The following is a 288,358-nucleotide window of genomic DNA, read 5'->3' as shown; positions in this document are numbered from 1 at the left end:
AGTATCGTCAGATGATTTAAAAGACGTATTTACGTCGAAAACTGTAAACGTTCCATCCATTGTAATATCTACTGCATGTGCAGTGGAAATATTCATGTGGGGTGAAGGGGAAAGTCTCGCGACCATGAAGGATTCCAGGCAGTTGGAAACCTTTGTCTGTAAGGGTAGTGATATATCATTTTAAGATCCGTAGAACACGGGAAATGTTTGCCAAGATTTAGCAAGAGGTTGAGAAACGCTGGGCTATATGGACACTGATTAAGCTCTAGATAATACAGAATACGACAACTTAGATTCATCGAGTGACCATACGTTCCGTAATATACGAAACAGATCCATTATTTCCTCAACTCAAGCTCTTGCAGATGATCGCCATTCAACAATCCGTTCCTGCTTTGCTTTAGGAAACGACAATCGAATGTTTGTTAGAAATCTCATCCGCATGTGACGTATACAAAACATAGATGGTATGCTTCCCAACATATAGGTACATTGGCGTACGCCAATGATTACAGTGTTATTTTGCAGGAAAAAAAAAATCGGAAACCCCCCCTCTAGAAAATTCTGTGTACGCCTATGTATAGGTATGTTACATATGTTTACAGCAATTCTTTTCCAGACCGACACAAATTCTATCAGGATATTCCATATTAATAATGCAAAAAAACCAGCTCAATTCACGTCCTTGTTATTCGTTAGCACCTGTCTCTACAGCCACGGTCATTCCAAAAGTTTCCAACGCGTATTATCCACCTGCTGTATATACACACACGAAAAAATAAATTGGCAATATTTTAGGTGGGGGGGGGGGGCGGGCGGTGAACGGAATAATATATTTATGAAATATATAAATGCGGGAAGTGAGTGCGAAATACTGCTATTATTATAGACACTTTTGGTAGACTGTAATTAAAATGAGAGAAACCCCCCCCCCCACCCCGATTGCGTGGGGGCGATTGTTACTGAAATCTGTTTGTTTGCTAATGGCTACCTTCTAATATTGCGTGTGTTGGACAATATTAACGCATCGCACCTGCTATATACAAACATGTGAAATGGCTCCGTTAGATCGATTTCACTCTTACCATTAAATTTTTTTTTTTTCATTTCGGTGCCCCTCCCAGTTAGTATTATTGGGCCCTCCCTGGAAAAAAAAAGTTATTCTAACGGTTTTTATGCATTTGGGTCGACAGATTGCAAGTTGGTGCTAGAGGATGTCCGTGACTAGGGATAGATAGATACATACGCACACCATTAAATTTAGTTAGCCAGTGCACCAGGTGTTTAGGCTTTTTTTTCTTCCATGTGTTCACATGAAGCATTTCAAGTGAACCGGCTGGGAAACGGGACGCGAGTTTTGTTTGGAATCGATGGGTTATAACATGTTTTTTTGCCGCCCGTTACACAATGTTTATGGTGTTTTTGAGGCGGGTCGTGAGTAATGTGGATTGTTGAGCTATTGAAGCAACGCGTGCCTAACGGGTTTAGCTCGTGAGGATCCTCACAAGAGAGGTGAGTGTTGAGACGCTCCAGTCCCGTGGGCGGTATAGACCTGTGTTTCCCAAAGTGTGGGCAATATTGCCCTCCCGGGGGGGGGGGGTAGAAGCTATGGGTTTAGTATAGAACAGTGTTTCTCAACCTTTCTGAAAACAAGGACCACTGAAATATCTGAAACAGTTTGACGCGGACCACCTATGTCCCGTTTTACTAGGTACACCTGTATAATTTTCGTTGTTCCGATTTTTTTTATACACATTATACATTGTCCCATTTATTCAACGATGCTTATTTGAATTTGTAATAATTACTAAAGTCGTAACACACGCACAGCGTTTTCATAGTACAAATTATATGATAATTATGGCAAAAATTATAAATATCATCTCACATATTTGTCAGGTTTACGTTTTTCCGAAAATTTTTTAGCAATTTTAATTACGATCGGTGGTTGTGTCTAGTTTTGGCAATGCTTTTTGATGACAATTGGCGATGTCCCGTGTTTTGCGGCTTATTTGTTTTTAGGATCCCAGTTTACCGTAAGAAATATGGCAAGTCCGAATTGCAGAAATGGTTTGGACTTTGACCGCCCATTTCGTGAAGTGGCCGGAGATCCCTGACCGAAGCTAGATGTGTGATATAGGATGGCCCGGTAGAAGCCAAATCCATTATTTTATCGCCAACGTGTGATACATGTCTATATTATAGCAGCTGTGTTGGATTAGCTCCATGTGATGAGAGAAAAAAAGTGAAATTTGAGAAAAAAACTGTAAAAAAATAATTATATATAAACATAGTTTTTCTGCTAAATTTTGAGGAAAAAATTATTACCGCATCGTGACTAAGGTTTCATGGGTTGTCATAACTAACATGGACAAAATTATCACGAAAAAATACGCCAACTTGATGATGATCCCGAATCATGTCTTTTGCTAGCGGACTTTGGGCATTGATTACCGGCCACTTAGGGAACTGGCCGTTCACAGTGCCGTCTTAACACATGGGCCCACCCGGGCATGGTAGGGGCTCAGAAAAATCACTTGGCCCGGGAGCCCCATGATGCTCTTAAGACGGCCCTGGCCGTTCAATGTCCGAAAATCGGACATTAGCCGGGTTAATATTTAACGAAATTGGCCAATTTCGGACTTTCGCAGTAACATATAATTTTTTTTTTCTTGCGTTATAAATATTCACCCATTCCGTCTTATGCAGCTTCTACTTCCCACCATTGGTGATTTTTTAAGCTATTTTAGTGATAGTTGGCAACTTTAATCCCTTTGAAAATTTTTGGCTTGAATTAGCAACTTAACTTGAATTTGATAATTTTTTTGACGATAATTTGTGATATCCCGAAAGGATCACGATTTTCAGTTTTCCGTATGTTTATGAAAGAAATATGGTCAGCCTAGTTATTTATTGTGTTGTGTGCATTTATACTTTTTTTTATCGGAACCCCCTTGGCGGGCTGTAGCTTGCATATCACTCTCAAGAATTACGGATGCCCGAGGCACAAATATATTTTTGGGGTCCCGTTCGAGACCTTACATTTTGGAGGGTAAAAATTGGAATCACAAAAAAGAAGGCGTACATATACAGAATGTACACAAATTCTGAAAAAAATGTATCTACATAAAAATAGGGCCACTCTGAAAAATTAAATTAATAAATTCACAGAATTAATGCAAGGAGTAATTTCAGAATTATTACTGGAAATGGTTTCAGAATTATTGTTAGAAATGGCTAGAATTATTGCTAGAAATGGTTAGAATTATTGCTAGAAATGGTTTTAGAATTATTGCTAGAAATGGTTAGAATTATTGCTAGAAATGGTTTTAGAATTATTGCTAGAAATGGTTTTAGAATTGATGCAGGAAGTAATTTCAGAACTGATGCAGGAAATAATTTCAGAATTTATGCCGAAATAGCTTCAGAATTAATGCGAAAAATAATTCCAGAATCAATGCGAAAAATAATTCCAGAATCAATGCGAAAAATAATTCCAGAATCAATGCGAAAAATAATTCCAGAATCAATGCGAAAAATAATTCCAGAATCAATGCGAAAAATAATTCCAGAATCAATGCGAAAAATAATTCCAGAATCAATGCGAAAAATAATTCCAGAATCAATGCGAAAAATAATTCCAGAATCAATGCGAAAAATAATTCCAGAATCAATGCGAAAAATAATTCCAGAATCAATGCGAAAAATAATTCCAGAATCAATGCGAAAAATAATTCCAGAATCAATGCGAAAAATTCCAAAATCAATGTGTGTGGAAATAGTTTTAGAATTTGTGTGGAAATAGTTTTAGAATTTTTGTGGAAATAGTTTTAGAATTTGTGTGGAAATAGTTTTAGAATTTTTGTGGAAATAGTTTTAGAATTTTTGTGGAAATAGTTTTAGAATTTTTGTGGAAATAGTTTCAGATTGTATGCGGAAGTAGTTTTAGAATAGAATGTATGCGGAAGTAGTTTTAGAATAAAATTTATGCGGAAGTAGTTTTAGAATAAAATTTATGCGGAAGGAGTTTTAGAATAAAATTTATGTGGAAATAGTGTCATAATTAATGTCTATATAGTTCCAGAATTAATGTCTATATAGTTCCAGAATTAATGCGAAAACAGTTTCAGTATTAATGCTGAAATAGTTTCAGAATTTTCGCAGAAATAGTTGCAGAATTTTCGCAGAAATAGTTGCAGAATTTTCGCAGAAATAGTTGCAGAATTTTCGCAGAAATAGTTGCAGAATTTTCGCAGAAATAGTTGCAGAATTTTCGCAGAAATAGTTGCAGAGAGAGAATTTTTGCGGAAATAGTTTCAGATTATTTATGTGGAAACAGTTTCGGAATTTATGCGGAAATAGTTGCAGGGAGAGAATTTATGCGGAAATAGTTGCAGGGAGAGAATTTATGCGGAAATAGTTGCAGGGAGAGAATTTATGCGAATAATTAAGAATGATAATTAAGGTCGAAATGGTTTCAGAATTAATATGAAAAACAGTATCAGGATTGATGTGAAAAACAGTTTCAGAATTTCTATGGAAATAGTTTCAGAATTTCTGTGGAAATAGTTTCAGAATTTCTGTGGAAATAGTTTCAGAATTTCCGTGGAAATAGTTTCAGAATTTCTGTGGAAATAGTTTCAGAATTTCTGTGGAAATAGTTTCAGAATTGGTGCGAGAAATAAGTTCACAATTACGGTAGATCCCGGTTATAACGTTTTACAAAAAACCGTCATGATAAATGTTGTAAACGGGAAATCTCGACGAGTATTAGTAAGAGTTATAAAAAACCACGAAAAAATGAAATAAATCCTTTTCTAACCGGAAAAATGGTGGATTCAGCTTATATGAGAATATTATAAGCTGAATCCACTGTAATGTCAGAAATGGTTTCAGAATTACTAAAAGAAATAAGAATTCCAAAATAAGTGAAAGAAATAATTTTAGAATTAAGGGGTCTTCCACCTTTTAATATGGTAAAAAACTTATTATTTAAGCGTTTTCCGTGCTATTAGGCCATGGTCTTTTTTAAGGCTGTTTCTTCTTAACAGCACCGTGTGTTTTCGGTCAAACTATTGACATCCATATTTTTCATGGGCCTCCACCTCAGTGGAGTCCTCATAACCACCTCAGTGGGCATTTTGCCTATTGGGGCTCTTGAATTTGTATTTTTAATTTTGTGATGTTCTGGGGTCCCAACCTAGCGCTCGAAACACCTGCTACCAATTTCAATACTCACATTTGAAAATTATAGTACCAAATCTCATTATTATCTATCCCCTAGTGGACCCACCAAGCCTTAGAGCCTAGACAACGGCATCATTTTCAATAAATTTACCAAAAAATCACGATGCAGGGGGACGCTAAAATACTTGGCTTGTTGCTTCGTCAAGTACTTTGTTCTAGATCAGTGGTTCTCAATCTGGGGACATATGCCCCTTGCGGTCAAGGGATATTCTAGGTGGGCCATGGGTGAAAATCAAGTGAAATGGGAGCTATAAAAGGTGGTTAAGGGGGCCACAGAGAAATGTGCAAAAAAATTCAGATGTGAATAAATCAAGCTTTTTGGTGAAATATAAACGGGAAAAAGTGATGTGGTACTCTCAAAATCTACCCATAAAATCAGATCATCACAAAGTATAGCCCCATCTGGCATGGCCCCAAGGGGTGGGCTGGCAAGGCTCCAGCCCTGGGGCCCGGGAGGATTTTAATCATTTTTTTGTTTTTCACGCTATAAATTCATCATAAAGGGGGCCCGTGAAAATCTGGTCGGGGGGGGGGGTAAAAGATCCCAGCCTAGGGGCCCTGCTTTAGTATGTGGGAGCCATGCCATCTGGATATGTCCCGCTGGTCTCGTGTTCACAGAATGCTTGGAGCAGGGGTTCTTAACCTATGGGTCGCGACCCAAACTTGGGTAACAGGAGCTTCCGAGATGGGTCGTTCAAATCCATTCACAGCCAGGGATTCTTGGGCGTGATTCTTGGTCATGACCCAAATTTGATTCACAGGGGCTTCCTGGATGAGTCGTACTAATCCACTAACCGCCAGGGACTCTTGAGCTATGAGTTCCACCCTTTCAGATTCGCAGGGCTTTCGAGAAGGTTCGTATGAATTCACTTGAAGATAAGGGTTTTTGATCTATGGTCACGACCCAAACTTGGGTTGCAAGGGCTTGCGAGATGGCTCGTTAAAATTCGCTTAGAGCCAAGAATTTTTGAGTTATGAATCACGATCCAATCTTGATTCGCAGGAGTTCTCAACCTTTTCAAGCCCGCGGCCCGGTTTCATTCATTTTTGTGAGCCAAAGGCTCGGTCAAACACACGACCAACGGAAAATGAATGAGGAAAAATGAAACGGCTAATCACTCGCGGAACGGTGTGAATAATATCAGGGCCCGGTACCGGGCCGCGTCCCGGCGGTTGAGAAACACGATCCAAGATGAGTCGTACGAATTCACTTACAGTCCTGTTATAAATGTACTTATTGCGTCTCTGGTTTCACTAATTTCGTGAGATCTGATATTATGATTTTGCAGAATAAATATGTGATCTCTGGTACCCCATTATATGCGAGGCACCAGAACATCAATTTAATAGAAGGCCCATAATGTTGATATAGCCTTGCATAAAACTTCTAAAAGAGAGAAACTCATTAGCTAGCCCATGTGCCCGGAGATCAGTTTGTTTATAAAATTACAGTTCACAATAAATTTACTAAAAAAATCAATTCAATAAAAAGGGCATCTCTCCTGGATAGGAGGAGGCCTGTACAAGATGGGGCTGCACTACAAAAAGAAAGGGGCCATGGGCCAAAAAAAGTTAAGAACATTTTTGAAGTGTCCCTGTTATAATAAAGAGGCGTAAGACATACGTTTCAAATAGGTTAATTTCTCAAAATTTTAAGCTATGTCTATCTTAAGCAGTCCAAGCCAAAATGAAATATATAATAAATGAGTTTTATCGCATTTTACGCCTTAAGTCAGGGCCTAGTAACCTTTCTTGCTACAGAAAGGCTTCAATATCCAAATTACTAAATCATCCCTCAAAAATCGACGTCTGGACGCAAAACTAAAACGCTTTCCCTGTGAGCTCCAAGACTCCTTTAAGGAGGGAGAGTCATTTAAGATATCCAAAATGACCAAACAATTATATATAACCACTTGATTAATTAGCGCGTATTAGATTAATTAAAATACAAAACACGTATCAAGGTGGATGCTTGGTTGGTTTGATTTGGACCCATGCTTTCTCTACGACCGGTACCTCACACTGACTCACAAATAAATCAATTAATTGATTCATAAACCAATTAATAACGCCAAAGACTACCGTACACAATGCTAATTCGTAACCATACGCTTTATTTGATGCAAGGATACCCTTCGGATTAGATTAATGATAACCTGATCCTGCTGCAGGTTAGGCTAGGCCTAAGATTCAGACGTGCATTGAAGGTCGTTGTTGGGTCTAGATAAAAAAAATTTGCATGGTATTAATTATTATTAACGGTTTGGTGTATATACTACAAGAGGAAAGTTTCCCGCTTTTGTTGAGTCTCTCTCGGGTAAATAACTCTATAACGAGAACGAGAAGAAGCTAGAGCAACAACAGAAGGCCGGCCGGTCTAGTTCTAGCACGTTCTGTGATAGATAGCCATTGAGTTGTCGACCTTGACCATTAGCCAAGATGGTGATTCTCCTACCTAGTAAAGACAATGTCCACAGGTGCGAGAGTAGAAAGAAAAAGGTTAGGCGTTATTGGGTGGGGTTTCGTCTTCCTACATTTGTTTTTTGGAGTCAAGGCAGTTCATGGTCGCCTCGTGCCGGCTTATTATTACTCTGATGACCCTCGATCAGTTTCAAGTGGACAGACGGCCTACGACATTGCAATTGACTTTCGTTTTGAAAGTTATAAGAAAAATATTTATATATTGACGTCATCTTTGAGATCCATTTCAACTCGAACGGGTGCCCAGGTCCCAAAGAGGGTTTCTTTTCAGTTTCAGTACAAAAACTTCTTCTAAAAGTAAAACCTTGGATCGAATTTAACAGTTATAAAAGGATATATTGACGAAAGAGAAATTGAAAACAAATTCATATAATAGTTGATAAGGTTTTCGCGGCCATCATTTGATAAAAACAATTTTTATCAAATTCATATAATGTTCAATCATACAGTGGCTGATGTTTGACTCGTGCCCCTGGGTTCGAGCCTCATTGGCAAATCCGTTAAGATATCTCAAAAATCACTGTTGGCCATTTGCCTATGAATTGGTTTTCTATGATCAAGTTATCATGTGAGAGTTTAATTTTTAACCTAAAGTTTCTCAAATTTTTTAGCGAGCTGGGTGAAATTCCTCTAGAAACCTGTTGTTTACGAGTCTGGGGGTGCTCACTAAAGTACCCTTAAGTGTTGAATGCTTGTGTCGAAGTCCTCACTAGGAACACTGACTGGTTTCCGGGATGAATCTTATTATTTTTGAATGAATTATTATATATAATCTTCATCTTTTATTTTCGAACTGTTTACGCAATAAATTTTTTATAGAGGGGCCCAAGTGCAAAATCTTGGATTAAGGGGCCCGACTTCAGAATCTGGTGACTCTGCCTGTGCCTCATTTCATGCATAATGAGATTTTAATCGCAACCCCATTCACACAAAACTTCCTAGTCAAATTGTATTAAAGAATTGGTATTAAGCTGATTTCAGTTGTGACATGTGTCGGGGTTGATAAATGGGTGCACTTTTTCCTGGTGATTTACATGGATGGTGCTCGCGACTCTAAAAAAAAGTTGAATTTTTCTGTCCTAGAGAGTTTTCTTGAAATGGGTTCTCAGGAGACCAACAAATAATCATCTGATACAAGATTAATCGAAAGGCTGGTTATTTGTGGAGATGATTACAAGGAAGAAAATTCATCTCTGCCTCCACGGAGACTCGAGCCCGGGTCTCTCGTTTGCCGGACGTGTGCTCTACCAAATAAGTTATGGAAACAGATCGAATAGCACAACCTTGGAGCGCATATATATATATATACACACACACACGGAGCCTTTTAGTTTACGGATCTATTAGTTGATTGCTGCCGCCGCGGCGGTGGCAATCAACTAATAGATCGTGAATGACATAGGCCACTAGATGGCTACATGCATATAGAAATATCCTCACCACTTGTTAATACAAGATTCATCGAAAGACTGATTATTCGTGGAGATGATGATTTACAAGGAAAAAAAATCATCTCTGCCCCCACGATATCATCTGATCACGATAATCATCTGATAGTTGTGAATAATAGAATTAGATAGTGAGAAGGATAAGAGTCAGCCATAAATTCAATTCCATTCTAATTATACGTGTGATGATCAACAAACCAGAGCCATTTAACGTACTACCTCATCCTGGCTTGCCCTGGGCATGCAAATACACGGGGCCCCTATGAACGTGAAAGACATTGATCATTGAGAATTAGGGCAATCTTATACAGTCGAATCTCGTTTTAACGAATACCGTTATAGCGAAAATCTTGTTTTAACGAATACCGTTATAGCGAAAATCTTGTTTTAACGAACACTTTTCTAATCCCCCAGATAACTTTACATAGGGACATTTTAAAATAACCGGAAATTCCTTTATAACGAAATTTCGTTATAACGAAGTGATTTCTACGGTCTCTTGGAGTTCGTTATAACGGGATTCGACTGTACTGCTAAATTTGTAAAGGGACGTTTTTGCATCACTTTGTGCGAGGCCTCCATAATGCCATTAAGCCAGCCGTGAGGCGAATTCATTGCTTATCTTTTCACCACGATCATTTTATGCACAAATAAGACTGAAGACTATTCCAGAAAACTTTTTGAAGTCCTCTGCGATTTAAATCCGATTTCAAATCAAATGTTGACGTGTTAATGGTTACCAGACTTCGAAAAACTTCCGTAAACTCAGTATAAGAAAATATTCTTCGGTACGCCACTTCGTGCCTCGATTCCTGCTCCTCCTGCACATAACACCAAAAAAAGGGCTCTATCGTTGCCTCATCAAAGGCTTCCTCCACGGTTTTTTCCTAAACAACAAAAAAAAAAGGCAAAATAGAGGTTGCACAAACAGCTGGAAGCACATCCTCCCGGTGAGTATCCCCCCCGCAACAATACCTTTATACCAAGCACGAAAGGATGAAGAAGGGGAGGGGGAGGTGAGCGTGAATATTTTCACCTATAGGTGCACAGTACTAGGAACCGTTAACGTACAGTGAAGGGTAAAAAGAGGAAACATCAAGTCAGAGGGATGAAGAAGAGGATCAATGTGCTTATATATGCCCCCCTTAATTTTAGTTTTTTTTTTAACCTTTTTCCACAAAAAAGTATATCGGATTTTTTGGCAGGAAGTATGAAGGGGACCTTTGTAGATCACCTAGCGGAAGGCAACAGACTGGTTCCCTTTTTTCCCTATAGCCAAGAAAATTAAATTTGTATTTAATTTTTTTTTTTTGATTATATAATTGGCTGATAAGTCTGAAGACATAACTGGTAAATCCCCATGTCCTTTTTGATAATTACTTTTAATTAACAACCGGTTGCCACTCGTTGTCTTTTCCGGATTCTTCATCGTTGTCTTTAATCCGTTTTTTGCAATTTCCCATCGTTAGCTTCAAGAAATCGTAGAGATTTTACTTGCTCTATTTGACTTGGGCCAGAACTAGAGGAGGGCAACTGCCCCGGGCGCAAAATTTAGGGCTGGCAGTTTTAGGTGGGAACAAAGAACGTCGTTATAAAGTTATCGAATTGTATAGCTGTGGGGGCGGCCAAATCACGCTTGACCCGGGCGGCAAAAATCCTGGTTACAGCCCTGCATTTGACGATACCAATTTTTTGCATTGTTTTGGAACAGCGGTTCTCAACCGATGCTCCGTGTGCCCTTCCCAGGGGCCGCTCGAAGAAAATTAATAAGTAAATTTGTTAAATAAATAACAACAAAAAAAGAATACGGAGTTCCGCCATAGAAATTATGAACTAAAAATCAGTTTTACGAAAATTACGAATCAAAAAAAAGGTTGAGAAAAACTATTTTAGAATATCATGGTTTTGACGGCAACAACTTCAGTTTCGTTCTCCATTTTGGTGATGCTCGGTAAAGCTTTCTCAAAGTCACCTTTTAGTTTCCTGTGCTAATTGTGTGTGTGTGCAATGCCTTCTGCATAATTCACGTTCCATCTATCGATTTTTACTCAATTTTACAAGTTTCTGGTACAAATCATTCACTGCAGATATTTAAGAAAGACAGTGACCAGAGACATTCTTGACGACAAAATACTTTTGGGCCAAGGAGCCGTGGTACAGTAGAAATTGTGACTTTAAACTTCCAGTCGTTTGGGAGACATCTTTAGTGGTGGCAGTAGTGGAGTCTCCGCGATGTTCTTGGCTATCCAGAGACGATTCAGTTACGACTGAGATGCGAATTAAACGCCTAGAAGTTTAGATTCCACTTGACCACAACTCCTTAACCCTGAGTTATCTTCTCATAATAGCACTGGCCGTGAAAATCCTTGACGTACTCTAATTATAATTCGCTTCGTCACTCAATTATTTAATTTTAAGGCTGTTATCTATTTCTGTAGAAATGTTTAACTGAAGATATGCAATAATCTCTTCCACAACTCTTCAAAGATTTTTATGAGCATTTCGTGCTCAACTCTATCGAAAGGTTTTCAACATCAATATTATCATACAAAATTTTCCTATCGGCAATTTCCCTGTTACTAACTATTCGCAGTTCATCTCTTCACTCTTACAGCTTAGCCAGATCTAAAGCCACATTGATCATTATCTGAATTTGGTTAAATTTCAGTTTTGATCTGCTTAATAATAATAATAATAAGACCTCTTTAAGAGGGTGTTCCCTGTTCCTCGGCTAACAGAAATGAACTGATGTATAGCGGGGAAAACTATGGACCAGAAGAAATTGGCCCTATTGAAAGGTGGCTATGTTATAGAGGTGAAACTTCAGAGAAGTTTCGAACCTTAGGAATGAAACATATGCTTCAGAATCTGCCGTAATCAATATATTTAACTTTTTTGTGGAAACCAGTATCAGTTTTATCAATCAAAAATTTTAGTCTAGTCTCGTAGATATTGGTAACGAGAAATGCGTGAAAACTTCCGAGCCAGTGGGCTGCAAAAGTTTGGGGTACCTACCGCGACATACCTAGCTGATGAAATAATATTGAAAGTAGTTTGAAGACATTAATTCCCAACCGGTGAATCATGGAACTTTAAGGTATCTCCTAACAAAGCTTAGAAATATTGTAGGGATTTCAAAAAAAAACATTTCCAAGTATGTCGTGAACGTAAAATATCTCGGAATTCCTCTTCAGTAAGGTGTTATATCATCAAACATCTTCAAAGAATTCAATATCCAGACTGTCTGTCGAGCATTTTAAATACCTAGTTCTTATCAGACATAATTGCAAATCGTAAAACTTTCAGTCAAAACATGTAGATAGGGCGTTTGATAAGTGGTTGTATTTCATACAAGGAAAAAAAACACTAAATTGATGAGTGAGTCGTTGATTTTACGTAACCACGAACACTTAATTGAGCATATAAGGAAAAAGATTAGCAAAAAAAGGTAAATGGGCCCCCCCCCCCCGGAACGCGTTTGTATACCTCCATCTTTTTACGGAAGATGGGCCCGCAATAACGACACCTGTTTCCTTACCAGGGGTCGTTAGAGCGCACGTGCCGTCGTCATCCTCCTATATGATTTTTTTTTTCCATAATTTTTGTTGAGGACAGATGATGGGGACCTCGAAGAGTTGTTTTTTTTTTTTAAAGGAGGAAGAGGGCGCCTCCGTCGGTGGATCCCTTCCCCCCCCCCCTTTTAGCCTCCCCTCACTATTTCGACGGAAAAGTCGTAAAACTCGATCCGATTGGTCCAGAGGAGGAAGCATAGATTGGAAAAAAAAAATGGTCCACCTGCCGACGGGACACATAGAGAAACCTTGAAAGAGACCGGCGCGACGGCAATCCACATCAGAGTTGTTAGAGATCCCGTAGAGGAATGATCTCTGGTTCTTTCTCTCCTCGTGTTCCTCTTCTCGATCTTTCACCAACTCGATAAATTTGCGATTTCAAATTTATACTTCGGAGTCAATTTTTTTTTTTTAAATCTTGTGCTTCTCTACGCTCTGGATGGTCTACTGAACATAAAATTAATTCTTCATTTTTAAAAAAAAATTTATTCGAGAAAGTTTTTTTTTGTTTATAATCAGTGATATCTAATCAGAATGCCTCGCGCGTTCCTTATCAAGAAGAAAGTTGGTGCGAGATGTCCAACTGACAGACCACCTAAGAAATTATGGACGAGTACTTGGATTGATTCTGGATTGATGGAAGCTGATGAGGATAATTCGTTATCCGATTCCAACTTAACGATGTCAGAGAATTCACCGATTGGTAAGTTAATTAATTCATTTTATCATAATTTATCTTATATTTATCATAATCGTTATTATTCGATAATAGACATTTGATATCTTTATATTCGATAAAGATATCAAATGTTTTTGCTTATCCTTTTGTAAACAAAAACCACCAAAAATTAAAAAAATCCAATCTTAAAATTTCATGGAAGAATTCTTGACAGAAATCTTTTGAATAGTTTCGGTTTATTAAAATGCCTTAAAATAATTTAAATATGCATTTTTTTTGTGATTAGATCGGTATTTCTTTTTTTCTTCATTCACAAACATAATCGCCAGAATATCACAGCTTTGTACATTGATATGAAACGCATCATAAAAATTTGCGGTATTTTTTGTGAAAATTAAGTTATAAAATATTTTCTTCTAATTTATACAGAAATTCGTAATTTTTTCAGATGTATGTACACGTAATTTTTAATTTGCATCATAACTAACATAAATATCCTTACTAATATCACTCGAAAAAAAATATAATACTCACCTTGGAAAAAACTGTCATGCCACCTCAGTTTTCTCTTAATTTACATAAAAATGGGATAATAATTTCCGTAGTATTTTTAAATTTTCACGCTCATTTACCATGAAAAATTGAGGGATTTCTATAAAAAATTACCGCAAAAAAAAGTAAATGCTTATCCTGTGAAAAAGTTTTAGGCCATAGAGCAGTGTTTCTCAAAGTGTGCTGGGCAAACTGGAGATATTGATTTATGTGCTTATTTGTGCTTTGAAGTGGTTCTTTCATAAGTGAAAAATATCTACCAAACTGTTCTGGGGAGCTGCAGATGAACCATGAATTGAGCAAAGTAGACAAATGTTTGAGAACTACTACCATAGTGGTTTATTTTTATTTTATGGTAAATTTCGTCAATAAAATTAATTATATATATATTTGATTCAGACATTTTTTGCATAATAAGAAGTTTGAAGAATATATTACGAAATTACGGTATAAGATGGAAAATTCCCTGTGGACAAAATTGTAAAGTCACCCTAGTTTTTGTTTAATTTATGCAAATCTACGTGAATAAGTTGTACTGTATTATATCTGTATGCCGGAGGTAAAGGGGACCATGTCACAAAAGTGAATACAGTATCTCAGTCATTTGTTTAAATAGGACTTGAAGAGTCCTATACCTCTGTGTAATGTAACGAAAGTACAGCAAATTACAATAGCGTTATTCCAATACTGAAAAAAATGGGCATAGTGCCCTTTACTTCCGGCATGCACATGTACATAAAAATGTCTTTAAAAGTTTTACGTTCGTATTTGCATCGTAAAAATTTAAAGTTGTCAAAAAATTACGGTATAAAATGCAAAATTTACCTAGGACAAAATTATATAAAGACACACCTTAATTTTCTTCAAATTTATTCAAAAATTCGTAAATAAAATAATTTTAAAATATATCATTTAATGTTTGCATTCAGCGGATCGAAAAGATCAGATGGTACCAAAATAACAGTAAAAAATAGAAAATTGTCCGCAAACAAAATTGTAAGACCAGATATATGTAACCAAGCGATATGCAAATCAATTTTTCTTCTTAATGTGACGTCATTAGCGTTACGTGCAAATACGAATTTCTAACTTCCTTTGATGTTTGTTGCAAACAATAACGTAAAAAAATGCAGCGTGGTAAAGAACTTAATAAAAACTTTTCAATTGAATTTGGCTGTTGAGTTTTAATGAAAGCTCCCGTTTCAAATTTTTTAATTATGGATTAGTGGCTGGTTGTGTTAAAATAAGGAAAGAACATAAAACATTCAAGCTACCCATACTTAGAAAAAGACAACCATAAATATTTTTTAGGGGAATTGAATAGTATTTTATCATGTATATGTAGTTTTTAGTTTTTATAATTGCATTTTTAATTGGGTTGCTGTATTTTAAAAATATATGACATCCATATTTGTTATGCGCATCTTTTTCTCAGCCACCTCGTTGGGCATTTTGCCTGTTGGGACCTTGTATTTGTATTGTCAAAAAGTTGAATAAGACATCTCATAACGATAAGTCAGAATAGATTTGATAATGGAATACTTTATATCAGCGCTTTTCAACCTGTGGTCTGCGGACTAGAAGTGCTCCATGACAATGGCATAGGTGATCCGCAGGCAGACTTGATAAAATTATTCACCCATTGTAATTGATATTAGTAATATACACATGGGGTAAAATAAAATTATACCTTTTTACTTAGGTTCACCATACATCATCGAGGAGAATGCAGGAAATTGCGATCCTAAATACGGGATATCACTAAATTTGGCAAAACATTGCAATTAATTGCTTTAAATGAAATTTGCTACTTACTGGTAATATTGCTGAAGAGGGTGGAAATAAATGGCTGCTACAAATCGCATTTAACAAAAATGTATTTCACGAAAAAATATTCAAATGATTTGATGACCATACTTCAATGAGAAAAATTCGGTCAAGAGTTCTTAAATAATAATCCATAAAATATACGGGACATCGCCAATTGTCATCAAAAACATTATCAGAAGTAGGCACAATCACCAATCATTATTAAAATTTCAGATAAAAAATTGAGGACAAAACGTTAAACCTGACAAATATGTATGGAATTTTATAATTTTTGCCACAATTACCATAATATAATTTTTAAATTATGAAAACGCTGTATGTGTGTATTAATGGCTTCAGTAAATATTACAAATTCAAATGAATATCGGTGAAAAAACGGAGCAAATGTATAAAAGAAATCGGAAAAATGAAAATTTCAGCAATACGGAACACAAGTGGTCCGTCAAATTGTTTCAGACATTTTACTGGTCCTTGTTTTCAGAAAGGTTGAGAAACACTGCTTTATATGGACAGCAACTGCGATTTTTCTGGTAAAAAGATCTTTATAAAAATGCCCAAAATGAAACTCTTGATAGTTTTTCGAGAAGGTAATAGCACAAACATCAAAATGTAACTCAGTGATGTTCTTCTGATGAAAAGTAAATTAACTTTAACGGTCCAGATTTGTTTTTAACCCTCTCACCGGCGTCAACGAGATATCTCGTCTTCTTAAACGCCTTTTGTTTAATAATGACAAGTCCAGATATTTTGTAAAGTTGACTTCTTAATAGAACACACTTTCTTATCCTCCTTATATTTTGCACCTTCTTCAAATCGGAAGAAAGCCTACTTCATAAGAAAGGATAAGGAACTTTACAGTGGTTTTCTGTTATACCAGGACAAGGGTCAAAGGCAATTGGAATGATTTACGAATTCGTTGTCAAGTTTGAAAGAGACAAGGATTCAGTAGTAATCTGAGCGGGGTTAGAGTTTCCGGCGTAAATAAACAGCGATAGTTATCAGTTTAATGTGATGGTTATGATGTTTCATAGACCCTAGATCAATATTCCTCACAAAATCATGCTGCGGTTTTTTATCAACTTGCTGCGAAATTCTGAGAGTTAAAACTTCAGAAGGTTCAATAAAAAAACGTTTCCGTTCTTTCATCAAGCTATGCAAAGAATTGCTTCTATTCTCGTCTCTTGCTAATGTCTAAAAAAACTATCATAATCGCATGGAAGAAAATCTTATGTAAAGATTTTAAAAACAGCTTACTTGCATCGATGGTTAACGCATATTTTCGGCCATATTCAACCTAGGTGGATCAACACCAAGTATCAGAAAGTTTTTGTTTTTGCTCTAACGTTCTTTACTACTAAATATTGTTAGTGACCTTATATTTTTGTCCAACGTAATTTTTCCTATTTTCTGCTATAATTTATTATTAAATTAAAAATCCTCCCCAAGGGTGGATTTGACGTGGCTACAGCCCGGGGCCTGAGACAGTTCTTAAAAGTTTTTCCCCCATAGTCTAAATTCCCTTTATAGGAAAAATTTGGCCTGGGGCTCCACCAAGAACCCTAACCTAGGGCCTTGCTGCAGAATTGGGGGGGGGGGGGAGCATGATTAAATGTTAACAAATATAAAAAAATTACGTTATAATTTTCTGTTGCCATACAAATCTATGATTGATGATAACTGTTTTGACTTACGTGTTAGTGTAGGTCTTTCATAAAAAGTGAAAGTGGCCCTTTACTCATATCTCGCATGCAATGTAATGTTTATCCGAGATTGTTATAAGTAAAAATATTTGCAGAAAGAAATTAATCCTTAAAAATCCTTAAAATTATTAAAATATTCCTGAGCTGTTTCTTAATATGTTCTTTCACGTTGTTTCAAAATCAATTGATTTCAATTTGTTTGATTTGAATGAAAAAAAATACGAATGAAATTTTTAAGGTTTTTAAAAAGTTTTATCTCTTAAATTTATATACACTATAAAATAGGTGTGCCAACGGGAATCGAGCAATTTAGAGAAGCCCTTATTATTGAAGATTTTTATTTTTTCATTCTGAATTTTTTATTTCTTTCTGCAATTTTTTTTTACTTTGTTAGTGACAATTTTTAGAGGAAGAATGTGTGTGTGTGTGTGGCCGGGCAACCAATAAATTAGAAACCCTCGTCATTGAAGATTTTTATTTATTCTGAATTTTTTTAGTTTTCTTTCTTAAAAATTATTTTCACTTTGTTAGTGAACATTTTTTCTCCCAGAAGTAAGGAGTTGAAAAGAGGCAAAAAAAATATATATATTCAAGCCCTAGGCTCTCAAACGCTTCTAACCCATTAAGTACTAGCATTACCATATGGTCACAGCATTAGTTTTCATTTTCTGTAGCCAAATATTCGAAAAGAAACAAGTTTCATAGTTCTGGGAATGATAGTATAATTCGGATCATTATAACCAGATGGAATTTTTGATCATTTTTATATTACACATCTAATGACATCCGTTACCACAATCTGATACGGTGTGAAAACATTGAAGACAGAAAAAAATTCAGTCTTTAATGGGTTAAGACTGCATTGTATATTATACGGTAATACGAAAATGATTCTGTACTTTTTTGTATACTTGAGTATTACTTTTCATATGATATACTTTCCATATTTTTGAATCGTTTTTGATTGGGATTTTTTTCCTTTTATATCAGATGCCAAAGGTCCGTATGATTTGAGCTTGAAGACCAAAATCAGCCCCGAAGTGCTTTCGATCAACACGGATATGAATATCAAAGATGTCATACCTCACCATGGTTCTTTCCTGAGTTCGACTGGAATCATAGCCCCGAAGCCGATAAAGCCTGAGCCAAAATCCGCAGAAGAGATCGCGGCTCTGAAAGCATCGTGGCAACAAGAAATGTACACACCGTACCTTGCATTGAACCATCCGTCATATCTATATTCCAGACCAGAGGCTTCCATCAATGCCAATGGCTACTTCATCGCTCAGTACGAAAACAGTATCGTGCCACTTCCCGTAGCTCTGTCGCCTTCATCCACGGCAGTGTCAACCTCCAACAGGGACAAATACTCTCCAACGAGTGAAAAGTACAACTCGTACGACGTTTCTTCCAGAGAAAGAGGTGGGTCATCTCCACCAGCCAAGACTCTGAGTCCTTCACCGCCGATAATGTATTCTGGATGGATATCTGACAGTCACGATTCCGGATTGGCTTCATCTCCGAGTCCAAGCTCGGAAGATGGGGATTTGAATTCCAGGCAGTCATCTGGAACGAGATATGAATGCCCGGATTGCAAAAAGACTTATTCGACATACAGTGGACTTTCTAAGCACCGCCTCATGCATTGCACCACGCAAGTAAAAAAAAGCTTTAGCTGCAAGCACTGCGACAAAGTCTACATGTCACTCGGGGCACTAAAGATGCACATACGTACGCATACCCTTCCGTGCCGGTGCAAGCTCTGTGGTAAGGCATTCTCCAGACCTTGGCTTCTCAACGGGCACATCAGGACCCATACGGGCGAGAAGCCTTTCAGCTGCCAACATTGTAGTAGGGCTTTTGCCGACCGATCTAATCTTAGAGCCCATTTACAAACACATTCAGAGATCAAAAAATATCGATGCAAAACCTGCAGCAAAACTTTCTCAAGGATGTCATTATTGCTCAAACACGAAGACGGTGGATGTTCTGGTGCCACAACAACAACGCAATAACTATTAAAACGAAAATGACATTGCTTATCTAATTTTATCATCATTTTTTTATGATGGAATCTGAAGTTCATCCAGATTCAAAAAATTCTATTTTCTATTTTTTTTTCTACCAGTTTGTCTTTCCACACATGATTCTTCGAACTCTAGTCGAAAAAACCTCAATATTATATATATATATATTTTTCCTATCTAGCGTGTTTCGTTTTTATCTGTGTTCAATAGCATAGTGCCATATTGATGAACAGTGAGCATCGAACTAATATTTTTTTGTGCAGACATTTTTGAAATTTCGTGCCAAGTATGGATGCTTACAACTACCAAGGACATTTTTTTCAATTTCACTTCATTTTATGAGATTTTAATTTTTTTATAATGCACTTACATATATTTTCTTACCATTATTTAATTTGCACGATCAATCAATTTCTAATATGATTGATTATGAATCGATGTTTCTCACTCAGTACACGGCGTAGATATATTATATGAAGATACAGTCTTCCATTTAATTTACTTTTCCATATATGAATTTGTGCCTTTGATATAAGTTGAACAAAAAAAAACAAAAAACAATCAGACACATAGCTTAAATAGTCAATTGGCTAATTTAAAAAAACCAATCGCTATATTATTTCATATTTCCCATTTAACATTTTGTAACAAACTCACTGTGACTCGAGTACACGTAGGTGCACATATGTATATTATTATATATAAATGTTTAATGTGTGTGTTATTATATACAATATATATTTAAAATATTTTTTAATAAAATATATTTATAAATTTTTCTTAAGGATTATATTCTTGCATATTTTCATACACTTTGTATCACACATAATAATTTATATAAATTCCTCTCCTTTTTGAAATGTTATCTATTATTGAAAAGCTTTTAGTTTTTGAGTGTTCGTTTGTGTGTGGGTGAATCTTTTCTATTTATATCGAGTGATTGAATTTGACTGATTGATTACGGATATGTGCGAGATTGAAAATTAATGTGATATGCTAGTCGAAAAACTTCAAACACACATTATTATTTTTTTCTTTATTTTTGCACCAATTTTAGATCCATTTTAAAATATTAAAAATACATTCTCATACAGTATTAATTATAATTACATACTGACATAATATCATTGCAGATCATTTTATTCTTTCGAAAAAATGGACTATTTATTGAATAATTTAATTTACTTTCGTATAAGCTTCTTCAAAACCTAGTCATACACATGAAATTATGTTCCTTAAAGTAGTTAATTACTCTTATTAATGCATACATGTAATAAAAACTTCAGTTATTTATTGAAATATCCTTATTCAAATATTGACACTTTTAAAATTATTAATTTTTTTCTCATAAATCTGATAATGTTGTTGGATCATTTGAATTATTGATGCTGTTATATGTAATCAATTATCAAATTTCTCAAAAAACCATGTTTTAATGTGCCTTGATGATATAAAAGCCTTAAATATTATGGAATTATATAATATATATATTTTATGTAGGAATATTTGTTAAGTCTGAGATGAATATTTTATATAACAGCTCTAATTCAAAAAAAAATTTAATATTTTTGCCCTATCAATCTATCCCCATGAAATGTTATGACAAAAATAATAATGTTCCAATCGTTGGTTCATAAATTGATGTGCCTCTATATTATAAAAATTACAATAAAGAATATTTTTTTCACAGTTATATATTGTCAGTAGTTTTTGATGTTTTTATTGATGGTTATCTTTTACGGATTGTGCAAGAATGACATGGAATTTCACAGATACTTACAAATATGGATCAAAAAAGGGTAATTATAAAAAAAAATTCTAGATAATAATCAACAATTATTGTTAAAAAGGGAATCGTTATTTTTTCTACTTGCATGATATGTTTGCTACACCTACTAATTGTGGGAATGTTGTCCTGATGCTGATGAATCGCGTGTGTTCGATCATGATGAATAAAGAGAGAGTAGTGTGAAACATTGCATGTGTGTGTTGGTGAAAATGAAAAAAAGTACGAAACATGAGTAATATATATCCTTTATCTTTTTCCCCCTCATAAGGAGGGAAAATTTCATTTATTTTGTACACATGTTATAGCATCCGGTGATTATCCCATTAGAGGGATAGGGTGTTAGGGTTGGGCATGTCCCTATTTGCGGGTATTGATCAGATTCATAAGGTTTTCCCCCCACGTTTAGTACTTAGAGCGTCTTGATTAACACCTAATCGTATCGAGGGAACCAACTACGGATGCACTATTGCCATTTAAACAAAAATACAAAATTGTAAATCCTTAACATGTAAATTGCCCAACAAGACAGTTGGAGTCTAGATTAAATTATGGATAATTTAGGAATCATATTTGAATTGCTTTATTTTCCTTCTCATTTCTGCTTTGTGATGAAACACATCTCGAGGGCCCCACGGAGTCCACTAACATTTTCTTTAGAAACCATAGTCTTCGAGTATAATTACATTAAAAACACACACAACATAGCCGATTTAAAACAGATCCTATATGCTTTTTTCCAGGGAATTTATGATGAATTTTTCTCCCATTATGGTGAAAAAAGTATATAATTAATAATTATCAAGGGGAATGTCACAGCACAAAAAATAGTCTATGAAACATGGCTCCAAATATTTGAACGGAGCCTATGCGTTACGATTTTTAGTGTGCTTAAAAAGGGAGGAAACTTTTATCGAGCCTCTTACATTAATTTTCTATTATATTTTTAATGTAAAATAATTAAAAATGTATGAAAGTTTGATCACCGTGGGTCCATACGTCATATCCTAGTCAGAATCCTACTTTGAGAAGGGGGGTATACTATTAGATAATAGCGTATCAGAAAATCGAAACTAGCTAGGTCAAGAAATACATAGTATATGCGGTCTATATCTGTGTTTTTCAACCCTTACCTTGCAATTATATTCATATTTATGGGAAAAATTTGAAAAAATATCCATCCATGGAACCATTCTATAATATTCATCGTCCAGGGAACGTCTGCGGAGCTCAATAACTTGACTCAAATTAGGAAGCCCTTACTTTTTACCGAAATAAATCTAACTAGAGCAACTTACTCCTGCTATTATTTTTCTTGAAGAATACCTAGTGATGTATCAGGGTAACCTGGGTTACGCAGAAACTCAGTCGAGAAACGCTGATGTACAAACTGCATACGCTAATCCTGTTGACGATATCCACGAGACATCAATTGGTAACATAACTATCAGCAGAGATGGAGTAGTGTAACACCTCGTATCTTATCTTACCTCAAGAAGCCATAATGATCACTTCACCTTTATGCAGGCAAGGGCAAAATACTATAACATTGTACTTGTAGTAATAGTAAAAAAAAAAACTCGGGATGGGGTGTGTACACCTAGCATTTGCCCTCAAAGTCCTAGAATAGGTACATGTTCTTCAGGTTTCCTTTCTGGCTCCGCAAGGTGCATGAATAAACCGACAATGTGGGACTGAGCAAGCTTCCGCTGATGGTGTGTTTTTCAGTGCACACTATCAAGAAGTAAGTCTTTAAGGTGCCTTCCTTTTGCAGTTGGAGGTTATTTTTTTACATGTACTATGTAAGTATAACCTTCGTTATTCCCTCTTCTATGTATACTAGGGCCCTCCCCTATTTTTTAACCCAGTCTTTTTCCGGCCTTTTGTCGCCTAGAGAACGTATAGGTTTTCTCAACTAAAGGAAGTGGATCCCTGCGCCCGTCACTTGCCCTTCCCTTGTAGGCCGGACGACAGACACCTGTTTCGTTGCACTATTCGACCCTCTTTTTTTTCGATGAAATAAGCCTAATATTGTACCTTGCGTATATATGTAAGGTGTTGTTATATTACAATTACATTGTATAGGAACTACTTAACTATCTGCGATGTCTTAACGAGTGAGCCAAAGAGACCCATAAATTATTGAATGCTTTCATTTATTTCAAAATTTCATGAATTTCTTGTAGCCTCAATATTTTTTTTTTTTTTTAGAATTTCTGTACATTCCAAGCGTACGTGAATTTTTTGGGTGCCGATTTTTTCCCCAAAATTTATAGAATCTGAGATCAAGAAGGCCCCAAAAGTATTTGGGCACGTGCTTCCAAACTCGTTGAGATGGCGCTGTCAATAATTCTTCCAATACTTAAAGAAATATAAATTCCTAAAGATCGAAAGGCTTTTTTTTTTTGCACGATATATTTAATATGGACGTTATGTCGAAAATATTTATAACTGAAATGTTTGAAGCTTTAAATATACATACACTATATTTGCTTTCATGGCCAGGACCGAAACTAGGGGGAGCAAGTAGGTCTGTTGTCCTGGGCGATGACCAGGAGGGGTACCGAATTCACCCTTTAACTGCTTCTTCAACATTACACGGGGCTCCAAAATGCTGCTTGCCCCGGGTGACAAAGTATCTAGTTGCGACTCTGTTCATGGCCCCCACATAGGAAATGTCGAGGCTGGGCTCTAACCACGAAATAAATAATTATTTTGTGTTTTTCTACAATATGCATGTAACCAAATTTTTACGTAAAAATGTCTGGTACGCCCTCAACCTTTGACAAAGGTTGTATGCAATTTATTCAATTTTTCGAAGAGATTCTTTGTTAAACTGTCCCGGGGAGGGGGGGGGGGCCGCGGATAAGCGTTGATTAGGGAAAGGGGCGCCATGGGTTTGTTTGAGAACTCCTGAGTTAAGCGAAACCACTGACGAGCCCGAGGATCAAATCAAATGACCCATACACTTCATTTGATCATTTTTGTTGCACAGCTGTCATTTTCTTCATACAAGTACCAATTAGACCAGCATTAGGGCATTAGCATTCATGTCTAGCATCTTCAACCTGGTGCTCACTGAAGTTCCCGAGAATGCTCAATGCTTGTGCATACGTTCGTACTCGCCACGCTGTGTGATGGACATTCCGATTGAAAACCGCTATTCCAATTTCGCTCAAGGACTAGCATCATGTAGTATGTATGTAAGGGCCGTATTCACCGACACGGTTTAAACTGTAGTCACAATTTTTGGATAAGATATCAACTTATATTGGTTAAAAACCTGAATTTAACCAATCTGTGTGTCGATCTCTTATCAGAAAATTGTGACTATAGTTTAAACCATGTCGGTGAATACCGCCCTAAAAAGATTAATATCTGGGCTCTACTCCATATATTTATTTAACTAGGTACCTCTGCAGCCACGATACGGCCCTGTCTGACCACGCCCATGGAACCACATATCGAGTTATAATTTGATCATTTTTGTCGCACCGCGGTAATTTTCTGCACGCGAGGGCTAATTAGACCGGGACCTACAATTTATTGCCTATTCTGAACGACACGCTTGCTTTTATACTCATCGAGGGGTTGGTGCGCTAACCCCTCGATGTGGGACTCCCTGCGGTAGCAATTTTTTTCTGCGGTCATGTCGCTGTTTTTGCTGTGCACCCCTGTGTCAGGAAAGTTTCTGAAAAGGACGAACCGGGTATTGAACTCGCGACACCTCTAACCATCCTTTGGTACTTTAGGCGAATATTTTATTAACCTGGGCTACCGCGCTCCCATATCGAGTTATAATAAACTAAGATTACACAAAATATTCAAGTGATTTAGGTCCTGACTATCGAGATCAATTAGACAGGAATATACAGTCTGGACAAAGAAATCTATTCTCCGGCTGGGATTCCTTACACAATACCTTTAAAAAAATTGTATCATTAAAAATCATAATTTGGGAGCCAGTTTGACTATGGGTCGTTGACTCATAGGTGCCGAAACCTAGGGGGCTGAGACCATTTGAGCCCCCCCCTCCCAATAAATTTTGTAAGGGGACTGAGCCCGTCCCACCCCCAATAATTTCTGAAAAAAACAGTGCAGTGCACCTTCCTCCTCCTGCGTACGTGCTTGAGTCCCGTATATACGAGACGACCAGAAACTTTCAGCCCCTTCAATATTTTCTTCATGTCGGTGCTTCTGGCTTTCGCGGTTTGAGAGATCGGGATGTTTTTTTACACTACGAATTTACCATAAAATCAATACAAGAGACTTGGTCCTAGGCGTAAATTTGTATAGAATCCACGTTGCTCGGACCCCCCAATATGTTTGCCACTATCTCCATAATACACATAAAGATATCGGGTTTGAGCCCCTTCCCCAGTATTTTTGAGCCTTCCTAATATTTTCAATAACTTCACGCAGACACACAGTGTTTGGCGTGAATATTTCGAACTGCCACTTATTTATTAAACTATAAGTGAATACTTATACCATATATGCTCAACCAATGAGATAAATGTGACACTCAGAGTAATCTGATGTGGCCAACGCCCTGAATGAGCACATTACGAGATCACATAATAAGCCCCGGTGCAGTTACACATAACTTGAGTGCGGCACATTCTCAAATCACTCAAGTGACCCGGGGCGCTTTTACAGATCACTTGAGTGCAGGGACGTTTCTGAACATTTCTCAAGGGTAAGTCCCCCTCCCCTCTAGTTGGCGCCCTAAAAAATCGCCCCCCTTTCAGTTGGTGCCCTAAAAATCGCCCCACCCCTTCAGTTGAGGCTTTCTGCGGCCACGTAGTTCGTAGGATTCAAGATCCGGCCCTGCTTAAGAGGCGCGTGGCACATTCTCACTTCAATTAAGTAGCTCGCAGCACATTTCCCGATCACTTAAGCAGCCATTGACACGTTTACAGATCAATCAAGTGATCCGTGGCCTGATCCGTGGCTGAATCAACAGCCTGCTTCACGATCAATTATAATTTTTTTATAAGTGACCTGGGGCGTGGTTACAGATCAATCAAGTGATCCGTGGCCTGATCCGTGGCTGAATCAACAGCCTGCTTCACGATCAATTATAATTTTTTTATAAGTGACCTGGGGCGTGGTTACAGATCACTCAAGTTACCTGAAGCACAGTTACAGATCACTGAAGCAGTCCACGGCACATTTGCAGATAGATCACTGAAGCAGTCTACGGCACATTTGCAGATAGATCACTGAAGCATCCCACGACACATTTGCAGATAGATCACTGAAGCAACCTACGACACATTTGCAGATAAATCATTTCAGTGACCTCTCGGCACATTCACAAATCACGTAGTCGGCACGCGACGCGTTTGCAAACAAGTGGCCTTCAATCTCCAAAAGGTTGAGCACCCTTGATTTATACCGTTTATTAGGACGTATTGTGACCCTAAATATTCACATTGTGAAAATATTCATAAAAACCTGCGCGATTTTAAACGGCGGGAAAAAACGTCCGACATTGAAACCTTGAAAAGCGGAGGCGTTTGTTGGCATCTACACAGAGACTCGCCAATGATACAACAATAGAGCGAACAATAGATTTTCTTACAGCCAACAGTATAGATTCTTCTATATTTAAATACAGCCAACTAACGTTTAAGCACCTGGTCAAGTTTTTTTATTATTATTATTATTCCCTTTCAAAGAAAAGCACCAACAACAACAATAAAAATTCACTTTCACCTGCCCCAGACGCGTCGGAGGATACCACATTGCCATGTCTGTCTCTCTCATTCGAGCAGATGGTCCATCCAACATGAGGGTGGACTGTCTATTCCCCCCTCAAGTCAAACGTGTGCCGGGCTCGTGCCCCATGGATGTACATAAAGGACAACGATATAGTCCTCAGATCAGTCCGGATGCATGTCTTCCCCTAAAAGATAAATAAAGAATACGAGAGGGAGGGGAGACCAAGAAGGTGGACAGACAGAATAAGTCTCTAATAAGAATAAGTCAGGTGGTAACCATTTTCAAATCCCTACTTGAGGAGGTTGGGGCGTATCAGGCGTATACAACAACGGTGGCCGTCACAACAAACCATCGCCTAGACGGGTGAGAATAAGAAAAAAAACGTCTAGAAGTTGTTGGTTCTTCCCTATCAGAGTAATAACACGTCAAGGACATCATGGACTGGATGATAATAGTACATAAACACGAGTAAAGGATAAGACTTGATGATTAAATTGATACATTTTGAATCTTCGAGGTGAAATTAATTAATAGAAGAATGATATCGTGGTATTTTTTACGGTCGAGTTTTGACCTTCGTTGATGGCGAGGTTTCAGATTGAAGAAAACTCGATTTTTTTTTTCTGGTGGTAAGGTCGATGGCGGCAATGGGGTGTGGTTCTAATGATGAATAACACTCTCTCTCGCACTATATATCTCTATTGTTGACCTTTCTCTGTTTTATCGCGTGGATCTGGTTCGGCTCTTTGTTGTTGTATTTGATAGCGAGCGATTCAATGCCGAACTATTGATGAGAATTCTAGTAGTGTTTCTGCGTTTTTCCTTGCAGTGACGTCTGTCTTAACGTGTGGGACGACAGGGCCCTTATTTGCTGAAGACTGACAACACGTACTGATTCATTTTCCTCATTCTGAAAATTTCATTATTTCTGAAATTAATTGTTTTAGTAGTTCTGAAATGAATATTCCAGAATTTTCATTGTTTTCAGAATTCTCATTAATTCTGAAATTATTATTATTTTAATAAAGTTATCCCCCGACGTATTCCATGACCCTTCCAGGGAATTTGTTAAGAGTTAGTTCACGTCCATGCCCGAACCCAGGGCTGCACAGTGAGAGGCCAGCTCCCTAACCACTCGACTGGCAGGTGGAAAGTTATATTCATTCACTATTTCTGGAATTATTTCTTTCATTCTTTCTGAATTTTCATTATTTCATTCATTATATATATTTCAAGAATTACTTCTTTCATTATTTCAAGAATTACTTCTTTCATTATTTCAAGAATTATTTCTGAGATTATTTCTGAATTTTCATTACTTCAGGAATTATTTCTGAATTTTCATTATTTTTCAAGAGTGATTTCTTTCATTATTTCAAGAATTATTTTTCATTATTTCAAGAATTATTTTTCATTATTTCAAGAATTATTTTTCATTATTTCAAGAATTATTTTTCATTATTTCAAGAATTATTTTTCATTATATCAGGAAATTATTTCTTCATTATTCCTGAGATTATTTCCAATTTTTTCATTATTTCTGAGATTATTTCAATTTTTTCATTATTCCTGAGATTATTTCCAATTTTTTCATTATGCCTGAGATTATTTCTGAATTTCTATTACTTTTGAACTTTCAGTATTTTTGCAATTATTTCTTTTATTATTTCCAATTTTTTCATTATTCCTGAGATTATTTCAATTTTTTCATTATTCCTGAGATTATTTCTGAATTTGTATTACTTTTGAACTTTCAGTATTTTTGCAATTATTTCTTTTATTATTTCTGGAATTATTCTTTCATTATTTCAGGAAATTATTTCTTTCATTATTTCAGGAAATTATTTCTTTCATTATTTCAGGAAATTATTTCTTTCATTATTTCAGGAAATTATTTCTTTCATTATTTCTCAATTTTCAGAAATTATTTCTGAATTTTTATTATTTATACAAATACAAATACAACGCCACAACAGGCAAAATGCCCACCGAGGTGGATGAGAAAAAGATGCCCATAAAAATATGGATGTCATATATTTCAAAAATACAGCAACCCAATTAAAAATGCAATTGACTAAAATTGTAAACAATATATATGAAATTAGTTCTGGTTTTTAATTATTTGTGAAATTTTTTCTAGTTGTTCATTATTTATGAAATTTCTTTTTTGGTTGTTCATTATTAATGAAATTATTTCTGAATTTTCATTATTTTTGAAATTATTTCTGAATTTTCATTATTTTTGAAATTATTTCTGAATTTTCATTATTTTTGAAATTATTTCTGAATTTTTATTATTTATGAAATTATTTCTGGTTTTTAATTATTAATGAAATTACTTCTGGCTGTTCATGAATTATGAAATTATTTTTGAATTTTCATTATTTATGAAATTGTTTCTGAATTTTCATTATTAATGAAATTATTTCTGAATTTTCATTATTTTTGAAATTATTTCTGAATTTTCATTATTTTTTTTATTACGTTTATCATTTTTAAAACTATTTCTTTCATTATTTCTGTAATTAGTTCTCTCGTTATTTCAAAAATTATTGCTTTCATTATTTCAGAAATTATTTTTCTTTCATTATTTCAAGAAGTACTTCGTTCATTATTTTAGGAGTTATTTCATTTTTTCTGAAGTCATTTCTAAATTTTTATTATTTCAGGAATTATATCCGAATTTTCATTTCAGGAATTCTTTCTTTCATTATTTCTGAATTTTCATTATTCCTGAAATTAGTTCTGTTTTTCATCATTTATGAAATTATTTCTGAATTTGCAATTATGAATGACTTTGAATTATTTCAATTTTTTAAAATTGTTTCTTTCAGTATTTCCGAAATGATTTCTTTCAGTATCTCTTAAATTTTCTTTCATTATTTCAGAATTTTCCTCCTAACTAGATCATGACCGGCCGCTCTGTCTCAATGAAGAGATATAAGGTGGTGGTCGAAGAACGACTGAGCGATGCTGGAAGCTGTGCGTGCATGTGCTATGAACATATCGTGAAGTTTGTTTCGGTGTAATGCTTGTTATATATAGTGCTGCCATCTGCGAGCAATTTTTCTAACTATCAGTGAAGTGTAATTATTGAATAATTGTACCGTTGTAGGTCTGTTGCCCTCTGCGACTAGACCAACAGGCCTAACGGGAATATCGACTCACATTCTCGCCTCGAAGTTGAAAACCACAAAAAACCAACTTTAGCCGACCACTTTCAGCAGTTCTGAAGTTATTTCTGAATCTTAATTTTTTTATACAAATTATTACTTTCAGTAATTTTGAAATTATTTGTGAATTTTCATTGTTTTTTTTTTCAGTAATTCTGAAATTATATCTGAATTTTCATTATTTATGAAATTATTGCTTTTAATAAAATAATTCTCAAATTATTTTCCTTCAGTATATAATCCGGAAATTATTTCTAAATTTTCATTACACAGTTTTGACGATGCTTTTTAAAATTACCGATAATGTTATCATTTTAGAGTATTGTTATCATTTTCGCCAACTACGAAACGGACAAATATCATAACATGGGAAAAAATTCGTATATAGTTCAAAGTTTTTTCCAAACTTTTTTTCGTTCTCTCCATATATCTCGCCCCTTCTTCAGAATTTTTTTCTCTCATCGCCCATAGAAGCCTATTGATCATTTTGTCGCACCACAGTCATTTTCTGCACACGAGGGATTATTAGACCGGGACCTACAATTTATTGCCGATTTCGAACAGCAGCCTTTTATACTCATCGAAAGGTTGGTGCGCTAACCCCCTCAATGTGGGACTCCCTGCGGTAGCAATCTTTTTCTATGGCCATATATGTCGCCGTTTCAGCTGTACCCCATGTCAGGAAAATTTTCTGACAAGGATGAACCGGGTATCGAACTCGCGACACCTCTAAACATCCTTTGGTACTTCAGGCGAGTATCTTATAGACCTGGGCCATAGAATCCAATGTAATAACACGATAGCTTCTATCACTCCCCGGACCATTCCATCGCCCACCAGGGGGCGATATTGCCCCTCTTGAGGCCGACAAAAAAAGTCCTACGTTTCTATGTATAATATTAGCTGAGATATTTGAATATAACAATCGGAAAAAGTTAGGTAAAGAACAGCATAAACTAACGGAAAACGTTTCTTTTTCATTTTTGCTGTTCTTTCCCAACTTTTCTCCAATTTTGTGATTCAAATATCTCAGCGAATGTTGAACTGGGGAAACATGGAATTTTTTTTATTGCCCTCAGGAGAGACAGAACAGAAACTTTCCAATTGTAAGTCAGAGGACAGGGGGACCGTATAAAAATTTGGATTTTTTTTGTATGACGCCACTGGTCTCGAAACTAGTGCAGACCGGTTCTTCAACACCGATATTACGAAATACCTATATAGAGAAAAATTAGTTACACTTAATCCATTTATTGTTTCAATTATAGTTTATAATAACTCTGCGGTATTATCCAGATGCGGATTATATTAATTGATTTCAAGCCAAAAATAAAATGTTAGTAGACCCTCAGGATTAGGCCAATTCCATTACCACCATTACTAGACGCGGAGCCGGTAGTGAAAATTATCTGTGTCGGGCTCCTTCGAGTTACGAATAATCCTCATTTATTTGTTGTATTATTATGAATAATCTTTGTCGTTTAAGCATGACTATCTTGTTCTATTTTTGTAAAAAAAAATATTTTCTTATATTAACCACGTATGCGATACTCCTTCTAGTATAAGTCCTTATGTTGCCGCATCTGTCACACACCCCTGGCGGCGACTCTGGTCAATTTAATCGAATACTAAATATGTTTGTTTAATAAGCAGCCATGGTGGTTTGCAGTGCATTTATGGCATAAATAAAATCGAAACTACATGGGTACAGAGCCCTGTCTGCTCCTACTCGCCTTGTGTGAGCCCTGACGTCAATTCATGGCCTCTTCGGACAGTCATCGGTCTGACATACGCAGTCCAAAGCCTGAGCGAGACATGTGAAGCATGAGGAGAAACAAAAATTTCTAATTTTCCTCTGCTTTCCTAACACGGGGTTTGTTGATCTGAAACAAAATCATTCACGCCAACGCCATCCGGTCAAAGCAAAGTTAATGCATGGTAACACCAATATCTCAGATCACTTATTTTCGTCTAAATGGGGCTTTTAAGGGGGGCTTTCTGATGATAGAAAATTTTTGAGAGTTAGAAAATTTCAAAAAACAGCAATCCTTTTGAAGTTCTCAATGCTCAAAATATCCAAGTTTTATAGATTATGGCCTCTGAAATTTACTAATAAACTTAAAACTATGTTAAAATAGGCATTTATGGCACGAAAATTTTAAAAAAGGCATTTTTACCAAAAAATTTTGAAAATAGGCAAAAAAAAGGCATTTATATGGCATTTTGCCTGGACTTCCGGGCTTTAATTATTATACTATAAGTCATCATATGCCATTCAAATAACTTGAACTCCACACTCTTAAATGATTCTGAGACAGCAAAAAAAATATAAAAATAAAATAACATTAGGAGGAACTAAAACAGCAGTAATAGTCAAATCATTATTAGCACGTTACACGACCAAGAAAATACAGTAAACTCCTTTTAACTGACATCCCCCTCAGATGCGGTGACCCCCCCTTTTTCAAGCCCAAATAATAATTTCTCCTCGAAAAATAAAAGTATATGTTTTTCAAACTCCTGATTAACGGTCACTCCCTCTTTTACGGACGATTTTTTTGGTCTCGCCGGTGTCCACAAAAGAGAGGTTTTACTGTATTAAAGAAACCAGGCACGGTCCCACCTTGCTCCGATATGAGATATAAGACCATTATCTCGTAAGGTTTCGATTGTATCTTCTAGGGAAAAGCCTTTTCAGTGTTAGTCTAATGATTTCAATCGGATTTACGTTATGTACTTGAGCGCAAAGCACTGCTGTGAAAGTTCATTCTAAAAATATTTGGAGTCATTGGAACGAATTAATCAATTTTACATTGGTTCCCATGGGGGAAAAATATTTCGGTTTTTCTGAACGATTCGGTTTACAAACGGACTACAGTAAGTTCGTTAACAGAGGGTCGACTGTTGGTAGAAGCATAGACGTTATAATATGAGAACTTAAGGCTGAAACACACTACACTGACGTGACGTGATTTCCCGTCATGTCAGAGACGTTGTGAATTCTAATTCGTGGAAATTCTGTTTCGTGTGTATTTCACGTCACAGAATTTTCACGAATCAGAATTCGCAAAGTCTCTGACGTGATGTGATTATCACGTCACGTCAGTGTAGTGTGTTTCCGCCATTAGAGTGCTCAAGTCCCCCACTTCCTAGTAATTTATGAGTATATACAAATAGCAAATGTAATTCCATTGCTAAAAGGAATTACATTTTCTAGAATATTATTATTGGTACTAATAATTTTTTCTGCATGTTTTTGTTATAATATTTTTAATTGACTTATTATATACTGAAATTTTAAGTCGGCAAAATATATTGTAAATTTATTGTACAGCAATGAAAAATAGAAAGATTTAAATCATTATCGGACGAGCAGTGAAAAAAAAAGTTAAATACATGTGCTAGGTTCGAGCGTTGGTCTTCAGGTTCACAGTCTGATACCCTACACCAGTGTTTCTCAACCTATGGTCCGCGACGATGATATAGATGGTGCGTAAGTAGACTTGATAAAATTGATTCTAACTGAATGAAAAATTATTCAACCTTTGTAATTGGTGTTAGTTTTTTTTTCATATGGACTCAAAATAAAAATTATACCTTCATACTCAGGTTCAATATCAGCGTGGAAAATGCCGGGGATTGCGATAAATACACAAAATTTAGTCGAAAATTCAATTTATTGCCTAAAATGCAATTTTCTAATTGATGCTGAAATTGCTGCCGGGGGCAGGGGTGAAGGACTGATACAAATCGCAATAAATAAAAATGTATTTCACGGGGGAAAAATTCGAACGATCAGATGACCATATTTCATTGAGAAAAGTACGTTTAAAAACTGGGATATTTTTTTGAATAGGGTGAAATACGGGACAATTATCATTAAAAATGTCGCCAGAACATTCCAGAAGTCGCACAATCACTAATTGTTATAAAAATTGCGAAAAAACGTTGAACCTTAAAAATGCGAGATGAATATACCATAGTAAATATGTTTTACAAAAATTAATTTTAAATCTTTATGTATGTGCGAAAATGTATAAATTAGATTTGAATAATTCTTGTCATAATTATAATTTATAAATTATGAAAACGCTATGTATTCATGACCTTAGTAGATATTACAAATTCAATATATAAAAAAATTGGAACAACCAAAATTAAAGGAATGTCTCGTAGGACAGAAGTGGTCTGTCAAATTGTTTCCTACTGGTCCTTGGGTTCAGAAAGGTTGAGAAACGCTGCCCTACACCAACTCAGTTATCGGATTAGGGGCCAAGACCGCTGACTACTTGAAGTATATAATTTTGAGGAAGCCCACTGAAAAGCGTAAAAATTTTGCCTTTTTCGAAATGTATATATACAGTATATATAACTACCTTCATCATTCCCTACCATTTTTAACAACGGAATTTTTTCCCTTACGCGAATTAAAGTAAACAATGTTTGTATGGCATAACAGCGTGTTAATTGAAGCTATAATGTTAATAAGCCTTGTGACCGAAAGCACAACACATCGTAAGTTATTATGATAGTGGGAATTATCGTAAACCAGGAAATGACGTGATTGATTGAATAGGGTTCTTCACTAAAAAAAAACGTGTAATCGCGGAATAGCGGTGCATTTGCGAAATATGCCACCAGTCAAGTGAGAGGACGTAGGTTCGATTTCCCGCAGGCAGTTCAATTTTCTCTCTTTCTTAAAACCATCTTCGCATCAGTCAGCCGTTGAAAATCTTCGTATAGAAGGGTGTTTTCCGAATTGGCGATGAAAAATTTTGGCGACAATTTGATTTTGAACTTGGCCATTCTTCCAGCGCTTGTAGCTCGCCATTAAGCTCAGATATTTCGATGAAACTGGTGTCACTTTAGAGCAGAGGTTTTCAACCGGTGTTCCGCGGAGCCCTTGGGGCTCCATACGCACTTCCCAGGGGCTCAACGCCTGCTCGAGGCAAAAAGAATAAATCAGTAAATATGATGAATGAACAAACAACGAGACCCAAGAGGCTCAAACTAAGAAATAATATACAAAAAAGGGCTCCGTTATTCAAAAAAGGTTGAGAGCCGCTGCTTTGGAGAATTTTATCTGCTCTCTCAAATATGTGCGTATTTTGTGTGCAGGTCTCCCAGGGATTCGTGATTTTCAGACGTGACGCAATTTTTTCCATAATCGATTATCCACCGTAACTCGAAAACGGTTCGAGATAGGACAGAGTTAATAGGGTGTTTCATGTTCCCCTTCGGATCGTCTATCACCCCTTTTGTGCAGCAGAACATGCCACGTTCAACCTGGATATAAAATAACATGTTCTGACTGACTGATATTGCCGAGCCGAAACCGCTGAAGCTATAAATATGAAATTAAGTCAACAGTTTCATTTTAAGATCTAAGGACTCACTAAGACGGAGGGTTTTCAAAATTCGAACCTTAAGGGGGTGTTCAAAGGTTATATGCAGGGTGATTCAGAAAAGATGGGAAAAACTGTAAGAGGTGATGGCACACACCAATACAAACAATTCCCATCAAAGAATACATGGTCTAACATGAAGCGTTAACGAGCGTTTCGAAACAGCCACTCTGCAAACATTAAAACGGCATTCCTGTTGAAATTTATCTGGAGAAAAAGAGCACCATGCATGCAAATGTAACCTGGGGAAGAAGAAACCGTATGCAAATCTGCGTCACAGTGCATGAGACCGGGAAGCAAGAAAGGATCCCGTTTTGCACAGATTCCTATGCAAGCACGCAAATGTTTTCGGATTGGGTAACCACCTGCGGGAAAAACGCTACCGTACTTCCGTTTGCAGCTCCGTAAATTAAATGCGTGCCTGCTTTTTCAGTATTACTAAAGGGCGCCATTATCCTTTACGTTGCAACTGTTAGAACGGTTGCACGCTGGAATAACTTCACAGGGCTGGCGTCCGCACCTTTTATTCATTGTGACGCAGATTTGCATACGGTTTATTCTTCTTTTCAGGTTAAATTTGCATGCATGCGTGGTGTTCTTTTTCTCCAGATAAATTTCAACAGGAATGCCGCTTTAACGTTTGCGGAGCGGACGTTTCGAAACGCGCTAGAGCGTTTGCGTTTCATGTTAGACCATGCATTTTTTGAGGACGATTGTTTGTATTGGTGTGTATTACCACCTCTTAAAGTTTTCCCCATCTTTTCTGAATCGCCCTGAAGAGAAATCATGTCGAGCCGATACCACTGAAACTATACATATGAAATATGGCCAATAGTTTAATTTTATGATGTAAGGACTCAATAGGGCACATTTGTGGTGACGTCACGATCGACAGCGCCGATTCCAAACAGACATGGTATATAGAACACAAAAAAAAATATGATCAAATATGAGACTTCAAACTCTTATGAATATGCTATGTTAAAAAAATAACAATAGTTCGTCTCAAACTAGCTATGGAAGCTTGTTATTTCTCTCATGCTATCCGTTCACATGCTTTTGGCCTAATTGCTCTGAATATATTTATTTCATTATTCATCAAAAAAAAATTTGCGTTTTCATTTATTTTCAAATAACTTTCTTTCAATAATTAACTCTTTTTGATCAATTATTTCTTTTCTTGAATCTGAAATTATTTTTTTCCATCATTATGATTTCATATAATTTTCATCAATTATGAAATCATTCCTTTCAAAAACTTTGAATTTTTTTCATGAATTTCAGAATAATTTCAGAATTTTAACAATTCTGAAATTATTCTCAATAATTCTGATATCTATCAGTAGTTCTGCAATTATTGCTTTCAGGAATTCTGTGAATATTTTTTCATTAATTATGAATTTTCGTCAATTATAAAATTATTTGTTCAATAATTCCAAAATTATTTCTTTTTATAAGGTGTTTTTTTAGCATTTCTGTATACCAATTTGGATGCAGAATTTGGCCTCTCGAAATACGTAGCTTATATGAGTGGCCGTTAAATCTCCGTTTACATATGTGCAGAATTACGGTACTCTCTACATTTTGAGAGTTCTATATATATCACCCTCGACTTTTTTCCTTCGTAAGAGTGTGAACATAGTGGCCGTGAAAAGCAGAAAATTCTTCTTTCCGGTTAAATATTCCGCGCGTGTTTGACTTGGTATTTGAACTAGATTGTGAGCGATAGAAGATACTGATTTATTGATAAAAAATAAAGTGATATTTGTCAATTTTTTTTTTAAAACTCAAAGTTAGTACTCTGGGAAACTTGAAATTGGTAATTTGGTAAATTTGAAAATATTCAGAGAATCGTTCAACATCAATTAGTAGTTAGGGTAAATGATGACGATATTCACATGTTCTTTTTTTTTTTGTTACGGAGAACTTAACCAAAATATTTTTTATAGTTATAAAATTATACCAGGCCTATATTTGGTTTTTCCAAAGGCAGTAAAAACCCGTCAAAGGTAAATACCATACCAACCCCGCAGTTGTAATGCATCCATTTTGTGACCTGAAGGGATTTCCGATCCTCCAAATCCATCCAACAGATTGATTATTAATTATATATATTATTAATTAATGAATTAAAAAAGTCTTTTATATATTAACTTGATTATTATTTAACTGAAACTCTTCCAAAGGCGAGTTTACTGAGCCCAGAGTAGATGGGAAAAATAATAAATTTGAGATCTCTCTCCCCTTCCTTCACACTTTATGGCAGGGGTGGCCAACAGCTGGCCCACAGGCCCCCCGACAAGTTAAAATTAGTTATCAAATTAAAATTAATAACTTACAAGGTGTTAAATAAAATTTGTGATCATTATTCAAGCTATTCTAGTTCAACAGCGCGGGCTGAAAACTACTTATATCCATTTTATTGTTAGGGACAAAAATAATTTACTGTTACCACCATGGCCCGGATGTTGTGTTGTTGCTCTAAAAATCACTAAAAAAATGCCATCAAAATAATAAAACAAAGTTCTCTTAGAAAACTGAATATGTTCGATATGGCAGAAGAAAGTTTTGACAACAAAAATCATATGTAAATTTTTTTCTCTCTCGTTTAGATTCATCAAAAATAACAATTTTTCTATAAACAAGTTATAATTGATTCATGAATCGGTAGGAACATTGGCATTATGGTTCTCCAAACAAGGGTGAGTCTGACAGGGCTCCGACTTGGAGGCGAGATGAATGTTATAGTTTTTTCACAAGAAATTCAGTTGTGAGAGTCCCGTGGAGAATCTGATCGGAGAGCCCTATTGCTAGATGGAGGAGGGAGAATAGGGTTTTATCAGTAAAAAAACGAACAATAACCCCCCCCCCCCCCAGAGAAAATCCTGTGTAAGCATGCTTACAAAAAAAAACATTTTTCTCTCTCCAAAAAATTCAAGCATATTTTTTCATAAGTGCTTCAATGTAATCAGTATTCATATAATTTTCTCAATCTTTTCCGTTGCCAAAAAATTTGAAAAGTGAAAAAATATTGTGAAAATGCCCCAAAACTAAAAGAAAATGCTTTAATAGTGAAAAAAAAGCATAAACATGCAAATGTCATCAACATCCGGGTCCTCGTTATTACCATGCCCCTTTTCGAAGACAAAAATTGCTCATAAAACTTGACACATGGTCAATTTGTTTTCCTACATTTTCTACCACGTCGTTTGGAAAATTGCTTATTTTGCCAAAATAATAATTGAAAAAACAATTCGAACATGTTTCATTTGTGAGAGGAATTCAAACTATGGTCATGTGGAGAGAGAACACATACTGCTGTAATAAACAATTTGGAGGCATTCTTTGTTCGTTATTTGAGTATCTCTTTTCTCTCTTTCTTTTGAAATTTTTCCAAACTACACACACACACTTGCTCATACAAAAATAATTTTTTCCCTCCAATTTCCAATTATAAAAACATTGGAGAGAATTTTGAATTAAACTAGAAATTTTTAAATTAAATTAGTTCATAAAAGTTTGAATTATCCAAAATTCAAATTAAACTTGCTTGTAGTTTAGGATGCATTAAAATTGATAATTGGCACATAAATTACATTGAAGAAATTTTACAGCTTTAATTAAAGCATTTTTTTTAAAAACAAAACTGGCATACAGATGACAAACTTAAAAAAAATTCAAAATATTTATCACCCATCAAAAAGAAAAAAAATTGATTTCATTTCTACATTTCTTTAATGTAGATTTATTTCTTTCACGAGCAGTACAGAAAGTCGCCACATTGTGTACATTTGATATGGTTTTGTATATCACTCACTGAATATGGGAATTATCACTTTTGAGCTAAAAACATCATAACGAGTCCAAAGACGATGATTGATAATGATTGCCAAAGAGCTAATGTCAATGATACAAAAAATATTCATTTATAACCAGTTTCAAATCAGAAAGCTTGACGGCTGTTTTATGTTATATAAGCTCTATAATCTGAAATTGTACATTAATAATCACTCTCATAACATTCCATTATTCAATGTTTTGTTCATATTTAATGCATCATCTCTCAGTTTCGGGAGGAGATTATCTAACTAATATTAAGCCTATTAATTTTCTCCAAAAAAAAGCTATAAGATGCATCCCACTAATGATTATGTTTCACATCAATTTCATAAATTAAGGATTCTCCCAGTGCATTACGTCTATTTTTATAAATCCTTATATATTAAAAAAACACCAATACTCCTTACCCCTTAATGAATCCCATACATCTGCTCACCAAATGATCAACTCACTGCCATTAGTTCATAAAAATATTCTTAAAAAGCACTGCAGTTTCTGATTCCGAAATTCTATAATAATCTACCCAGAGAAATAACTGAAATGTCTGCATTTACTCCCTTTAAAAATTCCTCAAACTTTATCAGCTTGAACTGAGTCCCATTTCTAATTTCAACCTCTAACATTGCTTACTTAAATTGTATCCTTAAATCACCTTCCATAAATGTAACACACGATACATATCATTTACATTTATCATGTAGAATTCATGTAGATATTACTATGTAATTTTTATAGCACCAACACAGTTGCTAATGTGTGAATATCTTTTATTATTTATATTAAAATGTTTTATATATTTTACTTTTTTTTTCATTCTATTTTTATTGTAACTACTATCTTTCCGTCTGTTTTGCACTTTTTTCCACCATACATCTGAAAATTATATAAATGTACTGTATTTTATGAACCTATTTATTGTAACAACCAGTATGGACAGTCTCCTTAGTTGCCCCCCATTAACAATATATAATATGTATTCACACAATTTGCAAAATGAATTTGAAAATATTGTTCGGTCAGTTTGGTCCCCCACCAGAAAGAAATTTCTGGCTAAAGTCCTGAATAAAAGTGGTTTATCACTTGGAAAGTAATACAATCTGTTGATTCTTATCACTTAAAAAAAAATGGGCAACTGCACAAAAAATGTGGTTTTCAAGATTGACTCCTAAAAAATTATTAAAAACATCTTTAAACAGACCGATTTACGAATTTTCAGTTAAAAAATAATAAAAACCAAAAATTAAGAAATCACTTTTTTTTAAAGGCAGCTGAAATCTGAAGATTACTTGTGATGGGGAAAATGACTGGATCTGTAGTAGTAGAGAGCAAAATTCAATTCTTCTGCCATACATGTATTTTGCTTGCTCTTACAACTGATGACTGGTTTGTGAAAAATAGGAGCATCAAACATCTGATAAAAAAAAATCAGTTTCACATATTACTATAGTGAAAATCCTGTATAATGATACCCTTTCTATAAAGATCATCGCCTAAATAATGATACTACTCTCTGGCCAATGCACTTTTCATAGTAATGATATAACACCTTTATAACAATACATCTCTATGTTACTTAAACATTTCACTGTATTGTGTGTGTTAGTTTCTTTTAGTTTCTATTTAATGCTAAAGTAAGTGAGAATTTCATGCCAAATCCTAATTAAACAAACTAACTCTATATCAACTTATTTACATCTGTAAGCAGAATAATCCCCAAATAGGAAGTGCCTATTATAATAAAGCACAGAATTATTTTATGTAAAAGTTCACTTGTTTATATCAATGCTCAGTGATACGGAGTATTGATTAATTTATGGAAAATGCAAATACGTTCACAATCAAAACAAAGCAATTAAAAAAAATAAACCATTTCATGCAAATATATTTAATCAAAATATTCAAGGCACAAACAACAAAAAAAAAACCACATTTTACATAGAAAATAAAAACAGAATATTACAAGAAAATCAAAAAAAGAAAAAAAACAAGACAAAAATATTCAATTACAAAACATGGTCTCTCATATATTTGTATATAGAAGGAAAAAAAAAGCAATCAAATAATTTTGCGACATAGAAAATGAAAACAGAATATTACAAGAAAATAAAAAGAAGAAAAAAAACAAGACAAAACATGGTCTCTCATATATTTGTACATAAAAGAAAAAAAAAATGCAATCAATTAATTTTGCGACATAGAAAATAAAAACAGAACATTACAAGAAGATAAAAAAAAAGGGGAAAAAAACAAGACAAACATTAAAACTAGTTGCGGTACATAACACGGTGACTAATATGTTCCTATAAAGAAAAAAAAACACATGCAATTAGTTTTGTGAAATAATAAAATTAGCAAACAAAACAAAGAGATGCAATAAACTTTTTTGAAGATAATTTATACCGCTATAGTGGTGGCCATTGCCAGGCATGAGGCAACAAGATGTCGGCCTAGGACAGTGTGTTTACAGGGGTGGCAGTTTTTATAACAAATTTGCTATGACAGTGTTTTCACTCTTGTAGATTTTTACACATCAAAATCATTTTAAAGGAAAGCATTTTGGTTCAGGAATATTTCAAATACCCATTTCTGTGTATATATATATGGTGTTCAAAATGGTGTTTCATTAGAATCGTCTGAAAGATTTCTCATCTTGGAAACAAAGTGCTATGAAAAGCTGAAAAGCTTTAGCTTTGTGCCATACTTCTGCAGGGGTCCACACGATTCTTCAAAAATAATATTATACAGTATTTTGTTTCGATCCGACTTATTCACCTACTCTAATTTGACAGCCCAAGGTACTGCCAAATGTGTCTGCACTATATCAGCACCAAGTTTTACCTCTGACAAAGAACACCTTAGATTGTTTTGTTATTTATTATCGGTCCCTTTCCTGTGGGATTAGACTATAGAACTGGACACAATTTTTTTTCAATTATAACTCCAGATTGGACAAAGCCTTCACGAGTCACTTTTTTTTCCTTCAAAAACTAGAGAAATTCTATTTAATTTTTCAGTTGAAATGCCCTCTAATTTTTTAACAATCTTGTTTTTACGAATGATAATCTTGTATGCCAGGGCCGGAACTAGACAAGGGCAGACAGGGCAACTGCTCTGGGTGGCAGTTTTAGGCGGGAACAAAGAACACAGTTATGAAATTATCAAATTTTGAAGTTTTGGGGACGGCAAAAATCCTAGTTACGGCCCTGTTGTATGCTACCACACCTATACACAAAAAAACACTAAATTCATACATGATTTGCAGGGCTGTAGCTACCCATTCCTGTGCCCTGTGCAAAAATTTGAATTTGGGCTCCATTCTGAGGCCCCCTTCCTCTGCAAGAGCACCTGCCTAGTTAAGGCTCTAACGATTTGTATAACACTTTTTCAATATTCAAAATTAAGAGAAATTGCTCATTAAAAAAAGTGACACCTTGAGCATTTTTATGGAATAAAAGAGGACAGTCAAATTATACAAAGAGAAAAGGGAGAAATGAAATTCTGTAAAAATGGGATGATGGTCTATGTGCAAAAATCTAAAGAGTGCAATGTGCAACAATAGACTAAATTGCTGCACAACTATATAGGAAAAAGGTTGGCCACCCCTGAACAAAACAATCACGTGCCCAACCCAAGGGGTCGCGATCTACACTTTGGGAACCACTCTAATATGGTAATAGAGGTCAAGAAAGGAAATTCAAGGGCATCATAATATGACGGCAAATACATCTCAGGTGGCAAAATTTCTAGGACCAGCCCTGGTGTTAGTATTGCACAGAATTTGTTGGAGGAACATGAAGGAGAGTTTACTTTTTTTACGTGACCCAAACAATCCTCACATCTCAATCTCATTGAGCTTTGTGGGATGAGGTTTAAAGAGCCACGAGACATTTAGATCCACACAACCATCCAATCTCACACTATTGGAAAGTGCTATTCATAAGCATGGTCTCAGACTTCACAGACAGACTATCAACATTTCTTATAGTTTATGCCAAGAAGAATCAACACCGTATCAAAGGCAAAGCATGGCCTAATGAAATATTGACAAGATGGTCATAATAGAGCTACCACTCAGTGTATAGGAGAAAAGCCAGAGTGCACACACATGCACAATATTAAAATGAACAAACTGAAGGAAATAATCAAGATACCAATTTGTGAAATAATTTTTTAAATAACTATAATTAACGATTCTCGAAATGTAACACTTCTGTAAAACGATGGAAATTATTAGACGAAATAATAGCCAACTAGAGTAATATAAATTCATTACCCATAAACTATGATAGCAACATACTTGCTTAGAATTTTATAATTATCATTTCATTACTCAAACACTATATTCTGTCAAACATAAGTGAAATATATATATTTTACTTCAACTCATCCTAAAGAAGTCATAAAACTATTCAGACTTTACCTACTACTTGTCTTTCTCAAATACTTTAAACTCAAAGATTTTGAAAATAATTCCTTATAATATCCTAAACATACCCCCGACTTCATAAATAATTGTATTTTGCAAATGGTAACTTTAATAATTTAACTTTAATGGTAACAAATAATTTATTTACAGTTTCATACTATACCAGGTGAATTAAAAACATTTTTTTAGCACTTATTTTTTTACCTTTCCCTAAAAACTCTTGTGGCCAAATCTTTACTGAAAAGTATATTTTTACACACCAGAAATTACAGAAAAATTTGTCAAGTGGGACGAGTGGAATTTTTCTAGAACATTAAAAAGATGTCTGAACCCCAAAGTGAACACTAACAAATGGCTACATAATGTATTTCTTGCAAAAACTAGGGTAAAATAAATTCTCAACAAATTTGAGCATTAATTTTTTTGAGCACAACGTAGCTAAAAGTAGACTTACTAGTTGGATGCTAATTATAAAATAGCAAAACAGCAACAAATTGTACTCGTTCATTACACCTACAGCTAAGGAAAAAAAAAACTGTCGTTAAATAAAAACCAAAAAACAAACACTAAAGTAAATAAACCAAATTTGGAAATAAATAATACATAAATAAACAATGGGGGAAAAATATATATAAAACATATTGCTTGTAAGTAATGTGCAAAAAAAACCATACATCATCAAACATACAGAATACATCATTGAATCAACAAGATAAATACAGAAAATAAACATAATTCATAAATTTCACACATATATTATAAATGGGAGCATAAAATAGAAATTGAAAAATAGAAAAAAAAACACTGAAAAAAATAATATTTATTAAATCTTCTGACTGGTTCTGTACCTGAAAAGAAATTTGAAAACAAAAAAAGAATAAGTAAAGGAGAGTCATATACAATTTACTGTACTTTCCAATCAAAATCAGTAAAAAATAAAAAACAAAAACAATAAACAGTTTCTGTCTATAAAATTAAGACAGATTAATAAATAAAATCATAAATACATTAAAAATATAAAAAAATACAAAAGTACACACAACAGGCAAATTGCCCATTGAGATGGCTGAAAAAAAGATGCCCATGAAAATATGGATGTCAAATATAACCAAAATACAGCAACCCATTATAAAAGCACATATCAAGAAAGAAAGGAAAAAAACTAATACATGAATATATAATAAACTGCATGCTTATATAAATATATAAGTATGGATAGCTTCTTAATTTATCTCACTATGTCTATCATACTTCTTTTTAAACAAATCAATTGTGTTAGACTTCATGAACCCCTATTCTATTCCATTAAATTTGATAACCCTATTAGAGAAAAAACTCCCTGCGACACCGAAACCTGAAATAGTCTCTCTGTAGGCTTGTATTACTGATTACCGACAGGGAGATGCACTTATATAGAGCGAGATTTGAAATATCTATGAATAGAAAAAAAGCATGAATACATATTGAATCAACAAAACTGAATGTGAATTTTTTTTATCTTACAAGAGATAGCTACAAAATATGGTAATATATTCCATGCATAAAATATTAATCAGGGAAAATTCATTAATTTTCTCTCTTGCAATATTTGGAATTCTCTACCTGAAATGAAATTTGAAAAGTATACGAGTCATTTATAGTTCATAAAACATTTTAGTTTAAAAATATTAGAAATGTAAAACAATGCATTGAGAAAACACAGCACACTGGAAGACAAAAATATCAGAAAATAAAAATTAATATTTAATTTTTGAGAACACTTAAGCTGCTGAAATTCTTAGCAATGTCTGTGGTTTCCCTCATGCCAGAAGCACAAATTTACATATTTTCGCTTTTTTATTAGTTGGTTGTATCAGGACCACAACTAGAGGGGAGCAGGTGGGTCTGGTGACCAGGAGTGGGGCTGAATTGACCCTTTAACTGCTTTTGCTATATGCAACTGGCACTAAACTCTGGCTTACCCGAGGTGACAAAATATCTAGTTGAGGCACTGGCTTGGATACCTTATTTTGGTATCTAAGTTTTGCCTGAAACCCAAATGTGTACCCCTATTGAAACAAAAGTTACAAAAAATTTTACGAAAATGACTTGCATAGAGTAACATGGGTAGAGTAAACATTCAAACATTACTTCCCACGTTATTTTTTTTGCAAAGACATTGTACATTCTTGCTTCAGCATGATGGAAACCATGTGTACAAATGGTTGTAGACTAACTTTAAAAAAAAGAATTATTGAAACAAATACTCGTGAGCGAAAGGTTTTTCCATGAGAAACCTGAAAATATACCTAAAATAACTATATACATAAAGATGTTTAAAAAAAAAATATTTGGATTTAAATTCAAAAACCAAATTTATGATCGAATAACATAATTTATACATCATAAAACCCTGGAAAGTAATAGATATAAAATAAAAGAAGTAACACTGAAGTATTAAAATTCTTCTAAATATAATTTTCCACAATCATAACCATGTTTCACTGGAAAATAAGACCATGTGTTATACAAATGCCACAACAAACAAAATACCCAATGAGGTGGCTGAAAAAAAGATGCCCATAAAAACATGGATGTCAAATATATATCTAAACTATATGCAGCAACCTAATAAAAGTAATAAAAAAGCAAAAAATGACAAAACATTCTGCCCATAAAAAATTATGGATGTCTCATCTAAGTATGGATAGCTTCTCAATTTATTCCGATATGTTCATCTTACTATTATTTTTTTTAATGTGTGAATTATGTTATAATTCACGACCGAGGAGATAAGCTATCCCATTCATTCGCAACTCTATTAGAGAAAAACTCCCTGCGACACACAACCACCTAGAACAGCCAGTTACCAATCGATACTGGTGTCCCCTTGCCGAAGCAGTCAATTGACGGTGTTAATAATAAATCATGGTCCATTTTATTCATCCCGCGCGATGAAAATTCCTTCCAGGATATTTTCACTTCGTCACATGTTAGTGATTGCGGTGGATCAGACTTCAATATTTACATTTTTATTGTTCTGAATGTCATAATTGTGCAATATTGTTTTATTGCATAAATGTATGAAAATTGGATTGTCTGTCAAAATATATTATGCTAATTCCAGTGCCGTCGAGTCTCAAAGCTGGTTCCTGTGATAGTGTGAGACAGGGAATTTCTAAGTATGAATTGACTAAGTATGAATTGACTAAGTATGAATGTTGATATAAAGAATTTTGTAAGATGATGTACAAATTGTCAAGAGACAAGGCACATGCCTTCAGAGTTCCAATACATTGGTAAGATAATAAATAAGCCTTGGTTATAATCCCAATATCTATAATATTGCACGTTTGTAGATGTCACTCCCAAAACAGCTCTTGCAATCAAAAAGAGAGAGTAAGGGAATGTACCTATTTAGGTGTGATTATATAAGACAACCCCCAACATGAAATGGTCATTCAAAACCGGTTCATTTTCCCAAAATGAACCTCAAATATATTTCATTCAATGCCAAAAACAAATAAATCTTATTCAAAAAAGTATAAATTACCTGGCACCAACCATTTGTAATAGATTTGGAAAAATATTATCTAACGTAATAATAAACAACTCAAGGATGAAATTTTTAGATTTGTGAATTCCATATCAAACTTTGAAACATTTATTGAAAATATAAACAGACACCTAAGACAGAATGCAAATTAATTTATTAAAAACTCTGAAATATACAGGGTGATCTAAAAATCACGCAATTCATTATAAAAAAATTAATTTTTCAAACTGTATTGATTGTAAAATTTTTCATAGACAGCAGCACTAATACAAATACAATGCCACAACAGGCAAAATGCCCAAAGAGGTGGCTGAGAAAAAGATGCCCATAAAAATATGGATGTGATATATTTCAAAAATATAGCAACCCAATTAAAAATGCAATTAACAAAAATTGTAAACAGTATAGACACATGATAAAATATTATACAATGCTCATAAAGAATACTTATGGTTGTCTTATTCTAAGTATGGATAGCTTCTCGATTTACCGCAACATGTTTATCGCATTTCTTTTTAAACGTGTCAATTGTGTTACAATTTACTACCTCCGGGGGTAAGCTATTCCATTTATTAACAACCCTATTAGAGAAAAATTCCCTGCGACACCATAGCCTTGCATTGTCCCTCACCAATCGATACTGGTGTCTCCTTCTAAAAGCAGTCGATTGGCGGTGTACTAAAAGTTCATGGTCCATCCTATCCATCCCATTGAAAATTTTGAACACTTCGATCATATCTCCTCGACACCTGCGTCCATCCAATGTGAACATATTCAAAAAATGAAATCTCTCTTCATAACTCAAGCCCCCGTGTGCCAATAAGGACACGCGTAGCTCTTCTCTGCACCCCTTCAACCAAGTCTATGTCCCTCTGTAGGTATGTATACTGTTCAAGATGGAAAGTCGTTTTCCATGTGCACTGATACTCTCAGTGGCACTTTTTTGTTGTATGATCAAGATAGCTTTTTGCCAGAAGCAAAAAATTTTTACGATTGAACTATATTTTACAACTCATTCGTTTGAAGCCGTTACTGAGGCATTCAAAAGTGAATTCAAAAAAGTTTCTGTGCACAATAAGACAAAATTCTTCACATCTATCATCAAAAGCCTCTGCATTCAACCAAAATTGGTGAGTGGTGCTCAATTTCACGCCGTAGGAAAGTGTGGGTTCATTTTTTTTAAGAAACTGTGGATGGGGAACAGTACAGGGATATGACCTTGTAATTTATCGTACTGTTGGATGAAAATGACATATTTAAAAAGGTTGGCCACCAAGATCACCAGACCTTTAAAAAATAATGATTTTTTCTTATGAGGACACTTGAAGACAAATGCATAAGAATAATACCCATTTCATTGGTTAACTAAAAAAAAATCAATCAGCAACAAGGTGAGTGCCCTGAGAAGAGTGGCCAGAATCCTGGCAAGTTAATAATTTCAATACATGTTGTAACATTTTGAAACAAACTAAGACCAAATAGGTACATAAGAGCTGCACATGTATGTTTCATTTTTGTTCTGTCTTTTTTTTTAATTGTATGTGTTTGTGTGTTATTTTGCAATAAAAAAAATACTACTGCCATGGAAACCATTGATACGTTGAGAAAAGTTTTCTCCACAGAAGGTTTACCCAATGTAGTTCCCGATATAATGGACCTCAGTTCATATCTAACTCGTCCAGTATTACTAACGAAATATGACGTTGGAAGTTCTATGGATGAAACACAAACACTATTTTTTTGCTTGCCAAGTATTTGCACCAATTTGAGATAAGAATGTAAACTTTAGAATTTTTTATGTAAGTAGAGATAAAAACTTGTTTTTCACTTGAAATCTTGTTTTCCCTTTTTTTTCTATGCTTGTCTTTGCTTGAGGGATCATTCATAAGAAAAATTTCGCAGATAGAGGATTTAAAACTGACTAGTGAATTATCGAATTGTAAATGATATCACGTACAATATGCAAAAGCGTGAAGTTATTGGAAATATTGTTGGGTGGACTCAAAAATATGGTGGGGCAGGAGGCTACACCCAATATTTTTATAGGTATTATCGAGATCGTGGCAAATATTGTGAGGACTTTTGGGCTCATGGACATGATACAAGTCCACACTTACGATAATTCGGCACTATATAGTTCACTAGCAATTTATTTCGCATTATATATATTATCTGCCCATTATATTATACCTAACGCTGTAGTTTTTTTCCGATAAGATAATGCTTGAAAATCAGTTTCTAATTTTTCATTTGCTGTATGTTTTACTCCGTGTCTGATTCACGCATGGTGATAGAATGTAAAAACTTGTTTAATTATTCGCAGCCAGTTATTATCAAAAATTAATGATAACTGGCAATTACAACTAATTACCGGATTATCACTTTCACCGTGACATATGTATGCATATAATATTTTGTATTTACCGTATATACTAGTGTATAAGCCGACCCCACACTTCAGGACCACCTAAACCACAATGAATTGAAAACCCATGTATAAGCCGACCGCAAAAAAATATGTGCATTTCAGAGAAAAAAATTCTTATATTTTCATCTAAAATGAATAGCTTAAGGAAAACGATTCAAACTTTTTAACCCGTTTCTTCTGAGTCTCCAAGCTCTTCATAATCCATCAGATCATCATAGGGTGCGGCATCTTTGTTTTTATCTTCATCTGGGCTGTCATTGCCATTGTTGCTTTCAAAGAGGATATCATCTTCAGTTTCATCCATCGCATTGTTGATGAAACACTATTTGAAGGATTGGATGATAATTTCGGTGGAAACAGAATTCCATGCCTCATATACCCATTGGCACACTAGGCGAATGTCAGGTTTCTTCAAGGCTCCACTTTTTGTAGTTTCTTTATCATCGGAACTCATCCATTCGATCCACAAATTAATTAAATTAGATTTTGTATCTGTGCCTTACATTTCATGCTGTGTAACTTAACTGTAGAAGGCTAATGATGTTTAAATAGTTATAACAACATATGCAAAAGGGTACAGTAAAACCAATTTAAATAATTATGTAAATATACACTCGTGTATACTTTTTTTTTTTTTATAAATTACTTTGTTTGAAAATATACATGTTCATCACTTCTACTCAATTATTTCATTTCTTGCAAAAACTCTGTTGAAACTGATACCACTATAATACAAGAAGAATAAAAATACTAACTACACAGGTGATAACAGTAAAAACAAGTAAAAAAGATACAAAGCATAGGCGGAGATAGAGTTGGAAGTCTGGGGGGGCACGATGATGATGATGTCAATTCATATATATACATTAGATCAGTCGACATTACCTTTGACGCTGGGGGGGGGGGCAATGCCCCCCACGCATCTCCGCCCCTGGTACAAAGTAAGATTTTTTAAGGTGGGGAGGAACAGGGTTACTATATGATGACAAATATCCACTCATATGTATATATCCCCCATTTCCATTTAGAAAACAGTCTTGAAAACCTGTTCTAAAACCAAGCATATATTTGAAAAAAAAATCAAGAGAATGAGAATAATCTCTTTTTCTCTACCCTCGATATGATTGCTAATCTTCCACTGTTGGTGAATTTTCACTAGGGAGAGAGAAAATGCATTTTATTGAAAAAAGGAGAAAATAAAGAAACATGGTACAGGCTAATGATTTGTGGCATTTTCTAAAAAGCAATGGTATTAGTCAAGCATTGATTGCATTTTACAGAGCATGTGCAATTGGCCAAGCTGATAAAACTGTCTAGTCAGTTAAGGATTTTCTAAAACACATTTTTTTAGGTTCTTCATGTTCGTAGAGTAAGTGTTTAATTTCTTACTTCAGCAATATATTACACTATCATCAGTAACAGGAGCCATTCCAGATGAGCTGATGATGGGAAGATGCTGATGACCATCTTGGACCCTCTTCATCCAGACTCAGTGGGTGAGAAATGTGAAAGAAGGAACGAGATGCAGCTATAGAGCGAAAAACAATAAAAAAAAGAGATGATTCTATACTATCAATATCTGTAATTATAAGGGTGAATCCTGGGTTTTTGCTGTCATAACACCAACTGGACCAGTGTGGAACAAAACAATAAGCAGGCAAAAATAACAGATGTTTTTTGACATCACATTGAATAAATGAAAAATCGTCATCCAGATCCAACGGGTTCAGAGAATTCTAGATTAAGTCCAAAATTGTTGAAGATGTTCCATTAAAGATGAGTACAGGAACCCTCAAATTCCTCAGATGTAAATGAGTAGATACCAAACAGCAATGAACTTTCAATTGCAAAAATTGTGAGGCTGAAAGAAACAGTCGCTCGCTTAAACCATCCTGGAATAAATGATTTTTCTAACTAGGAAGAAAAGGGTACTTTTCCCTGCGAGGATTTGTCTACGTGGGTTAAGATCCCATCCTCATCGCCAGTTTTAGTCCTAAATGTAAGTTGCAGTGGACACATTAGGAATATATTTCACAAATATTACATATCCCCCACTCCATACCAAGAATGTGCAACGTCCTTTGCAAAAAGAGAATATGGAAAATAATGTTTGAATGTTTTTACTGTACTTGCGTTACTTTCATAAAATGTTTTGTAACATGTATTTCAATAGGAATAAACATTCACATTTCAGGCAAAACTTAGATACCAAAATAAGGTATCCAACCAGCTAATAATAAAAAAGGGAAAATTTCCATATTCATGCTTCTGGCATGCAGAGAGCAATATTTAATCAACACACCCAACATAAGATACATACAAGTCAACGTGAAAGCCACATGATTATGAATGACGATAAACCAAGAAAACCACAAGTGCAGATGTTGCATGTGCATAGCATAGTAATACAAAAATGCTGCTATCTATATTTACAAATCTTATTACTTTAATTGTGTATTTTGTAAACGGTATGTGAATGCAACATATTTACTGCCTAATAAAAATAACTAAAATGAAGCCAGATAAAAAAATTTCAAAATTCCAAAAGGTAAACTTACAAAAACAGTAGGAATTTTCATGATGAAAAGTATTTCTAGTAAAAATTTTGATGAGAACAAAGCAATTTTCATTTTTGAGGATAAAGTTTATTCTTATCACACTATTCTGATCTCACTTCCATACATTTGTGGAGGAAAAATTAGACGAGTATATACTGTTTTGATGGATAAAACTGCTTTAGTAAAAGCTTATCGTAAGTCTGTAATTTTCAAACACAACATAAATAGCCCTCCTTCAGTGGATACTGAATTTTTCCCCATTTGATACCCATTTTCTAGTCCGATTGTTTGCACATGGGCAACACGTTTTCAGTGATTATTCAAGTTAATATATATACAAAAAAACTAATTGCATTTTATAATGCCCAACTAATTTAATGAAGGAATTTCACTGTATCTTCGTATGATTGGGTAAGTGGACAAATCACTTAAATGGATTTGTGCTCGTACGCTCAGTAGTATCCACTAAGAGAGGTTCAACTGCCTGTAAAATATAATTAGACTTCAATTATACAGGGTGTCTTGTGAAGTTCTATATAATTTGGCTTGTACCTCATCAACACCATTCATTGCAGAGATATACACTGCTGGCCCCCGTAAATGCAACACCCTGAAGGAAGCATGCAAATAATATGAAATTTACAACATGCATTAGCGGAGGTGAGATATGCAAATGATTAGAATTTCAGCGCAGACGCACATCACGCGCGCCTGTGGCGCCACTTCAAAGCGCTATTTAAGGCTTGGAGATTTCGACGATTTGAAGTACGGCAATTGTGTTTTTCTTGTGGTTTTTTCAAAAAAACGATTAATTATGCCTCGTAGAAAACAGCGATCATCTTTTGATCAAGTATCCGAGTTCGACAGAGGAAGGATAGTGGCCTACCGAGATTGTGGATTATCTTTCAGGGAAATCGGTAGTCGTGTTGGACAAAACCAAACAACTGTAATGCGGATATGTGATCATTGGATGCAGGAGGGTACGACGGACCGACGTGTTCGATCGCATCCACCTCAGTGCACCACTTCACGTGATGACAGGCGTATTGTGCGTATGGCAGTGACGGATCGCTCAGCCACATCACGAACCATAGCACAGCACATTCAGTCTGTACTGCATCATCCAGTGTCTGCGCGTACCATTCGACGCCGTTTACAGCAGAGTGGTCTGTCCGCAAGACGTCCATTGCTTCATCTACCCTTGACGCAGAACCACAGACGTCTCCGCCGCCAATGGTGTGATGAAAGAAGGATGTGGACGGCACAATGGAATGAAATTGTCTTTACTGACGAGTCACGCTTCTGTCTGCAACACCACGATGGTCGGATTCGAGTCTGGAGACACCGTGGAAAGAGGATGCTGAACAGCTGCGTTATGCACCGCCACACTGGTCCTGTACCGGGTATTATGGTATGGGGCGGTATTGGATATCACTCTCGCACTCCTCTAGTACGCATTGCCGGTACTTTAAAAAGCCAGCGCTACATCTCCGAGGTGTTGGAGCCAGTTGTCCTTCCTTACCTTCAGGGCTTGCCCACAGCCATATTTCAACAGGATAATGCGCGACCACACGTGGCACGCATTGTCCAAAGGTTCTTCGTCAATCGCCAGATTGAATTGCTTCCCTGGCCAGCTCGCTCTCCGGATCTTTCGCCGATAGAAAACACGTGGTCCATGGTTGCTCAACGATTGACCCAGATTACATCCCCAGCTGCCACACCAGATCAACTTTGGCAAAGCGTGGAAGCTGCTTGGTCTGCTGTACCCCAAGAACACATCCAAAGTCTCTTTGAATCAATGCCGAGACGTGTGGCAGCGGTGATCTCCAACAATGGCGGCTACTCTGGCTACTGATTTTGGCAGGAACCACACTTCACAGAAGTCTATAAATTTAATCATTTGATGCTTGGTCAACATGTTATCTACAAAATAAATATTGTTGCGATATCTCTTGTCTTTCTTGGTGTTGCAATTTGGGTGGCCAGCAGTGTAGTTCTAATCTAAAAAATGCTCAAAAGGTGTTCAAGAATCACTCTGTACCATTTCCAGTGAAAAAATATAGTGATAAAATAAAGAAATCTCTCTAAATTTTTATATGGTCTCCTGTTCTCTAACTTCCAATTAGAAAATTTTTATACTGTTTTTCCTCATACCAAAAAAAAAAAAATCATCTGTTTCTTAGTGCAATATTCAATGATATATTTGAATTCAAAAATTAGAAAATAGTTGGGAAAGATCAACATAAATGAGGAAAAGGAGCATTGTCCATTAGTTTAAGCTGCTCTTAAACACATTTTAAGCATTTTTTAAACTAGAACCATATCTCTATGATGTACGGTTATTGATGTAAAGGCCAAATTGGGACTTTGATGACATCCTGTATATTATTTACATGCTATAAATTTTGATCAGTGAGCGTTTGCCCTTTATCTTCAATTATAGATATCAATAAGCCAATTGCAGATATACTAAGTAGATTGACATAAGAAATACATTTTTTTCTTGAAAAGATAAATATTTTGCACCACAGAATAACTTGATTCCTACATCAGTGGCTATTTGCCTTGAGAATGAAGTAGAAATGTTACACATACCTATAATTCATGAGATTTCACTGCCACTGTGAACAGTTTAAGCCAATATATAAGTAAATCTAATTGCTACTATATAAATGTTTATATAAAAGCTCTCAACTCAATTTTTTTTGTAGATGCATCTTCTTTGATTATTGAAAACATATATAGTGTGATATAAATTTATTTTACAAAGTTTTCCAAGCCATTAATCCCTTCACTGTTTTTGACAAAATGTGATATCAGAAATATTATGGAAGAAACATACACTGCTCTCTTGCTGTTGCTGAATACATGTGCCTATTTAAGATTACAAAATAACCCTACAAACCATTTCTGTACCTCAGAACTATACCATAGTAAGTCTATTTTAGTGATTTTACAGTATGAAGAGAAAAAAATAACACTGGTAAACAAGGTTTTTGTTTCTTGGACGCCGAGTACTGTTTCTCACGTATTTTTCGATGCTGATTTTGAATCTGTCATCAGAAATCATCCATCAGGCACCAGTTTTCCGCAATCGCATTTTCTAATTATGCGGGTTAGCCTGACTAGCCTTAATACTCTATACTTAGAAGATCAACATTTTTAGCCTAATAATGGGTATTATGAATATTAAAACTTGCCTCATCTGACTAAATATTATGGAATAGTACATCAAGATTCTTTTGAGATACCTCTGATCATGTGTTAGCCATGGGGACAAAGGAATTACGAGTCCCTTTCACCCTTTTTAGGGAATTCCTGACTTAACTGTCCAAGCTTTGCTCCTTGACCAAAGCAATTTGAGCACCTTTTTTTCAAAGGAAGACGACTTAGTCTATCGCAATGATGTCAATCCTCTGTACGTTGCATTGGGACATCAGTATAATCCCCTAGAATGGAGGTTATTCATAGATTCCTCTAAAACCAGCTTTAAAGCAGTACTTTTGCACAATGGTAACGAAAACCCCCCCATTCCCATCGTTCACGGGGCCCACATGAAGGAGACATATGAAAACATGAAAGTTTTATTACGGATGGTTCAGTATGAAAGACATGCCTAGCACCTTTGTGGAGATTTGAAGTCATTGCCCTTGTACTCGGTCTTCAACTAGGATATATAATAATTTTGCTGTTTCTTGTGCTTGTGGGACAGCAGAGATAGACAAAACCATTATGTAAAAAAACAATGGCCACCAAGAAGACAGCTCATTCCAAAAACCAAAAATGTCGTCAGTCAGTCCCTGGTGCAGGCCCATCATTTAGAAGGAGGTGCGGGGGGGGGGGGGCAACGGTCCCCTCCTGGCTTTTGAAAATACACTAAAAATGGTATATATATATACACACATTGACGTCTACCTGCCATCTCTACACATTACACTGTGATTGATGAAATTTTCTTTTAAAGGAATGAATATATATATATAGAAATGGCGACGGGGTTTCAGCTTTCTAAAGAACAAAATTTCCACGGGTCAGTGACGCTAAAATAAAGGAAGGCATGTTCGTTGGCCCACAAATTCAAGAATTAATGAACGATGCTAAGTTCAATGCCACCCTAAATGAGCAAGAAACACCAGAATAGGAGTCATTCAAGAAAGTAGTTCAGAACTTTCTTGGAAATAACAAGACGAACAAATATAAGGAACTTGTGGAGGAATTACTTCAGAACTATAAAGCTCTTGGTTGCAATATGTCACTGAAGATACATTTTCTTCATTCACATTGGGATTTTTTCCCAGAAAACCTAGGTGACGGCAGCGACGAGCACGGTGAGCAATTCCATCAGGACATATCCATCGCGTTATCAAGGCAAGTGGAGCCCAAACATGCTGGCCGATTACTGTTGGACATTTAAAAAAGATATTCCTGCTGCAAAATACAGAAGAATATCATGTAAAAATACCTTTTGAACGGCTATTAATATTAGAATTTAAGCATTTGAAGTTATAAGCAAATGCGAAAAATATAAGTTTTTTAAAATTTTAAACGCGTTACACAAAAACTATGCCTGACACACAAATTCTGAAAGCAGATTCAGAATCAGTGGGGAAAATACTATAAGAATGGCCTATTTGATTAAAGATACACGAAAAAAATGAAATTTTGTTTACCAGTGTAATTTATCGCATTATTTTGTTAATTCATATATCGGGACATATTACAGTCTGGTTTTGTCTACTTCATTTAAAAATTATTTTAGGTAAAACAATACTATATGGCCCTAAACTACAGAATGAGAACTACAAGAGAACACAGTAATATCTCAAAATTGACAAAAATAAATGCAACAATTAAAAAAAAAATCAAGCAATTACAAATATGCTTGGATTAAGAACAGTAAAATCTTATTAAGAAAAGGTGAAAGTGAAAAAATACTCTCTATGAGAAATCATAATGAACTGGAAAATTAAGAAATCAAGTGCAGTGAATGATCCACTGAATGAATATATTAAGTCCAAGGTCACTTTATATTGAATCTATTGACAATGCAAATAAATTTTTAACGAAAAATGCAATTAGTATTAGAAATGTAAGATAAAATTTTGATCAATTGATGATATATGGCAAATTTAAATTATTCATTTAAATTTGTTCACTGAAATTTGGATAAAAGATAGATTTATATCAAATTCCAGATTATTACTCAATTTATCAGATCTGGAGAAGTAATAGCATAAACTATATATATATAAAACTAATTATACTGTACAAAAACTCAGTATGGATATGATTACTGCTGAAGTGATTTATTTTCATAACCATTTAGATCTTATTTTATTGATACATTAAGCACGACTATTAACTGATCAAATTTATAAACAAATTAAAACAAATTATAACTAAAATAAAACATAATGTCATCTAAACATAATAATGAGGATAAACCATGAAATCGATGAATCAACTGACATGTTAGAAAATGGTTACGAATTATATACTAATTTGCCTACTCAATCGTCGTCTTGTATCGATCATGTCTATATAAAAAACTGCAAATTAAAATGGAAATATGAAACAGCAACGGCTAAAATTCAGATAACCGATCACTGGCCACTAATTATAAAGGGTAATGATAGCGAAAAACCAGAAAAATAAATTTTGAACAAAATTTTAGATAGATTACTCGAAATTTGCATAAAAAACTACCAGCTAAATAAAAAATATTTTTGATCAAAAAGATGTAAATGCTTTATATGAAATATTCTTGGATACATTTAAATATTGTTGCTTTTGGATGAAATGCAACAAATTTAGAAGAAATGAAAAAAAACAAAAATGAATGGATTAGATGAACTGAAAAAAATGATTAACATCAAAGAAGAACTCTACAAGATTTAAATTAAATAAAGAATTTGAGATAGAATATAAAAATTGTTAAAATACTGAAAAATAAATCAAGATAACTTGAGAAAAATATTTTGACAATAAATTCTGTAACTGAGACAATAAAAAGAAATGGAAAATTATAAATAACATAACAAAAATAATGGATCTGCAAAGAAGCCTGTTAATAAAACTATTGAAGTAATAGCCGAAGAAATGAATGATTATTTCAGGAAAATGTAACTAAAAAGGAATTAAATTAAAGTAACTGTATCTGTGATCAGGGCTGCAGTTACGGGGGAGCAGGAGGGTCTCGTGCCCCGAGCGCTGGACCAGAGGGGATGCAAATTTTATTCTCAAACCTCTCCTTCAACATTACAAGGGGCACCAAAATGTGAACTTGTTCCGGGGGACCAAACATCTAGTTGCGGCCCTGGTGTGTGTGATAACTGTTTTCCTCAGCATTTGTATATATTGCTTCATATGAACTCTATTTTTTAATTACTCCTATAGAAGATCAACAAATAAAAAATTTAATCATGAAATTAAAATATAATAAATAAATCTTTAGCGAGTATTTGAGTATAATTTTTGGATAAATTATAGGATTTTTAAGCAATTCCTGAAAACATTTAACTTCAATTTCCTAATTCATGACACATTTTATCATTGACAGACACACAACACAAAGTTAGGCTTCATTAAAGAAGTTACTTTGTATTTAACTTTTTTGAATAAATTTTTAAATTTGTGATTTCATTTTATATTCAGGGCTGTATATGATGCCTCCCAAAAAATGAGCAGCAATTGGATCACTTTCTTTCAGATGAGCCAGGAAAATACCAGCTAATTTTGAGAGCTATAGATATATAAATTTTTTACGGGACAGGCAACGTCACCGGGTATTGGGTACTTTTCAATAAAAACCTTAAATGGAAATCTTAAACAGTAGCAATAAGTAATAAATTAAAATTTATCATCATCAGTATCCATGCATTAAAAAATATTGTCTCCCCAGTCTTTCTTTGATCAATATATTTTGCTTGGGTACTGCCAGTTATACAATATTCTATCACAGTTTAGGGTGGTGACTACGAGACTAATATTAACATGGTCAGAAGTTCTTTGCAAAAAGTAATCAACAATATATCCTAAAATATTTATGATCCAGAACTGCAATGACTATAGATTCAATGCTCAGAAACTTTTACCTTTATAAAACATTATTTATTCAGAAAAACCCTATATAAAGGTTTAAAATAAACACTGAGACAAAGACCACGAATAGGAATCCAATACAAAGTGATAAAACCATATAATACAGAAACAATTTTTATATATTGCACCTACAGAATATAATACAAATCATGAAATAAAATCTGAAAAATTTATTTAAAAATTTAAACAATTACTAATTAACGATATCAATTAAATCCCTTGAGTAATAAATAGAATGCAATTTGTGTTTAAGTATCTTATTATTTGACTGTATTTGTATTTTATAATCTAATCAAGTTTAAATTTCAAATGAGCATGAAAAATTTATGATTAAAAAAAAAATTAATGACATCAATTTCTCAAGATAAGAGTGCTGTTTTACCTGGTTGGTCTGTTGCCAAGTATTACTCATTAATGAACCCTGGACGGATAGTATGATCCCTTGGGATAATATCGGAATGTAATGTGTGTGTATCTGTGTTCTGTATTTGTTAAATAAAATTAAATTTTCAATAGACACATGATAGTACAATTCTGAGGTACAGATCTATGCAAGTAGAAAAAAGGTTTTTCACTTAAAAATCTTTCAAATGTGAAAATCTCAAACTTTTCCCTCTGCTAGCCTTTGTTTAGGACATGTATATATAAACCTGTACATTTTAATACCTCTGTGGAGAAAGCATGTGTGTGTGTGTGACAAATGCATTATCTTCTACATGCAATTTCCTGATTAAAAATCATATGAAGCACAAACATAAATCAAATACAACTCATTACTTGTTTTTCTTCCACACTTACACAAGTTTGAATAATATTGCACTTCTTCTCAACCCTTTTTTTTACTCTATTTACTGAATCTAACTTAAATAACCCCTAAATATATAGCCTTGCACATGTGCATAGCTCATATTCCTATTATATGTTCAATTTTTTTTTTTTTTTTTACTGCTTATGTTTTTCTTAATAAGGTAGGCCTACATATGTTCACTTGATTTCCTTGCAGGTAATAAATTTGCCTGACTTTTGATTTTCTGTTATGCACAAGCTGGTTGCGACCACATCACCACCACCTTTCACTGTAAAAGATCCTAGAGGAGTAACTCTTTGATGTATTATGTGTAGGGATCTTTGCAAGAGTGACTTTTGTCTCTTGTAAATCACTGCAAACTGCCATAAATCTACCATTTCGTTCACATTATACGAGAGCTCAGCAAATCAATTAAGGACAGAGTATAGCTAGAGTATGCATAGATGTACCTTCAAATAACATTGAATTCAGAATTGACAACAAATGTAGGCTCCAGACTAATTAACTCTTGTGCAAAAAAAGTGGTACAAGAAAAATTATCAACTTGGCATAAATTGTCCATGTTGAAAAGTTGCACACAGTAAAAAAAAAAAAAAAATACACATAATGAAATCATAATTTACAAAGTCCCCATGCAGATCAGCAAAAGACTAAAAGGAGATGCTCAAAGTGACGTCCAAGAGTGTCGTTTCACAGTCCACATCGGCAAATGAAAGACTGACACACCCTCATAGACTCCTGGTGGCGTATTGATCTTGTCCACTGCAACACCGATTCTTTTAACGAGATCTTTCACAGGGTCTACAGGTGTCTCATAAATCAATTGGCAGTTACACTATGGAGAAGTGTTGCACATCCAGTAGTGAAGACTTCTGCTTGTCCAATGTATTTTTAATTTTAGCTTTTCTGACACTGAGTGGATTTAGACAGTAGGTTCTATTATGGGAATATTGTTCAACCCTCCAGTTTTATCTAAACAGTTTATGAACATCCTGTATCCTAAACTGTTATCATGAAATCACACCTGCTGGTAATCCAAACAAATACATAACTACTCGAAACTAGGAAGACAAGACAAATAGCAATGACCAAAAAAAAATGAGACATTATTTAATATCTTTATTTAGACTCCCTAGCTTCAGTTGTTACATGCCTCTAAATAAAGAACAAATTGGATTTTCATTTTTAACAACACACAAAGAGGAATGATCATCAACAATGTAAAAAGAAAGAAAAGGCAATTCCTCTCAGATAAATAGGTATTTCATAATACATACGCTTTGAAAAAAAAATCTATTCAAAAATTTTACACATGCTACATAATATGGAAATATTAATAAAATATATTTTTCTTAAAATTTATCAAATATTTTTGTTTTAAATTCAAAAATTGAATTCATATAAACTGCATGCTTGTGCTGCTTGTTACAGGGTATGGATACAACCCATAAGTGAAAATCACAACTTAAGAACCTGTTAAGAAAAATGCTAATCATTATTTATTGGTTAGAGAATCCTTCCAATTTGGGATGTTGATAAATTAAGCAAAGAGGACATAGTGTAAAACATTTACTTCTCTAACTTTTCCTTAATTACATGTGTTCTACTCCAGTGTTCTTCAACTGCTTGTCCGTGGGAGAATTTCCTGCTGGCCTGCAAAACATTTTAACAAATTCTTAAAGTAACTATATCAGCGTCTCTCAACTGCTGTGCCGTGGTGATCGCACAAGGCAAACTGGGCTGTAAATGATTCGCCATTTCATTTTCCATTAGTCTAGTGCACGAGGTTCTCAAACTGTGTGTCGCCAATCTTCACCAGAGGCCCTTGACAAAGGTTTTTCTGAAAAACTCTGTAAAACTGCTCAAGGGAGCCACCGAAAAGCATTTGTTAGTGAAAGGGACAATGCGGTTGGAAAAGGTTTGAAACCCCCTGGTCTATGATCAAGCCATCCACTTAAACCATAAAATAACTGGACCACAGGCTTCCGAAGGTTGATAACAACTGCACTATGATAGATAGGAAAGCAGCTGTGAGGTAAGAATGCTTTTGAAATTTCTATTTATATAAAAAAATTATTCATCCAACTGTTCAAAACAAAAAATAAAAAAAAATTGAATAAATGTTAATGCAGCAGACAGGACCATAGCTAGGATTTTTTGCGCTGTTCCCCACAACTTTAAAACTCAATAATTTTATAAGGGTGTTCTTTGTTCCTATCTAAAACAGTTCCCCTGTAGTTCTGGCCCTGGCAGCAGCACTTTACGTAACAGAAACCTTGCTATAACAATACTTGACATAACGATAAATTCCTCTACAACATTTTTTTTTTTTGATTTGGAAATACCTATATAGTTTAATTGATTTTGCTACAATGCGATTTTTAAAAGTTGATTTTAGGAATTGCAATGTGCAAAATTTGGCTTAAGTTAACTTTGATCCTGGAAATGGGCTTATAAATTGAAGATATAACATAGTTGAATTCTCTGACTACAAAATATATGTTGGATTTGATATAGTTGAGATAGAGAAATTCTTAGATACAACTCACTAGATCTCACTGTGGAAAAATGCTTGGTAATTTTATTGAGTCCAGTGAAACTAGAATTTTTATATTTACGAGAAATATGCTAAATCCTCTGGCTTTGCAACCAACGTTTTTATGAGACAAGGAATGCTGCTTGTCTACCACATCTAGACTGTTTCATGAAAAAGAGCTATCAGTCTCCTCATACCAGGTTCTTCCTGAAAGAAAACATCCACTCTCACTAGAATCAACCAGAAATAGTGAAGACAAAAAAAAAAAAAAATTAATTCGTATCGCCTTATTCATTAGTTTGAATTAATTAAAAAAGATTTCTTTGCTGTTGGGTTCAATTTCTTAAACCCTTCTGAAGAAAACCAAACTCCCTATCCCTATCTTTTCCATGTTGAATTTGACTCACTTTATGCGCGATTTTGTCTTATAAGACAATTTTGCGGAACCAATTAATCACATAAAGTGAGATGTCTGTACTCTAATGTTTAAGTGCAATCTCATGACATAATGATAATCCCTCTACTGATTTTTTTTTGTCTTGGTCCACAGAGTATCATTGCATAAAGTTTTCTCTGTATATGAAATCTTTTTTAATCAAGGAACATTGGATGCCCGACTATTACAAATCTTTTTTTGTAATTTTTAATTCAAGATTTATTAAAAATGAGGTAATGTCCACAATCATTTTTATATATATTTCTGTTTTAGCCAATTATTAAATGAAGTACTGTCCACACAGACTATTTATTTTTATTTCTGTCTTAGCCATTCAAAAGTGTGGGAAATTTTCCTCCAATTTTTTTTCTCGTTGGTCTGCAAAACTGTTCTTATTTCACCAGTCTGCAAGCACAAAAAAGGTTGAAATTAATTTTTTTTAATATAAAGTAATTTGTTATATACTAAAACACCTGCTGCCATTTAGAAAAAAAAAAGGAAATTGCACAAAGCTAGTCAGTTGTCTGCCATAAAATATCCTATTGCCCGTTAGTTTCAACTATATATTCATATGACATGGGAAAAATAATTGCTGAAATTCTGCGGCAAACAAAAGCATAACTAGTATTATGGTGCATAAAATTTATACCGGTAACTTAACATATGGAAGAGTAGATCAACTTTGCCACCAACCACAGAAGTCACCAACGAGGCAAATAAATATATACAAAAAATACAAAACTCCTCATGCATTTCGACAAACAGCAAGTGTCGTCTTCAGAGGAAAAAATATATAAAACCCCTTATTAATTATAATAAAATTTGAATAGACCAATCAGGTAGCTCCATTTCACAAGCATCCAATCAAGGTGCTGCATTAGTCTTACATACAGGTTCTCAGCTACATTCTGACCTCAACATTTGACAGTCAAAAGAATAAATTTATAATGCTCAGTTTCATTCTTAAAACGGTCTCTTTATGTTCTCCTAAAGCAATCCTCCTACTTTTCTAGGGCTTAGTTCGTCATGTCCTGGATTGAAGTACGTCGTCAGGTTTGTGACCATACTTACAAAGGGACACTGACTTGGTCAAGGGGGTGCAGAGAAGAACCATACTTTTTCCGCAGAGCAACTGAGCGTAAAGATTTGGTATCCAGTCAGCGTGATTAGTAGCGGCTAAATATTTTTTCCTCTAAAGACTACACCCACAGTGCGTTAAAATGATTAAGGAGTTTTGTGTTTTTCATATATTTGCCTTATTCATTGATGACTTCTTAATAACATAGCATATGTTGTTAATTTTCATGTTGAAAACCAACATCAAATATTACTTAGAAAACTATAACAAATTGTTTTTTTTATTTGACAGCAGCAGCGATTCCAGAGGGCACTGGTTTTCACATGAAAATTAATCAAGTATATTTTTGATACACTGGCACTCTTGCTGACATCTAAAAAAAATTAAAAATACAGCTCGAATTCAAAAAATTAGAATAACTGAAAAAGTTATTTTCTTTTCTTCAACAGAGGATCCCGGTAAAATAAACAACAGAAGTGAATAAAAAAAAATAGGAGTCATTTAGAATAAATTAAACTTACCTGTGACGTTTGTTACACATTCAAAATTGCATTATATTTTTATTGTAAGATATTAAAAAAACTAGAATAATCAGAAGTGATAGTTAAAAATAGAAATAATGGGGTAATTTCTTATTGGATAAGTGTCAGTGACCAAATTTGCATAAATCACACTATTGTGATGCCGTTAGACATAAAGGCAGGTTGGCAAACTGGTTTTATTCAGTTGTGTGTTGAAAATGGGTCGAAACAAAGATTCAACAGATCTAAAATCTGTTAATGAATCTCCGCAAAGAAGGATTTACTCAGCAGATGATCGCCTAGAAAGTAAAGTGCTCTCAGCAAGTGTGAGTAAACTTTTAAGACATCATTCAAATAATAGCAATTTTCAGAGATAACGCGCAAATAGTGGTCGTAAGCATATTACAACTGCAAGGCAGGACAGACTCTTAAAAAACATCACGAGATTTTACAGCTTTCATAGCATAAGGTTCATACATAAAAAGTGGAAAGGACTTTTCCACCACAATGAGACGACTCAGTCATTATGGATATAAATGCTGTGAGCCCAAGAGGAAAAAAAAAATGAATGTTAAAGTATGATGGTGCAAACAATAGTTATGGGGTGACCAAAATAGAGTTCTTTTCAGTGGTTAATCGTCATTTCGTGTGTCCCACGGTAATCAAGGTATCCGTGTTTGGCGTCTCAACCATGAAGCATTCACTAAGCAGTGCATGAAGCAGTCAGTGGAATTTGCTACTTTCGTTATGGTATGGGGTTGTATGAGTGCCGCGGGACTGGGAGGCTTCATAATTTGACTGAAATAGTAAATTCCAGAATATTGCACGATACTATCGGTTGAAGATTTATTAGATGTTGATTTCATCTTCCAACAAGACTATGCATCTTCTTACACTTCAAAATCAACCACTGCTTTGATCGAAGAAAAAACAAAATAAATTGCTTCTCTTTCTTTCTCTCTCTCTCCCATTGGCCATCAAATTCATCTGATTTGAGTTCTATGGAGAATTCATAAGGTGTCATGAAGAAACAGTTTCAAAAGTTTGCTCCAAAAGACAAAAATGAACGTTCATTGAGTTTGAAGACCACCTGGACAAGTATCAGTAAAAAAGATTACAAAAATCCACTAAATTTTTGCTATCTTTTTTGCAAAATTGTTTATGAGAGGTTATTAAAGCTAAGGGAGATGCTGCGAAATATTCAATATTTAACTGAATTCATTTTGAATGATTTCTCAAATTTTTTTGAATCAAGTTAAAAATTATTGTAATTTTTTGATTTTTCCAAAATGCCAATTTTTATTTATGTTACATTTTTCTGTAAAATATGTAGAATCAGTCAACAGTTTGGAAATTGTGGACATTTTCATTCTGGTGAAATAAAATCAATTTGTAAATCATGTAATGCATTTTTCACGTTATTCTAATTTTTTGAATTGGAGCTGTATACATTGTAGTGGGTTGTCTGCCACAAAATATTCTATTGCCCATAAGTTTCGAGTTCAACAATATATATATGCACTAAATTTTATCGCACCCAATTATATTCTGCACACCAAAACTGTTGAAAAAAAATTCAGCAAACAATAAAACCTAAAAACCAGTATTATGGTACATAAAATTTTCATTGGTGTGGTGCATGAAAATGGACAATTTTTGACATTAAAGTTTCAAGAAAGTAAAACAAAAGTAATACAGTATAGCAATATATTTTCAAATCGAAGACTAAGAAAAAATATATTTATTTATTAAAATAAGAGGATTAAAAATTAAGGAGAAAAATAAAATTATATCAAAATTGGAAATGGATAAAATAAAATTTGAGTTGAAATATATTTGCTTAGTTTCTTTTTAAAAATAAAAGATCAAATGCTTTTTATTGTCATAATCTGATATGCATAGCCTGTCAATAAAACCTCTTCTTTCCAGAACTAATGCAAGAAAAAGGTGAGATCTTGAGAACACTTGAACCTCCAAGCCCATTTATAAGATTGACATTTAATGGTGCTAGGACTTGTATAACATCATGCTACACTAGCCTATTTATCACCAGTTTGTGACTCAAAAACAGCTGGGGTCAACTCCTTCTATTCTGGACACATTACCGCATTTGTTCAAACGGTAGAGAAAGTACAGCAATGCTACTTAATTAAAATTTATCTCACACACTCACACAGAAATTTTATACGCATTTTTTCGTGGTCAGCATCTTAAAATTTTCCCGAACTCTGATTATTTAATTGACCATATCAAACAAAACCAACTGGAAGACTAAATTTACTATTTCTATCAGAACAGAATTAGATTAAATTATATAAATCAACAGAATTATATTTCGTAAAATAAAATCTTTATATTTTTATTAAAGGATCATTAGTACTTCATCTGTTGTTGTTTCACACTCAAAACTTATGAGCCACAACTGTCATTTAATATATAAGTATGTATATACAATGTATTTTTTTTATATTAAACCTCAAACACTGAGCACTTTTTCGGCACTATGTATGCATAGCAAATAAAAAAAATATGGAGATTTTTAGTATATTTTCATTTTAAACCTTAACTCCTAACGATTTTTCATATTTTTGATTTGAATTTTCACCAGTGAATGAATTTTTTACAATAACTTATCACACAAGCTATAATCTTTTCTTCACTACTTGTACTTGATTTTAAAAAAGTAACAATTTATAACATTTGTGTTATACATGTTTCAATCTATTGAAAAACCCCCAAAATGAAAAATTGACAAAATATACTTGCATAAACAGTCATAAACGGTTATGGGGATTCACACACACACCTTGGGTGCATGAATTACATTTTGTACACATTTTTCCTTTTCTGCTGTATGTATATTTAATAAGAAAAATTCTTCATCAGTCATTTTTTTTGTTTGATGAATTCTGAAATTCTTCATCATCAGTCGTTTTTTGTTTGATGAATTCTGAAATTATTCTTCATCAGTCATTTTTTGTTTGATGAATTCTGAACTTCTTCATCATCAGTCATTTTTTGTTTGATGAATTCTGAAATTCTTCATCATCAGTCATTTTTTGTTTGATGAATTCTGACCTTCTTGCAGGAACATATACACAGATGAAAAGTCCTTCATTGAGAACCCATTGCTAACCATGAGACGATATATCTGATTAGCCAATGAACCTAAAGGAGTAGGTGATGAGGTTTTTGTTGCTGCTAACTGAGCTAAACCCAAGTCCTGAAAAAAAAAAAACCCAAATAATATTAAATAACTTGAACACATTTGCATATTTTTATGAAGCAGCATTGGAATTTACCATTTTCTCTACGTATTTTATAAAAGTTAAAAATATTCAGCATAATATATTTCCCACACTTTAGAGAGTCAAACATTGGTGAGAACAACTTCACATAAATTGGTAAGAAGCCTGATATTTTCCAATATGAAAGCAAATAGAAAAAAGGTTTTGTAATGCATAAAATTATAAGAAACTTAAACACCTTATTTACTTATTTTTGAACATTAATTGTTAACATATATGCATATTTTGTAGCACATTGACAATTTTTCAATTCCCCAGTCATAAAAAGTTACACCCTGCAACCAAAAGAAATGGCACATATAAAATTCACTTTTTACAAATAAACTCGATCAGAGTATTGATGGGATTATTAGCAAATTTGCAGATGACGTAAAGCTAATGGGGGTAGCTGGGAATCTAAGTGATAGGGAAAGTAATAGGGAAAAATTAAATCTATGACACCGCTGCGGCCGGAAAAAGATCATGCAAGAACGGGACCAATGACGACTGACAAGAATCATTAAACGTGACAGACGTGCAACCCTTCCGCAAATTGCTGCAGATTTAAATGCTGGGCCATCAACAAGTGTCAGCGTGCGAACCATTCAACGAAACATCATCGATATGGGCTTTCGGCGCCGACGGCCCAATCGTGTACCCTTGATGACTGCACGACACAAAGCTTTACGCCTCGCCTGGGCCCGACAACACTGACATTGGACTGTTGAGGACTAGAAACACGTTGCCTGATCTGACGAGTCTCGGTTCCAATTGCTTCGAACTGATGGACGTGTATGGACTGTTCAAGCTGGTGGAGGCTCTGTGATGGTATGGGGCGTGTGCAGTTGGCGTGATATGGGACCCCTGATACGTCTAGATACGACTCTGACAGGTACGTAAGCATCCTGTCTGATCACCTGCACCCATTCATGTCCATTGTGCATTCCGACGGACTTGGACAATTTCAGCAGGACAATGCGACACCCCACACGTCCAGAATTGCTACAAAGTGGCTCCAGGAACACTCTTCTGACTTTAGACACTTCTGCTGGCCACCAAAATACCAAAATCCCCAGACATGAACATTATTGAACATGTCTGGGATGCCTTGCAACGTGCTGTTCAGAAGAGATCTCCACCCCCTCTTACCCCTACGGATTCATGGTGCCAATTACTTCTAGCACTACTTCAGACATGAGTCGAGTCCATGCCATGTCGTGTTGCTGCACTTCAGCGGGGGCCCTACACGATATGAGCAGGTGTACCAGTTTTTTTGGCTTTTCAGTGTATATCAAAAGTGTTTTCTCTCAACAACAGAAACCCTTTTCTTAATGTTTCTTTAAGTGGATGTTTCAAGTCTGGAACTGTAAGGGGATATTCCCATGCATTATAATGAAGTTCCTGTAATGTTTATTTTATTGCAACAAAAGTGTGGGGACTTGCCTTATCATAAACATGCAACACATTACAAAAATTTAGGATATTGTCTGCCTTGACTCTTTCCAACACATTCTACAGTGATCTAGTATGGTACAGTCTTCTAGTATGAAATATTTACTGTAGCTTGGAAAAATTGATAGTTAACCCTCTAGGTCAGGTGTTTGAATTTTCATAGCAAATGTATATACAGTCAAACCTCGTTAATGAGTCACTCTTGGGAGAGCAAAAATATGACTTAGTAAGCAGAGTGACTCGTTAAACAGAGTAAGCCAAAGCTATGCCAATTCCTGCCTGAGGACAATTAGGATTTCCGAAAAAGTGACCCGGTAAGCGGAGTGAAGTGTTAACCGGGATTGACTGTACTCAAAACACCCATTACACCAATTTCTTTTTTCAAAAGTTTACAGTGGTTTGTAAAATATATCTTCTAGTGTTATTTAAAACAAATAACGCTATAGTATAAGAAGTACCTTACATTATTTTGCCTATAGAGTCAATTCCAAGCTGCTGAAATTTTACATGTGCAGAGATTTATAAAAGTTTTAGAGAACTGGAAATAAATTTAAGGTAACAACTATTAAACTTTGTTACACGAAAGTTCATCAGCTTTTTAATTAAGAATGATAATGGGTATTTCACGTCTCAAAATGTGCATGCATATACAAATATACAGTGATCATTTAGGTATTCATTCCAAATGGATAGGTTGATATCAGGTTACACAATGTTGTTATCCATTTTCTATTAACAGAGATATTTCTTTTATGCCAAAATAGCAATTATATATTGCATGTACTAGTTTTTTGTATTTCATTTCATCTATCTTTTAAATAAATAAATATACAGGGTGACTGAAAACTCAACTTGAACTTTTAGGGGAGGTGTAAAACACAAAAACAAAACAGAATCATGTATGACTGGAAACCCCAACCTGATCAGCTGGAGAATAAACAAAGATGCAGAAATGACAAGCCAATAATGGGTAGAAAAACTGTTTATTTAACAATACTTTACATGAGAACAGTACGTGTACACATTAAGTTTCACAACAAGTGCTCAAAGTTCTTACCATCCACAGTTATGCATGCTTGAGAGTGCTGTTAGCTGCTGGAGGGAAAGTTAGTTGAAATGCCACACTAGTCATTTAAAGTTCTGATTGCATACAGAGAGCATGCAACAATTTACGAACACTGAAATGGTGGACATGTATTTTGTGTATGGTGCAGTTTGCCGCTGCGGTGGTAGAGTTGTCATAATGAGGGACTTGCATCGCGAAGATCTGGGTTTAAACCCCACAGTCACTGCAGCGGTGGTCAGCTGAAGTTGGTTTCCTGTGGTTCCCAACTTCGAGGCGCAAATGTGAGCTGATCTCCCTATTAAAAAGTCTCACCACAGAGAGCAACAGGCCTACAACGATAAATTATTCAATCATTACACTTCACTCATAGTTAGAAAAACTGGTGCCAGATGGCAGCACTACACATAACAAGCATTACACAGAAACAAACTTCATGTTAGGTTTCACTACGCGTACATGCACATTCCCGCATGTACCAATTCGTTAGAGGTTCCGCAGAGGAATATGGACAAGGTGCATGTGTGGTTTAGAAGTATGGTGCAGTTGAGCACAACAGAAGATCTGCAGCACAGTTGTATGCCAAACAGTACCTTAACAGGCGTGTACTGCATCACCAAATTTTTCTGGAAGTGGTACTGCTGGAATTACTCGACATTGTAACTGTGTCTCTTTCATGTGCAATGTGGTTCTAGCACAATGGGGCTCTAGATAATTTTTCCGTGTTGTATGTAATAACTTGAACAGTACGTTTGCACCTCAATAGATTGAGTGTAGTGGACCCGTCCTATGGCCACCATGATCGCCCAATTTATCTAGCCTGGATTTCTTCTGGTGGGAGACCCTGAAAGCCATGGTCTATGAGATGGCCGCTGACTCTGATACAGATCTCATCTCAGCTGCAAATGACCGTGAAATACTGGGTATTTTTGAAAGGGTTCAACAATCAATGCATCACCATTATGGTAAGAACTTTGAGCACTTGTGAAACTTAATGTGTACACATACTATCCTCATGTAAAGTATAGCTAAATAAAGAGTTTTTCCACCAATTACTGCCTTTCATTTTTTTGCATCTTCATTTATCCTCAAGATGATCAGGTTGGGGTTTCTAGTCATACATTCCTATGTGATTCTGTTTTGTTTTTGTATTTTATACCTCCTCCCCAAAAGTTTAAGTTTATGTGAGTTTTCAATCACTCTGTATATATATTTACTTAAGGGATAGATAAAATAAAAAAAAGTAGTACATGCAATATGTAATTGCTATTTTGGCATAAAAGGAATATCTCTTAACAGAAAATGGATAATAGCATTGTGTAACCAGACATTATCAACCTATTCATTTGGAATGAATACAAATACAACGCCACAACAGGCAAATTGCCCAACGAGGTGGCTGACTTAAAAACATCATGGATCTCCGAGCCCTACCTACTACTGCTGCTACACCACACATGCACCCCCCCCCCGCGGAACCCCCAACGAATCGGTACATGCGGGAATGTGCGTGTACGTGTAGTGAAACCCGACTTGAAATTTTTTCTTTGTTTCTCTGTAATGCTTGTTATGTGTAGTGCTGCCATCTGCCACCAGTTTTTCTTACTATGAGTGAAGTGTTATGATTGAATGATTTATCGTTGTAGGACTGTTGCTCTCTGTGGCGAGACATTTTAATGGGGAGATCGGCTCGCATTTGCGCCTTGAAGTTGGGAACCACAGAAAACCAACTTCAGCCGACCACCACTGTGGGGTTCGAACCCGGATCCTCGCATCGCGAGTCCGTCACTATAACCACTCGACCACCACAGCGGCAAAATGATCACTGTATATTTGTATATACATTTACATTTTGAGACGTGAAACACCCATTATCATTTTTAACTAAAAAACTGATGATCTTTCATGTAAGAAAGTTTAATAGTTACCACCTTAAATTAATTTATTTCCACCTCCCCTAAAAGTTTGTACCTTTTTTACTCGTATCGTCCAATTACCCTTTTGCCTGTAGGAGGTAAATGTCTTGAAAAACTTTTGACTCAAAGACTCTACTTTCACTTGGAATCTCAAAACTGTAACTCTAACCTTCAATTCAGCTTTAGGTCAGGTAATTCTATAGACGATGCCCTCAACCTAATACTCACTAAAATTAGCCAATTCAAGAGCAAAGAATTGGACATCGCCTTTTTAAGTATCGATATTAAAGGAGCTTTTACCAACCTGACGTATTCCTCAATAAACCAAGAACTGTCCAAAGCTCCCCTCAATGTTCCTCCCAATCAATGTTTTCGGACCTCCTAGCAAATAGACATGTCTTAATCACAACACCAGAAGGCCTGGCGGTTAGAAAACAGGATATTGGCTGTCTACAGGGTTCATGTAGCGGGCCGGCTTCGGGGAATCTTGTAGCCAATCAAGCCCTAAAAATCCCCCTCCCGGAAAATGCCTATATCCAGGCCTTTGCTGATGACTTTGCTTTTGTGATAGGCTCAGTTAATGTATCACAGCTAGCGACAAAGGCAACTAAAATTCTTAACGATTTTTCGAATTGGCTTAATGAACATAACCTCAAAATCTCAACAGAAAACACAATTTCTGTTTCACAAAAAATAAATATCCCCCTAGGATCAAAATTAATGGTAAAAATCTCAAATATTTAGGCGTAACCATCCAAAAACACCTCGGATGGGAATCGCACATCAATGAATAAAAACTAAAAGTGACTCGCTTCCATTTTAAACTAACTAAAATAGCAGGCAAATCCTGGTGCATCTCACAAAGCATTAGGAACACCATCTACAAGACGGTAGTTGAGAGATTCTTAGCCCATAGCACCTCAGCTTGGTATAAGCATCCAACCAAAAAAAACCCAACAGGCCTTAGATAGCGCACAGAGGAAATTTCTTTTAACAATAACCGAAGCCTATGACACAACTGCTACACTCGGACTCTAGGTGATCACAGGCAACTGCTCAATACACCTAAAGCTCCAAATGTGTGGAAGCAGTCTATACAAACGCAATTAAGTTTAGAAAAAACATTCAACCAGAACTTCTAGACATTGACCCCAATAACTTTGAAGCACAGGAGCATGGCTGGCACCACCACCCTCCTGCTCAACTATCCTCAAACAAATTTTGATTGACGGCCACGATATAAAACTAGCAAACACCCACATATACAGAGATGGCTCCAAAACCGATGAAGGTGTCGGGACAGCCTATTGTGTATACACAAACAATACAGAAAAGCAAACATGACAAGCAGCGCTAGATAAAAACAATAGTAAATTTCAAGCAGAATTGTTAGCGATAGAAGCAGCTGCACAATATGCAGCAGGAGCAGAACAACAAGTTTTAATAATAACTGATATAGCTTCTCTTCCCTTCAAGCACTTCTAGATCCAACAAATAGAAACAATAGTACGTGTATTGAGGCGGCGTCTATTAAATAACCCAAAAATTGTCCTAGGTTGGACCAAGACCCATGTAGGTAATCTTGGAAACGAGAGAGCAGACTCTCTAGCCAAAGCTGCAATCAACCGTGACAATAAACTTGATAAGCCTTTCCCACTAACGCTCCTGAAACAACAACTTAAACAAGCAACCCTCCAGAAATGGCAGCAAATTTGGGACCAAGGAACAGCTAGGAAAGCGCATGAAATTGTCCCTCGAGTCACATACAACACACTAAACTGGAATAGAGAGGTAACTATCTTCATAACAGGACACTGCCCATTCCCTATATATCTACACGAACGAAAACGCTGGCGAACAGACAAATGTGCCTGCACGGTACGGTAGGTACTATTGTTCACTATGCCACAGAGTGCAAATTTACTAAACATCTACACATGTACAAATATTCCGAAAACAATAGAAAACAATGGTTCACTCAAATAATCAAAAACAAAAACGCAGCAGCAAGGATTACAAGCCTTGTCAGATATGTACACACCAACGAAAAACAAAAAAACTGTCCACCAGATTTATAAAATAATGTTTTAAAAGTTACAAAAATAAGGGGGATAAAAACAAAAAAAATCATATCCACATGACTGCCACTACTAATACATAACCATTACATGTACAAGATATAGCATGTACTAATGGGACCCAAACAAGAATTTTTATGACATTCCTGTTACAATGATATAAATGTGATAACCACAAGTGTCCTTCATTCCGCTATTCTAGCTAGGCAGGACGGCATGAATGGTTTCATAATAACCATTACATGTAGTTCATATTTTATATATATTCATTTTTTTAAAATATAAATATACCAGCCAGATCGAGTCAACCAAAACACCAAGACCAAAGCTGATCCTTAGCTAAGGCTCTCTTCAGACAATCCCCCATTTAAACCAAGCCCACATTGTTCACCAAAATAGGGTTAGGGTGAGACGACTCGATCTCTGGCAGTTATATATATATACATATAAATGTGTGTATATGTGTATTTCTCTTTTCTCTATTCAGTTCTTCATGCATTTCACGTCCACAACACACGCACACTCATATTGTCGTATTCATGTTGCTCACCGAGTAAAGTGGTAAGCAAGATGGCACGGATGATCCCTAATTGTAAATATTCGCCCACACAATATTTCTATTTCATACATTCTCATTAAATCCACCGGAGCAAGTGAACTCAACCCAATAAAACTGATGGCTGGCTTCTAGTCCGCAAGTTATCAAACCCATTTGCTCACCAATAAGGTGTTAAGCGAGATGACTCGCTCCGATATATATATTTATTTTTTTATTTCTCACAATAAGATCTTTTTTTTTTCTTTTTGTATCCTGTGGATATAATATGGCAAGTGTAAGATGACAGATGAGATGGCATATGGGGTCCTCAATTGCTTTTAAAACATACCTCAATCCTAATATGTGTACATTCATCCGTCTTAACTAAAGCAAGAAACTTTTCTGCAACTTCCAATCCCATCTCATCTATAATCACAAAATTTGTTAATCGCGACAGTACCCAATTGTCCCGGGAAAATTTGTAAAAATTGTGTACATTTCTTTCTTTTTTTTGACACAAAAGTGTTCCAGACTCTGCCACAAAGCTGGGCTGGAAGAGATCTCGGCAACGATATAAGACCAGTGGCAAAGTTCTGGCGTTCATTCATTCATCATGTACCTTCAGTTTTGATTCACCTTGAATATATATATATGTGTGTGTGTACACACATACAGAGGGTGCATAGCAAACAGGGGTATGGCATTTTACTGTCACACCGCTGATCCTATAGAGGTATACTTCCTATTAGAAAAAGTTTCCAAATAATGTGTAGTAGGGTGGAACGATAAAAAAAAATTTTCGAAATTTCCATTGTAATATGGATTTATGTGAAGAAATGCCATTCCTAATTTTTTCCCCAAAATTCAAACTTCTTGAGGTTCCTCATCGCCCCTAAAGTTTTACGCACGTGTTGACACCGCAGAGGAGGCTCTCCTATTCCCCTGAACACGTGATCTCGATGTTTTTCCATTGTTTTCAGTAGTCATTTGCAATCTTACCCCTTAACTGAGAGGGTGTATAGCAGTCCAAATGATGACCAGAAGCTTTTATTGTTGTGACATTTTAGGAAATCCTAAAGAGTGGGATTCTCTGGTCTCGCCCACATATGGGGATGTTAAGCTTAGTTATTTGCTGACTCAACGCAATATGAAGGCACAACAATCAAGAAAAGATCCAGCTATTGCAGATATTCTTGAAATTATCGTGCCAAACATAGAAAATATTTAGAAAACTGCTTCAATTCCTACGGTTTCTCACCAATGTATACGTAAAAATTTCAAAGACTTTCACTATAAATACAAGAATCTTCAGAAAAATATGAAAGCAAGGAAGGATTCTCAAACTTTCAAGTTGAACTTGAAATCTTTTCAGTGCTGAGCACGAAAATTGTTCGACATTACAGCATGCAAATGTGATTTTGAAGACTTTAAGTGTGACATGTTGAGAAAGGTCCCAAATTTAAAGCGAGATTTCTTGCAAGATCAAAGAAGTACACGCAAGATGGCCAATGGTCGAGTAGATGTCCTAACAACGAAGAAATTTAAAAACAGTGAACAAAGGAAAATGAAAATCGTATCCCATATTTCAAGTAATCTTAAGAAGAAACGACGGAAACTAGTTCATCAACCACTGAAAACTCAAACGATTTTGAGGAAAGTGATCTATAAGAGCCGAAACACAGTTTACCGTTGAAAAAAATTAGCATTTCCATCTACCAGTAACTGAAGCAGGTTCATCAATCGGTGCCGAAACAAGTACTTCATTTGCTTTTTAAGTTCTACCACCTTTTGCAAGATAAAATTCCTAGAACAAAATGTGCGAGGAATATATTTTGATGGTCGAAAAGACAAAACCTTAGCTAATGTCAAAGAAGGTGATTCTTTCTATATCTGAAGAACATATAAGCATATTGCAGGAACCCGAGTCACACACACAATTTATCTCGGTCACACAACTCCAAGAGAGTAGTAGAGCAAGGGATATAAAGTCATCAATCCTAGACTTTTTTAAACATTTTGATACGAAGGAATTGATGGCGATCGTATGCGACAGGACTGTTACCAATACTGGTTATAAAAATGGTGTTATCAAATTAATAGACAAAGAAATAGGCCATCCCTTGTAATGTCTTATTTGTCTTTTTTTCACTTTAATGAGTTACCTGTAAGGCATCTTGTGAAGCATCTAGATCAATGATTCCTAACTTGATCGTTAATGTCCCCTGGGGGGGGGGGGGCGGTAGAAGCTACGGGTATAACATGGGATCCTATGGGTTGGATTGTGTTGGGGGGCGATGGGAGAAAACTTCTACACCCTCCCAGAGAATTTATTGCTCTCATTACTCTCAAATGAGAATCTCATTTACAAAGAATTGAGAATCAAAAGAATTCTCTGAAATTTAGAAATGAAGGATTATCATAAGCAGAAATCTGTACATTCCATGTTCCGAAAATAAACTTTTCTGCTAAGCACTATTCGGAACCATGTGCATGGGATCAAGTGTGACTGACTGAACCACCTATTATAAAAAAAAATCAGGAAATGGACCCACAAAAATGATCCGAACCTGCTTTTCCATCTATACCGAATTTCCGTGTCACACACAAGCAGTTCAACAGTGCGTACGACTCGTAACTGAAGCATCTCTTGCTGTATCAGCAACCGCGACATCAGCAGTCATGAAGGCTTCATTCAAGCCATAATATAATGGAGTACTCTTCCATCATTTGGAAAAAAAGCGGACTATTTTGTAAAAAAGTGAAATATAATAACAGAGGAAGCAATGAAGGCATTCTACCTATATAACACCTATATCGTCAAAATGTTTTGTTTTTTTTAAAATTTGGAACATTTTTATAGTTTTGTCCCCCCCCCCAAAAGGGTTTGTTTCCATCTCCCTCTATCAATCACTATATTCAGAGAGCTTGAAAAATTCTCCTTTCAACTACCATAACAGCTGCAAATAATCAAATATGCTTGTCGGTTATCACTTATATATAGAACTCTTAACTTGTTGAGTATTTCTCTGGGTTTTCATATATATTCAGTTTTGCCTCTCATGTACTGAATAATTTTTAAATTAAGTGTTTTTCTTTTTATAGAGAATGCTTTTTAAAAATCAACTTCGTTTATGTTTGAAAAGATTTTTTTAATGTGTACTTAGAAAAGTCTTTTTGCTCAAAACTTTAGGGTCTGTGAGGAACCTCAAGATATTAAAATATTTTCCTAGATTTTGATATAACTTCTTAAAATCTTGAAAGGCATCTTTTGGATACTAAGGCAACATCAATTTCCAAAAAAAGTGAAAAAACACCCTTTTTCGTTCCACCCTAATGTGTAGTGCTCAGATATGTCATGTTGCAAGGGGTTGTATAAAAAAATTAATTTTTTTAATATAATAATTATAGTCCCCGTGTGCTAAAAGCTAATGAAAAAGTTGTTGCCCTGTCTCTCCTGGTGTCAACAAAAAAAAAAAAAATGTTTCTAAATGCGATAGAGATTTGAATTTGAAAACAATAAAAACAGCGTTACATGCAGAAAAACCGTTTCACTCGCATTCAACACTGTTCTTACTGAAATTCTGTTTTTTAAATTTAAATATCTCTGAATATTGCGCTTACAAACATGGATTTGTTTTTGTTAGCATCAGGAGAGACCGGGCAACAACTTTTTAATTGTGTTTTAGGGCACACAAGGACTTATAAGAAGTTAATTTTTTAAAATAACTAAACCCCTTGCAATATGAATGACATATCTGAGTACTACACGTCATTTGGAAACTTTTTCTAACTGAAAGTATACCTCTAGGATCAACAGTTTGCCAGTACAATGCCAAACCCCTTGTTTGCTATGCACCCTATATGTGTTTTAAATAACTGTTTTTGGGCAATACATATACATTGCAATTTACATTGTGTTGAAATCTAAAATAAATTTAACGCAGTTGAGTCAACTTCATTGTTTGAATTATTAATGGATATGGGAAAATATGTCCTATATACAAGTCATATTTACAGATACAAGTCAGTGCATCAAATACGTAATAAATGTTTTCTTTCAAAATTAGGCAGTTATAGAACAGATAAGCATTGCTTCAATGTGATGAGCTCTGGTTATACACAGACATGCGAACATTGGCATGAAGCCTGTGAGTAGTCATGAATGATGAGCCCCACCACGAAGGGGGAGGCTTTCAACCAAAATAAAAAATATATATTTCAATTTTTTAACAACTTTAAATTCAAAGTTCATTTAAATATAACACCCCATAGTAACTAGACCTCCCAAGAGCCTAAGCCACATAAGTGCCCCCCTCAAGCATAAGCGACAACATTGTTCCTCGAACGGGAGAGGAGGAAGGACAATGACGAATGTCCACCTTTGTTGTTTTGCCAATGCCAATACATTTTTTTAATGAATGGGGGAAGCGATCATTTTTATCCCCCCCCCCCGTATTCCCATGCTCCCAAGCAACTATGCGAGGTCGCTTAAGCCCTCAGTAATTCATGAATATTCAATTCATCCCTGCATACACACTTGTGGCTCATATACTCTAGTAACGCCATGAAGAAACATTGGGGGGGGGGGGGCCTGAAAGTTGCCGGTCATCCCGTACATATGGGACTAAAGGGCGTGTACAGGAGATGGAAGGTGTGTATTGCAGTTTTTTCAGAAATTATTGGGGGCTCAAGTGGCCTCAGCCACTAGGTTCTGGCACCTATGGTCGTATATACAAACGTCTGGCAACCCTAGACCCTACAATGCATTTTTCATATCAGTTTCTTTTGCACCTATGACGAAACTTTCTGAAACAAGTTCTGTGAGCACACCAACGCACGTTGAAAACACGTCCTGCGAATGCAAAACTACTGACCACACTAACTGATATTAAGCCAAGTGCACAACATTGCATAGCAATAGTGGGCTCAAAACAGAGCCAAACGACGTTAAACGGACTGATCGAGCAGTTCGTTCCATCGGTTCAACGATCATGCAGACTGTAGATATCGGCAGTTTGCCACCCGAATAAAGGCACATTGCTGTCTGGCGATGTGCATCAAAAGAAAATGCTATCTAAATACAATGTGCAGGAATGAGCCCATTCCTTAACTGATTCCATTATAGCGCACACACATAAAACATATGAGCGCAGGTAAAACAAAAACATAATAGAGGAAACATTGCTTATGAGAGTCAAAACCATCGTGTGAAAATACAAACACAGTGCTGGCTGATTTCCCAATTGCGACAACCAGTGCTCCAACTTGGGAGCCTAAGAAAACTCTTAATTTTTTTTCTCCCACTATAAATCCACTATAGAGGGGCCCATGAAAAGTCTGGTCTGGACTCTCAGATTAGGGGGCCCCTGCTGCAGGGTGTGGAGTCCGGAGAATGGAAAATGTGAATTGGGAAAAGGAATATGTGTGTGATATCAAAAGTCTGATGATAGATGCTTGTTATTTGCTCTAGTCATACTCTGGTGTCTGCTCAAGTCGCAAGCTTGTCATTGTGTTCTGGTGGTTTCTCAAATTTTTGTCACCCGTGGCTCCCTTGCTTGATTCATGGTTCATCGACTGCCCCCAGAATATTTTTGACATATTTTCCCATATAAAGAACCACTTCAAAGCATAAATAGGCACAAATCAATATCTCCAGCTCACAGCGCCATACACTTTGAGAAAAACTGCTGTATTCCTTTAAATTTGACCTAAATGTTGTATTGCAACACAACAAATGGCGAATGATTAACCAATTCGACCACGACCCAGTCCGATATTTGTTATTCTCTATAGCTAGTCCATAGAGAACTACACAAATTCAAAAAAAAAAAAGACAATTAAAAAAAAAAACTTTCTTCCTTCACAAGAAAAAAATTGATGCCCTTTCTCATGGCCCCAAAAAGGGTGGGGCTGATCGGGCTCCAGTCCTGAGGCCAAGGAGACAATTACCATCATTGTTTTATCATGCTATAAATTCACTACATGGAGCCTCCCTCCATGATAACTCGGGTTTGGGACTAAAAAAAAGCGGGTTATAAATTATGGATGGAAAAATAAATAAAAACTAAGGTATTAAAGGGGGGGGGGTCCAAAAACAATCTGTTTGCACTTAATCTGTCTACTGTTTCAATTAATTTATAATAACTGCATTATTATCCAAGCAAAATTGATTTCAAGCCCAAAATAAAATATTTAAGGTCCCACAGTTCAATTCCAGTGCCACCATTAACAGACGTGGAGCTGAAAGAGAAAATGATCTGTGGGGCTGAGAGTTATGAATAATTCTAGTTTATTTGATGTATTATAAATAATCTCACTATCGTTTCTATAGTTGAAACATAGCTACCTTGTTCTATTGTTGTAAAACAAATTACTTTTGTTTAGGCGGGACTCCTCCAAGTGTGGGGACCTGTGTGATGTATTTGTCACACACCCGTGAGGGCGACTCTAGTCAATTTAATTGAATACCAAAAAATACTAAAATAAATAACCACGTTTTTTTTGCAGTACATTAAATGGTGTAAAAAAAACCCAAAATGGACTCAAAAAGCACCATGGGTTGCCATCTGTTTTCTCTTACCCTGCCTTGGGTCAACACTACCTATAGAACAAGGCCTCCGCACGAAGCTTGTGACGTCAATGAAGGCCATTTCTCCTATTGCCATTGGATATTCTGCAAAAAAACGTAAAGATATCGCATGAGTCGGCTTGCATTAACCAATGGCAATAGGTGAAATGGCCGCCTTCAGTGACGTCACGATCTTCGTGCGGAGGCCTTGTTCTATAGGTGGTGCTGCTTGGGTAAGTCAAGACGTAAACTGATTAAGGCTGGGACCTGACTACGGCGCGGTTGCACGCGGTTGAGGTTGGGGGGGGGGGAAGGCATCATCTATAGTTTTATTCTGTCAATGCACAGATACAACTGCAACCGCTGAGCGCGGTTTTTTCAACCGAGAAAATCCACATTTTTTGGGACGGTTGGGGTAACCGGAAAGCTGCCATCATGTATTGCAAAGGCTTGAGCTCCCTGATGACGGTTCGGCTGGACCTGCGGTTGCTCTCTTCCATTGTCTATTAAGTGGTTTGACAAGGAGGGTGAAGGGATTTCGGATGCACTGGACAAAGGAATTGCTCTCCTTCTCAGGCTGCCATAAAAATGAGGGGAAAAGACAAATTCGAGGAACTGTATGGTGAAGTTCCATGCGACGGAAACTAATTCTTTGTTTGGCGCTTTTGCACTGATAACAATAAAAAAAACCAATGAAGAAAAAATTAAATTTTTCTAACTAGTGAAATTTTTTTGCTTTCCTACATGAGCATACATTGAAACTCGGTTATAATGACATTCATAAACTAACGTGATTACGCTAAAACCGAGATGTATATTTTAGAACACTTGAATGAAATGCATTGGATCCCGATTATAACGTTTTAGCAAAAAACCAATTAGTTACCTCTTCCAAAAGAGTACAAATTACCACGGGGCCCAACCATTTATAATAAATTCATAAAAAATTAGAAGTAAAAATAATCAGACATCTGAAGGAATGTATTTTTATATTTGCAAATTCTCCATATCAAACTTTTGAAACATTTATTAAAAGCCTAAGTATGAACCGGGGATGAAATATGTCCCTAAGAGCTGCATTGTGTGTTTTGCTTTCATTATTGTCTTTTTGTTATTTATTTTTGTATCGTATATGAATGTGGCTGTCTATCTGTTGTTTTTGCAATGAAAAAAAACCATCTAGTCCAGCGGTTCTCAACCGGTGCTCCGTGTGAACTCCCAAGGGCTCCGCGGCCCTCGAGGAAAATAAAAAAAGAACCAGTAAATTTGAAAAAAATAATTATTAATATTTTTGAATAAAAATAAATCAGTAACTTTGATGAATAAATAAAAAACAGGCCTACGGAGCTCCGCCATAGAAATTATATACTGGAAAGGACTCCGTGGGTCAAAAAAGATTGAGAACCGCTGATTTAGACAAAATGTTGTATGCGGGTAATATCGAAGAGTGCACTGAAACAATTTTCACACCTACCGTTATTTTCAAGCAGTTTTTAATTTACATACACACACAAAGTCGCAACTAGGGAGAGCGGGTCCACTGTATCGAGTGCTGAACTAGAGGGGGCGCCGAATTGCCCCTTTAACACCACTCCTTCTAACCTTTCCTTATACGGGGACGCCAAAAGCTTGCTAGCTCCAGTTAAAAAAAGTATCCAGCTGCGGCCCTGTATGTACCTTAAACCTTGCAACATACATACTGATGAACAGGGCCACAACGACATGCGTGGTCAGCCGGGGCAAGCACGCATTTTGGCGCCCCCTTTTAATATTGAAGGAGAGATGAAGGGTTAACATTTGCGCTCCTGTCTGGCTCGGAGTTCGGGGCATCAGTCAGTGCCGTCTTAACGCATGGGCCCACCCGAGCACGGCCCGGGTGCCTCAAGAGAAGAGGGGCCTCCCAAAAGTGAGATCCGATTGAAATTTTAAAGGATTTACCATGTAGGGCCTCCTAAAAACCACTTGGCCCGGGGGGGGGCCCCCCATAATACTCTTAAGACGACCCTTCATAATGTTGTATCAATGTTTTTTAAAATTTGATTTTTTACAGTTTTTAAAACATTAAATTTTCAGAAATTTTATTTCAAAAATTCTGAAATTTTTTTTCCTGACCATCAAAAGAAATATATATTTTTTTTAAATAGGTGAAAATAATTTTTTCCTTGATTTTTTTTTTTGGTCATATGGGGTTTCCCAAAATTACAATTATTATGCTTAATTTCCATTAATTAGAAATTTAATTAATTGGAAATTCACTTTAATTACGAAGAAAAACGTGCTAAATTCATGGCCAATTTTTTTAAACTTCAAAAATATGTGATTTAAATAGTTTTTAATATATGTTATTTAAATTAATTATGATGATTCCAGTCATGATATATAAAAAAGTTTGTGCGATTTGGTCACGAATCGTAAAAGCATCAAAAATGGGTCAACTTGTAGGCTGTCTTTCTTCAACTTTGAATTAATTTCAAACGGCAAATATTGTTACAGAAAATTAAATTTCATTACATGAATATTTTTATTAGTATATACAGTAAAACCCCTCCATTTTGTGAACACGGACAGGACAAAAAAATTAAATCCATGTAAAATGGGTGACCGTTAAAAAGAGGTTTGAAATTCATATTTTTATATATTATACAACTATATTATTTGTCCGTAAAAGAGGGAGTATCCGTTAAGAGGGGGAGCACGAATTTGCATGCTAACTGGAGCCAACTTCAGCTTGGCGAAAATAATTTAGCCAATCCCGAGATGTCACGTGACATTAAAAAATAAAAAACCCCGGTTGCTAACAGCAGTGTGTTTCACGCGAAATTCCACGGTTGCTGGTAAGATCAACCGCGCCAGCCGAACCGTAGTGTGCCGGCAGCCTATCACTTGAAACAGTCATTTGTAAGCAAAAATTTCTAATTTTTTCCCCGCTTTTCAAACGTGAGCTGCATTCATCGGAAACACTATGTTTAACATCCCCCCCCCCCGAGGGTGGAGCTGACAGGGCTACTACAGCCGGGGGAGGGCAGAACGATTCTCACAATTTTTTCACTTTATCATGCAATAAATTCATTACTGTGGGGCCTGTTAAACATCTAACACGCAGACGTGCCAACTTCTGAAATATCCAGAAATCCGGAGATTCTCCCGAGGGGGATATCCCCCTCCTCGACACTCAGACTATCAAAAACATTCATAAAATTTTTTTCTTCATAAATTAAGAACGTGCCGCCGCCGCCCCCCCCCCCCCCAAGGCACATTCTGCATTGCCCCTGAGAAGAATATAATTCTATGCCATTCTTTTCATGCAGAATAGAGAAATGACATCTACATACTGTTCATAAAGTATGTTTCCTTTCGTGGATGCTATCAGTGATTGATAATCTTGGTTATACGAATTCTTAAAAGCTTTATATTTAGCTGTATATAGCTTAAAGTTTTATATTTTCTTTCTGAAGATGTTTAATCGGAAGAAACGATTTAAAAAATTCAAATTACAAAGCTGCGGACAAAAAAAACGTGTTTACCGCGCGGCTGTTAATGGAATACAATAACGATTATACAGGAATTTCGGCAACGAAGCTCATGCCCCTGATAAATGATTGCCGATAAATGCTACGAAAACAAAGTCGCGTCTTTGCCAGTTGCTTAAAAGTGGTCACAAAGACTTTTTTTACGGCTGCTCGATGAAAATGACTACGTCTGTCCTCTACGGGTGTTTTCCCTAACGACGACGGTAATTATTGACGCCAAGACAACGTGAAATCTAATTTTCTGCCAAAATCGGGAGAGTTGGCAGGTCTGAACACGGAGGCCCGCCAAAGATCCCTGCTGCAAGATGTGGGCGGTCATATTTGCTAACACCATCCAAAGTAAAGACTTTCTCTTAGACCACTTTCACGTTTAAATGGAGCTGAACGAGGGGGGAGGGAACTTACGAATGCATATTAATATCGAGAGTTGGAAAAAATTTTCAAAAAAGTATTTCTTTTGTTCTCAATGCTCAAAATATTTAAGGTTTGCACATTATGCGGCCTTCCAAATGCACCAATAAACTTAAACTATGTTAAAATAGGCATTTAGGGCAGACGAAGTTCAAAAAAACATTTTTACAGAAAGCTTGAAAATAGGCATTTAAGGCATTTTACCTGAACTTCTGGGCTCTAGTAATCAAACACGATATATTGAGAGGGAATTGAATTTTAATTAATTTGACAATTTATAAATAATAATTAGCGTGGTCTACCTGCTTACACTTCATCATAGCTTGAATCATATTGAAGAGACATTTTATAATGATGATGAAACATTTTAAAAGTATGTTTCAAAAAATGATCAAGGTTATCGAATTGGATGTTTTATTGCTGTTTTTGTTTAATATGAATTAGAATCAAGTACTGGAATTAACAAAAATAAAGAAAAACTTTATGAAACATGCCAGAACTCTGTATTTGAGAATGCAGATCAATTTAGAATTACTACAGTATATTCAGCTTAACATTCACATACGAAAATATTTTCTCGCTTTTAATAAGACTTATTTACATAATCCGAACTTTTACTAACACTTATCGAAATTTCCCGTTTAAAGCATCTTCCTTCCTACGTTTTTAATGACGAATTTTTGGAAAACGCTACAAGTGGGATTCACTGTATATGAGCTCTTCAATGTTATTTACCTGTTTAAAATTAAAAACAAAAGCTTTTTTAGAAATTGTCAAAATTTACATATTATATATTCGTCTGCCAGAATATATGAGAGAGTGATTCAAAGGGTGGTGTCTATGACTGAAAATTTCGAAGGTGGTCTCAAGCCTCCTCAGGGAAACATGACCATTCAGAGGTTCCCAGGAAGGCATGCAGTTAACACTCCAAAGGATAGTCGAAGTTGTCTCGCTCCAATGCAGTCATCATCTACAGATGTCCATGCTACAGGCTACTATGGACTATCAATAGTGGAAGCACCGTCCGATTTAAACTACAAACATTCGCCTTGTGGGCACTATTGGTACCTCCAGACCAGATGGTAACACCAAAGAGAGGGGAGGTTTTCAAGGGGGAAAAATTACTAGATTTCTCTTGTGCTCTTTTACATTTGATGCCATAAGCATGTTTTCCCCCCTTGGTTAATAGCCCTTTTATTCCGTAATGGCAGAAAGATGTTCGACTTTTTTCAGGGGTAAGGTATACGACCACACCCGTGCACATATACCCTTTTCCTCTTTGAAATAAGCTAATCCATAGCAAATAAAACTAAAAATATTGTACACATTTTAAGCTGAAAGCTTTCTTTCACAATGAATAATAGTTTAATGGGGGGAAAAACATCTGCCGAGAAAACATTTCTTTTGGAAATTTTGCGGCGTGGTTTGATTGCACCTTTTATACCCCCTTACGTCTGGCCCTGGGTGTGATACAAAGGGTCCATGAAACACGAAAGGTTAAGAACACCCGATTTATTTTATTAGTTATTTCCATACCATGGTCTGAAAAAGATGTAGAACCAGCGCATTAAAATAAACAGCGTAAAATACCCTTATAATAATAAAGAGTTGAATGTTTTTTTAGCAGAGAAGAGTAAAAACAAAGAAAAAAACTCAGATTAACCGATAGGAAAATTTCATTTACTTTCAATACATGTTGTATAGGCTTATAATGGATGTATATATATGAATAAGTAAATGAATAGAACCATTCTCAGTATCTACTTGGGGAGGGGTTATTTACATTGTGTGCAAAGAATACAGAAATGGTTTATTAACTACAGGGGTACACAATTATCTGACACCATCTTTCCCCCTCAATATTTGGATGATTACAAATTTACAAAGCTTTTTTTCATTTTGTTTGTACGAAAAAATCTGACCTGATCGAAAGACTGTCAGCGCAGTGTGCAGTGTCGCTCAATAAAAACTCAATTTGATTAAAGACTTCATTGTATTCCACATCTCTAGCTTAGGCATAAAAATAACAGTGACGAGACATAACGAACATACATTGAACTATAACCGAGAATGAAAATGACACTGATCGAGAACAAACATCTTTTATAGACAGGGAAATTCTTTCCCTCATGGGAATCGACCGGTTGTCGACGAGCGTAATCCGTCATTTGCATAAGGCATGAATTTTTTTTTTTTCCAACAATCAGCCCCCTCATGCCGAATGCTTTCATATAAAAGTTCATATAATTTCATATTACTGAGAACAATAGGTTTCGTAAAATAATCTACAAGATTACATTTGCTATTGATATATTTCAATTCAAAAAGTTCCTTTTCCACAAGGTTTCTTAGAAAATGATACTTTACATCAATATGTTTTGAGCGATTGTTCTCAACGGGCGAGAATGAAAAATCAATGGCGGCCTGGTTGTCACAATACACAATAAAATTATCAAAATCAATTCCTAATTGTTTGCATTCAAATAAAATATTTTGCACCCAAATAAGTTCTTTAACACATTCAGTTAATGATATATACTCGGCCTCCATAGTTGATAAACTAACACATTTATGTTTAAATGTTCGCCATGATATGGGAGCATTATCCAATAACATGATCACTCCTCCCATGGAAATCCTATCATCCCTATTACAGGCGAAGTCAGAATCAGAATAACAACGTAATTTTTGACATTTGATAAATTCAACATAAAATGTTTAGAATCGTTCACATATCCCAATAATTTTAACAAAATATTCCAGTGTTTCAGACCTGGATTTTCCTGAAACTGACAATATATTAACAGCATAACAAATATCTGGACGTGTACGATTTGCAATAAATGCCAAGCAACCTAATACACTTCTGTAAGGAAAATTGCTCATTTCATTTACTTGATCAGTAACAGCTGGACAGTCAAGTTTTGTTAGTACACAACCTTTAGCAATAGGTAAAGAACAATGAGGATATCTGTATTTAGAATACATATTACAAATTTTATCTATATATTGGTGTTGATGAATAAATATCTTGCCATCCTCTTCAATGAATTCAACACCTAACAATTTTTTAGTTGGACCTAAATCTTTTAAGTCAAATTTACTGTTCAAAAGATTTAGCATGGTTTAAATAATTTTGATTTTCCAAAAATAATATCATCGACATAAAATAATAACAGTACACTTGTTCCAAATATATATACACAATACAATTTAAGAAATTGAAATGATGTAAAAGATTTAAGAACAGAATCAAATTCTAAAAACCACTCACGTCCACTCTGACGTAGACCATAGATTGCTTTGTTCAAGCGACAGGCATAATTAGATTTGATAGAGTCAATGAAACCAAATGGTTGTTTCATGTACACCTCATGATTCAATTTCGCATAAAGATATGCGCATTTGACATCTAATTGACAATGAAGCCATCCAAGACAACTTACTAACAAACTGAAAAATAACCTCACAAGTGTAAAGTTGACCACAGGACTAAATACTTCATAAGAGTCACCTTTGATTTGATTGTAACCTTTAGCTACAAGTCTAGCTTTATAGCGTTCAATGTTCCCTTTTTCATTTTCACTGTGTAAATCCATCTATTTTTCAAGATTTTCGTATTCTCGGGTTGAGATCCAAAGTCCACACTTCACGTTCATTCATAACATCCATCGCTGCATCCATAGCTTTCTGTCATTCAGATGAATCAGGAGATTTCTTAGCTTCGTGAAAGTTTCGCGGAATTTTTACGTCAACATGATTAGCTTCGAGTTTAGTGATTTTCACTTTCCCTAAACATTTGTTTTTACCACTGAAATCGAAAACACATCTAATCTTATTTTTTTCAGAGTATTTTTTGATATGATGTGAACGTAATCTTATACCTTGTTCCGGATATTCCGTAATAAATATCAACACGTGATCCGTCGGGTCGAGGAACAGCTTTACGTATCCAATTAACATCACTACAAGGAATAATGTCAGATGCGGCTGAAACTTGAATTTGCGATCCACCCGCTGGTTTTGCAGTTCGAATTTGTGATTCGTCATCAGATTTTGAAATTCGAGTTTGCGGTTCCTCCGTTGATTTTGAACTTTCGGATCTCTCTTCGGTTGATGATTTAACTTCGGAATTTTCGTCCACGGAACTAGTATAACATTGATCATCAAAAGTTTTCATTTCGAAGTGATAATAACTCTCTTTTACGATCGGGATCCAATATCGCTTCCACATCAGTAACATTTTCATCAAAACGAACATTTGATGTTTCAACTAATTGATTGGATTTCGGCATCCAAATCCTATATCCCCGTGTTCGCTGGGCATATCCAATCATAATACCAATTTTAGCTCTTGGATCGAATTTCTTACGTTTTTGCTTTGGGATACCTACAAAAGCTTTACATCCGAATACTTTGAAATGTTTGACTGAAGGTTTATTTCCGCTGTACAGTTCAAATGGCGTTTTATTTTGACCTTTCAGACAAACCCTGTTTCTTACGTAGGTGAAATAAAATAACGCTTCTGCCCAAAACTCATTTCTCAATCCACTTTGTTTCAATAGAGAATTGATTGCATCAATGGCAGTTTGATTATACCTTTCATCAACCCCGTTCTGTTGAGGCGTATAATCGTTTGTACGTTCGGCTTAATACCTAGATTCTCAAGAAATTCGTTAAATTCTTGCAAAATTCCATTCCATTGTCAGTTCTTATGTTTTTTATTTTTAAGTCTAGAAATCTTTCCGCTCTTTCCTGGAAACGACGGAAACATTTAAATACGTCAGATTTGTTCTTGATAGGAAAAACTAACCTTTCTTCAATAATCGTCGATTATTGTTAAATATTTGCAACCGGAGATTGATTGAACTGGACCACAAACGTCCATATGTAATAGTTCTAAGGGCTTCTTTGATCAAATTTTTCTAAGAGATCTATAACAAATTCTCTTGGATTTACATAATTTGCAAATGTCACAGGATTGCATGGAATCGTTTAATTCAGGCAAACCTCTCGCACCAGAACACTTGGCTGTGTGCCTTATATAATCGGCGTCTATGTGTCCGTAACGCTTATGCCATAGATTTATGTCAGTTTTAGTTGTCACTATTAGATTGTAAGATTTGATAGTCTGTTCGAATTTAGGTATCGTTGCAGGACTGATATCACGGACTCTTTCAGATTTCTTAACTATTTTTTCATACTTAGGTTTAACAAAGTATAACATATCTTGCCTTCGTGCGTAAAATATCTTTTTCCACTCGGGAGAATAAAGTTGTATTTTACCATTAGAACAAACAAAATGACAACCATTTTTATCGATTTTCGAACAGGAAATTAGATTAAGGCGAATCTTGGGCGAATAAAGAGTATTATGAAAATATAACTCGTTCTTAACACCATTCGTGAAAACATGAAATTTAACCGTTCCGATGCCTTTTATCGGACTTTCTACATCATTTACAGCTAGAGACACACTGCTCAAAACAATTAGGGAGCAAGCCAAAAAGTGAAGAAAACAGTGCGAGACATCCCCGTATTGGCGTACAATGGATAATACACGCGTATCAATGCGCAATACAGAAAAAAGACGTAAAAAGATTTAGGGCAACAATTTGGTTACATGTAAACGATAAAAAAAGTACTGTTTAGACATGATGCATGAGTTTTAATAGGGCGTGTGGTCTCCTCGAACAGCTAAGACTGCTGCACACCTGTTTGCCATGGATGCGATGAGGTTATCGATCAGACTTTGGGGAATACTGTTCCACTCCTCAAGAAGTGCAATCTGCAAGTCTCGGAAAGTAACAGGCGGCCTTGGTCACGCAGCAATGCGTCGTCCGAGCATGTCCCAAACATGCTCGATTGGATTCGGGTCAGGAGAGCACGCTGGCCATTCCATACGCTGTATTGTTTCAGCTTCAAGCATGTTCTCCACCCGACGAGCTCTATGCGGTCGGGCATTATCATCCTGGAAAACAAAGGAATCTCCAATGGCTCCAGCGTAAGGGATGATATGAGGTCGCAGTATCTCGTCTGCATACCTTCGGGCCGTCAAAGTGCCATTCCGAATGATATGCAGGTCCGTACGTCCGCCTATGCTGATTCCACCCCATACCATCCAACCAGCTCGTCTGTATTGTGACCTTTCACGAACGAATGCGGGGTTATTTCGAGTGCTCCTGTCCTTCCATACCAGAACACGTCGGGTGTCACACTCCAGACTGAATCTGGACTTGTCTGTAAACAGCACTTGGCTCCAATCATGTTTTCAATCTCGATGTTCAGCAGCCCATCTTCTTCGGACCGCACGGTGGCGTGGGGTCAACGGAATGCAGACCATTGGCCTACGTGCATAGAGCCCTCCCTCATGAAGCCGATTACGTACTGTTTGGCTGGACACCCTTCGTCCTGTTGCCAAGAGCAACAATCTTTGCAGCTGCGTAGCATTCTCTGTTCTGTTTCGACGGGCTGTTAACCGTACATACCGGTCATCAGTTGCTGTAGTGGCGCGTGGCCGACCTTGCCCTGGTCGACGTCTAACATTTCCTGTTTCTTGGAATCGACTCCAACAGCGTCCGCGACACTACGTTGTGTTTGCCCGGATTCCAGTCTGCCTATAACACGCCATGCCATGGATTCCAGTAAATCACGTTGTTGAGACATCAAGTCACCTTGTCTCAAAAAAAAAAAATACTGCGCAATCGAATTTCAAGTTACGGCAGTAAAACAGACGTTTCTGCAACATCCCGATTTCTGCCCTTATCTCCTTTTCCTGGTTTTTGACGTCATGAACTTTGAATTTGCATATGAAGTTTTCTTCCGTTTCCTGCTAGGCTTTAAATTATGGATGATTCATTTTATGTTACTTATCGGTATACATCTTTGCGTAATTTTGTTAAAACCATGTGCTCCCCTAACTGTTTTGAGCAGTGTAGTTGCATTTGCGATAGGTTTATATTCGATAAATAGATCGAGATTACAAAAATGACCTGTCGCGGCTGTATCTATTAGCCAATTAAATTTTTCTACAGGATCATTATTTTGAATTGCGAAAGCTTCACTTGAATATGCATTATGCTCTGCAAAAGTTACATTTGATAAATTAGTATCGTCATCAAAATGGTAAGTTTGAGCATTTACATCGTGTTTTACATCATTTTTACGCATATTATTTTGGGAAAGATTTAATTTACCTTTCATGAATTTCTTAACTTTCTTGAAATTATCATTTTCAGCATTGTCCCTTGGCAAAACGTGCGGCTTCGGATTGGCACGAGAGTTTACATTATAGGCTCCAATTTCGGAATGTACATCCAAATCTTTCTTGGCTTGTTGTAATCTGTTTTCCTCCAATACGAGTTCTTGTTCGATGTTATTGAACACGAAATCTTTGTCATCCCACCGGTAGATCAGCTGCACTATGCCTTGAAAACGTTGAGGCAGGAATCTTATATCAGGGTTTTCAACTCATAAGTTCTCGAGTGGATGGCCTGCTTCGTTTAGCGCTTGCACGGCGTTCCTTAGTCGGGCACTAAAAACACCGATGCTTGTATCAACGACTTCATCGTAACGAAGCGAAAACTACTCATCTAGTAGTTGTATGACTCTTGCTCTGGTCTTAGGTTCGAAGTGGTTACGGAGAATTGTCCATGCTTCGGAACCATCCGTTGTAGCACTGATGAGATTACGATATTGCGGTTTTACGGCATAATAAATCGTAGAATATGCACGCCCTTTTCTCAGGTTATAGTCTATCATTTCTCGACGAGACATTCCTTCGGTGATAGGCGGTTCAGAGTTCTCGATGAAGGACCAACAACCCCTGTCCATTAGGTAGACTTTGATATCGTGCTTCCATGAAGAATAATTTCCCGGGCTGAGTAGAGAAAACTTGAAGTCGGAATCCATCTCCGGAAACGATAGGCAAAAGTTCGTTAATATTTTTCGGCGGCAGCCCCCCTTCTGGCGAATACGGGAAGTTCACTTTGGAAATACGTTCCGCTGGGTTATATGATCATCACACTGCGTATCATTATAATGCGTAGCCCATAACCTTGTCAGTGCAGTGTCGCTCAATAAAAACTCAATTTGATTAAAAAATTCATTTTATTCCACATCTGGCTTAGGCATGAAAATAACAGTGACGAGACATAACGAACATACATTTAACTATAACCGAATATGAAAATGAACACTGATCGAGAACAAACATCTTTTATAGACAGGGAAATTCTTTCCCTCATGGGAATCGACCGGTTGTCGACGAGCGTAATCCGTCATTTGCATAAGGCATGAAGAATTTTTTTTTTCCCCAACAAAGACCACCTTGAAAAGATCGAAGAATGAAAATAATCCCCACAAATCGCCTAGAACCGGTTCCAGAAACTTCACCTGCACAAGTATACCTATACAGATATACCAGAGCATGTAAAGAGGCTTTTACAGCCAATTCTCTCCCCTAGGAAATATCAAATGATTCTGAAAACACTGTTGCAGGCAAATATTACAGATGTTGTAAAAGGTCTGGACAAGCAAAGAAAAGTTATTTTTTGTTCATCCAGTCTAAATAGCTCCCCCCACCCATATACAGTTGACCCCCGTATTCGCGGTTTTTTTCCTTCATTGAAAATTTTGTTTTGTCAACACTAGCACTCGTCATTCACGTGTTTTGTTTACAAAATTTAAGTTGTACATGTTTAGGATGGCTCATTTTTCTAATACTACTGATAATGTTGCATTTTTAAAATATGACATCTATATTTATTATCTATTATTTACTATATCTTTTTTCTCAGCCGCCTCGTTGGGCATTTTGCCTGTTGTGGCGTTGTATTTGTATGACCCCCAAAGGTGGAATTGACAGGAAGGAATTGACGAGAAGGCCCGTAGCGAGCCTTCTCGGGACCCCGGTGCATAGTTTTTCATGGGGGGCCTCCCTTGAAAGGGTTATACTCAAAAAAGGAGTGGGGTTCGTCCCTCTTCTTCTCTTCTCATTTTGCAGAATAACAAAATGTCAAAGATTTTAAGAAATGTGCAAAATAAGTAAATTTTTTTTTTGTTGGGGGCCACCCATTTGGCTTAGGTTCCTGGAGCATTATCCTGGTTGAATCCATTACCTGCGAAAAGTCTGGCTTCGGGGGCCCGTCAAAGATCCTAGGCTAGAAGCCCTTCTCCAGTATGTGTGGGAGTCCATGGCCCTGCTTATAGCCCACTGTGTTCCTCCCCCCCCCCCCGGTAAACACACCACTAGATGCCACGGACGGGCTGTAACTATATAGGAGTAAAGATCATTTTGTTGTCGGTGGGGGGAAAGTATCGAAATGCATCCTCGAGATCGACTGAGATGCCGCAAGATATTAAAAATTTCTAAGAGTGCTGCGAACGTAAACAGGGTATGTAAAACCCCCTTTTTGCGGTCACCGGCGGGACGAAAAGAAATTCGTCCGTAAAAAAGAAGTGACCATGGAAGGAGGAACCCTATTTAAACATTGAGAATAATTCATTTTGAAATAAACACAATTTTGAATAACATAAGTAAGAAATACTACATACTTTTTAGAAATTCCCCAATTTAATTTACAATGGCACATAGAAAAAATTGCAGTAATTTCCGATAAATAAATCTCATCCTGAAAAATGACAGAAAAAGTTTTTGTGGAAAAATTGCCACTTTTTACATGACACAGCTTCGTATAAAGGCCGAAACACACTGTACTGACATGATTATTCCGAGTCTAGGTGTGGAAAACGTATCCATGCGAGTTTTTTTTGGGGGAGGGGATGAGCCAGCTCTCTAAAGTTAATAGGGGGGGGGGGTCTCGATCCTATTGGCCCAATACAAGTTTACGCCTATGACAGGTTCCAAGTACTTCCCTGTGAAAAATCGGGGTCCTCGCGAAAGATCTCAGTCCAAAAGCCCGGTCCAACGGAGACAGGAACATTTTAGTCGTAGAGGGAAGAATATGTAACTTTTTCACCCTCTCCACTAAAAAAATCGATCGAAACGGTATTTTTTGCCCCTCCCCAGAATTACAGCCCCCTCAATATTTCCGCCTGTGAAAACTGCCTTCTTCCCTAGTTCCGGCCCTGGCTACCTAAGTGTCGGGGTACTGCAAACAGGGCTGCAACTGGGCATGGGCGGAGATACGGGGGGGGGGGCATTGCCCCCTCAGCATCAAAGGTGAAGTCGACAGATCTAATGCATATATGTATAGATGAATCAACATCATCATCGTGGCCCCCTCCCCAGACTTCTGAGTCTATCTCCGCCTATGCAACTGGGGGGTCAAGTGTCCAGGACCAGAGGGGGGAGGGGGCAAAAATTTCACTCTTTAACCTCCCTTCACAACATTACATATCAGAACCCACCCATACATTTACAGATAGTGTCAAATGTTATAAATTCAATATCACTATCAATCAACTCGTATCACTTCCCCCAACTTGTTTAGATCTTAGTATTTCTAACTCAACTAGCTATCACTCTTTCATGTTTCTCTGTTCATTTGGTGATCACTTACCAATATTTATTTCACCCAATATAAAACATCTAAACACATCCTCTGCTGATAAAACACTCCAATGACAAAATTTTTGCCACAAAAACAAATAAATTCGTGACTGAATTAAGTAATATAGACTGAAGCCATGCGATTTCTCTCCAGGATGTAAACACATCATACTTCTTTTTAAAAACCTTTCAGATTATTTATAATATTTGTTTTATCCCTCAGATAATTTACAGAAAAAAACAAACCCTTGATCACTGCAGCTCTTCTAAAACATGTTAATATCAAAAACAAACTTTTTGATAAATTCCTAAATAGTAAATCTTCTCTTGATTGGAAAATTTTAAATCATATCTTAATGTATAAAAACTCAAAAACTACCTAGAGGGAATGACGAACGAATCCCTGAAGGGGCAGTTGAATTTTTTCTCTTTCCAAAATATATCTTTGCATCAGCCAGCTGTTAAAAACCTTCGTATAGAGAACTATTGTTTGTAATTTTCATAAATGATATACAAAATGTTGCAGCTACAAATTCAAATTTTGAACTAATTCTGTTTGGCAATGATAGAAACCTACTCATAACATCATTTAACATAGATCTTTCAACAGCTAATAACTATCCCCATAAGATTGCTGCCTGGTTAACAAGTTATTTAATAACCTGAAAAAGCAACAAAATAAACTTGTACTTCAAACACAACAAAGTGCCTATTTTGTCAAATACCCTCAAATCTTCCATTCCTCCAAATTAACAACACTAACATTCAGTATTGTTGCTCAGTAAAATTTCTTGGCATAACTGTTAACAGTCATCTCAAGTGGGATGAGAACATAATCTATGTTAAAAGAGTGACGGGCCAGAGAATTGGAATGATTATAAAAATCTTTTTCTCCTTCCTTTTGAAAATTAAACTAATCCTCTATAAAACCATAATTTTTCCATCTCTCATTAATTGTCATCTAGTTTCGGTTAGAACTACTGAAAATAACATTAACAAACTTTGTTTTAAAGAGTAAGTTCATACACATAACATATAATCTGAATATTTCTATTGGTCAAGCTCAAGTTCTTTACAAAATAAGTCCTCATACTCATCTTATTCCACCGTACACCAGAACTAATGTTTTTATACAATACAAATTCTCTGGGCCTAGATTGTGGAATAATCTGCCACACACTCTAACACTTATAAATAGTCTGCGCATTTTCAAAAGGAAGTTGAAAAATCATTTGATACTTGCATAATAATCTTATAATCAGTCGTACTCGACTGAGACCCAAAAACACTTAAGTGATTTTGAGGTCCTGAAAAACTGTCAAAAAACTTGTTTGGCTTGTTTTTTTCACTTGGCATTATTTTACTATATTTTGTGTGACTAAACTATTATACAGTTTGCTAGTTAACTATTAGAAATCTTGCTGCAACGATACTCAATACAATGATAAATCTCTCTACAACAATATTTTTTAAAGTCTTATTTCAAAATTCCTATACTGTTAAACTGCTGCCCTCAATATAACAATAATCCCTTTACAATGATATTTTTTCTTGGTCGGCAGAGTATCGTTGTATCACGGTTTCACTGTATGTACTAAAATTATATATTTGTTCCAGGTTCCATGTTATTGCCACTGCTTTTTTCCTAGGGCGGGGAAGCTCGTCGGGTCATTTTTATGGCCTTTTCTCCATTTAATCTATGCCCCATTCAGATTTTGTAAGTACTTTTCTGGAATAATTATTTATATGTTTGATTTTCCCCTTTTCTGTACACATATGACATGCTTGATTCTATGACATAGGTGGATAAATTTGAATTTGAGAAGATGGAAAATGGCTGATATGCATGCAACGCTGGATTAAGACGTTTAAAGGCCCAAAAACACTTAAGTGATTTTGATGCCCCTCCCCATATCCATGAGTATATTTTTCTTCAATATTGAATTTATCAGTAAAAAAATAAAAACATTAAATTAAATACTATATTTTATAAGTAACTAATCTAAGTCAGAATATGGTGTAAGCACCCACTTTTCATTCATTTAAAAGTTTTCTCACTTTTCTAGTTGCATAATTTTAGAAAACATCTTCAAAACTAATGCTATACGTAACACTTCAGCTTCTATGCTTGGTTTGGTAGAGATGAAGCATCAAAGAGCCTTCCTTGTTACATAATTGTTTATCAAGATTTTTAATATACTTTAATTAAGAAAACAAAGGCTCAATCTCAAGACTTTTTTTCACTGTTTTTGTTTCTCAGCTCACCTAAGTGTTTCAAATTTTTCTTTCTGTGTTTTAGTTTTGGCTTTAACTTTACAAAGTTACATTTTTGTTTTTAAACTATAATTTTGCTTGATGTTTCTTAAAAATTAAAAAGTCTAAATAATTAAAATTAAATAATTAAATTCTTAATTCTCTCCTGAAAATTCTAAATTCCAAAAAATCGGTTTATTTTTGGAAGCTAAAGAGAAACACAAGCTTATAATTTCATATTAGCATCACTGCCTTTTATGTAATTTGCTAAAATGCACTTCTTGGGATTTTTCTGTATTTTCCAGAGACAGAAAAAAAAAAAGGTTTAAATCTCTCTCTCTCTAAGGTCTAATCTTTTAAAAAAAACCAAAATATTTTAGTCCATTTTGACTGCTTTTCAGACTTTTCTAAACCAGAAGAAACACCAGAATCTTTGCATGGCCATATATCATCCCACAAGCAGGTTTATATCAGTTTGGACTGGGGTGGTTAAAACTGGTTTTTACTGGCCCAGTAAAAACTAATTTTGACCAGTTTCAGGCACTTCAAGTCAAAACTTGAACTTCAATTTTTTCCTCCATCAATTCTTAAAAAGTATTTGCACAAGACTGCCTTAATTACCGAATTCAATTAATCATTGAAGAAATAAAGTATGAATATTTAAATGTAGATTAATTAATTGATTGTATTTGAGTAAAAGATTTACTGTTCACTTGAATAAATTGAATTCAAGCCATAATAGAAACATGCCAAAAATCAAAGAATAATCAATACAAATCAGGGTTGGCAAGGTTTTGGACATTATGGTAAACACAAGGGTGGGCCATGTTTTTATCATATTGTCCAAACCATTGTATCCTAAACCAGTGTTTTTGAATCTGTGGTCTCCTGGGGTCTGTGAGATCATTTCTCATTTACTACCATTGCATTTTGTGCTGAATGAATGCCAGAGGCTCCGCCACCGGACTTATCCTGTTGCCGAGATCTCTTCCAGCCCAGCTTCGTGGCAGAGTCTGGAACAAAGTGAGTGCACCTAACAGTCTGAGTGTGTAGCTGTAATATTGTGTCTGATATTTCAGTGCTACCATCTCTACTTCAAATTGTGAGTGAAGTGTTATGATTGAATATTTGTAACATTGTAGGCCTGTTGCTTTCTGTGGTGAGACTTTTTAATGGGGAGATTTGGCTTGCATTCGCGCCTTGAAGTTGGGAACCACAGAAAACCAACTTCAGCCAATCACCACTGTGGTGCCCGCTGGGTGTATTTTGCGCTGTGAAATTTTGATTTGTTCAGTTTTTATGATATGTAAATTATAAAAATACATTTTTTTTAATTTTTTGGAAGGGTGAAGTTGAAATTGACCTTTTAATGCTACTAAACCACACATGCACCTCATTGATATTCCTCTGCGGAACTTCTAGAGAATTAGTACATATTGGAATGTGTATGTGTGTTGTGAACCTAACGTGAAGCTTGTTTTAATGTAATTCTAATTGTTATAGTGCTGCCATCTTCTACCTATTTTTAGGAATTATGAGTGAGAAGTGTTACGATTGAAGATTTATCGCTATAGCCTTGTTGCTCTCTGTGACGAGACCTTTTAACAGGGAGATCGGCTCGCAATCCCGCCTCAAAGTTGGGAACCACAGAAAACCAACTTCAGCAGACCACTACTGTGGGGTTCGAACTAGGCTCCTCGCGATGCGAGTCATCACTATGATCACTCGACCACCACAGCGGCACCTTCTAATACTACAGGTGTCGGGGGGGGGGGGGGACAAAAAGAGGTAGAGAAAACACTGGCCTAAACTTTGTAACATGAAAATATAGCATGAAGTAGATATCTATAAGCAGAAAAAACGTGAAATGGAAAAAAAAGTTAAATGGAAAAATTTGTTGCTGTTTGTTTTGACCATTTGAAGACACCTACGATAACTACTCAAAATGATCAAAACTGATATCTACCAGGGCAGTTTAAATAGGTTTTATGCATGGCTAAAACCACCCAAATGGATGTAACAATATATTCTAACACAAATATTCTGATGCTTGTTAGAAGTAAGAACTAATTTCAATTTTGAATTTAATATGAAAGAAACAGTTAAAAACTACCACCACATCAGTTTAAGACCATTTCAATATTTCTGACCCTTTTTAACCACATTTGGCCAGTGGCCTAGTTGAAATCCATTTTGACCAGCCAAAATTACAATCTTGCCCACAAGTACCTTATATTTAGTGAATAACCATCATTGGGTACCTTTCCTTTCTGATAAATGAGTTTATTCATAAACTATATCTGGTAGTATTTATTTTATTTCTACTTGTAGACTAGAACCTTAGCTTAATCTTAATGCATGGGCATAGCCTCCAAATCCTCAATGCAATCAGATCTGTTAAAAAATTTTGAGAGTGAGTATGGTATTAGCTAGTTAGGAAGACTCATGAAAATCCCTTTGCCCAAGGCTTATGATGCCCCGGCCCAGGATGATAAAGGGTGGGGCCTTATGAAAATCTGATCTGAATACAATTTTGGAGAGAGCATGTCTAAGTATTCAAACTGGTAGGCAGGTAAAAATTTTTAGCAATAATTTTTACTAATAAAAATCACTATGTTTAGGGGGTTGTGGGAAGCTATGATGCTGTTAATTGTGTAATAAATTGTGTAAATCTCATTCCAAAAACACTCAACGCTAGTTCAAATATGATTAGTTTTGCTAGTCTTCTGTCACCCCTTTTACAAAGAGTGTCCTTGGACCTGTACTTTCTTCAATTTTTATAGTATGGACCTGCGGTGAGTGGAAATGGGCCACTTCATCCTGAATAAATGTAATTTAATTTAATGTTTCATAATTCTAATTTTTCACAAGTCATTATCCAGTATCAGCCTGAAGACTTTCAACATCATGGTGCATGCTCATTGGGAGAGGCCTTTCGTGTTGCTGTTTTTGCAAAACAAGGCATTGCAACAAAGCATTGCGATGAATTTATTAAAGATAAATTTTGAGCTCATGGCATTCAAATAACATTGAAATTAACAGAAACTGATTATAATATATAAAAGTATTTTCTTCCGAAATTTCAATTAAAAATAATTTTTTTGCATTAAAAAAATAAATTTTTGATCCTCAAGGGGGGGGGGGGAAGAGGACCCTATGCTCCCCCGTGTACGCCTCTGATCCCACCAATATGCGTTCGGATTCAGAGGGACAAAGCTGATGACAAAATTTTTCTGACAAGGGGGTAGGGGGTCAAAAATGAAAAAAAATTTGCTTACGTAATACTTGAATGGCCCCAAACAAAAAAAATGGCACCTTTCCGAATTTTGCTCCCCCACAGACCAAAACCTGGCTACGCCGCTGACACCCTCACTACAGCTTTTCCATTTTCTAAATATATTATATACCACTTTGACATCCCTATTTCTTCAAATTAATAGTTATTTTATTTAAAAAAACAATATTATTTACCTCTGAACACCTTTTGTTCTTCTGCAAGAATCAATTCCACCTATTTAATCCCAAGAATCTATAAAACGATTGGTAAGGAACATTTTTCATATCTAGTCCCTAAATTCTATAACTCTTTGCCTAATCAACTCCTTAACAATAATACTTCATTATTAGCCATTAAAACAAAATTAAAACGCTACCTGTTTTCAATAAATAATATTGAAGTGTTTTTTTAGGATGAGAGAATTTCCCATGTATAACTTTTCTTTTCCCTTACTACATTTGGATCTACTTTACATTTTAAATTAACTTTCCCTTTTTTTTCTACAATCAGAATATTAACACATGCCTGCAGCTACCATGACACCTATCAAGTTATATTGTGTTTAGCTTTTTTTTTACTTTCTGTTCACAACATGTTGTGTTAATTTTTTTTTATCTTTTTATTTATTTATATGCTTACAGGATTCATACCAAATTGTAATTTGTGATTACAAGTAAGGGCCATTTGACTCCTTGGTAATTTTTTTCTCTACCCTTTTCTCTGTATTCCATATTTCTCACTAATAAAATATTGTATTAAAAAAAAAAAGATGCTAAGCGAGATGGCATGGATGGTCCCCAGTGGCGTAGTCAGGTTTTGTTCAGTAGGAGCAGCAAAATTTGGAAAGGCGATATTTTTTGTTCATGCTTTAGGTGCGAACTTAAAATTATAGATTAGTGTATAAAATTATAGAACTTGAAATTTTTCGATTCTGGCTACCGATCAATTCATTTGATAGACGGCAGAATGAAGATGCCATTGTATTACCTCATGTGAACGGGTAGAGAGCTGGCAGTGCTAAAGCACACCTTTCCACATAACTATGATTGAGAGATCACTTGGCGGACGCCTCAACAGGGCGAAACAACTTTATGAGAAGATTGAATGTCTCGAAGAAATGAACCTGTGTTGTATCTCACTATGTATCCAGTATTTATACGAGAGCGTTCCCACTATACATTCCAACAGGAACCAACCACAAGAATGAAGGCATAGCACTGAACTCTGCATCTAATTTACATATATTCATGAAAGGGAAATAATATTGCACAAAATATATCACAGAATCTGGCAACACAAATACAGGAAATTCGAGATCTGGCTAGGATCCACAACTTTTAGGCCTATTGCAAATTGTATAAGCTCATGACATTATCAACTGTGAGATGGTCCTAGGACCCACCAATGGCATGAAGGCAAAATTATTGCACATTTATATAACACTTTGCAGGACAACTATATTATATTGCACAAATATATAACATTCTGCAAAACACTAATATTCTGCAAAACACTAATATTCTATATTGCACAAATAATTCATTTCTCACACAATAATTCTGAGTTTGATGATGATCCCTGCGGAGCCCCCACTGGCGATCTACTGGGCTTCCCATCATAATATTGGCAATTGGCCGGCCCCCCTCATGTGTGTGTAAATGTTTCCAATAAAGTTTTTTTTCTTGCATCGGATATGATGTCATACTTTACTTTTGCATTTTTCTCGAAAACTATGGGTCGCACAGGTACAGTTGTTTGGGTATTTTCATGTATTCCAAGCAAGGACTCTAGCTGTGCAGAGTTTGGACAGTCTTGATGGGACACCCTGTGTGTATACATACACTAGTACTACTCAATTATACATGTACTTCCAAAACATTTCTCTGCAGAATTTCTAGCAAACCGGTGCATGCCAGAAAGTTCTTATATTATGTGTGCCCATAATGTATCTATGATGTCATGGTTATGTGAGTGGTTTGTGTTTGAGAAGTTTTACCATCAGAGAGTTTTTCATATTAGAAGTAAAACTGGCAGATGCCTGAAGTTTCGTGTTATGCAAATACCATGTTGAAATCCTGCCTGCTCTCTATGGAAAACTTTTCAAATACAAACGAAACAAAAAAACCTGTTAGCATTTGTACCTCAAAGTTGAAAACAGAAAAAAAATTCACTCCAGCAAACCACCACTCATCATAATACCCACACGATCGCCCAGTGGCTATAGCATGCTACTAGATTGCAGATGCACAAGCAAAGGGTGGCATGAATTCAAAAACGTTTAGGAACCACACTGCTTAGGAATTTCAAATGAATTGGCGTGTGCCAAAAATTGTCGTATATGTCTATAATGTATTTAAGTATGTCTGGAGGCATGATACATGTTTTAAATGCCACTGTCCATCTTCTGAATCGAAGTGAAAGTGGCAGGTGTATAAATCAATTGAAATAATTTTTGTTTGCTGCTACCAGCTTCTTTTGGAGAAACTGTTTAAAGGAAAGTTTTGCACCAAGTTAAAAAAACTTAGGCAGGTATTTTGCACAGTGTATGTACATTTATTTTTAGGGAAATAAATTCATGGGGTGTGTTTTATAACAAATCAGAGAAGAATGAAAATATATCGAGCAATGAATGATACAGACTAAGGCTTCCCAAGACATTTTCTATCCGCGGTGCCCATTATCCTAATCAACGCTTATCTGCGGCTCTCAGAGCAGTTTAGCATAGAATCACTTCAAAAAATCTTTGTTGGTCCACCTCTCCACAGCGCCTCACACAAAGGTTGAGAGTGCATAGTTTGAGAATCCTTGGACTAGGGAGTTCTTGGTTTTTTCCTTGTTGACTGACCAGAGGATCTTTGGGTAATTGCTGCCAAACCATGAGACGGCAAAGTCCATATCAGTAAGTATTGTAATTCTTCAGATATGTGCTAATTGAAAAACATTGATCTAGATAATCTTTTAAGAGTAGACTCAACATTTTGCAGGAACTTTTTGTTTTTCTGAAACAGTATACATACTGTATATGTATCTTTTGCTACTTTCAAACTTTCCACATGGACATATCCAGGCCTAATCCGGGTGCCTCAAGTGCAAAAAGGGCTTCATAAAGATGTGATCCTGTTAAAATTTTTGAGAGTAAACTACTAGGCATGCATTTTTAAACAGCTAGAGGGCCTTCAGAAAAATCTCTGATGCTTGTAAGACAGAAGACCATGCATAGACCACCACTATGTTGTTGTGAGAAGTACAGAAACAAATAATGCCCGGAATTCTGCTTTAAAAAGTGATGAGTAAATATAGTGCATTTATGTTATTTCATTTCGGAAACATTCAATGGATCCTCAAAGGGTGCATCACACTTAGGGCCCCTAGGTTCATCGCCACCTTTTTTAGGGTGTAGAAACGCAATGGTGTCTTGATGCGTGTCCCTTCAATTCTTTGTAGTGTTTTTTTTTTACATTAGGATATTATGAGGAGCCGCGGAAAAACGATGACAAAGTCAGGGGTCCATGGGTGCCAAAAATTAAAAAACACTGTATTAATTGAAAGAGGGATATGTGTGTTAAGAGTTAACAAACACACCGGCCATAAATTTTTCCACAGAATAATTTCTCAGACTCAACACTGCATATGCATAAGGATGAGACAAAAGTGTTTCAAAGAAAACAAACTAAGCCATGAAAAAAGACAATACTTGTGAGAAAGTAACATTTTGAGCACAAAATTATGCATTATCAACGTATAATATATTATCGTACAACATAGTTTACTTTAATTTCCTCTCATTCTCTGCATTTCAGAGCACTATTGACCCAAGATCAGAGGCTTTTATTTCACCCCCCCCCCCTTTTAAGAAAAACTTCCAGGACCCCTTTTATGTTTCATCTTGAGTTTTTTAGGGCTTAAAAGCTTGGAGCTGCTTTTCCTCTTTTCTTAGTCTTCGACACTACCCTATATACAAGCTAGTAGCTATTGCCAAAAGGCATCTCAAGATAACGTGGCATTTCTAGGCGCACTAAATCTAGCCAAGTCTCTTGCATAGGGTGGTATTTCTAGGAGCTCAAGCTATACTTAAGGCACCCAAAGAAAATGTGATACTTCTTGGAGCTTGAATCCTAGCCATTACTTTAGTAGTCAGTTCAGTAGTCTCTCTAAAATAGGTTCCTGTGCCTAATTTCTTCAGAAGGCCCCTTCATCAAAGCTCTTGGTGGCTTTTCACAACAGAACGAGCATTTGCTGAATGCCATATTTTCAGAACTGAGGCACCTATAGAAACTATTTCTAGTAGCTCTAATGAGAATGACCACTAACGGGGAAAAATAGTTACAACACTGCCCCCTTTAATAAAGACAGGAACAGGGGCTGCTTTGAACATGCTTTCAGATGAAGAGCTTGAGAGCAATTTTCAAAAATGGTAATGAAAATCTCACTTTTTCTCCTCCTCCTCAAATTTGTATAAACCCAAATACTGAAACTGCAAGAGGCGCTTATATAAATGGAGATTTTTTTTCCTTCCTCACCCATTTTATGAAGGTCATTGAAAATGAGAAATTTGATTTTTTATAAATTTTTTTTGGAGATCAAGTCATTTAGGAGAATAGGTGCCCATGTGGGCAAAATTTTGTCCCCCCGGTGGTCCCTAATTGTACATATTCTGCCACACTATATTTTTATTTGGTATATTTTCATCAGATCCACCAGAGCAAGTGAACTCAACCCAATAAACTGATGCTGGCTTTTAACCCACAAGTTAACAAGGCCAATCAAACCCATTTGCTCACCAACAAGATGTTAAGCAAAATGACTCGCTGTGATGAATATTTTATGCCATACAATAAGATTTTTGTTTTGTTTGTTGTATCCTATGTACATAATATGACAAGTGTAAGATAACAGATGAGATGGCATGAGCCTCCAATTCCTCCTAAAATATACCTTCATTCTATAATATGTTCATCTCACAAAACAACAAACTTTTCTCCAACTCCCAGCCCCATCTCGTCTGTTTATCACCACAAAATTTGTTAATCATGACAGAACCAAATTGTACAGGGAAAATATATTGTAAAAAATTTTGTATGTATATTTTTTTTTACTCGAACTAAAGTGTTCTGGACTCTGCTTGGAGAGAGGTTGGAAGAGATATTCGCAATGGGAGAGTCCAGTGGCAAAGTTCTTGTGTTCATTGATTCAGCATTTGTATCCAGGAAAAGAAAGCATACATAATCCCCCCTCTCATAGACATCGGGGGGGGGGGGGGGAGCAGACTCCTTTAAAAATCAGCTCAAAAATTATTCCTTTCATAGCAATATGCATATTTTTTTCAGACTCCATGTCCAGACTGGGTGTTGTTCGGAGGTTACCTGTAATGCTGTTTATGGGATGCATTCGGCTCCAACACAATGTGACTGTTGTTCGGAGATGGCCATCACAAGAAGTTTTATTTACAAAATTTGTAATATTTTACATTATTTAAAAGAAAAAAAGAATGTTTTCTATTTTTCTCCAAATTTTACCTTCAGGAGAATATTCTTGTCTAACTTCTCTAGTTGACAGATATGAAAATAAGCATCAAGCTGGCTATAACCATTTAAAGTGGATGTTTATGCAACAATTTATTATTTATTTATGAGAATTCAGTAGATGCAGTCAGCAAGGCTCAAACAAACAGATTTCAATTGTTCTGAAGATGACTATATATCCTTTTAGAATTTTTTCAAATGTCTACAGTATTATTCCTAGAGAGTATAAGAGAGTGCACTAAAACCATTCGGGAGGATATGGGTCTGATAATAAAGAACATGCACAGTATTTATTTTTTTAGAAAACTTGAAGAACTTGACTTAGTGCATTATTTGCTTTGTTTGGATATATCAACAAAACGATAAGGCCTTTTTACAAAAATATAAAATTAATTTTTCACATTCTGAAAAAAGAATATTATACGAATACTCAAAATTTAAGCAGTGGTCATGTTATGCAGTAAAACCTCCTGGCACGCACATCTATGAACAATGGTAATTTTTGAATAACAGCTATATTTTTTGATGGAACCGAACGTGTCCCATAGACTTAACATTACAGATAACCTCCAAACAATGGCCACTTTGGGCATGCAGTCAGAAAAGAAATACACATATCACTATGAGAAAAGTAATTTTCAAAGCTTTTCCCCCTTCCTCCCGAACTATATAAGGAAAAAGATTATGTATGCTTTCTTTTCCTGGGTACAAATGCTAGATGGGTATATTGGAGGCAGTGGAGAGGGAAAAGGGCCATCAAGTGCTCTATACTTGCATTCAAAAATCACCTAAATGGTCTGAAAATGTTCTACAGACGACTTAATTGAAGTGGGAATGTGCTGTGGTCAGCACCCCAGGTCACTTAAATGATCTATAAATGTGCTGCAAGTCATTGAAGTGATCTGAGAATGTGTCGCTTAGCCAATTCTTGCAAAATTAGGTTTGAGATCATGGGTCACAGTAGATGGCCCAGATGGCCCACGTGTCAGGAGTTCAGCATACATAGTCTAGTTGATCATGGGGTAGGAATAAAAAACCATTTTGGGTTGCTAGCACACCATCTTGGTCCATATCAGTTTTTCTCACCGAGTCATTTTTGTTGTCTCATTTTCAAGTCAGTTCTTACCTCAGCACTGCAAGCGTACATAATATTTATATAAGGATGCCAAAATAAGGCTGTAGATTGATTAATCAATTATTATAATATTACCAATATATATATAGTAATATAATTGTATGTTATAATAAATCAAATATATAATTATCATAATGAATTACAGAACGGATATCATTTTACATGTTATAACAGATCGCAAATTAATTTTTTTTAAGAAATAAAATGGCCATTTCCAATAGCGGCCACCTTTTCACGCCCGTGTTAGTGGCTGTTGTTGGGAGGTTTTACTGTATCAATTATATTTTTTACCAGTAGTTTATAACATGATTTTAAAAAGTGGGTATGATTTTTGTGGGAATTTTTTTTCTCATGTTTTTATAAAACAAAATGTTTAAAATGCAATTTAAATCATTAAATTATTTAAATTTTTTGAGGTCTATGAAAGGAAGCATCATTTTCAAAGTTCCAGTTATATGAGTTTCACATCTATACAATAGCTTGGCCTCTTGAACATTATATAAACAAGATTCTATTGCATATACTGTTCAATCATTAAACCTCATCCTTAGTTTTTACTTACTTTCGCCATAAGAGCTGTACCAAACCCTCCTTGATAGTTGTTTATAGCAGGCACATTTTCCATAACACCAGGGACTGGATTATATACTTCACTTGACCAAGAACGGCCAGAGCTCATATTGAGTATGTTACCCATCATTTTCGGTTCTAAACCCAACCTGAAAGAAAGATCATAAATAGGACACATGCAGTCATTGTATTTGATAGAAATTTTATTATGCTATTTTGGTAATCTTTACTGGTCCTGAGATAATCATTGAATTAAAGTCGGAGACTGCCTACCAAGTTTCATACTGCCCATTGAAATTTAAAATTAAAGCACAGAAAATCCAAAGATCAGAACCAGAAAAATATCACAACAGTGAAACAGGTTAATTATAATTCCCTATCAAAAAAGTAATTACTTAACAAGAAAGAATATTCAAATCACTACGAAACACGGAAGGCAGTAATATCACATGTGGCATGCCAATGATTAGCATTGCGAAAGAATTACGCAAATATTCCTGTCACCTGGGGCGTGAAAGTACTTCAGACATTTCTATACATTAGAAAATAAAGTACTTCCCAGTTGCTATTTAAAATGGACTCAGACAGCTTTTGTGCTTGTTTTTACTTGATAAGCACTGTTTTACTTGATAAGCTATTTTTGTGCACTGTTTTTACTTGATAAGCTATTGTTGATTGTTTAAGATGCCTCAGAGATTGATTCAATGACCTTTTAAGCAACTGTCAGACTTCAAATAAAGTTGTATCTTTGGATTGAGACAAGCAGGGTGAACATATCAATGTATTGCCATGCCAGGGAACTTGACTGTTCTGACCATACTGTTAAAAAATGCTGGGAGCAGTGAATGTGTGAAGACATGCACAAGCATCATACAAACTCTGGATGCCCTAGTTTGCCCAACAATAGAGAGGATTGCTTCATCAGTAGATAAGCCCAAGCAGGCCTGCACTGATCATCCAATTGCAGATGCCATATTCATCAAGCAACCTTGTATCAGACTTGACCATTTTCAGACAATTAGGTTTGCTCTCATAGCACCCATTAAATTTGTGTCATTGACAGCTCTAAAACTTTGACTTCATTTGCAGTGGCATCAAGAGTGCCGAACCGCACTAAAGGCCTAGCAGGTGCTATTGTTTTATTATTTTTGTGTCGTAGTGGTGATCTCAGCACTAAAAGATTGCTTTGGTCAGGTATTGTGATTTATACATTTTAATATAATTACACATCAAGTTTCATTTAAATCCAAAGCTCTCTTCTTGGTGCAATTTTTTTTGATCGGAAATATATATTATCATAATGTCTAGTAAATAAAGCTGCACCCAAAAAAATAACCAGAGGGAAAACAAAAGGTTTTATTTCAGAAATGTTGTAGGTAATGTCCAGCATCTTCCAAACTTAATTATTTTTTAACTAGATCTGGCCTTTTTTTTTTTTGGCCATTTAGTTGGGAAAAAAACCATCTAGTTGTTTTTCTAATATTTATAAAAAAATTTCCCCTGCGTACTATGTAGTAGTCTATTATTAAATTATGTGAAAATATGGGAATTTCCCAGAAAATATGGGATGCATGGTCATCTACACAATGGCTAAAATTAATTCTGGTTGTTTAAGTACAGTTTCTAGTTACTTTTGATGAAGGATCTAGTTGGAAAATTTTTTGACTGTTGGCACCACTGACCGCGACTCCCAATATTTGTTAACTTTTTGTGACCTTTGATTGCAAATATTAGTTTTCAGGTCTGCTACTCGATGCATTAGTATTTAGTTTTCTGTTGACAATCGTTAGGTTAACTTCCTCTTGTAGTTGTCTCTTCGGGCAAGATTCAGTTTTTCATTATTATTATGAGTGAATCAACAAGTGATTTCGAATCTGGAAGTGAAGAGGTGTATGGAATGAGGATGCTCACAAACATAATGTAATTAAAGCCACAAAAGTTAAAGGTATTCAGCATAAAACCACAAGAGTCAACTCATTCCTCGTCACACAAAGGGAAAAAGATACTCGTAAGTTTGACTGAAATCTTTTTATTCTCCACCAATGTTTTACTTTCTATATTACAGTTGATTCCCGCTTTAATGAAAAGTCATAACAAAAATCTCATTTTAACAAAAACTTTTATAACTTTCAGATAAGTCTACATAGTTACAATATAAAAAAAATCTGGAATTCCTTTGTAAAATTTCATTATTACGAAGTGATTCTCTGGTCTCTTGGAGTTTGTCATAAAAGGATTTGACTGTATTTGCATTTTCACCTGTTGATAGATTATCTTTTTTTTTTATTTTGTTCAGGTCCCTCCGAAAATACTTTGATAATATCTCAGAAGAGGAGCAATGTAACCTGACTGATAAAATGAACAGCTTTGAAATGAAGGAACAAGACGTTTACGTAAAGGGGTTGCTGGGAACACCTGTGAAGGCCAAAACTAAACGTCATAATACTGGTTCATTCAAACCAAAGACTTTCTCTAGTAAGTACTTTGTAAAAGTAAAAGGGCAAAGAAAGAGATAGTTTGTAAACAAGCTTTTCTAAGTTTACATGGTACAAAAGATAAGAAGAGTCAAACGTTTACAACCAACTCAACTCCCATGGTAAATAAGCTGGATCGAGAATTAATGCCATTCCAGGAGATGCATGTCTTACGATTCAAGACTTCATTAATGACGCTCCTCAAAAGAAACACACCACTCCAGTGGTATTACCAAAAAATACCTTTCGTCTTCCCTAAACGTTAATACTATGTACAAAATACTTTTGTCTAAATTTCCAGAGTTCTTTTGAAAAGTTCTTTTTGAAATATTTCCATAAAAATTTTAATTTGTCTTTGGGAGACCTCAAATCGGCGTGTTCCAAGTATGAGGAACGTGGTGTGAAATTACAGGAACCTCATTTAACCGTTTAAAGGCCAATGTTCCATAAATGGAACATAGTTTTTATTTACAAAAATGTCAGATAAAAATTGATTCAAACATTTCCGGTTTTTTATCGTATATAGAGAAGAGTTCAAAGTATTTTTTGAAATAAATTTGGAAACTTTAGGTTGATATAAACATTTTTGACAGAATTTTGAAATTTGACATTTTTTGGGTATTTTTTCCCTATTTGGATTAAAATTTGCCAAAGTTTCAATTTTGAAGTAAATTGAAAATTATTTTGCATGTTTTTACCGCTTAATATATCAATCAAAGTAAATCAATTAGTTTCTTTGTACTGTTAAACATTAAAGAGCTACGCGCGTTCAAAAATGCATGTTCCATTTATGGAACATTGGCCTTTCAAGAGAGCGGGATTCTAGGGATATCTAATGTGTAGTGCGCTGCTACTTCGATTTTCCCGTTCGAATCCCAGGGTATTGTCATCATTTGACATGGTTATAGGGGCTAATTCTGGGTAATATGACAAAGAGGAATGTGCTCTCTGGGATTGATTGTTTATATTGTGTGAGTACTTTTTTATTCTTGCATTCATAGAAATGTATGTTTTTGTGAACTTCAGACTAATCAAACCGAGTTCGACAATCCTAGATAGCCTTGTTGTGTTCGGCTGAGTGTAACCATATCAAAAATATATCTTGGAAGAAACTGGAGGATATTTAGAAACTTTCAGATTCCGAATTAGAGGATGTAGATACATGCCAATTACGTGATAATGAAAATAAACATCATGGATGAAGATGATATGGTTGAAAATGATCCAGCATCAAGAGTTGCAACTGATATATGTGAAATGCTAGGTAATTTTTAAACAATGAGAATAAGGTGTTAGAAAACTCCTAAAATGTGTTGTTCAAAAGATGTAGGGCAGAAAAAAAAACCAAAACGTAAATGTAACACTCAAGTTTCAAGAAAAGGCAAAACAGTTTTGAGTAATCTGAGAAAAAATTATTGCATGGGATAAAAAAAGTTCTTTTTAAAATCTGATTGAAACCTCGGCTCTGGATTTCGTGGGAAAAGATTTGCCATGTGACCATTATAGCACATTGGATAATTCATTCAGAGTTGTGAGAAGCAAATCGTATTTCGCATTTGAAATTCCGAAGAGAAGTGACAAAGAACATTCTACGAACGAAGTAGGGGTTAATTAATCATCAAGGTCCATGTTGTCAACTGAAAAAAAATGTCAGGTAATCTGATGGCCATTATATTGTGTTTGTGATGCAAGGACAGTGGTAACATTTACACATGTGTTATGTGTTTTCTGGCAAACTGCACAATGTGACAAATGGGCCCTTCAAATTCCAAATGTCAAAACAAGTGTTTTTGTTCGGCCTTTAAATGGTTAAATGACGTGGTGAAAAGTATGGCCAGTGCTGAGCTTATAGTTCACGAAAGGTGCATCTAAGTTCTTTACTAAAACCAAGGAAGAAATGTAAAGGAAGCAGTTCTGTCATGGGGACGTCATTTGACTACATGCAGAACCTCCTACTTCCTGTGCTTCCAGTCCAGGAAATATTCTATTTTCGCCAGTTATGGGTTTCTGAAGTTTGTGTTCACAATTTGACCACTTAAAAAAGGTATCTTCTACTCTTACCACAAAGGGCAAGCCCTCAAAGGTCTGAACGAAGTGGTAACACTTTTGAATCATTATATTGAGAAAAATGTTCCTGATTCAGTTGAAGAACTTCATTTATTTTGTGATGACAGCTCTGGCCAAAACAGAAACGGTATTATCATTAAATTTCTATTGACTCTATCAGCAAGAGTAAAAAATTAAAATTCACTTGTACTTTCCTCAGCGTGGCCACTCCTTCAATGACTGTGACAAGGATTTTTATGTAGAGGAAAATACGAAGAGAAAATAAACTCTTCACTCATTAAAAAAATCTTCCAATGTAAACAAATTGGACGTCGAGGAGGTCACTATTGTTGACATCTTAAACTTTAAGGCTTGGTCTGCCTCCAATTTTAAGAAAAAAAAATGCTGTCTTTGAGAAGTTACAGAAAAAATATACCATAGGAACACAAAGTAACATTTCAAATTTTGAAATATTATGAATACGAGTTCAACCCAGAGAAACCAAGTGAAGTGTTGGCTCGAATTTATATCGACAACCAGCTGTCAAGAATCTTTTTTTTTTTTTGCTCAGAACCAAAGGCGTTTGTTCCAGCATGCCTAAAATTCCTGAATATCAGTGCTACACTTTGAAACATCCAATTACTATTCTGAAGATGGAGGACTTGAAAAAGTTCGAACAATACATTCCTGGAGAATATCATGGTTTCTACGAATCAATCTTGCAATGGCTTACTACTTCTGCAGCAGAAACTCCTGAAGATTTCTAAAAAAAATAATGTGTTTATCAATGTTTGCTATTATCAATAAAAAATTCTTGATTTTTTAATTTATTATTTCCTGTTTTTCAACCAGTTCATTTCAAAAAGGACCTGTGTCAGAAAAATGTTTTTCCCTATATCTAAGTTCAGAAAATTTTTTAAATTTTTTGTTTTGAAAATGTTGCATCAACGCATAATGGAATATGTCCAAGATAATACCATCAGAAAATTACGTTATTATCTTCATTACTTTTTACTGTATTCAGCTTTTGGCTTCTCCTGAAAAATTTAAATTCACCAATATCAGCCCTTTTCGAAATGACTGATTCAATTGCAGTAGACTCTCGCTAATACGGCACATATCAGACCAGGGTGTGTTGGATTGCTGGAAGTTCATTAAGTCCATTTAAATAATAGTGAAACCTGTTTAACACTAGAACCGCAGCACTTTCGGTATACCTAGAACCGTGGACTGGGTCAAATTGACCCAAACTGTGGAAAAACGGTATTTCATAGGCGAAAACAGGAATTTATTTTCGGTTCCTGGGGTTTTCCCTTCTCTTATTCAATGTTGTTTAATTGCGTATTCATAATGGAAAATATTTGTTCATGAATATAAAATGGGCTTCAAAATTAGCTAAAAAAGATGTAATTCAGTAAAAAAATATTTAGTATACATTATTTACTCTATTCAGTCCAAAACATTTTTCAGTAATCCCATAATACGACAAAGATGTAAAATAAGTACATCAAATTAAGTATGAGAAAGTCTATAATATGATTCTGTCAAATAAGTAGTGATTTCTTACTGATAAGTGGAATTTATGATGAGCAGTTGAGCAATTTTTTTTTTCATTATTATTGCACATTCATCGCATGTTGAAGTTGCACATCCCATGCTAACATTAACAGTTTTGTTTCCACATTTTTATGTTACCTGACACATCAGATCGTTTATTTTTATTTATTACTATTATTATTTTGATCGCTCACGAACAGTTACATGATCAAGAGAGCACAAACGTTTCCTTTTGTGCAAGGGTAACACGTATGATGAATACAGCTCTTCAATAAGATTTTAGGGGAACTGCTTTCCAAAAACTAATTCTGGCCTTCTGTACTGCTCTATACAAAATACAGTAATATTTTTATAGTGAGATCCAGGATATTGTAGAAAGCGTCTGTGATGCCACCTTCATCGAATATTTTCTGGGCATTTGATCGCTACAACTACGATCGTTACACTTTGTTGAATTGTAGTGTGAAATAGTTTGTGTGTGGGGCATTATATTGTTCTTTCCTTGATAAATTGTCATTGTGGCATCATTGTTCTATTTGTTCTATACAACTGTAGTTTCACTATATTTATTGCATCAGATAATATTGCTCTTCAATTTCGTCTCACCATCTCTACTAAGCTCATATTTTTGGCTTTTAGCATTTGAGCCAGCTTCAGTGTAATGGGAAAAAAGTGTCAGTTGAGGACATTTCTCTGCCCATGTTCTTAAATGGCTTGATCAGTTGCATCACTATGTGCTCTGAAAGAGATTCGTTGGACGCAGACACTTCCCAAGATTTGGAAATCTACTCAAAACGTATTTGGTGCATGCCAGAATCTTATTCTTTTTCTGTGACATTGTTTGCCTACAGAAATTTTAACTACACGTTTTTTCTAGAGTTAAACTTTTACTCTCCCAAAATCTTTATTGAGTTTCATCAGAATTCCAGGTATTCGAGTTTACAAAGAAAAAAAAATACTTAGCTCTACTTGTCATTCCTCCACTGAAAAAAGATAATCTGCTCTGACAATGAATTGGCCTCGACCATGAAAGACCTTTATTCTTCACTATCTTCATTTACAAATACCTTTTAGAAAGGGTAACCACTTCCAAGAAAATTATACACCCCTTTTTTCCTATAGAATAGTACGTAGGGTCAAAATGACCCAAACCGCAGTTCTAGGTATAAGTGCTTATAGCTCTGGAACACAAAATATGAAGATAAAATTTTCGTGACTAAATATTCATATGATATCATGAAAAGTCACGAAATTTGTTTAAAATCTGCATGTAAGTTTTCGAGATAAATGAAAATGAAGTGTGGTTTGGGCCAAATTGATCCACTCCACGGTTCTAGTGTTAAGACACTGTATGAGACGGAAACCTGCCTTAAACGGAGCAAATATATAGTCTTGTGAATAATTAACGCTTTCTCAATCATAAGAAACCTCTTTAAGATGGAAACTGTGCAACGCAGAAACAAAAAGGAAATTTAGTCAATTTGTAGATACAAAACCTGCTAAAACAGAAAGAATTTTTGGCAGAGTGCATGTTTTTGTCCTTTGGATGGGAAGAAAGCTAAGTTGTTCTGATCCCCCCCCCTTTTGTTAGGCAAACTCTTTCACGTCTTGGAAAAACGATGAATGCTTATTATATAGCTGAACCTGTTCTGGGGGTCGGGCATTAGAGGAAGCACAAAGACTCACTATTCAAAATTTGATAAAAGCTTGTTTAGCATTTCATTTATGATGGAAATGGTGACTTGTTAGAAAACACTCCTATATTTCTTTGAAAAAGTTTAATAATTTCGAGAGAGCGAGGGAGACAGAATTATTGTTCACAATTTAACGACAGCATGTTTTGGCCACTGCAGAGATGTTCATTTAGTGTAGAGATGGCCACCAGCAACAAGAAATGCATATTGAATTTGAACACAAAAATGGAGTTCATAGAGGCTTAACTCTTTGACAGTTACGTATATTCAGATAAATCCTTTGAAAATAGGCAGAGCCTGTTCAGGAAAGACGATGCTTTCCCCCATTCTAACCAGCAGGTAGCCAGATTTTCAGTGATTGGAGATCCTCCCATCGCAACAATAAGTCAACGACATGAATAGGCCTATTGTAAGTTAGCCATAATGGTCTCACTGAGTGTTTAAATGTTTATGAAACCTAGGAAATCAGCTTTCCCTGATTTCCTGGGGAAAAATGAGAAATTATTATATTCCCCAATTTCTTTCTATTTTTTGGATTCATGCAAAAAGATAATTATTTTAATTGAAAGATATAAATCAATATTACATGGAAATCTCGATCATCAACATTTTTACATTCACAACAGAGTATTCGACTGAAAATAATGAAATTATATATGAGCTTGTAACACATCACACATGGAAATATCTAGTAAAAAGCTCGTTTGTAAAAAAAAAAATTACCCCAATTTTCCATAATAAAGTCATGGCTTATACTCATATAACTTTCAAAGTTAATCGTTAGCTCTTATGGCAGATTCAAAGTCGCAGCTTGTCCAGAAAAACATTTAATGTTTACTTATTTAGTTTTTAAAATTAGTAATTTTTTACAATTAATGAAGAAACCACAGAACGTAAGTGAAACGTACGAAATAATTTTTAAATTAAAAATTTTTTTTTTTAATTCTTGGACGAAAATTATGTGTCTCTTACACGAGGCTTCGACGTCCTCTACAACAGTATTTTCACGAAAACTTTTCTTTTTTCTTTCTAGATGTGGCTTATATATCCCAGTTGCTTCTTTACCGAAATTAACGGTCATTCAATTGAAAGTTTCTTGAATACTCGATATAAAATCAATTTCTATTGTGTGACACATTATGGACATTCAATATTTAATAATAAATATCACAGTCTATTAATTTATCTGTTGGTATTCAGTATGCTATGATATGAATATCCATATATATGTACGTTAACTTTCAATACATTTTACTGAAGCTTAAGAAAAATATTAATAATTAGCAGTTGATTAGTTACCATATTAGATAATTTTTAGAGATTTAATAGTTTAATATTTATAATAGTTAAGATTTAATAATTTAATTTTAGAGATTTATTTAATTATATAGATAATTTTTTTGCGGATAATTCGAGGTACTCAAATTCGAAAAACTGAGGAAAAATTCGGGAAAGAACAGCGTTAAATGCGGAAAAACTGTTTTAGAGTTTTTAACGCTATTCTTTCCGAAATTTCCTCAGTTTTCGAATTTGAATATCTCAGTGAATATAGCACTTAGAAACTTGGAATTTTTTTGTTGATTGTTCACGCTGGACCAACATGCTATTTTTGATTTCGGTACCACATTATTTTGTTGAATATATTTTGTAGCAAGTCATTGGTTCATGATACAATGCTTTCAATAACTTGTTCATAAAAATAAAGGTGGATAGTTCAATGAATTTGAAACGTTGTATAGTGGGACCTGTATGCCTGGGGTCCCACCAAAGTAGAATCGAGGTGGTGGTGGTTTCGTTACAACAAGTCTGCACCAGTCTCTTACACTCTGGAGTTCATCCTAAGATTCGGATGAAACTGATGAAAACGAGCAATCGCTCTCCGAACTTGATGTTAATTTCTATCATCGAATTTATCTTCACTCAACAGAGCCATCATAAATGTATTTATGGTTTGCTTTTCCTCACCTGTCAAATAGTATGAATGTTATACTGAATTATCAAAAATCATTGTGAAACACACATGGCTGAAAAAGGAGAAAAGAAGAGCGAAGAGAAAGGAAATAGGTGGGAATGTATAGGTATGCGCGAGGTCACACAGGACGAGCATTGTTTGAAACAACCAAATGCTTATTTATGTTTACCTCTGGTTGTGGCTATAAGAAGCCACGACGATAAGAGGCTTATACTAATGGGCGGATACAGATAACGTAATGGGCACAACATGAGAAATTCTTGTCTCTTTATTGAAATTCTTCCTTTTACTAGAATTTAGTTGTGCCTCCTTCGGTTATGATCAGCTCTGGTCAATACAACCAATTTTCTTTGAATGAACTGCTTTCTTCCATGGGCATCCGCAAAACCTACCTTTGGGGAGGGGGGGGGGGGTAAAAAGAGACATTGGTGGAATTGAAAAGAGGGAGTGTTCAGAGAATCTCTTCCAAAAAAAATTGAGTTATATATATAACTTTAATCTAGACTGATCCCTAGTCCCGTCACATTTGTCAAGCTGTTTTTTCTTTCAAACTTAGGCCGTAAGAGTTGAAGAAAAAAAAAAACAAGTTGTTCTGCGTTTTATTTGAATACATTAACACCTTATAAAGTTCTCTTTGTATAACCTTGTAATCTTCACACATCAGCATAAATACCTTTTCAGATCAATCGGTTTCCTATTCATGTGTAACATCATTATCAGGTTAAAAAAATTTGTAAATAATATAACTAAGGCTAATGCTATACAATTGATCCTAGCTGATAAGGCAGTTTAAAAATTTTCCCCCACAGAACAGGATAAATACAACATATCACCAATGACCTTTACTGAATAGATACAGGACATGAGAGTTTTGGCTTTGTGGGAGCTTTCTTTACTTTTTAGCACACAGAGATACAGTATAAAAACAGTGAGAGAATGAAATAATGCGAGGAAAGAACGAATAGCCTTTTACTTTTCATTGTGTGTAGTACTCACTAAGAGGAAAGAGCAGATCTCTGATAATATAGATTCAAGAATTGATCGGATGATCTGGTATTCAATGTTCTGCCCAAAGTATATGCACCTGTTTCTTGGGCATTGTAAAATGTATTGAGCCCGAGATTTTTTCTTTTGCGACTATGAAATCCAAAATTTTGGCACACCCCAGGCTCTCCTCCTTATTCTTCTTTCTATCATTGTCCAACTTATATCCGGTGATAAACTTCGCAAACGGCCGTTTAATAGAAGTTTCACCGTACTTTGAAAATATTCTCATTTTGTGAGAGACCAAATTTTCCAATGAACTGCATTGTATATGCAATCCATGTAAGTGGGCATTGTGATTCAAGCAGTTTCGCTACAAGAGCATTTTTCTGAACACAACATTGGCATTTGTCAATCACGAAAATAACAGGCAAGATTACATCAAAGAGGTGAATGTGATCATAGGCGTAGGCAGGATTTTCTCTGAAAAAGGGAGGGGCGTTTCAAAATTTAATATCTTCTGGGGGGGGGGCTTACGTTTTTTTCATGCAAAATAACACTATTACATTGGCTCATGGGTAACCCTTCCCTTTCGCCTAAGCTCAGGAATGTGATGCATTCTTATTGGGGGACTATCCAGGCATGGGAAAGTGTCACTTAAAAAACTTCAAAGAACTGACTGCAATGTAAGGCCTAAAGTTTCACAAGTTTAAAATAACTATGGTAATATTCAAATTCAACGTTCGCACAGAACGTGAAAGATGTGCAATTGATATTAAAATTTCGATCTTTTTGGAATGCATCAGCAGTGTAATAAACTTGATTTATAGAGTGCGAGGTTATTGAGGAAATAATGGAAGAGTAATAATGAGAGAGACTAGTTGAAAAAAACTCAACGAATGGTGAAATTGCGAAATTCCTGACTCATACAATATTGTTAGTTGAGAATGATACAAAATAACGCTTTTGATTGTGACAGACTGTGATCAATGATAGTTGAGGGGAGAGAGTTTATTCCATTCAACTATAGGTATGAGGGAAAGAAACTACATTTGAAACAGTCAGAAAAAGCAGAAATAGGAATTAATTTTTGGGGGACAATTCAGTCTGTTAGAGATATACGATGGATGGCTTAGTTACGATATCAAAGTTTAAATGACCACGGATAATTTTATAGAGCATAGTTTAGCGGGAAATAAGTCAATTTATGATGAGAGGGTGGTGAAGGACAGGGGGGGGGGGGGTGTTCCCTTCCTTTACTACGAAAAAAAATTTCAGCTCAAGGGGTGGGAGTTTAAGGTTTAAAGTTATTTTGAAACTAAGTCTGTATCTCAAATCCATTTCTAAACTAATTATCACCCGAAAGTTTCAAAAATTGAAAGAAAATCAAATATAGGAGAAATAATTGAGTAAAAGAAAAAAAGCGATAACTCTATTTTTTGATCAGAAAAAAACACTTCAGACCACAGAAACATCAAGAATTCTATTCCACACAACCATTTTTGAGGAGCACGTTTGCTCCTCAAGATAGCAGTTACAATACAAGGGATAATAGTATTGTTACCCTGTGCCTTCTTTATTGTGTAGCTGTATAGAGCGTCCTGCAATGGCATGATCTCTTCTGAATACTGGAGGAGGAGCTCGTCAACTGCATGGGTGACAAATTTACACAAAGAAAGTAAGGGAAGGCAACTGCTTAGGTCGGCCGGATATATACAGCACTGCCCAGATTTGCCACAACATTTTTGAGTGGATATATACGGCGCTGCCCATTGAAGGGTTAAACAAGCAAAATGTAAGTGTTACAGACATTGGCGTACGCAAAGGGGGGTTTGGGGTTATAAACCCCCCCCCCCCCCGAGCCAATGTTAGTGTTATTTTGCTGGAAAAAAGTAAACCCTCCAGGACTTGCGATGCGAGGATCCGGGTTCGAACCCCACAAAATAATGGTACGTATAACACAAACACATAGTAACTAAATATTGAGATTTTCTTCCGTGATAGTCAGCTTGGCCACATTTTATCGCCACTGTGGAGGTCGAGTGGTTATAGTGACGGACTCGCGATGCAAGGATCCGGGTTTGAACCCCACAGTGGTGGTCGGCTGAAGTTGGTTTTCTGTGGTTCCCAACTTCAAGGCGCAAATGCGAGCCGATCTCCCCGTTAAAAGTCTCGCCACAGAGAGCAACAGTCGTTGGGGGTTCCGCGCACGGGGGGGGGGGGGGGTTGTGGTCGGGGTGCATGTGTGGGGTTCAGCAGTAGTAGGTAGGGCCTCCAAAAAATGGCTCGGGGATTCATGAAGTCAGCCACTACGTTGGGCAATTTGCCTGTTGTGGCGTTGTATTTGTAATTGTAAAGAAAAAAATCTGAACTCCCCTCCAAGAAAATTCTGCATACGCTTATGGTTACAGATATGTAGAATCTTTCTTTCACAAATGTTATTGGTTGTTGATCTCATTGTCATGGTTTTTCTAAAAAGGTATGCGATTTCTCAATTTTTATTTTAAATACAGTGAAACCTCGCTACAACAGTGCTTGATATAATGATATTCTTTACTATGATAAATACCTCCATAACGATATTTTTGAAACCGCTATAATGATATTTTTATATTTTGCTCAATATCGTTTTGAATTTAATTTTAACTTCATCACTTGTTTTCCTTCTTCTGAAGGCATCTGATATAAACTGAATTTTCTTGTAATTCCCGCTCGAAATGAATTTAATCCATGGTGTTGCGATCGGGGGTGTAGATTTATTATGATCTAGATTTCTACGAAGGCACATATATTCGGGTTTTCAAAAATATACTAGTGAACGATAATAAATCTACACCCCCGATCGCAACACCATGGCTTAAATTCATTTCGAGCGGGAATTACAAGAAAATTCGAATGGACCAATCGGATAACACTATTCCCCAAATGTCCAATCAGGATGCTTCATTCTGACCACGACGTTTGAAGTGAACAGACGTACTTCTTCCGCTGAGCAACTGAGCATGAAGATTTGGTATTCAACCCAAGTGGGAAACTCGGTCAGCGAGACTAGTGGTTAAAAAAAACTTTTCCTCTGAAGACGGCACCCATTGGTGTTGAAATGCATTAGGACTTTTATTATTTTTTGTGTATTTGCCTTATTCGTTGGTGTCTTCTCAATAAGCTTTGTTGTTCATGGAAAAAACACTGACAATTTACTTCATTGAAACTCTTTCCCATGATTTCAACCAGCTCTTATGTCCATCCAAGTGTGCACCTGCATGTTTCTTACACCAGGATTACACTATAAAAACTTTATAAAAATTCTTTGATAAAACTTGAAAATGCTTATTGGTTGCATTTTTCAAGTTCTGTAAAATAACTTTACAAAAACTTTCATAGTGTAATCCCAACTTTAGGAACTTTGACTAATATTTGTTGAAACTTTGATATATATAAACTGAAGAGCCAAAAAAAAATGGTACAGGCATGCGTATGCAAATAAAGAATATGGAACCAATCAGAGTACGGCGCTGTGGTCGGCAACGTCTATATAACACAACAAGTGTCTGGCATAGTTGTTAGATCGGTTACTGCTGCTACAATGGCAGGTTATCGAGATTTAAGTGAGTTTGAACGCAGTGTTATAGTCGGCGCACGAGAGATGGGACATAGCATCTCCAAAGTAACGATGAAATTTGGATTTTCACGTACGACCATTTCACGAGTGTACCGTGAATATCGAGAATCCAGTAAAAAATTAAATCTACGACATCGCTGCGGCCGGAAAAAGATCATGCAAGAACGGGACTGACGAGAATCATTAAACGTGACAGACGTGCAACCCTTCCGTAAATTGCTGCAGATTTCAATGCTGGGCCATCAACAAGTGTCAGCGTGCGAACCATTCAACGAAACATCATCGATATGGGCTTTCGGAGCCGAAGGCCCACTCGTGTACCCTTGATGACTGCACGACACAAAGCTTTACGCCTCGCCTGGGCCCAACAACACCGACATTGGCCTGTTGAGGACTGGAAACACGTTGCCTGGTCTGACAAGTCTCGGTTCCAATTGCTTCGAGCTGATGGACGTGTACGGGTATGGAGACAACCTCATGAATCCATGGACCCTACATGTCAACAGGGGACTGTTCAAGCTGGTGGAGGCTCTGTGATGGTATGGGGCGTGTGCAGTTGGCGTGATATGGGACCCCTGATACGTCTAGATACAACTCTGCATCCTGTCTGATCACCTGTACCCATTCATGTCCATTGTGCATTCCGACGGACTTGGACAATTTCAGCAGGACAATGCGACACCCCACACGTCCAGAATTGCGACAAAGTGACTCCAGGAACACTCTTCTGACTTTAGACACTTCCGCTGGCTACCTAAATCCCCAGACATGAACATTATTGAACATATCTGGGATGCCTTGCAATGTGCTGTTCAGAAGAGATCTCCACCCCCTCTTACTCCTACGGATTTATGGACAGCCCTGCAGGATTCATGGTGTCAATTACCTCCAGCACTACTTCAGACATTAGTGGAGTCCATGCCACGTGGTGTTGCGGCACTTGTGCGTGCTCGCGGGGCCCTACACGATATTAGGCAGGTACCAGTTTTTTTTGGCTCTTCAGTGTATATAGAGTGAAACTCTCTGTATAGTAATACTAAGTAAATACAAATACAAATACAACGCCACAACAGGCAAAATGCCCAACGAGGTGGCTGATAAAAAGATGCCCATAAAAATATGGATGTCATATGTTTCAAAAATACAGCAACCCAATTAAAAATGCAATTAACACAAATTACAAACAATATATACACATGATAAAATATTATACAATGCCCATAAAGAATACTTATGGTTGTCTTATTCTAAGAATGGATAGCTTCTCGATTTACCCCAACATGTTTATCGTATTTCTTTTTAAACGTGTCAATTGTGTTACAATTTACTACCTCCGGGGGTAAGCTATTCCATTTATTAACAACCCTATTGGAGAAAAATTCCCTGCGACACCATAACCTTGCATTGTCCCTCACCAATCGATACTGGTGTCCCCTTGTAAAAGCAGTCGATTGGCGGTGTACTAAAAGTTCATGGTCCATCCTATCCATCCCATTGAAAATTTTGAACACTTCGATCATATCTCCTCTACTCCTATCTCCTTAAAGACATAGAATATTATGTAAAATCTTGCTATTATAACCGATGCTAACATTTCCAAGACTTTTTAAGTAAAAAATATAATCAGATGCAATCAAATACTATACATGAAGTTCTTTCAGTATGCTTACTACAATGTAACAAAGAAAAGAAGAATCTATCCAGGAACAAATTTATGCTAGATCACAAAAAGAATTTTAATCAAAAAGAATAATTTAAGAGAATTTATGTTCCAGCTAATACATCTTCAATAGCAGGACTGAGTATACAGCAAATAATTTATTTGAGAAAGAGCCTTGGGCAAAGCAGAAATATGGGGTCCTTGCAAATTTAGATGTTTATGGTTTGTCAGTAAATATAATTTTGAATTTTGGGGTGTAGCATTGTAAATTTTATGATAGTTTACCATTTGTATAACTTCAACATACCATTACTAATAAAAAAAAAAGGAAACTGCTTTATTTTTTTCATTTCACTTTTTGAAAAGAAATGTCTTATTTAATAGAAAAATTTAATATATTGCTCAATCTTTTTTTAGCTTAACTTCCCTATCTATAAACCTATCACTGAAACAATAAACATAGATAATTACAAAAATAAATCTTGAAATGTGTTTAGTCTTAGACTCATAGTCATTTATTTGTTATTAGCATTCACATACCTAATACCAAGATTCATTGCTTCTGCAGTGCCAATCATAGAAATAGCAAGAGCCATATTGTTGCATATTTTAGCAGCTTGTCCAGTTCCGACACTTCCACAATGAACAGCATTTTCCCCCATGCAAAGAAGAATTTCTCGAACAGCATTAAATTCAGATTCTCTTGCTCCTACTAAAAATGTCAATGATGCACTTTTAGCAGCATTGACACCTGAAATATTTCAAAGGATATTTACCATGAGCAAAACTAAATTCAAACCATTTACCAGTTATTGTGTATAATCCCAAATTTTTATTGGCAAATATGATAAATTGTCAATGAATTATTTACATTTATCAGACATTATGCATAAACTTCAGACTAGGATGATAAATATGGCCTTTGTTATGTTGATTATGTTTAAAAATATGTTTATGAATGTGAAGAAAGCTAACACTACAAGACTTATAGTAATTTCTGTTTTTTATCTCCTTCATACTCATTTCAATTTAATTTCTGTGGCAAAATATGTAATGATTCACATATGGATAAAACTGATAAGTGGTTGAACAGAAGTGATAATGTGATAATTACATATTTATCAAACTTACCAACTTCAGAGAAAGATAGATGGCTTTTTCTCAGTCCAAGATATATCAAGGAAACAGTTATTTTCTGGATATTATGCTGAGGTGAACTCGGAAAGAAAAGTCATCACGTCTCTGCCGGGACTCGAACCCAGCCCCTCTTGAATACAGGCCAAGCATGCTACCATCTACACCACTGGAGACATGACCCTGCCTCCCTTATTTCACGCACTGTGGCGTGAGGCAAGATATCAAGGAAACCTTGTGAATTCTTGTTTCCTTGATATTTTGGGCTGAGAAAAAGTCATCAATCTCTCTAAACTGTCCCACCCGGGGGCAATTTCCTGAAGTTAAGAGAGGCTACTAATGTCTCTACTTCAGCGCCTCACGCCACAGTGCGCGAAATAACGGAGGCAGCCGGGGCGTAGCCAGAAATTTCATTCGGGGGGGGGGGGGCACTTTCATTTTGGGGGGGGGGACCAAACTGACAGAACAATGGATTTGGCCATCTTTTCCCCTTTTTTCGGTCATTTTCTCACATTTTGGGGGGGGGACCAGACCCCCAAGTCCCCCCCTCGCTACGCCCTTGGGAGGCAGGGTCATGTCTCCAGTGGTGTAGATGGTAGCATGCTTGCCCGGTATGCAAGAGGGCCTGGGTTAGAGTCCCGGCGGAGATGTGATGACTTTTCTTTCAGAGTTCACCTCAGCACAATATCCGGAAAATAACCGTTTCCTTGTTACCAACTTCAGTTAGGAATCATATATAAATCATATACCACCCACAGGGTTGGCATGGTATTTACCATCTTGGTAAATTCCGTGGGTTTTTACCATCTTGAGGGGAAAAGTCACTGTTTCTGCCATTATTAAAAACAAATTTATCTACTTTTTTCCATTTTTCTTAAAGAAATACATAATTTTGATACAATGTTGTGTGAATACAGAGTACTACAATTATATTCTTACTAGCATGCATATTAAAATATAATATGCTCATTTAATCTTATTCTTAAATTTTCTTGCCATAAAGCTAGGCTTGACAAATCCTGGGCACCATGGTGACTAGAAAATCTGCATTGGCACCTTAAATTTTCTTTATGTAATTATTCAATTGAAGTCTATGAATGACACAAAATTTTCTGATTTCATGGCAGTGTGCATTTTAGCAAAAAAAGGATATATTTTGGACAACTATCAAGAATTAAAAAACATGCAATAATGTGTAAATGATTTTCTTAACGCATTTTTTGACCTTTTAAATGTCTTGAGTGGCAACGGTTATCCGTCTTCCTTTATGGGTTTCAAACTTCAACCACATTTTTCGACGTGTTAGTTGACATCATGTGGCTCACAATTTGTGACATTACCATTAAAGAGTTGAATTTCAAGTAGGTTTTTACATTTTTATTTCCTATCAATTTCCAACTTTTTGAACACACTTTTGTGGAGAGGTCCATTTAATATTGTGCTACTAATGCTACTAAATTCATGTCTTTCTAGTTATTTTCAATTTTTGTATTTTCTCATATTTGCTTTTTGACTTCTAAAGCTTGTTTTCGCAAAAATGTAGGGGAACTGATGGTAATTCTATGTCTTTCTTTGGCTTACCATCATCAGAAACATTTTTGCTTCTTCGGACAATGTGGGGGTCGCCCTTGAGAACGACCTCCTCATTGTTCCATTTATTTTTGTAATTTTTCATTTTTTTCTAATTTTATAATTTCTAGTTATGTGTATACAGCTGCCTTTAGCGCTATACTCTGGCTTTTGAAATATTTTAATTCTGAATTTTTCAACACATTTGGTTTTTAATTCAATATTTCTCTTAGAATGTATGTTATATATATATATATATATTGCATATCTGTAAAAGTAGAAAAAACCCACTATTAAGGAACATTTCTCTTGAGAAAAAATTATGCTCAGCTCCTAAGCACTTTGGCTGATGCAAAAATACTTTTTGATTTGTTAATCCCTGCCATAAAGATAGTCTCATATTGTTATCATATGTTCGTGAGTGGATTAAAGAGAGAAAAGTATACACACTATATATTCTAGTAAAAGTATCTGTTTATAAACAGCAAAGGCTGGTTAATGACTTCGTCACATGCTGACTATTAGAATTTTGCCGCCTTCTGTTTTAATTTGATGTTTTTGACCACAAAATTACACCAGCCTTTGCTATAGACTGCTTGGGGAGCCCTCTTTCGTCTGTAAATAACGCCTCTGATAAATAGCCATTTAAAAAATGATTATACAATTCTCTTAGTGATAATAAAAAGTGGGAAAAAGAATCAATCTTGATTACATCATTTATCATAAAGTTTATAAAAAAAAAATTAAGTAACACCCATATTATAGTTTTACACACCAATAATAGTTTTTATAGTATAGAAATAGTAGGCAATAGACTCACTATCTCTATACTAAAAGTAATATACAGTGAAACCTCGATACAGCAATACTCTGCGGATCAAGAAAAAATATAGTTGTAGAGGAATTTATCGTTATATAAAGTATTGTTGTAGCAAGCTTTCACTGTATAATAATCTTATATAACAATCTCCTCCACATCGATATTACTAATGATATGTTTCTTTTTGATTATCATTATATAGCTTTTTACTGTAGTATATTTAAGTTATAAATTGTACAAAATGCCAGTTATTAGAATTTATATGAATACAAAGAGGAGGCAAGGGGAAAAAATAGGTTTTTACATCAAACTAATTCAAAGTGGATTGCAAGACTCAAACATTGTGTTACAATGGTGTGTTTCAACAATTATTTTTCTTTTTCAATTAAGGCTTAATTTTATTTGAATTTTTTATGATTATTATTTAAACAACTATTAATCATTAGTTAACAAAAAAATTTATTCTGCATATTAATGATCAATACTTAGAAGCTAATTGTATATACGAGGTATTTACCAGCAAATGCCTAGTTTTTACTGGTAAAAATCCAACACTGCTACCAGTCTTTTGAAAACTGTTTACAGTTTCTTTACCCTCACAAAACTTTAGTGTGAATCCTTCGACACAAAAATAAGCAGCATTCTATACATTCGTGATGTGAACTATCAAGATCTTCTCACAGACACTACTTGCAAATAAACTCTTATTATCCTCTAAGATATAGCAGCCGATCATAGCTACCACAGCTCCCTGATTGACAATCTACACAGCAAATTAATCAGCAATACTTGCAGAACCAAACCTAAACCAGAAAACAAAAACTTGAACATTTTGCCTTTCTTCCCAAAAACCAGCTGATATTGCAAAAATCCTCCGAAAATATAATTTTTTTGGTGATCTTCACCCCATCAATAAAATCAGCTTCTCTAAACTAAAAGATCTCATCAACTGACTCAACAGCTGGAGCATCTACATCATTTTATACCAATGTGGATTATATAGGTCAAACGAAAGGTGCCTTTAAATACCATTTAAACTGGCATAGAAAATGAGTAACCAACCAAGACTTTCACCGTTTATCCATCGCCCCAGACACAACGTAACTAGCACACCACACTTCTCCATCATCATCACTACAATGTTTTTGTCTGCGATTGGTGCCACAAATTTTTCTTCTTCCTCCCATGGCTGGTCATTTCATTTAGACTCTTTGTCCTGAACAGTGAATAACCCCGCTATATGGAGTTTTTGCCATATTTCTATTTTTCTTAGCTACTGAAGAAACTTGATATACTTCTGAAATGCATCTAGCTGTTGTCCTCTTCATATTTTTGGTTTATTTACATTGCATTTCTCATGTGTATTGTCGCACCCAAAAGACAATTTATGTGGCTAAGGTTATACTTACCAAACCACCCACATTGAAATCTTAATCTCACGTGTATATGGGCTTGAAAGTGACAAGACTGGTGACCCATTGTCTGTGTATCCATTACTGGAAACTTTTAAAATATACAGATTTTGCCTTTTTTCCCCTCAAAGTGATTCAGATAACAGGAGTTCGGATAGTTGGAGTCCGAAAGTTTTCTGTTCTACAGTTACGGTTCTACTGTAAAAGTTAAATTATAATTTTTTTCAACTTTTGCCACTGGCAAAAATGACAAAAACTATTTTTATTAACTATTATTATCTTCGCTTTGGTATCCAGTGTGTCATCTGTACTTCATATAATTAGGGGAGAGGTTCATCATTTCGTTTTATATCGCCATCTGGGGGCTGATTTTGTTGCAAGCTGTTGCTGAGTTAGAAGGCTGTCTATTGCACATTCCCGTGCAGCTTAAAGGAACACAGTGTTCTTAGGAAAGAAAATGTCGGTCCTCTGTAGCTTAATGGTAGAATATGCACCTGGAAAGTGACTGGCTGGTGGTTCGATTTCCCACAGAGGAATTTAACTTTCCAGTTATCTTTGCTTGGTGTCCAGTTGGATTTTTTTTTATTTATTATTTTTTGGCAACAATTGGTATCCAGTCATCTGCACTTTGTATAATTAGCAGAGATGTTCATCATTTCATTCTACGTTGCCACCTGGGGGCTAACTCCATTGCGAGCCGTTGCTGAGTTAGGAGGCTGTCTATTGCGCAGTCCCGTGCAGTCCAAAGGAACAGTGTTCTTGGGAAAGTAAATGTCTGTCCTTTGTAGCTTAGTGATAGAGTATACGCCCAGAAAGTGATGGGTTGGTGGTTCAATTCCCCACAGAGGAATGTAACTTTTCTTTCCAATTATCTCAGCTTGGTATCCAGTCATCTGTACTTCGTAAAAACTATTTTTGCATGGTGGTTTTTACCACATTTTTTTCCACTGTGGAAAAAACTTGCCAACCCTGTTTTGAAGTTTAGAATTTGTTTTTCTTAGATTTTGTATATCAGTATAGACCTATGAAAATTAAACTGGTCTAATTGAATGTGCAATTCATGAAGAGATCAATTGGGAAGATAATACAAACTGGAATGAAACTGAAGGTACAAAATTGAAGTAATGTAAAAAATTTTAAAAGCAACAAGTACCTCCAGACACTGGGGCATCTAAAAAAACTGCTCCTCGTTTTTCCGCCATGATTGCCAAGTCTTTAGATACTGTTGGGTCTATTGTACTACTGTCAATCAGTAATGTTCCTGGTTTTACTTGTCTGAAAAAAATTCAAAATAGGAAATCTTTTAATGAAAGATATGTTTGAAAAACAATTATGAAAAACTATGATCAGATTATAATTCAGAGTTTTAAAATGTGTGATTTTTAGCCTCTTTCTGTCTATCTATACAGATTTTTCTTGCACCTCAATTTGTTGAGCAACATTTAGTTTTTCTAGTCATAGAATGCTCACAATATATGAAATATATTTTTTTAAATTTAGTATTTTTGCTTCTTGTGAATATTTAAAGCAAAATATAATTCTTCACGCTCACATGGTGGCAAAAGTTTTATATCTTTCTCAGTTGCTATTTGCTGAACTGGAATTTTAATACAAGATATTTAGTGGAATGGAATTTTGAGTACACAGGTATTCTTCACTTTACATGATCTTACTTTACATGCTTTTGCTATAACATGATTTTGAAAAGTTGGTTGGGTACTGGTCCCCAAGAATTAGAGGGAACATTGCTTACAAGTGCGAAACCATCATAAGGTTGCCATTCTTTTTGTTGCTTTTCCATGATTCTCTTTCCATGGAATAATAGCTTTTATGCTTTAGTGACCCTACATAAGACAGTTAAACCACCACCACCTATAGAACAAGGCCTCCGCACGAAGCTTGTCACATCACTGAAGGAGGCTATTCCACCTATTGCCACTGAATATAGCAGGCTGATGCATGCGATATCTTTACCTTTTTTTGCAGTATATTCAATGGCAATAGGAGAGATGACCTTCACTGACATCACAAGCTTCGCTTCGTGCGGAGGCCTTGCTCTATAGGTGGTGTAAACACGGTAAAAACATGGAACCCGTTAAATTCAAAATTTGCCTTCATTCTCCGATGATCCTTCCTACCAATCCTGAAATTGGTTGTTGTTATCATAGATCCAGAACTGCCCTTAACAGACAGACATAACCAGTGCAGAAATAATAACTTGCCTTTACGCAGAGGCCATTTAACATATTCCTTATATTTTTTCATTTGTTAATATATTGAACACTTATTATTAATGCTCAATCGTCAGCCTGGATTGTGAGCTTGTCACCATATTCCTTTAAATTAAACCCAGACGTGCCAACTTTCAAAATCCCGAAATCCAGAGATTCTCCTGAGAGAAGACCCCCCCCCCCCAACACTCATAGAATCTTATAAAAAAAATTCAAAAAATTTTTTTTTTTAATCAATTAAGAAAAAGTTACATTCCTCCCCCCCAAGGCAGGTTCTGCATTGCCCCTGAGCAGAATATAATGCCATGTTGGTCATTCCATGCGGAATAGAGAAATCACATTCCATGCGGAATAGAGAAATCACATCTACATACTGTTTATAAAATATAAGTGTTTCCTTTCGTGGATGCTATCAGTGATTCTATCTTGGGTATATGAACTCTTAAAAGCTTTATATAGCTTAGAGTTTTATATTTTCTTTCTGTAGACGTTTAATCGGAAGAAAAAATTTAAAAAAATTCAAATTACAAAGCTGCAGACGAAAAAACGTGTTTACCGCACGGCTGTTAATGGAATACAATAACGATTATACAGGAATTTCGGCAACCAAGGTCATGCCCCTGATAAATGATTGCCAATAAACGCTACGAAAACGAAGTCGCGTCTTTGCCAGTTGCGTAAATGCGGTCACAGAGACTTTTTTCAAGGCTGCTCGATGGAAATTACTATGGCTGTCCTCTATGGGTGTTTTCCCTAACGACGACGGTAATCACTGACGCCACGACAACGTGAAAGCTCACGTAAAATCTAATTTTTGGCCAAAATCCGGAGAAATTTTAACAAATCCGGAGAGCAGGAGGAAGGATGAAAAATCGGGAGAGTTGGCAGGTCTGTAAACCCAAAATTTTTTTCTCAACACACTTAATGGAAAAAGATATGTTAATTCAATCACTGAACTTTTTGTTTTCTAGTCCCATGAAACACCTCTTGAACTGTCCTGTTCTGTCGCATGCATATACAAATTTGTCATTACACCATAGCTAGTCAATGAAGATAAGTTTTTTTTTTTGAAATAACATCTATTTATACAATTAAGAAACCCAAAAGTCTTATTTTTTATAGGAAAAAGTTATTTCCATAGCATTGAGAATATCTTCCATAGTTAAATGCAGCCATCCATAGCAATAATAAACAATCCATTGCAATTGCAAATCTGGCATCGTGACTGTCATATATATTATATTGTGACTATTACATGTATTATATTGTGACTATTACATGTATTATATTGTGACTATTACATGTATTATATTGTGACTATTACATGTATTATATTGTGACTATTACATGTATTATATTGTGACTATTACATGTATTATATTGTGACTATTACATGTATTATATTGTGACTATTACATGTATTATATTGTGACTATTACATGTATTATATTGTGACTATTACATGTATTATATTGTGACTATTACATGTATTATATTGTGAATGCTAACAAATCGGTTGAATCACTAACAAATTGGTACATGCTAGAACATGTGTTCTGAGTGTATGCGAGTCCCTAACGTATTTATGATGTCCGAGTTAAGATTATTTCCATGTTCTGATGGTGCTGCCATCTGTCATCCCTAATTTGAAGTGACAACGATGCCTGAATTTGCATGCTACATAAATACACTGTTGAAAATCTTCCTGTTTCTTGTGCAAAAATTTTTCCAATGGGACTTGTTATATGACTGAAGCTTCCACTAATTTGAGTGTTATAAACTTTTTGGGTTAATTCATGTTTGCGAGGACCTGGGTTCAAACCCCGCCACAGTGGTGGTCGGCTGAAGGTGATTTTCTGTGGTTTTCCAACTTTGAGGCGGGAATGCAAGCTGTTTGTTGGAAGGTGGGTTTGTAATGTAGGATGCAAATAACAACTCATGATGAAAACATACCAGGTTATATTATTAACAAGAGATTAAAGGTTACATGACTAGAGAATGAATGCATCTGAACATCAAACTTATATATACACAAGATAATTTGCATATTCAGCCACTTGATGTTGCCAGATCACAACACCTCTCACCCCTAGTTGGTGAATTCAATTCCGTAATGCAGTGGATTAACAACAGTTCGTTTGGGTCTTTGGCAAATTTCTTCTGGAATCTCTTTCGGACAGTCATTAATAATTGAAGACAATGGTGCTTCTGCTGGACTATGTCTGGTCTGCAATGTGGCAGCAGTTGCTTCAATATCGACAGATTGACTAGGATCATCAGGTTGCAGCAAAGGAACTTGAGATTCTAGCTTGTTATCTAGTCTTCCTTGGATCATTTGATCCATGACACCTAATGACAGTTCTATAGTTTGTCACAGTTCTGTATTTGACAAGGCCTGTTGGCTGTAGCACAGTCACAGGAATCCAATATGGACTTTTGATATAGTTTCTGATCAGGACAATCATTTATGCTGAACTCTCTCGTAGAGCGATAACCATTTTTCTTCTAAGTGTCCAACTCCTGCTTCAACCTTCTTTCTGTGGTGAGATCGGGATGGAGATTGTCAAGAATTGTGCAGAGCCTCCTTCCCATGAGCAGCTCTGCAGGACATGTACCTGTAGTTATTGTAGGGGTGCAGTGCTGCTGGAAAAGAAAATTCGCTAATCTCTGCTTCCATGATTCTCGAACGATGCGATTTAGGGCATCCTTAACAGTCTGACGGTCCTCTTGGCTTAACTGTTCCTGGACGGTTGCCTTGGTGCGATCAGGACTTGAAAGATGGTGTTCCATTCACAGAACCACTTGAATTCTTCTACAATGAACTGGCCTGTGGTGTCGGACACCACAACGTCTGGAATGTCATGTGTAGTGAAGATCTCCTGAAGGATACTAATGGTTGCTTCAGCAATTGTTGTCAGTGACGAACCTCGACTCATTTGGGGGAAAAAAAAAAAGTCCACAAGGACCAGGAACTCGACTTTAATAAGGCCCAACGAAATCAAGATGAATTCGTGACCATGGTTATGAAGTTATTTCCCAGGGATGTACGAAGTTTTTGGTGGTGCGTTTTCTTGTCAGCTGACACATACCGTCCTTCACATGATGCTCCCTATCAATGTTGAGGTTTGGCTACCAGACGTATGAGCGAGCTAGAGACTTCATCCGCTCAATTTCTGGATGTCCTAAGAGCAATTCCTGCAAAACACGAAGTCTCCCAGATACTGGTATTACATGATTTCTCCATAATAAACAATTTTTATGAACTAAAAGCTCATTTCTTTTTGTAAACAATACATTATCGGCCGAATTCACAGACCAGGTTCAGAACGCTATCCAGGTTCTAAACCGCGTTTCACCTCAAAATTGGTATTCACCGCCCCGAATCGAGATCCAGGGACCAGTTTTTCGAGCCTGAAGCTGAACCTCCGATTTCGGCAATCCAGCAGGGTGGATCGAGTTTCAGTGCATGCGCAGTGAGCATTATCGTCGCCGCAAATACAAACATCGACGTAGTAATGGCGGTCCTGCTGAATTGTTTTTACGATGAGCCGGAATGAAATAGGGAATTTAGAATAATTTATTAATTATAAGGTGATGAGTGACCACGTTTAGGCATTAAATATATGTTAATAATTATCCCCGATCAATGAAAGCCGTCAACTACTTGAAGCCATCAGCAAGTGACGAAAGAAGGTGAGTAATGATACTTTTCTATTGATTTCCTTCAAATCTAAACTTTATTTGCTAACAAAATGATCATTATCAAATAATGATAGAATTGTATGTGTAATATACTTATGTATTGATATTAATGACACAAATTCGTCTTTATGGTACCTGAAGAAAGGTCGTGGTGGGCTCTCTCGATGCAGACTTTTTTCTTGAGTGGGGGCCCCCTGAAAGTATTATGTGAAATAAAATTTACATTTTTGTGAGGGGCCCCATTCTCTCGACCCTTGGGAAGTGCTCTGGTTGCTCCAGCTTATTTACGGTCCTGACCAAAAGGTTAAAATGGTGGGGCATAGTGTCATGCTTTTGAAGTTTTTTCCTCTCTGAAAATAATGAATCATGGGTCTGAAAAGAAGTCATAAATATCTCTCTTGAATTGCAGGAATAGTCACTTGTATACAGCTTCGAATTTTCTCAGCATGAATCGTAATTTCTTTTTAGAAAAAAAAAATTCCCTAACCAGGACCATCTTAAGAGCATGAGGGGGGCCTCGAGACGAGAAATTTTTCTGTGGCCCTACCTGGTAAATTCTAGAAAATTTCAACCAGATCTCATTTTTGTGCGGCCCCTTTTTCTCTTGAGGAGCCTACATTTAACTCAAACAATGTACTAGGCAAAAGTGATCATTACAGTAGTGCATTTTAATTCCTAAACAATACAATATTCACCAACACTCTAAAATATAGATTTGTGTATGAAGTGTTTCATCTCTAATATGAAAATATTTATATTAATGCCAAGCAAAATATATTACCTTTTACCTCTTGGCAGGAATATATTTATTACATGATATTTTGCTGCTGTGTGTAAACATGACATTTTCCTTCTATATTTACTCGATCTCGCTTATAACATTCCCAAGTATAATATTTTCCTGCTTAGTACTCAAACTAATTTTTATTAAGATTTCCTGTTTAAAGCATTTTCCCCGCTTACATTTTTCATTTTCATTTTTTGAAAAAAAACCCAAAAACTCTATAAGCAGAATCCACAGTATTTGCACAAATGAAAACACATCCACAACAAAAAATTTTTTCTGTGGTGCATTCTCATTATCCAAAATCATATTATCAGCTCATTTCATTCTATTTGTGCATCAATATTTTGCATATAATTATTGCAGTTCATTGGTTTATTATTTACAGTTAAACCTCACTACAATGATACTTGATATAACAATAAATCCCTCTACATCGATATTTTGAAAGTCTTGTTTGGAAATTCCTATAGTATAATGTTAAACTGCTGCCACTTGATTAGAGATGTGAAATGAGAATATTAATATGAGAAATAACTTGAGAATTATTATTTTTGATAAGAATAATCCCCAGTAATTTATAAAAGTAGTCTTTCCAGAGAATATTCTCTAGGATATTATATATAATAAATATTATAAATAATTGGAGAATATTCTCAAGTTATTTACAATAGTAGTCCTTCCAGAGTCCTTCGTGACACTATTCTCAAGAATTTTACATCTCTACTCTTAATACAACTGCAATCCCTCAACAATGATATTTTTTCTTGATTTGCAGAATATCATTTTATCGAGATTTTAGTGTGGGATCATACCTTCCGTGCTCAAAACACCAATTCAAAAAATTCATGAAATTACTTTTTTGGAACCTTATGTATGTGCAGTTCATGCCAGCATTGGGCAATGATTGAGTGAAATTTATAATATTCAAGTAATCTATCATTACATAACTCGTACCACATGATTGCTGATTACATGTGCTTTATTCGTATTATGCAGTATGATTCCACTATATTTGAAATCACAACACATGAGTATAATTTGCTTCATTCTTTCGAGAAATATTTTTTTTCATGAAACCTATGTTTAATTTTTCAGATGAAACAAGTATTTGGGAGCAAAAGTAGGGTGAAAAACACATATCTATGATAAAATGTGGCCGAATGAATGAACGCCAGGGGCTCTGCCACTGAACTTATCCCGTTGCCGAGATCTCTTCCAGTCCGGCTTCGTGGCAGAGTCTGGAACAAAGTGAGTGTGTACACCTAACAGTCTGAGTGTGTAGCTAGTGTTGTGTATGATATTTCAGTGCTGCCATCTATACTTCAAATTATGAGTGAAGTGTAATGATTGAATATTTGTAACGTTGTAGGCCTGTTGCTCTCTGCGGCGAGACTTTTTAACTGGGAGATCGGCTCGCATCGCGCCTTGAAGTTGGGAACCACAGAAAACCAACTTCAGCCGACCACCACTGTGGGGTTCAAACCCGGATCCTTGCATCGCGAGTCCGTCACTATAACCACTCGACCTCCACAGCGGCGATAAAATGTGGCCACTGAAGACAAGCTGACTATCACGGAAGAAAATCTCAATATTTAGTTACTATGTGTTTGTGTTATACGTACCATTATTTTTTTAGCGATCTCAAATACTTCCATATAAATATGAATAAATTATTTTTGATAATTGATTTGTCGTTATTTCTTAAGTGAGGAAAATGTTAGCCTTTTTTTACGTATTTTGAATTTGTGTCTTAATTATGTTCAAGTTACAATGTAAATTTTGAAAGTAACGAATTACTAGATTATTGTGATCATCATGTAAATACAGTGTATATTTTAAAAAAATCCAGATTTAACTACCAATACTGTTAGTAAAAAGAGGGATGGAAAATGATTTTGTTGATGAATAATCATGTTGAATCTATCAATATATGTCAATTTTTTTTAAATTTTTAATCTTGGTTATTAGTTTATCCTTTAGTTAAACATGATTCAAAGGCAATGCATTTTACACATAAAAAAACAATTGTCCATACACTAATGCTTGTATTGACTGTCAGATTTGAAACTTTGTTTACAGATTTTTTATTTTTAAGAATCTTTCAGCTTCAAGGACGTCCTTTCAACTTATATTTAATAATATAATGAACTGTTTTGAACTGAATCTAACTTTTTATGTAAGCTAATCAAAAAACTGGTACACATGTTGGAACAGTTTTTCGTCGAAAAGAAAACTGTTGGGTTTAGCATTTTATACATTGGGAGGGGGCACATCTTCTGTGTAGGAAGGATTGCATAAAAAATAGTATCTTAATAAGTGCATGCAACTAGCATACTAGTTTCAACAAATATAATTACAAAAAAGTCAGTCTCAGATATTAACTTATTTGGCTAATATGAAATATAGCTATTAATGTTTAGTAATTTAATATTCAATGTCCATCACAAGAATTACTATTAGCACATTTTTTTTTTGGAAATCAAATTTACTGAATTTTGTACTTTTTAATTTTAATGTGTTTATCTTATTAGTGTTTACAAAATTATGATTTCAGGTACAAAACAATCGTAATTTAAAAAATATTCAGATAAAAATTATTTTTGAAAAATTTCCAAATTTATTAGTATTTTTTAAAATATAAATTTTACACAATTGCGACCATCCTTTTTTCCTTCATTTCATTCACGATTAATAAAATTTGTATGTGCTGATACATTTCTTCTTCTTCAAAGCAATGAAAATCGCATAGGCTGATTATACGTGGGAAAATACAATACATGCGATATAAATGATTTGCTAATAATGATATATATAATTTATCTAATCTGAGAATATTAGCAATTACGTAGCGAAATGAAAAACCATCATTATAGATATAGCAGGAGTAGGAAAGAAAAACGTAGCTGGAATGAAATGGAATTTCCATTAAAAAGGGGATGATAAAACCATATTTTGCTTATCGAAAAAAAATTGTTGAAAAACAAACACAAGAATCCTACCGTTGAGTTTTCTACTTCATTAGAAGATCAAAAACCCTTCATCCAATCAGCATCGAATCTACTCTCGCCAAGCTAATATACGCCAAATACTCGCCAACTGAACCGAGTTTTACTTGATACTCGCTTGGTAGTGTTTGGAGAATACCAATTTCGACTTGAAACTGAAACGGCTTCCAACTGATCCGCGTTTCAGCACGCTAAGTGGTGAATACGGCCGTAAATCTTGAACCTGATAAGCTTATAGGCCATCCCTTTAATACCCAATTTAATACTATAGAAAGTGCAGGATCTCCAAGTATTAACCTCTTAATTTCGTTAGCATGAACGGGTGAAAACTAGCTCTTCAGTGAAAAGAACTTCTAATGGAGGGGGCACCTCACAATTACCGATTTCTTTAGGTAATTGGCTCAATGCATCTGTATTTGAAATCTGTTTTCCTGGTTTATGCATCAACGAAAAATCGTAAACATTTAAGAGCAAATTCCACCTCAGCATTGGAAGAGATCTTTCGTGGGTTGGTTTTTATTGAATATTCCCAGAAGGGGCTGATGGCTAGTGACTATTATGAATGAATGACCATATAAGTTGTGAAACTTTTTTACTCTGAATATTATGCCTCCTTATCAATTTGAGCACAGTTCCACTTGCAACATGAGGGGCCTGCAAATTCCAGATATCATGATGGGGAGGTCCCGCAGATCACTGGTGAGAATCCTGTAGGGGTTCATCATCAACCTCTGAGAAATGTGATAGAATAAATGTGCAATGTAAATTTAAATTATAAATGTTTTTGCAAATATAGTTATACATGAAAGCGCAATATTTTACCTTCATGCCGGTAGTGGGCCATGGACCACCTTGTGGTCAATAACATCATGAAATTTGTCAATGTACGATAGGCCTAGTATTGTAGACTCTGGCCAGGTCTCCAAGGAGATGCTTGGCATGGATGCATGTTCACAATCTGAAGTTGTTCAATTTGGACACTTGGGTGACTGGAAGTTGTGGTTCCCATGATGGAGAGAATATGAAAGGTGTCTCGACAGACTATATTGGTGAGAGCTAACCATTTTGTTAAACTTTCATTGCTAAAAACTAATGAAAAGAATTAACTTTCTGTGTTATGACAAGTTAGAAAAGTTATGTTGTGTAAAATTCAGTCTTCCTTCGAATAAATGTTAAAGTGGAAAATTTAAGTTTGTTTTTCATTGTTGTCATCCATTCAAATGAGAGAATCAATGTTGGGTTAACAAAAAACAAACCGGGAAATGTACTGAAGAACGGTGCACGCTTCATCGAAGTTAAGGTTCTCGAGACGTATGCTACTGGTGCTTCAGAACCATCTGGCAATTTATGACTCAAAATCACACCAACCCCAAAAGGCAAAGCATCACATGCCCCAAAAATGGAAAACTTTTCATCAAATGGAACAAGCACGCAATCCGAACTCAATAAATTCTTAAGAAAATTAAACACTTTGTTGTGTTTGCTTGTCCATTGCCATCTTATTTTTTGGTTAAGCAACCTATGTAAAATTTCTGTCTTATCTTTGTGGAAGCTATAAAAATTTATGAGCCCTAAGATTGCTTGAAGCTGTGGCTTATTTCTTGGGAGAGAAAAGGCTTGAATTATCTCAATTTTTGACTTTGAAGGGTGAATTCCCTTTGAGTCAATTCTGTATCCCAAGAAATAAAAAAAAAAGACATTTGCTTTTGTTGGCTTTTAGACCAGATTCCTTCAAGCAGGCAAGAACTTGCTATAGTCTTGAAGCTAGCTATTCTCTAGACGTAACCCTAATTAGAACGTCAAAGTACGGAACAACGTCTTCCAAATTTGAGAATAAATTTTCGATTGAATTTCAGAATAATCCTGGGACAATGCTGATTCCGTTAAAATTGTTTGAGCATCAGCTGAGTTTTGACCTACAGGAAGTTGTGGATATGCCTGTGCCAAACCAATTTTTACATAAATCCCACCCTCTTCAAATTTTAAAGTAGCTTATTTACAGCAGGGATCGGATATAAGAGAGAGAGGGTGAGCATTCATAGCTTTATTCAAAGTAAGTCCCCACATAACCTGACATCACCAGATGCATTAATCACAGGAACTACAGGAGTCGTCTATTTAGGGTCATAATTAAGCTCAATGATTCCTCCTGCCAAAAGCTTAGGTAAAGCAACTTCAATTTTCGGCTTCATATCCAGAGGTACTTTCCTAGCTTTGAAACGAATCGGGGGAATTTGGGGTTTATTTTGGCAATGAAAGAGGGGCACCTTTATAAGATTCAAGACCTTCATTAAAAACTTCTCTGTATTTCAGAAGTACTTGATCGATCCACTTAAATTTCATTAATGCCCGTGAGATAAATCCTGAGAGGCTCAAACCATGAAAACCTTAATATGTTTGTACAGGGACTTTTACAAATCAAAATATCTAATTTTGCCTTTACATTTTTAAATTCAACTTCTATGTTACAAACATCTATAAGTGAAATTACACTCTTTTGAAAATCTTGTAATTTAATGTGTTTTTTTAATTCTTGATTTTTTAATACACAATTTATCTAAAACAGATTTTGAAGCGATTGAATAATAAGAGCCTGAATCGACCTGTCTTCAAATTTTTCCCCTCAATTGAAATCTCATTTTGTTTTAGATTGGAATTAAAATTTACTCGTTCAGAATTTGGAAAAAAATTCTGTACAGAATTTATATATCTTCCTCTTGAATACCTATTTCATTTCTGCACACTGAAGTGCTCTTGTTAGGCTTTTTTGGCATATTTTTTGAATGTGGCCTTGAATACCACAGCTATGGTATATTGTGGTTTTGAATTTACATTCTGAGTGCTTGTGGGACCCACCGCAACAATAACAAATCAATTTCTTTTTTGTTATATTTGAAAATTCTTGGTTGCTTTAAAAGGACCTGCAATCCTCGAAACATTATCCGAATGAATGTGTTTAATTTGATCAACGAAATCTGAATTTTAAGTCTCCAAGGCTTGCGAGAGGATCAATTGTGATTAGGATGCAGCAGTTTCAGCTGCCCAAGTGGCGCAGAGGTAAGATGCTCGTCTTCTACTGTGAAGGTTACTGTCAAGGTCCACAAGGATTCGAATCCAGCCAAAAGAACATCCGAAAAAGTTTTTTTATCTATCGAGCCCGGGGCAACCACTGATAGATGGCACCTTTATTTTCCACTCAACTCCTCTAGTTGGAAATTGCCATATAGCGATGTATGACTGGAGTTGGTGTGAGGTATAGCAGCAGCTGTCAAAGCCATGGAAACTGTCATTTCTAATGACAGTATCGTCTCGGCAAGTAGCCTTCTTTGCAAATCCCCATCTTTGATCCCGCAAACTAATTGATCATGTAAACGCTCGGATAATGTCTCTCTAAAATTACAATCCTCAGCAACTCTCCTAACTCAGTTACATAAGAATTAAAAGATTTCGTTTTTCCTTGCAAATGTTTATGGAATTTAAAACACTTAAATATGTCGAATGATTTTGGACAAAAATGTTTTTTTTAGCAATTTTAAAATTTCATGAAAAATCACATCCAGGGGATGTTTTCTGCAGAGAAACAAAGGTGCAAATAATACCCAGTGTCTTTATCCCGCCAAGAGGGTAGCACGTATCCTTTCCGGGGTCTCTATCATTTGCTTCCAAGAAAAACCGCAACTGCTCAGAATAGTGTTCGATTGAATTCGGTCAGAACCTATGGAAGCAAAGCCAGAGCAATGGGCACTTTTAGCCATATTTAAAGCAATTAAATTAACTAACAACTGAGTCTCAATTGACGTACTAAAAGTTAAAATTTTGAAATCTGTAAACATTAATTAAAATAAGTAAAGTTAAGATACCATATACTAGGCCAGTCTTCAACCCCACAACGTTGGAGCGGCATTCAAGTGAATAATTACCAGGGACGTTTTGGGACTGTTACTGAGAACAGCCCACGAGAGCACCAGATTTTTACCAGCACAGATGCTCATGGGACGAGATCTTCGACTGCCAGGTGAACTGCTGTTTGGGCGGCCGTCAGATGCTGCTCTTCCACCAGAAGAATATGTCGAAGGACTACAGGAGCGCCTCGAGGATGTGCATAGAATCGCCAGGGACGGCATCAACATTGTTTATGAAAAGATGAAGAACCGCTACCAATGAGAAGGCCACATCTCATGATTTCAAGAAAGGAGACCTCGCCTGGCTCTGGAACCCCAAGCACAGGAAAGGACTTTGCCCAAAACTCCAGACGTCATGGGAAGGACCCTACAGAATCGTAAAGAGACTGAACAATGTGATGGTTCGAGTTCAAAAGATCCCCATCATCGAAGTGCAAGGTGGTCCACTTCAACCGATTAGCTCTTTACCACGGTGAGTGATGAAGTGCGAGCTGCTGACTCGAGGACTGAATTGTCGGGACAAACAAATTCTAAAAGAGGAGGCAATGTTATGATCTGTAAATGGTCAATCGCGCAAAGGGCTATTGACCATAACTAAATTTTTACAGGACCTTAAAAAAAATATCACAGTTTTAGGATGGCAACAGCATATTTCTAGTTTCATTTTTTTTTCCACACCATTATCCGATTGGTGGAGAATGTTCTGGAAGATTTCATCCCCCAGGAAGTGGCACCGCCAAATTGGTACTACGAAATAGAATTCTCTGGAAACACTGTCTCTCGAAGGTTCGGAGAGTCTATAAACATGATGAGAAGAATAGAGAAGAGAGTTGTTGGATTAGATGTTTGATAAGAGAACTCTGATCTGGTTAGCATGTATCTGCTTGTAAATACATGTAAAAATTACTGTTCTGTGAATAAATTTGTAACGTTCTGTAAAGTTTTCCCCCCTGCTTATTTCAAGGACTTGTGAAAAATTATCTGGAACAGATTTATTTGAATCTTTGCTACTGTCAAAAGGTTAAACTCCAAAAGTATGGAGGTTTAAGGTGGCTTGGCCTATATCACTGGAAGATTCAATTCTTTTAATATCTTCCTGAATTATGGAGATTTGACTTACTCTTTCAATCAAACACTTTCTCTTAACTTTCTTTCTCACCCAGGTGGGTGGTTCATTGATACTCTTGCTGTTTCCTCAGCAACATTAACAAACAAAAATATGTAAGATTATGGTAACTTGTACAATTAGAAATATTTCACTAAAATATACACATAATTTAAAAATCTGTTCATAAACTTACTGAAATACACCATTTTCACCAGCATAAACTTCTAAAACATGAGGACTAGATGGAAGCATAGTTATCACACGGTCACATCGCTCAGCGATTTCTGCAGGATGTTGAGCAATGAGAGCACCTTGATCAACTAGTTGTGTCATAGCTTCTGGATAAACATCATAAACAACAATACAATGTCCTTTTTTTAACAAATTTTTGGCCATATGGTGTCCCATGTTGCCTAAACCGATGAATCCCACAGGTGCCTGAGACATTGATCTCACTGTAAATGAAAATTAAGACACCTCAATAACATTTGATACAAAAAAAGTAACTGTCAAATATGAATTGAAATACAAAAATTGTCAACATTTCTCTTTTTTTGGAAAATACACTTTCCAAGAAATGCGAACTGAATTACCAGTTACCGCTCTAATTTATGAACCTCTAATTTACTAACCAACACATTTTACGAACTAATTTTATACATGCTGGGTATTTGGTTGGTATACAGAGTGATTCAGAAAAGATTGGAAATTTCAAGAGGTGATAAAACACCAATACAAACAATGGTCATCAAAGAATGCTTGATCTAACATGAAACGGTGCTTTACAAACTTGAAACAGCATTCCTGTTGAAATTTATCGGGAGAAAAAGAACACCATGCATGCAAATGTAATCTGGGGAAATCTTGTCTTCCACACCTGCTGTTCTGGAAGTCCTTGTACGAAGTGCATCAGACTGGGAAACAAGAAAGGATCCGATTTCAGACAACTGCGATGTGCAAGCGTTTTCGGATTGGGCAACCGCCTGTGGGGAAAATGCTCACCGTACATCTGTGCTGCCTCTGTGGTACTTCCATTTGAAGCTACATCAATGAAATACATGTCTAGGTGAAAAAGCAGTATTAAGCACCTTTCATGGCGATAAGAAGTAGCGACTCTACTGTAACCCTGCAGGAGAAAGGGAAATGTTTTTTTTCACCACTCACCTGTTTTTTCCCCATTCTCGTCCCTCCACCTCACAGCAATAATCCACATTAGAAATCTGAATACTTAGGGCCATTGGCGTTCGCAAAGGGCGGTTTTGGGGTTCTAATCCCCCCCCCACCCTGAGCTAAGATTGTAGTGTTATTTTGCAGGTAAAAAAAAGTAAAACCCCCCAGAGAAGGAAAAAATCTGAACCCCCCCCCCCGAGAAAATTCAGCATACGCCTATGCTTAAGGCACATACACATGAAATAATCCAAAATGCACGTTATAAATCAAAATAATCCACGCGGAATTGAATGGGCAATCGTAGTACTTAATTTAAAAAAAAAAAGAACAGAAATGCAAAATTAAAATCACCAGAAAAATAAATTCAGCGGAGTTAGAAATTACAAACAAAAATTACTAGGCCTCGTCCCAACAGAAGCTATTTAACACCATTAAGAATTTTAAAAAATCGGTGCTGAAACGCGACTGTGAACAGAATATCCTGTAACAACGCGCGATGGAAGTGAAATGACATGTAGTTCAACAATGCATTATAGTGCGGAAAATGTTTTGTCTAATCGCTAACATAATTGCATGCGAATATGCAAATAAGACATAAGAGGGAACATAGCAAAATTGCTACAGCTATAACCATAGATATGATTTTGCTTTTGTCATGACACCTCACCTCCATATATTAATGAAAAAATGAATACAGAAATACAATGTATATACTGCAAACATATATTTTAACATACATGTAATATATATATATATGCAATCCTCGCGATGTGAGTCCGTCACTACGACCACTCGACCACCACAGTGGCGACACCATATCACATCACTTTGTTAAAAAAGCAGGCTTTGACTTGTTAACAAGTAAAAGTCCGTTTTTAAAAAAACCATCATTAACTTTAGTTTCTGAAGCTTATTAATTACTTAATAAATATAGTAATTGAACAATTAAAAATTAATTAAGCTAATTAATATTAATTTATTTATTCTCAACAAAAAAAAACCTGTTTTAAAAGAATAAAAAAAAAGATCATGAACTTAGTTTTCCTAAATGCTGTCACTATTCAAGTTTACGTTCACTTGTACTCATGGCCATTCATCCATCAGTGTCCCGATGTCTCCAGAGGGGTGTGGGTGTAACCTGTCAATAAATTTCCCGAGGAGGAGTTCTTATCCAGTCATTTTTATTATTAATTTTTTTCTTCTTACCTTTGTTGCGCCTTTCTGGACCGATCCGCTGATCAGCCATCAATGTTGACATTTCCTGTGTTGTCATCCCGAAACATATAATTTTTAAAAAAATTTGTTTTCATATGTAAATTTTTTGACCTTGAAGCCGATTGGCTCGTCTGACACGTGCATGGTTTTGCTAATGACTATTCATTATTGGAGCTATCGTCCCCCAAAAAAGTGCAGCTGGTATCTGTCCAACCAAAGAATTCCCCGTTCACCATAACTCGTTGCGACCTATCTCTTAACCACGATTCTATCCAATTCAGCAAGTTGCCCCTAACTCCAATCTCGGGTAAACGCTTCAAGAGTTTACCATGTTGGACCCGATCGAATGCCTTCTGGAAATCAAGGTAAACATCATCTACATTTATGCTTTTACCCAAAGCCTTAGTCACATGATCATAGAAGCAAAGGAGGTTAGTTACACGACTTCCCCTTATTGAACCCATGCTGATTATCCGGCAATACATTATTCTCGTCTATCCACTTCACAAACTGCCTTTTGATAATTTCCAAAATTTTTGAGAGGGAGCTCGTCATACTCACTGGACGGTAATTGGACACAGCTTCTCTACTACCCTTCTTAAATATCGGAACAATATTAGCAAGTTTCCAATTCCTTGGGACGATACCCTCAGCAACACTACTCCTGTAAATATGTGCGACTGGCCCCGATAGCTTGTAAAATTTACCAAACTCTTGCAAGAAACACAGCGAATGTCGCCGAGGAGTAAGTGCACATGAATCATGGAAACTACCTCGTGCCCTTATTATCCCCTCCATGGTCACAGCATGCGTACGCATTTGACACTGAATATTTGCATACTTCTTCGAGTATTATTAGTACCTTTGCTTCAGTACTTTTCGTGAAAATAGACACAATGTGCAAATTCTCTTAATTTTGCACACGAGTGTATGTATATAATGACAAGTCCTGACTGATTCATCATCGCCGAGCTGAAACCACTGATGTTATGAACATGAAATTTGGTCAGTAGTTTTATTTCATTATGTAAAGACTCACTAATCAAGGATTTTTCGAAATTCGACCACTAAGGGGGTTATAAGAGGGTTCAAAGTTTATATAGCAAAATCATGCTGAGCCGAAACCGTTGGAGGTATGATTATGAAATTTGGTCAGTAGTTTTATTTTATGACGTAAAAAGAAACCAACAAGGGGATTTTTGAAATTCAGCCGCTAAGGGGGGTTCAAAGGTTATACAGAGAAATCATGCCGAGCCGAAACAGCTAAGGCAATATTTGTGAAATTTGGTCAGTAGTTTTATTTCATGACGCAAAGACTCACTAAGCAAGGGTTTTTCCAAAATTTGACCCCTAAGGGGTCCAAAGGTTGTACAGAGAAATCATGCCGAGCCAAAACCGCTGGAGCTATCTTTATGAAATTTGGTCAGTAGTTTTATTTCATGACGTAAAAACAAACCAAGGGGGATTTTTGAAATTCAACCAGGGGGGGGGGGTCAAAGGTTATACAGAGAAATCATGCGGAGCCGACACAGCTGGAGCAATATTTATGAAATTTGGTCAGTAGTTTTATTTCATGATGTAAAAAGAAACTAAGAAGGGGATTTTTGAAATTCATCTATCATTTAAGGACCCATAAGAGGGTTCAAAGTTTATATAGCGAAATCATGCTGAGCAGAAACCGCTGGAGGTATAATTATGAAATTTGGTCAGTTTTATTTCATGACATAAAAACAAACTAAGAAGCAGGATTTTTTTAAATTCGACCCCTAAGGGGGTCATAAAGGGGTTCAAAGGTTATACAGAGAAATCATGCCGAGCCGAAAACCGCTGGAACTATCTATATTTATGAAATTTGGTCAGTAGTTTTATTTCATGACGTATACTCACCAAGAGGGTTTTTTTCAAAATTCGGCCTTTGAAGGGGTCTTGAGGGGGCTCAAAGGCCATATGGAACAATCATTGCTGAGCCGAAATCGCAAAAGCTATAAATATGCTCAGTAGTTTTATTTAGTAACATAGACACTCGCCAAGATGGGATTTCTGGAAATGCAACACCCAAGGGGGTCATGAGGGATTCAAATGTTATTAGAAGGAATCAGTGCCAAGCAATTTTCAGATTACCAAATCCACGCGAGCGAAGCCCCGGGTAACAGCTAATTTTTTACATAGTGTAATATGGTCCATTTCCTTCATAAATTAAATCTTATAAAAGAAATTTGAATATAAAATTTATAAAAGATCTTTGTCAAGGTTTGTAAAAGATCTTTTATGAAACTTCTATAGTGTAATCTTGGCTTTAAATAAGAATTTTAATAAATTTTACATTTTATTTGTTAGAATTGAGCAAGCCAAAGAAGGCATGCCATGTGCATGTCAATGTTACTATCACTGTTTTTGAATTTGCCAAAATGTACGCGCGCGTTTAGGAATTTTTCCTTACATATTTTCCAAAACGACAGACCTTTGATTTATTTTTTAAAAACATTCCAAGACATTTTCTCCCATTAACTGCTTTCTAAAATTTTCTGAACCAGCTTCAAAAGAAACCACTTAACCTAGCAAGGTCACAATATTATCCACACGCACAGTCTCGATAATCCGAGATGAACGGGACAGAGAGTACTTCGGATAGCTGAAAACTCATATTATCCAAGAATTATAATGGCAAAAAACTTTCGCGATGATATATGCGAGCCGTATGGGGTCTGGCATTATCTTGTTGGGAAATTGCCCCAGAATGACGTGACGTGCTATGAAGGGTAATGCAACCGGCCGCAGGATGTCATCAACATATCATTAAGCTGTTGAAGTTGTAAGCAGGATGACTAGAGGTGACCTGCTGTCTAAGAGATAACATCCACATCATCACACCAGGGGTAATGGCCATATGACTCTGTAAAACAAAGGTTGATTGGGACCGCTGGCCCCTGCCCCTCCGCACATGGGTCCGATGGTCATCTGCTCCAAGACTGAAGCGAGAGTCATTGCTGAACACTATGTGATGCCAGTCTGTTGGCAACCACGATGATCAGCTACGACACCACTTTAGACGACTCTGCCGATGTTGTAGAGCAGACGTCTAAAAGGCTGTTGTGAGCATAGCCTCGCCACCTCAGCCAAGTGCTATGAGATGGTGGAAGGTACCACGGTGGTATGGAAGAGGTTTCGAGCAATAAGAAAACTGTGACGCTGGAGTCTTCACGTGTTTCACACTTCATTCGGTGTAGAGATGGCCACCAGTCACAAGAATCACGTCTTGGATTTCAACACAAAAGTGGAGGTCATAGATGCAAAAGAAAATTTGTGTAATAGAGATAACCAAAAAGTTTGCTATTGGAAAAATCCAATGTTATGACATTATTGAAAGAAAACATGAAATTCGAGAAGAATAGTTGAATGGAAATGGAGAACAAAACGTAAAATGTGCAAGACTGGAAATGAGCAAATTAACGAAATTGTATGGGAATGGTTTGTGGACACTAGATCTAGAAAACTGCAGATATCTGGGCCAATGGTTGAAGCTGAAGCAAAACAAAATTGCCGAACAACTAGGGAAGGAAGATTTTCATGCATCCAATGGGTGGCTGGAAAGTTTTCGAAAAAGACATTCAATAAAATTCAAGGAAGTGTGTGGTGAAGCTGCTGATGTTGATCCTGAGACTGAATAATTGGAGCGAAAACTTTTGAATTTAATTGAAGGATACAATGTTAAAGACACAGCAAATGAAGATGAAACCAGATCGTTCTACAGGGCCCTACCAAACAAAACTCTTTGCTTGAAGGGAGAAAGTTGCGCTGGAGGCAAAAAGTCGAAGGAAAGACTTGCTGTGTTTTTATGTGCTTTCATGACTGGAGAAAAGGAAAACCTCTGGTTATTGGTAAATCCATCAAATCACGTTATTCAGGAATATAAATCTGAAAACCATACGAAAACTGTATAAATGTTGGAACTGCTATTTCGGGGCAGTTGAGTGGAAGGCAAATAAAAAAGCGTGGATGACAGCTAAAATCATGTAAGAGTGGCTGATTGCTTTTAATTTAAGACTAAAAAAACAAAAACGACAGGTTCTGCTATTTCTTGACAATGCAACTTGTCATCCTCACATTGAGCTTTCTAATGTTAGACTACTTCACCGCACACCAACTCCGGTCATATATCGCCATACAGCAATTTCCAACCAGTGGAGTTGGGTTGGAAATGAAGGCTCCATCCATCGGTGGTCGCCCTAGGTTCGGTAGGGACAGAACTTGCTTCTGATGTTCTATACCCGGATTCGAACCCATGGACCTTGACGGTAACCTTCATAGTGGAAGACGAGCATCTTTACCACTGCGCCACTTGGGCTCTAATGTTAGACTGGCTTTTTTCCCACCTAGCACAACTAGTGTTACACAACCAATGGAACAAGGAGTGATTCACAACGTGAAAATAAATTACCAGAGCTTTGTAATGAAATCACTGCTGGCAAAGATGAAAAATGCATCAAAATTATCGGTATTAACAAAATCTATCAACCTACTAGATGCGATATTGTAGCTTTCGAAAGCATGGGAAAAAGTTGATAATGAAACCATAACTCTGTTTTGTGAAAGCAAACTTCCCCGGAGAAATCAACTCAATAGAAGAATCAGTCAATCATGAAATTGATAATCTACAAGATGCATTAGATGCAGCAAAAGTAGGAGCGCATGCAATAGACTTCATAACAGTGGATGATGAACTAGCAATGGTAGCACCATACAAAAACTGTATAAATGTTGGAACTGCTATTTTGGGGCAGCTTACTGATGAAAGCAGCAGTGATGAAGAAGAGAAATCCAACACGGTTGCAGAAAAAGATCTTAGGAAAAACTCATACACAAGTGCAGTTCAGTGCCTTATGAATTTATAGGACTTAGCAGCTTACAAAAATGACATGAAGCTTTTGAGCATGATAAACAGTGCTCGAATGTTTGTGGAAAACTGTATTGTAAGAATGGTGATGGTACAGAAAACTGTACTTGATTATTTCAAAAAATAATTCAAGTATAGATATGTAAACATGGCCAGAAATGTGTTTTTCGCAAAAGTTATTGATTGTTGATACCACAACTTTACCGCAGACCAACTCCGGTTATATATCACCATACGGCAATTTCCAACCACAGAGGAGTTGGGTGGGAAATGAAGGCTCCATCCATCGGTGGTCACCCCAGGTTCGGTAAGTAAAGAACTTGCTTCGAATGTTCTATGCCCGGATTCGAACCCATGGACCTTGATGGTGACCTTCATAGTGGAAGACAAGCATCTTACCATGCCACCACTCGGGCTGTTGACTGTCACTATTGTGAAAAAGGTATGTGCCATTTCTCAATTATTTTTAATTTTAAATAATTTTTTTTTCACTTTTGACATAAGTGTTCATTCTATTGCTATTCAGGAGAGTGTTTTAAAATGAAGTTTAACTATTTGTGTATTAAGTACGAAATTTCAAATGTGTAATTTGAAATAACATGAAAAAATTAAAAATACACTAATAATATGCATGTCACTGTTTACTACTTGACTCATTGGTCTATAGTATTTTGGATGATATTCTCAAAATTTAAGTTTTGCATAATAATAAGAAAAAAAAATACTGAATGTTTTCATGTGCACTTTTATAAAACGAAAACCTGTCTGTAACAACAAAAAAAAAAATTCAGTCCCTTGACATTCCGTTTTATACAGGTTTCACTGTATATATTGAAAGAAAATCCCTTATAGGTTACCAAATCAATATCTGTTAATTTAAAATGCTTTTATGAAGGTTAGTAATGCAAAATATCTCTGGAAAGATTCATTGTGCCCCTGAGTACGCTTCTCAATTCTGTGTACACTTTCAATGGGCCCCAGAGCAAAGCGATTTTTCCAAGGCTCCCCATCTAGCTAAAAATACCTCCAATTTGCATACTTACTCTCAAAAACTATAACCAGGGGTAATTGTCATGAGGCCCTCACGGCACTTCAGAGGCGTAGAAGGGTCGTCCCATGAATCGAGAAGGCACAGAGTATAAGCCAAGTTATACAGAATAAGGAGATGAACTTAAAACTTCTAAAACTACAGATATACTTGTGTATAGATCATAAGTGGATCAACTGTATAGTTTGATCCACCGTAGAAGCAAAGGTAATGCTACCAGATCTAGATTGCAAACAAACTCGAAAAATGTATCAGAAAGAAAATGTACCCGAAGATGGTGATTAATTAAAAATAGGGTATAGTAGAGTCTCAATAATTTAAGTCCCGAAAGTTTATGGTTCCGGAAATTTTTCAAAATTCCTTCTCAAAAATCCTCCTCACATTGCCAAGAACATGTTTTGTTTCATTATGCCTAGAAACGGCAGTGAATTTAGTATGAAGAGGACTCACACCGTATCTCTGTCTACGTCTATGAGCCTTTTTGAATAGACATCATAATCAGCATCACTTTAAGGGACAGGCACAGGATGATCACCATATAAATCAGTGTTAAAATTGCTGATTGTAGAAATGAGGAAATTTACAGGAAATTTCTACAACGTCAATAATTTTAAAACTTGAATTCTCTATTTTCAAAATATTGAGTTCGCAATAGAGATACAACATTCAGAAAATTAAATATAAAATAATAAGCAGGACCTACTTTTGAGTTGGATATTCATGTAATAACATTGATTTCAACTTTTTATTTATATCTTCCCAAGCATGAAAATGAAAATTAATGTCTGCATATTGTCTTGTAATATCCAACTGCATCAATCTGCATATAGTTTAGGTGTTTTGAAATTAATTATGGGCCCATAAATTATATTGAAGAAAAATTCTGCAGCTTTAATCAAACATTTTTTAAAGCAAAAAACAGGCAAATCAATAACTTGAACTTCAACAAAATTTTCAAAATATCTAGAGGCCATCCAAAAGAAAACAAAAAGATTCATTTCTAAGTTTAATTTAGATTTGTGTATTTCAATCGCAGGAAGTAGATGTTGGTTACCTTGTCTAGGGTTTGTATGTCCTTCAAAGAAAGATGGAAATATCGTGTGCTCCAAAAAGGTCTTGATCATTATTGTCGGGGTCTTTAGTGGGACCTCTAGAGTAAATTTATAGTGTAAAAAAAATCTTCGAATCGGGGCCCCCAGTGCTCGAGCCCCTGATACAAAGAGGACATTGTTCTTGGAGGACCCAATGAATTAAGCCAGTGAATCAAGAATTAAAATAGTAAAGAGCAAGTACAAATACGTAGGTTCAAAGAAAACAAGTTAGAACAATTTCATCAGATAAGAAGGATAAGTTCCAACCAGCCTGGTGGCTCTGGGTGGGGACCTTTTGTTTTCTCAATTTTTTAATACACAATATGTATGATATACAGTAAAACCTCGTTAAGTTGTCACCTAATAAGTCGTCACTCTGGTTAAGTCGTCATTTTTCTTCAGGCCCTTCCAGCTTTCATAGACAACAATATTATTAAATCCTTGTTTATTCGTCGCTAATTTTGGTTAACTCATTACTATGAAAAAGTTTGAGAAAGAGGAACAGACTATTTTTATGGCTCCCATTAAAAAAAGAGCTTGTTAACAGCATTGCCATATGCTTAAAAGTCACCATAAAATCCTATATACCCAAACGGAACAGTTTAAGTAACGAAAGTTATGCTGGGGCAGTTCATTTGCAGACGAAGATTTTTGAAATGTTAGGGACTGTTTGAGATCTCATTCCTGCATGGGCCCTACTAATTTAAAGCTTTAAATTTAAACAAAATATCTTTGTTGAAAAAAAATCAGGCATTCTTTCCCAAGTTGAGGTCTTCTGTTTACTTTTCCCTGCCCAGGGCCCCCTCAAGTCAAAAGCGTTTGAGATTACCTTGTAGTTGTATCATGAACTACTTATGAAGAATTAAAACAGTAAAATATTAAATTTGATGTATATGTAAAAATAATGTGCAATAGTGTGTCACGGGCAGAGATGAGGGGGGGGGGGGCATTGCCCCGAAGCATAAGGTGGAATCGACTGATCTAATGTATATATGTATAACCGGTAGGTGGCGCAGGAAGTAGGACCACGTTTTTTCACGTCTCTCGTTTTCTTATTTTATTAATTTAGGCAGTCATATTTTGTCATTTAACCAGTAAATTGTAAGGAACTGAAAACTGTGGCTTGTGCAAGTCTAACATAGCAAATATGAAAGATTTGGTAAAATGTGCGGGAAACTGTGGTCGAGGTTTCCATTTCGTATGCACTAGCATTACCGGTACTCCAAAGCAAGCGGCTTCGCAGAAAAATACACGAATGTGTGATTTCTGCAGGTCTTTTGAAACTGCGATATTTTCGATATTGGATCAATGTTTGCGGCTTTCAAGATGGAGGTTTTGAAGGAGATCAAAGACAACAACAAAGAAGAAATGAAGGAGTCAATTGAGATCTACAGGGGTCAAATACACAAATTGCAATTGTCAACCGATGAAATACGTTCAAAACAAGAATCCCTTTCTCAGAATCAGGCATCGCTGGAGGTTCAAGTAAGTGACTTGATGTGCCAACTAAATGACCTGTCACAGTATTGCTGGAATCGGAATGTAGAGATTTCTGGAATTCGAGGCACGAAAGATGAAAATGTAGACTATCGTATCCACGATTGGACAGAAAGCTGGACATGAGGTATCGGAGATGGACATTTATGTCGCGCACCAGATCAGAAACTATGGTGACCAACAACATGACAAAATCGTTGCACAATTCCGTTCACGGGACATTCGGGATGGCTACATTACCGCATCACGAAAAATGTGTTTTACGGCAAAAGACATTCATGACGCCTTCTCGGAACAACAGCGAGTGGAACAACAGCGAACATCAATGAGCACTTCACGCAGCAGAATAAACTACTTCTCAAGGAGGCCAAGGAAGTTACAAAACATAAGGGTTATACTTTCGTGTGGGTCAAAGATGGTAAGATTCTAATGAGAAAGCAATCAGGTGATCGATCATTTCGCGTAGTGAATTCATTTTCTATTGAAAAATTTGTAACTCAGGTATGTGATTGATTTTGCTTGTTTTTTTTAAATGGATCAGAATTTGACATTTTCTACAGTTGATTTCAACATATTTTATTATGACAATATAAATAATTTTACCATGACCCACTTAAATATATGTAGTTTATGTGCAAAATTTTGACATCTTTTTAGCATATTTAGATCAGCTTGATATAAACCCTCAGTAATAATACTCAGTGAAATCTGGATCTCTGAATGCAAAACTTCGTTTTACAAGATACAGGGGTACAGAAGTTTATTTAAATGTGGAAACATAAATCGCTCTGGTGGTATAGCACTATTTTTTTTTCTGAAAGTATAATTTTTAATAAGTTGCATTTAAATGAGATGACGTGTTGATTCGCTATTGGTTGATTGAACTTACGGGATACAAATTTATTTTATTAAGTATTTTCAGGTATCACATGTATTCTATTGATACAATCGTAAACGAAATTAATTATTTGCTTGATTATAAACGAGAGAAAGATATGTATTTGATCGGTGACTTAAACATTGATATTTTAAGATCTGAAGACTTAAATATTTTTTCTTTTGTGAATTTGATGTCAAGATCTGGATTTCAATCGTTAATTCTCGAACTAGAGAAACCGATGAAACGTCAACTTGCATAGATCATATTTTTTGTAGATCCAGAAATTTAAATTCAAAAAAAGCTGTACTTCTCGATTTGTGCATAACTGATCATAAAATGGCTTTATTTTATTTAGAAACAGATCATGACAGCAATGACTCAAATTGTGAAACGAGGTGCTTTACCTATCTTGATAAAAATCAATTGATTGATCTTGTAAAAATGGTTATGTGGGACACTGTTTACAGTTGTGAATCTGCAAACTTGGCAATGAATAGTTTCTTGGATTTAATTAAGAATTGTGTTGATGCTTCTACTAGAGGAAAGTATAATAAAAGAATAAAAAAAACCCTGGATTATGAGAAAATTAAAATGAAGCATAGATTATTAAAAGAAATTAAAAAGAAACCGTTTGATATTGAGCTGCGATATAATTTCAAGACATTTAAAAATACGTTAAACAACGAGATAAGGGTCATTCCCAAAAAAAGTGTACAAACCGTTTCCGCGACTTTGTAATTTTTTTTACAAAATTTCAGAGCACTCTGGTGGTAATTTTAATTTTTTTCTAGTTCTTCATTTAATTCTCTGCCATGCAGTGTTTCTTAATTTGTTTCAGATGGTAAATAATTTTTTTTAAAAATCATTGTTTGTAGCAAAATGTCAAAATCTGGCTGTCCCAGCTTCAAAAGAGTGTTAAACAAAGAGACATGGTGCAAACCTGGAATTTTTTTTTCAGAAAACTTGGAATCACATTTTATATATGTGCTATAGATGAATAAAACTGACAATAAAATTTGAAAATTTTTTTTTTTTTCTTATGAAAAACTATTTTTTTGTTCATGTCCCGAAGTTTTTCGCATTTTAAAATGTCCACTCTGTTACGGTCATTTGGGAAATATATTTTTATACCAGATTAAATCTGATAACACTTTTGAGCTCATTGAAAGGTTTACTTTTAATGCTTGATCAACAATTTTGGATTTGACTTTTGCAAAATGACTTGATATTCATTTTATGTCTTTAGTACCAAATTTTTCTCTGTCAGATGTCCACTCTGTTACATCATCATCATAAATAATTAAGATTTTTTTCATCTATATCAGCATCTAGTGATAGCACATAGAGAAATGCTTCAAAATATAATAAAAGTTTTCATAAATCATTTAAATTTATAATGGAAAAAAAATAATTTAGGCTAATTTGTCCATTCTGTTACGTCGTTCAAAAACTCAACCAACGCAACAGAATGGAAACTATGATTTAAAGTAAAGTTTTCTTAAAGTTAAGAGGTCTTGAAGTTTTAAGTTAAATTTAATAATTTATCTCTATTCAATTTAAACCCTTTAACACATTCTCCCCCATCATATTTTTTCAGTTAAATACAAAAATTAAATAGTACAGATCGTCAAAATCACTGCCAGGCACAGATCCAGGGAGATTTGGCATAAGAGGCATTTTAGTATGAATAAAGGTTGTTATATGGCAATATGGCAACACATTCTGTATTTTAAGGGACAGAACAATTATTTCCCTATATTGTTTTTGTTTCCTGTCTCTATGTTGGAAATAGGGAAACACATGCTTATATGATGGCAGCACAGTAATTTGAAATATAAATTGATTGCACTATATAAACTGAGATTAATCCAAACAACATCTCCAGAAACCATAGCTGATATCACGTGTAGCAGAGTCTAAATCCTATATGTATGGCAAATGTTTGAATTGTCATGACAAAATGGTATCTATGAATGAAATTTCTAAATCATTGGATGAGAATAGCACTGTACAGTGTGAAGAATGGCAGCGCAAACAAGAAAAAGTAGAAAAGAATGGTAAAATGATAGATGCTATAAAAATAACAAAAGAGCAGAGATTGTGGAACATAACAGACTTAATGTTTTCCAAAAAGAAATGAAATTGTTCAAGAAACAAATTTTAACATCCAACACCAATATAGAGCTTACCAAACGTGTATTAGAAACATACAAAAACATGAAGCTGTTCTTCATGTGTATTTCAGTGAAAATTATAATTGCAAATTATCTTAAGAAGCGCAAAGTCATCATTTCGGTTGGTCAAGAAATCAAGTATGTCTTCATACCCGTGTGTTGTATGTTGCGGAATGTGAGAAGCCAATTTCACTCTGCTCAGTGTCACCAAATTTGGAGCATGGACCTTTATCTATTTGGGCTCGTTTGGAACCGATTTTGAAAGCAATGAAATTAGAATATGAAAAATAAATGTGGTTCACTTTTTTTTCTGATAGACATTGTACTCAGTACAAACAAAAGAAAATTTTTACTTATTAGACTTTTGGGTTATGAGGTTGCGTGATTTGAATAAAATGATGGATTCAGGATAATTGATTAATTTCTTAAAATAATTATTTATTTACAACACGAAACATAAGACAAAATAAAAAATCTACGGAGCGACATGTTGAGCTCTTGATGGTTCAATCGCTTCTCTTCCGATTTCCCTCGTGACAATCCGATGGCGTCGGCTTTACAAGTGCCGCCAGCTGTGAGATAAAATACAAATCGAATCTCACCACATGAGTTCCCCCCCCCCCCCAGTGAAGGAACATGGTGAGAGAACGATAAATGAGATACAAAATGAAAATGTGATACAAACAATTAATCATAAGATGCAGAATAATAGATGTGCAAGACATAATACAATGATGCAGGAAATCATGTGCAATAAGTAAACACTTAAAAATATACGATGCAAAATGTACAATTAAATGCAGAAAATTCAATAAGGTGTAAAAAATATATCCGTATATTATATACGAATGCATAATATAAATGAGATGCATGAAATACAAGATGCAAAAAAAAAAATCAATGAAATGTAGAATTATATGATGCAAAAAAATATTATGATGCACAATTCGAAATTAAATGAATTTCGGTTATCAACCTAGGATTGAATTTGACTTTTCTGCCAGACCTAGTGACATATGGTTGTACTGGCATAGTGTCATTTTTCTTTTCTTCGAGCTTGTTTTTGTGAAGTTCCACGCAGACATCGTTAAAGATAAATGCGGGTTTCACTCTGTCATTGAAACACAGGTCTTTCTCCCATTTACATTTAAAGTGGTTTTTTTTTCATTACGAGAAAGCACTTCATGGGGTCCAGTATATGGTTGTGTCAAAGGTGATGTGATCTTGTCAATTCGAAGAAACACATGTGAGCATGTTTGCAGTTGAGGATGCACATAAATTTTAGATTGACCATGAGCTGATGTTTTGCATGGTTTGATACTATTCATACGCTCTCGGAGAGTGTTGTATGTATGTGTATGTTGATGAGAGCTGACCGGGTGTATCCGTGCAGAGATCTGCAGGTAATCTCAAAGATGTACCAAAAACAAACTCGGCACTAGAGGCTTTGATATCCGGCTTGACGGCTGCCCTGAGACCAAGTAAGATGGCTGGCAATGTGACGGTCCACTTTGGATTTTCATGTGCCTTCAATGAGCTTTTTAAGACACGGTGGAACCGTTCGACCATGCCATTGGCCTGTGGATGGTAAGCAGTGGTAAGAATCCTGCTAGTGCCAAGCAGGTTGATCAGCTCTCTGAAGAGTGATGATTCGAACTGCCGTCCTTGATCGGTTCTTATGGTTGATGGACATCCATAACGGCAAATCCAACCATCGAACAAGGCACGACAAACTGTGTCTGCTGTGATGTCTGCTACAGGTATGACTTCCGGCCATCTGGTGTAGCGATCAATTACTGTTAAGCAGTATGTCTTTCCTTCCAACCAGATCGATATGAATATGAGAAAATCTTGCATCGGGTGTTGCAAAGGTGCCTAAAGGTGTTTTGGTATGTTTATGAACCTTTGAGCGTTGGCACTCCTTGCAACACTTTACCCAATCTTTGATGTTCCTTCTCATGTTCGGCCAAACGTATCTTGCAGATATTAGCTGAGTAGATGATGTTACACCTGCATGAGCAAGATTGTGGAAATGATGAAAAATAGTCTTGTGGAAGCTCGCTGGAACAAATGGTCTTGGTGAGCCTGTAGATACATCACATACCAGTTCTGTCGCGATAAATGGACTTGGCATTGACTTGAAAGTCAGTGAATTAGAGTTGTCTTGCTGTAACTATTTTAATTCAGGATCCTCTCATTGAGCAGTTGCAAAAAGGTCAAAATCCAGGAATGGTGATTTGGAAATTGAGTTGATTTCTATTCTTGAAAGAGCGTCAGCTACCACATTATCTGCACCTTTAGTATGACGAACATCAGTGCTGAATTGCGAGATGAAGTCAAGGTGTCGCCATTGACGTGGGCTGCATTTATCAGGATTTTGCTTGAAGGCAAAGACAAGAGGTTTCTGATCGGTGAAAATTGTGAACTCACTGCCATCTAGCATGTGCCGGAATCTTTTGACAGCAGTGTACATTGCTAACAGTTCCCGGTCGTAAGTGGAGAACTTCTGTTGACTCTTTGTCAGTTTCATGGACAGGAATGCAATGGGCTCCCATCCTTTTCCATTTGATTGCATTAGCGAACCACCGACTGCTAAATCACTGGCGTCGACCCAAAGACTTAGCTTGGCAACAGGAATTGGATGGTGAAGTAATGTTGCACCTGCTAAAGCTTGCTTCGCATCGATGAATGCTTGCTCGGTTGGACCAGTCCACTGAAGGATATCAGCTGGCTTGATTTGAGTAGCTCTTTTGGATTTCTTCTTGTTTTTTATCCCCTCCAAAAACTTGTGTAAGGGTGTTAAGATGTGTGCAGCTCTGGGCACAAAACGACGATAAAAGTTGAAGAGACCAAGAAAACGTCATAGTTGAGTGATGGTGTTTGGCTTAGGAAAGTTCAGGATGCAACTAACACGATCTGTCAAAGGCTCGATGCCAGATCCAGAAACTTTATAACCCAAAAATTCAATTGATGTTACACCAAATACACATTTAGAGGGCTTGATGCTGAGGCCATATATTTGCAGACGTTCGAATAACAACCTTAGATGTTCGATGTGCGCTTCTGGTGATTTCGAGGCTACCAGTATGTCATCAACAAAGGCATATACAAATGGAAGTCCACGAGTGACCTCGTCAATAAACCTATGGAATGTTTGTGAAAGAAATGCTAATCTCTGTGAATGCTACAAAAAGAAAAAGTACTCTTGCCAAAGAAGTATAAAACTGGAAATTCCACAACCGATTTCAGAGTTTGAATCTCTGGAAAATGACATTCAAGAAAATAGTGAAAACTATGCTAGACTCCAAAGGAAATAACAATGAAGAAATGTCAACTGGTCTAATTAAAGCAGGTGTTCATATGCTCTTGAAATTTTGATTTTGTTGTGTATATAAATCTACATACAGATACGTTGTTGCAGCCCAAAATGACAGTGAAAATGATGGTGGAGGTCAAAGTTATGTGCCTCAAAACTATGAATGATTCTAGGAAGCTGTTCAGAGCTGATGACAAAGATCTCTTACATCCACTTTGACCAGATTTAAAAAATTTTGCCAGAGCCAAAATTCAAACCACGGGGGGGGGGGGGGGGGGGGGGCGTGTTTTTTGAATTTCCTCATAGTGTGGATGTTTTTCAGATGTCATAGAGGAGTGTCTGGGATACCTTTCATATTGTCTATATAATTGTTAAAAAAATAAAAGTGTATTTAGAATAATTGTGATTGCTTACTCCAGGGTTGTTTGGTTTAAACCACGTTGGTTTAAACCTTGGTTATTAACCAAGTGGTTTTTTAAAAAAACCAGTTTGGTTTTTTTCAAAAAATCAAATAAAAGTTGCCTAAATATAATTTTTTTATAAAATATCATATTGGTTCATTATTAGCCAAAATGTTTCATTTTTACCACATTTTATATCCTTGGGGTACATTCTGATGGTATATCTTTAAATGACATAAGATTTTATAAGCGGTTTTTTTTAAAAAGTCTAATAAAAGTGGCCAGAATATATATATATTTTTCATATGAAGTATCTTAGTTATTTAAAGTTATATACAAAAGCCAAAATTTCTCATTCTTACAACATTTTCTAACCTTTGGCTACATTCCGATGCTCTATCTTTAGCAAATTCATGAATAAGGATTGCATCCCACATCTAAATGTAGTGGTGTATTATCTCACAGGGTTTCTTTTTCCCTTCACAAAGAAGCAGCAACAGTAGTGACACCATCATGCTAGGGGCAGGTGGTCCTATAATCCAATAAAGACATCAGCTGTCCTTAAAGGACAAAGACCAGTGTACTAGTAGTTACATTACCTCACATACATTTTCTTTCCCATAAGAAGTAGCACGTCTCCTACTGTATATCTCCCAGTCTTAATATTCAATAGTAGTTTTTTTTATACTTTCACACTGTTAAGCCCAGTTCATCAGGGTTCTACTGAATAATAATAACAGATTTATGAAAAATAATCAGCTATATACAGGGTGATTATAATTTGAAGTTTTGATTCCATAACTATTCAATAAGAACTACTGGTCAGAATGACTTGAAAATTTGCATGAATATTCCTGAAGCAATGGAAGTTTCTTTCGCAAAAGGAAAAAAAATGCAAGTAGTGCAAAATGTGCAGGTAGATGATGCTGTACTTGGCCAGCAGTATAATCTATTTTGTGCAACCACATCGTTTTGGCACTTCCACAGCATCAGTGTGTGGATAGAACTTCTATCAAGATGCACATTGCAATACCAGCAAAGCAGCTGCTGAAAACCCATTTTGACAGGATGCACCTTAACCCTTTTAACTTCTGGCTGTGGGAGGTACCTCAAAATGTCATAAACAGTGGTCAGATTGCAAAATTTGGTGAATTGCAATCTCCAGCACATCCCCTATATGTTAGAAGTTCCTCAGGAATATTAACATGGGGGCGCGTTTGGTTTAATGAAGCTGAATTGCAAGCACATCCACATCATGACCATGGCATACTCCGATTCTGTAGTTGAACAACAATTTTTGTGCTTTCAACCTCAGGTTGGACAACATATTTAACATTTCTTAAGTAAGTTGTAGTTATTTGTTCAATTACTTCGTTTTTTGTGATGTTTCCATGAATTATGAAATCGTGGAATGCTATAATTAAGGTATCATTTTGCCATGACTGGCTATCATTTCATTCTGCGAGCAAATTTCCCACATGTTGGATCATGTCATTAATTTTACATTTTTAAGTATTTTTTCCCCTTTACTAAATAAAATTGAATTTTTTCAGGAATATTCATGTCGATTTTCAAGTCATTTTGACAGTCGTTCTTTTTTTACAGTGTTTTGAAATCAGAACCTTAGTTATAATCACCCTGTATATCGTAAATCATTGCTAATTAATCTGCATTATTTATGCTTCATTAAATACATTATATTCACCTAATTTTTATTACTTTTTGCAAAATAGCTTCCTAATTAAGCATACTGAAAGTAACTGGAGAAAAACCTTTATATACTATATGATTAATAATAACATTGAAAGAATTTTCAAACACACAGTAACCCATTGAGTTGAGCAAAAAATAATTAAATTGCAAAAGTTGGTTTTTGTTAAAATGTAAGAAATATTTATTGATTAATTAGTATGGGAATAGTGTTAATTACATTAATAACCATTTCATTTTAGTTAATTATTAGAAGTTTGAATGATTTTTCAGAAATTTCATTGTTTTTAATGTTAATACTATTTAAAACAAAAAACCGGTTTAAACCAAAAAAACCTGGTTTAAACCAAAAAAAATTTGGTTTTTTTACCAACCCTGGCTTACTCTAAGTTAAATATTTATGTTAAACATTTCTGTCCACTCTGTTACGGGAAGCATTTTTGCAGTTCACAGGAAAAAAAATTAAAAAGCACTTCAAACTAAGATGTTAAATTATAAGTTACCAACCCATTGTCTGCCAGAAATAAAAAAATTTAATTTTAAGTAGTTGAAAAAATGTAAAAAATAAACTTTTCTATGTGCTATTTCGAAAACATCATGAGAAACGATCAAAATGACAGAAAAAAAGAAAAAAGAATTTTTTTTAAACTTTTTTTTCAGCCCATGCGTAAGAAATAAGCCGATTTCATTATTTTATGGGGTAAAAAAAGCAGAAATAATATTTATTTTTTTACAGTGATATTTGTTTTCGTAACAGAGTGGACAAAATCCAGCATTTTCAGTCATAAAACCCAAAATAAAATATTATTACGAAATAAAAGTGAAAAATATTTATGAAATATTAAACTTCAAGTCATTGGCTATAATTTGAGATCAATTTTATTTCGAAAATTCAACTTTGAATTTTTCATCTCAAAAATGTGGAATGTACACTTTTTTTGGGAATGACCCATAAAACAAAATAAGAATGACTATTATACTACAGCATTTATTCAAGCAAACGGTGATTCAAAATCTCAATGGAATTTAATTAAGAAATTGGTGAGGATAAATATAGCAGCATTGACACGCTTGACTACTGAAACAACTGGTGAAATAACAAATCCAATTGATATTGCTGAATGTTTTAATGACTTTTTTTTCTAATTTTTATAACAATAATCTTCATAATAATTGTAATTCATTAAATTGTTCAAATTTAAATTTTTTTGAGAAATCTTTTTTTTATATACCCTACGGATAGTCATGAAGTATTGAGTATAATAAATTCTTTACACTTCAAAAAATCTTCAGGATTTGACAAAATTAATTTCATAATATTGAAGTGCATTGCACCATATGTAAGTGATGTCTTGTCGTTTATTTTTAATTTAAGTTTTATCACTGGTAAATTTCCACAGTGCCTGAAACTTCAATCGTTTCTCCAATACACAAGAAAGGGAACAAAAAAAAGTGTTAATAATTACAGACCAATTTCTTTATTATCGGTCTTCTCAAAAAGGTCATAGAAAAAAAAATTAAATATAGAATAATTAAATTTATTGACAGCATTAATTTTTTTAGTGAGAACCAATTTGGATTCAGAAAGGCAAAAAGTACAGAGGACGCTCTTGTTAATTCTCTTTCAAATGTGTATAAAGCAGATAAAAATAATTGTAAAGTTGTGCCATTATTTTTAGATAACCAAACTAGAATATGCAGGAATTCGGGGTTTGCCACTTAAATTTTTCAAAACATATCTTACTAACAGAGTTCAAAGTGTGAAAGTAAATTCTGTTTTGAGTTCTAAAAGGCAAATTACATCTGGTGTACCTGAAGGATCAGTACTTGGACCTATTTTATTCCCAATATATAAGGGGTGATTAAATGAAAAGGTACGAAACGACGTAAAAACGTAACAGTTGAATATTGCATATTCCGCCATGGGAGAACGTAGCGAGACATCTCGGGATGCGATTGGAGTCTCTGACTGGGATCGGAGCATGCGCGGGCACCCGCATGCGCAGGAGAGAGCAGAGGCTCTTATCAAAAGCTGCGTCCAAATGATGCGGCAGTCCGTATGAGGACAAGATGGCGTTCGTGTTGCAAAATTCAACGATTGAGGAGCAGCGAGGTGTTATCCGATTTCTGACAGCGGAAGGTGAGAAACCGGCAGCTATTCATCACCGGATGGTGACAGTTTACGGGGAGAAATGTGTCTCTGACAAGTCTGTCAGAAAATGGAGTGCCCATTTTCGTGCAGGCCGTGAGAGTGTGGGTGATGACCCGAGACCAGGCCAGGCAAACACTGTCATCACGAGCGATCTCATCGACAAGGTGGACGACCTAGTGAGAAGTGATCGGCGTGTCACATCGTGAATGTTGGCGGTGAAGGTGGATGTCAGCTATGGAACCGTGTGGACAATTGTGGACTGTTAGACAGGTTGCGATATCGGAAGGTGTGTGCCGCTTGGGTTCCGAAGCAGCTCACCGACCAGCAAAAGGAACTGCATATGGGGCTAGCACTGCAACATCTGTTTCGGTATCAGGAAGTCCCCGCTTTCATGGAGCGGATCGTCACGGGTGATGAGACCTGGTGCCATCACTACGAGCCAGAGACAAAGCGGGACAGCATGCAGTGGAAGCATGCGTCGTCACCTCCCCCTAAAAAGTTCAAAGCCGTGCCGTCAGCAGGCAAGGTGTTGCTCACCGTCTTTTCAACGTCCGCTACTTGTGGAATTCCTCAAGCACAGAAAAACCATTAACTCCGATGTGTACTGTGAGACACTCCGACGCCTACACAGGTCCATCAAGAACAAAAGACCGGGGCTGCTCACGAAGGGTGTGGTTCTGCTCCATGATAACGCGCGTCCACACGTCTCCAAAGTCACACACATGAAACTGGCCAAGTTCAAGTGGGAGCCGTTGGACCATCCGCCCTACAGTCCGGACATGTCGCCCTGCGATTTCCATGTGTTTGGTCCACTGAAGAAACACCTGAAAGGGAAGCGCTTCAACTCGGACGACGTACTCAAGGACGCTGTGAAGAACTGGGTCTCGTCACGGCCACAGGAATTCTGGGAACAAGGAATCCTGCGGCTTGTTCATCAGTGGGATCGTTGTGCTCAGGCCTATGGTGTATATTTTGAATAAAGTCTACATTTGTACCCACTGTGTCGTTTCGTACCTTTTCATTTGATCACCCCTTATATATAAATGACCTGTGTAACTTTAATTGTATGTGTACAGTTGTAAATAGAGTAGACACCTTTAAGAATTTAGGAATTTTTTTTAGATTCAAAACTATCCTGGAGAAAACATTAATTATTTGAGTGTAGAATTAAATCGGAACATATTAGGAAATTTTATTTTATCAGGAATAAATGTTCCCAATCCATTTTAAAACTTCTTTATTTTGCGTTAGTAGAATCTAGATTGAGTTATGGCATTAGACTTTGGGGTGGGATATACTTCAGCAATCTTTCTTCACTTTTTGTCACACAGAAGTCCTTCATCCGTATCATTCTGAGTAAAAATAGACTCATGCATACATTTCTACTTTTCAATCAATTAAAGCTACTCCCTCTACAACATTTGTACGTTTATAAAAGTTTAAAAATGTTTTATAAAAGAAGTGGCCATCTCAATCTGAAATTACAAAAGTCTGGAATGCAATTTAGACTTCATACTATACAGGTACCAAGGCCAAATAAAACTCATTTCCAAAAATTTTTCCTTTATTTATAGCTCCCAAAATATTTAATTTACTTCCTCAGTTAATAAAAGAACAATCTTCATGTACATCTTGTTTTTATCAATTTAAAATCTTCGTTGTTAACCCAAGAAGATTTAAATTATCTGTTTGATATTGTAATGTAATCTTCTTTTATCTTGCATACGCCGCTAAATGCCAAATTTTTTTGTTTATCAATTCCATTCCTGTTGTCACTTATTTCTTGGTGCTATATATATATATGTGATTTTTTTTTCTTTTTTTCTCTCGTTATTATTTATGCTGACAGATATGTATCGGATATTGTTTTGTGGGCTCACAAGCTTGCTTAGCCCCTAATATTTTGTAACTGTCTTTAAAAATCTTAAATAAAGGAAACTTATTATTATTATTATTATATATGTATTGACATCATCGTGCCTCCCAGCAATAATGACCGTGCCCCCTAGACTTCCAAGTCTATCTCCGCCTATATAGTGTTTTCTGTTATAAAGAAAAGCTACCTATTCTAACAGTTGCTCTGTTAGTCTAAATTAAAAATTACTAGTTTAAATCAAAGTGTACCAGTACATTTTACCACAATAAGTTAAGTAATAAGTGATCGAAAAAGGTAAAAAATTGCTATTCATTATTTCTTTTGCAATCCATAAATTTCATTAATATCATTATTTTGATTCATACTTTAATAAATGTCATATTACTTTAAATTTATATGATTTTCTCAAGATTGCACATTAAAACTAACGGCACTTAACTTGCCACTCCACTTAACTCTATAATGCCCAGATCGCCCGAAGTCGGCCGAGTAGGTTAATGCCCATAACCGCCTCAAGTCGGCCCAGCTAGGGAGTATGGGTATATTTTGGTGGGCTTTTGTCACCAACGGGGAAGAAGATGAAAGCTCTTGTCAGAGGCGGGAACAGAAAAGACAACTGCAACGCCCTATCAATGGGATTTTAAAAGCTGATGTACTAGAATGTTCCTTGAGAATGGACTAAGGGTACTCGATGCATTTTACAAAGAGATAATACTGTGAGGGAAGGGGTGTTTTCAGTATATAGACAAATTATCTCCCGAAAATCCATTGAAATGAAAGTTTGAACGTCAATGCAAAGGGTGACATGAATAGAAACTCATGGAGAAAGGGTGGGGAGAGGGAAAGTGGCCGAAATTTGGACGAGTCCACTTCGAACACAAAAAACTTGGTACTTTCACGACCCTCCCAGGTTTTCTATCAGGGCGTTAAAGAGTTAAGCCGTCATAATTTTTCAACAACATGAGGTGATGACTTGTCGAGGTTTTACTGTATTAACCATAAAATAAATATAGGGAGGTTCTCTTCCTCCCCACCCCAAAAAAATGTTTTCTATTAATTATTGAATAATACGAGTTTTCAGCAATCTCTATCCTGTTCGTTCATCTCGGATTACACTAGTCTGCATGATATCAGATGATTGAAAACTAATAACTGTCCTTGGCTCACTTTTTTATGCTGATTACAGAACTATTCTTAGTTTTCTTCTATCATGTACAGTTCTTTCACAGTCGACCGGAATTGATTTTGAAGATTCATCTCTCAGAACATTATGTGTTTGTCACACATAACGTAGGTGCACTTTTGGATACTTGCTAACTTATCGAACCACTTTTAGAACACAGTCTGATTGGCGAGAACTAATTGGCAAGAGTACAAAAAGTAACATTAAAGCTGTCAGACTCTCGCATTTCCAGTTTATTTCTTTTTCTGTTTGCATTTCCACAAGTTGTTCTCAGTTTTTGTCTCGTTGTTTTACAATATCTACACGCAAGTGTGTGAACAATCCTAATGTTTTCTGTTACATTTGCAAAAATTTTGTAGTGCTTAAGCAAAGAACGGATATAACAAACTTTGTGAAGAAAGCTTACTATGCTTAAAATAAAACTAGGGGATCAGGATAAGGCACGGGCGCCAAAGAAAGTTTGTTGCTATTATGTTGAAAGGTTAAGGTTATGAACAAAAGGAAAAAAAATGTGCATGCTGTTTGCAATTCTTATGGTGTCTAGGTAGCCTAAAGACCTTCTTAATGACTGTTACATCTGCTTAATTAATGTACAGGGGTGCAATGTAAAAAATAAGAACAAAATTGTGTATCCAAGCATTCCTTCAGCCATTAGGCCAGTTCCACATGGACAAGAACTGCCTGCCCCTGTTCCTCCAGCTGCTTTACAGAACGTGGAAGATGATGTTGAATGTGAACATGCTGCAATCTCCGAAAATGGTAGTGATGATGTCTATGAGTCTGAAGATGACTTTAATTCACAACGGTTCTCCCAGAGTGAACTTAATGATCTAGTACGTCATCTGAACTTGCCTAAGGAATCTGCAGAACTACTTGGCTCCCGGCTTAGAAGCAAGAATCTTCTGGCACCAGGAACACATTTTTCTTGGTACACACACAGAGAAAAAGAACTACTTCCTTTATTCTCAAAGAAAGATTCATTGGTTTACTGCAATAACATAAACAAGTTGATGCACTTCTATGGCATTGAACATGACTCCTTCGAGAATAGTCTCAAAGGCGTGTTACTGTATAATGGGAATGTGTATGGGTCCATTCCTGTGGCCCATTCATTTCAAATGAAAGATACATTCGAGAACATGAAGGAACTGTTAAGAAATATTCAGTATGCATTACACAAATGGCTCATCTGTGGTGACTTCAAACTTATAGGAATACTATTAAGACAAAAAGCTGGGTACACAAAAATGCCGTGCTTTCTATGTGAGTGGAACAGACGGGTAAAGCAAAAGCTTTGGTTTGTGAGAGTTTGGCCAGAGCGGAGAAATGTTCGTTCCTGAGACTGAATATATCCTACACGAACTGCTCGTAGACCCCCAAAAAATCTTGCTTATTGTTGGACGTTGAAGAGGAAGATATTTATGAAAGTCATATTATAAAAGTCAAAAAGGAGAAAGTTTGTTAAATGGAACACTGTTTGCTTTTCGTTTTATTAAAGAATAGTCATGAAATCATTAGGACAGTTCTTTACAGTATTTTTAAAGTGTGTAACCAAATACTTTGTATGAAATGGTAATTGATTTTTGATTACATTAGTTAAAATATTGAAAACATGACTTCTAATTTTTTGTAAAAACCTGAAGTGATAGACAAAAATGGAAGTCACTTATGGAATCAGCATCAAAAATTGATTCAGGAACACTGACTTTTAAGAAATTATCTGACAAAAAGTTTAAAAATGCAGACTAGCACATAGGCGTAAACTTGTATCCAGCCCATGGGCCCGAGCCCCCCCCCCCAACATTTTTGAAGAGCCGGCTCGGCCCCCCCAAAAATTCGAGTGCATATGTTTCGCACACTTGGCTCAGAGAAACTTTTTGACAAAAAATTTCTCTAAATAGTAGAAATCATCTGCTCGAAATTTTGTTTTTTTATTTTTCTTTAGAATCTCAATGCACTTGTTCTGTGACAATAGTAGTATTATCTCGCAATCACCCCGGCATCCATCCATCCTAAATTGCATCTTCCCAGAGTGCTGCCTGAAGGCACCTCCTGGAGATAACTTGGGGGGAATCCTTTCTCTTGTTGAACTGTCGATAAGCTCAACGGCATCTCTTCTTTTGTTGAGTGTGACCTTGGATATGGGGACATGAGACAACAGAAAAAAAGTCGGAGGTGGTAAAGTAAACAACTATTAAGCTTATTAACAAGATTGAAGGCCTGAAACATTTTTCGAGCCTTCACAACAGAGGCGCCGACATGAAGAAATTAACAATGGGTGGGGAGAGAGCGCTGAAAGTTGCTGGCCGCAGTGCCGTCTTAAGGCATGGGCCCACCTGGGCACGGCCCAGGGACCTCACGCGAAGAGGGGCCTCACAAAAATGAGATCTGGTTGAAATTTTCGAGAATTTGTTTGGTAGGGCCTCAGAAAAATCAATTGGCCCAGGGGCCCATGATACTCTTAAGACGGCCCTGGTTGGCTGTCCCGTATATACAGGGCTGAAGTGCATACGCAGGAAACAGAGGATGCACTGCCTGCATTGTTTTTCTAAAAATTATTGGGGAGAGGCTCAGCCAACACCCACTGAAAATTTCCTAGTAGGTGTTGGCTCAGCCCCCTTACAAAATTTATTGGGGTTGGGGAGGGGGGGGGGCTCAAATAACCTCCGCTCCTAGATTCCGGTGCCTATGATGAGGAATCAAATAAATAGTAGTAAAATAAATTAAGATAAAAAAAAGAAAACAAGAAATGAATGGAAAATTTCGAAGCCCCTGAGCCGGGTACCATTGCATTCTAATACTAGGAATATGAAATTTCCTCCTTAAAAATCAGGGATTCCCAAACTATTTATGTTAGCATTGCTCTTTTATATATAAATATATAAATTTTAAATATTTCAAGTAATGTTGAAAGGAGGTTGAAGGATGAAATTTATGACCCCCCCCCCCAGTCCGGCACCCTGGACATTTGACCCCCCAGTTGCAGCCCTGTTTCCAGTACCCCAACACTGAGATAGCCAGGGCCGGAACTAGGGAAGAAGACAGTTTTCACAGGCGGAAATCTTGAGGGGCTGCTAATTCTGGGGAGAGGGAGGGGGGACCAAAAATACTGTTTCGATCATACATATTTTTCCCTTCACGACAAAAATGACCTTGTCTCTATTGAATTGAGCTTTTGGACAGATCTTTCTCGAGGATCCCGATTTTTCACAGGGAAGTGCTTGGAACCTGTCATAGGCGTAAATTTGTATTGGGCCAATGGGATCGAGGGCCCCCCAATTAATTTTGAAGAGCTGGCTCAACCCCCCCCCCCCCCCACAAAACAAAAATCGCATGGATACGTTTTCCACACCTAGACTCGGAATAGTCACGTCAGTACAGTGAGTTTCGGCCTTTATACGAAGCTGTGACATGTAGAAAAAAATGGCGATTTTTCCGAAAAAACTTTTTATCCCGGCCATTTTTCAGGATGCGACTTATATATCAGAAATTACTGTAATTTTTTCCATGTTCCATTGTAAATTAAATTGAGAATTTCTAAAAAGTATTTAGTATTTCTTACTTATGTTATTCAAAATTGCGTTTATTTCAAAATGAAGAATTATTCTCAAGGTTTTAATAGGGTTCCTCCTCTCACGGTCACTTCTTTTTTATGGACAAATTTATTTTTGTCCTGCCGATGACCGCAAAGAGGGAGGAGGGGTTTACATACCCTGTATGCGTTCGCAGCACTCAGAAATTTTAAATATCTTGCGGCATCTCAGTCGATCGAGGAATCATTTTGATGCTTTCCGCCCGAAAATAAAATGATCTTCACTCCTAGTTATAGCCCGTCCGTGGCATCTAGGGCGTGTTTACCAGAGGGGGGAAGGGCACTCAGCGGGCTATAAGCAGGGCCATGGACTCCCACATACTGGAGAAGGGATTCTAGCCTGGAATCTTTGGCGAGCCCCTGAAGCCAAACTTTTCACAGGTAATACAAATACAACGCCACAACAGGCAAATTGCCCAACGAGGTGGCTGACTTAAGAACATCATGGATTCCCGAGCCATTTTTTGGAGGCCCTACCTACTACTACTACACCACACGTGCACCCCGCCCACACCCCCCCCCCGCGGAACCCCCCAATGAATCGGTACATGCGGGAATGTGCGTGTACGTGTAGTGAAACCTGACGTGAAGTTTTTTTTGTGTTGTTTCTCTGTAATGCTTGTTATGTGAGTGCTGCCATCTGCCACCAGTTTTTCTAACTATGAGTGAAGTGTTATGATTGAATGATTTATCGTTGTAGGACTGTTGCTCTCTGTGGCGAGACTTTTTAACGAGGAGATCGGCTCGCATTTGCGCCTTGAAGTTGGGAACCACAGAAAACCATATTCAGCCGACCACCACTGTGGGGTTCGAACCCGGATCCTCGCATCGCGAGTCCGTCACTATAACCACTCGACCACCACAGCGGCATAGTAATGTATTCATAACCAGAAAAACTAAAAATGATGGTAATTGTCTTGAGCTCATAACTAAGCTACGGCAATCAGGATAATGCTCCGGGAACCTGAGCCAAATGGGTGGCCCCCCAAAAAAAAAAACACTTATTTTGCGCATTTCTTGAAATCTTTGACAGTTTCTTATTCTGCAAAATGAGAGAAGGGGGGACCAATCCCCCCTCCTTTTTTGAGTATAACCCTTTCGAGGGAGCCCCTCCCCCCTATGAAAAACTCTGCACCGTGGCCCCAGGGCCTAAATTTTTAGGAGAAAGACGACGGGAAGAGAAAAGAAAAAAAAAAATCAGTTTCCGAAATTCTTCCAAATTCTTCTTCTCTTGAAAATTTTTTTATTCCATGTATTTGAGGGGTTCTTTTTTCATGTTAAAGGCGGCTGCACCTTCTGCAGCTGACAAAGAGCATTTCAATAGCGTTCAGTTTCGGCTGCTACAATGTAGGTTTTCTGAATACAAGCACTATTTCCTAATTAGAAGGACAGGGAGTGTGTAGCGTGTCGCCTACATGGGGAATGTGTCACCTGGAGGCATCCGTCCATATAGGGACTCCTCTCCAAAAATGAAAACTACATTCTCTTTGACGCCGCCAGCGCCGGTCAGGGCTTTGGTAAAAGCTTTTTTTTTATTTTTTCTCTTCTGTTTCTTTATTTGCGCTTAATGGGGAGAAACAGGGTGAAACAGGGACGCTGACAGAAGCAGTTCCATAGATGATCCTAATTGGAATATAAAGAAATTACGGTGGTGAAAAAAAATCGGCTATCGGGTTTATGGTTCTGCAGAATAAGAATAGCTTTGTTTGGAGCCCCCTTGAAGTAAACACCTTGTTTTTCCCTGAAAAAACCCCACAAATGTTAAGAAAGGCAGTTCCACAGTATTTTATGGTTTGTGTGGACCATGTTGTATTACAAGAAAACGGAAAAGTTCCTCGTGATTCCGCACAGTTTCCCGACAGAAAAAGTAAGCAATATTAAATATAGCTACACATTTATGATAAATTCATGCATTTTAAGCATTTTCTTCAATGATAATTTATTCAGAATCTTCAAAAACAATCTAGATACAGTATTTTTCAGCCCTCTCTAATACTTATAATCAATATAGTAGTAAAAGAATTTTGTGTTTCCTGTTAGACATATCAATAAATTAATAAAACTTACCACATGTATTATGTTTTTTAAACATATTTAAAATTTATTTAAGAATTACTTAAACTCCATTTGGCTTGCGTTCTTGGGGCAGTAACAATATTTAAATCGAGTTTTTATTAAGAAATTTATGCAAATAAATTTTTTTTTCTAATTTAAAACCTGATATATAACTCAATATATGAGTAAAATAAATCTTGAATAAGTGAAATGTAATTTGATTGTGAGGGAAATATATAGACTATCGTAAAATATAAATAAATACAGGGCTTGACAAATCGGAAAAAAATTTAGGCGTCAGCCAAATTCTGTAGGAGCCAAGCATGGTTTTTTTCATGGGAAAAGTCTTTAATAATCTTTTTTCGATCTTTCTGGGAATTGGTGACCTCTTCCCAGGGCCACAACCAGATACTTGGGATTCATGAGATCTGGGGGGGGGGAACCTAGGGGATCCTGGGTTCGTTACAACGAACTTTTATTGTATTATGAGCAATATTAATTTGAAAAATTATAAAAAATTAATTAATCTTCTGCACAAGTTGAAAATAGCACTTATTCTGAAAATTTTTCAATTACATACATTTACACACACATTAATGCTAAAAAGGTTAAGGGCGTAAAAAAGGTTAATGCTAAGGGGTATTGCAAGGGCGTAGCCAGAAATTTCATTCGGGGGATCAGTGATAGAACAATAGATTTGGCCATCTTATTCCCTCTATTCGGTCATTTTCTCACATTTCGGGGGGGGGGGGGGGGGGACCAGACCCCTCAAGTACCCCCCCCCTTCCCCGATACACCCTTGAAAATATGTAAATGCTAAAAAAAGCACAATTCATAACAAATTTATAAATAGTGCAAAAGAAATAAAAAATAAAAAGGTTCCTTCTCCACTGGTTTTTTTCATTTTTTCAAATTTCCCTTCTCCCACTGGGTGACCTTTCATTAAATCAAGTTGTATAATAACCGAGAATGGCCACTAAAGCAGTGTTTTCAAAAGTGTAAAATATCGCCCCCCCCCCCCGGGGGAAGGGGGCGATGAGGGTCCTGAGGGTCGGTAGAAGCTGTGGGTTTAGTATAGGATCCTATGAGTGGGGCTTGAGTTGGGAGAGATGAAAAAGAAATTTTTTTTAAAAGAAGAGCTATGGAACACACAAAAAGTTTGGGAAACTTTTCACTGAAGCAGCGGTTCTCAACCGGTGCTCCATGTGCACCTCCCAGGGGCTCTGCTGCCACTCTAAGAAAATGAAATAAATCAGTAAATTTGATAAATGAATAAAAGAGGAGCCTTCGGGGCTCTGCCATAGAAATTTTACATCAAATAGAGGCGACCATTGATGCATATTTGTGTTTGAGTATAGGTGATCATTTGTGGAGATTTTATTGCATTTAGGAAAATATAACGGAACCCTTAATAATATTGTGGCCATGGAAAGGTTCAGTGGCTTCTCCTGAAGCCAGTTCAGGAAATTCTAAAAAGCAGTCAATGGGAGAGAAATATCTTGGAGCGTTTTTAAAAGAAAAAATCAAAGCAAAATATACAGAAAACTGGATGTTGCGAAGATATTTGTTTTGAGATTATTTTTTAAAGGAAAGAAAAGCTCTTCTCTGCCTTTAACGGGAGTCGAACCCTCTGGTCTCTCGTTTGCCAGATGAGTGCTCTCACCACTAAGCAACAGAGGAGATAGAGATTTTTATAAAATGGAGCGTATATATGCTGAATAGGACTGTGCAATAGACAGTCACACAATCAGCTTGTAGACGACAAGCCACCAGATGGCTACATACATGACATAATGTCGCTATCCATTTGTTAATGAAAGATATACAGTCATTCACAGGGCCGCAACTAGATGCTTGGTCACCCGGGGCTAGAGCACATTTTGATGCCCCCTTGTATTTATTTATTTATTCAATATTGATTGGCTGAGACCTATACAAAAGGATGCAGAATTTATGTATGGCGAAAGTGACGATTGATGGTGCGAGAGAATTCGGAAATCATGGTGCAATCTACAATATTTGATGGTAGGGTTGTAATGTTGAAGAAGAGGTTTCAGAATGAAATTTGCGGCCCCCTTGGTTCCAGCGCCCGGGGCACGAGACCCGCATGCTCCCCCCTAGTTGGGGCCCTGGTCATTCATATCATAAAAAATCAAAGGTCTCTTTTTGGAAAATATGAAAAAAATTACAAAACATATTTTGGCAAATTTAAAAACAGTGATAGTAATATTGACTTGCTCAATTCTAACAAATAAGATGTAAAATTCATAAGAATTCTTTATTAAGAGAAAGATATTGAATCAAGCAAAATTTTAATGAATGGTATGGTCACCCTGAGGAGAATTGTCAATATTCGATATTGTCAATTCTCACCAAAAAAATCTAAACATGAAGAAAGCTAGAAAGTAAAAATTATTAGCCCTAGAAACATAAAAAACTGAACTGTAGCCAATGACATGAAATGGTTGGGAGGGCAACAAAATTACTCAAGTACTTAGGGCCTTCAAGCGTCTTAATCCGGCCCTGGGTGTCTTTCAAGTAGGGAACATCAATCACAACAACTTAAATCATCACTGCTACCCCCCCACAAAAGAGGGCAAGTTGTGACCAAAGCTCTGTGAACCAATGTATCAAAGTAATAGAGGTGAAGAAATAAAACTCTTCTCAGACAGTCGTATCATAAGGGCGGCAAAATATTATTCACCTCAGGCAACAGAATTTCTAGGACCGGCCCTGGATGAAAGCTCATCAGAGAATCAGAAAGACCAGTCCCACAGGAGAATGAGGAGAAAGTACAGTCAAACCATGATTTAACTGCATCATTTATTTTGCAGAATTCTGGTGCTAAAACAAGTTTGGCCTAAAATCAAATCACAGTTGAACCAGTGTAATCCATATAGCACCCGAGTGGCATAGTGATAAGATGCTCGTCTACCACTGAGAAGATTGCTGTCACTGTCCTGGGTTCGAACCAGAGGGAGGATACAGATAAGCATGGGCGGAGATACGGGGGGGGGGGACAATGCCCCCCAAGCAACAAAGGTAAAGCCGACTGATCTAATGTATTTGCATATATATGAATTATCATCATCATCATGCCCCCCCCCCCCCCAGCAATCATCGTGCCCCCCTAGACTTTCAAATCCATTTCCGCCTATGCAGATAAGATATTTTCCCAAACGAACTTGAGGCGACTACTGACAGACTGCGGTAGTGTATTTACAGGCAGGCTATAGCCCATGGTGGCAAATTTTTAGGGACGGCAAATTTTAGAGTATAGAAAGAGAGGGGAGGAAAAAACGTGTGGAGTGTCATATGCGTCATTGCCATCCTAAATAATATATAATTATTAAACAATATTGTTAACTTTTGTTTCTTTTTTGTGTTTTTTCCACACAGAGTGCTGTTGAAGTAAACATATATATGATTGTCTAACCTTCCTATTTACAGTGTGTGGCCTTCCCAAATAGTATTGTCACAAGTAGAGGTGGGAGGGTGAGTAGGTGTCCAGCAAAGCAGCACTCATTTCAGATTACTGAAGGTATTGGAAAAAAGACAAGAGTTCAGCTGACATCCCCTGAAGGTAGGTAGTTATCTTCTTCAGACAGCTATGGAGGGTGTTGGCACAGTGGTCAGGACAAAAAAAAGGTTCTTTCCGTGACTTGAGGCCGCTGCACCTTTCCCAAGTGACCACAAAGAACATTTTTATAGCTCAATTTCGACTCTCTTTGAAGGTAAAAAGACAGAACATTCCACTGATTTGATCGATGCCCGCCATATGAGAAAGAATCTTCTGCAACAAAGATACTTTTATTGGCTTTGGTGAGTCTTTAAAGAGTGGGCTATAGATGACAATCTGGGGGATAGAAACAGTGCTATAAATTGAATGGAAAAATTCGATTACAATATGATTTTTTTAAACTTGTTTGAGAATTGAAATGGGATGAAGCTCGTCAATCCAGAACAACATCTGTTTGCAGTCACTAATTCAAATATAAAGAAATCATGGTACAGAATGGTAGGTGGGTCACGCGATTGGGTCCTAAGGACAGATCTCCTCATGTATGTGATGTTTTTCCAAAAAAAAAGGGGCAAATGTGAAGCTTGGCAGAACCCACATTTTTATGAATTGCAGGGCGCAGTAGCCCGGTCGATAAGATGCTCGCCTAAAGTACCAAAGGATGTTTAGAGGTGTCGCGAGTTCGATACCCAGTTCGTCCTTGTCAGAAAACTTTCCTGACACAGGGGTACAACAAAAAACTGCGACTTGACCGCAGCAAAAAATGCTACCGCAGGGAGTCCCCCATCGAGGGGTTAGCGCACCAACCTCTCGATGAGTATGAAAAACAAGCCTGCCGTTCGGAATCGGCAATAAATTGTAGGTCCCGGTCTAATTAGCCCTCGTGTGCAGAAAATGACCGTGGTGCGACAAAAATGATCAATGATCAATATGAATTGCATACAGCATTACAAAACTACATTCGGTTATAAACGAAGGATTACCAACAAAACGGAAAAAGTGTTCATTTTATGATGAAAACAAAATAAATATCAAATATAGCTATTCATTTCTGATAAGTTCACACGTTTTGTATTTTGTGAGAGTTTTCTTTAATGATAATTTATGAACAAACACCACAATTCAATCTTACGAAATTTAAATTTGGAAAGGGTGTGAACATAGTGTCCTTATTTCCGATTCTGGAAACCTGATGCTCATTTTCGTTTCAAAAAACAATTTCCAAGTGATTGGCCTATTGAATCACGTGATATTCAACTGTCAATTGACTGAGTAGCACTTTTAAAATTCGCAAGCATTTGACAAGCATTGCTGAGCATTTAGCAAGAACTCCCGAAATTAAAAATAAGCATTTAATAAATTTTATATCAGAAATGTGCAGGGGATGTGGGGCCTTATGTTAAGTTCATAAACAAAATGTCATATATTGATGGTTCTTTTTTTTCCGATACAGCGACGCATACGTTCATGTGGTGCTTATTGCAAGAAATGCAGTACTGTATTAAACTACATGTACCGCAATTAAAAAAGTATACGCAATGAAATATAGAAACAAAAGACCACAATAAAATATATATTAGTTATTGCTCATTTCGTTTTTAATTCTAATAAAAAAAATTAGTTGCCACTCAGTAAATCCCACATCGATTCATATTTAGAATCAATTTAATATAATAAATAAAATTGCCTGGAAACTGATGAACATGCAAAGTTTTGGAAACCATGAAGTTTCGTGACGCATTTTTGGCCACTGATTTTTAACGTGCCTCATTTTTAAATATCACTTAAATTTTTTTTCTCACAAAAATTGATTTCGGTATAACAGAAGAAAATCTAACAAAAAATTAAACATATGTATAGATATTATTGATTTTATTGCTAAACTATAACCAAGTATGCAGAAAGTATCTCAGCACCAATCAATGCTGCCGAGATACTTTCATATTCGAATGTATGCACCATACATTCCAATTAAATTTATCAGTGTTTTTCATCGATGTGTAGACACCTGCAGGCCGGAGGTTGAGAACCCTCTCCCCGCCCGTTATATGGCAATCATTATGGATCGGAATAGGATATGAATACAAGACAGAAAAGTAAAATTTAGGTGAAACTATACACAGTACCACTTTTTTGTCTTTTGTTTGTTTACGATTTATTAGTAATGGCATGGAAGGGGGGTAAAAAAAGTTAGATTGAAATGGGAGGGGGCAGCAAAATTTGTATAGCCCACAGACGGCAAAAACATAAATACGGCCCTGACAGACAGCGCCAAAAAAAAATGAAAAAATGAGTGTCACTGGAATAAAAGTGTACGACTGAACATTTTGTAACCAATTCTATGTGAAAAACTGAGCTGATCCGTTTTAGTTCTGATGGTTTAACAATGGTTTTTGCATCATCGGTGCCGGGCTAATTGAGTTGCTACTGTATAGATCAGGGTCAGGGGCGTAGCCAGAAATTTCGTTCGTGGGGGGACCAAAGTGACAGAACAATGGATTTGGCCATCTTTTTCCCTTTTTTCGGTCATTTTCTCACATTTCGGGGGGGGGGGACCAGACCCCCAAGTCCCCCCCCCCCTCGCTACGCCCTTGATCAGGGTTCTCAAACTGTATGCCTCCAATCTTTGTCTGAGGGCCAGCAGAGCGGTGACCCAGACAAAAGTTTTTTGAAAATATCCTTTGTTAAACAGCTCTGGGGAGCTCGCACATAAGCATTGAATAGGTGAAAAGGCAGCCGCGGGTGAACATATTTTGAGAACCTCTGGTATAGATTATATATCATTAGATTTTGTAACAAGTGGTTGCCTTATTATTTTAAAAAATATCAGAGAAAAAATTTACCTCGACTAACGTCAGTGATCGTCCCAAGACTAACGACGTAAGTTCGGGTATGACTGCAGAAACATTTTTTTTGTTAACCATCAATATTGAGACACGCGTTGCGAAATAAAAAACAAACAAGTACCATTAATTAGTGGCACTGAAAAATTTCCATGCTATCTGCAAGTTTTCCTCTCTACACGTAAATTCATTATATATGTGAAGGTTTATTATATTGAAAAAAAAAACTGAGATCATGATATTCGTAAATAAACAAATAGTGTTTCAACATGATATATTGAATGAGATCATTTGGAGAAAGAGTACATTTTTAAAAAATTTCCCATCCTTCAACATTAATAATCACCTGAAATTCCGGTCCATCTTGAAAATTTTAATCGCTTCGAACTGCCGATTTGAGATATCCCACTCTTGATAAACTTACAGATCGCTGACATCTTTACAATAATAATTTTATACAGGGCTTTTACGCTGACATCTTTTCCTCTCAAAACACTGCGGTGCGCAACACACACCGGTTAAAGGCTGACTAGATTAGCAAAGCGCGGCAGCAGTAAAAATCACGGAAATGAAAAATAAATAAACAAGTAAATAGATAAATATCTAATCAAAATAATCGCTTGATTTTAGAAAAAAATTATACTATCATATCTTTGTCATGAAAAAAACAAGACTTTGACCTAAATCCTTTCTGTGATTAATATATCTGAGTCAAGGGCGTAGCGAGGGGGGGGGGGGACTTGGGGGCTGGTCCCCCCCCCCCCGAAATGTGAGAAAATGACCGAAAAAAGGGAAAAAGATGGCCAAATCCATTGTTCTGTCACTTTGGTCCCCCCCCCCGAAATGAAAGTGGTTCCCCCCCCCCCGAAATTTTTGGCTACGCCCCTGATCTGAGTCATCTTTCGCTACCATGTCGGTCTTCTTAACCCTTTAAAGAAGGGTTTTCCTAGGAGCAGATTTTCTACGATGTGTGCAGCGAAAAAACGCTGTATGGTCAAACAATCAGAATTTCAGGTTTTTAACCAATCAGCGTTTTCAGCTGCACCTGGTGCTGAAATTCCACTCCTAGCAAAACCAAAGAAAGGGGTTCTTTCCGTGACTGGAGGCTGCTGCACCCTTCCCAGCTGACCACAAAAAACATTTCTATAGCTCGATTTCGGCTCTCTTTGAAGGTAAAAAGACAGAATATTCCACTGATGTTAACGACGTCCGCCATATAAGAAATAATCTTCTGCAACGAAGATGCTTTTATTGGCTTCGGTCGGGGCGTTAGTGAGAGTCTTTAAGAGTGGGCTATGGTTGATCATCTGGGGGGGGGGGAGGGTATAAACCTTAGAGGAAAAATACAGTAGAGTGAAGGAAACCCTATTTTTCGGGTGCAGACAGTAAAGGTCACGTGACTTATAAACAATCTTCCCCCCCTCCCGCGGCCATTTTCTATGTGTTTACCCTAGACTCTTGGCAGCGTCGTCTGCTCTCGCGTGTTATTTTTGTTAATAATGGTGCTAATGTGCTATGCTTACGCTTGTGATGAGAAGAGTGTGGAAGGGAGACGAATAACGTTTCACAGGTACGTAAAATCGTTCTTTATTTTAATTTTTTCAAATATATATTAGTCATTAAAGTTTGCTATGCAAAAGTGCATTCATTAAAACGTGCGTTTTTTCTTTAAATAAGGTGCACATTCTTGCTAATTTTTAGATAAATATTGAAATTAAGTTTAACAACTAAATTGTTATAAATATTTCTGTACTCTTGAATAAAAATTTAATTAAATTTTGATCTATTTGTCACTATGTTTCACAAGTATGTTTATGTTATTCTTGGCGACCAAATTTTTCGCCAACTACTGCAGCTCGGATGCGTTTTCTCAACCCATTTTTGGCAGATCTTCCGATTTTTAACCAAATTTCACACAAATTTTACTGGTTACTTGACATACCTGAGCAGTTTCAAAAAAATGGAAAAGATTATATGAATTTTGATTTTTGAAAAATCAAAGTGAATTTCTTTACCTTTTTTTTTGAAATAGTATGACCATCGTACTTTTCTATTTCCCTAAAATGATAATTTCTTGGAGAGGGCGGTTTCCCCACCCCCTGCTTTTACAAAAATTTAAAAAGCAACAGTAAGTGAAAATAAATAAATAAAAAGTTAAATAAATAAATAAATAGATTCAGAGGCCACAGTAAAGCAATTTTCAAAGTAGTAGCCGGAGGACAAAAAAAAATATTGCTCATAAAACATAATTTGTTAATAATTATAACAATTTTAACATGTTATTTGGATTTGTATTCCAATGAATGAATGAAGGCCAGAACTTTGCCACTGGACTTATCCCGTTGCCGAGATCTCTTCCAGCCCAGCTTCGTGGCAGAGTCTGGAACACTTTATTTAGTAACAAAAAAAAAACATACAAACTTTTTTACAACATATTTTCCCCGGACAATTGGATACTGTCGCGATTAACAAATTTTGTGGTGATTACAGACGAGATGGGATTAGGAGTTGGAGAAGTTTCGGGGTTTAGTTAAGATGAATGTACACGTATTAGGATGGAGGTATGTTTTAAAAGAAATTGAGCCCCCCCCCCCCCCAGCCATCTCATCTGTTATCTTACACTTGCCATATTATATACACAGGATACAAAAAGAAAGAGAAATGAGAATCTTATTGTGAAATAAAAACAAAATATATATATATATATATATCCATCGGAGCGAGTCATCTCGCTTAACACTTTATTGGTGAGCAAACGGGTTTGATAACTTGCGACTAGAAGCCAGCATCAGTTTTAATGGGTTGCGTTCACTCGCTCCGGTGGATTTAATGAAAATATACAAAATAGAAGTATTGTGTCGGGGAATATATACAATTAGGGAGCACCCGTGGCATCTCGCTTAGCACCTTATTCGGTGAGCAACATGAATCCGACAATATGAGTACGCACGTGTGTTGTGGACTTGAAATGCATGGACAACTTGAATGGAGGAAAGAGAAATACACACATTTATATACATATATATAACTGCCAGGTCGAGTCGTCTCGTCCTAAACCTATTTTGGTGAGCAATGTGCGCTTGATTTAAATAGGGGATTGTCTGGAGAGAATCTTAGCTAAGGATCAGCTTCGGTCTTGGTGTTTTGGTTGACTCGATCTGGCTGGTTATATTTATATTAAAAAAAAAAAAAGAAAAAAGAATATATATATAATATAAACTACATGTGTAATGGTTATTATGAAACCATTCGTGTCGTCCCGCCTAGCACCCTAGCTAGAATAGCGGCATGAAGGACACTTGTGGTTATCACATTTACATCATTGTAACAGGAATGTCATAAAAATTCTTGTTCGGGTCCCGTTAGTACATGCTATATCATGTATTAGTAGTGGCAGTCATGTGGATATGATTTTTGTTGTTGTTTTTATCCATTTCTGTTTTTTCTCCCACTTATTTTTGTAATATTTAAAACATTATTTTATAAATCTGGTGGACAGATTTCTTGTTTTTCGTTGGCGTATATATATCTGACAAGGCTTGTAATCCTTGCTGCTGCGTTTTTGTTTTTGATTATTTGAGTGAACCATTGTTTTCTATTGTTTTCGGAATATTTATACATGTGTAGATGTTTTGTAAATTTGCACTCTGTTGCATAGTGAACAGGAGTACCCACCATACCGCAGGCACATTTGTCTGTTCGGCGGCGTTTCCGTTTGTGTAGATATATAGGGAATGGGCCGTGTCCTGTTATGAAGATAGTCACCTCCCTATTCCAGTGATTTGTATTCCAATAGTTTCGTTTTTTTGCCTTGAACTGACACAAATATTCTTTATTTTTCAGTTTTCCTAAAGATCATGGAAAAAGGCAGCTTTGGGAAATCAATCTTTGGAGAGAAGGCCTCTGATTACTCCAAAATTTGCTCCAAGCATTTTACAGAAGACTGTTTTGATTGGGAGAAGTTCATGGCTAAAAAAAGCTTATTGGAAAGTCACAAAAGAAGCGGAAAAGTGATGAAAACAATGTGCCTAGTAATGCAGGGAACAAAACACATTTAGTTTTCTGTTATGATCCAGCTTAAACTATTTTTTCATAGATGAATTTGATTCTAGTCTGTCCTAAGAAAAATATCTCAAAATGCAGATGTGAAAACTCGTGGACATGTTTCTCTTAACACAAAACTTTGTTTTATGTTTTCATGTTGATTGACGTGAAACTGATGCTTGTCACTAATTTTACTGTTAACATATTTTGCAGTTGCCAAAAACAAATCCTACCTTGGAGATTTTGGTTCTGATGGTATGAAGTCCCCTGCCCATAAGCTACTGAAGCTTTGAAAATAGCTAATCACAGGATAAGCTAATAATAGCTAAATTACAATATTGGGCAGAAAAAAAAAAGTTGAGATGAAAGTCAGTTCTCTTCAAGAAATGCTGGAAATCATGAGAAAAAAGTCTTTAATCTCTGATGCTGCTTCTAATATGTTAGAGGTATGGTTGCATTTTTCATGAGGTTATTCTATATAGACCTACAGTCAATTTTCTATCAGTTGAACTCTGATGACTCAAATATCTGCTTGAGTTGAACTTTTCTTGCCGAAGTTTTTGGTTTGAAATGAATTAAATTCATTATCAGAGTGAAGAATTTAGGCACGGCATATATTTGACATTTTTTTTATTTCCTACTTTCCTTCTCTAGTTTTGTAAATAAACTAACCAATGACAATCAACTTGGTCAAAAGTGCTTGCAAATCTCTTGTTGCATGTATGGGTCATGTCAGTAGTTTTTTAGTTCAGTTGTGAGTAATGCACAAATGCCAGATCACATCTTGATTGTGTGTAGACTTTTCTTGAAAATGTCAAAGAAGTAAAGTTTTAGATTTGAAACAAAAAAAAATTATTAGCCCAATGAAATGGACAGAAATCTAAATCTCAAAAGTTCGTACGTTAAATTTTTTTCCTTAATATTATTTTTACCGACTTTGTAAAACATGGTAATTATTCGTGCAAGACTGAAAATATAAATGAAAAGAGACAATTAAAAATTTCTGAAATCACTATAGAAATTTATACACGTATTGAAGGTATATGTGCAATTAGTTTTTTTGTTTATCATTTATATTTTATGTATGTCCACGTTAAATTTTTTTTCAATATTCTCATTTCTGTGCTCTGATGGCAAAATGTCACTTTTTTCAAAATTTCACGAGGGCAAATTTGTAAACAATATTTTGTAAAAATGTGATACTGTGGCTTTTTGACTTATTGCAATTTGCCTTTGTTGGTTCCTCATAAACCGAAAGATAGACAAAATTTTGTCACCTTCCAAAATTTTGATGAGCGAGACTCCAGAATGCGAACAAATCAATTTTTTGGGAAAATTGGCTTGTGGCATTTTGCTATTTGATTGTATACAACTGTATATGTTGTATACACATAGTTCAGTACCATATAAACATTTTCAGAACCAAGGAGTCATTCAAGTATTACGTCACCATCGAGGGGGGGGGGGGTTTCGGATTTGCTGACTTTTGATGAGAATGGGGGGAAGGGAAGTTTGAAGGTTGCTTATGTCATCAACCACCTCTTTTTGAAGATATGAAATATTCTAAGCTGCGGACGAAAATTTTGCTGACGGGGGTGGGTCAGTGTTTTGCTGACTTTTGTTCACAAGGGGAGGGGGTGTCAAAAATGGCTGAAAATCAGATTACGTAATGCTTGAATGGCCTTTGAATTCCTGAAATGTTGAAAATAAACCGCTCCTTTATTAGGTACTTGTACTGATAGTCGTTTTCACCTTTCTTATAGTTTTCATTGCCTGGTCCAGCAGCAGAACTTACGAAAGCTCAAAAATGGAAAAATATCCACAAGAATTTGGAGCCTTTGCCTTTACGTTAGTTTTATTCAAGCAAGGCTTATAACTTCATGAGGAAGACATTCAAAACATGCTTGTCACACCCATCGGCAATGCAAAAGTAGTATCAGATGGCCAACCTGATGAATGAATGTTTGAAATCTGTTGAAGAGACTGGTGTGGAAGTAGTCTCTATGACTATTGATGGCACCAGCTGTAATTTTGCAACAACCAAAAAATATGGAGCCATAATATGGAACATGAAACCATATTTCAACCATTTATTTATTCGCAGCATTGTTTCATACATCATATTTATTCCCATCGTGTCATACATCATATTTATTCCCATCGTGTCATACATCATATTTATTCCCATCGTGTTTATGCGTCGTATTCCCAGCATAGTGTTTATACATCATGTTTATTTGCAGCAACGTGTTTATACATCATGTTTATTTGCAGCAACGTGTTTATACATCATGTTTATTTGCAGCTACGTGTTTATACATCAGTTATTTGCATCATATATCATCAAAACTATTGAATAAACATTTTGATGTTTGTTTGACTTTTGAACGGATGATTATATTTGTGAAATTTAAAAGTTGGTGGCACATGCACACAATATCTAATAAAGTGTTCTTCACTGTGTTTGCTTTATTATATCACTCTTGAGGTTTTATATTTCATAAGTATTCAAAGTTTACTTAATGTAACTTAATCTTTGTAAAGGTTTTAATTTAACTTTTCATTCAACTTTTTAACCAATGCAAACTAATTAACAGTATCCACTTAAAATAATTTAACATTGTGATTGAAGGAAATCTCATATGTAACAAAAAAAGGAAAAATATTTATGGGACAAAAACATTATTGTAAATTAGGATAGGATTTTAACTTCCGAAAAATTATTTTAAAAACCAGTAAACTTAAAATTATTTCTTTCAGACATTTTGAATTTTCATCAATTTGTTCTAGAATTTTCATTACATCCAAAATATTTTTCAATTAATTCCGAAATTATCTTTTCATTAATTCTAGAATTAATCGTCTTTCATAGTTTTCATCCATTTTCTGAAGGTACTCTGCACACACCGGCAAAAAACTCCGCGGACAAACTGTGCGATTACGAACTCGCCAAATAACGAAGCGCGTAAGATAACCGCCAAATATGGCAGCTTTGCTTATATAAGTCACGTGGTATACTCTGAGCACCTGTTCGGAAGAGCGCGTGAATGGGCTTTCGCCCTCTACTTTATTTCTCCTCGATGATATAAACAGTGTTAAGTGCTATAAATCGAATGAATGAATTCGATTACAATATGATTTTTTTTAACTTGCTTGAGTATCGAAATGTGATGAAGCTGGTCAATCCAGAACAACATCCGTTTGCAGTCACTAATTGGAATATAAAGCAATCATGCTTCAGAATGGTAGGCGGGGTCCCAAGTAGTCGCCTGACATCAAATATGACGTGAAAATTTGGTCATTTTCTCTGAATGACGTCAGTCAAAAAAAATCACGTCATTTCAAAGTCATTTAATGACCACGAACAATAAAGGTCAGGAAATAACGTGATTCTTGATGACTTTAATGAAATATCAGGTCATTTCATGACCTTATTAACCATGAAGGTCATGAAATGACGTGATTTTTTATGGCGTAAACGATTTTGCGTCATAAAAATCATGAATTTCTTTCCAACTGAAAAATTCTGTTCCGGATGAAAATATCAAAATTATCCAAAATGTTTGTTAATGAACCTTCAGAGGGTGTTTCAAAATTACCCTAGTCCTATTCGTTACTGGTTGTCACAAGATAAATGAAGTACTTTTAATTGCGATTTTGTTTTGAATGGAAATGCAAAATTTTTCAATGAGTAATTGTTCATATAAATTTATCAGCGTACGTTATATAAATTATAATTGCATCCATATCATGTTTTTACGGACGATCAGGCGATCTGTGAAATCAGTCAAAAATTCAAAAAGATGCAATGAATTCATTGATCTAAAAAAATGAATTTTTTAAAAACTTTTTTTTTCGATAATTGTAAATAACGCAAATAATTATATTCATAATTATATTACTATATTTTTCATGGATAAAAAAATAAAATAAAATGAAAAAATAACTGCCATCGGCTAAACTGAGCAAGAGATTAAACTGTAATTATAATATAACTAATCAATACTTTTAAAGTTTTCATTAAATAACACCAGCAGGTTACTGCTACGATAGCGCGATCGGTAAAGGCATGGCGTGAAGTACATAGGGACAGTTAAGGGCGAATCCAGGTTCGACTCCGACCTGCGCCAGAAAGTGATACTCCCCCCCCCCGTATCTTCGAATAGCGCCATCTATCTTCTGAAAGTCTAACTATTTGCAAATGACCATTTTTTGACGTTCCCAAAATGGACATAATGACCATTTTATCACGTCATGTTTGAGACATTTTATGACTTCCAAAAAACGTTTTTATTGACGTCAGGCGACAACTTGGGGTCATGTGATTCCGTTTACTGGTCTTAAGGACAGCTCTCCTCATGTGACGTTTTCGTGAAAAAAAGGTGGGAACAAATGTAGAGCTTGGTAGAACCCACATTTTTATGAATTGTATACAGTATTACAAAATATTACATTCGGTTATAAACACAGGATTACCAAGAAAATGGAAAAGAGCTCCTCATCATTTTACACTTTCCTGGCGAAAACAAAGTGAGTGAATATCAAATATAGCTACTCATTTTTCATAAGGTCATACATTTTGTATTGTGTGAGAATTTTCTTTAATGATAGTTTGTGACTAATCGCCACAATTCAAACTTAGGTAATTTGAAATTCTCTGTAATACTACTTGTATTCAAGTATGGGCGTAAGACTCATATTTTTTTTATACGAGATTGGCGTACTGCCAGAGGCGGATTTAACGTCGGACGCCTCCCTGGGTCCCGAAAAACACAAACTTCACACTCTTCTAATTCAAGGGGTCCAATATTTTTTTTGCTCCCGGGGCCTCGACCGACTTCAATCCACCACTGCCTACTGTATCACATGATATTCAACTGTCAATTAACCGAGTAGAATTTTTAAAATTGGCAAGCATTTGACAAGCATTACTGAGCATTTAGCAAGTATTTCCGAAATTAAAAATAAGCATTTAATAAATTTTATATCGGAAATGTGCGGTGGATGCGGGCCTTATGTTGAGTTCATAACAAAATGTAACAAATGTTCTTCATAAACAAAATGTCATTCATATAATTGATGGTTCCTTTTTTCTGATACAGCGACGCATACGTTCATGTGGTGCTTATTCCAAGAAATACGGTACTGTATTAAACTACACGTACCGCAATAAAAAAATATACTCAATGAAATATAGAAACAAAAGACCACAATATAAAATATATATTAGTTATAGCTCATTTCATTTTTTAATTCTAATATAAAAAATAATTACAACTCGGTAAATCCCATATCAATTCGTATTTAGAATCAATTTAATATAATAAATTTGATTGTTCAGACTTGTAGAATTGAAATTTTGGAAAATTGTCTTGAAACTGAAGAACATGATAAGTTTCGGAAACCGTGAAGTTTCGTGATGCATTTTTGGTCACTGAATTTAAAGGTGGCTCATTTTTGAATATCATGTAAAACATTTTCACAAAAATTGATTTCGGTACAACAGGAGAAAACCTATAAAATATGCATTATTCTAACCTCATAAATACTAAATTAACTTTTCTAAGAATTTTTTACATAATCTTTGTATTATTATTGTTGTATTTGTATTATTATTATGTTTTACTGTAAAAAAATTCAACGCGTTTTTAGAAGACGAGATATTTCGGGGTGGCTGAAATAAAGCAGATCAGATTTGACGAGATATCCCGGGATTGCCGCTGAAAGGGCTAAGCCTAGGCCACACTCGTGCGACCAAAGAATCTGGAATCACGTGATTTTATTCGTTCGACCTCGGCATGGTCGATTCATGGGCGGAGATACGGGGGGAGGGCATGGGGGGGCATTCCCCCCCCCCCCAGCATCAAATGTGAAGTCGGCTGATCGAATATATATACGTACATTAGCGTACGCAAGGGGGGTTCTACCGCCCCCCCCCCTTGAGCCAAGATTATAGTGTTATTTTGCAGGAAAAAACGTAAACCCCCCCGAAGGCAAAAAATCTTAAACCCCCCTCGAGAAAATTCTGCGTCGCCTATATATATATATACGTATATATAAATTGACATACATCATCATCGTGCCCATCAGCAATAATGACTATGCCCTCACTTCCAAGACTATCTCTGCCTATGGGTCAACTCGATGTGTTTGGTCACGTGACTCATTCAGACTTGCGCGCTGCGGATGAACTGAGAGAAGATATTTATATTCCTAGAGAATTTATTCCCTAAGTTCCCATAGTCACATGATCTCTAGCTCGGTTGGCCTTGCGTTGAGTAGGCCGTGCTCGTGCCTAACCTGTCCTAATACGTTCCAAGGTTGGTCATGGTCGAATAGTGTGACCGCTCCACCATTGGCAATGACTTCCAAATGTTTGGGGCTGGAAGGTATATTGGAAGGCTGGTCGAAGAGAACAACCAGGACCTTCCAGTCCCCAGCCTAAGTCAAAAGAGCCGCCCTACTTCCCAATCATCCAATCTATCTGGCCAAACATTGGTCGAACAATGCCATTAGTCACAACAAGCGTTGGAGTATTAAATTTTTCTGGAAACAAATATTAGTCAAGGAACATTGGGCTAGACTGGGCCAGTGTGTGTTGCAGCAGCAAAACATTTTAAGCAAATATTTGCGAATGACGTTTTGGCCAGCAGGAGCATAGCGTATCTTCTTGGGACCCCTGGGAATAATTTTTCTTGGGCTTCTCCCTGAAAAAGGTTATGCTGGGAAAAGGAGACGTTTGTCCTCTCTCCATCCCCCCCTTTTTTTCCCAATGATCTATTTTGGAAACGAGTCTCTCTTGCTGATTATTTTAAACAATAAATTCAAAATTTCTAAGAAATATGCAAAATAAGTGCAAATTTTTTGTGGGGCTCCGGTTGTCCCAGTATAGTTATGGGTCTGTTGATCAGGTTAGACATGATTGTGTCCTTAGCCCTTTAGATCAGTAACTTCAATTTTACTAGGGCCGTTTCAACGTACCCGGGCAAGTGAGGGCTCATGATAATGGGATTTGGTGATATGATTTTCGAAAGGAGCTTCGAGCTAGGAAAGGGCTCCAAGATATAATTTTACCCGGGGGCCCCATTTAGGAGATTGGTGGATATTTGCGGTCGAAACGAAAACAGTTTTGCGACCTTCTACAATATCTATATCCCTCCACATACAAAAGTTTGTGATAGGGCTCTATTTCATAGTCCCAGAGTTAACTTCTTATATATTGTTCCGGATAATTTATCACAAGTCCTTGAAATAAGCAGAGGATGGAAACACTTCGCAGGAAGTAACAAATTTATATACAGAACAGAAGTTTTTACATGTATTTACAAGCAGAGATACCCGGTAACCAGATCAGAGTTCTCTTATTGAGCATAAAGTCCAACAACTCTCTTCGTTTTTATAGTTACGACGAGAATTCTAGATTTCTTCTATAGTTCCGGTTTTGTGGTGCTACCGTCTGGAGACCTAGATAAATCTAGAAGCTTTTCGAGCATATCTTGACGTTTCCGGTTTGGCAACAGGAGATCATTATCCCGAGGGGTTATTAAAAAATTGCGCTACTATATTTTTCGTAACAATATGTATTTTTGATTTTTGTTTTATGTACAGTATCTGCCACAAATTAGTTTATTTATTCATCTCTTACTCCGGGCAATTATGAACCAAACTCTTTCATTTTGACCTCGCCAATCTTGAGCTAAAGGGAATCTGGATATTGTTAGTTACACACAGGGCCATGACCTCCCTCAGCATTATTGAATCTATCAATTGAAAAAGAAATTGGGGTAGACACGTTAAGACCGTAAAACAATTTCGTTACGAAAGCGATCGCGAGCCTGGTGCTTAGACCAGAGAAGAGGTATTAAAACCAGAGAGGTATCATTGGAATTTCTTTAACGAGATCTACCCGCAGACATCAAAGTCACTGACATATACTGAATACTTCTTGAGATATGAGCGTTTAAATTATTTCGTTTTCGAAAAGTTTCGAAAACTAACTTTTTGCGAATGCACACACTACCGAAAAATTATTTAAAAGATGTATTTTCACCTTAAAAAAACATGTTGGATGAAATTTTATATTAAAGAAATAACTAATATCTAAGGCAGAATACAATGTGAATATTTCTACGCACACATTTCATTTACTTGAAAGGTCCCCTACCCCGGCTTTTTCTAGTTTTGCCAATTCTTTGATGACATCGTCAAAATCAATGCCACATGACATAACACATCTGCTTGTACTTTTAATTGAGATGAGGCATTAAGCTCTTTATTGTTCTGCAAATTTTTGTTTTGGTGCTTGACATAATTCTGGCTTGAAAATGACAGTTACATTTCTGTAGCTTTTTCATTAAAATTTTTCTTATTTGATATTTCTCGAAATTAGGATGTAAATTGATTAGAATTTTTATTTGTTGAATTGAGCAAGCTATATATAAACGCAAATCAATGTTACTATCACTGTTTTTGAATTTTTCAAAATGTACTTTTTGGAATTTTTATTTCATGTTTTCGAGATAAAGACACACCTCAGATTTTGATGGAATGGTCCGGGGGGGGGGGCTGCGATAGAAGCTACGGATTTAACATAGGATCCCATGACTTGAGTTACCAATCCTATTACTTGAGTTAGGGGCGATGAGAGAAAAAAATTCCGAAGAAGGGGCGATGAAATGAAAAGTTTGGAAACTATGTTCTAGTGCAGTGTTTCTTAATCTTTTTTACCTGTGGTCCCTTTGAACTATATTTTTTTTCTCGTGGCTCCCCTGTCTTACTCAGAGTTTTCAACCCTCATCTAGAAGCAAGATCCTTTATACGTATTGAATTGATTTTTTTCAGTGAATTTATACTGAACGAAAATTTTGCGAACAAGATTGGCGTCCAGACCACTGGCCTAGAATTCATTGAGGTCCCCACTAGTCCGAGTTCTATTCAGGGCCGTCTCAACATTAGGGGCGCCCTAGACAAAGTGATGCTATGGTAGTCCCATACTTAGCTGGAAATAAACCGCCTACATATTTCCTACTTATTTTCAAAATTTATTGTACTATACAAAATATCATAAGGTGGGGCCACTTATGGACATGAGACCCTCAGGCATGACCCCTCACAAGAGTGGGACTGACAGAGCTGCAGCCCGGGGGTCTGATATGGTTTTCATTATTTTTTGTTTTTCACACTATAAATTTAATATAGAGGAGGGGTCTCGTGGGCGGAGATACGGGGGGAGGGATATACGGGCATCAAAGGTGAAGTCGCCTGAATGAAATTTCGGCATAAGGTATTTTGATGTATGCGCTCAAGAATGATATGGAAAGCAACAGTGTCACTCTAACAGTTACGGTTACAGTGAGAAAATTTCGAAAATATCAAATGGCAACACCAAGTTTTTTGTATTGGAATGTGATCTCCATTGTGAAAAACCCTAAATAGCGTTCGAACGGCAACTGTAGCATGAAAATCACCGGCGGTAGATAGGCTAAAAGTGAGGACAACCAATAAGGACAGAGAAGCAGCATAAAATAAAGCATTTTATTGTGTTTCACAAATTTTCCACATGACCTCCTTCACACACGATGACACTTTGCATGCGGCAGATGGTGGGTAGCACTGCAGCACGTACCATGGCAATAGGAATCTCTAGAATCGCAGTTCTGATGGCATCTTTCAAATCAGATGCAATTTGCGGACGAAACTGATACACTTTGGATTTCAGATATCCCCACAGCCAGAAATCCATTGGTGTGAGATCAGGAGACCTTGGTGGCCACGGAAACGGGAAATGATGGGAGATAACTCTGTCACCAAACTGTTGACTTAAGACACGTTTGACTGAAGACCCTACATGTGGAGGAGCGCCATCTTGCATCCACACAACTTCAGATAGAGCATTTTGCCGTTGCAATGCGGGAATCGCGTAACGAGTTAACATGTCCAGATAGCGAGCACTCGTTACTGTACATATTTGCAGATCACCGGCAGTAACCTTTTCAAAAAAGTAAGGGCCGAGGATGAACGTACTCGTTATACCACACCACACAGTCACTTTTTCCTCGTGTAATGAACGTGCAAGCACATCATGTGGATTATTGTCTGCCCAGTGCACACAATTTTTCGAATTCACGTTACCAGTTAACGAGAAATGCGCCTCATCTGTCCACAGAATGCGTAAAGGCCAGCTGCTATCTTCATCGTACCGGATAGGGAATTGATTCGCAAAATCCAGCCGTAATTGATAGTCTCCCGCTTCCAACATCTGGACACGCTGGAATCGATACGGAAACATGTTTAGAACAGAGCGCAGAATCTTGCGGACAGTTGAATTCGGCAGATTCAGAACACGTGAAACACCGCGTGCACTTGCGGGACGAACTGTGCTTATCGTCTGATGAACTTCTGCAACAGCTTCCACGGGAACGGAAGGTCGTCCAGACCGAGGTCGATCGCATGTGCAACCAGTTTCTTCAAATTTATGAATCAAGTCCCGTACAGCTGTGACAGTGCACGGGCCACGCCGTAATCCATGGTTTCTGCGGTAAACACGCAATGTCTCTGCGGCACTTTGTCCATTCAGGTAATAAATCTTTACGATTTCCCCACGTTCTTTCCCTGAAAGCGGCATCTTGTTCGGAATGGCAGAAAGCAACATACGTGGCTCGCATTTCGCAGTGCCGTTTCTTTCACCTAGCGTGACGACGTCAGTCATGACTGTGTCTTACGTAGAACCCGAAATTTGCATTTCTTGGTTTCTTCTTCTCGTTTTGTGGAGGACTAATCAGGCTGGGATCTCAGCCGAAGAAACGGTGTGACGAATGAAACGAACATTAATGCTCTGGTGCACGGCAAAGTCCTTTTTACTTTTTCCTTGCCTAGCTCCGGGGATTTTCGTGCTACAGGTGCCATTCTAACGCTATTTAGTGTTTTTCAGTATGGAGATCGCATTCCAATACAAAAAACTTGGTGTTGCCTTTTGATATTTTCGAAATTTTCTCACTGTAACCGTAACTGTTAGAGTGACACTGTTGTTTTCCATATCATTCTTGAGCGCATACCTCAAAATACCTTATGCCAAAATTTCATTCAGTTTCTGTGAATGGTATGATAGTTAGGGGCCCATATGTCGGGATAGTTTTTTTATAATCACCCTGTATGTGTAGATGAATTGACATCATCATCATCGTACCCCCCCCCCCCGACTTCCAAGTAGTCTATCTTCGCCTATGAGGGGTCTGTGAAAAATATAGACGGGGACCTGCGAAAAACCCCATCCTCTAGGGAACCTGCTGCAAAATGTAGGCGGTGGGTCCATGCCTTAAGAGGGCCCTGGTTTTATGGTTGGTTTTGTTGGATTCTGTAAGTGCATAGTCACTAATATAAAAGCTTTATTTCTTCACACCTTAATTTTTCTTCTCAGCTCTCTGCAGCCCTCCAAACCACATGTCATGGCCCCTTTCTCCATTTTCTTCCGTGCCCCCCCCCCTGAAGTATTCCAGTACCACTAGGGGGTCATATGGCCCCTGGTTGAGAACCACTGTTCTAGTGTGTCTAGTCTTTTAAAAACATTCCAAGATATTTTCTCCCATTGACTGCTTTATAGAATTTCTCGAACTGACTTCAGAAGGAACCACTGAACTGGCATAGCCACAATATTATCTACAGGCACCTTAGAGAGTTTTGGTTAATCACCATCATTGGGTACCTTTCCCTTCTGATACATTTTGGAGTTTGTTTGCAATCTAGATCTGGTAGCATTTCTCTCTCTTTCGCTTCTACAGTGGATCAAACTACACACACACACAGTCGATCTTATTATCCATAAAGGTCTACACGTTCTAAGTTCGTTCTTATTCTGTTAAAACTTGACTTACTCGGTGCCTTCTCAACGCATAGGATCACCCGGGCACGCCTCGAGGCCTTAGGTGCAGAGACATTAGATCCTCATAACATTTAGATCTGGGTACAATTTTGCAAATTAAAAGGTAGGTATTTTTTAGCTTTCAAGAGAAATTTTGAGTAATTAACCTTCAAATAAACAGAAATTTATTTATTAACATACAAAGGTATTTTCTTTCGATATTTTAATTTTTTGTACAAAAATATTTTAAATTTTTCAATCATCTTTTGGAGGGGGGGGGGGGGCTTTAGAGTCTATGATGTTGATAAAAATAATCTGCGATTACTTTAAGGAATTTTTTCGGACATCTTTCAAAAACTCTGCTTTAACGTGTGTGTGTGTGTGTGTGTGAACTCTTGTTTGCAATATTATTAGTTTCTCTGGATTTGAGATTTCAATATTGTTGTTGAGGACATAGGACAAAGAGGAATTTCAAGATACTTTAATTTCCAATTTGATCTTATGAGGATTTTCTACCGAATGGTTGATGCTGGGGAAAAAATTATACATTAATAAAAAAAATACAATTCGATAACTTTTTGTGGTGCCCCCTCTTGATGCCCTAAGCACGTGCTTATTTTGCTTAATGGTTAATCCTGCCCTGTCTACACGGAACAGGGGTTAAATATAATCAGCAATTTTATTTTTTGCCTTTGAACTATTAAGCCGTAATTATTCCTGTAACTACTTTTTTTAAAGTCATCAATAGTTTCGAAATTATTCTACAATAACAACGATATTACTCTAAAGGCCTTGACACGCTGTACTGATGTGACGTGATTTCACATGTCGGAGACATTGTGAATTCTGATGAATTTCGAAATTCATTGCGAATTCTGGAAATTCTGTGACGTGGGTATTCCGGGTTACATAATTCACACGAATCAGAATTCACAACGTCTCTGACGTGATGTGATAATCACACACGTGTAGTGTGTTTTGGCTTCAAGGAACTTCTAATGAATGAGGCTTCTCGCACAGTGTCATGATCGTCATCAGCATCACTTTCAGGGTCAAGCACAGCATGATCCCCATAGAAATCAATGTTAAAAGTGCCGATTCCACTGCGGAATGCAAAAATTTTGAGGTTTCCGTCATATCACTAATTTAAAAAATTTAATTGAATTCTTAATTTACGAAATCTTGAGTTTGCTTAGAGATAGGAAGCCGAGATAATGAATTAAAAAATAAGTTTTATCTATTTTTGCAACGGATATGCATGCAATAACATAAAAGATTAAAACTTTTTTATTTTAATATTTCATCTTATAACTACTTTTTTATTTTTTGTTCTGAGGTTTAAGCATTAATTAATGGAGTGGTGTAGATTGCCGTTGCTAGTTGTTGCGAGCATTCTTCATCATGGTTTTTCTAAATTCCAGAAATGTTAATCACAGTTATGTCAAGATGGTTGCTTCATGGTGACTTTTCAAAAAATGTTTTTGTTCTCGCTCCTTTTCTTTCAATGAAATGTAGTTTTTCCTTCCCAATGCAAAAATCCACTAAAAAGTGAAAACTTGGGGTTTCTGTGAAAAGAGGGAAAAAAATAGATTATTTTTTAGTTAGATTATTTTTTTATATGCTTAACAGGATTTTTCTTTTGGCTATTTTTTTTCCATGCGACGATACCTGTTGCATTTTGATTACTGAAGATATTTCAAGATGTCTATTAAACATGTACAAGTATCATTTCTTTAAAAGATGTCTGTCATTAGCTATGATGAAAAATAAAATTTTTCCTTAGTAATTGTCAAGCAGTGCATATAGTACAGTATATAGTTCCTTCCTCCCCCCCCCTCCCATTTTAAAGAAAGGAGGGAAAGAAAAAGCAAATTCCGTGGATAATAAGGTTGCTATAAAGCTTTGCTAGTTTGAAGAGAGGAAAGAAAACACAGAGAACTTGATTGAATTTAGACCACTGGTGTTTGGACGTAGTATTACGCCCGTGATCGTAAAGAGGTTAAACTGAACATTTAGATTCTAGCACACCATTCATAAATCAAAGACGTGGAATGAAACATTTTTCAAATAAAGAATACAAAATAAGAAAATCATTCCCCAAGTGTAATATCTTGTCGAAAAAGAACTGTTAGATATGATATAATATATATGGACTGACAACTATTATATAATGCTTAATAAACTGCTTGCGAACTATATAATGCCAAATAATCTTAGGCGTAAACTTGTATCCGGGTCATGAGCCCGAGTCCACTGAAAATTTGCCACCATCTCGATAATAGTTATAAAAACATTGGGTTTAGCCCACCGCTCTAAAATATTTTTGAGCCTCCCAATATTTCTAATAATTTCACGACTTTGCATATGTTATTATTATTTCTAATTTGATAACGCACTAGCCAGTTTTAAATCCTCTCTCTCTACGAAATTATTCTAATATACGACCCCTCTAGCAAAGGAAAGCATATAAAAAAGGGGAAAGAAGATTTTGAGAGGGGAAAAAAATGTTTTTATCTACTCACACAACACAAAAAATTCTGAAGGTCGCATTCTTATCTCAAATCGGCGCAACGCCTTGGCAAGCGATAGAATGGTGTTTGTGTGTGTGTGTATTTCTTTCATATAGAACTACCGACGTAATATTATGTTAGAAACATTGGACAGGTTAAAACAACCATCAGAGTAATTTGGGGTAATTGCTTCCTCTGATCCTTCTGATTATGCAGTGGTCAAAAAAGCGTACAGAATGCTCGGTTTCATTTTCACAATTGTCTCTTCGCATTCTCCTGAAGTGAACTTTCCACTTTTCTGGAGCTAGGATTAGGGTATGCCGTAAGGCAGTAGTGCTTCTCAAACTTGTGACCCATGTCTCCCTTAACCCTATTCATAGTTCACCCTCGGCTCCCCAATAGTCCAGTAGATATTCTGCATCCATAAAAGAACCATTTCAAAGCACTGAGAAAAGGAACACATCAACATCACCAACATATCGTGACACTCCTGACAAAGGTTGACGACACCCCTAGGAGCCGCAACGCACACTTTGATAACCACTGCCGTAAGGTTTGGAAACTGTACTCACAGAGGGACATAGACTTGGTTGAGGGAGGTGCAAAAAGAGTCACTCGTGCTCACACGGTGATTAAACTATGAAGAGGGACTTGGTGTTTTGAATATGTTTACATTGGAAGAGGATGTCGGGTTACAGGTATCAGGGGGGATATGATTGAAGTGTTTTAAAATTTTCAACGGGATGGATAGGATGTGGACCACATGAGATATTAATACAAATTCAATAAACTGCTTCTACAAGGGGGCGCTAGTATCGTTTAGTAAGGAACAACTCCAGGTTGTGGTGTCGCAGGGAGTTTTTCTCTAATCGGGTAGTCAATAAATGGAATAGCTTACCTCCCGGGGGTAATGAATTCTAACACAAAAAATACGATAAACATATTGGGATAAATCGAGAAGTTATTGTTGGGATAAATCGATTAAGTTGTTGGATAAGATCTGAAAGACAATTTATTAATCATTTTTTTTACACGTATGAATTTAAAATACAAGACATAACACAAAAACAACACAACATATAAACTACACACAACTGAACAGAAGGGCATGGTCTCCGAAGGGACCTACTATATGTCCAAGACAACCATAAATATTTTTTACGGGTAGTGTAGGCTCTATACTCTACATCAGTGGTTCTCAACCTTTTTTGACTCGCGGAGCCCCGTTGGCATATTTTTTATTTATTCGTCAAAGATAGATTTATTTTTATGATTAAAAAAATATTTATATGTATATTTTTTTGGATTTGCAGTTTTTTTTTATTTTTCTCGAGTGGCCGCGGAGCCCCTGGAGAGTGCACACGGAGCACCGGCTGAAAACCGCTGCTCTACATCACTCTAAACCTTTTACAAAACCGCTCTCGTTCAGAAATTTCGTAACCCTGCAGGGAATTTCAGGCTGTTAATTCTTTTCCTTTAAGTGTGTTGGCACGGGCGTAGCCAGAAATTTCGTTCGGGGGGAGACCACTTTCATTTCGGGGGGAGACCAAAGTGACAGAACAATGGATTTGGCCATCTTTTTCCCTTTTTTCGGTCATTTTCTCACATTTCGGGGGGGGGGGGACCAGACCCCCAAGTCCCTCCCCCCCCCCTGGCTACGCCCTTGTGTGTTGGCAATATAGAAAAATACATTTTGAATTTTTTTCATTTATGGTATTTTTATCAGAAAATAAAAGTAATAAATTATTGTTTTAAACAAGCCATTTTTTAAAAAAGTTCATTTTTGTTGGTGATAATAGAAAAAATGTCCTCGTGTGCCATTTTGACATTCATTTCTTAACATACTTTAGCATGTTTAATTTATGAAAAAATGAAATTAACTGCTAATATCTGCCACTCCGCTGACCGCAGCAACTTTTTGTTTGTGTGGAAACTCAAGGTGCTTGATTCGAGAAAAAAATATTGCTTGCAATATTTATAAAGAACCATAGCTCAAATTTTAAGCAGCAACGCACCGATTTAACAAATCGCTTAAAGAAATCAACACAGAATGAAGTTTTAAGTGCTAAAATTAAGCAAAATTTAAGACTGATGCACAGAAAACGCAAAAAAGTATAAATTTCAAATCTCGACTGGTCTTACTTAATAAATGTTCTCATTTTCTGCGAAGTACACACAAGGAATCGGTGGTGAACACATATTAGAATTTGCTGAGAAAGAACAAAAAGAAGGAAAATAACTGATTCATTAAGAAAACAGCAAATACCTCAAATACTTTAATGAACACGAAAAAATTTCTTGCAAAAATTCTCAACACACATATGTGCTGCGTCAATTGATAATTTTTTCTGATCCATTTATATCTAGCATAGGAAAACAGCGAAGAAAAAATTTAAGATTACCACAAAACTGGTTTCGACTATTTGAGCGATATTTTTAATAAATCATAATTACGATCATAAGATTTTAAACCCAGACCTCGAACAGAAATATTTTTCCATCCATTACGAACTTTTTTTCATTATAAATTTCTTTGTTTAAAAAAGCACGTTTTATGCTTATTTTAACGCTTCCTGTTTTTACTTTTTTTTTAAACGCGGATTTTTTTTGAATTCTTAATAAATTTTTTGTATTCAGCGTTTTTATGTTACAGGTTTACTTCTGACATGTTACTTCATATCAACATTATCCGATTTGGTGGCAGATCCGCATGGTGCATTTCCACATAAGGGGAATTTGGATACATTTCCACACGATATCACACACACACACACACACACCTTCTTAAATATCTTTTTTTTTCTTTCTACCCCCCCCCCTCCCCCTTTCTTTCATTCCCTTCCTGAAGTGGATAGTAGTTGTATAGGGGCTGTATCTACATCACATTTTTAATTTACTTCAACTAGCCGCTGTGGTGGTCGAGTGGTTATAGTGACGGACTCGCGATGCGAGGGTCCGGGTTCGAACCCCACAGTGGTGGTCGGCTGAAGTTGGTTTTCTGTGGTTCCCAACTTCAAGGCGCAAATGCGAGCCGATCTCCCCGTTAAAAAGTCTCGCTACAGAGAGCAACAGTCCTACAACGATAAATCATTCAATCATAACACTTCACTCATAGTATATTGCATGTATGGTGTAGCAATAGTAGGTAGGGTCTCCAAAAAATGGCTCGGGGATCCATGATGTTCTTAAGTCAGCCACCTCGTTGGGCAATTTGCCTGTTGTGGCGTGGTATTTGTATTTATTTTTTTTATCACTAGAATGTCGAATGTTTTGGGAATGTTTCACTTCAAACTATTTTTTACCCATGATTGTTAAGGGAAAGTTGCTTAAGTTGTGATTATGCATAATCACTGATCGCCACGGGGAATTCAATGAGTTTTAATGTCTTTATCACTTTTACCGGCGATTATCCATAATTCCCAAGTGAAGTCTGTATATTTGATAAATGTAAAAAAAAAAATTATCACTTCTGTTGTCTTCATTTAACTTGTTCATTAGTTTGCGATACGTCCACGACACGTATTTTTCCAGAAAAATTAAATTAAAATAAGTGTCGAAAGATTTTCTTCACACACATAACTATGTACAAATGAAACCAATATTACCGATCGAATGCATAGTTTTTGGTAAATTCAAGTAATTCATTGAGGATTTATTATATTTACCAATACGATCTTACGAACTGGGGAATATATATAATCACCGATAAATGTGATGAAGTCTCGATATATGAACAGAATCTACTAAACTTACTAAAATGGTTATGCATAATGAATCAAAATTTTCATTAATGTCTCTTCTCGTTCTCCTGGAGTCATTCTTCCGCTTTTCCGGGTCTCAGTTCGTCCTGCACTGGAGTTTACCGTAAGGCAGGCATCTTCAATCCGTTGCTCGCGAGCACTACGGTGCTCCCTGAAATACCCAGAGTGCTCGATGCTCGTGTCCGATTTCGTGCTCGCGAGCACTTGATCAACGTTCCAATTAAACACTTTGTAAAAATTGTATTAAAGGATTGAAATCATCCTAATTGCATGCATTCGTGTCAAACTTGCCGTAAGGGTGCTCTTCTTTTGATGATGGGTTTAGGCTGTGCTCGTGACTGGAAAAAGGTTGAAGACCTCTGCCGTAAGGTTTTGTACGTACAGAGAGACATAGACTTGGTTGATGGGGTGCAGAGAAGTGCTACGCATGCTCTTGTTGGCACACAAGGCTTAGGAAGAAAGACTTGATTTCATGAATATGTTTACATTGGGGAAACGCAGGTGTAGGGGGTATAATATCGAAGTGTTTAAAATTTTCGTTGGGATGGATAGGATGGACCTCTCTCTCTCTCTCTCTTCAGTTGTTAATACACAGTCAATCAACTGCTTCGACAACAGGACGCAATATCGTTTAGTAAGGAAAAATTCCAGGTTGTGGTGTCACAGGGAGATTTTCTCTAATAGGGATATCAATGAATGGAATAGCTTACCTCCGGGGGTTGTGAATTCTAACACAATTGATAAGTTTAAAAAGAAGTACAATAGACATAGTGGGATAAATCGAGAAGCTATTCATACTTGGATAAGACAACCATAATCCTTTTATGGGCAATATATTATTAAATGTTTTTTACTGATAATTGCTTTTACATTGGGTATTTTAGTTATATTTGACATCCATATTTTTTATGGGCATAATTTTTTCAGCCACCTATTCGGGCAATTTGCCAGTCGTGGCTTTTGTATTTGTACATAATTACCGAATTTTTCACTTTTACCTTCATCTGTGAGCGAATACTAGATATAATACGTTGTACATGTACGTGTTAGATATTATGCCTTGTTTGATCCAGCCCACACGATGCCTCAGTCGTTGGCGTTGTTTGCGTTCCGTGTTTTCTTTTATTACAATTCCAAATATTAATTTTCAACACCGAATTTTCGAACCACTCTTTTACAAAGTAGTCATAAAATTCTTGCAATTTTGGTGTTGAGGAGAGTTTTCCTAGACGTATAAGCCACACAAACACCCGTCATCTACATCTTCTAATGTTAGATGTACTAATGCTGCATACATACGCACATGTAATCTTACTTCATCCTTTGCTCTTGTAATCATTTACCAGCCCTAAGGACTGTACGTGCCGCCATAGACATTATTTTAATGGAAATTGCATCCGAAAATTTTGATTAATGGGAAGAATCTTTCTAGAGCCTTTATTGATGCAATTTCAAAATCTACCGTCACTGACTAAGGATTTCATCTGACTTCTTTTAAAACAGCAAATAGCTTTGCATATAAGTGTATCCTCAGCCGCTGTGGTGGTCGAGTGGTCATAGTGACGGACTCGCATCGCAGGGACCCGGGTTCGAGCCCCACCGTCACCTCAGTGGTGGTCGGCTGAAGTTGGTTTTCTGTGGTTCCCAACTTCGAGGCACAAATGCGAGCCGATCTCCCCGTTAAAAAGTCTCGCCACAGAGAGTAACAGTCCTACAAACAGTACAAATATTCAGTCACTACACATCACTCACTTCACTTCTGAGATATAGATGGCAGCACTGAAAAAACATACACAACACTAGATGCGGACTCAGACTGTTAGGTACACGCACTTACACTTCCGGCACAACTCACTAGGTAGTAAATTGCCTATGGCAATAGACCTGAGTTGTGCTCGGTTTGAAAAAAAAAAAAAATGTATCCTCAGTTTTTTTTTTTTTCAAGCAAAGCAAAAACTATAGGCACTATTGTGATTTCTTCATCATTCCTACTTAGTCTGCATGAATCGTATACAACTGATAAAACTGCTTGCTACAACTTTTAAAAGTCCCATCTGCGAAAAAGTTCTTGAAGCTTTGAAGACCATTTCGGCCTCTTTGTCACTAGCAAATACTATAAATCTACAGAAAACGTGATGATGGTGACAAGCGTGCGAAACTGACTGTAGAGCAGGCATCTTCAATCTTTTGCACGCGAGCGTCATGGTGCTCGCCGAAGCTCGAGCGGTCTCGATCCTTGGTGCTCGCCGAAGCTCGAGAGGTCTCGATCCTTGGTGCTCGCGTTATCAAGTCTTCGACTATATCGAACCGTTCAAGTTTCGTTAATGGATGTATTTCCAAATTTTTGCACATATTCCCTGTATATCCTGTATATTTTTTGTGACATGTGTCCATGTGTCAAATTTGAAAACATGTTATGGATATTGCTGTAAGCGGAACAGGCTCTTCGAACGGGAGGGGGCTGCGAATTATTCACCTCCACCCTTCTGCCTATTGAAGAATTAATTTCATGTAGCACACTGCACAGAAAGATATTTTACTGCACCTGCAGTGCAAGCCTCAAAAGGAATCGTAGTGATTTGGAGTTTTTCTGTCGTTCTGATTTAGGGTAAAAAAATAAAGTGAATATATATTTTATAGCATATACAATAATGATGTATTCACCCATTAAAGGTTGTTTTCTTATATATTTGTTTAAAATTATGAGAAATTTGTTGAAAAAGCACGAGTCAAAGATGATTTCAGTGGCACAATTTCATGAGGAGAGAGAGAGAGATACATCCCCCTTATATATAACTTCAGTCCATTTATGATAGGGAAGAAAAGAAGGAAGAAAAAAAAAAAGAAAGACCTTTGTTTTTTTTCGTAAGTGCAGAAATGGAAGGTGCGGAATCGTCCCCAAATTCCCCACGTGCGGAAATGCACCGTGCAGAACTGTGGATACACCAGATTATCCATATAATCCTGGAGGAGTTGTATTGAAAGTAACAATGGCTTTCAGCTGAGGAGCTTATTTTCAAAAGGAATCATTTCCCCTTTTTTATGAAATGCACTTTTTAACGGTTTATGAATCTTTGGGATGAGCCAACACATCTATAGCAGAAAGCTTGCGCGCGAAGCTTTGATATCACTGAAGAAGTTCATTTCACCTGTAGCCATTGGATATAGCAGGCCGGCGCCATGCGATATCTTTACCTTTTTTTGCAGCATATCCAATGGCTATAGGTGGAATGGACTTCTTCAGTGACGTCACGAGGATCGCGTGGAGGCTTTCTGCTATAGATGGTTTTGGATAAGCTCTGTCAGATAATGCAACCGAGATTATTCAAACGGGATTATTTTTGGTAGAAATTACAACGTTATTAGTCGTTTCTATCGAAAGGGATCTTTTTCATACACTTCGTTGTTTTTCATCTCTTGATAATGGACACCCATGGGACCGAAAATTTTGTCTGCTAACGAATGTAAGTTACATTGAGTCCCGTCGATGTAATTCAAAATTGTGTCCGTCAGTGGAATGCCAACTAACGGGAGTGTCTGTTATGGGAGGTTCCACTGTAGAACGATCGTGTTTCTTATGTTAATGACGCAAGGACAGTAAGGGTACCCGAGCTAGTTAAAACCTTCTGGAATAAACAGGTGACGTAGAAATTTTCAATTTTTAAGACAAGACACCTCAAATTTTAATCAAAAAATACAACATTTCCACTATAATTTTCTTTCAAAACCGAACATTTCCAAAATTCGATAACGTGGATAAATCTCTTGAACGTTGATCAAAAGAAACACGTAGTATTTAAATATACCTTTATATTATAACATTCCTATATTCTGCTACTTGTTAGGCTATTTTCTACTTTTGCAAAGTTTTTTAATTGAAACTGAAAACTTAGCAAAAGTGAAAATGTTCCCTTTTGAAAATAAGGTCCTCAGTTGGTGACAGTTGCCAACAAAATAAAGCTTGATTATGGTCCCTCTTGCACTTAGTGAACAGCTAATTTTTTTCCCCGTTTACGCCGCCTACTTTTCGATCTCCTCTCGAAACATTCGAAATTTTCCCCGCACTCAAACCACGCCTTTAAATATTTTCAAGCTGCTTATTGGTTTATTCCTCTGCTCGAAGTAACGCCCTTTTGTATTGATAGCAACATGGTACGCAATAGGACTCTCTTTCTTCATTGCAGTAGGCGGAACTTCACTGGCTCCCCCTTTCCTTCATGGAGGCGCAACATTACGAACACCCCCAAGACAGCTTGACACCTTGAATATAAATCATCCAAGAGGGCAAGAAATGTTTTTCAAAAATTTAAGATAAAAATTGAATACATAGAAACGCGGTTTCTTGTTTCCACAACCAATAGTTAAGATGTAAAAACTTTTATGAAATATGTGTGGCATCGCAAATAACATATTCAGTAAGTTAATTTAAAAAAAAAATAATAATTAGAATTCGATAATATATATATACATGATTGTATGCAAATGGTTTTGCATCTGTTTTGTTCTTCTCATGGCTATCAAAATTAACCAGTTTAAAAATATAGGAAAAATGAAAATTTCACTGATGCGGCATGCGTCGAAATACGTGTATCATATTAGCATTATGGAGTCAGTTCATTAGCATTATTGTCATCTCGAAGTATAGGGAAATATTTTTAAATAAGTATAGAAAAAAAAAAATTAAAATTTGACAAAATTTTTGACAATGATCCCTCATGTGCACATTAATTTATACTCATGTACATAAAATATTTTTTTATGCGATGTGTATCGACAGATAAAATATTTTTTCCCGAAATTTTTCCGATTTGGATTTTTTAACGAAATCTGGAATTTTTTTTAATGTCTTTGACTAATATTTGTTTTTATTTTTCACAACTTTTCGAAATGCATCTGATGAAATGAATCAAGATGGGAAAACCCACAAAATTTTGGGGAAAAACTGTATTTGTCCTATTTCTTTTTTACGCTATTTTAAGCTACCAAAATATTCCATCATTTTTAGTCTGAGCTTAATCACGAAAATTGGAATTTGGTGGAACACTTGCGGTGAAGGGTCTAAAGTATGGGTTCTTAACATTTTGTGTTCCACGGATTCTTGGTGATAACAAGATGAAGGCCGTAGACCCTCTTTACAGAATATACATCACATACTGTAATAATATATAAATACCTAGTATCATGGCCCCACATCCTGGAACAGGGCTCCTAGGGTGGGAACTTTGGCGGGGCACTCGAGAGAGACTTTTCACGGGCCCCTTCTGTAGTGAATTTATAGCGTGAAAAAAAATAAAAAAAATATGGAATTATGGTAATTGATTGTAACGGGCCCTGTCAGCCCCACCCTTGTGGGGGCCATGAATAGTATGTTAATTATTTTCTCCAACCCCCTGAAAACCTCTCAGAGGACCCCTTGAGACTTCCAAGGACCCCCTAGAAAACACTGTCTAAAAAGATAGGAATAGCTTTTTTTTTCTTTTTCCAAATTCAGGCTCATTTTTATTAAACGTTGGGTTCTATTTTTGAAACCTATGAAGCAGAAATCAATTCACGTGATATTAGCGCCATCTATCGTTCATACATTCTACTATCCCAAAAATTTCTTAAAAGTTTTAAAAAGTTGATAAAGAACTTTATCAAACTTTCATATTGTAATCCTGGCTTAAAAAATACTTTTAGAATTGGTGAAAATTGGAATAAATGAAAGAAAAAGTTTCAGAAAATTGAGAAGAAAAGTGAAAGAAATAATTCCGAAACCAAGGCCTAATGATCCGGGAGCTAATGAAAAATTCAGAATCAATGGATTGAAAATGAGAAAAATAACAGACAGAGATAATTCCCCAGCACCCATAAAAATTCAGAATAAATGAAAGAAATAATTACAGAATATTCCTGAAAATTCAGAATAAATGAAAGAAATAATTCCAGATATTCCTGAAAATTCAGAATAAATGAAAGAAATAATTTCAGATATTCCTGAAAATTCAGAATAAATGAAAGAAATAATTCCAGAATATTCCTGAAAATTCAGAATAAATGAAAGAAATAATTCCAGAATATTCCTGAAAATTCAGAATAAATGAAAGAAATAATTCCAGAATATTCCTGAAAATTCAGAATAAATGAAAGAAATAATTTCAGATATTCCTGAAAATTCAGAATAAATGAAAGAAATAATTTCAGAATATTCCTGAAAATTCAGAATAAATGAAAGAAATAATTCCAGAATATTCCTGAAAATTCAGAATAAATGAAAGAAATAATTCCAGAATATTCCTGAAAATTCAGAATAAATGAAAGAAATAATTACAGAATATTCCTGAAAATTCAGAATAAATGAAAGAAATAATTTCAGATATTCCTGAAAATTCAGAATAAATGAAAGAAATAATTCCAGAATATTCCTGAAAATTCAGAATAAATGAAAGAAATAATTACAGAATATTCCTGAAAATTCAGAATAAATGAAAGAAATAATTCCAGAATATTCCTGAAAATTCAGAATAAATGAAAGAAATAATTACAGAATATTCCTGAAAATTCAGAATAAATGAAAGAAATAATTTCAGATATTCCTGAAAATTCAGAATAAATGAAAGAAATAATTTCAGAATATTCCTGAAAATTCAGAATAAATGAAAGAAATAATTACAGAATATTCCTGAAAATTCAGAATAAATGAAAGAAATAATTACAGAATATTCCTGAAAATTCAGAATAAATGAAAGAAATAATTACAGAATATTCCTGAAAATTCAGAATAAATGAAAGAAATAATTTCAGATATTCCTGAAAATTCAGAATAAATGAAAGAAATAATTCCAGAATATTCCTGAAAATTCAGAATAAATGAAAGAAATAATTACAGAATATTCCTGAAAATTCAGAATAAATGAAAGAAATAATTTCAGATATTCCTGAAAATTCAGAATAAATGAAAGAAATAATTTCAGAATATTCCTGAAAATTCAGAATAAATGAAAGAAATAATTACAGAATATTCCTGAAAATTCAGAATAAATGAAAGAAACAATTCTAGAATTCATGAAAATTCAGAATTTGTGAAAGAACTTATTATTTGCCGTGGCCCCCACATCCTGGAACAGAGCCCCTAGGCGGGAACCTTCGGTGCCTCTTCCCCGAATATTAGACTTTTCATGGGCCCCTCTATAATGAATTCATAGAGTAAAACCAAAAATTGCTGAGAATTGCCCCAGGCAACAGGATTTGGAGCCCCGTTAGCCCCACCCTTGTGGAGGCCATGTCTGTCACACACCATTATGGGCGCCGGTGTATAGGACTATGAGAATACAACATTAGCAGCTTCAAGGCATGCACAAATGCCAAAATAAATGAAAAAATTGTTCATCACTTTTTATTTCAACTTAAAGTTAGGACTTAAGCCTATAGAAAAAAAATCCACTGTTCCACATCAGTTAAATGGCCCGCTACACATTTTCAGATCACTTTTGTGACGAACAGCACAGTTCCATATCACTGTTGTGACAAACGGCACATTTCCAGATCACTTAAGGCAGGGCCGTAACTAGGAATTTTTGCCACCGCCCGGGGCAAACATGATTCAGCCGTCCACACAACTTTGAAATTCGATAATTTTGCAACGATAATTTTTTTTCCTTTGTTCCCACCTAAAACTGCTGCCCTGTTCCTCTCTAGTTCTGGCCATACTTAAAGGACCGACGGCAGTATTCCAGATCACTCAAGCTGCCTGCGGCGGCACATTCTGTTAAAGAGAGAGGTGCGAACGAGTCGATGTCAGAAGAAGACTATTTATTATACAAGAGAGGATATATATATATATATATATATATATATATTAACACGCGCACACACCTGCGCAGATAACTGGAAAAGACCGGTTCATGGACATGCAGCATCATCTATGCACTAGTGCGATTACATTTCTAACACTAGCTTTTAATTGCACATTTTCAGACAACACAAATTTGGGCAATGCTTTCATGAGCATATCAGCAATTTGCAATTTAGTACAAACATATTCAATTTGAATATTATTTTCTTCTAGGATCAGGATACCGGATCGACTGTTTTGTTTCTCTTTCGGATCTCCTTCTCCGTTCTGGTGTGATGGGACATGGCCGATTTCGTCCCTTTCGTTCTTCGTTGGATCGCCATCACTGTCCTGAGAAGAGAAGTTATCTTTCACGATTGCATCATCGATCGGGCCGTCTATGTTGTCATCGATGACGGCCTTCTTTTCTTCATTGAATTTTCCATTTCTGGAGACCACGATACGTTTCGTCTCTGGATCCATGAGTCGTATCCCATCGAAGAGTATCCGACGGAGATAATTTTCTTCGATCTCTCATCCAGTTTCTTTCTTAGAACTGCAGGAGTTAGCACGTACGCACTGCATCCAAAAACCGAATATTGCTTAGATCAGGATCAGATCCAAACTTCAGTTGGTACGGTGTACAGTTCTTTACGGTATTGCTTGGAATTCGATTATGCAAGTACGCAGCAGCCCGATTTGCTTCTCCCCGCATTTGTTTTGGCAAGTTGGCTTCAAATACGAGAGCGCCCACCCTTTGTCCAACAAAATTCGATTCGCTCGTTCAGCAATTCCGTTTAACATTGGAATATAAGGAGGAGCAGGATCAATCGTGATACCATTTTCTGTAGCGTAACGAACAAGTTCGCCTTTAACATATTCGTTAGCATTATCATATCTTATTTTCTTTACAGAAGTATTCAGATTTAGAAATTTTATCAGTGTTCTGTAGGAACCTCACTTTTCTTTTTCAGCAATTGAACCTCCATGAACTGTGAGTGATCATCAATAAAAGTGATGAAATACTTCTCGCCCGCGTGTGTCACTGGAGTGATCGGGCCACAAACAGCAGTGTGCACTGCCACCATAGGCTCGGCTTCTCTTTTTCTTGGTTCTTTCATGATCGGTTCAGCGCTTTCTTTGGCGAATGTACAGACTTCACAAAATAAATCTTCAACAGGAAACCTCAGCTGAGTTCGGTGGATGATCCAACCTTCGATGCCACAGTTTCGCATTACATTCAGGAACATACAATGAAGCTACACGGGGAGAGAAACCACTTACATACTGTCCTTTGCTGTTGAGTTGAGCTATGATAAAACTTTGATTTCCTTTCCGGACACGAACACCGCTTTTTGAGAAGATAACTGCGAATCCAGCTGTTTTAAGCCATGGTTAGCTTTCTCCCATCAAGTTCACCAACGATGGTCCTAATTCCTTGAATATTCAACTGTTGAGTTTTTGATGCACGGTCAACAACAGTTCCATTATACGATGTGTCACAGCAGCCGATTCAAACTGCTTTGCAGCGAAATCTTTCCGAAATAAACAAGTGGCCGACACGACCGCACCCATAGCACTTCGGTTTATATTTCTGGAATTTCGGCGAGTTTCCTTTCTTCTTGGAAGCACCAAAAGCAGCATCACAGTTCGACGTAGCATCTTTCTTGATCGATTGTCTTTCTGATGTGCTCTTCTCCAGCATCAGTGCTTCAGCATCAACGAGTCTTTTCGTCACAAATTCCAGACTTAGATTGTGGCTAGGCTGATTGTCTATCGCTGACGTGATTACATCATATTTCGCCTTTAATGACACGAGAAGATAAACAACAACGTCCGCTTCATCCACTTTCAACCCCGCGAATCTCATCTCGTTTACGATCCCGAGAAGTTCATCGATGTGTTGACGCATCGAACATTCGCGTTTCTTTTTCATGGTAGCGAGCCTCTTACGGCATAAAATCTTACTCAGTGTTCTATAATTCGAGTACGTGGATTTCAGCTTGTTCCACAGAGCAGATCGTTGTTCATTCATGGACATCAACACCTTGTCGTTGATGAGAGTCATCAACAACGCGTATGCTTGCTTGGCTTCATTGACCTCCCTTGGTTTCGACTCATCCGCTCCACGTCGTAAGTAAGCATCCAGCACTTTTGCAGCAAAAAAGAGCTTCCATCCTTCTACTCCACAACGGATAATTCCCACCACTGAAAGGCTTCACTACATATTGAATTAGAAATAAATTACCTTTTGAGTGAGACAATACTAGGGAAAGACCAACGTGTGTAGACGTTGGTCTTTCCCTAGTACATATTGAAGTTTCACTTCCGCCATGATGAAACCGATAAGACGACCGCTTACGGAACCAACGTAATCCGCGAAAACAAACCTAAACCATGCTCTGCTGTTAAAGAGAAAGGTGCGAACGAGTTAATGTCAGGAAGAAGACTATTATACAAAGAGGACACAATATGCAAACACACACACACACACACACTTATGTAGATAACTGGAAACGACCGGTGCATGGACACGCAGCGTCATCTATACACATACGTATTTAACACATAATTCGATAATATTTCTAACACATTCCCAGGTGACTTCAGTGCTCCGCGGTACGTTCCCAGATCACTTTTGTGACCAGCGGTCCAGTTCCGTATCCCTCAAGTGGCCCGCGGCACATTTCCAGATCACTTTTGTGACCCACGGGTGAAGCTCTCAGAGCCGGCTTTAGGAGTGTGCAACAGTGACGGGTGCGGTTGCACCGGGCCCCGCAATTATGGTAATGATAAATTCTTTCGTAAATTATGAATTTTCGTGAATTTTGGAATTCTCAACTTTCATCAACTCTGATATTCTGAATTTGTGGATGTATTTATTTCATTTATTCCATTTATTCTGAATTTTCATAGGTTCTAGGAATGTCTCTATTAATTATTTTTCTTATTTTTTATTCATCGATCCTTAATTTACATTAGTTCTTAGACAATTTCTTTCATTGGGTCTGAATTTGAATTAGTTTTGAAATAATTTGTTTCATCAATTTAAAATTTTTTCTGTAAGAAATTTTCATTAAATTATTTTTATTAATTAAAATTTAATTATGTCTATTTTTTTGCACGGAAATTTTTCAGCATAGGCCTACATATATATTGGATGTGCCAATTCCCCCCTTTCGAACAGAATATATAAAATCGGGGCTAAAGGGCCCGAAATCATTAAGACGCCTTATTATTTTTGTACCAGGCTCTGCGTCTGGTAAGGGCGTCGCTTGTAGTTCCACACCACTTAGGTGGCCCGCGGCACGTTTCCAGATCACTTAAGTGGCCCATGACACTTTTTCACATCAATGAAGCGGCCCGGACTTTCCAGAAGGATGAGCACCATTGGGTTCAGTTAGAAAAAGTATTCCGCGGTGCATTTCTAAAATGCATATCTAATACTCATTTAGAGCCGCCCTAAGGGTATGTGACATAGTGCGGTCGCACCAGGGTCCGTACTCACGGTAGATTATTGGAGGCTTTTTTCACACAATTCTTAAATCATTTTTTGCATTAATTCAGAATTTTCTTCAATTCTGGCATTCTTTCTTCAGTAAATTGTAAATTTTAATCAATTCTTGAATTATTTCTTCCGTTAATTCAGAATTTTCTTCATTTCTGGGGTATTTTTTCTTCCGTAAATTCTGAATTTGCATCGATTTCGGTAGTATTTTTTTCATTTGGTTCTGAATTTTCATCTCTCTCTCAATTTTGAAATTTTTTCCCTTCCGTTTATTCAGAATTTTCATCAATCCTGTAATTTTTTCTTCCGTCAATTTTGGATCTTCCCCCCCCCCCCCCGTTAATTCTAAATTTTAATGAGTTCTGGAATTTTTTTCTTCCGTTGATTCTGAATTTTCAACAATTCCAAAATTATTTCTTTCATGAATTACGGAATTATTTCTTTCAATTATTCTGAATTTTCATTGGTGGTAGAATTATTTCAGAAGGGCAGAGCCACCCTTATATAGGGGTGTGCGACAGGTGCGGTCGTACTGCATTTTGAGGAGCCCCGGATTTACGGTAACAATAATTTCTTTCATAAATTCAGAATTTTTTCATCAATTCCGTAAAATCTCAATTTTCATCAATTCCGTAAATCTGCATTTTCAGCGAGAAAGAAATAATTTTGTAATTTTTTTTTTCATAAATTCTGAATTCCCACCATGTCTAGAATTGTTCTTGTAAGAAATTCTAAATTTTTATCAATTCTGAAAGTACTTCTTTCATTTGTTATGAATTTTCCTTAATTCTAGAATTCTGAATGTTTATTAATTCTTTAATTCTGAATGTTTATCAATTCTTTAATTCTGAATGTTTATTAATTCTTTAATTCTGAATGTTTATTAATTCTTTAATTCTGAGTTTTCATTAATTCTGAGTTTTCATTAATTCTGGAATTTTTATTATAATTCTGGAATTCTCAATTTTCATCAATTCTAAAAGCATTGTTTACATTTATTATGAATTTTCGGGCCCCGCGTCTTGATGGGGTGACCCTGAAGTAGGGAGGGGAAATCTCAAATATTTTTATTGCCCCGAAATTGCTGAGACGCAGGGCCGCAACTAGTGGGAACAGGCGGGTCTCGTGCCCCGGGCGCTGGACCAGAGGGGACACAAATTTTATTCTCAAACCTCTACTTCAACATTACAAGGGGGCGTCAAAATGGGCACTTGCCCCAGGTGACCAAACATCTAGTTGCGGCCCTGTTGAGACTTAGCCGGACCCGCTATTATTTTCGCATCGGGCACCGCTTCTGGCAAAGGCGACCCTGTTAAAAATACAATGTAATAATGTTTTTTTCTACAATTTTAAAATTTATATAATTTTGTACTGTACTTCAAGTAAATTATTTTTTCGAGTTATCTCTCCAAATAAAAAAAAGGAGAAAATACTGAAAAAAAAAGTAAATTAAATATTAAAAAAAAATAAAATGGAAGTGTTTTGTTACTAATGTATTCACTAGATGGCAGTAGCAGGCATATTTCCTACGCTTAGATTGTTAATGAAGTGTATCTACTAATCCAGGTATTCGTATTGTTATATATATTTATTACTTATATTATTAATTACTATTGAATATTATTGCTTATGTAATTATTAATTATCCCTCAAAAAAGTTTTACAGAGAACAAATGACAAGTTATTATACTCTATATTTAATGACGCGTATAAACATTCGTTCAACTTTAGTAGAGACTTCAGTGTAGCCCGCTTATAACGTTTTTCCGCTTCGTATGACTGGTTTCGTATACACACACTCCCGACTTTTAATAATACTCATCGAGATTTTCCGTTTAAATTGTTTTCACGTATACAACGTGTTTCTTGACGGTTTTTTGAGGAACGTTATAAACGGGATCCACTATAACAAAATTATTTAATTTCTAGACAATTATTTCAATTAAATTTTAATTTTTTTTCTAAAAGAAATTATATTTCTGATGAGGCGTAAAAATAGTTTTCATAATGTAGAATGGCTAGAAATTTTTGGTGATCAAATTTAAAAAATGCGTTTCATCATGTTAAAAAATTAATCAAATTATTTTGAACATATCGGATCAATAAAATTTCAATCACATGAATAGAACTACAGTGGATTCCGCTTATAACATTTTTCAAAAAATTGTCTTGAAAAACGTTTTGAGTGGGAGAACGTTTTAAGAGCGAGAAATATAGATGAGAGTAGACGTTAGATATTAGTAAAAGTTGGGACCACTAAAATAAGTCGTACTAGCGGGAAAACGCTTTAAACGGGAAGTCTTAATTTGAATTAGAGTTGGGATCACGAAAATAAGTTGTACTGATCGAGAAAACGCTTTAAAACGGAAATATTCATGAGAATTACAGTGGATCCCGCTTATAACGTTTTTCAAAAAAAACCGTCGTAAAAACGTTGTAAGCGGGAAAACGCTTTAAACGGGAAATATTCATGAGAATTACAGTCGATCCTGCTTATAACGTGACCGCTTATAACGTTTCCCGCTCGGTATAACTTGTTTTCATGATCTCAACTCAAAGTATAATTCTCATTAAGATTTCCAGTTGAAAGCGTTTTTCCCTCTTACAAAGTTTTTTCATGACGGTTTTTCGGAAAACGTTATAAGCGGGATCCATTGTACTTTGAATTGAGACCATGAATATAAGTCATAAAAAGCGAGAAAAACGTTGTAAGCGGGGACGTTATAAACGACATCGACTGCAATTGGAGTTGAGACCGCGAAAATGAGTCGTACTGAGCGAGAAAACGCTTCCAACGGGAAATCTCAATGAGAAATTACAATGCATTAAATTACAATTAATCACGCTTATAACGTTTTCCAAAAAAAAAACTGTCATGAAAAAAAAAAGTTGTAAGCGGGAAAACGCGCTTTAAACGGGAAATCTCAACGAGAATAAGAGTTCTCACCACGAAAATAAGTCGTACTGACCTGGAAAACGTTCTAAGCGGCAACGTTATTGGCGGGATAGACTGTATTAGTGTGGAATTTGACTCAAAATTTCTCCTCAAAAAATTTTATTTTTATATCTCTCATACCTAAAATTATTAATATTCGAAAATTTCGGAAGCTAATTCAAAACGAAAAAAAAAAAAAAACAATTATAAAAATGCATCGTGTCCATAAAAATATACCTGGATAATTTTTCGTAAAATTATAAAAATAAATAAATTAGTGTTTTCTTGAAAAAAGAAAAGAAGCAATGCACACACTCACACACACAATCCCCGGAGCTAAACCTCCCATTGCACAGAGTCAGTCTCCTATGTCACGTGAGAAGTGAGAGCCAATCACAGATGGTTATTCCGTGGCGGCCTCGCATTACCCCCTCGGCCACCACTGGTTACCATCCATATCCAAAGGAAAAGCGAAGGAACTCACTCGCAAGCGGTGTTTTTTGTGTGTATGTGTGTGTGTTGTGTGTGTGGTTTTTTTTTTTCCAAGAGGCTCTCTCTTTTTGGGCCTTTACGGCCTTTTCCCCCTTCTCTTGATCACACTGCGGCCGTGTTTAAGCTGCAGCAGCAGCACCACTCATCATCAAACTCTTCTCTCTCTCTCTCTCTCTCTCTCTCTCACTCACTCACTCTCTCTCTTTCTCTTCCCGAAATTCTCTCAAAAGTATGGTGATTTCGGTCCAAGCAAGAAGTGATCATCGCTTTCCCCTCTCTCTCTCTTTGAAATGTATTATTATTATTATAAAATTTTATTTAGTTTCTTAAGAGAGAGCGAAAGTTTTCTAAATTCCGATAATGAAGGAGATTTCGAGGCACCTACAAAAACAAATAAACAAACAAGATGCGAAAGGAATTGAAGAAGTAAGTTGAAAGTTGGAAAGCACTTCGGCTCTGAGAAGTCACTTAATAATTTTAATTAATTTATTTAAATTTTTGAATTGTCCAGTCTGTGTATACATATGTGTGTGAGGATCTATAAACCACGAGCCATTGAAGTTTCATGTAAGTAAAAGTTCAAGCTCCCGAAGGATATTTTTTATTGCTTAAATACATTGATTAGGTAATGATGGTCTAGACTGGACTGGATTGGACTATACAGGCAAGTGTCTCGTTCTTCCAGCAAACATTGGCTTTAGCATTTAAAATTTATGTTATGTGAAATTGACTGTTTTCTCAGAAGATTCTCTGATGTGACTTGTTCATCTACAGGAAAATACTCTGTGTCCAGTTTGTGCCTAAGAAACGAAATTATGACTTGGATAAGAAGAAGTGTATATTCTATTTGGTCGTGTTGTGGTTTCTCTACTGGTTCGACTTGCTAATTACGTGTGTCCAGATCTATGATGTTTGGTGAGACAACTAATTAAGGAGTGATTTACATGATCTACATGTGCATCATGTCGGTACTAAGTTTCCTCACTCGAGTTTTATAGTTGAAGAAAATGAAATTGGATTTTGCAGCAAGAATTTAAATACTTCAGTCTTCTGAAGTTCCATGGTGGATAGATCGGATTAAAGATCCCGATTGGAAACTTTGTTCCACCTTATGTAAGGATCATGAACGGTAATAGCCTATATGAGGATCCGAATCGGAGTAGCGTGGACTTGACCAACGCTCTAGCCGTAACGACGACAACCAGTTTATTGCCACCGTCTACGACACCCGGTGTGCAACAACCTCTTCATATACCGGCAAAAAGACTGACTCCTAACAGCTTGCCAGTGTCCTACGTGCCATCGAATGAGTGCAGCAGCAGTAGCGTCGACCCTTCCACTGCTATCCGGCACAACGGCCAGACCTGGACTAGTAGTACGCCGGCCTACTCGCCAGAGAACCACTCGGCTTTCGATGCCCAGGTGCCACAGTATAATCACGGGATCAGCCCCGGATATTACTACAGTGAGAGGAAGACACCGAGCTCCAGCACACCCATCAAATTCTGGTCGAACACTTACGAGGTTCCTAACGCTGGCCCGAGTACCACCATACCGGCTGACGCGTGCCACCAGTCCTTCGCGCCACAAACTTGGTGTAATTATTCACCTTATCCTAGTAGAGTGCATCCGAGTGCGGTCGAGCCTCATGTACCGCAAGCTGTGTCATACTTCCCGACAGAGGACCGATCTAGACTATGCACAAGTATGGATGGTGTGTACACTCAAAGTGATACGACCACGTATAGTCTTCGGAACTTTCCAGCTGAAGTGCATTGCCCCTCTACTTATGTACAACAGGCAACAGGTGAGTGAGAATTTTCATTATTAATCACATACATTTTTATTGCAATCACTAGAGCCCGGAAGTTTAGGCACTAAAATGGTCAAAATAGGAAGGCAAAAAGGCACAAAAAATTCTTCAAATAGGCCTTATAAAGACATTTATAATTAATGAAAAAAATAACTGAAATTTAAGATATATAGTAGAAAATATAGTAGTAAAAAAGAAAAAAACTGACATTAAAAAACTTTCAGTGGGAAACTGCTTTAAACGGGAAATCTTAATGAGAATTGGAGTATGGACCGCAAAAATAATCGTACCGAGCGGGGAAACGTTATAAATGAGAATGTTATAAGCGGGATCGACTGTATTAAAGGTCCGAAGACTGGCAAAAATATTGGTTACACTCTTACTCCTTCTACTGTTTATACATAGCTGCAATTATAGTTCATAATGTAACTGCATTATTATCCAAGTTAAATTGATTTTTTTTACAAAAATAAAGTGTTTGTGGTAATTACGATTAGGTCGATTTTAGGGCCACCGTTACCAGTCGCGAAAATCCGTATTGAAAATGATCGTGGGGTTCCTTCGTGTTACGAATATTTCTCGTTTATTGTATATTTTATCTGGAATATTCATTACAATTTTTTTAGTTGAGACATAGCTATCTAATTTTATTGTTGTAATTTTTTTTTCATTTATATTACCACATGTGCGGGACTCCTTCAAGCGCGGGGCCCTGTGTGGCCGCACCTGTCGCTCATCCCTTAGAGCAGCCCTGGTCCTTTAATCGAATAATAAATATGTAAATAAAATAACTTGCCGTGGATTTGCAGTACATTTATGATATAAAAAATAACAACAAAACAGCATGGGTCTCAGCATTGCACCCTACAAGGGTGGGGTTGACAGGGCTCTAGTCGTGGGGTAATTTTTTGTTTTTTCACGCTATAAATTCCCTATAGCGGGGTCCGTGAAAAATCTGGTCTGGGGGCCCGCCAAAAGTTCCATCCTAAGTGCCCTGCTCCAGGATGAAGGGGCCCAGGGCCTAGTCAGGTCCTATCCCGCCCTGTGTGAGCCATGGCGTCAACTGATGTCCTCTTGGGACAGTCATCGGTCAGCTAGCTATTCATATATGTACAATGCAGCCTAATACGTGAACAAGGCATGTTATGTGAAGCATGTGGAGAACCAAATTTCTCCGTTTTTCTTATACATAGGCTGCGTTCGTCTGACGCAAAAACATTCATGTCTAACATCATCTGGCCAAAGCAAAGTTAATGCATGGTAACACCAAGTTTTCTATCTCTACAGCAACTTACATTTATTTACGTTAAGAGAGATAGGGTTTTCGGATAATAATTACTACTAAGAGTTGAAGATTTTAAAAATAGCAATTCTTTTTGAAGTTCTCATTGCTCAAAATAGTCCACTTCTACAGTATAAGGTCTTTGAGAAATTCCACGAATAAACTTAAAATAATGTTAAAATAGGCATTTATAGCAGAAGAAAAGGTATTTTTACAAAAAAAAGGCATTCATGGTATTTTGCCTGAACTTCCGGACTCTAGTAACCACTATTATTTTTATAACATATATAAAACACAATTAATCAATTGATATCCCCTTTAACCCAACTGTTAATTTGTTTTAGAGACAGTCCCGTAGGCGATTTAAGCAAACGGTCATAAAAACACTAATAAAAATGTCTCTCGTCGCTTTTAAAAATGGTGGACCGTGTTTACGACACTGTCGTAATTTTCAAATATTTTCAACATGATTGATAGATGAGTGAAAAGAAAAAAAACCACTAAATAATTTTTTTTTTGTCAACTACATAATCAGGTTTCAACGCAGGTTTCAGTTAATGAATGTCCAAATTATATGTATAGTTTGATTTTTAATATTTATGTGATAATATAGTATTTTATATTACATAATTTGTAACTTTTTTATCCAGTATGGTGAATTTAATTTTTTAAAACTGGAAATGAGATGAAAGTATTGCATTAAAAACAACGATAATATTACAAACACGTTTGTAATCAGTGAGATTCTTTTTACAAAAACGATATTTAAATTTTCTCCTCTAACGATTTATTTTCGCACCTTAAAGCTATTAATTTGAAGATGATTCCATAATTCCATTTATTTATAGACAGCGACCCGTACTTGAAGAAATTACAAGTTCGGATGAAATATTATTTTTTGTTATGTGTTTATACTGTAGCAAATTTTTATCGATTTTTTTAAACTCAAAAAAGATACGAATATGGCGTATAAATATCGAAGTGATATTTACAAATGGTAAGTCAATAATAATTGAAGTGTAAATTCTGAGATAAATCTGCAAGAAACTGTCAAAGGAATGTTTTTGTCGCTACATATTTGCTGATGGAATAAATGGTCACTCAACACTGTCCCTAAAATAAAGATATAAAGAAAAGGTAATATACATAGAGTAGGCCTACAATACTCCTTCCAAGAAACTCCAAATTTCTCGGAGGAAGGGCTCACTTAGGTCAGTGGTTCTCAACCTCCGGAAGCCCGGTGCCCGGTTGATTTCTCTTTTTTTTTTGAGTGGAAGACTCGCACATCACACGACTAAAGGAAATTAATGGGTAAAAATGAAACGGGCTGAACCACTACGGCCCCTGTTTAACTGATGTCAGGACCTGGTAACGGACCGTGACCCGGCGGTTTAGAAACATTGGCCTAGATTCTTCCCGCAGAGGAAACCCTTCCTCTGTGGCATCCTTCGATTAGTAAGATTGACCCAGTAATGTATAAATAAGCTAAACGCCGGGAGAGACCTATTCAGTAGGTAAGTACAATTGCATCGTAATGTCACACAATAAAACCATACTTAAGAATCATTTCAAGCCTGGTACATATACACTATATAAAACATATTAATTAAAATAATTTTTCAATTTTTTACAGATATTTCAAACCGCTCTTAAATTTCATATAAGGCACTCGAGTGTTATTTTCCATATTTTTGAAGGAATTCCCGTGATATTCAGTTTAGCCATAGGCAAAATTTGTATTGGGCCCATAGGCTTGATCCTCCCTTCCTCTTTATCTGAAATTTTCACCAATAAAGTTTCACCTATGAGTTTAGCTCTGTCTACAATTTATACTCTCATAGGGAAAATAATTTCAAGGCTAAAAAGCAATCATATTTATTTTTTGAAGAAAATTTTTAAACATTTGAATTACTTCGGTCAATTTGATAAAATATGTGGTGCCTATCTGGGATCCCCATGTGCGGTGTTTAAAAATGTTTTAGTAGACTCAATGGTGGTTCAACGAGTGTTAGCTAACGGGTCCCAATCAGTGAGTCTCCAAGGGCCAAACAGAAACAAACTCCAAATTGAGATAGACGGCTTTTTTCTCAGCCCCATAACGAGGTGAACTCGAAAAGAAACGTCATCTGGTCTCTACCTGGACTCGAACTTGGCCGTCTTGCAAAACCTGTCAAGCAATTTCAGCGCCTCACGCCACATTGTGTGAAATAAGGAAGGCAGGGTCGTGTCTCCAGTGGTGTAGATGGTAATATGCTTACCCGGTTTGCAAGAGGGCCTGGATTTGAGTCCCGGTGGAGACCAGATGATTTTCCTTTTCGAGTTCACCTCTTCATGATATCCAAAAAATATCAGTTTCCTCAAAACTCCAAACTATTGCCGATTTTTTATTAATGTGTACAAGTTTGTTAACATAAAAATTGGGCTGAAAGGTCCCAAGAAACACTCAGGTGTTGGACCTGCAGAAATCCTCAAGAAGGGCTCTGGAGTCTTAATAAAATAATGGGATAGCCTTTGTTGTTGGAATACTTATGTTACAACTGCGCGAGTCTAATTTAGAGGGGTATACAGTGGGTCCTGCTAATAACGTTTCCACTTAGAATGTTTCCCGCTTAGTAAGACTTAATCTTGCGGTCTCACTCTTACTAATATTTATCAACATTTCACGTTTAAAGTGTTTCCCCGCTTACGACGTTTTTCCATAACGGTTTTTTAAAAAACGTTATAAGCGGATTCACTGTAATCACTTACCCATACAGTTTCGGTTTAACGCATGCGCCCACTCCAGCATGTCTATGGGGGGGGGGGGCTGCAACAATAAGTGGTCCGGGGAATGTCCCAAGTTCAGATGGGGGCCTCATTTTAATGAGATCTGGTTGCAGTTTTTGACAGTTGGTATGTAAATTGTTGGAAGGTACTAAAAGCCACGTAGGGATATATAAAAAAAAAAAAAAATCACAGCCGGAGAGGGGCCATAAAACGGCTTTGGCCACATAATTAGGTTTCAGAAAATTATATATGCAGCTTTTAAGATTTTTTTTTACTGTGAAATTGCTGCACACAGATTATGTTTATTTATGTTATTTTTATTGTAGTTTTCAAAACATGAACCATGGACCCCGTTGGGGTGAGGATTTGAACAGTAAGTGGTGTGGGAGATGTGTTTTAAAACAAGGGCGAGATTAGAATGAAAATTAAGCAAAACATGGTATTCAGTTTTTTTTATGTTGTGAGTACTGTTGTGAGTACTTTGCCGCTGTGGTGGTCGAGTGGTTATAGTGCCGGACTCGTGATGCGAGGATCCGGGTTCGAACCCCACAGTGGTGGTCGGCTGAAGTTGGTTTTCTGTGGTTCCCAACTTCAAGGCGCAAATGCGAGCCGATCTCCCCGTTAAAAAGTCTCGCCACAGAGAGCAACAGTCCTACAACGGTAAATCATTCAACCATAACACTTCACTCATAGTTAGTAAAACTGGGGGCAGATGACAGCACTACACATAACAAGCATTACACAGAAACAAACTTTACGTCAGGTTGCACTACACGTACACGCACATTCCCGCACGTACCGATTCGTTGGGGGGTTCCGCGGGGGGGGGGGGGGTTGCATGTGTGGTGTAGCAGTAGTAGGTAGGGGCTCGGGGATCAGCCACCTCGTTGGGCAATTTGCCTGTTGTGGCGTTGTATTTGTATTTGTATTTGTAATGCCCACCATCAAAAGAAGAGCACCCATATGAGAAATCGATACATGCTCAAACTTAAAGATAATTCTTGAATGCAACTTGAGTGAAATGCTTAATCTGGAATCGAAAGATCTTTATCACGTTGGTATAAAATCATTAATTAATTTTGGGTGCATCGGTGAGCCCGGAGGTGCTCGCGAGAAACTACAGTAGTTAAAATTGCAAGGACTATAACTATTCTCTAGGAAGTCCTCGGCTAACTTTAGGGTCTGATCAAGAAGTCCTCGGGTAAGTGCAGAAGAATTGAGAAACAATGTCGTATGCCAGCGTTTCTCAACCTATGGTTCGTGGACCGGCTCTGGTCCGTGACGACGGCACAGATAGTTTATAAAGATTAATTCCAATTGAATGTGAAATACTCTACTATCCAATTGTTGTCATTGATATCAGCAATAGCTTATGGGTTCCTAATAAAAAATTAGACTTTCAAACTAAGGTTCATCATATCTCATCGAGAAAAATACTGGAAATTACGATCCTAAATACTAATTGTGGTCGAAAATTGCCGTTTTTGAAAAATTCGTCAATTATATCTTAAGTGCTAAAGCACGGAAATAAAGGGCTGCTGCAAATCGCAGTAAACAAAAATGCATTTCATGTAAGAAAACGTTCACCACAAGGTGGCCATGTTTCATTGAAAGAAATCTGAAAATACAGAGATCTTAAAAAAAAGAAAAAAAAAGCATCTCCAGTTGTGTGTTACCAAAACACCAAAAACGTTGACATAACTCGGCAAAATCACCAGTTATTGCTAAAATTTCCAAAAATTATCAATGGGAAAATGGTGGGAAATGAAGGACTACTGGGAATTGTAGTGAAATAAAATGTAGTTCCGGGGAAAAGTGTTGCACAATAGCCCTACTGATATGTGTGATTAGTACGTATAAATTATAACTATAATTATCATAAAAAATTTATAAGTTATGAAAATTATCTCTATTCACGATTTTTTAGTAAAGATTAAAAACTCAGATAAGCTTCGTTGAAGTCAAAACAACCAAAAATTCGTGAAAATACGAAAATGTACCATAAAATACGGGACATATGGTCACAACACTCATGCTGGGAATTAGTGGTCCGTCGAATATTTTTAGACATATCAATGGTCCTTGGCCACAGAAAAGTTGAAAAACACTGCCGTATGTGCCAATACTTTGTTTTTTATTATATTTTTCCTTCGCTAATTAAAATTAATATTTTGTACCATATAAGCCAAATCTCTTTCTTTAGTCAAATCTCTGGAATAAAATTGCATATAGTCAGTCAGTTGTCTAAAAAAAATGGTAATAGCAGATAATGATTTCATGTTGAAATCGATTCCTCTTCCTGCTTTGATAATAGCCTGAAAAATACCAGCCAACGGAAGATTTTATATTTTATTTTTTGGTCTCCAACTATTGTAAAAAATGGCCTTATCAAACAGTTGCTATCAGTAGGCTATTACTCAGCAACTACGACCAAATTGCCTGCAGGACTGGAAAAAAAACACGAAAAAAACTAGTATGCGAGCAGGAAAATGGTGCCAAAAGCTAGGGGGAAAAACAACAATAAAATACTAGTGATGTAAGTGAACCTATAAAAGAGAGAGAAAATATTGGGATAAAAAAAACACTTTTCTCTTCTTTACCATGTTTTTTAGTATGTTTCCTTATCTCTTAGTATTATTATGAATGAGAAACGATGTAACTGTTCTTAAAATGATGATGTACTTAAAAAATGAACTAATTACAATTTTTTTCCCCTCTCATTATTGAAGGAATTCTAATGCTTATATAACAAAAATTTAAATTTGTTATAAAATAAAGGTGAGAAAAATATTTTTAAGAGTATTTCGATCCGAAGTAAATTGTTCGAAATATTTATTATTAATTAAAAAAAAATTCTATTATATAATTTGTTCTCATGAAAATTCGTGGTGAGAGTATTTTACGAAAAATATGGATAATCTTCTCTCGAATGAATTGGGTTTGAGGTTAGTACATTCCTGTGGATATATGACATCGATTCAATTTCAGCCGGATAACTTGGTGGTACTGGGTTTCCACAGGATTGGAATGTACTCTTCACTGTTCAAATTTACGGGACTTCAATTTTCGGGAAAAATCTCATAACGCTTCCAAAAATGTTCAAGCTTAGAGTAAAACCCAGGAAATAAACTTCATATTTGTTATGAAAGATAGAGGGATAGATCGAGTGTGTGTGTGTGTGTCAAAAACAATCTTTGTAGGAAATATTATTTTTGAGGTAGAGGGAGGATTTTGGATTTCAAAGCTATAATATTTCACCACCAATATTTATCTCAAGAATATCAATAAACATTTCGATTTAAGCGGATGTCAAGTTAGTGGGTTCCATTTCATCTTACCCTAACAATTTTTAAATGTCGTTCATGTACCCATTAAACATTCTAATTCCATCCTCAAATCAACAGAAAAAAAAAAATTTACCTGCAATTTTTTTAAAGAAAAATAATCTCGAATTAGGGTGGGAAAAAAATCTAAAATATTTGTTACTCGTGAATGAGCGGTGTGATAATTAGGGAAAAACCTTTCTTATTCTTATTTAAAAATTTCAATATATATGCATTTTATATATACTATAGCTTACTCCACCATTCTCTCGCTTAGAAATTACAGATATCATCCACACTTACCTGTGACTTCCGTAGCCGGCAGGTCGAGTTTTTATGTTCCACACAGTGAAAAATGATCCTACCCCACCCCCCTGCCCAAACTGTTAAGGGCTTTTTTTTTCGAGCCGAGCACAACTCAGGTCTATCGCCAAGGGCAATTTACTGTCTAGTGAGTTGTGCCGGAAGTGTAACTGTGTGTGTGTACCTAACAGTCTTTTGAGTGCGTATCTAGTGTTCTCTATGATTTTTAGTGCTGCCATCTATATCTCAGAAGCGAAGTGTAATGACTGAATGTTTGTACGACTGTTGCTCTCTGTGGCGAGACTTTTTAACGGGGAGATCGACTCGCATTTGCGCCTTGAAGTTGGGAACCACAGAAAACCAACTTTAGCCGACCAACACTGTGGTGAGGCTCGAACCCGGGTCCCCGCGATGCGAGTCCGTCACTATGACCACTCGACAGCGGTACTGTTAAGGGCTATTGTCTATCAACAAACGACAAAAAAAAACAATGAAACGAAGAATTGGCGAAACATACAAGAGCAATGTCGTAAAAATTTCTTTATTGGCTAGCGCACAAGCAATTTAAAAAAATTAGTTGTGATAACATGGTACAAATCGTAATCGACTTAACCCTTTGAGGTTCAGAAGTTTTTCGGCACTTCGTTGGTACAGTTCGTACTTTATAGCGCCTTCCCCGCAATGACTGGGTGTTTGTACCTTAGCGGTTTTCGTATAGTTTGTGAGCTCTGCTGGATGCCGAATCACAGTTATCGTAAGGGGCCATTGTAACAATGAAATACCGTTGTTTCCTGATGCGGCCCTGTGTCGAGTCCACTTCGACATAGGACCGCGAAAAGGTTAAGCGGGATTTAGTCATATGTTGAGTTATAGAGGTTTCTCCCCATTGAATTTTGTATTGTGCAAACCATTGGAATAATACATGTCGAGTTATCCGCATGTCGATTTATCTACTGTATACATAGGCGAGTCACTGACAACCTCTTTTATCTTTTGAGACACTAAAATTTTGTACATCGGTTGGGTGTAATTGATGAAATAAGGCAAGAGTTGCGAGCTGGCTAGGTGCGAATGTAAGGCAGTAATATGCACTCTCAAATTACTGTACTGTATAGTAGTCACACATCGTACTAGTTATTTATCAGATATTTAAAAAAAAGGGTGATTGTCTCGGCTCTCCAGCTCAACATCATAACTAAAAATGAGCAGTTTGTGAAATATTCTTGCGCTGGTGTCGTTTAATTGTACTGTTATTGGACATATGGTACCACTGCGATTAACTGACGTTTAGACAGTGGAGCATAAGTGCTATTGATGTGAGACATGAATGTTGGTTGTGTGAAGGTAAGTGAGGAATGACCGGGGTTGAAACTAGAAACGAAAATTTAATTTGTCACCTGGGGCAAAGTACATATTTTGCCCCCTCCTCTCCGTTATTTTGAACAGAAAAGAGTAAACTTGGTGCCCATCCTGGTCCGCCTTTCGGGGCACCAGATCCCTCTGCCCTCCGACAGCCGAAGCACTATGGTTGAGCAATGCACTGTCCACATGAACGAAGGAGCTACCAGACTTTCGCCTGAAATGTTAGCGTACCGAACCTTGCTGTATATGGCACTCCGTTGCAGATTTTTCACTGCAACCATGGTAACGAAGCTTTTTTTTGGCAGAAACGGTTTCAATTTGCATCGCGGTATTGAAATTGGACCCTCTTGTGATTGGGCAAAGGGTTACAAATTCAATCTCTTCCCATGAACCCCATTCTATTTTTACACTGAGGTGTGTAATCGGCGTTTGCTGTCATATCCCGTGACAAATTTTTAACTACAAGGGTAGGGTCTAAAGTTATTGATGAAAGAACGCAAGCTAGTGATAGCAGTAATACTGTCTAAGAGAGAGAGAGAGAGAGAAGTCTTATTATTCATTATCTGGGCTCACTGAAATTTCTGGAAGCCACTTTCAGCACAGTTAGGATAATGAATTAATTCTCGCAGATCTCTCTCTCTCTCTCTCACACATTGGCGTACGCAAAGGGGGGTTTTGGGGTCCTAACCCCCCCCCCCCCCCCCCAAGCCGAGATTATAGTGTTATTTTGCATGAAAAAACGTAAACCCCCTTGAGAAGAAAAAAAAATTGAAACCCCTCGTGAGAAAATTCTGCGTACGCCTATGCTCACACACACACATGTAACTACATGAATAAATGTTGATAATTTTTCTCGACCATATATGACGTTATATTCTGGAAAATTCCATTTCCTCCAGGAAAAATAATCGACATTTATTCATGTAGTTACACGAATAAGCGTCTAAAAATTGTTGAAATAGGATGTGGTACTTACCAATTATCCCCTGAAATTCTCTAGTTGACCAATTTTTTAAAATATTTTTATAATTGATTTTCTATTTTATTTTTATTTACATTATTGTTTAAATTCCTATTGGATTTATTTTGATACATAAATTTTTATTTCATTTACCTCAATTTATAAATTTTTATTAACTTTGTAGGAAAAAATTAATTTTTTTCATTATAAATTAACGCGTTTTTGTTTGAAATATCGTTGGTATTTATTTGTTAGCAGTTTCAGTGTTCGTTTATTACATTTACTTTAGAATCTATTAGCTTTGAAACCATGACCAATACTTTGAAGTAGTTACTGTATTTACTCTGCACCTCGAATTCCCCAGACGTGAACCCAGTCGTATCACTGACTATATCGCGTCAAATACCCAAATTTTCAGAATATGACTCGTAAAAAATTGATTCGTGCATCCCACGGTATACAATGAAACCCCACTGTAACGATACTCGATATAACAATAAATTCCTCTGCAACGATATTTTTTCAAGTCTTGTTTGGACATGCGTGTAGTCTAACGTTAAACAGCGCTGTCTCTTAATACAACGATAATCGCCCTACAACGATACTTTTTCTTGATCCACAGAGTATCATTGCATCAAGATTTCACTGTAGGCTTTCACTCGGTAAAGATCAGGGTTCCAGGGACCCATTCGAGTTACATAAGAGTGCGCATCATTGCCCAATCGAACACATTTGGGACTCACTCGGTGATTATGTTGCCTTGCCTTGTGCCCATTGGCGTACGCAAGGGGGGGGGGGGGAGGTTCTAGGGAACCCCCAAGAGACGAGATTATAGTGTTATTTTGCAAGAAAAAACGTAAACCGCTCCGCCTGAGAAGAAAAAAAAATTGAAACCCCCCCCCTCCCCCCCAAGAGAAAATTCTGCGTACGCCTATGCTTGTGCCAGCATCGTCCAGCAGTTTCCGAATGATCTGTACCTGGATACCTGTGACAACCTCCCAGCATCTCACTCTGTTATTTCCAGACGCATGTGGAGGGAGGGGGGGATAGAGGGCCTATATATATCCTCAAGAAAACAAAAATTTTAAAATATTTTTAAATATTAAAAAAAAAATTAGAATATCTAAAGCAAATACAATATAAAACCTGTCTATGACGATAATGTAGGGACCTAGAAAAATACTGTTATAGACACGTTATCATTGTAGACAGTTTGAGCATTTACGCTGTTTCCTATTGAATATGAATTCCGCCGGGAGCAAAGAAAATATCGTTATAGGCAGGTTTATCGTTACACACACAAGAACACAATCTTTATGAGCTATCTCAATCAATTTCTGTTGATTAAAAAACCGTTATTCCGTTAGCAGCTACATTAACGTGACTCGACTGTGTGAATAATGACTTAAACCAATGTGCGCTCAACCTTTTGAAGAGTGCGGGCTGCTTCATTGATTTGAAAACGTGTCGCGGACCACTTTATTGGAGTGGTCCGAACTACGTCGCAGGTCGCTAAAGCGATCTTAAGCTGTGCCGCGGGGTCACTTGAGTGATCTGTAAACATTGTACGCCTACGCAAAGGAGGGTTTTGGGGTTCCAACCCCCCCCCCCCAAGCCGAGATTATAGTGTTATTTTGCTGGAAAAAACGTAACCCCTCCCCACTCCCGAGAAGAAAAAAAAATTGAAACCCCCCGGAAAATTCTGAGTACGCCTATGTCTGTAAACGCATCGCGGCCTGTGAGTGCTCGGGCTCATGCGAATAAATACTGTAGGTGCTCGAACATCCACAGCAATCCTGCTCCGTCTTTGGTCGCGGGTCACTTAAGTGTTCTGTAAAATGTGCCACGGGCTGGAACTGCACCCACCGCAGGTCACTAAAATGATCTTAAACTGTGCCACGGGTCACTTACAAAATTATCTGTAAATATACCACGGACTGCTCGAGTGATTTGGAACTGCGCCACAAGTCGCTAAAGTGACCTGAACTGGCATTGACAGTGAAAGGCCGCAATGTAGATAAGCACTATTAAACCAAACAACCATTTAGCTCATTTTTACACAAATTGGTTTGAGCTCACGGGCCGCATCGGACGACTCCGAGGGCCACATTAAGCCCGGGGGCCATAGATTGAGCATGAATGACTTCAAAAAAATATGGATTTCATCAATTGAGAGATTCCCCCCCCCCCCATTCATACTTGATAACATTGCATAATGTTCTCCTGTGACACGTATCTGGTCCAAGAGTGGATTTCATTCTTCTCTTCCCCTTACTGCTGCAGAATGAAAGTCTCTAGCATTTTAGCATTGAAAAAAAAAGCCCTCCCAGATTCCTCTTTGAGAGCGAACTCTCCCACAGTCATAAAGTGATTTCTAATAACCTTGAAGCGTAAAAAAAAAAAAAAAAAAAAAAAAAACTGGGAGCCTGTTTTCAGCTACTGGTTTTTCAAAGTAAAGCCGCTTCTCAAAAGTAATAAGAATAGGAGACGTTGTAAAATGCTCTTGAACCCAGCGGGCGGAGGTGATGGTACAACAGAGAGAGATAAGGCACCCACCACTGAGACCGATGGGCTTGACCAGTGTGAAAGATGGTCTTACATCATCTCTTTTGTTTGTCAAATCTGTATCATGGCAAGGAAACTCGCTCAACCTTTGTGAATCAATGGCTGGTGGACACAAGGAAAGATTAAGAATAAAAGCGTATACACATTGAATATACCTATTACATATTATAACATTGAAGAAAAAAAACAAATTTTTTTTGAGCTGGCTTTTGGTACTTTCCACTTCTTTTGTTTCTTATATTTTTTTTAGATCTATTCGTTGATCTCATAATAACAGGAGAAACTTTGTCAATGGTATTTCTAAGAATGGAGAAAAAAATACGGGGGGGGGGGAGGATTTTTAGGCATTATTTTGTTTGTGAACATGTTCTTCGATTGAGCTTCCGCAGACCAGTACAATGGCTTATAATTCAAGTATGTTTTTTTTTTTGCACGTCCTAGCAGCCGTAGGAAAAAGATGTAAGATTGTGTTCTATTATATACTATATAACTTTCCTTGTAATTACCTAACAATCTCTCTGATGCTTCACCACTTCAGATGAACAGAAAAATAGGAATAGGGAAGACTCAGCTAAAATGGTGATTGTCGATGGAGATTTGGTATTCAATACTGAGAGAATGGAATGCATTTGTTTTTTCTCGAGGTGTTAACATCACTAGGATTGCTATCAGGGCCTGTTCTACATAAGTTCATGCCCTGGGTAAACATGACTTTCTGGGGCTTTTTATAAATAGCATTCCTTGGGACTGAGGTGTACGCAGGGGTAGAGGGATCAGTAAGAGATGATCAAAATTAAAAAAAAATTATTTATATTTTTATGAAAAATTAAAATATAGAAAAAAATGCCAATTTCAGCATCCGGATGGGCAACGGAAATTTGTGGACCCTGGGTGTGTGCCCCGTTTACCCATACGAGAAACAGAATATGATTGTTATAATACAGGCATCCTTTGCGATTAATTGGTTCCATAAAATGATCGCGTAAGATGAAATCGCGTAAAGTGAGTTAAATTTAATATGGGTAAGATAGGGATAGGGGTTTTCTTCTGAAAGCTAAGAAAAACTAAATCCAACTTCTAGCAGTAAAATACAATTTTTTGAGTGAATTAAGTATCTAAACTTATAACTAAATTTCGTCAACTCTTAGGCTATATGAATAAATTTGATCAATACTTATTTGCTTCTGTCTTCGCTACTGCATATTGATTCTAGTATGTATGAGTGTGGATGTTATTTTTCACATGAAGAGCCTGGTAGGATAAATAGAGCTAATAACTTCTTTTAATGAAACAGTCAAGATGAAAGTGGCAAACAGAGCATTCTTCGTCTCTTTATAAAAACTTCAGAAGCAAAGCCAGAAAATTCTGAATATTCCTGGCAAATATGACAATTCTAGATTCATTAAGATCATTTTCGATAAAATTCTGGTGGAATTGTCGATTTGTGACCAAAAGATGTTCATCAGCGAGATCTGGTAAAATAGAGAGATTTGAGCGTTTATTTTTCATACTTATCTCATCTACATCAACAAATCCAACGGATTTGGTTGTTTTTAATTACGTCATATTTCTAATTTGCAAGTCCATTTTTTGAGGATTAAAATCAAATAACAGACTGAATTTTGGTGGGGGGGGGGGGTCACAATTTCTAAAATTAACTTTTCAAAGTCGCGTTATAGAGCGAAATCGCATAAAGCGAGGTATACTTGTATGTATCTAGGGATCTCTCATTAATTCATCAATTTTTTTGGTGATATATACTTTTATATTAGATTGCGGTATTTTGGTTGTATTTGACATTCATATTTTTTATGGGAAAGTTTCTTTCAGCAACCTCGTTGGGCAATTTGCCTGTGTATTTGTGTAATTTATGGAACAGAGCCGAAAAAACATAACGAAAGAGTTCCTCAATCGGTGGCCCGTGGATCTGAGGTAGTCTGAAAACAGTCTTGAAAATCTTATTCTAATTAAAATGAAACCTAGTAATATGAGCTCTAATAAAACGATTAATAAAAAGTAATAATTAGTCAAATTAAACCCACTCAATCAGTTGGTGGTCCATCGTATTGTTAAAAATAATTTGATGGTCCTGATTCAAAGTGGCTGATAAACTGATAAAACTGGAAAACAGCCTATACTAAATATATTTGGAAAATATTCTAATTTATAAAAAATTACCCACATTTGGGCAATTTTTTAGATTTCCTGTGGTTCCTCTTGAATGTGGTTAACTAACAAAAACAAAATGAATACGTTTTTAACAGCATATTTTTGAAATTCTTCGAAAAAAAAATCACTTAATAAATATTAATAGTAGACCCGCGAAATCACTGCGATCAATAATAAGTTTTACAAAGTTTTTATAAAAAGTGAACTCTTTATCTTTTTCAATACGAAATACATGTAGAGCCACATTTATGTGGTCAACTTCTACCCAGAAAAACGGTTTTGTATAGTCCAGGCAGCAGCAAGATGGTCTGGAATGGATATGATAAGATGCTGGAAGGTTTTTTTAAATTTACCTGGATCGAAGCAGACTACATTTCATTCAATAGCTGCTGGAAACTGCACTGTGGAAGATCTATAAAGAGAGAGAGAGAGAAAGAAACGATGATGATCGAGTTGGGTCCAAATGTTTTCGATCGGGTTCAAATGTTTTCGATCGGGTTCAAATGTTTTCGATCGGGTTCAAATGTTTTCGATCGGGTTCAAATGCTCTTGCCAGTGCCGTCTTAATGCATGGTCCGGGGGCCTGCAGAAGAAGCCTCATGAAAATTGAATGTAGTTAAAGTGATGGTTATATAAGCCTGCAAATTTGTAGGCATTTTTAATGAAGTGCAGGGCCCTCAGAAAAATCGTTTTGCCCGTAGGGGGGGGGGGGGTCAAAAGACAGCTCTGGCTCTTTCTACAATTTTCAAACACTTCAGGGCCACCAAGTTTCGTTACTTTTTCAGAACATTCAACTGAGGGGGGCCCCTTGAAAAAAAGTGGAAATTTACACCTCCGTTAATAGGGTCGAAGACTCTAGTTTCTCATACCGTTTAAATTTAGGGATGAAGGTATGAGATACCCCAAAAATGCCCCACTTAACGGTGCGGAAATAAGGACTGGCTTGAACTTTTAACTACGCAGTAGCGCACGCATGATTTTCTAGGGGGAGGGGGCGCGTTTAACATTTTATTGCTTCCCAAGGGGAAAGAGAGTTTAAATTTTTTTACTGAAAAAAATACATACCATAATCTCAGCCATAGGCGGAATTGTGGGGGGGGGGTATGCCCCCCCCTGGCGTCAAAAGTGGAGTCAACTGATCTAATGTATATATTATCACAAAAAATGAGTAACTTTGTCTGGTTTTAATTTATACAAAAATTGCCACGTTTTTAAGACAAATAAATTCAACTGGTCGAACGACTCTTCGGACGACCAGGCGTAAACATCACTCTTCATTCGTGTGAGTTCTGACCACGAGGTCCTGATGACGGCTCTCCATTGAAGAGCCGAAACGCGTCGACCATTCGACCAGTTGAATTTATTTGTCTTAAAAACGTGGCAATTTTTGTATAAATTAATGTATATATGTACATTTATATATGAGGGAGAATTGACATCATCATCATTGTGCCCCCCCAGCAATAATGACCGAGCCCCCCCCCCCCCAGACTTCCAAGTCTATCACCGCCCATGATCTCGGCTCAAGGAGAAGGAGAGATTAACCCAAAACCAGGGTCGTCTTAAGAGCATCATGGGCCCCCGGGCCAAATGATTTTTCTGCGGTCCTACGTGGTGAATTTTCGGAAATTTTAACCACATTTCATTTTTGTGAGGTTCTTTCCCCCCGGGCCGTGCCAGGGTGGGCCCATGCGTTAAGACGGCGCTGTCCAAAACCTTCTTTGAATACGCCAATGTAACTACGTAATTGTATAAATTAGACTTTTTTTGCTTTCTTCGATTTAAATTGTCATTATTTGACATGAATAACATGAGGATATACACCGAATAACCATTTTAAACCAGAAAAACGCATGAATAGATATTTTATTTGTCGGTTTAACCGTGGTATCCGGTTATTTTTTATAATCCTCTCTTTTCCTTACCATTTCCCCAACTGAGGTCCAACTGTATTGTGATGCTTGACTGGGAAGCCGGCAATCGTATCTCTTCTAAAATGGGGACAAATAGCGTTTTTAACATACGACAGTTAACGACTACTACTACTACTAAACCACACATGCACCTCGTCCATATTCCTCTGCGGAACCTCTAACGAACAGTTAACGATATTTTCAGAATGCTTATGTTCAGCCAAAGCTCGAAATCAGCCAGTTCGTGAACAAGCCGGCCAGTTGACTTGGTCAGTGTCCGAAATTCTGTAATTTCGGATATCGACCGAAAGTGACTGGAGATCCCTATAATACCGATCTCAATCCCCTATGGCAGTGTTTCCCAAAGTGTGCGTCGCGACGAACTGGAGACATTTATTTGTGCGCCTATTTATGCTTTGATGTGGCTCTTTTATAAGTGAAAATATCTACTAAACTATTCTGGGGAGCCGCAGTGAATCATGAATTGGGAAAGGGAGCCATGGGTGACAAACGTTTGATAACGACAGCTCTAAGATAACGATATTCCAATTCCTTTGATCGTTAGGGTTGCCATAGCTAACCATAATTATAAGTAGCCGTAATTATTGCAAAAAAAAAAAAAAAAATATACACCAACTTTGCAATGACGCCGAATCATGGCTTTTCTTTGGCCAGGGATCGCCAGCCAATTCACGGACTAGCTGGCCAAACCCGAATTTCGGACATTGGATGGGTCAACTGGCCGATTTCGGGCTTAAGACGTAACACATCTCACCTTATATTTACTACCAGCACTTTTGACTCTTGCTTTATTTGATTAGCCGCACGCAAATGATGTCAAAAATAGGACGTCACCACGATAATGTGACTTGACTGTCTATGAATTTAATGCATTTCAAATGTGTTACTTTATATACTAAAACAAAAACAAATTTCATTATGAGATCCTCTGAGTCATCATTCTTTGGCGCATATTGCTTAAAAATTTGTCAGGTAAGAGAGAATGAGCTGTCTTAAAATATGAAGCATTGATCTAGTCATTAAAGATCATTCAAGTCACACTCAGGAGATTATTTCATAGCAATGTGTGCTTTTTTTCCCCCTTCAAACTAACTCTTTATTCACATGGCATCCTGGCATTGTCGATGGTCTGTCACCAATGCAATAAAAATTCAGATTTTGAATCCACGTACAATCTTTTAACAGATCACGATTCAGGCAGGTCTGTTCAGAATTATCTATCAAATTTTCAATGATATATCTGAACGCATTTTTTTAATCATATGATATAAAATGTTTCTCTTATCTTTTTTTTTTCAGTTGGAGAACCGATGACCACAACTAATCCTCTAGAATGGACAGGAACAGTGACCATTAGAAAAAAACGGAAGCCTTACTCTAAATTTCAGACATTAGAACTGGAGAAAGAATTCCTTTTTAATGCATATGTTTCAAAACAAAAAAGGTGGGAACTCGCCAGGAATTTGAACTTGACGGAAAGGCAAGTCAAAATATGGTTTCAAAACAGGAGGATGAAGAGTAAAAAAACCAGTCAACGGAACACCGAAAATAACCAGAATAATACAAATACCAGCGGTGGAACTGCTTCGGGTAACTCAAAAATTCCCGTGTAAACTTTTATATAGTGTAATTTTATTATCTGAGTCTCATGATTTTTTTTTTCTCTGCAGAGTTGTCCTCTCTCTATCTTCCTTCAAATAAAGTTTCAGAACTTGGAATGAAACAAACGCTACAGCGCTAAATAAAATAATGATTTTGTCATGTTCATAATTGTGGTTGAAAAACAATCAGAGGAACATGTTGAAATGAGCTTGGAAACTACTTCCAATGTTTTAGAGTGCGCAAATGTATTTTTTTTCCCCCCGATTTCAATAACTTCTCTATTAATAATTTTTTTCATTTCAAGACCATCAGCGTCAAAAATTACATTCGTGTAAGTGTATTTGTGGTAAAGTTCTGTTACATGAATTCCATTAAATATTAACAAATGTTCGATATAAGCCTTATATAATTATGCTATCTAATTTCAATTTTTTTTTTCAAAATTTTTGAAGTGAAATTTTGAACAAATTCTAAATTAGCTTCGAAAACTGAATGTTTCTCTGGTTTTATATTGAGATTTCCTTATGAGTGTTTACAGTGTATTTGGCATTAAGTAATTACTATACTTAGAGTTTCCAAAATCGAACTTAAATATTTTATGATCTCGAGAAGAGTGTGATTTGTAATTTTGTGTGTGATAATAAAGTGTTGTTAGTGTGATTTGAAGATATTCATGCAAAGCTAAATACCCAATTTCTAAATTAGGATTACTTTTTTATCGATTACAAAATTCTTATTTATAGCAAGGGCGTACGCAGTGAGGGGCCATAGCGAGCGCTTGCTTCCTTCTCAAGGCGATTAAAATTAATAAAAATATTTAAATAAAATCTATCTGATGTTTTAATTTATTTACTTCAGTTCAAAACGTTATTGTGAGTAGTTTAAGAACTCGTAATTCATCTGGAAGTTTCACTACACCTCCACCAATTATTGGTCTCGCGTGCACTTCTGATTCTTATCTGGGATTACAATGATTTATCTTTAATCATTCCATAATCCCTTTTATCAGTGAGTGAAACTTAATTTAATTTTTAATTGATTGTTTAATAAAATTAAAAGTTTAAACAGAAATGTACGTGATTATTTTGCCTCTTTTATATTCGAAATCGACTTTGTCAGCAGTATCGTAACACTACCTCCTATATACATGTATATAGGAGGTAGTGATCGTAACCGGTTAATTCATATAGAATCATTGTGTGGAAACTTCTACTTTCAGCTACAGTCAAAGACGGGTATTAGGCCGGGATTACACTATAAAAAAGTTTTGTAAAAATTCTTATATAAAACTTGAAGAAATGTAACCAATAAGCTTATAAAGTTTTATAAAAGAATTTTTATAAAATTTTATAGGGTTATATTGGCCTTAGGCCGGCATTCAAACTACAAAAATTTTAGGAAAGTTTTTCTTATAAAACTTGAAAATGTGCAACTAGGGCCGTAACTAGAGGGTGGGGACAGAGGGGGTAACTACCCCGTGCGGCAAAATTTAAGGGGTGTCAATTTTAGGTGGCAACAAAGAATACCGTGTTACAAAATTATGTAATTTTAAAGTGGGGGGCGGCGGCCAAAATACTAGATACGGCTGTGAATGCAACAAATAATCACATTGGTTACATTCGAGTGAATGTAATCAATATTGGTTGTTTTTTTTTTCAAGTTTTGTAATAGAGCTTTTATCAAACTTTTATTGTGTAATACCGGATTTAAAGACAAAAATAACTTTGATTAAAGACAGTGAAAATAGTTTTGAATAAAAGTTTTATAAAAGATCTTTGTCAAATAACGTTTATAGTGTAATGCCGGCCTAAATAAGGCCGGCATTACACTATAAAAGTTTTGTAAAAGCTCTTTGATAAAACTTGAAAAATTCAACCAATTAGCATCTCGGTTACGTTTGCTCAAATGTAGAGACGCTTATTGGTTGAATTTTTGAAATTTTATAAAATAAATTTTATCAAACTTTTATAGTGCTTATCCCAGCCTTAGAATGTCTTGACAAAAATTGATAATGTTGTTTTTATTTGCTATTCTGTATTTTTTAGAATAAGATTAATATCTGTGTTACTTTAAACTATATTATAAGATTGGATATTTTATATTATATGTATTTTACCAAAGAAGGTTATAATATACATCACATGTACAAGAGGGATAATAGAGAAAGTATTATTAAGGCAATACTGGCTTCGATTCCCATCTGCTAGCTTGACCAATTGACTAACATGAGCTATGCACAAATGATATCCCTGAAGTTTGCATTGAAATACCATATAGCCCAGAGGCGCCGACATAAAGAAAATATTGGGGGGAGGGGGCTGAAAGTTGCTGGTCGTCCTGTATATACGAGATTCAAACGCATATGCAGGAGGGAGAAGATGCATTGCATTGTTTTTTCAGAAATTATTGGGGGGGGGGGGCTAGGCTAAGCCCCGTTACAAAATTTATTGGGGGCTCAAAGGGCCTTAGCCACTAGGTTTCGGCGCCTATATGATATAGCCTAATATAAAGGGTAATAAAAATGAAACAAGCATTCTCTCTCCTATTCAAGAAATAATACTTACAGTGTTTCTAAAGCCGGGATTACACTATGAAAGTTTGATAAAAGTCCTTTTATACAAACTTTAAAAATGCTACCAATAAAGAGAGAGAGATCAACGGTTGCATTTTTCTAGCATTTTCTAGAATGCAACCAATAATCGTATCGGTGGCATTATTCAAGTTTTATAAAAGTACTTTTTTTTATCAAACTTTTATAGTGTAATCGCAGCCTCATAACAAAAATGAACTATACCTAGGTTTTTTCCGAATACCAAGTTTCGTGTGAGCTGGTTCTCATATTTTTCTTTATTTCATGTGAAATTGAAAATTTTAAATGTGTTTTGAAAATTTGAAAAATTTAAATAAGCTTGCAATAATATTTTTAGAAGTTCAATATGTACGGTCTACCCAGTATATGTTATTCAAATTTTTTGCCGAACTATGTTTTTCATTTCCATTATTTGTTTCTTTTTCACACTTTTTTATTTATAATATTATACCATGATTTCATTTGAATTACTTGTGATTTTTCTTCCAAAGCTATTTTTTCAATGATCTAAAAAATTGTTTGTAATTGTTGTACTAAAAACTACATATATGATTGTTTTGTTGAATTTTTTAAACTCTAATCAAGTATTTATGTGATTGGATTTGTTTTCGTAATACCATTAAAAGTTATATTGTAGAATTTTGGTCTAAATTTTTTTTCTTAATGCCATATTATATCCCAGTGTTCTATAATTTTGAAAATTTATTATCTCTTTGCCACATGCCTTCGACCAGTGCGTTGAGACCCCCAAGCGCACAGGAACTCCATGAATTCGGAGACAGTTTGATAGGGTTCCCAGTGTATTATGTTACTTTGCCACATGATACTTTTAAAGCGGTTCTGTGTGAAATAGCTTTACCTGAATTGAATATAATTATTACTACTTAAATTATGCACATTGTTTTTCTAGAAGATTGTTATAAGCATTTTTTGTGCCTTTTTAAAATTATTTTCTTAGTATTGTCTAGGTTTTTTAGTGTTGAATTTTGTTAAAACGGTTGTATATGCTTTCATATCGTTAAATCGACGATTGAAGAGTTTATTAATGATTCCTATATTTGAATGTGAAAAAAAAAACAACTATATTTTTTCTACAGATTGTTTTTTTGTTTCAAACACTAGAAATTTCAGCACTTTTGATGTTTGATTACATATTTTGTTAAAAAGTTATCTGTAATGAAGTACAGTGTGTCCCATAAATTTGTAAATGGTTTAAAAGTTCATAAAAATTGAAGGAAATGGTATATTTGAATGTGGTTTATGAGAAAAAATTTTTTCTCAGGAAAAGGGGTTTTCTTTTAGCACCAAAAAAAAAAAAGTTCAAATTTTTGTCGATAGAGGGCACTGCACGAAAGTAAGTTACCAGAAATATACGAATCAGCTAGTTTCTGAATTTTCCTGTTACTGATGCTTAAATAAGGTTTTCATTGTGATGACGTTGGTGGATAGCAGTATTGATAAAATTATTTTACCTCATCCGAGAGGAATTTCCAGCTGAAGCTTTACGAACGTTTCGGACACGAAAGAGATTGAAGAAACGTTCAGGACCAATCAATCCTGTGGGGCTTTCGTGCAGTGACCTCTATCGACAGAAATGACAGACTGAATTTTTCATGTACCAAAAAAATCCCTCTTCGTGAAAACAACTTTTTCGCCCAGTAGTTTTTAAATATTACCCAATAGCAGTATTGCATGAATTACAACTTCTTTAGTGCCGATTGCCGAGAGAAGAATCAGGATTCTGTTAAAAAATAATAATGAGTATGGATTATGAATTTGTTGAGTTTTATTAATTTTTTTTGTCATGGAACCTTTGAAGCATGCAGAGGCCTGATCAATTTGTTTTTAAATTCTAACATCTACATGTATAGTTGGAATTTTAACACAGTTCTGATTATCTCACGGATAAGTGGGATAATTAACCCAGGTCCTTTATTGGTTTCAAATTATAACATGTTTTTCTTTGGCCCTAATTATGGGCCTCTCTTTCTTTTAACTTGCTCAAAACCCTTCAAGAAAGTCAGGCTTTGCAAGAGCTTGCTAGTATAATATCTAATTCTTAAAACTTCATCGTATTTAAATTTTTATCGGACTAAACAAATAAGCAGACATAGATAAGATAGACGCTCTTAAGGATTATTTTGAAAAATAATAGCTCGCTCTCAGTCGGCAAAAGTTTCCAAAAATATCAAACGATATTTCAAGTATCACTTCAAAAACCAGACTCAGACAAAAACCCTCTCACATTTGTATGTAAATAAGTGAATTATCCCCCAATTTTCTTCCCTTTCCTTTTGGTATTCATTTTTTTTTTTTGGAGTATCCTTGCAGCACTCGTATTTCAATTTCGCAGACAAGTGGTCAGAAGGAACAAACAGAACTTGAGCATTGTCATACGTTATGAGTCAGGCTATGAGAATAATTTTTTCCCTTCAGGTGGTTCAAAACCGAATTGTTGTACTGCATTTGTATCCCCCCCGAAATCTATTGTGGTTTGAATTACTGAGCAATTTACTAAACTGCCAGAAATGATTGTTTATAATCGAGTTCAGCAGGCCTGCTGTACCAGAGGCTGTAGAATCAGTCATATTGTTATTTCCGTAATGCCAATTCATTTCTAGAAATACGGGGTGGTCTTCAAAAGTCTGGACCTGTATTGAAAATGATATTAAAAAAAAGCTGTCAAAGATAGAAATAAACGGCTTAAAGAATTTTAAAGAAAAGATTTCTTATTGTTTTACTTACAAAATGTATACATGCACACCTTTAGTGACGCAGAGGATGCCAAACCTAAGTAGCATTTCTTGCCATGCTATTTGTGTAACTTTGAGTGTTACATTGACTGGAAGTAAAACAAAACTTCTCAAACCTTTTCTTACAAATACTTTAAGCCGTTTGTCTCTATGTTTAACAATTTTTTAAATATTTTTTTTCAAAACAGGTCCAAACTTCTGGACCGTCCTGTATATGTGTGCTATCTCCCAAAACTACGAAAGATTATTATTTCTCTATAACAAGATCGATTTAGTTTAAATTCTTATTTAAAGCTGAATTTTACTAAAAATAACAATTACTGTAATTTCCCACAATAGCTTATATAGCTTTTAGTCGATTTTTAGCTCTTGCGGGTAATTAATTCAGAGCCACGGCTTACTCAATAACTTTTTTTTCTGAAACTAAGAATTCGATGGATTCTAATAAGTTTTCATAAACATTTTTACTTCAGGCAAATGTCTAATATTTAACCAGTAATACAGTATTATATAGAATTCTGAAAGAAAACAGAAGGTGAGTAAGGCCGGGATTACACTATAAAAGTGTGATAAAAGTCGTTTTGTAAAACTTGAAAATAACAACAACCGATAAACCTATTGGTTACATTCGCTCGAATGTTTTAACCGATCCGCTTATTGGCTGCATTTTTCAAGTTTTGTAAAAGAACATTTCTAAAACTTTTATATAATCCTAGTCTAAAACGTACGAAAGTTTTATTATAATTTAGTATTTCTTTAGTTCTTAAATGAAAATTACTCGCGGATTATACGAAGCTGTTGTGTTCTTACGAATTTTTTTTTCCTCAGTGATTTTTCTGGATACGGCTTATTCACAGGAAATTATAGTAATTACAAACTTTTGTCAATTATGCATTAGCGAAGGAATTCGTTCGTATATTCCGAACGCTTCTAAGCAGCATGTTTCGGAATACAGGGGTTAAACGGAAAACCAGTAGTCTATAAAAGTGATGGCTGCCTTCAAATTTTTGGAGTTAATGATGGTTTTTATCACAATATTTATATTTAAATGTAAAATTTCACGGCAGGCATGCTTCTTAGTTCCTATATTTCACCTTCATAAGAAATGTATAATCTATTTGTTCAAAGCTTTTGCTCTAAGTTTTAATATAGGTTACCGACTGTATATATCGTTTAAGAATTCATTTACTTAATCGCATTGCATTTCCAGATTTTAGATATTTGTGTGCTTGATGATTTAATATAAATATTGTACAATGTACACTGAAGTGCCAAAAGTCATGGGATACCTCTCAATATCGTGTGGGACCTCCTTTTACCTGGCGAAGTACAGCAATATTAAGAGGTATCCCATGACATTTATCCCCCTTCAGTGTATAATATCCAGATATTTATCAGCGAAGATAAGAAAACAGCACAGTTGATCATTCAAGTTTTCAGTTATGAAATGCATACTTACAACAGAAATACTATTGTGCTGTTATTTATGCATTATGTATTTGTACGCACAAAAATAATCGTTCGAAAAAGTTGATTTTGTTTTCATTTTATGATAAATATCTCGATATATGATGAAATTAAATGATTCGAATTGAATTATTAAACTCCATGCTAAAAAAACGGTTATGATGAATCATTATCCAAAAAAAATTTACATATGTTTTAAAACACGAGCAGTGTTAGAGTTGATGTGCAATGGAAAATGTGTATTTTTCTGCTTCACATTGGATGAAGGATGAATGTGGTACCCCCTGTAAGATTTTTTTCTCATCATCATGTGATTTGTATATGTTTTGATTGTTATTTATGCCAATGTGCAATCGGTTAATATGTCTTAATTAATTAATGTCATGTGCGTTAATGATAGTAATTGAAAAAAAATGAAAATAAGCTAGAGATGTGAGATTTTACTGCACACAAACACACACACAAAAAATCATCTTTTGATAAACTTAAGTAAGAAAACTGTAAATATATCGTGATGTATATTTAACATGTATGCTAATGCATATGATATACAAGAAACTATTGTGAGTTGTATTGCAAGGAAAATAAAAAAGCTATGTGATTCAATTTCTGTAATTGGCATCCGTGTGAAGTTTTTCATTGGATTAAACCTTAAATGCTTAGCTTTGCGCATGTGCAAGGGGTTCTTTAAACGTTCACTACTGCAGCAAGTTTGAAGATAAAAATTTAGAATTACCTTTTCCCATAAGGTGAGGTGATATTCTTTCCATTTTATATTTTGAATTTGCTGATAGATGTCCCAATTACAAAAAATAACAACTCTGTTGCGGAGCATGTGTGGCTGTGATTCCGCTAATTTGTTAAAATGTTTTGTTTGCATTTATTTTATTTTACCTTGAAGTTCGCAATCCGAATTTTTTTTCCTACTATAGTTTGAATTACGAAGAAGAAAATTAGAATATTTGGGGAAAGTAAAATATTATACTTCTATACATTTATTTTATGTGCGATTTTTGAGGCAAAGTCCCTGTAAGCAGTAGGCTATAATTCGAAATAGATTTTTTAGCCCACATGATTTTTCCGGCTTTCAATACGTGTCATTAACTATGAAAAAAATTATTAGCTCGAAAAAAAAATTGAGCATTTAAGGGTTAAGATTGGTAAGCTTGATTTTATTTAACGTTTTGTTTTATTTTAGATGGATATATCGCAACATGAAATTGAATGATTGAGGTTTCATCAAAATAATGTCCATAACCTTTAAAGCCTAATCCCTTCCTAAAAAAAACGTCCCCTTTATAAGAATACTGCTAGGAAAAAAGAATATCCTTAACTATTTTATATGTATATAACAAACAGAATGTGCGTGTGGCAACGTGAAGGCCCAAGTGCATCAACCCTACGGGGAGGGTAAGAAATCTCCATTTTGACTTGGAATTTACGATCTCAGTCCGACAGGCACTGAATAAAGAAGGTTCAGATACAATGAGCTATGCCGAGCTATAATAATAAGGGATATAAGAAAAAAAAACAGCTGTGGAAAGAAGCCTATTGAAGGCTGAAAAACGTATATCACAATTTTTACGGCTACTCGCCCGACTAAATAGTTGTGTTTAGAAAACAGCCGATGCTAGAAAACGATGGGCATCCGGAAACCTGATACGGAATAAGATGGATAAGAGGAAAATACGGATAAGCTTTGTAGAGGAATATGGAAACGTAAAGAGCTTAATATACGGGGTGATTATAAAAAAAACTATCCCGACATATGGGCCCCTAACTATCATACCATTCACAGAAACTGAATGAAATTTTGGCATAAGGTATTTTGAGGTATGCGCTCAAGAATGATATGGAAAACATCAGTATCACTCTAACAGTTACGGTTACAGTGAGAAAATTTCGAAAATATCAAATGGCAACACCAAGTTTTTTGTATTGGAATGCGATCTCCATACTGAAAAACACTAAATAGCGTTGGAATGGCACCTATAGCACGAAAATCCCCGGAGCTAGGCAAGGAAAAAGTAAAAAGGACTTTGCCGTGCACCAGAGCATTAATGTTCGTTTCATTCGTCACACCGTTTCTTCGATCCCAGTCCGATTAGTCCTCCACAAGGTCATGTGGAAAATTTGTGAAACACAATAAAATGCTTTATTTTATGCTGCTTCTCTGTCCTTATTGGTTGTCCTCAGGTGCCATTCCAACGCTATTTAGGGTTTTTCACAATGGAGATCACATTCCAATACAAAAAACTTGGTGTTGCCATTTGATATTTTCGAAATTTTCTCACTGTAACCGTAACTGTTAGAGTGACACTGTTGTTTTCCATATCATTCTTGAGCGCATACCTCAAAATACCTTATGCCAAAATTTCATTCAGTTTCTGTGAATGGTGTGATAGTTAGGGGCCCATATGTCGGGATAGTTTTTTTATAATCACCCTGTATATATATATATATATATATATAGCACCATGTATGTTGCCACATACCTACTCAATCACTCGCCATATAAAATGAACCTGGAAGATTGCGTATTTTCCGGGATATTCCAGTATTTTCTCATAATTTCGGTCGTCCAGACTTTTTTTTATAAAACTGTCCCATATTTCCAACAAAGCCTACGTTAATTTTTTTTATTTATTCAAATTAAGGATAATTGTTTTTATACTTATTAATTATATGATAACTATGACTATAAATATGAATATTTGTCGTGTTATGAATATTTTTCTTTTCGTGAAGTACATTTTAATCTACTGCGATTTGCAGTAGCGCATTTCACGCCATTAGCGATTTTCAGTGATTTTAGTTATAATTGGTAATTTTGCTCACCTTTGGCATAAATTTTGGCGATAATCGGTGATTTCCTATACATTAACGTAATTAACAAAACGTATTTTTCTTTGGGAAATATGGTCAGCCTTCGCATACCAAAGATTGGCCAACGAAATTTTGTCAATCATTGAAATATTTTAGTCATAAAATATGATATAAAAGAAAGTCCTCAGAAAATTTCATCTCGTGAAACTTCCTCTCGTTAGCGAAATTCAGAATTTTAAGTGAAAGTTTTTCACTCCATCGAAAGCAATTGAAATTCATGAGGGACCAAATTACGAAATTTTTCAGACAATAGAGATGAATTCTATTGACGAAGAATTAAGTTTGAGGATAATAAAGGCTTTAGATATAGAATAATTACTTTCGAATATTCCACTGGGAACCAAGAAAAAAGATGAATGTCTTCTTTCTGTCTCAGACATGATGGTTACTGATATCAAATTCACCAAAAGGTTTTTCATTCTTTCAAAGTTTTGAAACGAGTGTCTTTTAAAATTACTTAATCCAATTGAGTAATTGAATCCACTTCAGCTAATTAGAGAAAGTAAATTTTCTGTATCACTTCTGGAACATTTTGGTTTTACAGATAGGTTGTATCAACCGGAGCGCTTTCAGAATAATTACATGATTCTTTTTTCCTTGCATTATTTCGAAAATTAAACACTTGGATTGTTCAAAAAGAATCAATTACACTCCATTTTAAGGTCGGTGAAATTTAAAGCTCAGGTATCCCTCACTTTACGTGATTTCGCTATAACGCGATTTTCAAAGATTGATTTCAGGGATTTCAACCTGCAAAATTCGACTTGGAGTTTAACTTTAATCCTGAAAATGAACTTGCAAGTTGAAGATATAACATAATTAAATCCTTCGACGACGGAATACGTTTGATTTGATTATGTAGCTGAGACAAATTATGAAAGAAATTCTCAGATACAACTCACCAGATCTCACTGATGAACAACGTTTGGTAACACATTGACAATGCCATGAGAAATTTAATCGAAAGAAGCAGTTCCAGTGAAACTAGAATTTTCATATTTGCTAAGAATATGCGGAATTCTCGGGCTCTGCTACCAAAGTTTTTATAAGGAGACGAAAAATGTGCTGCTTATCAGTCGAATCTCGACTGTTTCATTAAAAATATTATCAGCCTATCATACTAGGCACTTCAGAAAAGAAAACATCCATACTCACTGGAATCAATCAGAAGTGATGAGTACAGAAAAAGTATTAATTTAATTAATTCATATTGCCTAAATTCACGGAATTTATTCAGAAGTTTGAATAAAGAAATATCCTTTGCTATTAGGTCCAATTTCTTTAATCCGTCTGAAGAAAACCAACCCCGTATCCTTATCTTTCTCTTGTTAAATTCAACTCACTTTACGCGATTTTGTCAATTGCGTAAAGTGAGAGACGCCTGTAACATTATTCCATGTATTGAATTTAAGTGTAATAGTAATAATAAACTAACCATATAAAAATCCAACACGGGCTCATTTTTTATGAAAAACATTCAAAATTTCTCACTATATATAGAATCCTTTTTCCCCCCCGTATTTCACACTTTGAATTTGGTTGACTACCTTTGATTTGAATCCACTTGGATTGTGTGATGACGTTAAAAATATTGCTAGCCTATGTTACGTTTTCAAACTAAAGAGCTTTTTTTTTAACATGCTGACTGTTGGGTCAGAAAAGCCCACCAGACTTTCTATATGACGCGACAGTAAAGAGCGAAAATGATCACTGGTTGGGTACGACATTCTTCTATCGGTGACTTCCATAACACTTTACAGGCTTTTGGAATCACTTCATTCGCACATCAACCCACCCTCCTCCCGAGACAAATTTTCGACCTATTAGGATAGACTGAAGTCACTGTAAAGGTGACTGCAGTGATGGTTCGAAGGCCACTGCAAGAGGTTTCCAAGGGCTCCAAAGAGCGTGCTTCATAATAAAGCATAAATAAAAGCGAAACATATTGCAAGTGGCTACGGTGCACCTCAGAAGTTTCTTGGGCCTTCGACCCAAGTTTCTTGGGGGGGGGGGGAAAGGGGAGAGGTTCTTGTATGAGTGGTAATTAAAAACTACTACCCCTAGTTAATCTCAAATGGTGCACAGTGCTTGCTCTGAGGTGCCATGAGAATGGTTATCGGTCTCGTGCCTCTATATTCAGTATTTAAAATTCTAATCGCATTCCCAAGAGTACCGTGAGCGTAAAAGTTTGGAAATACCTTAGAGCAGTGTTTCTTAGTAGCACTGGATCAAGAAGAGCACTGAGTCTACCGTTTTTTCGTTCAAAAACACTGGCCCTGTGCAACAGAGTAAATTTTCATTTGTAGTTGCGGCCCTATTACTAAATTCTGTGACATAGTACTTCAGGGGTGCCACCTAAGTGTTACAAGAACAGACAGGGGTGCTGTAAAATATTTTAAAATTACCAAGGATGCTTCGAACGTAAAATTTTCGGAATCTCTGCCTTAGAGTCAGCTCCTATTTCAATGCCCTTTTAAAGTACTGTAGTTCTTAAAGTGTGCGTCGCGGTGAACTGGCGATATTGATATGTGGTTGTTCGATGCTTTGGAGGGTTCTTTGTCAGACTATTCTGGGGAGTCGAAGATGAACGTTGACCAAGGGAAGTGAGCCGTGGGTGACAAGAGTTTGAGAACCACTGTTTTAAAGTATCCCACCAGTATGTATTATGTATTTCTTATAAATTGCCCTGCTAATGCTCACAAATGATTATCCCACCAGTGAATTCGCGTTCTGATATACATCAGTTCCAGACCAGAGAAGAGAAAGAACAAAAGACCCAAACAGACAGAAAATCTGAATTAATATCTCATATTTCATCAAGTGTTCACCAGTAACGACACAAACTACTGACGTGAGCACTTACGTCTGTTGCATCACAATGCGACGCTAACACAGCAACAGACACATGACAACACACCCCTTTTACGAACCAAACATTGATATCGACTCACGTGACCAAATTAAAAAATGGGAAAAAAAACCCAAACCAAAGCTGAAGTGACCGCTGCATCACGTTTGCGGAAGGAAACACATGTGCGCCATGCGACCAAACTTCAGTCGCTCTTGGCGAACGAGAATTGAAAAGAAAAATACCTCCTTGAGGTCAATCTGGAGAGTTCACAATTAGTTTTTTTTTCTCCTACCTGTTATTGTCTGTATATTATTCACATCCTGCTAGAATACAACAGAGCATGGTGGTAGAACTAGATGGGAGAGAGAGACAGCCAGAGTATAGTGGAACCTCGTTTATACGACTCTCGTTTATAAGACTTTCACATTTATACGACGTTTGGTTCGGTCGCAATTCATTCCTATATACATTGGCGTACGCCATGGGAGGGGGATACCCAGGCCGAGATTATAGTGTTATTTGGCAGGAAAAAAAGTAACCCCCCCTCCCCCGAGAAAATTCTGCCTACGCCTATACCTATATATACACTAGTGCTTCCCAAAGTGGGCAATATCGCCTCATAGAGGGCTATGGAACACACCCTACAAACCGAAACTTCAATTACACGACGTTTTTATTAAAATTGCGGTAAAAACGCAATTTCTATCAATCGAGTTTTAATTTCTTTTGTAGGTGGCATAAACATGCCACTGAAATTATGTATAAACATTGTCGTCGACAAAGGCATAAAGTTTAGCGTGCTGTTCAACAGTTAAGATACATAAGCATTCAGCCGACTGATGACCACTTTGAAGTTTGCCCCAAAATGATATGTCTATCGCTTCTTTTCTAATTATGGAAATATGGCGTGCCCTAAGCAAAATAGTTTTAATATTTGGGAAAGTTGCTATACTATAAGTATTCTCTTTTTTATTTTTTTGCCGAAAGTTAGAAGCCTACTCTATTCCCCAGTGTTATTTCTGAAGCATTGGGAAACCCATTAATACGTTTGAAAAGACACTGGTCTGATAATGAGAGACATGCAGAAGTTGATTTAACGGCGGGCGCGCCGGGTGCACGCCCAGGGCCCCGAAAAACCCTAACAATTTTTTCTATAATTTAAGGGGGGCCCAATGTTTTCTTCTCCGTTCGGGGCCACAACCGACCTCAATCCGCTTCTAGAGACATGCGGATAGACTATGCTAACATATCAGTAAACTCTTTTATTTCCAGTAGAATTTGCTTTGGTTGTGGTGTCTTTCTAACTGGCTGTGTGTGTCGAATCAGCTGTTCCAAATGTTCAGAAAAGAAGGCATCCTTTTCTGTAACGTAAAATTAAAATTTCAGGCAATTTTGTCACGAATTCTGGATATACATGATCTATGAACCTCATGAAAGAATTAATTTCACGAGTCATTATTGAAGTTTTACAGAGTTCTAATTCTAATCTGTAATAAATCTGTTAATAAAATCTATTGTTTGCGGGGAAAAAAAATACCATAAGTATTCTCAAGCAGGGCCGGAACTGGGGGGGGGGGGCACTGTCCCGGGCGGCAGAGTCTGGCAGTTTTAGGTGGGAACAAAGAACACCGTTATAAAATTATCGAATTTGAAACTGGTGGGGGCGACAAAATCATGTTTGCTCCTGAATACCTAGTTACGGCCCTGTTCTCAGGAATAAAGTAAAAGTGACCTCAACTTTATTTTTTCGAGAAATTTAATTCAATTTCATGTTTTTTTCCCAAGTATTCTCAATATTCAGATCATATTCAAGCAGAATCCCAAAATGAAATCAAGAAAATTTAATTTCTGAGAATTTGGAAGGCGCTTGGAGAGCAATTTAAAAGCTGCGTTTCAGTTGTGCGCTTTGCTCATTTATACGACGCCGCTGTCGCGGGGCCTACTCGGACGTCGTATAAACGGGGTTCCACTCCAGTAAGGCCGATAGTTTCCATCATGTCGCAAGATTATTTATTGGATTGATGGTGAAGACCACGGATGTTGGTCCATCTGATCAAAAACTTTATCGTCTCGTTGATTACAAGGTGACGTGCCATAGATGCTAATGATCAGGTAAATCGAACGAAGATATCAGTATCTTTTGGCACAATAGACAGCTGGAGTTTTGGTTCACTTTATTTATCGCTGGCCCCGTTGCATAACTTCCCGTGTTTTCTTGGCTTCCTAGCCTCACAGCAGGAGGGGGGTTTTGCTGCTTCCTTGGCTGTAATTTTTTTTTTTCAAGTTTTCTTTTCTTCTTCTCATATATATATACCTTAATTCGATTTTTTTTTTTCATCTTCGTCTAGCATTTTACTTGGCGCATGCATGTTGCGCGCCCAAGGCAGGGGGTGAACTCTTGACCCACTCCCCACTCGCTCACTTCAACACTGATGTTCGTTAGGCTTAATTGCTTGCGTTTTTCAAACATGATTATTGGTGAGAACAAGAAAAGTAAAAAAAAAAAAGGTAAGGGAAGAGAAAATCTACGGTTAACCTGTCCGGCAAAGTAACTATAAGGCTTTTTTTTTTTTTTTTTTGAGACAGTGTAAAAAGAAAAGCGGCTGTCTCTTGAGTAAAAAGAGGTGCGAGAATCATCCTAATAAATTCCGTGGTATCTCGGCTGTCCAGTCTAAATCATAACTGAATAACAAGCAAGAATTTTGAAGGGGGAAAAAAAAAGGAAAAACATACCCGGGGGTCATTTGATGGATTTTCGAGTCCTTGAAACGAATTTGAGAGAACATGTCCATGATATCAGTGTTACTGCCGAAGCCCAAAGTGGCCAGCCCAGTTGACACGGCCAATGTCCGAAATTCGGGCTCTCGCCGGGCTTTGACCGGCCTTTATACGTCGATCCCTATACATCCCTATATATGTATCACTCACAAGGAAAGGGTCTATAGGTGTCATCTCAAAAAGTTTATTCGAAAAAATTACCACTAATTCTACTCCTTTGAATATGCACAAAAATATAAAATATCCGACGGAAGCGGATATTTTATATCATCCGATTATTTATATCCGATTATTTTATATCATCCGATATGAGCCACTCAAAAAAAAAAAAAAAAAAAAAATTGAACGCCAATAAAGGCCAAGAATGAATTTTAAAATCCCGCAGCCCTAAATAAGGCGACTGGAATAAGGATATTTTCAGTGGCTATATCTCTAAAGTCCTGGAGCGAAGTCATTCAAACAACACAAGATTAGATATAGTACAGAGAGAGAAAAAAGAGAAACACACACACAACCGAGTTTTTCTAGGAGGGAAAAACTGGTGGAAAGAAGTTTTTATAGATATCGCCAAGAAGAGCGAGAGATGATGAGTAGCCAACTGTAGCCATTGTTGTCATCTGTTGCCATTTTTAATAATTTTTGTGGCTTTAATAATTGCATTCCGCCTCTACTTTTCTTCCATGTGTTTCTGAGTGAGATACTTTAATTTTTTCAAAATTTTTTGAGGATGACACTTTTGGACCCTTTCCTTGTAAGAATTTTTCTATTTTCCTATTTTTCTATAAATACAAATACAACGCCACAACAGGCAAAATGCCCAACGACATGGCTGAGAAAAAGATGCCCATAACAGATATGGATGCCATATAATTCAAAAATATAGCAACCCAATTAAAAATGCAATTAACAAAAATTATAAATATATACACGTGATACATATCATACAATGCCCATAAAGAATACTTATGGTTGTCTTATTCTAAGTATGGATAACTTCTCGATTTACCCCGCCATGTTATCGTATTTCTTTTTAAACATGTCAATTATGTTAGAAATTGGAGTCAGCTATTCCATTTATTAACAACCCCATCAGAGAAAAATTCCCTGCGACACCATAGCCTCGCATTGCCCCTTACCAATCGATACTAGTGTCCCCTTGTAAAAGCAGTCGATTGACGGTGTACTAATAATTCACGGTAATAATATTTCACTTCGATCATATCTCCCCGGCACCTGCGTTCATCCAATGTAAACATATTTAAAAAATGAAGTCTCTCTTCATAACTCCAGGCCCGCGTGCCAATAAGGACACGCGTAACTCTTCTTTGCACCCCTTTAACCAAGTCTATGTCCTTCTGTAGGTATGGTCTCCAAACCCTCACAGCATACTCCAGTCCAGGACGAACTAAGCCTCGAAAAAGCGGAAGAATGACTTTAGGAGAACGCGAAGAGACCTTTTTGAAAATGAGACCAAGCATTCAATTCGCTTTTTTGACCACCGCTGAACAATGTTCAGAAAACCTAAGTCGCTCGTCAATGAGAATTCCCAAATCGGTGACCCTAGTTGCAAACGGGATAGTGACACCATTCAACTCGTAAGAGAACCGTGGGTTGTTCGAACCAAAATGAGCGACCATGCACTTGTCAACGCTAAACGTCATGCTCCATTCATTTGCAATCCTGTTTAAGTTGGTCTAGAGCAACTCCCTATCGTTTTGATTCCCGATTACCCCCATTAGCTTCACATCATCTGCGAATTTGCTAGCAATCCCATCCATACCCTGAACGAGTTTATCAATACAAAGTGAAAAAGTATGAGGCCAAGGACACTTCCTTGAGGAACTCCACTTGTGACGTCTGTCCAACCAGAGAATTCCCTATTCACTTTAACTCGTTGTGACCTATCTCTTAACCACAATTCTATCCAATTCAGCAAGTTGTCTCCAATCTCAATCTCGCGTAAAAGCTTCAAGAGTTACCATGTTGGACCTGATCGAATGCCTTCTGGAAATCAAGGTAAACAACATCTACATTTTTACCCTTACACAAAGCCCTCGTCACGTGATCATAGAAGCAAAGGAGGTTAGTCACACATGACTTTCCCCTTCCTGAACCCATGCTGATTATCCGACAATACATTATTCTCGTCTATCCACTTCACAAACTGCCTTTTGATAATGATTTCCAAAATTTTCGAAAGGGAGCTCGTCAAACTCACAGGATGATAATTGGACACAGCTTCTCTACTACCCTTCTTAAATAACGGAGCAACATTAGCCTTTAACTTTAACAATCCCTTGGGACGATACCCTCTGCAACACTAATCTTGTATATCTGTGCGACTGGCTACAACAATTCATTAGCACATTCCCTGAGGTCCCTGGGATAGATATCATCTGGTCCTGGTGCTTTGCTTGCACATACATTTCTTTGAAGATTTAGAACCTCCACGTCTTCCACTTGAATATCGTTGATGATTTTATTACCCCATGCAACACCCGTGTATTGAATATCATTATCTCCATTTTATTACAATATTTTCTATACTTTTTTTTCTATTTCCACCCAATTTTTATAATCTATCATTGTAAGAGCACATTCAGTGGGTGCAGTCAATTTTTAGAGTTTTCGGACTCTTAATATCACAGATTTTAGTTATTTTTCATTTTCTCCATTAATTATAAATGCCTCTTTTGAATGCCTATTCTAGAAATTTTTAGTGAATTTTTGCCTGCCTATTTTGACCGTTTTTAATGTCTAAACTTCCGGGCTCTAATTATGAGCAATATTCATTTGGAAAATTGTAAAAAACGTGATTCAGATTTCGTAAAAATTTAAACATATGCCCCTATCTTGAAAATACTTTGATTTTATGTATTTATATGCACTAATGTTAAAAAAAGCCTAAATATGCAAATGCATATAATCCAGGCTCTATTTATCACTGTTCCATTTGACGGCTGTACCCGAAGTCAGAGAAAACCCAGTATTTCATACTACCCGATTATTTCACTATATACCACTTCTTATATAGGACACATCTAAAATGGCAGACTCCGATTTCCATGCTGAATCAATCCTCACAGAAACCATGTACGCATAAAAGAATTAACAGCGGATCTTTCGTTATGGTAATGAGCGGAAACAAGAAAAGAACTGGAGGATGAGGTAAAGGGAAGTTAGAGAGGCAAAAGAAAATGGCTGATGGAAGGTGATACTATAAGGTAGAAAAGGAAATTCATTAGGTGTTTGCCAGCGGTACGCATGTGAGGAAAAAGACGTTGTGGGGGAAATTGAACGATATAACGTATCGGCTCGTACTTAAGTGAGAGAAAGTAAGTTTGTATACTCATCAAGAGTGCTATTAAAAAAAAAACATATTGCGGAAGGATGAGGGGGTACCGGGATGAAGTTTTCGTTCTTCGCATGCTGAGACTTGCGTGCTCGATGGGAAGCCCTTGAAGATTACTCGTCTTGGTGAAGTTGCTAATGAATTACATCCGTTGGAATATTGAGTCTGTAAAGGGGCCGGTTTTGAGCTTTTCTATGTAATAATCCCTTGCCATCATATTACGTTTGTTCCTCTTTTTTACTCCTAAACTGCTAGTAAAACAACAGTAAAACTTCACCGTATTCCTTACGTATTTTGGGAGAGATATTATCGTCCTTATGCCATTATCACGAACGAATAAATGTCAGCCGACTTAACTTTCGGCGTAAACGAGTTCATTTCATTCATACCGGACGATTTGATGGCTGATTTTTCTGAGTATTATTATAGGCAAAGTTTACCTACTTTTCCACATTCCTGTTTATTCTGAAATAATACGTAGATGCTAATCCATCACAAAATATATAAACTCGGGGAAAAGGGTGGGTGGGATCCCTTGACATTATGTGGTGTCCCAAAATTGTTGAGACGCACCTAGCCTCGGGTCTGATAAGCAGGCGCGGATCTAGGGGGATGTGTGGGAGGGACAAAGTTGAATCGTCTCGTATTTAACGGGACATATACATTTCTCACGTCAATTAGGAGGGGCGACCTCCTCTGGATCCGCGCATGAGCCGAGGCAGACATCTTCAGCTGTGAATAAAGCCTAGGCAAATATTTTCAGCTACGAATGGGGAGCCGAGGCAGAAACCATCAGCGTCAGGTAAAGCCTAGGTGATATCTCCAGTTACAAATGAAGCGGAATTGGACATCTTCAGCAGTGAATGGAGTAGAGGCAAACATCTTCGACCTAGAATAAAGCGGAGGCAGATATCTCTAGCTCCGAATGGAGCTGAGGGAGGCATATTCTGCTTGGAATTGAGTGGAGGCTGACATCATCAGCTGCGACCGAGGTAGACAACATCAGCTGCGAATGTAGTGGAGGCCAGACACCATTAGGTACGTTGAATCGTCTCGCATTTTACGGGGAGAAATGTTTTCCCTCATTTTTTCTCTCTTGGTAGGGGCGATCACCCCTATCGCTCCCTTTTGGATCCGCGCATGCTGCTAAGGGCGGCCCTGATGAAGAGAGCACTCGGACGACATCTCTGTGGCTTTCTACAATCAGCAAGCTCAACCTATCGCTCGGGGTTCTTACTCAAGCTCATAAAATTGCTTAAATTGCTGTACAAAATTTTACTCGGCCTAAAATGGTGATTGTTGATTCATGAAAGATGCATTCAAGATCGCATTACGTTGGTCTGAGTGTGAAAATATCTCCAAGTTAACACATATGGGTGCTCATCCGGATACTGGACATGCATAAACGGTGCTCGAGACTTCAGCACCAAAAAATGTTGAAGACCCCCAATCTGCAATACCCATATACACTGAGTGGCCATTTTATTAAGACCACCTGACAGTTTTAAGTAAATGCGCTATGGCACCACGCTGTTCTGTAATTTCAGTCATGTAAACATGGTACTTGAACTCAACTTTTTCAGTGCAGATTCGGTTTTTAGGCACTTGGATTGTACTATAAAAGTTTATAAAAGTTATTTTTTGAAACTTGAAAAATGCAATCACTAATCGTTATCAGTTACAATTCAAGCAAATGCAACCGATAAGCTTATTGGTTGTGTGTGTGTGCATTTGTCAACTTTTATAGAAAAATTTTGATAAAATTTGAAAAATTCAACCAATAATCGTATCGGTTACATTCGAGCGAGTGTAACCATCCGGCTTATTGGTTGTTTTTTTCGTGTATAAAAGATTTTTTTATTTAACTTTTATAGTATAATCCCGGCCTTAGACTAATATTTTTGTTGATTCCTTTAAACTTTAAAACACTAGAAGTACCGGAGCGGTGTTTTTGACTGCTATTGCAAAAATTCACGATACTGCTCTAAATGTTGATACATTTTTAGATTAAATCAAGTGCCATAAGAACCACGGTTGCCTGTTTTGAAATATTGTCGTATGAGGGTTTTTGGGGAAACGATTGCCCCTGGAACCCTAAACCCGTTAAAAAATTTATGTTAATATTTTTTGGAATTTACATTGCGTATTATTCACTGACTTTATAATGTCGGAATGTAAGTTGCTTTACGACAATCAAGTGACACCCCCCTCCATCCGATAAAGCAAAACAATGAAGAGTTGCTAGGGCTTTCAGACTTTTCGTATATAAGGAATTCGATAAAAAATGCAGGGGAGGGGGTACGTGCATAGCTTTGTATGTTCATGAATTATTGAGGGCACGCTTCACAAAACGTTGTTGAGGGATCGAGTGACCCGAATCCTTAGGGTTCCGCTCCACCCCAGCCGAGCAGTCAAGAGATTTTACGTTTGGAGCTGATACTCAATTTACTAGCAGAAAAAACATTAGGTGCTGTCGCAATTGGCAAACAATTTTATCATTTCGCATATAATCCTATAATGATGTCAAAACCGTTGTGTTATATACACTGGTGAAATAAATTAAGAGAATTTGCATATTTTATCGAATTTCATGAAAAGAACTGAACTGAATGTAAAACCACTGCTTCTAGACAAAAATGCAAATCTTGTACGTCAAATACGTAAGCGTACACGTGTGTGTAGGCGGAGCCAGTAGAGAAACAGGCTTTATAAGCGCGCGTAAGTTAAGACGCATTTCGTTCGCTAGCACACCTCGGCGAATTTCTTGGTGTTATTTTGCAGCAATTAGTTAATTTCAAATTAAGACTGATGCTCATGTCTTCATGACGCTTAAGAATGACGCTCATTCGGGACTATCGCCAAAAGTACAATGCAAAATTTGTGAATTACAAGGTCAATGTAAATACGCCAAGATGAAACAGATGGTCTTACTGCACTGTCCATCCTTTCTTGAAGATATTTGTTTGCGTTTTACTGTTCAATATGTCAGCGTCATCGTTTCCGAGAAATGAAGCATTTTCATTTCTAGCTCTTTGCAGAGCTTTGTAAACATAGTTCATACCTCTGCATGTCTTAAAAGTACAGAAGACAACTGAATGCTGTTGGGCAACATCAGAATCACCAAACCTAGAATAGGCCTAGACATCCAACTGCTTTGTTATGCAAACTGTTGCTTCACCTATACACAAAATGTGCACCATGATTTTGAATGATGAATGTTAGTCACTGTACTATGAATAGCCTAAGACCATGAAGTAGTAAATGCAAAACGAGTTTTACTATCCAGACAGAAGTTGATCATTTTTGTCGCACTACGATCATTTTATGCATACGAAGGCTAATTAGACCGGGGCCTAAAATTTATTGCCGATTCCAAACGGCAGCCTATTCCTTTCTCGGCAGCGCTAACTCTGTTATGTGGGACTCCCTGTGGTAGTAATCCTTTTCTGTGGTCATGTCACCATTTCTGTTGTACCCCTGCCAAGTCTCTGACAAGGACGAACCGGATATCGAAGTCGAGACATCTCTAAACATCTTTGTTACTTCAGGCGAGTGTCTTATCGACCTGGATTACCTCGCCCGGGATAGAAGCTTTTAACGATTACTCAAAACATAGACACAAAATAAGTTTTCGAACCCTCAAACTAAGCAAAAAAAAAAATAATGAACCACATATCCTCACATACCCCCCCCCCTCCACCCTGCCCAAATAACCTGAAAAGACACTTTCACTTTGACAGAATCATTAATTGCAATCTACTATGTACATTTGTATTATATGGCAATATTTCTATGATTCCCTTTTCATTAAAAAGAAGTACGAATTTTGTCGACAAGATTTGGTAAAAACAGTATAGGAAAAGTAAGGTAAAAACCTAGAAAAGTAGGACAAGTGTGAGCCGGGCGATATGTCATCCTGACCATAAGCAGATAAAGGCTCCTTGTATGGAGAGGGGGGGGGGGTGTGAATCACTGAGTGAGTGTATACTATACACAAACTCAGTACTCACTGTTTCGTAATCACAGTCCACTACATTGTTTATTAAAACTATCCGCAGCAGGTGCGGATCTACGGGGAGGGGGTTGATCGGGGTGATCACTCCCCCCCCCCCCCACAAACGAAATGCGATAATTCATAAAATTTTCGAAACTTCTATATGATAATATTGCGTTCAATCAATCCGTTTGAAATTGCCTTTATCAACGTTTTTGATTAAACAAATTCAAGAAAACTTCGAATTAAAAAAACGGGTAAAACATTTTCAAAAAAGTCGGGACGGAGAAAAAAAAAACCTGAGAAAACGGGACTGTCCCGGAAAATGCTGAACAAAATGTTGGATGCATGGTCACCCTATTCAGAGAGACTATTTTTTTCTTTTTTAAGCAATTTTTAAAATCCAACAGCGAGCTCTAGATCCGCAGAATATTTACAGCACAAATTACATACCACCCGAAGGTACCGTGGCCACACCGTGTAGAAATCAAAAGGCTCTGCCCGTCACCTTCAATATAGAAACATATTTCGCGACCCTATTACTGGCGTACGTGGCAGAAAATTGGTAGGCCGAGATTGCAGTGGTTTTCTTTTTAGTAAAAAACGAAAAAAAAAAACCAACTTATAGGGATGAAAAAGGAAAAAGAGATGAATCCTCTCCTGAGGAAGTCCATGCGTTACTGTCCCTACCTTCCAGTCACCGACTGGTTAAAAGAGGGTCAAAGACTCAACCCCCCCCCCCCCTCCGCCCCGAGAAAAAAATAAAGTTATCTCTTTGGATATCCTATCCCATATCCCTAGCCCCTACCCCGGGTTTGTTGCATCTTCGAACCAACCGTCCCTCCAACCACAAAATTGCATTAATCCGTCACTGCTTCCGGTGCCGTGGCACACTGTTTGGGAATCTACTACAATATAACTGTTTTAACAAACTCACGTGTGCATGTGTTGAAACATTGCGCAAGAAATCTGAAAACCTACATTCTAATTCAATATACCCGCAATATATACCCGTTAAACACTAAATTTATCAAATGTTTTCTATATTCTCCGTGTGTCCGCTGCTCTCCCTGCCCCCCGTAAAGAACACGCAAGCGCACTCACTATATTGGACTATTACTATAGTGCACTCACTTCAACACCGATGTGTTACATCGGGATTAAACCGATATTAGACATCCAGCAAGCGCACTTGTTGTTACATTGGATTCCACGATATTAGACATCGCGCAAGCGCACTCGTTGTTACATTGAATTCCACGATATTAGACATCGCGCAAGCGCACTCGTTGTTACATTGGATTCCACGATATTAGACATCGCGCAAGCGCACTCGTTGTGTTACATCGGATTCCACCGATATTAAATATGGAAATTAACGATACATCGCCGTGTTCAAAATCGTTAAATCAGGATATCGATGTGTGTGTGGGTTACATCAGTGATTTATAAATAGATATGTTACTGCCAAAGCCCTAAGTGCGGCCGATTCGCGATGGGGCCGGCCACTTCACGAATTGGCCAAGAGTTTTGGCCAAAGTCCGAATTGCAGAAATGTTTCTGACTTTAGCTGGCCATTTCGTGAAGTGGCCGGAGGTCCCTGGTCAAAGCTCGATGTGCTGATTGATGTAAGACGGCCCGGTAGGAGACAAATCCATTTTTTTAATCGCCAACGTGTGATACATGGCTATATATGGCTATATATAGTATCTGTATTGGATTAGCTCAAAAAGTGAAATTTGAGAGAAAAACTATAAAAGTAATTTATTGTAACATAGTTTTTTCTGACAAATTTTGAAGAAAAAAATCATTACCGCATCGTGAGTGTGGTGTGATGGGTTGCCGTAGCTAACGTGGAGAATCACGAAAAAATACGCCACCTTGACGATGATCCCTAATCATTTCTTTTGTTATCGGACTTTGGCCAGTGGTCCCTGGCTAATTCGTGAAGTGGCCTTCCTCGTCGCGGATTGGCTAATTTCGGGCTTTGGCAGTAACAGATACATCGCCCCGTTACTACCACTCTGTAACGGGTCGGATGCACCTGTCTGAACAAAGACGGTACGACAACTGCACTCGTGTGTGATTAGAGCTTTAATGGCCCGAGTGCATTCTTTACACTTATCCAAGTTCAAGCCTGGGCGAGTGTTGAAACATCAAGAATAGTTTGTCTCATTAGCCTTCAATTTCGTGAAGCAGACATGAAAGCCAACATTCGGTCATTACTATAATTAAATCACTCATTTGGGACCAAAAGAGGGTCATTTGGCCAGCGTAAATTAACCAAAATCAAAGCCTGGTTCTTGTTTTGCTTTTTTTTGTCATAAAATTCATAGGCCTAAATAAAAATCAAGTTGAATTACTTTCTTAAAGCTAATTTTTTCAAAAATATAGATAATTCGGTAATATTTTAAAAACACGGATGTGTAGTAACGCTAATGATGATAATATGCAATTTTTATTCATTTTTTTTTTCAATTTTCACCAAAGCCGAGGTAAAAAGCCCATGATAGGCCGGACTTAACAAATCAAAGAACTGGTTCATTACCTTGTTTCTCAGGTGTTCAATAATAAAAAATAAGAATTATATTTACATTCAACAATTCAAATTAATTTCTTTCAGATTTTCAAAATTAAATGATGGAAACAAAATAATTATTAAATTTTATATTGCAGAAAATATCTTAATTGATTGAAAATTTTCCACCGAGGCCGATATAAAACACCGCGATAGGCCAGAGATCGTAGAACAGGTTTGTTTTGTTTAGGCATTTAATAATAAATAAAATTAATTATTTTTACATTGAACAATTTAAATTAATTTCTTTCGAATTTCTATTCTTAAAATTTAAATATATAATAAATTAAATACTTAAATATTTTAAATGCAATAATATTTATTGAATATTTTCTACCAAGGCCAATATATAAAAGCCCGCAATAGGCCTACAAATCGTAGAACTGGTTCATTTCCTTTAGGCGTTTAAAACAATAATAAAAAAAATTATTTGTACATTAGGTAATTTAAATTAATTTCTTTTGAATCTCTACTATTAAAATTAGATAATGGAAATAAAATAATTCTTTAATTAAACAAATTATTTTTTAATTGTGGTAATGTCATGACGGTTTCTCTCTTTTCCGTCTTTAAGATAAAAACAGGTTTCATTAGCATTTGAAGGAAACGCCAGTGACGCCATCTTTCGGAATTTCTTAGAAACCGGTGTATTGCTGTTGAATAACATATAATATTCACGACTAATTTCCATAAACTAGAACAAGGATACCCAACCCTTTAGAGCAGTGTTTCTCAACCTACAGGCCGCGGCTTAATATCAGGCCCTGGTATTAGTCAAACCGGGCCGTTGAGCGATTCATCGTTTCGTTTTTCAACATTGTTTATGACCGGGCCTTCCACTCAGAAAAAGAATTCAACCGGGCTGGCGGGCTTCCGAAGGTTGAGAACCATTGTTCTCGAACAAAAATGTTCAACATTTAGGAGAGTACGGGCCCCTTCATTGATTTGAAACGTGTCCCGGGCCACTTAATTAAGTGATTTCAAACAATGCCGCAGGTCGCTTAAATGAGGTCACTCAAGGCGTCTGTAAATGTCACCGGTCACTTTGGTAATCTGAAAATGTGCGTCGACCACATAAGTGATGTAAAATCGCACCGCGGGTCACTCAAGTGATCTATAAATGTGCCGTGGGCCACTTAAGTACTTAAGAACGGTGCCGCAGGTCACTTAAGTATTTTGGAACTCTGCCGCAGGTCACTCAAGGCATCTGTTAATATGCCAACGGTCACTTACGTCAGTGTTTCTCAACCGCTGGGCCGCTGCCCAGTACCGGGTCCTAACATTAGTCAATCCAGGCCGTGAATGCTTCACTGTTTCATTTTCAACCGGGCGAGGGTTTCCCGAGGTTGAGAACCACTGCTGTAGATAGTGCGGGCCACTTCAATGGTTTGAAAACGTATCGTGGGCTACTTAAGTATTATGGAAATGTGCCGTGGTTCACTTAGGCGACCTAGAACTGTGTCGCGGGTCATTCAAATGATCTATAAATATGTGTGAATATATAATCAATTTAGTGATCTGGAAATCTCTGTGGGTGATTTAAGCGATCCTTTAATGTGACGCGCGTCACTTTGGTGATTTGAAAATGCACCGCGAGTTGCTTGAGCTATCTGAGATTGTGCCAAGGGTCATTTAACTGATTCGTAAATGTGCCACAAGTCACTTAAGTGATGTGGATATTTGCCTCTGAAATGCTCTGGAACTGTACCGGTGGTCACTTAGGTGATCTGAAAATATTCCGCGGGCCACTTGAGTGATCTGCAACTGTGCTGTGGGTCGTTTCAGGGATCCGAAAATGTGCCACAGGTCACTTAAATGATCTGGAAATGTTCCGTGGGCCGCTTTAGTGATGTATTACTGTACTACGGTAAGTGACCTGGAAATGTGCCGTGGGTCACTTGGGGTATCTGGAAACGTACCACGACACTTGAGTTGTCTGGAAACGTCTTCGTGATGTGAGTTCGTCACTATAAAAACTCGACCATCACAGCGGCCGTTAAGAATTACTGCATTAAACGAACGTTAATGAAAATTCAGACATAATGAGAATTTTAAATTTCTTTAAGAATAACATACACTCAAACTCGAAGATTTTATTCGTTATAACCGAAGTGTCATTACAAAAAATGTTTCCGTTTTCAAGACATATTTTAACGAAAAGCGTAATCAGATGCAATCAAATGCTGCGCAAGAAGTTGCTGTTATTTCAGTATGGTTAGAGGTGACCATATTTGATGGAGAGAAAACTGGAAATTGTTGTCACATTAATGCAAGATATCTCCAATTATCGCCACAAATATTACCAACTGTCAGAGAAATCGCCAAATATGCTAACGAATAACCCTTGACGAGAAACATAGTATTAGAAAATATGCAGTGATTTAAAATGCATTTTACAGGGAAAAAATTAACATGGAAATTTTTAACACAATTTGCAAATTATGCAGAATATCTCCACTTCTGATTCTAATCCGTAAAGATTAAGAATTGGAGATTACGAAATGATTCTAATTCGTAAAGTACGAAAGTAAAACCGGAGAAAACGGGACATTTTTGTAAAGAAAAATGTCAGAAAGCGCGAAATTAAGGGAAATTAAGAATACAAAAGTGTCCCGTATACGGATCACGTTAATTAGAAGCATGTCGCAGTGCCAAACTTCGTAAAATTTTTTTTTCATCGTTAGATGCAAAAACTGCATTAAAAAGATGAAGACAGTGTCCTTTTATCCGAGTTCGTGGTATTTTCATCGACGTTATAAACAAGGTTAATTGACATTATTCTCTATGGGAATCAGCCCAAATCACCAATTATTGAGATTATAACGGAGGTGCCGTAACCAAGTATGACTGTAGTTACAGAATTAATGAAAAACCTTTCCATAGTTATTGGAAAATAATTGATAGTTAATGAGAGAAATAATTTTGGAATGAATGAAAATTTATTCGGAATTCTAAATTTATCACAGAAATAATTTCAGAATTACTTGAAGCGCTCAATAATTTGAGGGGGCCTCTGTAAGATTCGAGGCCCTGTTAGGCCACGTTTCAAGACGACTTGGAGTGGTTTCACTAATGTCGAAAAATAAACATTTTATTAATCAGAAATATTTTAAAAGCAATTTTTAAGTAACAAATAGACCTTTCGGTCGCAAAGTTGATCATATTGTTAATTTTGTGTCATGACTGGAAAGGGTTAAGAACCCCTGGTATAAAGGGTGTCGTGTGTCCTGATTTGGCCTTTATTTACTCAACCGTTCGTCGAAGTGGATGGTTACAATTTAAAAAATGCTCAAAAATTTGTTTAGAAATCCCCTTGTACCAGTTTTGAAAGCGAGCGCCCGAGTGGCGTGGTGGTAAGATGCTCATCTACCACCGGGTTGCTGCCACGGTCCTGGATTCGAACCCGGGGGAGGATATAGATGAAATATTTTCCCTAACGAACTTGAGGCGACCACCAATAGACAGCGCCTTCATTTCCAACCCATCTCGTTAATGGCAGTAAATAGCGATATGGCCAGAGTTGGTGAAGTAGTTGTTAAAATACAGTATAGTGTGTCCAAAATACAGGGTGGGCAAAAAGTCCGCGTAGAAACTTTAAATATTCATAAAAACCGGAAAAATAACCGAAATAAGAAACAGTTTGCGCAGGGTTAGCATCGCTAATGTCACGCGAATTTTTTTAAGAAAGGGGGAAAAAAAACAAAAAAAAACAGGCGATAGGTGGCGCTGGTACGGGCGACTCCGGTGGAAATATGCAAATGAGACGGTTATAAGAACTTGCGCTCCTAATCCACAACCAATTCACCGTTATAAACCGTGTATGTGGACTTGCTGCACTCTGCCGTTGTTGGATGTGTGATTCGCCTGCAATGTGTTATCCCCTGTGGTGGTGGTCATATGAAACACATACTGCTGTAATAAACGATTTGGAGGCATTCTGTTCGTTATTTGCCTATCTTTTTTTTGACTTGTGTACGTCAGCGCCACCTATCGGCTGTTTTTTGTTATTTTTTTTCCTGTGTTAAAAAAAAATTCCCGTGACCTAGCGATGCTAACCCTGCAAACCGTTTATTATCTCGATTATTTTTGCGGTCTTTATGAATTTTTAAAGTTTCTACGGACTTTTTGCCCACCCCGTAGAAAAATCTAAATTTTCATACGTCCCCCCCCGTCCTCTAATTTCCAATTAGAAAGTTGTGTGTGTGATGCCCTATCTCTTCTTTTATACTTTGTGACACACTGTATGTTCACTCTCAAAACTGGTACAGGGTGATTTCTGAATTCATAATTCTACGTCGTAGAATCTGCGACATACATGCCCAACTCATGGCCCGTGACCTCAGAGCTAATTTTGTATAAATGAACTAAGCGACACACACATTTCCAGATCATTTAAGTCACCCGAGGTGCAGTTCCACATCACTTAAATTGCCTGCGCGATACATTCCCAGATCACTTGATTGACCTGTGGCATATTTGCAAATCCCCGGGACAAATTTCCAGGGCAACTTGCGCCTCATCTAAAGATCACTTAATTGATCCGCGGCATATTTATGGATCCCTGCACATCTAAGCGGCCCACGGCACATTTACAGATCACTCAAGTGACCCGCGGATGGTCAAAGTTCCAAATCATTGATGCGGCCCACGTTAATTGATAATTTAGGTGTTCTCAGATCCCCATAACCACAGAATGGTACCTATACGTCTAAGAGACGTAGTTTTCGTATAGATATCATTAAGCACAGAACTTTATAGGTACCATTCTAGGGGTAAGGGACCTGTGGCATATTTACAGATCACTCAAGAAACTCGCGGTACGTTTACATATCACTAAAGAGACCCGCGGGACATTTACGGATTATTGAGTGACAAGCGGCATAACTCCAGATCACTCGATCCGCAATTTACAGATCATTTGGCATATTGACAGATCATTAATTGCCACGCGGCATATTTACAGATCACCTGAGTGTAATCCGCGTCAATTTCCAGATCCCCCCCAAGTAACCCGTGGCACATTTACAGATTATTGAGCGACCTACGGCACAATCGCAGATCATTAACGGCGCGCGACTAGCTTTCAAATCAATAATGAAGCGGCCCGTACTCTCCTAAAGGTTGAACAACCTCGGTCTACGACGAACGGTTGATCAGATAAAAGCGAAATTCTAGGACTTACAGGACACCCTGTATAGGATGAGAAATTCAATGAATGTTTTATGATTATTACGAAAATCATGTCAGAGGAGAAAGCAAGATGCATGCTCAGAATTTTTTTCACGCAAAAATAGAGAAAGCAGATTTTTTTTTGAGTTTTTTTGCCCGTGTTTTCAGCATGTGTAGACCCCGTCAATGGGTTAATGCGATCGAAGAAAAGGAGGGGCTACACACGCAAATTTGAGATTCCTTTTATGGAACTTCATCCAATTTTATAGGCACTAAAAAAGCCTATAGGAGGCAGTCTTAGCCAATGAGATTCTCTTCTTGGATAGAGATGTTTCATTTTTGGAATATATATAGAATGGAGATTCCTTTTTTGGAGATTTACGCGTAAAATGAAATTCATTTCAAGGCTATTTTAATATGAATTTTTACTTCGTTTTAATCAATTTTACAAATAAGAATTGACATAATTTTTTTTTTAAATTTCGATATTTATTGGGGCAAGGACCTAGTATATAAAAGATCGCGTGTTGTACCATTAGAAAATACCGTAATCCGGGGCGGGGGCTACTTTGCACCTGGAGGGGTAATTGCACCAATCCTGAAATAAAAAAAAATTCTTCGTTGCCTAGTGCATGTATGCTCAACCCATGTCCCGCGGGACAAATGTGGCCCTTGGAGTCATTGGATGTGGCCCGTGACTGCAAACGCAATTTTGTAACAATGAACTAAGTGGCACACTCACGGATCCCTTATGTGACCCCGCAGTACATTTCCAAATAAGTTACGGGACACGCGGCATATTTAAAGATCGTTTGAACACAGTCCCAGATTACTTAAGTGGCCCGCAGTACAGTTACAGATCACTTCAGTGACCCGCTGGTGCAGTTTCACATCAATTAGTTGGCCCGCAGAATATTCCCAGACCACTTAAGTGACCAACAGCATATTCACAGAACATTAAAGTGACCTACGACACAGTTTCAAATGACTCGGTACTCCCGCGGCACATTTACAGATCACTTGAGCAACCCGCGGCACATTTACAGATCACTTGAGCAACCCACGGCACATTTACAGATCACTTGAGCAACCCACGGCACATTTACAGATCACTTGAGCAACTCGTGGCACGGCATATTTAAAGATCATTCAAGTGACCTGCGGCATAGTTCTAGAGCTCTCAAGTGGCTCGAGGAACGGTTCCAGGTCACCCAAGCGGCCCACGGTACATTTTCAGATCACTCAAGGGCAAGTGTCACAATTCCAGATTACTTAAGTCATCCACGGCATATTTATAGATAATTTAAGTGAACTGTGGCACATTTACAGACCACTTGAGTGACCCGCAGCATATTTACAGATCATTCAGGCGTTCAAGTGTCAAGTTACAGAGCACTCAAGTGGTCCGCGAATGGTACCAGGTCACCCAAGCAACCAGAGGCACATTTCCAGATCCCTTAAGTGACCTGCGGCACATTTATACATCACTTGAGTGACCCGCGAAACATTTTCACGCCATTGAAGTGGCCCGCGCTCTCGTAAAGGTTGGGCACCCTTGACTATTCTAATGAAAATTTCCAAACGGTTTTGATTTTCCAGACAGGTGACAGTATCGGTCAATTCATGTATTTGAGTTAGTGATGCGTCAACTATTTTGGCTATCGTTTGCTAAACTGTACTACAGTCGAATTCCGTTTTAACGAATACCGAAATACCGAAAATCTCGTTTTAACGAACACTTTTCTAATCCCTCAGATAAGCTTACAGCGGACAAATGCAATAAACCTGGAATTCCTTTATAACGAAATTTCATTATAGCGAAGTGATTTCTCCGGTCTCTTGGAGTTCGTTATAACGGGATTCGACTGTAGTTGATTCCACCTGGGATTTTTGTCAAGAAAAAGTTGCATTTTGCTGTCAAAAAATAGCATAGTTTCTTGGTTACTCCTTCGGCCGGTCGCTGACACAGCCTTTCGATCTTTGGGTCACTCCATGCTCAGACATTTTAATAGATCACTCTTTTTTGGTCAGTCACTTGCTTACACACTTTTTTGGTGGGTCACGTGATTGCACACGTTCTTGGTCATCAGTCACGTGCTTGCGCAATTTCTTATTCACTCTTCACTGTTCACCCACCGAGTCCTTCGCTCTTTAGGTCATTCTCCTGTTTACACATCCTCTAGGTGATTCTTTTGGCCACTCCCATGCTTACACACTCTCTAGGTCACTATTTTGGTCACTCCCTGCTCACACACACTCTAGGTCACTCTTTTGGGGAGTCACATGATTGCACGCTTTCTTGGTCACTCACCGAACTAGCCCTTGCTCTCTGGGTCACTCGTTTAATCACCCACATACTTGCACATTGTTTTCGTCATTTACATGCTTGCAAACTCTATAGGTCAGAGATTCTCAGCCTGTGCTCCGTGCGCTTCTCCAAGGGGCTCCGTACAATGAAATAAATCAGTAGATCTGATGAAAGAGAGATACTACTAATGCCTTTACTTCTCTACACCACAGTGCCTAAAATAAGCGAGGGAGGGTCGTATCTCCAGTGGTGTGGTGTGTTATGGCTTACATCCCACCAGGGACAGAGCCTGGACCACGACTGGCCTTTCAGTTTCAGTGGTGTGGTGTAGATGGTAGCATGCTTGCCTGGAATGCAAGCGGGTCTGAGTTCGGCGGAGACCAGATGACTTTTTTTTCCGAGTTCACCTTGGTATAAAATCCAGAAAATATCTGTTACGTTGATGGTCTAGACTCTAGAGCAGCGGTTCTCAACCTTGTTTTGACTCGCGGAGCCCTTTTTAGTAAAAAAATTCTGTGGCGGAGCCCCGTATATAGACCAGTTTTTTAATTATTCATCAAAGTTACTGATATATTTTTACTATTTAAAAATATTTATAATAATTTTTTTAATTTTACTGTTTTTTAAAATTATTTTCTTCTCTCAAGTGGCCGCGGAGCTCCTGGAGAGTGCACAAGGAGCCCCAAAGGCTCCGCGGAGCACCGGTTGAGAACCGCTGGTCTTGAGAGCTATGTAAAACTATTTCCCCCTGCTGTTCTTTACTATTTCTCGTTGAAACGCTATTGCGGTCATATGGACCACTCAGGGCTCCGCGGATCACCGGTTGGGAAACCCCGTGCTGCTATGATGTTAAAAGGAATTTCAGAGATGCACAAAAAAATTCACCCTCAAATGTGACTCCTCCTCTTAACCAGATCATGGCCCGCGGCTGTCTCAATGAAGAGAGATAAAAAGCAGGTAACTTTGTTACTTTACTCCTGAAGTATTTATAAAGAGATAAAGAATGTTAGTTGTCAGCTGAATCTCTACTGCTTTCATTAACCCTTACAGCGGCAATCCCGTGATATCTCGTCAAACATAATCTGCTTCATTTCGATCACCCAGAAATATCTCACGTTCTTAACACGTTTATTTCCAATGTGGCACATAATATGGATTAGGAAAATTTTAAAAATTGCTCAAAGGGTTAAAAACGTTATCAGCGAACATTAACAGGTTCTAAGAGGGAAAGGAATTAGTGAAGACACTGAATTAGTGAAGATACAGAAGTGAAAAGTATTAATTAAATTTATTCATTTTGTAAGTTTGAATAACTAATTATTCAAAATAAATTATTTCGCTGCTGGAAGTTGGGTTTGTTTTTCTTAAACTACTGAAGATAAACCCTATCCCTATCTTACTCATGTTAAATTCGACTCACTTTACGCGATCATTTTGTGGAACCAATTAATCGCGTAAAGCGAGGGACTCGTGTATAAGAATATCCTTATATCCGAGATTGTTCCGTTTCATCAACGTTATAAGCAAGGTTCAGTAACATTATTCTCCACAGCAATCAGCTGGGGCCGCCGAATAATGACGTTATAGCCGAGGTGTCGTTACAACGAAGGTAGTTAATGTATAACCTAGTTTCACTGTATTTTCTCTTTTTTTTTTGCTGATCCTTTTTTTCATATTTCATTTTAATTAAGTCACAACTTATCTGAAAAAACCAGTCTCTGTCCTTACGAAGAGTTTTCTTTGACATTTTTTCATCATGTAATATTTGCTAGACAGATATAACCAAATAATTTGATAATAGTTGCGTAATAAAAAAACATACACACACACCTATCATCGAAATTCTGAAATTAGAGATGGACTGATGTCAAAAGCGTATTTTATGATATTTGCTGATATGACGTCGGCTGTTTCTTTGTGTTTTCGTTCCCTTCAATCGTTGTATCATTTTGGTTTTATTTCCCTAAGAGGAAATACTTGTAAATCATATAATTTACAGTGTAACAGTATATTTGCGCAAACAGATCATCTGGCAGTTTATATAGAGAAATATCTTAGAATTATATGGCTTTAGATAATCTGTCGGGTTGCCTTTCACGGGTGAAGAATAATGTTTGTGCAAGGCGAGTGAACTTTACACTAAAAAAAACAATGTAATAAAACCAGTGTTTTTATGGTTTTACTTGTTTTTTTTTTGATATGTTGCTACGTCAGAAAAATAATCTATTTAGGTTTTACATCATAATGCAATGTAGAAATATTCTGTTACAGATTGGTAATGTAAATTAATACTCAATATATAATGAGGTGGAATACAATTTTTTAAATACATAAGAAAAGTTGGTATGATTTCTACTTTTTATTGAAATAATTCAAATGTTCAAATACAAATTAGACAACATCTTAACCCTTTATGGTCCCGTGTATATTTGAATATACAAGGCAAATACATGGCCAAAAGACCCATTATACCAATTTCTTTTCTCAAAAGTTTCTAGCAGCCCACTTTGTAAAATCTATCTCTTCTAGTGTTATTTCATTAAAAATAATGCTATAGTATAAAAAATACCATACTTTTTTTTAACCTATAGAGTTATTTCCTTGCTGGTGTTATTTTTGAAAGCTATTGAAATTTCACGTGTGCAGAGATTTATAAAAATCATAAAGTTGAGAGAATTGGAAATAAATTAATTCAAGGTAACAGCTATTTTAAACTTTGTTAAGCAAAATTTCATCAGTTTTTTAGTTAAAAATGATCTTTTAGTGTAATTTCAGTACGAAATACGGCTATATACGAACAATACTTTTTTTTATCTAGAAAGTTTCGAAAGGTCAATTTAGGATTTTATTAGACATCAACCACACTGCAACCCTCAACTTTTAGAATGAAGTTCCTGGGTTTAAAACTTCACGGCAACGTTGAACTGCTGAGCCCATGGGCGGAGATACGGGGGGGGGGCAATGCCCCCCAGCATCAAAGGTGAAGTCGACAGATCTAATGCATATATGTATAGATGAATCGACATCATAATCATCTTGGCCCCCCCCCCCAGCAATAATGACCGTGCCCCCCCCCCAGACTTTCAAGTCTATTTCCACCTATGGCTGAGCCACATAATGCAGCGGTTCTCAACTTGGGCCCATACACCCCTCTTACTGTCTTGGGATATTCTAAGGGCGCCACGGGTGAAATCAGATGAAGTTGTAGCCACTAAGTGTTGAAAAGGGTCACAGAGAGCTGTGAAGAAATAAAGCCTTCAAATGAAATATGGTGGGAGAAAAATGAGACTACTTACAGAATCCAGCAGAGTTGGCCACAAAACCATGGTTATCTTAACCCTTGGGCCCATGTGGGCATGACCCGGGACCTCATATCTATCGGGGGCCTGCGAATAAAATCTGGTATTGTGATTTTAAAATACAAGTATGTAAATATGTAAGCTGCCACTTCTCCAGCTAAGTATGGGGCACCAAAACAGCACTTTTCCCGAGGACTCATGATATGGAGACCGCCATGCATAAAAGCCCCACAAAAAGGAAGCTCACTGAACTCTAGCACCTCAGGGTAGGTGTGAAACAAGGGTGATGTGTCAGGATGGTGGATTTATTGTGTAGATTCGTTGTGTGTGTGTGGATCGTCTAGTATTTTACACAGACGTTGAGAAACTTTGACGTAAAGCATCATGCATAGCCCGAACATCCCGCAGCTGGGCCCCTAGGGTGGAATCTTTGGCGATATCTCCAGGCTATACATTCCACGGGTCACTCTGTAGTGAATTTTTAGTGTGAAAACACAAAAAATAATAAGAATCATCCCGGGGCCCTGTGTTAAACCTATCAATCTCACCCTTATGGGGCCATGACACCATGTCTTCATTATTATCCATCAGTATTTATGAAAGTTCAAGCAGCATTACTTTTTATTCTTTAAAAAATAATCGCCGCTAAGAAATGCAACTTTTCATCAGTCATATTGAACACGCTGTAAAAATATTTAGAATAGAATCAGAAGCGGTTCGCAACGATGGCGTAGGTGGCCCGCAGGCACACTAAAATTATTCATCCGTTGTAATTGACATTAGTTATGTCCGTAATATCCATAAGGGTTCACGTAAAATTATACCTTAATTCTTAGGTATACTGCGCATCATCGAGGAGAATGCAGGAAATTACGATCTCAAATACAGGATACCGCTAAATTTTGCATAAAAATTGCAGTTTTTATTGCTATAAATGCAATTTGCCAGTTACTGCTAAAATTGCCGAAGGGTGTGGAAGGCTGCTACAAATCGTAGTTAAGAAAAATGAACAGTATTTTACGAAAAAATATTCAAATGATCTGATGATCATATTTCATTGAGAAAAATACGGTAAACTGGGGGTCTTAAATAATAATCCGTAAAATACGGGACATCGTCAATTGTCATAAAAAATTGCCAAAAATAGGCGTAATCCTCGATCGTAATTAAAATTGCAGAAAAAACGTTTAACCTGACAAATATGTGGAATGAATATTTATAATTTTTGCCATAATTATCATAATATAACTTATATTATGAAAACGCTATGTGTATTACGACTTTTTTTCGTAGTTATTAAAAAATCAAATAAGTATCGTTGAATAAACGGGACAAATGAAAAAAAAAATCAAAACAACGAAAATTACAGGTATGTCCCGTAATACAGGACACGAGTGGTCCGTCAAATTTTTGTAGGCATTTTACTGGCCTTTGTTTCCGAAAAAAAAGGTCGATAACACTGGATTACGTACGATAGAAGACTGTCTTAAGGAGTTCCGGACTTATGGATGTTTCTCAATATATATAATACTGCTATTTGTTTCCTAATTTTATTACAAACAATGTTTGTGTGGCTATTCCATTTCAAATCGTCTTGTATAATAACGCCTAAATATATATATTCTCTTACTCTTTCTATATAATTTCAAGAACAGCTTTAGGGAGAATATTCATAAGTGTGTAATTTTATTGATATAGGGGTGTCAGGTTTTATATCTCTAGTTTTTAGACATATGAATTTTGTTTTTTCAATTTATGCTAGCAATTTGTTTTTTGTTAGCCACGTGTTAATCTGTTTAAGGTCATCTTCAACTTTAGCAATCAAATGGGAAATATTTTTATCTTCGACATACAAAATAGCATCATCCGCAAAAGACACTATCTTACCATGCAATTTTAAACGGCATAAATCATTAATGTAGATTAGAAAAAGAGTGGGCCCGAATACTGTTCCCTGAGGTATTAATTTTTTTATTTCAGGATAATTGCGCTATTTCCGTTCATTATACTAACTGCCTGTGTTCGTCCATAGCAATACATCTCGAACCATCGCAAAAACTCACCACGAACTCCAATTTTCTCTAATTTATTCAATAGAGTTAAATCTACATTAGCAAAGGCTCTTTTCAAATCAATAAAAATTGATATAGAGTAACTATTGTTGTTGAAACACTAGTTTTGAAAAAATAGGGAGTACTGAGATTGGTCTATAGTTAGATAAAAGGTTTTTGTCACCTTTTTTAAAAATCGGGTATACAATAGATACTTCAAGTTCTGGATAAAAACTTCCTTTAATTCATCTTGATTTTCGCCAGTGACCCTTTTAGAATATCTTAGGACCGCCTAAGTTGAGAAACACTGCTGTAGTATGTAAAATGAACATAGACCTCTAAACATAAAATATTTTGGTTCCTATCTTTTCCAGTAATAAAACTTCGGATAGATTCCTCGAAAGATCAATCTATTAACTTTGATCGATTTATATTGGATTACTTTGAGTCTCCAGATGGGAAAGATTTAAAATCTGAAAGAGGTTTTTTTTGGAAGTTTTTTTTGTGTTTCGTTTATTTATACAACTTTTTTTTCATTTTACTTCGCAGGAAAAAAAGATATAAAGTGAACATGAGCTTTAAGCTGTTCCTGGAATGAGTTTTTTTCCCAAGGAAAATTTTATGTTCCAGTCGGCAATCGCCGAAGGAAAGTTTCAGGGCCGTAAAAATTCTCTAGGCCTTGGTTCTTGGATTCTCAGTGGTGGAAAAGACGTTAAAAATATTTCGAGGGAGTACGAAGGAGTACTATTGGAGAAGGAGGAGCTCCCTCTCTCTCTGGCAAAATGATCAAGATGGAAAACGAACACATGCCTAAAGTTGTTTCCTAGGCGGTATAAAACAGCCAAAAGGAAATGTACTTTACTTTCTCCGTGGCAACATTCTTCTCCAACTTCTTCAGGAGTTTCCATGTATATAAAGTGTACAAACTTTTGCGCAATAAATGTTTTTTTTTTTCCCGCAATTTTTTTTTCTTCTGAACAACAGATAGATAGGCAGCAGATGGCAAAAGTTTCGGAACTATTTTGACTTACTTTAGAAATTTCGGAGAGATTCTATTTTTTTAATAATAAAATGTATATAAAAATTTATAGGAATGAAAAACCATAAACTGTTTCAAAAGTTTCTGGAAAATATGGCTTACTTACTGATTTTATAGAAGCGGAATATTGTAAGGGTAGAAAAACTTTACAATGGAGTTTTATATTTTTCAGTACCTAGGCCTATATGGTATATCTATGTGAATAAGGAAAAAAATTATCGACAGTAAAACATACATCACAACATAACTATAATTATATATAAGCACGGTATATAATTATATTTAATCTACTCCATTAGCAATAAGAAAACTTAAAGTTTTACATGGATTTTAATGTTTTTTAAAAAAAAAAACTGTTTATAATAACAATCGAATGAAAAGTTTTTAGAAATTAGGTTTGTGTGTTTGTTTTGGCTTAAAATATTACAGATGCTAGTTATAAAAGTCGGAAACTTGACGCGGTGAAAAATATTTGCCTGAGCATTGGATGCATAATGATACAACTCAGTGTTATAGCTTTTTATTGTGCAAAATTTTTTTCCGGAATTAAAATCAGCATTTTAGGGATCGGGGTGGCCTTGATTTGATTTTGTACGCGGATGACACACAAGTCTCCTTATATCCTCTTCCACAGTTGAAGAGTTAGTTTTTGTTACTAACCACTAAGCCAACGAAATTTTCGATTGGTTTTGTTCCAACTCTTTAACAATGAACCACATAAAAACCAAAAGTATCTTATTTCGACCAATTAACAAGCCGATTCCTGTTGTTATCCAACCAGTTTCCCTAAATAACTTTGAAATCTAATATAATTCTTCAGTAAAATTCCTGGGTGTGATTTTCAATTCTCACTTAAAATGGGATGACCATATGAGGTGAGGGACAATGCAAGGCTATGGTGTCGCAGGGAATTTTTCTCTAATAGGGTTGTTAATAAATGGAATAGCTTACCCCCGGAGGTAGTAAATTGTAACACAATTGACACGTTTAAAAAGAAATACGATAAACATGTTGGCATAAATCGAGAAGCTATCCATTCTTAGAATAAGACAACCATAAGTATTCTTTATGGGCATTGTATAATATTTTATCATGTGTATATATTGTTTAAAATTTTCTGCTAATTGCATTTTTAATTGGGTTGCTACATTTTTGAAATATATGACATCCATATTTTTATGGGCATCTTTTTCTCAGCCACCTCGTTGGGCATTTTGCCTGTTGTGGCGTTGTATTTGTATTTGTACATACCACCCGTATTAAACTGAGACAGGCAACGGGCGTCGTTGCCACATTATCTACTATCATTCCGTTAAAAATTAAACTTTTACTGTACAACACTCTTATACTTCCTACACTCACTTACTGTCACTTGGTTTGGGGTCGAACATCATCCGAAAAACTGAATAATCTAGCCACCATCCAGAGACGCTTCCTGAGAACAATCTCTCATCATTCCCCCTCCCATACTACTAAGATCCTTCCTGTTCGTATACTCCACGATTATCTTCTTTAAATTTTTATGTTTAAGGCAATAAAACTTCACATGTTCTCAGATATTATATAACTGACTTCTATTAACCATGAATATAATACCCGTAGACGTGACGTACTTCACCCCACTGCAGCTTGCACTATAATATGCTTTTCTACAATATAAATACTACGGGCCCACGATGCTGGAATGTGCTACCTGCCGCTTTAAGAGAAATTAATAGCCTACGCAAATGTTTAGACCCGTCTAAAATATGCACTGTAATATTAATGTACGGAAATAAATTGAAATTGAAATTATATAAATCTTCTTCTGGAGTTACCATGCGTACAAACTTCTGCTCAATAAAATCATTTTTTTAAAATTTTTTTTAAGTTGTGAACAACAGATAGATAGGCAGCTGATAGGAAAAAGTTTCAGAACTATTTTAACTTTAGAAATTTCGGAGAGATTAATTTTTTTTTTTAAATAATCAAAAATATACAAAAATTTATACGAATGAAAAACCATAGACTGTGTTTCAAAAGTTTCTGAAGAAAAATATGCTTTACTTACTGATTTTAGGGAAGTGGAGTTTATATTTTTCAGTAACTATACGTTATATCTATGTGTATGAGGAAAAAATTTATCCACATTAATGTAATTATATATAAAAACACGGTATATTATTATATTTAATCATTTCATTCAGATTTTTTTGGAAAAAATAAAACAAAATATGTATATAATTTTTTTTATATAATTTCTGGTTCTAAATATCTTTTAATTTCAAACGATGCAAATTCTGAATCGGAAAGAAGGAATGCGACCTTTCAATGAATATGAGAAAAATGATAAATTTTTTAGATTTTTGCGTGGATTTTAATGTTTTAAAAATCTTGTTATATAATAATCAAATGAAAAGTTTCTAGGTGTTACCATATATGCAAAGTGTACAAATTTTTGAGCAATAAATGTTTTTTTTTTTTCAATTTTTTTCTTTTTTTGAACAACAGATAGATAGGCAGCGGATGACAAAAGTTCCGGAACTATTTTGACTTACTTTAGAAATTTCTCAGAGATTCTATTTTTTTTAATAATAAAATGTATATAAAAATGTATAGGAATGGAAAACCATAAACGGTTTCAAAAGTTTCCGAAAAATATGTTTTACTTACTGACTTTATAGAAGTGGAAAAACTTCACACGACGGAGTTTTATATTTTCCAATAACTATATATTATATATATGTATAAGGAAAAAAGTTATCCACAGTAAAACATTTCAACATAACTCTAATTATACATAAGCTCGGTATATTATTATATTTAATTATTTCGTTTAGTTTATTCCAGAAAAAATTTCAAGAGTTTGTTTTGGCGTAAAATATTGATACGCTAGTTGTATTAGTAAAATGAATGGGATTCGTATGAATTTAATGCTATAAATTTTTTTTTCCCGTAGAACTTTCACAATGATGTGAAAATCGGAAACTTGACGTGATAAAAATTATCGGCACGAACATGGATGGATGCATAATGATACAACTCAGTTATAGCTTTTTGTTGTGACACTGTTTTCGGCATTAAAATCATCCTCATTTCAGGGATAAACCCTCTTCAGGAGTTACCATGTATATAAAGTGACCAAACTTTTGTGCAATAAATACGGCAGATGGCGAAAGTTTCTGAATCATTTTAACTTATTTTAGAAAATTTGAAAACGAGCAGCGGATCACATAAGCGATCTGTGAATGTGCCACGGGCTACTCCAGTAATCTATAAATGTGCCGCGGGTCACTTGAGTGGTCTGAGAATGTGCCGCGGGTCACTTAATTGGGTCTGGAAATGTGCCATAGGTCACTTAAAGTTGTCTGGGAATGTGCCTTGGGTTACTAAAGTTTTCTGGGAATGTGCCTTGGGTTACTAAAGTTTTCTGGGAATGTGTTGCGGGTCACTTAAGGGCCGTATTCACCGACATGGTTTAAACTGTAGTCACAAATTTTTGATAAGAGATCCACATGGATTGGTTAAATTCAGGTTTTTCACCAATCTACGTTGATCACTTACCCAAAGATTTTGACTACAATTTAAACCATGTCGGTGAATACGGCCCTAAGTGAGGTAAGAGTGCGCCCGAGAAACTTAAGTGATACAGAACTGTGCCCCAGGTAACTTCGTTGATTTGTAAATGAGTCGCGGGTCACCTCAATGATCAGTAAATGTCCCGCGGGGTCTCTTGTGATCTGGAAATGCTCTGCGGGTCACTTAATTAATCTGGTTAGTTCATTTTTCAAAAATTAAATTTGAGGTCACTGGCCACATGAGATGATTCTGAGGGCCACATTTAGCCCGCTGGCTATGAGTTGAGCATGTATGTTGTAGTGGGATTACCGTTATATCGAAAGGCAACATTATCATCACGTGCCACCAAAGTTATACTTTTGTTGACGACTTTTCTAAATCGGCGTTGTTAGTAGCCACAGAAAAAATGTGTTTTCAAGTATTTATTTGTTGCAATCGTAATTGATAAGTTGATTAATAAAATTCAGTTAAAGTCCCTGTAAAAAAATTAACCGCATTACTTTTTTGTCTTACACAGAAAGTAGCAATACAGATAACTTAATTAACACTTTCGGTGATCAGGTGGGGCAAAATACCAATGCTATACCTATTTCTTTCTAAAAACCATCGTTACAGGAGGTATTTATCGTAGTAAGGCCGTCATTAGAGTACAAAAGTTTTAGAAAAGTTCATAAAACTTGAAAAATTCAACCAATAAGCGTATCGGTTACATTCACTAGAATGTTTTTGCAATGGTTTTTTCAGGTTTTTTTAAAAGATCTTTCATCAAACTTTTATTGTGTAATCCCGGCCTAAAGAAAATCGTTGTGAACGGGGGAGTTTATCATTAGACTATAGCAAATTCCAAACAAAATTCGACAAAAATAAACAACAACAACTAATAAACCTATTCCTCAAAAAGTTTTGTGAAAGAAATTTTATCAAACTTTTATAGTGTAGTCCGTCTGTTAGCCACTTTATTCGATGAATATTTTCACGCGAAAATCTTTGACTAACGTTGCTCCGTGTGAACGAACACTTCTTATCGAGAAGTGCCATGCTACCGTTACGAGCATGGACTCTACATACTGGAGTCGGGTCCATAGGCTGAGATGTTTGACTGATCTCTTAGCAGTGAATTTATTGTGCAATGCTGGTATTACATCATAAAAATTCTTTTATAAATTTTATATTATATTATAATGGTTACATTCGAGCGATGCAACCGACGCGACGAGCTTATTGGTTGCATTTATTAAATTTTATAAAAGAACTTTTATACAACTTTTATAGTGTAATACCGGCCTGAGAAACAAAAATAAGATTTGTTCCGGATCCAAACAAGTAAAAGATTGTCAGGTGAATTTGACATGATAAATTTTCACAAAAAAAAAATCCCGTACTCAAGTAGCCTACTGTACTATATATGCTTTTCCTATAGATCAGCGTTTCTCAACCTATGGGCCCCAGACCATAGATGGTCTGCAGGCAGGCTTGGAAATTTATTTAATTCTAATTACGCAAATGAAAATTATTCAATTTTATGCAACTACCGTAATTTCTCAAAGAAGCGCCATGACGTTTACGCGTTCAAAAGTCCTATTTTTTATCCACGCGGTGTTAATAAGGATTAATAGGCTAATATGCGAAGAAAAATTAAACATCTAAAGTGATTATTACCCAGACGGTGTGCCGGAACACTCAACGGTACCAGGCTTTTAGTAATCACCAAATATTTCCACTATAACTTGAAATATTCTTAGAATAATATAAATAAATCATATTCATTGATATATGAATTTCTGTTACAACCAATATGAAACATTTTCTTTGAAAAATGAATATTTTCGTACAATTTTTTATTTTTGTCCGATTTCTTACACTAGCATCCATGAAATTTATCCAAAAGATCGCTTAAAATATTTCTCGAAGATAATGAAATTCTAAGAGAGGCGTTGCGCAATACCTAAACCTTATTTAAAAAGCATCCATGAATTTGCGAATCAATATTTAAGAGAGAAAGCTGTCATTGAAAAATTTTAAATAAAACGTTTAAAGACATTTTCTATAATGTTTCTAGCCACCACCATCTTATAGGAAACTTTTTTTATGGTAAAAACTGATGCAGTTATGCTAAGCTCTACGCAATGCACCACCAACGGAATTCGTAACGGAGCTCTAGCAATTTTGTTGGGGTTTCAAAGAACTTAGAAACGTAATAAAATTACTTTTTTTGCTCGTTGGAGAGCTAAAAAAAACTGTAGCAATATAGTAAAGAGATGTTTGTATGTGTGCTTTGGTAGCAGACTGGTTTATTTTGAGTCACGGCAAAAAAAAAAGGGTCGAAAACCCCTGATATAGGTCTGTGATCAAATCCAGCTAAGGTATGAACATTTTCGACCAGCTGTTTGGAATCGGCTCTATAGTTCCAGGATCTGTAATTATAGAGTAGACATACACTAGATTACATTGACCTTGTTATGGCAAAACGAATGAACAAAAACATTAATAATTTTATGAAAAAATATCAGTGATTGCAAGTAAACGAAAATCTTCAAGAAAACATTTTTTTGTACATTGAACAACACCTTAAGACGCTACATGCAAATTATGTATTACTTTTGTATTTAATCTTATGAACCGATCTCAGATCGCCATCCCATAGGAAACGCTTTTTTTATCGTAAAAACTGACGCAGTTATGCTAAGCTCTACGCAATGCACCACCAACGGAATTCGTAACGGAGCTCTAGCAATTTTGCTGGATTTTCAAAGAAATTAGAAGCGTAATAAAATGATTTTTTTTTTCTTTTTGCTCGTTGGAGAACTAAAAAAACTATAGAGATAGTAAGAGAGATGTGTGTATGTGCTTTGGGGGTAAACGAGCTTTTCCCAACGGACATAAAAAGACAAGATGAAGAAGGCGGTCTTAAAAACAAGCCGTTTCTGCATATTCTCCTGTGTTATGGCTTCCTGGCGAATACCGCAGCCAGGAGCTAACTTTTATGAGCGTAGCCGGTGACCAAGTGATGGTTTCCTATTCGGCCGCAGGAACTTCGTTAGTTGAAAAAGGTCCGGTTGCCATCCGCCCACCTTCATTTTGTGATTATAAACACCCACGTATAAGCCCCTTTACCTTCATCCCTAAAATCCAGCAATTTTATCAAAAAACACGTCCCAAACGCACACCATCATAATACGCGAAAGGCAAACTTTTTGTCCCAAATCCCAACGACCAGCGAGATGAGGTAATCCAAGATCAGGTAAGGCTATATCGTTGTGCATAATTTGCATTAATCAAATATCCCTTGTATATCCTTACTTTTTTTTTTTCCGCCCATGTTATACGATGGCTACCCCTCAGAATATTATTGATGTTGGTGGCTATCCATTGGTCATCTATCCGATCAAATTCAAAAAAACTAAAACAACGTTGAATTCTCATGCAAACAACAAAATAAAATGGAAGAATATCAAATTTCAGTATTTGACAGTATCATTCTCAAACACGGGACAAAATACGACTTTTTTCTTAAATTCTGAAGTTTAGGAAAGTATTTTGGCATCGAAAAAGTACGTTTTAGAACACGAAATGAATACAATAATAATAATAATTAATAGTAAATTAATAATTAATTAAATGTGTAATATCTTTAATTGCTATCTTTATTATCTTTCATCAACACATATTGATGTTAACGAGTATTGTGGAAGTTTTTAAAGATTTATATGCATTAGTTTCAAAAATAATTGCCGGTAAATTACAAAATCAAAATATTCTGAAAGAAAAATTTCAGGACATTTTTAAGATATTTAATAATTAATGAATTAATACAAACTTCAATAGAAAATAGAAAGAGTCTGTTCTATACATATTAAATAAAATCCAAAGTCAAAGACTTGCGACAATGACTGAGCAAGTAACTAATTTTTAAATTCCATATAAAAACCTCTAGTTCGTTTTTAGTTTGTGTATATGGCAGAATATAATTGTAAAATATTTCATTTCATAGCTTATGACTCTAATAAAAATGTTTAAAATTTTGCAAACTGTATAAAAATCAATTGTGGGATCGATTTAATACAGTTTTCTAATAAAAATAACACAATAATAGTTAATGATTATGAACGCAATTTATTTTCATTTTATACGAGCCTTATTTACGAAATAATCTATTATTATCTCACGTTGGAAAGTATTACTGAAATGAAAAAATTTTAAACTAAATATTTTTATTTTAAAATAAAATAAACCTATGTGATTAAAATAACTATTATTATCTAGTAATTTTTGTGGAATTACGAAATAAAGCTCATGTATATAAAATATAAATATTTTTACATATTCTTACGTAACGCACAAATTTTCGAAAATTTGTGCGTTACGGTGATTAAATAAGCTCATATATCTTTTATATCGATTTGTGTTTCAAAGAAAATTTTGAGGATTTTCACCTCAAATTGAAAATTTCTTGAAGGGGGATAACTATTTTATATAATTATATGATAAAAATGTAATTTGGAATTAGTAAAAAATGCACACAGAATATTTAATTAAGGTATTTATAACTTTTTAATGTATATTTTATGGAAGTCCTTCATTTTTGAAAAATTTTATTAAATATCCTATGTGTACACGAGTATATTGATAACAATATATGAAATCGGAAACGGGCATAGGTCAAATGGTCAGCACATGAATCAGCTGGTCTGAATGACCAGCATAATTACATTCGACTAAATTGGACTGGATTGGCTATTAACGCGATAATCAATGGAAATTATATTATTATGGTTTGTAAATTCATCTCTTGTCTGTTCCTTAAGCAAGGAGTCCATAAGCAAGAAAATGACTTTTTGAGTTATTAATTAAAAAATTGACTTCTCAAATTACATCATGCGGTGTACCTGTATATAATTTTTAGCAAAATTCTTCGCTGTACTAGATAACAGTGGAAACGTCGTGATATCGCGCGTATCTATATTTCGAAAGTTTATTTACATCCTCGGTAAAACGAATACCATACATGAGATAATATAATCTAAAAAGAATTCAATGGAGAATTTTGAATTGTGGAGTGCCGTATAGATAAAATTCTTAACTTTTTATGACTTTGAAGAAGCAAAAATACAAAAGCAAAGCAAAAAATCTGCAAATATGCAATTCCTTTATGTGCTCAGAGATACGTGATATAGATTATTTTTGGATATAGTTATTTTTAATTTCCAGTAGAAATCAAGGAAACACTCACTTGCCGTATTCTACAGAAGATTTTTACTCAATTAACTATGCATTTTGTATTACAGACATATGTATTATATTGAAAAAATTGTGCAAAATATATGTTTCATAAACATAATTGCAACATCAGGGGATATTTATGATTTAAGTTTCAGTTTATAGAATATCAAACGCGAAATATATTTCCCTGATGTTGATTGTGGTCCAGAGTCGAACCAGCCTATACTACTTCAGTCATCAAAAGCAATATTATTCTGAAATAATTTGATAAGTGTATTTACTTCTTACAAAAAAAATCTCAAAAAATACATGGAGCTGTGAGTAGATATGCAGTTAAACCCATCTAAGTGGCCCGTACTGTTCGGCGTTTTGAAAGCGCGATATCTACTCAAGTGGTTTATCCACTTATCCAGTAATGCATACAGTGAAAAAATGATTAGTTAAATTTGTTTTTCTTTATGTACTCTATTCAAAATTATGTAAATAGAGACTTTTTTAATGTAAATTTCTACCACAAACCATGTGTTTTATACTTAAAAAGACAGATGAACAAGAAAATGGATGGATACCCAACTAAAACGATATTTATTAATACACTTACAGAAATAGGATTATAAAAAATATCCATTCAGAGAGCTGGTTTGTTCTCTAATCCGGTATCCACTTATAAAGATCTGACTGAAAAATAGTCCGATTTCATTCGATTAATTTAAAACCCTTAAAGTTAAGTGAATATATAGTACCCGCTAATATAACAGTTAATTCTTCATTAAGAGTAAATACTGTCTACTCTATTTCCGAAAATAAATGAGATAAAAAATCATTTAAAAAAATCATCAAAATAGCCAAAATCATTTTTTCGATACGTCAATAATGGGTGTAAGGGGACAGTTGGCCCCCTCTCCATAGGAGGCTCTATGGTAGAGAGCAATGTAGGCATGTGTAGTGCTTTCAATGACTTTTTGGCGTCGGTTTTTAATGGAGATAATGATATTCGATATACGGGTGTTGCATGGGGTAATAAAACCCTCAACGATATTCAAGTAGAAGACGTGGAGGTCCTAAATCTTCTAAGAAATGTATGTGCAAGCAAAGCACCAGGACCAGATGATATATATCCCAGGGTCCTCAGGGAATGTGCTAATGAATTATTGGGGCCAGTCGCACAGATATGCAGGAGTAGTGTTGCTGAGGGTATCGTCCCGAGAGATTGGAAACTTGCTAACGTTGTTCCGATATTTAAGAAGTGTAGTAGAGAGCGGTGTCAAATTATCGTCCAGTGAGTTTGACGAGCTCCCTCTCGAAAATTTTGCAAATTATCATCAAAAGGCAGTTTGTGAAGTGGATAGACGAGAATAATGTATTGCTGGATAATCAGCATGGGTTCAGGAAGGGGAAGTCATGTGTAACTAACCTCCTTTGCTTCTATGATCACGTGACTGAGGCTTTGGGTAAGAGCAAAAATGTCGACGTTGTTTACCTTGATTTCCAGAAGGCATTCGATCGGGTCCAACATGGCAAACTCTTGAAGCGTTTACACGAGATTGGAATTTGGGGCGACTTGCTGAATTGGATAGAATCGTGGTTAAGAGATAGGTCGCAACGAGTTATGGTGAACGGGGAATTCTCTGGTTGGACAGACGTCACAAGTGGAGTTCCTCAGGGAAGTGTCCTTGGCCCCATACTTTTTTCACTTTTTATCGATAAACTCGATCAGGGTATCGATGGGATTACTAGCAAATTCGCAGATGATGTGAAGCTAATGGGGGTAATCGGGAATGAAAGCGATAGGGAGTTGGTCCAGATCAACTTAAACAGGATTGCAGCATGGGCAAATGAATGGAACATGACGTTTAGCGTTGATAAGTGCATGGTCGCTCATTTTTGTTCGAACAACCCACGGTTCTCTTACGAGTTGAATGGTGTCACTATCCCGGATGGGTCACCTTTTTGGGAATTCTCATTGACGAGCGACTTGGGTTTTCTGAACATTGTTCAGCGGTGGTCAAAAAAGCGAATAGAATGCTTGGTCTCATTTTCAAAAAAGACTCTCTTCGCGTTCTCCTAAAGTCATTCTTCCGCTTTTTCGAGGCTTAGTTCGTCCTGGACTGGAGTATGCTGTAAGGTTTTGGAGACCATACCTACAGAGGGACATAGACTTGGTT

At 36.3% G+C, this 288,358-nt stretch overlaps 3 protein-coding genes across 3 annotated transcripts; 2 read left to right on the top strand and 1 right to left on the bottom strand.

Moving 5' to 3' along the window:
* The first annotated feature begins 13,025 nt into the window (after positions 1-13,025).
* On the top strand, positions 13,026-20,075 carry LOC149073512 (uncharacterized). Its single transcript, XM_089246251.1, has 2 exons — positions 13,026-13,451; positions 18,500-20,075. Exons 1-2 carry the CDS (start codon positions 13,283-13,285, stop codon positions 19,522-19,524), a joined length of 1,194 nt encoding a protein of 397 aa, XP_089102377.1. The 5' UTR covers positions 13,026-13,282; the 3' UTR covers positions 19,525-20,075.
* Positions 20,076-61,422: 41,347 nt separating this feature from the next.
* On the bottom strand, positions 61,423-181,863 carry LOC149073511 (3-hydroxyisobutyrate dehydrogenase, mitochondrial). Its single transcript, XM_089247120.1, has 6 exons — positions 181,647-181,863; positions 144,877-145,138; positions 131,102-131,223; positions 125,554-125,764; positions 109,000-109,156; positions 61,423-68,117 (listed from the first exon to the last, which is right to left on the bottom strand). Exons 1-6 carry the CDS (start codon positions 181,735-181,737, stop codon positions 67,947-67,949), a joined length of 1,014 nt encoding a protein of 337 aa, XP_089103246.1. The 5' UTR covers positions 181,738-181,863; the 3' UTR covers positions 61,423-67,946.
* A 36,346-nt stretch (positions 181,864-218,209) lies between these two features.
* LOC149073510 (uncharacterized) lies at positions 218,210-238,693 on the top strand. The gene is made up of 3 exons (XM_089246448.1): positions 218,210-218,646; positions 218,995-220,027; positions 237,998-238,693. The coding sequence occupies exons 2-3, from the start codon at positions 219,343-219,345 to the stop codon at positions 238,309-238,311; spliced, it is 999 nt and encodes a 332-aa protein (XP_089102574.1). The 5' UTR covers positions 218,210-218,646; positions 218,995-219,342; the 3' UTR covers positions 238,312-238,693.
* Positions 238,694-288,358: the final 49,665 nt, after the last annotated feature.

Source organism: Pholcus phalangioides, unplaced genomic scaffold (genome assembly GCF_987345545.1).
Source record: "Pholcus phalangioides strain wild (caught in Gottingen) unplaced genomic scaffold, Ppha-v1.0 ptg000017l_1, whole genome shotgun sequence".
Classification (NCBI taxonomy): Eukaryota; Metazoa; Arthropoda; class Arachnida; order Araneae; family Pholcidae; genus Pholcus; species Pholcus phalangioides.
The sequence above is the reverse complement of the archived record's forward strand: the minus strand, read 5'-3'. Positions and strand labels throughout refer to the sequence as shown.

Excerpts from the sequence above, each read along its gene's own strand:
- LOC149073510 (XM_089246448.1), top strand. The coding sequence starts at position 219,343 with ATGAACGGTAATAGCCTATATGAGGATCCGAATCGGAGTAGCGTGGAC. Across the intron at positions 220,028-237,997 it reads TTATGTACAACAGGCAACAG|TTGGAGAACCGATGACCACA; the intron begins GTGAGTGAGAAT and ends TTTTTTTTTCAG.
- LOC149073511 (XM_089247120.1), bottom strand. The coding sequence starts at position 181,737 with ATGTCAGCGATCTGTAAGTTTATCAAGAGTGGGATATCTCAAATCGGC. Across the intron at positions 131,224-144,876 it reads GGTGAAAATGGTGTATTTCA|ACAAGTAAAACCAGGAACAT; the intron begins GTAAGTTTATGA and ends AATTTTTTTCAG. Across the intron at positions 125,765-131,101 it reads AGATGCCCCAGTGTCTGGAG|GTGTCAATGCTGCTAAAAGT; the intron begins GTACTTGTTGCT and ends GAAATATTTCAG.
- LOC149073512 (XM_089246251.1), top strand. The coding sequence starts at position 13,283 with ATGCCTCGCGCGTTCCTTATCAAGAAGAAAGTTGGTGCGAGATGTCCA. Across the intron at positions 13,452-18,499 it reads GTCAGAGAATTCACCGATTG|ATGCCAAAGGTCCGTATGAT; the intron begins GTAAGTTAATTA and ends CTTTTATATCAG.